The 284,149-nt window shown below is 43.1% G+C and overlaps 4 protein-coding genes and 1 long non-coding RNA gene across 18 annotated transcripts; 2 read left to right on the forward strand and 3 right to left on the reverse strand.

The window, feature by feature from the left end:
* Positions 1-549: 549 nt before the first annotated feature.
* On the forward strand, positions 550-61,341 carry LOC148055188 (uncharacterized). Of its 12 annotated transcripts, none has more exons than XR_015705807.1 (6): positions 550-706; positions 19,220-19,538; positions 24,032-24,086; positions 26,886-27,030; positions 48,953-49,028; positions 60,178-61,341. XR_015705807.1 is itself a non-coding variant. In XM_087762442.1 (5 exons), the coding sequence occupies exon 5, from the start codon at positions 45,700-45,702 to the stop codon at positions 46,783-46,785; it is 1,086 nt and encodes a 361-aa protein (XP_087618568.1). In that variant the 5' UTR covers positions 550-747; positions 19,220-19,538; positions 24,032-24,086; positions 26,886-27,030; positions 43,019-45,699; the 3' UTR covers positions 46,786-48,200. The 12 variants fall into 12 exon arrangements, 6 of the variants coding, with proteins under 6 accessions (XP_087618568.1, XP_087618567.1, XP_087618566.1 ...); XR_015705809.1 differs by having other exon boundaries at positions 60,398-61,341; XR_015705808.1 differs by lacking the exon at positions 60,178-61,341 and adding an exon at positions 55,803-57,036.
* Positions 19,558-70,013, reverse strand: LOC148055189 (uncharacterized). The gene is made up of 4 exons (XR_015705812.1): positions 69,582-70,013; positions 22,778-22,961; positions 22,417-22,613; positions 19,558-20,909 (listed from the first exon to the last, which is right to left on the reverse strand). It is a non-coding gene; the product is annotated as an uncharacterized LOC148055189 (long non-coding RNA).
* Positions 70,014-70,277: 264 nt separating this feature from the next.
* Positions 70,278-215,008, reverse strand: LOC104019557 (zinc finger SWIM domain-containing protein 6). The gene is made up of 14 exons (XM_087762583.1): positions 214,458-215,008; positions 140,908-141,264; positions 121,266-121,414; positions 120,580-120,730; positions 100,713-100,892; positions 98,945-99,121; positions 98,515-98,661; positions 92,276-92,419; positions 89,864-90,124; positions 85,422-85,557; positions 81,136-81,293; positions 80,450-80,613; positions 75,880-75,961; positions 70,278-72,762 (listed from the first exon to the last, which is right to left on the reverse strand). Exons 1-14 carry the CDS (start codon positions 215,005-215,007, stop codon positions 71,900-71,902), a joined length of 3,519 nt encoding a protein of 1,172 aa, XP_087618709.1. The 5' UTR covers position 215,008; the 3' UTR covers positions 70,278-71,899.
* A 164-nt stretch (positions 215,009-215,172) lies between these two features.
* LOC148055190 (uncharacterized) lies at positions 215,173-232,390 on the forward strand. Of its 3 annotated transcripts, XM_087762600.1 has the most exons (7): positions 215,173-215,659; positions 215,780-216,104; positions 218,048-218,142; positions 218,227-218,283; positions 223,845-223,914; positions 225,510-225,654; positions 226,221-232,390. In XM_087762600.1, exons 2-5 carry the CDS (start codon positions 215,918-215,920, stop codon positions 223,857-223,859), a joined length of 354 nt encoding a protein of 117 aa, XP_087618726.1. In that variant the 5' UTR covers positions 215,173-215,659; positions 215,780-215,917; the 3' UTR covers positions 223,860-223,914; positions 225,510-225,654; positions 226,221-232,390. The 3 variants fall into 3 exon arrangements, 1 of the variants encoding a protein (XP_087618726.1); XR_015705853.1 differs by lacking the exon at positions 218,227-218,283 and having other exon boundaries at positions 215,173-216,104; XR_015705852.1 differs by lacking the exons at positions 218,048-218,142; positions 218,227-218,283 and having other exon boundaries at positions 215,173-216,104.
* Positions 232,391-236,341: 3,951 nt separating this feature from the next.
* On the reverse strand, positions 236,342-239,140 carry LOC104021395 (small integral membrane protein 15-like). Its single transcript, XM_087762496.1, is given in 3 exon segments — positions 236,342-237,930; positions 238,642-238,694; positions 239,102-239,140. A coding segment is annotated over 1 exon segment (225 nt). The 5' UTR covers positions 237,904-237,930; positions 238,642-238,694; positions 239,102-239,140; the 3' UTR covers positions 236,342-237,678.
* Positions 239,141-284,149: the final 45,009 nt, after the last annotated feature.

The following is a 284,149-nucleotide window of genomic DNA, read 5'->3' on the forward strand; positions in this document are numbered from 1 at the left end:
TCTCCCGAGGTCTGTGAAGCATCTTATTCCCCCCTCCCCACACCTACTGCCTGGGGGACAGTCCTGGTATCACTCCTCTTGGTTTGACTGGTCGCTGATGTAATTTTCCAATTAGCAAAACTACTAACCACTTGTGCCTTGGGAAAGGAATTTGGGAGGGAGCTAAAAGATAGCAAACTGTGGAAAACTAACGGCTCTGACCTTGAAGAAGAGCTAACAAGCCGACAAAAGTGAACATCTTGGCACCAAAGACTGGACGGTGGCCAGAGAAGATAAAACTGCAGAAAGTAGGTGAAAGGTAAATGTGGCGAGGGGAGATCACGACCACCGACTCAATTCAGGACCGAAAAGACTTGCCCCCCCACACCTGAAAGGAGCATGCGTGCTAATTTACATAGCAAGCGAGGCTAATTTTAATACAGTAAACCAATAGTGTACGAAATGTTAATCACTAACCAATAAGAGTAAATTTAGGCGGGTTTATACTAATCATGTAGCCTGATAAATGTGCTGTAGTTTGTGTGTGTTGTGTGTGCTTGTGTGTGTACCGGTACTCGTGGTTACGCTCGTGCTCATGTTCGTGCGTGCGTGGTTTGTGGAATTATTCTCACCGAGCACCCTGCGCAGAATTAACATCTCTATAAGAATCTTCTTCTTCCCTCACCGAATACCCTTGTTGGCAGGACCAACGCTGGATCCAGGACTGGTGATTTTCTCTCTCTCTCTTTTTGTTTCACTTTTCCTAAGGTGATTAAGTTGTTAAATTGAAGTCAAGTACTGCATGGCCTACCTTGATTTTCTGTAAAACCGCATAGCTGGGGTGAATATAACTGTGAGAGGGTTGGCGGGTATCGAATATTTGTGCTCAATATTTGTCTCTCTAGAAGCTTTCTATTAAAGCTGGTGTTTGTGTACGGACCTTGAGTGTTGGCCCACCTTAATCCACACCGAGAGGATTTGCGAATCTTTGTCACTTCTCCCCCCCTCCTCCCCAGGTGGGACGTGACATTAGTGCTCTTTCTCAGTTAAGAAAATGCAAGCCTTCTGAGTACCCCCACCATCAGAGATTTTCAGTGGTCTTGAATGCACGCTACTAAAGCTGACTGGTGTTTTCCAGTCTGTGTTAGGCAGCCAACCCCCTTTGACAATGCAGTTCATTTAGATCCCACTGAAATTCCAGTCTCAATGCAAACAGCAGAGATGTCACTGAGGTTTCTTCTGGCACGTATCATACAGTCAAGGTAATATCTTACGGGAGCACTTTGTGTACATCCACTGACTGACCTTCCTCCATCATATCAGACCTTCCTCTCTTTCCCTGTCTCCTCTACAAAGGCAGTGGTGTTGACCTTGTCTCTGCCAGAGCAGCCTGCTGCAATCATCTCTCTTTTTATTTTAAAGCAAACAGATAGGCATTTCGTGTCATTCTGCCCCTAGTGCTGCTGGGAAGAAACTCCCTTAAATATCTATTTTTCTCCTGGAAGTCTCTCCTGCCTCCTCTCCTTTGCTGTGACTCGTACTTGCTGAAGGTCATGCCATGACTGTCTATGAAGAGCCATGCCAGCTGGCCAGGTGTAAAGGGAGAGCCCAGAGCTGCAACATTCCCGCTGATGGTGCCCTTGGCTCCGTGCATGCCTGTCCTGGTTTCAGCTGGGACAGAGTTAATTTTCTTCTTGGTAGCCGGTATGGGGCTGTGTTTTGGGTTTAGGATGAGAACAATGTCCATGATAAACTGATGTTTGGGTTCTTGCTAAGTAGTGCTAAGCTGTTGCTAAATAGGTGCTAAGCAAGTGGCCGCTCACACTGGTCAAGGAGTTTTCAGCTTCCCCTGCTCTGCCGTGTGCATGGGGCGGGGGCTGGGAGGGAGCACAGCCGGGGGGCCGACCGAGACTGGCCAAAGGGTTATTCCATACCATGTGACGTCATGCTCAGTATATAAAGCTGGGGGAAGAAGAAGGAAGGAAGCGGGGGGGACATTGGCCGTGATGGCGTTTCTCTTCCCAAGTAACCGTTACGCTCTGCTTTCCTGGGGATGGCTGAACACCTGCCTGCCGATGGGAAGTGGTGAATGAATTCCTTGTTTTGCTTTGTTTGCGTGCACGGTTTTCGCTTTGCCTATTTAACTGTTCTAATTTATTTTACTTCAATTATTAAACTGTTCTTATCTCAACCCACGAGTTTTCTCCCGTTTACCCTTCTGATTCTCTCCCCCATCCTGATACAAAAATTCACGGATGCTTCTCCTCACAGTCTGAATCCCCCCAAGGGAGAAACGGAGTATTCAGAGAGTCCCTGAAATGAAACTCCATAGCAACGAAGTTACCATTAAGCAGGTATTCTTTATTGCAGCGCTGGGCAGCACTGGGGATTCTCCACCATAAGTGCTCCACCGATTTGGTGGACTTTCAGAGATTGTATACTATAAAATCCTACATATTCACAGGATTTCCGAGAAATCATTTACATAAACATGAGGTTTCCTGGAACTCATTAACATATGCAAATGTCCGATCCGCATGCGCAGTCGTCTCCCGTGGTGGTCTTCGGGATCTTCAGATGAAGGCTCGTATTCTTCTTCACTGTGTTCGCTGATTGACCTTTGCTTCTGCGCAAACTCAGTCCCAGCATCACGTAAACTGTGTCCTTCAAGGCTGTTGTCATCCTATTGTGACTTCCTATCTTCCGTGCATTTGTTCTCCCAAGGCCCAGTTGTCTGAGATGGGATTATCCCTGAGCCCCCTTATCTTACAACCATTCTAACTACTCCCTAAATCCCAAAGGCCTTTCTTTTGTTTAGTTAAGTGACTAAGATATTTAAATATCCTCCTTGCCCCTAGGCTTTTCAGGAGGCATTTTGATGCAGTGGCTTTGTCTATCTTGGCTTTAACCTTTTCAATCCCCCCAAGGGGAGAGTGAGCGAGTGGCTGCGTGGTGCTTAGTTGCTGGCTGGGGTTAAAACACGACAATGCCCATCTCCTGTGAGGGAGATGGGGTCATGATGCTCCATAGTCCCCCAGTCTCTCCAGTCCAGATCAGGGCTTGGTTTGCCCTCCACAGTGTTTCCTTCATATTTCCCTACCTGTCTGTGCTCATCCACAATCTGTATCTGGTTTTATGTTTTGCTTTGATGGGTACAAGGAGTGCCTTTTCATTCTGTGCTTGTGCAGCGCTAAGAACAAGTGGGCTCAGCATCTGAGGTAGACTCTAAGCCTGTCTGGCTAATACTGCCATGGCTAGTGAAGGGGAAATTCAAATTGTAACTGCTCAGCAGGGGTAATTTGTGACCAAGGAATGATCTGGCACGGAGGACAAGAAGGTCCAACTGCAGAAGGGATTAAACTGGCTGGAAGCAGGAATGCCAGAGACAGAAAGACTCCTTGCAAGAGAGTGAAGTTTCCCTGGGTGATGAGATAAGAAACAGCCTCAGCATTGTCTTGTAGCCATCCTGGTATGTGAGGGCTCAGGGGCCCAAGCTCAGGGGCCCCCTTTGGGCAGCAGAGCTGGGCTGGGGAAGGAGCCATGGCCAGCTGAGTTGCCCCATGCAATCGCCATGATTGGTGCTGGTGCCAGTGTATATAAGGAATCTGCTTGTGACGCATCTTTGCAGATACCTTGTAGAATCTCTTATTGCGGTAGGACTCTGCCCGATGCACTGTTCGTTAAATTTTTCTTTTATATTTAAGCACAAATGTGTGTTTAATTCTCCTCAAGGGGTACCATAAAAATTCCCCAACACTGGAAACAGAAAAAAGGCATGATCCAAACAAAAACTTATGACAAATAAAATACCATCCATGAAACAACTGGACAAGTTCCTAACTGCTCTGTTGTAGTTGAAGTTTCTTTTAAATCAGCGCAATTACACTAGGGGAAAAAACTGATCCAAAGTCTAACTGGCATGTGGGGGAGGTCCCCTCAGTAGCTCCCTGGGGCTGACTCAAGCAATGCTATATGAATACAAAGACACAGTGTGAGTGGCAATATCAAGATTAATCAGCAGAAAATCTGGGCTCTTATCTTAGATTGGACACTAACAAAATATGCCAATTTGGGCAACACCTCCCATCTCTTTTTCCCCTTACACATTTATCTGGTCTCCATGTTTAGACTGAAAACTACTCCAGGCAAGCATTCATTCTTACAACCTGTTTGTACAGCGCTATGCACAAGAGGAGCCAGCAACTGCTGGAATTAACAAAGAACCCCCAAACCAGTAGATCACCCAATCCTGTGCTATCTGATGGTCATTTTGGTGGACCTTTTCATGATTTTTTTTGATTTGTGATTTGAAATGCAGGGATGAAATGAGAAAATAAGACAGCCATGCCTGTCCAAGGAGTTAAAGAGGGTCTAAAAGTGTATAAGAGCCAGGGCAGATGGGCAGTGCAGCCAGTAGGCTGGGGGACCCGTCAGCAGGACACACCACCTGGGGTTTCCCTGCTGGGGTACACCACCACCCTGGAGGAAACAAGACCTGCTGCTGGAGCCACAAATGCTCCCCAGGGCGCTGGCACAGGATAGCCCCAGGTGAGGGAGAGAATGGGCTTATTGATCTTTTTATTCTTTTATTTTGAGGGGAAAAAAAGCCCAGGAAGATCTAAATTTGCAACTAAAAGACTAAAAACATATTAAACAGAAATAACAGAGATCAAATGCATACTAATCCACCAGCCACAATATGAAAAGCAAATAGTACAGGACTAGGAGTGTGTGACATTACAGCATTTTTCTACAAACTGTCTATATACTAGAAGTATATGAAAAAAAGAAAAAAAGGAAAAAAGAAAAGGAAAACACTACAACAAATCACTGAGCACAGCAACCTGAGAGGACAGTCCTGGGCACAGATAACCAATTTAAAATTAGTCATCCAGATTTTTCTAGCTAGATGTAAACCAAGGGGCTCCAAACAGCTTGACTTCATAAAAACAGGGTGGAGGAAAACAGTAGAGAAATAATCCTTTCAACGTGGGCTCAACAATGCACTGTAAAATAATCACACCTGATGTGAATAATAGTCCTTCCTGCAGCCCTGTCCCCCGCAACACAGCTCTGCCTTGGTACTTCACTCCACACGAGGAAATTACTAGAGACTTTACTTTGCTCCAACTTGTTTCTGCTGAGTACCTAGAAAAAAAACAGACTTGCAATTTTGTCTGCTTTTCCATAATACACCAGATCACATTCTCAGTTCCAGGGAGTTCTTCTTACTGTCTACTCAGAAATAAGTAGCTATATATCTTTTTTCTCTTCCCAAAATTTTATATAGACTGCTGTTCAGGGCAAGGCGAGGATTTTGAGGGGGTAGTAGAGCTAAGAGAGGTAGAGCTTCCAAGGCCTAGAGATCATTTGCTTTTTAAAGTCATTTTTGTCAGAAATAACTTATTGCTAGGGTGACTTTTAGGTTTTTGTTTCACAGCAGAGATGCCAGGTATGTCTATGCTTTATAGCTCCTGAGCATATTTTTTTTGTTTTCAGATATGCTGAATTTGTGTCCAGAGTATATGGCTCTTTCCATGTTAAGCCCAACCACATGGCAAGAGACTTCTCTAGTGCTAAAAGCAAATGTAGGTTCTTAACATGTGCAGTACTATACTAAAGCCTAATAAACAGTCTCCACCAAGACAAAGGAAAGTGACTCTCCAACTATTTAATCAACTAATAATCAACTTTCCTAACTGCTTCAAGCAATTAATTCAGAAGACTTTTGGACTAAGTCAACATGAAGGAATCCTTCCACCTGATTTCTTCTTATATGTTTCTCATGTTACAGCTCAGAGATACTGGAAGGTGTACTATACCTTGGCAGGGTCTTCAGGAAGGAAAGTTTCCCTGCTCCTCCTCACATGCCAATGCAGGGAGACTGCATGAGGAGCTGCTGTTTGCTGTCAAAGTTTTGATAAATCCCTTTGTATTTTTAGATTCTGTGTTATATAGGTAGCTTCTGCTTCTCAGTAGAGGTGAAGCTAGAGGTAGGCAGAACCAAGAGAGCTTTGGTTTGGTTTGCAAGTCTGGTTCATCTCTAAAGCTGGGCAAGGCAGCAACGCAAAGGGGGCCTGGTGGAGTGAATGAATGAATCTGGCTACTGGAGCAGGTGTTCACATGAGTTTTGCATGTTAGGAGATGCCCCTGTGCAAGACTTGAGTCCTGGTTACTTTTTGCACCCTTCTGGCACAATGTGGACTGCCGGGGCCTCTGCTCTTGACTGCTTGTTCCTTGCACCCAGAAATCCAGAGCTCAAGCTGTGAAATTAAACCAGGAGCTTAAAGGTGCAGACAGAAGGTTTATTAAGACACTTTCCAGCATCTGAGTGTGGGCTGATCTGTCAGTGTAGAAATAGCCAGAATTATTTACATCTCATCCAGGGAAAGGATTGCTACAAGATATATTGATGCCTGGCAGCGATATCGATTTGCGTCTGTTGCAATTACTCCCTGGGCATTTGGCCACACCAGGATCACTGGAATACGTGTCTCCCCAGACATGCATCCATGGTCACTGATGGGACCAGTGGTGGGTGGCATATGCCTTCTCCTCATGCTCTTCTACCTTTCAAGTGGGGCCCCATTTGTCTGTTCAGTGTCTGGGGGCTTTGGACAGCTGAATGATGTTTGAAAAATGTTTGTAAATGCGTGAAATGAATGATCAAGTTGTTTAGCTGTATGAGGTTTGCACAGGTGGACTTTTGGGGGGGGGGGCTTGCTTGGAGGCCCCTTGAAGTAAATTGGGCTGACACAGGCTTGGATGCATTGCTTTAAAATTCAGGTCTCATTTTCTCACTGTGTGCCCTACTTGGTCAACATTTTTCAAGTGAGCAGTTCATCTGCATGCACAGAACTGTGTGCAAAATCTGCATTAAGGTCTGGACATGGTATGCTTCGTAGTCTCTCTTGAAGGTTTTCTCTCCAATGGTTTCTGATTTCTTTGATTTTTTTTTTTCATTCATTGCATTCATATGGAAAAATGTATGTCTAAAAAGTGATGGTCTGGAGGTTTTGGCTTATCAATTATGTAATGATTTTTTTACTCATAATTGGAATTATAAAAACAGAAATACACCAATACCTCATATCCTTATTATTACACACACCACCACCACTACTGAGGGAGAAAGACAAAAGGAACCTCACTCCTGCAATCCCACCTGTAGACACCTCCCTTGTTCTAGTCAGCTTCATCTCTTAACCCTTTTCTCATCATTCCTGGGAATGAGTAACTTGCAACACTGGTATGTTTTTTTACCACATTTACTAATAATTGTAAATTATATTATAACTTGTGTATGTTTTCTTTAGACTGGGGGATTATAATATTTTACCCCTCCAAAAGCAAGCCAACGCTCTGCTCTTTCCTGACGTATGCTTTCTTTTATCATTTTATTATATCACACATATATTTATTTATGTCTTTTCTGTTTGTTTGTTTCTCCAATTAAATTATATTTAGGTTGCACATTCCCAGGGTTTTCTCTCCAATTTCTGAGTGGGAAGAAACGGGCCATTACAAAAACGATCTCTTTGACTAGTTGTGAGAACCAGAGCTAGAGTATGCTTTTGGACAGAGATGTGGAACTTGGTATTACCCATTCAGTAAGAGGACCCTTTAGATACACTGACTGACACCAGTCCTTGTTGCTGCTTTGAACCTCTGGGAAATATTAGCCATGTTATTCCTTAGTCAGAAGTACCAGATCCGCCAGGAAACTCAGCATTTATCTATGCAGTATTTAGATGGCTGCATTATTCATTAATTGCTCAGGATCAAGAGCCTGACTAAGCTCACCCGCTCACTGTCTCAGCCCTAGTTCATCAAATCTGTGTAACACAAATATCTCTGTCCCCTGTCTCAACCAGGTGCTATTGGAGCCTTTCAAGATTCAAGTTCCCACACTTACCTCTTCCAATTAAACACATAATCAATAATAGTTAACAATCATTCTGATACAACATTTCAAATGCTTATAACCTGTATTATGTATTAAACAAACTAACTAGAGATGCTAGCCCCTGAATAGTGGTAAACCCATCAGTCCTATCCAAATCATTCTTCTGTTCTCAGCTATCTCGAGCAAGAATGATTGAAGTTTGTGTGACACCTTTCCTTGACAAAACACTTAATTCAGTGTCCCTTCTCTATGTGGCTTCTGGGATCATGAGAATGGCTCAGCTACACTCAGTAGTTTGTGTTCATTTTAGGAGACACCAGCGCACAACAGCAGCTCTTCCTACTGTTTGCAGCCAGAGTTTCAAATAGCATTGTTTTTCTCAAATGGACATAGTTTCTTGGATCCCAAATCATCATTGTTTTGTTTTCTCTCTTCTGTCTTTTTGTATATCTGCAAATCTCCAGTGAAGATAAGATTACCTTCTAGCAACAAAAGCATTCTGTTTTTTCAGGGTTTTGTTGACTAGAATGGTAGTATGGGAGAACTCATACTTCCTTGATAATTTTCTATAATAGAAGCAGTAAATAATCATGACAAACAAATATAAGTAAAAGTTTAATATTTTGGTACCCTTTTCTACCAAAGAAAATTAGAGATAACAGGGACTAGCGATTACCTTGTCTAAACAAGGGCTTCCTTGCTTGAAAGTCCTACTCTACAAATATAAGCAACCTTTTTCAGACATTATAATGTCAAGATTTCTATGTCTAGTAATAATAGCTGTGATATGCATGATCACATCTTTACTTATATTGCCTTTTATGGTGGAAACAATTATCTGTGACACGTCTATGTTATTTAGCTTTTTCCAAGAGACATAAACACATCTACAGCGACTCCACTTTTCATGTACCACCAGCAGTCTGGTCTCATTTCCAGCTGTATCTCTGGCAGTCAGAATCCATATTTCATTTGAAATTCTTTTTTTTAAGCTTATTGATAAATATATGAAATCTTTCCCTGGATTTTGTTCTACTGCTATTGTCAAATGCTCTACCAAGTGCTTTTGCAATAGCCAGATCTCTCCCAGGATTGCATTCAAACAGCAAATCATAAATCTTCAGAGAAAATGAAATTCCTTTAGTCTTGGATAACATTTGTGAAGTTCATTTTGATCGTCATGATGAATGTTATATGATCACTCTCCACTGACATTGGCCACTCAGAAATAAAGTTCTGAAGCCTTTTATATGTGAGGACTAAGCATCCTTGTCTATGTAAGTGTACTGACTTCCAGTTTTTATTGATACCTATGGCATATGCATTAAAACTATCCAGATATGACCTTACAGAGGTATGAGCACAGCACCAGCATGCTCTTTGGAAGCATCTGTGAATAAGACAGACTTCAGCTCAGAGTGGGACCTCATTGTTGCAAATACTTGTTAAGGTTTGCCTTCATGCCTGTCTGATATCCTTGATCAAAAAAATCCTTGTTCAAAAAAAAAAGACTACCATATAAGTCTTGAATTGTATTAGTCACCTTTACTGCTTGTGCTTTCCTTGCCATGCTCACATCACAGTTTCTAGCACTGTGGGTACATGTTCCCATCCTGTTACTACTGAATGATCTATCTGAGATCAGTTTGACAAGGAGGGCAGCACAGCCCTGGGACAGGTTACTGAGAGATACTGGTGAATCTCCATCCTTGCAGGTTTTCAAGACCAGAGTAGATAAAGCCATGGTTGACCTGATCTGGTGCTGGTGAAAGCCCTGCTTTGAACAGAAGGCTGCGTTAGGTGTCTTCTCCCAGCCAGCATTTCTGTATGTCTAGTGTAAGATAATTCTAAGTAAGTCCATTTGCCCTGAGCCATGATACTGGCGAATGCTTTGCAGAGGTTTTTCTGTGGGTTGGGTGTTGTTGTCATCCTCTCTGTCTAAGCAGAGCACTATGCAAATCCTTGGAAATTTTTTGAAGCTGTATAACCCATTGTAACACCTCCATTTTTAAATGCTGGATGCTGTCTTGACTTGTGTACTTTGCCATAGTGTATTCAGATCAATGCTAGTTTTTATCGATTCCAGCTTTGATCCTGGTGACTCTTTCTGCCACTTGTCTATTTTCGTGCTGTTTTGGATCTGCTGGTGCTCACAGTGTACAGCACTCTCTGCTTTCCCTCAGCTTCAGAGGGAAGCAGCCGACTACATTTGCCTGGCAAATTCTGTCTTGTCAAAAGTTATTTCTGGGTCCTCTGGTTGTTCCTCAGAGTGTCTGGCACAAAAACCTCATCCCTAATCAGGGACACAGTTAACCCCTCCAGCCCGACAGCAAGATTGCCCTCTTGAGGTTCGATCATTCAGAAGACTTCTGTTTTCTCCCTTTTTCCTGTTGTCTCTATTTAAAAACATATAAACCATATGCTGAAGAGTGTTATGAAAGCCATTTATACATAAATTTGAGGAATACTGCACTCTGTATGAGTTTCATAGCTAGCCCTCTCTGCATGAGTTAACTGAAAACTATTAAGAACATTAATAGTCTGAGAACCACTGATTGCCAGAAATAAAGCTGCTTTCTGATTATCTGCCACCTTGATGGTAGCTACAGCTTGCAGAGACAGGGAAAAGTCCTGTTTAAACCATCTCCAGTTATCCTTGCCACATCCAGTAATTTCATGATGCTGCTTTTAACTGCTCCCTTCTGACAATTGGGATTTTTTCTGAGGTTCATTTAATAGGTAGTGGCAGGTATCGTTCAGCAACTGGCCAGAATCAAGGTATCTATAGACTTGTTCTTCATTTGGCCCAGTGCATGATGCAGGAGCTGGTCCTACTGGCGCATTTCAGAGCCCCTTGGAGATACTGCTTCACATGGGAAATTACCCCATTGAGTCAGACGGTAGCTGAGCTTGCCCTTTCACCAAATCTGCAATGGCTTTTCTCAAGAAAAGGAGGTTAGGGACAAGCCAATGACTGGAAAGGTCCCCGGACAGGCAGGCTCCTGAGGCAAGAAGGAGACCTCCAGGGATGAGACTTATGTGTCCCTTATGCTTCAGAAGGTCCTCTTATGAAACCTGGCTTCAACTACGTCTGCCTTGCCCTTATGCTTAGTTACTTGTCTGAGTACCTCTATTATTATGGCTGCAGAAATACTGTGTAAAGTCATGGTTTATGTTTGGTGTGATTTAAACTTATTTTTTTTGTTGCAGGGTTTGTGGGTTTTTTTCCATTTAGATGTTGGATTATGTTGTCAAATTAGCTCTGAAAATAATCTCTTAACCTTGTTTGGCTTTTTGGATAGAAATGTGTTTTCATAATGAAGTTTTAATTGCTTTAAGCTATCCTTATTTCAATCAAGTATTTTTGAAATCCTTTTGGCCCTGGAATTTACTCTACAGGTCTGATCTTGGTGCGTCTCAGTTCCTAGATTTTTCCTTATTTAAATCGCCGTCTTTGCTTTTTGCTAGCCAAATAACTGGAAGATATTTCCTTTGATTCATTACCCATCCAAATGCCAGGAGTCTCCCTATACCAGCATACAGTGCATGTTAATAAGACAGTGTACACTAATGACAGCATTAGTGTATGCTGTCCTGCAGCCTCTGATGGCAGCCAGTGTCGTGGTTTAACCCCAGCCAGCAACTAAGCACCAAACAGCTGCTCGCTCACTCCCCCTCCCCCCCCAGTGGGATGGGGGAGAGAATCGGAAGGGTAAAAGGGAGAAAACTCATGGTTTGAGATAAAGACAGTTTAATAGGCAAAGCAAAAGCCGTGCACGCAAGCAAAGCAAGGAATTCATTCACTACTTCCCATGGGCAGGCAGGTGTTCAGCCATCCCCAGGAAAGAAGGGCTCCATCACGCATAACGGTTACTTGGGAAGACAGACACTATCACTCCGAACGTCCCCCCCTTCCTTCTTCTTCCCCCAGCTTTTTATTGCTGAGCATGACATCATATGGTGTGATATATCCCTTTGGTCACCTGGGGTCAGCTTAAACCAAACCAGTCCTAAATCAAACCAATCTTGTAAACAGCTAGGTGAGCATCAGTGCCAGGATTTTTTTGATATGCAGTATAAGTGAAATGCTGCATAATATAAAATGATAGCGCTATTAATCCTATAGCACTAGTGATTCCCAGCCCCCTCCGGTATTGATACCAACACCATTGTCTCTGGCTTTAAACTTCATCAGTATGCAAACGGAGTGTCACTAGGATGGGTGGTAACTTGGTTGGATGCACTTTCTACATTTCTGGCAAATGAGTATAATTATTTTCAGAGCTGCAGGCAACTCATGCGTGTTTTATCTTCCATCTGGACCTGCATGCTACACAACAGTGATGAAAGATGATTTCCCCCCTCTTGGATGTTCATAGGCCATCATCAACACCGTCCTGATGAAATGGTCATGTATCCCCTAGCACGTCTATATCTGCCACAGCTTGACAACAAAATTATTTCCCTATAGTACTAAAACACTTCAAATATTCAAGTCCTCTGTGCATATACTTGTGTTTTGAAGCATTCAGCATTAACATAATGTGGTAATTTATAAACTGACAAATTAACTATGCAGAAATCTGAGGGGGGGCCTTATGAGATCTGCAAAGCAGCAGAAAAGAAAGCAAAAGCTTTTTGCACTCTATAATAATCTTATCAAGTGTTAGAGGCAGGTTTTAGTCTCCCATTGTTAGTGCTTTTCACTCCTGGGCTTAGCTACTGTATGCTGAAGCTGAGATGCTTTGAATCAAACTATTGTAACGATTGCAGCTCATGACAAACTGTACTATCATTGCTTGAGCAAAAAGGGGAAATATGAACTTCCATCACTGACCATTTAAAAGGGAAAAAGATGAAGGCAAAAAGGCTAAAATAGAATTTACCAAAATTAAACATTCACATCCATGATTGATAGAAAATAAATAAAGTCCGTCCATGCAAGAAGAATCAATATCTGCAAAGCCGATACTGCTCACAAAGAGGAGAAGAAAAGAAAGATCAGCTTCCTTTGTTTCTTTGTTATAAAATCATTTTAATGATTAAAATCCATCACTGTGATCACCCTCCTTAGTAAGTGCAGGCTGTCCTTACAGGCTCACCATTGATCCCTGAATAGCTAGTCATCAGGATTCTCATCGCTTGTACCAACCAAGGTGAAGGACACCCTTCTCACTTTTACTGCAGGACCCTGATTCCCCCCCAAATAAATTAAGGACTAATTTTGCTGGAACTCAGGAGAGGACTCAGTGTCTTCTGCTGCCCCGGTTTGTCTGGCGCGGACACGTCCGACGGGTGGCCTCACCCAGCATGGGCGAAGTGGGGAGTGCGGGGCACTGCACCCTTTGGGACAGCCCTGCATCCGGCCACGTCGCCTGCACGCTACAGCCGAGCATGGGGGCTGTCAGCATAAACGCTCCTCATCGGGGCTGTGCCAGGGTTGCCATGGCAACAGTATAATAGATTTGCCCTTATTCCATCCCAGAGCCCACATTGAAGCATGATGCAAAATTTGCTGGAGCATGAATTCCTTTCAAGTCATGGCTCATGTGGCAGGAAACAAGTCAATGAGCAGACAGCAGTAAACACAGGGATGGAAAGAAACATTTACTTTCCTGCGCTGCATGCTCGTGGTGAAATTCAAAAGCCGACACCCCTCAGGACCCTATTTCTGTCTCATTTCCTGGTTATTAATTCACTCTTCAGATGGGGGTGGGGTTGGCAACGGGGCTCAGGCAGCCATGGCAGGCGGAGGGCGGTCTGGCAGCCCCAAGGTGATTGCGCTCTGTGCAAGTGGACCCTGGCCCCCAAAACCACCATCCCCCAGAGGAAAGTGAGCCCCATCCCCATGGCATCCCCTGCAGGGCCAGGGCCGCCCAGGCATCACCCTTGGTGCTATGAAGCATGGGCAAGCACAGCTTGGAAGTGAAACCATCCCCTCTGCAAAGTTTATCATCTTAGTCATTAGCTAAAGCACAATGAGTTTAACGGTTTGCTTGGCTGTGGAAACATCAGAATGAAACATCCTGCAGTCCTGAAGTCTGGGAGCCCAAGCCAGGCATGGGGCTTCTCTACATCACTAGTACAGCTGCTCTCCCTGTCACACCAAGAATATATCTTTTATTTCAAAATCTCATGCTAATACAGTATAACACTTCCACAGGCTCAGTCCTTATTTTTTTTCCCCCTGCAATTGCTCCAGAGTCAGGGAAGCCATCTCTGTGTTGGTGGAGGCCAGCCAGCCCTGACTTGGAGCTGTGGAGACAAGGAGGCATCCTTGGACAAGAGCAGGTGCTGTTATTGCTGAGACCCAAACACACATGTAAGAAACTTTCCAGTCCTACACCTAGACCTCACTTAATCATCTTCAGCATCTTTCCAGACAGGGGCCCCAGGCACCTTCTGTACCTGCCCCTCACTCATGGGATGCACCCCAACAGAAACCTGCCCTGGAGGAAGGCTGAAGGTTAGTATGATGGCAGAGCATCCCATGCTGGTACATCATGCTGTGTCCTCTGTAAACCAACAAATGCCCTGAACATGGTCTCCCAGCCCTTCTTGGATGGTTTCTGTTGGGGCTGGACTGCTTGAGGCATTTGCTGGCACACTGGGCAGCCAAGCTCTCTGTGGTGACAAACATCACCTTTCTTGGACTTTTTCCATGTCTGATGATTTTTTTTTCTTTGTTCGGCTTCCGGCATGCGTGGCTGTTCTGGGAGCCATGCCATTTGCAGGGTGAAGACACTCTGGCAAAGGCCTTGTGGTGTCCAGGTCATGGATTGAGGCTGCTCTGCCGGCCACCAAGTGTTTGTCATGCACCCCTCCACTGGGGCGTGCTGGCCACCCCGCAGAAGCCCACCACGGCCCTCACCTCAGCCCTCCTCGCTCCCCCTCCTTGCCAAGGACCAGCACAGTAGGCTGCTCCTCACCGATGGCTTCCCAGCAGGGCTCGTGGGGTGTGTAGAGAGACAGCGAGAGCTTCTGCAATGCAGATTATTCATTTTAAATATGTTTTTATTTCTTTGGCTGGTAAGATGGTTTCCTTTCTCTTTTATTGGTTGCTTGTCTTCCCTAGCTTGTATGCTGAAATTGGCACTTCATTTTCACTTCAATTCCAGCCTAATATTAATGCAGGCAGTGATGTAAGAATGTGAAAAAAAGAAATCCAGTCCTTATGCTCCATGAACCCACTGGTGATATATTAAATATAACATATTTTTTTCCTTATATATTATGGAAATAGTTCTTGCATGTCTGAAGACACGCGGTATTATCTAAAGCACCCTATTCAGACATGCAGGCTAACTTGCCTCTGCTGTACTCTGAGTAAACAGGATTGGGCTAATGGTGTTTTGTGTAAATGAGGCACATGTTAGATTGAGTGCATTCAGGTCTGTTTATCTAGTTACGATTTTTCTTTGCAAGAGCATTTCAGTCTCCAGTTTCCTTGTACAAATGTCCCTTGCACTGAGTATCTGGGAGATGGGGAAAGGTCTAAAGAAGTTCAAGATTTTACAGCTCAGTTGAATACTGAGGAAAATGGATACCAAGGTCAGGTTAAGAATAAAGAAATTGATTCCAAGGGCAGCAGCACAACGGAAAAGGCCTAGGCTCCAGCAAAACATTTTCTTTATCATTGTTCTGCTATATAAAAAAAAGTTGGTTGCAATAGAAGGTGACAACAGAGGGAAAATGCTATGGAAACTGAACATGGCAAAATTTTGCCAGTGATTTATCGTATATGTATTTTGATTGTTCCTATCCCACTGTTCAGCTTCTCTGCACAAAACTGCGGCATGGTAGATGCTGGTAATGGATTCCTTCCAACAGACCCCTGCTAATTCTCATCTGTACTGGCTTTGGCTGTGATAGAGTTAATTTTTTGTAGTAGCTACTATGGGGCTATGTTTTGGATTTGTGCTGGAAACTGTTCATAATACAGGGATGTTTTGCTATGGCTGAGCAGTGCTTACACAGAGTCAAGGCCTTTTCTGTTTCTCACACCACCGCACCAGCGAGTAGGCTGGGGGTGCAGAAGAAGTTGGGAGGGGACACAGCTGGGACAGCTGACCCAGACTGGCCAAAGGGATATCCCATACCATATGACATCATGCTCAGCATATAAAGCTGGGGGAAGAAGAAGGAAGGGAGGGACATTCGGAGCGATGGCGTTTGTCTTCCCAAGTAACCATTACGCATGATGGAGCCCTGCTTTCCTGGAGATGGCTCTAAACACCTGCCTGCTGATGGGAAGTAGTGAATGAATTCCTTGCTTTGCTTTGCTTGTGTGCGTGGCTTTTCCTTTACCTATTAAACTGTCTTTATATCAACCCACGATTTTTCTTACATCTACTTTTCCGATTCTCTCCCCCATCCCATTGTAGGGGGAGTGAGTGAGCAGCTGGGTGGTGCTTAGCTTCCTACTGGGGTTAAATCATGACATCGTCATTGATCCAGATATATATGCTGTCTCAGGAGCAACAGGCTGTGTCTACATCCTGCCATGAATGCTTTCAGGAGTAAGCTATTTCACACTTTAGTGTTATTACAGTTTTGAACATGTGTATAATGCAGTACTGTATATCAAGGTAAACTCTACATAATACTGCAGATGTGACCCATTGTGTTTCATCTGTGGTACCAAGGAGTCGGAGGATAACAGCGCAGAATTAAAAGGTTTTCTATTGTGGTTCTCCACTAATTATTACAATATTTTCAAGAAACTTCCACAAAGTGCCACATGGAATGTATTTATATGCAGATAGATTTCATATTGTTTTAAAAATAGGCAGCTTCACTTAAATCACATGGATATCTACTGTATGCTCAAAAAAGCCTGTGGTGGGTTGACATTGTCTGGATGCCAGGTGCCCACCAAGCTGCTCTATGACTCCCCCTCCTCAGCTGGACAGGGAGAGAAAAATATAACGAAAGGTTCGTGGGTCGAGATAAGGACAGGGAGAGATCACTCACCAATTACCGTCAATGGGCAAAACAGACTCGACTTGGGGAAATTTAATTTATTGCCAATCAAAAGTTAGAGTAGGGTAATGAGAAATAAAACCAAATCTTAAAAAAGCTTTCCCCCACCCCTCCCTTCTTCCCGGGCTCAACTTCACTCCCGATTTCTCTACCTCCTCCCCCCAAGCAGCACAGAGGGATGGGGAATGGGGGTTGCAGTCAGTTCATCATGCATTGTCTCTGCCACTCATTCCTCCTCACACTCTTCCCCTGCTATAGCATGGGTTCCCTCCCATGGAAGACAGTCCTCCATGAACTTCTCCAACATGGGTCCTTCCCATGGGCTGCAATTCTTCACAAACTGCTCCAGCATGGGTCCCCCATGAGGTCTCAGGTCCTGACAGCAAACCTGCTCCAGCGTGGGCTCTCCATGGGGTCACAGCCTCCTTCAGGCGCATCCACTTGCTCCAGCATGGGGTCCTCCGCGGGTTACAGAGTGAATATCTGTTCCACTGTTAACCTCCATGGGCTGCAGGGGGACAGCCTGCTTCACCATGGTCTTCACCAGGGGCTGCAGGGGAATCTCTGCTCCGGTGCCTGAAGCACCTCCTCCCCCTCCTTCACTGACCTTGGTGTCTGCAGAGTTGTTTCTCTCGCATCTTCTCACTCCTCTCTTCCGGCTGCTGTTGCACAGCAGTTTTTCCCCCTTCTTAAATATATTATCACAGAGGCACTACCACCATCACTGATTGGCTCAGGTTTGGCCAGCAGCGGGTCCGTCTTGGCGCCGGCTGGCATTGGCTCTATCGGACATGGGGGGGAGCTTCTGGCATCTTCTCACAGAAGCCACCCCTGTAGCCACCAAAACCTTGCACAGAAACCCAATGCATGCAACAGTGTAGAAGAAATTATGTAGGTTTTTTTTTCATAGCAAGTGCCTGTGGAGTTTTTCTAATCCATAAGGAGAAACTGAAATGAGTAAGCAGTGGTTTGGGACATCTGTAGGCCAGTCTACAGAATTTAAATTTGCACAAGGCATACACGGTCATTTGCAGGCTAGCTCATTTCACTTAAACAAACACAGGAACACTTTCAACTAACTGATAAGATATTCATGAAGCAGAAGTGCTTTTTTTAGAAACAGGTAGAGCTGCCCAGGTGTTAGATCAAAGGTGAATCTAAAAGCAACGTCACCAAAACAGGCAAGGAGCCTCCCAGTTGCCCATGGGTATTATTTTGCCACAGATCCTTTCAACTTTGCTTTGAGTTGGTTGGCTTAGCTACACAAAGCCACTGCAATTTTGGTGGTTGTTTCAAGTCATACAAAAGATGTTTTTAAAAACATGCTTATAGAAAAAAACAATAGGCTGTCCTTTACAGGGGTGGATCACAAAGATTGTCTAGAAATCACTCGAAAAATCTAGAGGATGAGGTTTCATGGGGAGCGGGGGGGAGGGGGGGGGCAGCCTCACACCCTTCCAGGCCTGGGCTGGGGCATGACACCTCCCATCCCAGAGTCACTCAAAGAGGCCCACACCTCTGAGGGCTGCTGCCCACTCCTGACCTCTGCAGCCACACTCGAACGCAATTCCCTCACGCTTCTGCGGGGAAAAAACCCTCAGCAAAACCCCAAAGGTTTAGGAGCCCTTCCTCTTGTAATGTGAGAGATCTCACCTGCAGAACCTGTAAATGGGCTAAAGCCCTCTCTATGGAGTACTTGTATCAGTCAAACCAGTTTCAGAGAGAAGCTATCAATCTTTATTCTTATCTGTACAGAAAACACTTACAGGGCTCAAATCAAAATGTATAATTTTATTATATAATTTAAAAGTCTGTTTGCAGAATTTTTCGGGTGGTATCATTCTCTCAAGGGCATTCCCTAAATTGATTTAACAGTTATATATTGGGTATAATATTCTCTATGAACTAGGTGTTTTCCACACTTTCCAGAATTCCACAAAGTCTAAAAACTTTCAGTACTACATAAAAAACAATCAAAACTCAATCTTAAAGATAATTGACTTAATTTTTCTGTCCAACTCCCATTACAGAAAGACTATATACCCTAATGCAAGACCGTTTATGATTATAGAGCTCTGCTGAAAACTGTTTACCACTTTACCACTGTATGTTCCTGCAGTCTACCTCTGCTTCTAATTCTGTTATGAACTCCGCTAAATCTGGTTCAGTTCTGCATGGCGGCAACAAGTGCTGTAATCTGGTTTATGTGCTGTGTGAAAAAGCAATTATTTCATTTTTAACGTGACATCTTTAGCTTAAATAAATTTGGCTTTATTAATGCACCTTTTCCGTACTGTTCATTATTTGACATACTTTCATTGTGTCCCTTTCTCTTTTGTGCTCTGCATGCAGGATCAGCCTGCACTGAGAAGCTGAAGTGAAGCCGTTTCCTGAGGCTGGAGCCACGCACGTTCTTCACATGGGCTCATGTTCACATGCACGTCAACGCCGGTGCTCACTCAGGGGACAGAGCTCAGCATCCTTTTGACCTGGGGATGTTCCTTGCAGGGCAAAACACATACATAAATGCATAAGGTCTTTTCCACACCTTATGGTACGAGAACTTTTCCAGCTCTCTAGACCTTTCTTTTCTCTGAAGTTTTCCCTGAGTTTTTACCATTTCTGTCACGTCTGTGGGATGGAGTGATGAGACCTGAAAACAGCCTTCCAGGTGAGAGCATACGCTTGATTTATATAATTGCATTGTGGTCTCTCGTATGTTATTCTTCAATCTGTTCATGATGGATCCTTGCACCCTGGTAGCATTGCTGACTGTTGCTGTTGCTGAGCTGTCTTCATCTGTTTGTCCATAGCGATGACTCCCAGGTGACTTACACTCTTTGGAAAATTATACTCTGGGTCTATTTTCTGAATATCTGCACTTAATTACTGATATCTCCACACAGCACTATTTGCGAGCACAATGAATGAGCTCTGTCGGGTACTGAAATCAGTATAGTCATTGCAGATGTGCCCTGTAGACATGCCCTTAGCATCTGAAAAATAATGTATGTGTAGGACAGACCATTCCCCCCCTTACATTTCAGATAGCAACACTGAGCTTCACCTGTCAAACTGCTGCCCCATGTTCATCTTGCTTGTCTCAGCATGGGAATTTCCTCTAAATCTTTTCAGTGTTTGAAAGTTCCCGCTCTTAATCTTTGTCATTTCAGCAATTTACAGCCTATTCTTCTTCTTTTGTGTCCCTTAGCCAGTTTCCGAAACAGGAGAATTTTTCCTCTGTGTACTTGGCCACTTTGTTTCTTTTGTAGCTTTACTTGGTGGACTATACTAAAAGCTATTGAAAGTCCAAATAGATTTTATCCCTTATTCATTTATTAGTACATTCTAGGAGATTAAAGAGGTACCATTTTCTTTTGAAGAAACTCTGCTAATTAGACTACATTGTGATCCTCAATGCTTTTTTATTTTTTAATTATAATTCCTATAGTTCAAAAACTGGCATGCCAGATTTTCCAGGTCATTCACTTTTGAAGGTAAATACAGCATTTTCCATGCATAAATGTTCAGGTAAATTTTCCAGTTTCAGTGTGGTCGTGTTTGCTTCAGCTCAGCCATTTCATCTTTAAGCCTTCCGGTGCTGCTGGGTGCCTTCCACTGAACCAGGTGACTTACTCCTTTACAATTTATCACTTTGCTTCAGCATCAAGTTTTCTGGGACACCTCTACCTCTGACAGCACCTCATTCTTACAATCAAATACATTTTCTGAGCAAAAAAACCATTTTTTAATTATTATTATTTTTGTGGAAGCTGGAATAAGGACAATTTGGTAGATTAATTTTGCTTATCCAGATTTCAGATACCACCAGCTTTTATACATACAAAGACTGAGCTCTGCTGTCATCTTGTCCAGTACTGTTTTTCAGCAGGGTAGGAACACTCGTAGCAAATCAGTAGCCTAAGCATTGCTGGGCTTTTATAGACACTATGGAAAAGGGGAGGTAAATGAAATATGAGGATAATAATGAGAGTGTCTTGCAGAAGTTTACAGGGACCTTCCTCAAAGTGTCATGGGAAACCTGGGAGTTAAAAAAAAAAATATTAACCAGCAAATAGGATGAATAGCACAGAATTCCCATAAGTTAAGATGGGAAGTGATCTAGTCCAGTCACTTCCAAAACTAGTGTAGTGTAGTAACCTGACAGCATGTCTTACTTTGCGCCTTTGTAAGTGTCTGGGCAATCAGGCAGGGATCACATGGGGAGGTGACAAAAGCAATTCCATGTACACTTCAGACATCATTTTTTATTAATTTCTTGATTTTACAACTTTAAAAATATGCACACTCTTGCCTATTTTTTAACATTTCTTTGAGAGCAGAACTGAGCTTTATGGGAAAAAGTGTCCTTTGATGAGAAGCAGGGGCCCATCAGGTTGGTTCAGGGAGGGAGCTGCCAGCAGATATGAACACCTGGATGAAGGCAATAGCTGGAAGAAAAGGTGGCATCACCTCTGTCCCCACTATAATCCAGAAACAAATTCAGCACTGGGCACTGGGTATAAAGATACTACAGACCTATCTGTGCTGATATGACATGGGGTCAGAGGGGGGTCCATCTACATTTGCATGGTTGGTTTGGAGCAGCAGTGTGCTTGAGAGGTGATTCTCACCCAGGCTGTCCCCAGTTCAAAGTAAAACCTCTCAAATGCCTATCCTGCAGATTTGGGGCACCAACTGCTTTGATCTATTGATCTTCTTGACATCTTGTTATGTAGACAGGAAAAAAAGGTGGCTTGAATCAACCTTATTTCAAGGATTGATTCAGGTTTGTAATCCCACAGCGTCTGTAGTCTAGAAAACAAGCAAGCCTCACAGAAAATTCAGGACTGCCTATGCACCCAGCCTCCTTCACTTCTGAATAACCGACTGTTCAAAATAAATAAGCAGCATGGCCTCAAGTCCCAGGCTTTGCAGGACTGCATGAGCCAACCATCTCTCCCTTCAGCAGCAACTGAGTTAAAAAGAATTTGCATAAATTAAACATTTGCAGGAAAACATGGCAGATAAAGCTGTGATCTTATGAGAGGGAAGGACTTTAAATCTGAAAGCAGATATCTCAGAGAAGAGTATGTAGGTAAGCAGAAAAAGGCATCGCTTTGAAATGTCTAATATCCGTATTGCTGCAACCCTCACAAGTGCTTCAGAGATAAGATGAACCACCAGTTAAGATCTCAATGTTAGGTGGAAACCAATTACGCAGCTTTTACAGTAAATAAGACGGTGCACAACAGGGGCAGGAACAGACCCGTGTTAATTGCCACCCCATCCAGGTGCATATGAGAAGCACTGGAATTGAGTTTTGGCAATTTCTTACCAACGAAGTCTGCCATCAGCTGATGAGGAGCAGAAGATTGGAGAGTGGTCCTGTCCTCCACAGGAGCAAAGAAATGGCATCCACTGTCTCTTACTTATTGCTCCTTTGCCTTCTTCCAAAAAAGCCTTTTTACCCTTTTGCTTTGCTCCATCTATGCTGCTCTGTTGACAGTCACAAATACTGAAAATATTGAATTAAAGGAAAGACGTACCTGGGTCTCATTCATTTTTGTCATAGGTCTTTCAGTATTTCTGGCAAGATTTTTCTGGGCACTGGCCACATCGCGGGGTAATTGCTTTGGTGGAAGAATAGATGCAATATCAAGGAGGCTGGCAGAGTTTGTGGTCTGTGCGCTCTTGCCTCGAGGATTTGTTTCTGCCCACCCGCCCAGTCCACAGACTGAGATGACTGTGAGAGGAGGAGAAGAGTGACTGCAAATTTGCATCCCTCGTATTGTGACAATTACTTTGTAAATAAACAATCTAAAACAAGCTTAGCAGGAAAGGCTCTAAATAGCAACACTTCACAATATTAAAGGAATAGGTACAAATTACATATATCTGGGGTTATACCTGCCCGTTGTGCAGACCAAATCCTCTGGCTTTTACGCAGCCACTGGTGAAACCATTCCTTTTCAATGGGATCATCACCAGCCTTGATAAGGTGTTTGACATGCATGTGATGAGATGTCTGAGCACGTGACAAGGTGTTTGACCAGACCAAGCTCCTTCCGCTCAGCATACCGCAAGAAAGAAACTGGGAGAAAAATGAAGAAATTAAAAGCCAGTTCTCTATTTGTCAAAAGACTAATTCAGGGAATCAAGCCTATTTCTCTTCTCTTCACAGGGAATGTTTAGACTTTATTTCAGTGTGACAAGAATTACTGAAACACCCTTTATCTAGAGAATAACTTGCCCAAAGTAAAACCATTCTGTGTGCTGATTACTGTTAGAGAAAATATAAAATGGAAAAAATAAAGAATAAAATAATAAAAAAAAAAAGAATATTATATGTGGAATATAATATGTGGATCAGGCACATCCAAGCTGGCTCCCAGCAGTCCCAACCAGGTACTGGGAAAGTCAAGATGGGACAGCACGAAGTTCAGCGTGGGATGCCAAACTGGCCCAGGAAGCAAGTCAAATATCTGGGCAGATAGCAGGCATTGCATTTCACGCTGCCGTGTGTAGACTGCTGTCATGGCCTTCGTTAGCCCCGGACAGACAGTTGGGGTACAGCAATACTACATTGTAATGTCGGTGCCATGTGGCAGCAAGTTGGTGCTCACACACTCCTGCCTACAGAGAATAGGGAAGCGATAAAAGGGAGAGAGGGACTTGGAAACAAGAATTATGCCCTTCCAACTCCTTCTCATCATCCTCCTTTCTCCTCTGCAGATAGCCCTGAGCCCCCTGTACAGCTTATTGACTACTTGAGAGTGATTCACACTCACGTCTCTTTTTCTCTGCACAGCATCCTGCATGTCTGGCTCACTGCGAGCAGAAAAATATCAGCAAGTAAAACAATATAACTGACTTTGCTTTCACCTTCTTCCACTTTTGGTAATATTAAATAAGGTGTCTTCAATCTTCTTTCCCCCACCCCACCTGCTGTTTTTTGCCCTGTATGCAGGGATGTGGTTTCTTTTCTGTTTATATTAGCCCCTAAGTAAGATTTATTTTATCAAAGACCATGAGCTGGGCTACTGCTATTTAGAGTCAATCAGTACTGGAATATAACCCTCAGGGAAGTGTAATTCTGAAATAGAGTTGAGGACAAGACTATACAGCCCTGCAAATACCCTGTTGTCATTTTCCTTTCTACAGAGCTGTGCAGCTGGGCTGGTGAGGATTGGTGCAACCACAGAAAGAGCCAAAAAAGGTAAATGCACAATGTCTTGTAGTGTGCTGGAGTCTACACCCCACGTAACTCCAGTGTCTCCCAAACCCCATGTAACTCCAGGGTCCTGCTATGCTCTCAGGCTGGAACCAGTAGATCTTACATCTAATGGGAAGTAGCTCAGCTGCCCCACACAAGCTATAAGAAACAAGAAAATAACCAGCGAAATCATTCACACCCCACCCTGCAGCTGTCCTAACCGACCTCGGCTACATCCTCTCCCCTGTGCAGAGTGCACAGAGTGCAACTGTGAGAGTTCCCAGACTCTCTGCTACCACCTGCCCTTTCCCTCCCTGGGGACCATATGAAGATCCCAGCTCGGGAGTGGGAGGAGAGCTGCCCAGAGCATTTGCAATGAAAGCAAAATTTCTGTGGAAAAAGAAAATACTGATCTGCTTCTGTAGTGTCAGAAATGAGGTCATCCTTTCCCCTCTCTTTGTGGGGAGGAGTAAGGTGATCCCACAGAGGAGGGGAAAATTGCTCCTTGCCTTGCACTTCGGAAGCAGTTCCCCGGAGATTTCCTACAGTTATGGGTTTTGCCAGGTTTGGAAATTAGGGGTCAAGATTATTGCAAAGACCTGGGAGGAAAAAGGCAGCATCATCAAAGTTTGTTCTTCACCTTCTGGCAACTGAACACACAAAGGCATCCCACAAAGCCATTTCTCACAGCTCTGCTTCAGATTGAGAGGACTATATTTACCTGAAGTATCATCCTCCCAGTTACGTATAAAAAAGCTTTCAAAAAACAAAGACTGCGAGGGGAAAAGTTTGGACTAGAGCTCACTTATTTCTTTCAGCATGCAGCAGATCAGCCTGCAGTCTATAATTTAGCTACATTTTAGTAATCCTTCATGAGGACAGCAAAAGACACCTGCCTGGTCACTGGACAGCTCCTTTGCCAATTTTCAGACTGCCAGAGGCCATCAAAGATACAAAATAAAAAAAAACCCAGAGCTGTTAACAAAAACTGCCTGTTTGTTAGCCTCATTCTTGGAGATCACTGAATGCTTTTTGCTGAAAGTTCAAAAAAATCCTTCTTTTTCCTGTTCCAGGAAGAACAGAAATGCCAGACTGAGCCACAGCAAAGCTGTGGGAAGCTGAAAACAGTTACCTTTGTTAGGAAGCATTAGGCACCCTCAGCCATGGGCCTTGCTAGCAGCTCTGCCTGTGCTTTGACTCTCCGGGTGATACTGAGCTGAGGCACAGCCTCCGCTTTAAACATTTTTCTAGTGTTTTTTTTTTTTTTTTCCTCAGAAAACTCTGAAAACTGGCTGTTGTTTGGAAGAGCCAGAGTTGAAAAGCAAGGCAGCAAGTTGCTTCATTGATAGATTTATGTTTGGAGCTTCAACTACTTTCAGATAAAGCAAGTAGTGTAATGAAACCAAGTCCTATCAAGTAGCAAAGAAATCTTAAGCCCAGAACAAAAAAAGCACATACTTTTCTGTTTTATTTTTTTGCCTTGAGTTCTGTATTGATTTTATTAAAGTCTCCCAAGACAGAAAATTGCAACAAGCACAGCAGGTGCACTCAGATACATGGGTATTTTACAGGAATGTATCCACCATGCTCTCCCCCCCCCCCTCCCCCCGCCATGTAGTCTCACATTTCACAGGTTTTGATGTTGCTTTTTTGTTTGGCACTGGTGGATGGCAGTGGAGGGTGTACTCGGTGAGATGGGACACCAAAAGTGCCACAGCTGATTGAACTGTGAAACTGGGAAGGCAGGAAAATAGGTGTTTCCTAATGCAAATAGAATAGGCACTCATATTTTAAAATGAGTTGAGCACTATTGGAAAAAAAATTTTTATTACATAAGATTGCCAGAGGTTTTGCAAATGACTAGGAACCTTGAAAACTGGCTGTCTTGCATGTAATAAATTTTAAATTAAAAATCCAATGTGAAATTAATGACCATTGTATGCCCAGCAGTTTATCTTACCATTTGTAATGCAATAAAAGAGGATCAGATAAACACAGGCTTAACCTCTGCCACAACTGATAATGTAAAACATACCTTGTATCATTTGTCTTTCCTTTAGGCAGTATACAAAAGACACAAAAATGAACAATTCATGCCTAAACAAAGAGGAGCCTGAAAGCAGTGATGTCAGATGTTTACTCTAGGTCATTATTAGGGGGTTGAGTGGATTTGCTTATAAACATAGGTTACTTTGTGGTTAGGGAAATGTGAGAGATAAAGTGTTTTCAGAAATAAGACATCTCTTTTAAAGGCACAATGTTGCTTTTTCTGCACAGTAAGTTACCGATAATGTTTTGGTTTTTTTTTTATGGTATATGAAACACTCTCATGACCAGTGTTTTTTACTTACCTTGCAAAGAATGCATTCTTTCCCCCTGGACTGCAAATAATCTGAATCTAGCTAAAGCCATTACAAAGTGTCCTTCAGAACACTGAGCCTGCATTTGAAATTAATGTGTGATGGAAAAGCTCAACATGAGGATTAAAACACTTTGGTTAAATGGAGAGGAGCTGGAGCATAGCAAACATCCTACTGTGAATTTTCTTTATTCTGTCCCTTTCCTGACTTCTCAGCCCTTCCTTTAAAGTGAGTCACCCCCGTCTATGAGCATGAAGATGTGATATCTGTCTAATTAACCAAACAAAGCCAATGCACACCAACATAATCCCTCCAGAGAGGAATCCTACTTCCTGGCAGCCTCTGCCACCTGTTCCCGGGGATCACGGCATGCTGTCCTTCTGACGCTGCAGCGCTTCCCAGGCCTGGCCCCACGTTTCTCTTTTCTCTTTTCCTTTCTAAGGATGCTAAACAGGGATTTCACCCACTGAAGCAGGCACTATGCAAATAATGCAGTGAGCCACCAGCGCTCCCAGCCCCACGTCATGGGAACTGCTTCTTGCTTTTGGAGCCCCCCAGACTGTGAGCTCTCCACAGCTAATTGGGAGGTGAGTTTCTGCAAACCATCAAGGAACTTGCTGTTGCCTTTCCCAGAAATAATAATCCATTTAAAAGTTGCTAACTACTCTCTCCTTCATACTCCACCCAAGTCTGAATTGGAAAGGTTCATGAAGGTAAATGGCTTTGTTTGCCAAAGGGACTAATGCTCAGGAAAGGCAGCTGTGCTGGCGCACGCCATCTCTGTGCCTGCCTGAGTGCGGCTGGGCAGCAGCCATGCTCAGGAATCGCATCAGGCAGCTTTTCCATTCTTCCAGTGGCTCATGCGACTTTTCGCATGAATACCAAGCGAGGCACATCATGCAGTCACGTTGCTGTAAATATGCAAGCAGACCAAAATGAGGTGACTAACATGGTTGCTTGGCAAACATTCATTACTTCTTGACAGGTATTCTCGCTTACTGATCTTTGAATGAATACAAGCGTCCCAGTTAAAGTCACAGGAGGTTGAAAGCAGAAATAGCACAGATGGGTTCAACACCAAGTTGGGTGGGAGTGTTGATCTGCTGGATGGTAGGAAGGCTCTACAGAGGGACCTGGACAGGCTGGATCGTTGGGCCGGGGCCAACTGCATGAGATTCAACAAGGCTAAGGGCTGGGTCCTGCACTTGGGTCACAACAACCCCATGCAATGCTACAGGCTTGGGGAAGAGTAGCTGGAGAGCTGCCTGGTGGAAAAGGACCTGGGTGTGTTGGTTGACAGCCAGCTGAACATGAGCCAGCAGTGTGCCCAGGTGGCCAAGAGGGCCAATGGCATCCTGGCTTGCATCAGGAATAGCGTGGCCAGCAGGACCAGGGAGGTGATAGTGCCCCTGTACTCGGCATTGGTGAGGCCACACCTCGAGTACTGTGTTTAGTTTTGGGCCCCTCACTACAAGAAGGACATTGAGGTGCTGGAGCGTGTCCAAAGAAGGGCAACGAAGCTGGTGAAGGGTCTAGAGCACAAGTCTTATGAGGAGTGGCTGAGGGAGCTGGGGCTGTTTAGCCTGGAGAAGAGGAGGCTGAGGGGAGACCTTATTGCTCTCTACAACTACCTGAAAGGAGGATGTAGTGAGGTGGGGGTTGGTCTCTTCTCCCAAGTAGCAAGTGATAGGACGAGAAGAAACGGCCTCAAGTTGTGCCAGGGGAGGTTTAGATTGGATATTAGGAAAAACTTCTTCACTGAAAGGGTAGTCAGGCATTGGAACAGGCTGCCCAGGGAAGTGGTTGAGTCCCCATCCCTGGAGGTATTTAAAAGATGGGTAGATGTGGTGCTTAGGGATATGGTTTAGTGGTGGACTTGGCAGTGCTAGGTTAACGGTTGGACTCGATGATCTTAAAGGTCTTTTCCAACCTAAACAATTCTATGATTCTATGAACACCCTCAAGTGTTGCAGTAAATGCAGCTTGGGTGCATCTTCAGGTTGCTTGGGCAAACCTTTAACCACAGCTGATCTTTCCGGTGAGTAGGACTTGGCAGTGGCACGTAACTAGCAATAGACAGCAAATCATTTTTTCCTTGTTAAATTTATTCATTGGGCCTATAAATCAACGTTACAACCCTATTTGCCTTGTTCATGCCCAAGGGAAGAGAGGGACTAGGCACCATGCTTGGAAGAGTCACCTTGGTGTCACGGTACCTTTGAAAACCCTCCCTCTTTTCAGCTTCCCAGTGCAAACAGCAGTGCCCATGCCACATTAGCTGCCGTGGGGGCCTGGTGGCTGGTCTGCTCTGTACAGCTAGTCCCTGGGTGTAGTGCAATGAGCCTTCATCCCGTGAGCACCCCCAGCCTTTCCGAATGGATGCAAAGGAGCATCTTGAGTGCTCCCTTTTCAACTGTTGCTGTCAAGAAGTCCCAGGCTGAGGAAGGCTGGAGGTGTATCAATCAGACAGGAGGAAAGAGCAGGGTTAACGAGACAGCCCAACTAAGAAATAAAGATGAATGTGCTAGAATGTATATTCCATAGGAACCATTGTCATATTCCCTTCTAATGGAATCAAGCACAAAACTCAACAAGCTTTTAAAATTCTATCTGCTAAAAAATGATCTACTAATATGAAATTCCTCCCACATACTCCCACTCTAATATTTCTCTAAAATCTGTTTATCTTAGTCATGACCTTATGAGCATGAACAGAATGTGGCAAACATTTCTCAGTGTAAGAATGTGCCTAAACTTTAGGAAAAGTTGTTATAGATGAAAAGGTATAATTTTCACGCAGCATTCAGGTTATATACTGTGATTAAAAATACAGATGCCAGAAAAGATATTACTTTGTGTTTTAGACTTTACTTAAAATTACTTCTCTTTTTGTTAATTTTGATCTAGTACTGCAAGTTACTGAGTGCTCTCAGCCCCCGCAGACATCAGTGGAAGCTGAACGTTTTCATGCCTTACTAGCAGACATTCAGTAATTCACAGGAGTAAAAGTCCTTTAAGAACTAAATAATTTCCAATTGACAAAACTGCTCACTTAAGGTAATTTTCTGCTGATATTGAAACCGAGGGGAGTTTTTCATTATCTTCAAGGATAATATAAAATGGCCTTCAGAAAATGGTAATAAATTAATAAATTAGTAAGGGACACAGAAAATTAGTGTTCTTAAGTGTGTTTTGTCATTTCATGAAAAAGCTGAATAACAATAAATAGAAATGATTAAGAAGTATCCAAAACAAATGAGTTGGTTGAACATTGGCTGATTCTACTAGAATTGACTGGATTTTTTTCTAGAACCTTCTTTATTTTTCTTGAGGGATGAACACTAATCAATAAACAGACTTAGATTACAATAGGATTAGTTTGCATCCAAAACAAAAGTTGAACTGCCTGAGAAAAAGCAAAAGACTATCCACAGAAACATTGGACATCCCTGTGTATGTTTTGGGATAGATCCAAGAACAATATGTTCTGGAAAAAGATGATGTGCCAGAGAAGTTCACCCCTGGTCAGGCATTCCCTAAACTCTAGAAATGTGCAATCTGAGATACCAAAAATATTTCACAGGCATGTTCAGTATTTATGGATGCCATTTAGCAAGCATGAGGTCAGAGGCAATGAACTTGCTACAGAATGTTGTTCCATGTTACAGCACATGATAAAAATGAATGGACTTTTTTCCACACTAAATGGCAGTATTTATTTATTACACCATATACCAATGCTGAACCAGAGAATGGTGCCTACTTTGTTCACATTTCTAGTACTAGTCTGGAAGGTGAGACAAATTACCATGCTTCAAACTGAGAAATCTATTTAAAACCACATTTATTTCTAATTTATAATTTTCACTTTGAAGAGTGTTCCACAGTTGGGTGGCCATATACAAAGTAATGTAATCTGCACTCCGTTTGGGGGAGCAATATACTGCAAGCACATTAAAATCTTTTCCGTTGACTTGTGAGTCAGGGAAAGAAATGCAAGTCACACGCCTCTCACTTACCCAAAGTCTACAGCAGCATGACTCTGCTGAGTTAACTCCAAGATGTCTGTCCTGAGAAAAGGTGTTGGTTATAGATGAGCTGTGAAAGAGTATCTCGAGAGTTTAGAAAGACTCCTCAGAGTCCTCCTACAAATGTACCTCCAGACCAAGCAATTTGTACTTTGAGCTTTGTTTTTGCAGGATAAAAACCTAGAAGTTTACTTCAAAAACAGCCAAATAAGAAAAATCCCTCCCCAACAACATACCAAAGGTTAGGTTTCCTTCAGCCATCCATCATGCTGTAGTCATCATCCTCATATCAATGTCTTAGCAAAAAAAACTTGTGTAAGCAAATAAATTTTGGTCCCAGATATTAAGTCACTGCTCAAGAAGTCCAGTGAATGTTTCATCCAATAAAATTTTTACCTCTTCTCTAGGTATGGCTTTCAATCAGCTCTAATTTTTTTTTAAATTTCATTTCAGGAAACCATGTCTGATTTTTCACAGATTTTGTAGATAGGCTAGACCTGGAGTTAGGAAAACCTGTCAAGGTTGAGATCAATAAGGCCAGGGGAGGAAGGAATATAATTAGGCTTATAATGGTAATTCTGCTGGATTTTGTTTATGAAGTAGCTGCTGCCACTATGTGACATCTTTCTCCTCTCTCTAAGCACACAAGTCCACCAGCAGGCAGCCCATAGAGAGTGCACAGGACACACAGCTGTGCAGAACAACAGCCTACCAAGTTCCTCTGAGCTCTTTTGCAGCTGGCTTAGAGCTGCACCAGTCTCCCCCAGCCTCTTCGACACTTTCTGCCACTGACCCCAGGAACATTTCCCCTCCACAGAGGAGGTGTTCTGGTTTCGCCTGGGATAGAGTTAATTTTCTTCTTAGTAGCTGGTCTAGTGCTGTGTTTTGGATTTAGGATGAGAATAATGTTGATAACACACTGATGTTTTGGTTGTTGCTAAGTAGAGTTTACACTAGTCAAGGACTTTTCAGCTTCCCATGCTCTGCCAGGTGCACAAGAAGCTGGGAGGGGGCACAGCCAGGACAGCTGACCCAGACTGGCCAAAGAGCTATTCCATACCATATGATGTCATGCTCAGTATATAAACTGGGGGAGTTGGCTGGGGGGGGAGTGATTGCTGCTCGGGACTGGCTGGGCATCAGTCAGCGGGTGGTGAGTGGTTGCATCAGTTGTTTTTCCTGGGTTTTGTTTCTCTATCATCTCTCTCGTTTTCCTTTTCATTACTATTATTATTATATTTTATTTTATCTCAATTATTAAACTGTTCTTGTCTCAACCCACAAGTTTTCTTATTTTTGCTCTTCAGATTCTCTCCCCCATCCCACCGGGGGGAAAGGTGAGCGAGCAGCTGTGTGGTGCTTGGTTGCTGACTGGGGCTAAACCACAACAGAAGGCCACGTATATGTGAGGCTGACTTTGTCCTGCTGAGCAGCAAGCCCACAGATCTTACCCTGCAGGGACTGGTCAGACTAGCAGATCATAGCATAAATAATTTGGTAGCTTTCCAGAAAGTTGTGTCCCTTTTCTATACTGCATTAAAAAATGATATCTGTATAATTTTTGATTATTCATATCATATCACATTGCCCCTGTTCAAACAAGGAATTTTGTTGTCCATGTGACAGCAATTTTCACTATGCATCCTTTTTCAGGATGACCTTCCTTATAGCTCAGTCTTTCTGTTCCAGTCCTTCATTATCTTTCCCAGTAGTAGGCTTTTCCTAGTGTCTCACCTGAATTTAAATTGCTCCAGCTTAAGCTTAAGACTTGTCTAGGTCACCATGGATGTGGAAAACAAATCATCCCCTTCTGCAATTTTGTGTTGCTATGTTTGCTAGGGTTGATTCTTCCTTCCGTCCTCTGCAACTTAGGCTAACCTCAGATGGTTTATTCACTTCCTTTCTAGACTCCTGGTCAGTTTTAGTAGTCTCCTCTGGACTTTCTACTGTTGATCCACATGTTTTTCAAAAGACATCACCCAACATGGGACACAGCCCTGCAGCTGTGCAGGCGGTTTGGGCTCACTGGAGCTGAAAAGAGTGGAAGGATTTCTCACAGATCTTATGTTTCTGTTTATACTACTATAACTTTTACTGGCTTTGCAAATATTTCCTCTTCCTCAGCTCATAATTCACAATGGTCCTCTGATGCTTTCATGAAGAACCTGTATTTTGCCAGTTTGTCTCTATCTTATGTTTATTTGTTGAAGCCTTCCCAAGAATAGTTCCTTGCACTTTACATTACTTTTTCAAAGCATCTTCCCTATCTGTCAGGATAATTTTTAATTTTAGCTTTATCTTCCAAATTTTCTGTGGTCAGTCCCAAAGAGGTGCCTTTTGAAATTTAATAAGCATACTTTATTTTCCCCCATATAGCTTGATATTGAAAATATTGAAGAGAATTGGACCAAGGACTGACTCCTTCAGAACCTCATCACCTACAACTTGTTTTAGTAGTACATCCTGGCTATTTCTTGTCACTCAGATAATATTGCCCCCATCTTAGAAGCTGCCCCATCCAGGCCATTCTTACTTAGTCACGTTAGGAAAAAGTCATATGAAAGAGCATGAAAATCTCCCTAAATTCAAAATATTGGATCACTCCTGTTTCTCTGTCTGAAAACTGTTTATCAAATGGTGTTAGATTGACTGGCATTGTTTATTCTTGGCAAATCTATGCTTGCTTCTACTCACCTTGTTTTCTCCAAGATGTTTAAAAACAGTGTGTTAATTGTTTCAACATTTTTCAGGAACTAAGAATAACCTGGGAGCTCCATAATTCTGAGCTACTCTTTATTTTGCTCTGCATCATAAAGATGGGCACTTTGTTCTTTCCCACTCTCTGACATCTCACTTTTCCAGAGCAGGCTGTTAAAGATACTACTAATAACACTGAAACTTCATCCAATAGCCCTTGTATTACCCTGTGAGTGAGTGTCATTGAGCTCAGCAAGTGTGAAAAGATCTGACTTGCCTGCAAAATATATCTGATTTGCCTGAAAACTCCCTGAGCATTGCCTCATGGGAATTCTTCATAGGGTGAAACCTGATGGAGTTATACTGGCCAAGGAAAACAGCGTCCTGTGACAGTCAGCATCAGTTTGCTCTGGTGGTTGACAAATTGTCCTACACAGGAGCCCTCTAATACTAAAACTACCTGTAGTTTGATTATAATCAATAGATATTATGATAGGCCTGTGAAAAGTGCTTTTATGTGAAGGCAGTACAAAAATGTCTCTTAATTCAAAGTATCAAAATATGAGCTGAGAAGCTGGCAGATAAATTATTACAATACAGTCTTTGCACTGATAAACTTTTGAACTTTCATTGAACTTGTATATTAAGAATAGGCAGTTTTTCCAAGAGGAAAATTCACTAAACAACCTACAATTTTTCTTTCACGTATTTAAGGAAAATGTTAGATCTGGTAAGGAAATAATAGCAATTTATGTCGTTGATAATTGAGAAGGATTATAGTTCTATACACAGAAAGAAGCAGCCATCACCTGTTCTCTGAGTCACAGTCCTATAAAAGAGGTAGATACCACCTTAACCAGACAAATACTTCAATATTTTGGTTTAGGAGACCAAGGAAGCTTCCATCTCCCTGTGAAATGAAAACATCACTATCAGCCTCTTGCTCTCTTGCTCCTGCCTTAAGACTTGGCACAAAATTATTAAATCCTTCTTCCTCATGTCCTTTTCCTTAAAATGAGATGGCCTTTCCCTCTTTTGGATGCAGAAGCAGGCTCTAGGGAGAGCTGTCCTAATAGTTAAAAAACCCGCCTTCTTCAGACTGGGCAAATTTGCAGTTCTCTGCCCAGCATCCTGCTCTAAACAAACTGGTATAAACTAAAGCTTTATATATATAATTCATGATACAGGTGAATTTTTTAGTACTGACCCTGCTGTGAAGGAAGACTGAATCCATTAAAAATCATCATTTGCTATCAGCACACAAGGCACAAAGCATAAGATTTCCTGACCAGGTTTGTTTGATCCTACTTGTGGTGGGTTGACCTTGGCTGGTGACCAGGTGCCCACCAAGCCACTCTATCACTCCCCCTCCTCAGCTGGACAGGGGACAGAAAATATGACAAAAGGCTTGTGGGTTGAGATAAGGACAGGGAGATCACTCAGCAATTACTGTCACGGGCAAAACAGACTCGACTTGGGGAAATCAATTTAATTTATTGCTAATTAACAATGGTGTAGGATAATGAGAAATAAGAACAAATCTGCAAACACCTTCCCCCCACCCCTCCCTTCTTCCTGGGCTCAACTTCACTCCCCAATTCTCTACCTCATCTCCTTGAGCAGCGCAGGGGGATGGGGAATAGGAGTTGCAGTCAGTTCATCACACATTGTGTCTGCCGTTCCTTCCTCCTCACACTCTTCCCCTGCTCCAGCATGGGGGTCTCATCCACAGGAGACAGTCCTTCATGAACTTCTCCAACATGAGTCCTTCCCGCGGGCTGCAGTCCTTCTCCAACTGCTCCAGCATGGGTCCTTTCCACGGGGTGCAGTCCTTCAGGAACAGACTGCTCCAGCGTGGGTCCCCCACGGGGTCACAAGTCCTGCCAGCAAACCTGCTCCAGCGTGGGGTCCTCCCTCCACGGGTCCACAGGTCCTGCCAGGAGCCTGCTCCAGCGCAGGCTCTCCATTGGATCACGGCTTCCTTCTGGGCACATCCACCTGCTCTGGCGTGGGTTCCTCCATGGGCTACAGAGCAGATATCATAGAATCATAGAATTCCGGGTTGGAAGGGACCTCAAGGGTCATCTGGTCCAACCTTTCTAGGCAAGAATTTACACAGTCTAGACGAGATGACCCAGCACCATGTCCAGCTGAGTCTTAAACATCTTCAGCGTAGCAGAGTCAACCACTTCCCTGGGGAGATTATTCCAATGGTTGACTGTTCTCATTGTGAAAAATTTTCCTCTCGTGTCCAATCGGAATCTCCCCGGGAGTAACTTGTACCCATTACCCCTAGTCCTCACCATGTGACTCCTTGTAAAAAGGGAGTCTCCATCTTCTTTGTAGCTCCCCTTTAAGTACTGGTACATGGTGATGAGATCACCTCTAAGCCTCCTTTTCTCAAGGCTGAACAAGCCCAGCTCTCTCAGTCTATCCTCATATGGCAGGCTTCCCAGACCTTTGATCATCTTGGTGGCCCTTCTCTGGACCCCCTCCAGCCCGTCCACATCTTTTTTGTATAACGGGGACCAGAACTGCACACAGTATTCCAGGTGTGGCCTGACAAGTGCCGAGTAGACAGGGATAATGACTTCTTTATCTCTGCTGGTGATGCCCTTTTTGATGCAACCCAGCATCCTATTGGCCTTCTTGGATGCAGCAGCACACTGTTCACTCATATTGAGCTTCCTGTCCACCAGGACCCCCGGGTCCCTTTCCACGGAGCTGCTCTCTAGCCAGGTGGATCCCAGTCTGTGCTGCACTCCTGGATTATGTTTTCCCAGGTGCAAGACCTTACATTGTCCTTGTTAAACTTCATGAGGTTCTTGTTAGCCCACTCTTCCAGCCTATCCAGATCATAGAATCATAGAATCGTCAAGGTTGGAAAAGACCCTTAAGATCATCGAGTCCAACCGTTAACCTAGCACTGCCAAGTCCACCACTAAACCATATCCCTAAGCACCACGTCTACCCTTCTTTTAAATACCTCCAGGGATGGAGACTCAACCACTTCCCTGGGCAGTCTCTTCCAATGCCTGACTACCCTTTCAGTGAAGAAGTTTTTCCTAATATCCAACCTAAACCTCCCCTGGCGCAGCTTGAGGTCATTTCCTCTCATCCTATCACTTGTTACTAGGGAGAAGAGACCGACCCCCACCTCGCTACAACCTCCTTTCAGGTAGTTGTAGAGAGCAATAAGGTCTCCCCTCAGCCTCCTCTTCTCCAGGCTAAACAACCCCAGCTCCCTCAGCCGCTCCTCATAAGACTTGTGCTCTAGACCCTTCACCAGCTTCGTTGCCCTTCTTTGGACACACTCCAGCACCTCAATGTCCTTCTTGTAGTGAGGGGCCCAAAACTAAACACAGTACTCGAGGTGCGGCTTCACCAGTGCTGACTACAAGGGCACTATCACCTCCCTGGTCCTGCTGGCCACACTATTCCTGATACAAGCCAGGATGCCATTGGCCTTCTCGGCCACCTGAGCACACTGCTGGCTCATGTTCAGGCGGCTGTCAACCAACACCCCCATGTCCTTTTCCACCAGGCAGCTTTCCAGCCCCTCTTCCCCTAGCCTGTAGCATTGCATGGGGTTGTTGTGACCCAAGTGCAGGACCCGGCCCTTAGCCTTGTTGAATCTCATACAGTTGGCCCTGGCCCAATGATCCAGCCTGTCCAGGTCCCTCTGTAGGGCCTTCCTACCCTCCAGCAGATCAACACCAACTTGGTGTCATCTGCAAACTTCCTGAGGGTGCACTCAATCCCCTCATCCAGATCATCAATGAAGATGTTGAACAGGACCGGCCCCAGTACTGAGGCCTGGGGAACACCACTCGTGACCGTCCGCCAACTGGATTTGACTCCATTCACCACCACTCTCTGGGCTCGGCCGTCCGGCCAGTTTTTAACCCAGCGCAGAGTGCACCCATCCAAGCCATGGGCAGCCAGCTTCTCCAGGAGAATGCTGTGGGAGACAGTGTCAAAGGCCTTACTAAAGTCCAGGTAGACAACATCCACAGCCTTCCCCTCATCCACTAAGCGGGTCACCTTGTCATAGAAGGAGACCAGGTTAGTGAAACAGGACCTCCCTTTCATAAACCCATGCTGGCTGGGCCTGATCCCCTGGTTGTCCCACACGTACCACGTGATGGCACTCAAGATGATCTGTTCCATGACCTTTCCCGGCACCAAGGTCACGCTGACAGGCCTGTAGTTCTCCGGATCCTCCTTCCGACCCTTCTTGTAGAGGGGCGTCACATTTGCTAGCTTCCAGTCATCTGGGACATCCCCGGTTGACCAGGACTGCTGATAAATGATGGAAAGTGGCTTGGCAAGCTCTTCCACCAGCTCCCTCAGTATCCTCTGATGGATATAGATCTCGGGTGGATAGATCTTCCTGCAAGGTGGCTCTCCTTACCAGAGTGTCTACTTCCCCACTCAGTTTGGCATCATCAGCAAACTTCATCAGTGTACGCTTGATCCCATCATCAAGATCACTTATGAAGATATTGAATAGCGTTGGGCCCAGTATCGATCCCTGGGGGACCCCACTTGTGATGGATCACCAGTTTGAAAAAGAGCTATTTACCAGCATCCTTTGGGTGCGGCCTGTCAGCCAATTCCTCACCCACCACACAGACCACTTGTCTAGGCCATAACGCATCAATTTCTCCAGGAGGAGGCTGTGGGGAACCGTATCGAAAGCCTTGGAGAAGTCCAGGTAGACAACGTCCACCGCTCGCCCCATGTCAACCGAGCAGGTCACTTTTTATCATAGAAGGCCACCAGATTTGTCAGGCACAATCTGCCTTTTGTGAAGCCGTGTTGGCTTTTCCCAGTCACGTGCTTCATTTGACTCATGATGGCCCCCAGGAGGATCCGTTCCATAACTTTCCCGGGGATTGAAGTAAGACTGATGGGCCTATAATTACCCGGATCCTCCCTTGAGCCCTTCTTGTAGACAGGAGTAACATTCGTCTTCCTCCAGTCCTCTGGAACATCCTCCGATCTCCACGACTTCTCGAAGATTATGGAGAGTGGCCCTGCAATGACATCAGCCAGCTCTCTCAACACTCTCGGGTGGATGGCGTCAGGGCCCATCGATTTGTAGGGGTCAAGCTCCTGTAATAATTCACGTACTAACTCCTCCTTCACTGATGGTGGGTCTATGTTTGGGTCATCCTGGATTTTCTTTCTCAGCGCCTGGGATCTAACAGTGTTGGTAAAGACAGAGGTGAAGAAAGTGTTGAGAACCTCTGCCTTTTCAGCATTGTTGGTGACTGATTCACCTCTATTGTTTAATAGTGGGCCCATGTTTTCCTTCTGTTTCCGCTTGCAATTTACATATCTGAAGAACCCTTTCTTGTTATTTTTGACATCTCTGGCCAGTTCCAATTCAAGCTGAGCTTTTGCTTTTCTAACTGCATCTCTGCACACTCTGGCAATGTGTGCTTCCCAAAGCACAGGAGTTTTCCCTTTGTGTACTTCAGCTTTCTAGGGTCACTGGTTCAAATCTTACTCAGAACCTTAGTATTGTGACCTGGCTACATGAGCTCTCTTGAATGCTTATAAGAGAAATGGACTGTTGTCTCAACCTACTTATCTTATCCGTATTGTTAAAATTCTGCCAGAGCATTCAAAACCTTGGTGTCGGTGTCAGGAAAGGTATCAATGTGCTGAAAGACCCCCTGCATTTTCCTAAATGGTAAAGTGGCTCCTCTCACCAGCACAAAATATTTTGAGAAATTTTGAAAAAGAATGTTCTTCTGTAGTGCTTGTGTATGGTATTTCAACAAAATACCAGCCAGCACATGCAATCCTGCAAGAAGCAGTGATTTTTCCTGAAAATTTAGAAATTACTTACCCTTAGGCTGTTGTAAATGGTTATAAGCTTTGTCTTATTGCACTCATTCCTCTGGAAGAGGGGGTAGTAGCTGTGGTGCGATGTTTAGTATCACACATGAAAGAAAATTTTTTCTCATAGTGTGCATCAGGGTTAGCTCAGTGTCCCACAGTGCTGGCAAATAAAATAGAGTTCAGAGTTCATCCGAACCTCAGAAGGTTCAGAATTGCTCCAGAAAAAGTTTAACTTGTTAAGGAAAGCCCTCCAAGGCTTCTCCAGGATTTCCAAGCCCATCCCTCCTGCTGCCCAGGGAGGACACAGGGAGCTCCCTTCCCCTCCTGAGCCTGCAGCACTCTTCATTGCATGTTATGGGAATTACTATAGCAGGAACCCCTTGTTGCTAGCCAGGCTAGCATGCTAGTTCATTGCAATGTTAAACCTGGCCCAAAGGGGCCAGGGGTGGAAATTGTAATGGATAAACCTTTAAATTGTTGTAACCCATGATTTGAGTTGCATGTTATGGGAATTACTATAGCAGGAACCACCTGAAACAATGGAGGAGAAGCCTTACAAGAAGCAGTGCAAGTGCAGCAGTGACCCAACTTGAGCTGGCTTTGGTGCCCAATAACTCCACACCACACACCACCTCTCCTGTCCTGATTGACCATCATAACAGATGGAGCCCAAAGTCATGGACTAAATGAACTCAATGGACATTTTGTGGATGTTTATGGACATTTTACAGACATTTCACAGGGGTGGTCCATAGACTAAGGGAATGATAATTGTGTATTATATCAAAGGATGGCGGTGGGGGTGGTTAATGAGGATGTATAGGATAGTGTGGGACCTGAGCATGACGTAAATGATATGGAAGCAAAAGCCGTGTGTGCAAGAACTGCAGTGGTTTAACCACAGCCGGCAACTAAGCACAACACAGCCACTTGCTCACTCCCCCCACGGTGGGATGGGGGAGAGAATCAGAAGAGTAAAAGTGAAAAAAAACTCATGGGTTGAGATAAAGACAGTTTAATAGGTAAAGCAAAAGCCATGCACAAGCAAAGCAAAGCAAGGAATTCATTCACTACTTCCCATTGGCAGGCAGGTATTCAGCCATCTCCAGGAAAGCAGGGCTCCATCATGCGTAACAGTTACTTGGGAAGACAAATGCCATCACTCTGAACATCCCCCCTTCCTTCTTCTTCGCTCAGCTTTATATACTGAGCATGATGTCTTATGGTATGGAATAGCCCTTTGGCCAGTCTGGGTCAGCTGTCCTGGCTGTGCCCCCTCCCAGCTTCTTGTGCACCTGGCAGAGCATGGGAAGCTGAAAAGTCCTTGACTAGTATTAACACTACTTAGCAACAACTAAAACATCAGTGTGTTGTCAACATTATTCTCATCCTAAATCCAAAACACAGCACTATACCAGCTACTAGGAAGAAATTTTACTCCATCCCAGCTGAAACCAGGACAGTACCTTAAGGAAAGAAAGAGTTACTGTTCTGCTCTATTTGAATATGCGCTAGAGCTCAGAATAAAACAACTAAATGCATGCAAAGCTGTAACATCCTCAAGTTGATATAAATAAGTACCTATCTTCCCTGCAAGAATTGATTCAGATTATAACCTCTGTGTTGCCATTAATTCAAGGCTAAGCTACACACAAAGGTCTCAACACATACGTAACGTGAAGTGCAGGGATAGGCTAGAGTCTGAGTATCCACAGCTCATCAGCTGCAGCTGGGATCACCGTGTGCTGCAAACCCCTGATTGGTGTCATGTGGGTGGTGCCCAGCACCACAGCTGGTTCTCAGCTGACTGCAGTCAGCTCCAGAGAAGTTAATGCGGAAAATGAAAATGGCTCAGAAGGTGACTTTGCAGTGAAGGTGTAGCCTCCGGGTGAAGCTTGTGTAGTCTGGCAACTGCTTCGTCACTTTGAATGATACCTACCAGCCACTAAAGATTGCTGGACTTGGATTACTGTTGCTAGTACACAGTAAATTAATGTTACGTAGACCCACAGGTTTTCTAAACAGCTGCTGCTGTTCTTCACTAGAGCTGGGTCAGCTTCTCCTATTGAACAATGCATTTAATTTGGTCCTTCGTATTATATCTAAACACAGATTTCAGTGTTTTCATTATTTAGAATTATTCACTGAATAATGCATAGGAACATCTTGCAGACTGTGTACTTACTTGTGAATGCTGTGCCACAGTTATTGCTTGTTCACTAGTTGGACTGTGTGATTGGTCACTGAAGCCAACCAGTATTTTTTCTGCTCTCCCTGTAGCCCCTCCCAGCCCAAGAAGCATCTTCAAGTTGCATGTTTTAAAAATGAGAATAATCAGTCATATGTACCTTTTCACCAATACCTATAACATTTCCAATTCCTTTGCACATTCCTAAGAGAATAAATTTTGTGTGTTCACGTGTACAGCCAATAAAATGTGAAACAAAACTGTAAATGTAAATGAATAAATAAATAAAGTCAGCTCTTAGCCTAGTGGGCAGAATACTTACCTAGGAAATGGGAAATCTGTGTTCAGCTTCCTTCTCAGCCTGAAGGCATCCTTTCCCAGCTGAGTCCTCCAGGTATAGACACCTCTCACCCTTCATTTTGAGATTTTCCCTTTCACCACTCAAAATGATGAGTGTCCTGAAGCTGAAAGGGGTGTGTGTGAAGAATTAAAAAAAAACTCAAGAAAACCTGATTTTGTAACCTTGTAGCCTGGCAGCTGGTGGGAGAAGGTAGCCATGACCTGAAGCCCTTTTCTGGAGAAACCATTTCAACCACAGCAAAGGCAATGGCAGAGGGTAGCACCAGCATGTTGAAAAACAACACCCAGCACCAAGGCAGTTGCTACACTTTGGGTCCAGAGGGGGTAGAGAGCACCCAGGGTACAGCTCTGATTCAGGCACCAGGGAGGAGCAGGAACAGAGGAGAACATCTGACACCATGTCTCCTGCTGACTGGCTCCAGGTTGCTGCCTACCTGGTATGGGGAAATTGGGAAGGGTTGTCCTTTGGAGCTGTGTTACCCTTCCCATTGATTGCACAGGTCTTGTTTTGACCTCTGAACCACCCTGCTGGGGTTGGACACCTGAATTTTTAGACAGTGCAAGGTCTACACGGGAAGCTCCAAACAGATGCTCTGAATCTGTCCCCTTGCTCCTATTTTCAGTTCTTTCTCTCACTCCAACCCTGTAAATTATTCTCATGTGTCACTCCTCACCATCAGAGGATGTACTACACTGCAGGGCCTAAAGAAGAGCTGACAGAAACTTCACCTCCCTCCAGCTCTGTGTGTGCTATGGCCCTGAATGCACTGAAGGCACAGGGACGGGGCAGGGGACAACCTCCGAGGCCAGGACCAATGAAAGGCATGGCCAAGCCAGTGCCGTGCTTTTGGGTATGACTATCAAGGAAGGGGGGACAAGGAGGTGCGCTAAGCAGGAGGCACAGGCACTGCTGTAGGGCACTGCATACCGGGCTAAAAGGAGAGCCACAATAATCACATGCAGGAACAATGCAGTAACTTGGAGCAGTGATGGAGGAAAATAAATTCTAAGCAGTAGAAGCAGAAGTAGAAAGAAGCAGCAAATGCTTGTTGAGATGTTTGCTGAATCTGTTTACACAGTTACATATCTCTGGAAACCAGGCAGGTGTGGGGTACGTCTTTGCACTTCTCTTGGAGGGAGGAAGGAGAAGACTTCAAATGAAGGAAGGGGAACAGGTGCTGAAATGGGACCCCTCTTCCCCCACTTCCCCATCCCCTGCTTACGCACAGTGCTGTGCCCTGGGCTTCTGTAGGGCTCCTCTTCTGCTGCCATGTCTGGTGTTGCTGTTTCCAGCTGTTCACCACATTCATCAGAAATTTCCTGAATATCACCTCAAAGAAACATCTGGGCCTGCTTGTCCCCCATCCCTAGTATTATTACCAGAGGTCATGAGATGGTCCTTTACATTTCCAATGAAAAAGTAAAGTTAACTTTTTAACACTTTTTCAGAGGAGGAGGAGGGTCTTCCAGAGCTGCTGTAGAAACAAAAATGCCAGAGGTGATCTTTCTTACTCCTGATCTCAATAAAGGGACTTCTGATTCATATTTACAAGAAGTGAGTAATGAATACTATGACCAGGACTAGAGGGGCCCTGCCTCCAGCCAGGTGGAGGAAAGGGACAATCGGGTGTACTGGACTGTGTGGATTCAATGGCCTGGCACATCAGCCCCACAGGAGTAGAAGGCTCTAGTGGACACCGGTGCACAGTGTACCCGAATGCCATCAAGCTATGAAGGGGCAGAACCCATCTGTATTTCTGGAGTGACAGGGGGATCCCAAGAGCTGACTGTATTGGAGGCTGAAGTGAGCTTAACCAGGAAGGAGTGGCAGAAGCACCCCATTGTGACTGGCCCAGAGGCTCTGTGCATCCTTGGCATAGACTACCTCAGAAGAGGGTATTTCAAGGACCCAAAAGGGTACCGGTGGGCTTTTGGTATAGCTGCCTTGGAGACGGAGGAAATTAAACAGCTTTCCACCTTGCCCAGTCTCTCAGAGGACCCTTCTATTGTGGGGTTGCTGAGGGTCAAAGAACAACAGGTGCCAATCGCTACCACAACAGTGCACCGGCGGCAATATCATACCAACAGAGACTCCCTGATTCCCATCCATAAGCTGATTCATCGACTGGAGAGCCAAGGAGTGATCAGCAAGACTTGCTCACCTTTTAACAGTCCCATATGGCCAGTGCGAAAGTCTAATGGAGAGTGGAGACTAACAGTAGACTATCGGGGCCTGAACGAAGTCATGCCACCACTGAGTGCTGCCGTGCCGGACATGCTAGAACTTCAATATGAATTGGAGTTAAAGGCAGCCAAGTGGTACGCCATAACTGATATCACTAATGTGTTTTCCTCAATCCCTTTGGCAGCAAAGTGCAGGCCACAGTTTGCTTTCACTTGGAGGGGTGTTGTCGTGGTTTAACCCCAGCCGGCAACTAAGCACAACACAGCTGCTCGCTCACTCCCCCCCAGTGGGATGGGGGAGAGAATCAGAAGAGTAAAAGTAAGAAAACTCATGGGTTGAGATAAAGACAGTTTAATGGGTAAAGCAAAAGCCGCGCACACAAGCAAAGCAAAGCAAGGAATTCATTCACTACTTCCCATTGGCAGGCAGGTGTTCAGCCATCTCCAGGAAAGCAGGGCTCCATCATGCATAACGGTTATTTGGGAAGACAAACGCCATCCCTCCGAACTTCCCCCCCCTTCCTTCTTCTTCCCCCAGCTTATATACTGAGCATGATGTCTTATGGTATGGAATAGCCCTTTGGCCAGTCTGGGTCAGCTATCCTGGCTATGCTCCCTCCCAGCTTCTTGTGCACCTGGCAGAGCACGGGAAGCTGAAAAGTCCTTGACTGGTGTAAGTGCTACTTAGCAACAACTAAATCATCGGTGTGTTATCAACATTATCCTCATACTAAATTCAAAACACAGCACTATACCAGCTACTAGGAAGAAAATTAACTCTATCCCAGCCAAAACCAGGACAGGAGTCCAGTACACCAGGAATTTACTGCCCCAGGAATGGAAACACAGTCCTACCATTTGCCATGGACTGATCCAGACTGCACTGGAACAGGGTGGGGCTCCGGAACACCTGCAATACATTGATGACATCATATGGGGCAACACAGCAGCAGAAGTTTCTGAGAAAGGGAAGAAAATAGTCCAAATCCTTCTGGAGGCCGGCTTTGCCATAAAACCAAGTAAGGTCAAGGGACCTGCACAGGAGATCCAGTTTTTAGGAATAAAATGGCAAGATGGGCGTCGTCAGATGCCAATGGATGTTATCAACAAAATCACAGCCATGTCTCCACCAACCAGGAAAAAGGAAGCACAAGCTTTCTTGGGCGTTGTGGGGTTTTGGAGAATGCATATTCCAAATTACAGTCTGATCGTAAGCCATCTCTATCAAGTGACCCGGAAGAAGAACAATTTCAAAGGGGGCCCTGAGCAACGACAAGCCTTTGAACAAATTAAACAGGAGACAGTTCACGCAGTAGCCCTTGGGCCAGTCCAGGCAGGACAAGATGTGAGAAATGTGCTCTACAACACAGCCGGGGAGAACGGCCCTACCTGGAGCCTCTGGCAGAAAGCACCAGGGGAGACTCGAGGTTGACCCCTAGGGTTTTGGAGTTGGGGATACAGAGGATTCGAGGCTGGCTATACTCCAACTGAAAAAGAGAGATTGGCAGCATATGAAAGGGTTGGAGCCACTTTGGAAGTGGTTGGTACTGAAGCACAGCTCCTCCTGGCACATGGAATAAGTGCGTCGCACTAATCACACAGTGGGCTTGAATAGGAAACCCCAGTCGCCCAGGAATCTTGGAAGTGATCAGAAGGCAAAGATTTTGGAATATCGCCAGAGGAGGAGGTAATGCGTGCTGAGGAGGCCCCACTGTATAATAAACTGCCAGAAAATGAGAAGCAATGTGCCCTGTTCACTGATGGGTCCTGTCGTCTTGTGGGGAAGCATCGGAGGTGGAAAGCTGCTGCATGGAATCCTGTACGACAAGTCACAGAAACTGCTGAAGGAGAAGGGGAATCGAGTCAGTTTGCAGAGGTGAAAGCCATCCAGCTGGCTTTAGATATTGCTGAATGAGAAAAGTGGCCAATGCTCTACTGACTCATGGATGGTGGCAAATGCCCTGTGGGGGTGGTTGCAGCAATGGAAGCAGAGCAACTGGCAGCGCAGAGGCAAACCCATCTGGGCTGCCGCATTGTGGCAAGATATTGCTGCCCGGGTAGAGAACCTGGTTGTAAAAGTACGTCACGTAGATGCTCACGTACCCAAAAGTCGGGCCACTGAAGAACATCAAAACAACCAGCAGGTGGATCAGGCTGCTAAGATTGAAGCGGCTCAGGTGGAGCTGGACTGGCAACAAAAGGGTGAATTATTTCTAGCTTGGTGTTTCCATGACACCTCAGGCCATCAAGGAAAAGATGCAACATATAGATGGGCTCGTGATCGAGGGGTGGACTTGACCATGGACACTATTGCACAGATTATCCATGAATGCGAAACGTGCGCTGCAATCAAGCAAGCCAAGCGGTTCAAGCCTCTCTGGTATGGAGGACGATGGCTGAAATATCAATATGGGGAGGCCTGGCAGATTGATTATATCACACTCCCACAAACCCGCCAAGGCAAGCGCCATGTGCTTACAGTGGTGGAAGCAACCACCGCATGGCCAGAAACATATCCCGTGCCCCGTGCCACCGCCTGGAACACTATCCTGGGCCTTGAAAAACAGGTCTTATGGCACCATGGCACCCCAGAAAGAATTGAGTCAAACAACGGGACTCATTTCCGAAACAGCCTCATAGACACCTGGGCCAAAGAGCATGGCATTGATTGTGTATATCACATCCCCTATCCTGCACCAGCCTCCGGGAAAATCGAACAATACAATGGACTGTTAAAGACTACACTGAGAGCAATAGGTTGTGGGACATTCAAACACTGGGATACACATTTAGCAAAGGCCACCTGGTTAGTCAACACTAGGGGATCAGCCAATCGAGCTGGCCCTGCCCACTCAGAACTTTTACGTACTGTAGAGGGGGATAAAGGCCCTGTAGTGCACTTAAAAAATATGCTGGGGAAGACAGTCTGGGTTATTCCTGCCTCAGGCAAAGGCAAACCCATTCATGGGATTGCTTTTGCTCAAGGACCTGGGTGCGCTTGGTGGGTAATGCAGGAGGATGGGGAAGTCTGATGTGTACCTCAAGGGGATGTGATTTGGGGTGAAAATAGCCAATGAACTGAACTGTATGATGTTAATTGCTATATAATACTGTATGTCATCACTACTATGGTGGCTATATACCATATCAACAGTATTACAGTAAGAATGACCCAGATTAATGAAGAATGGACTTTGATGAAACTGAGCAAAGTGCAGTGATGATAGAACCGGACAAGTACAGCAGTGATGGAACCAAAACTGGCTTCAGCATGCAACAGTCCAACACCACACACCATCTCTCCTGCCCTGAAGGACTGTTATGAGAGATGGAGCCCAACGTCATGGACTAAATGAACTCAATGGACATTTTAGAGGGATGGCCCATAGACTAAGGGAATGATATCTGTGTGTATATATCAAAATACAGTAAAGGTGGTGGTGATTAACTGGGATGTATTGGAAGGCATGAGATGTAGGCATGACATAGATGGTATAGAATAAGGGGTGGATATTGTCCTGGTTTCGTCTGGGACAGAGTTAAGTTTCTTCCTAGTAGCTGGTATAGTGCTGTGTTTTGGATTTAGTATGAGAACAATGTTGATAACATACTGATGTTTTAGTTGTTGCTGAGCAGTGCTTACGCAGCATCAAGGTCTTTTCCTGCTGGGAGTGCACAAGAAGTTGGGAGGGGACACGGATGGGACAGCTGGCCCAAACTGATCGAATGGATATTCCATACCATATGATGTATATATACTAGGGGAAAAGATGGCCGGGGGTCTGCTGCTCGGGAGCTGGCTGGGCATCGGTCAGTGAGTGGTGAGCAATTGCATTGTGCATCACTGATTTTATATATTCTTTTATCGTTATTATTATTTTCCCTTTCTTTTCTGTCCTGTTAAATTGTCTTTATCTCAGCCCACGAGTTTTACCTCTTTTTTTCGATTCTCTCGTCCCTGCCACTGGGGGGGAGTGAGCGAACAGCTGTGTGGTGTTTAGCTGCCTGCCGGGTTGAACCACAACAGTCTTTTTGGTGCCCAATGTGGGGCTCGAAGGGTTGAGATAATGACAGATCTGACCAGAGCATGTTAAAACAAATTTGTGATAAGCATTCATTATTAGGTTAATAGTCACTGGTCACAAAGTTGATTTATTTGCTCTCAGAGCTGTTGTGCTTGTTCTCAGAGTTGTGTTATGTAACACCTTACTTGCCATATATTTTCCCTGTTGTGCTGTTTATCACCTCTGGGAGCTGGATTAAGTTTATCATTTTGCTGTACTGTGTAACACTGGCTTACGGTATGATAAAATTACTGGTCGTGAGACTAATCTGGTATTTGTACTCAGCATTGCCATCATCTCCCTACTTTGGGAACCATCTCTTGGAAACTATTAATAATTACTCTCTTTACCTTTTCTGTCCTATTAAATTGTTTTTATCTCAACTCATGAGTTTTAGCTTTTTTTTTTTCAATTCTCTCCCCCATCCCACTGTGGGGGAGCGAGCAAACAGCTGTGTGGTGTTTAGCTGCCTTCTGGGTTAAACCACACCACTGCCCTTGCAGCAACAACAGCAGAAGCTGCAGCTACAGAGAACTCATGGAGGTGCCGGCTACTCAAAATCCATGTGGCGCTTTTTAAACTCCTGTTGCTACAGGTTACACCTGAGATTATTGCAAGAGAGATTAGAAGCGTGAGTTCTCTCTCTCTTTTTTCAGGAGCCTCGTGCTTTAGTATAGAAACAAGACTAAATCCATCTCCCAAGATATGTCGCTGTGTATCATCTCCCTCTGTCATTTGGTGGGTTTCTTTTCACAGTCACGTCTTTGCTTTTTGTCAGTCATTCTTTCTGCCACTCTTTCTTACTCCATCTTTTCTTCCTGCTTCCTCTCATTTTACATCCTTTCTTTTGCACTTTAGGTTTCTTCTCCTATTGTCCTTCAGAAGAAAGGGGTGTCATAGGGAAAGTCTCAATTTGTCTCATTTCCTCCTCAAAGGCAATGAGATGAGTCACCTCCTGACCATGCTGCCCTCCAGCTCTGGATCCTCCCAAGATCCAGGGAAATAAGTTGGGTTTCCTTGGTTAAATACACACTTACTGACATCATTCAGATGCTACAAGGGTTAACCGGTATTCGTACAAACCCTAAAAGCACTGCATAATGAGAGCACAGCAATAACTGATCCTCTTCTCCAGGGGTGCTGCCAAGCGAGGAGCTACAGGAGGGAGCGGCTGCCCCTGAGTGGCCAGCATGGCTGAGGCCCCAGCCCAGGTGAGTGCCCCAGCAAAACTGGAGAGAGAAGGGCAAAAGATGCATCCCCAAATGCTCCTCATCCTGCCACAGGGACAGGGGAAGAAATCCCTTCTCCAGGAACTGGGAACAGTAGGACAGTCACAATTACTGCTGATGAAACTACAGTGACTTTACTATGCATTTCAAGCCCTTTTTGACAACACACAGCCCGGGTCCCCCTTTACCTGGAGGAATCCCACCCAGCTGCCTCCTGCCCTCTTAGGATGTTCAAATGCATTAGCTTGAGCACATTTGTCCTACTTTGCTAGCAGCAAAACATCTCGTGCATCAGCACAAAGATGCAAGCGCACATCAAGGCAATTAGATGGCCTAGATGCTCTCATGCTCAGTAGGGGATGTCAGCACCGAGAAGCTGCTTGAGCAGCGCAGTTTCCTGCCACGTCTACTTTGTTTCACATCACTTAGGAAAGTCCTTGAATGTAGCCCATGTAAACAGAGGTGCAGATGATTTTAAATTGCCGCCTGCGCTTGGTGGCACACCACAAGCGCATGCTAATGTTCTCAAGTTCAGGCCCCTCAAGGCTTGCATTTCAAGACAGCTCCTTGTATGGGCCTATTTTCCATCTGTAGCACAAAAAACACTAGCTATTGAGAAGCACAGCCAACAGCAATATACACTGAAATGAATAAAACTTGGAAAGTAAAGCAGCAGGCTCCAGCCTAATAAGTGAATGCAACATGCTGTCAAATGACAGGCTTGGTTCAGATGAGCTACCTTAGGTCATTTTCTCTGAGAATTAGTGGGGTTGGGAGCATCACCAAGGTAATAATCGTTGCCTCCGGGGAAGAGCACCGTGCTCATGGCTCCCCTGCGCCCCAGCAGAGAAAATGGAGGTTGCTGTGGCAGACCTTATGGATAGTGGTGTAAAAAGGCACTCCAGTACTGTTGTCCACACCAGGCCTGTGCCTAAGGCCACCTCATCACACTTCATGCCCCTACCATGCATGGCTGGGCGCTTGAAGACATCACCGATCTGTAGCTAACTCAGATATCCTCCCTTTCTGAGGATCAGCAAAGTCAAATGCAACATTAAGTTCATTTTCCAGCCCTTGACTCAAAGCAGGCCTTTCCCTCAAGCTGTGTGAATAACGGATTCATTTGTTTTTTTGGTGACACCAAGAACACTTTTTTTTGTTATGAGTCAACCTAAAGCTTTTTGGCAGGGGAAAATTCATTATGAATTAAGATGCTTAATTTGACCCCAAATCAAGATGTTTCATTTCATTCTTTGGATGGGGGAGGAGAACTGTGTCTTTTTTCTCTAAATTAAAATTAGGAAAAAAGACAGAGGGGGAGTTGCGAAAGCTTAGGGTGGATGTCTTGACATGAAACAAAGCAAGCTGCTTTACAAATCACTTTGTTTCCCAATTTTAATGCAGTTCCCTATTCAGCATGAGAAGAAAATGACTCTTTCTATGATTCATTCTCACATGAAATTCATAGGGTTTAAAAACATGCTTGATTTTGGAAAGTTTCCTATGTTGCTACCTAGCTTTATAGCTTAGGTAAGGTGTTCAGTAATAAAGCCCAGTTCCAGCAAAGACTTCTGACCATGGGCAAGAAAAGAAATCCCGCGGTGCAGGGTGGCCTGGCACAGCACAGTTTGTGACCACAGAATAGAGCGTGCAATGCTGAACAGGGGTTAGGAGGTGGAAAGAGAAGGAAAGAGAATGGGGAAGTCTGAAGAAACACAGGATGTGCAAGAGGCACCATCAGAGTGAATCACTGTGATTTTCCAGTAACCATGAAGTTACAGGAGGGGCCAAGTGGCAACACCCACATGCAAACTCCAAACTCCTGAAGTCTTCAGACAGGGGAGGGGTGGTGAGACTCAGGTCACAGATTTGGGGTTGAGTTATCCATCTCTAAGCAGCGTAGCCATTTGAAGAATCCATGAACTTCCTGCCTTGCTGTCTCAAGCATCCTTATTTCTCCTCTTTTAAGGAGAGATGCTCAACCATATGTTTCTAGACCTAAAAAGATGTGATTAGGCTAAAAAAAAAAATAATCTAAAACTGTTATAGCAAATGATTATCAAAACACACTACATGATTGCATTCTTTTTAATGGCATACACAGAAGCAAGGAATGAATATAGGATGTACCCCTGCTTGCCTCACTCTTAGACATGAGCTAAGAGCAGTAGCAGGGTTCACAGGCTTAGCCAAAACAACCAAGTTGCCTGAGACAGGCCTGAGGCTGGCTGGTCACTGGGGAAGGTGCACCATGAGTGTCTAGACCATAAATGACACTGTAAACACAAGAATTACACCATTGGGGTGATAGAAATGTGAGAACTTGGACAAAATTTCAGCAAGAGGCTGAATAGCTGCGTCCATCTAGAGAAAGAGTGTTTCTATCTTCCAGTCCCTCAAAACCTGCTTTAGAAACATAATGCAGTGGGAAAAGGCCATTTTCTCACTAGGCTAGAAGTATCCTCTGAGCATGGAGTAAGGATCTGGCCTTGTGTAGAACCTCAAACAAATTACAGGGCAGAAATGGAGGATGGAGTTGCAGCTGGGGCTACAAACAAATAACAACACAGTAATGCCAAACAGTACTGCTAGTCTGTGATGGGTTGACCTTGGCTGGATACCAGGTGCCCACGAAGCTGCTCTATCACTCCCCTCAGCAGGACGGTGGGAGAGAAAATATAATGAAAGGCTCATGGGTCGAGATAAGGACAGGGAAATCACTCACCAATTACTGTCACAGGCAAAATAGACTCAACTCGGGGAAATTAATTTAATTTATTGCCAATGAAATCAGAGTAGGGCAATGAGAAATAAAACTAAATCTTAAAAACACCTTCCCCATCCCCACACCTCCCCTTCTTCCTGGGCTCAACTTCACTCCCGATTTTCTCTACCTCCTCCCCCCAAGTGGCACAGGGGAATGGGGGTTGCAGTCAGTTCATCACACTGTCTCTGCTGCTCCTTCCTCCTCACACTCTTCCCCTGCTCCAGCGTGGGGTCCCTCCCATGGGAGACAGTTCTCCATGAACTTCTCCAATGTCAGTCCTTCCCACAGGTTCTTCACGAACTGCTCCAGCATGGGTCCCCTGCAGGGTCACAGGTCCTGCCAGGAGCCTGCTCCAGCGTGGGCTCTCCACAGGGTCACAGCTTCCTTCAGGCGCATCCACCTGCTCCAGAGTGGGGTCCTCCATGAGCTGCAGATGGATATCTGCTCCACTCTGGACCTCCATGGGCTGCAGGGGACAACCTGCTTCACCACAGGCTACAGGGGTATCTCTGCTCTTGCACCTGGAGCACCTCTTCCCCCTTCTTCTTCACTGACCTTGGTGTCTGCAGAGTTGTTTCTCTCACATATTCTCACTCCTCTCTTCTGGCTGCTGTTGCACAGCAGTTTTTCCCCCTTCTTAAATATGTTATCACAGAGGCACTACCACCATCGCTGATTGGCTCAGCCTTGGCCAGCGGCAGGTCCGTCTTGGAGCCGGCTGGCACTGGCTCTATCAGACATAGGGGAAGCTTCTAGTAGCTTCTCACAGAAGCCACCCCTGCAGCCCCCCCCCCCCAAAGCCTTGCCACACAAACCCAATACATAGTCAGAGGTGTCCAGGGCTGGGCAATTGCAATTCAGGCTAGGGGAGACTCCTCCCCTGCTAGCACAAACTAGAAGGAGTACAGCAGGTAGGTGGCTGAAACATCTTCACTCCTGTCCCTGGGCCTGCAGCGATATGAGCTGTTCCTCCAAAACATATTCTGAAATTCTGTCCTACCTCCTTGACCAAAGTCAAAGCTTGTTTCCTGAAGTCCTATTTGCATCACCTTATTTAAGAGATTCTGTACACATCAGCATGTTCTTAACATGATACATATCTGTGGCCTTAAGTGAAGACTAGAACAGCTGCAGAATATTTGATGTTGCAGAGGAAGTATAAATTTTAGGTAATAAGAAATATTTCTTTATCCTAGATGTTGACAATATTTCAGTAGAGTAAATAATAAGAAAATAGCCTGCAAACTAAAGATTAGAACAAAACATGCCAAAAGCAGGTTCTCCAAAAATTGCCATGTTAGTAAATTATTTTTATTTCAAAGCAGCAAGGGGGAAACTACATCATCCCTCTGCCATTGCATACAAAGAGTCCCTGTTTGGGATCAATGAATAGGTATGTGCAGCCAACCTTCTTGCAGTTGCCTGCAGGTTATGGATTTGGAAGTTGGTGGAAAATTTCAGATTGAGCCTCAACATTCACTCACATTTGGCCTTTAATGTAACAGCCTAAATGGAGCGTTGCTCTAAATTTTAAATCATGCTGAACTTGATGAAAGACTTGACATGATCTACAGGAAAAGGTCAGAAAAAGCTGTAAACATTTATTTCAATGAGATTAAACCAGTGTTTTCAATGCTGCTTTTACACGTCCATCTATGTATCCACTTACAGTCTCTGCAGAACCCTTCTAGTGCTTTTCTGTCCTAGGAAATCTTTAGCATACATGCACTGAAAGGTAACGTACAGAGCATATAGCCCTGTAAGGGACCAGGGTAGTGGAATCTGTGGGCAACTACATCGTAATTGCTAACTCTGTCAGTTCATCAGTAGAAAAACCGGCTGGGCAAGAAAGAGGAAGCTTGGGCTGATTCAGGAACGTTAACTCCTTTAGCATGAAGGCTAAGGGTTAGCCTAGCTGACTGCAACGCATAATGAAATGTACCTTCACTGTTAAGAGACTATGAAGAATATAATGGACAAAATAGCTTCATGTAGATTGTGTACAAGATTGTCCAAAGGGGGGACACAGCTGGGAGGTCATCACAGTACTCCCTATCATTTGAGGATGAAAAAAAAATCAAAGAAGAAAATGAGACTAGAAAAGACAGGCCAAATCATTATACTATTCTCATAGAAGAGAGATGTCAGTACATGCTGAGGTACTCATGAAGATTGCCAGACACTTCAATGGCAACGGACAAAAGAGGAACATTTTATCAACTGTTTGAGCTAGTTGGCTGCACACATTGCAAAACACATGCATCTGCCCTGCAGCACACTTAGGAAAAACTCACTAGGCATTCCTGATCTTCAGCTGTGTCTACTCTGGGCTATAAGCAGCATTTACAAGCTGTGTTTGAATTCTGCTTAAATGGCTGACGATTTCAACAGCCAAACTGCCAGAGTGTGAACTCAGCACCATGCACTATGTAGAAATTTGGAACCATTGTGTCTAAAGCCAGCTGAAGTGTGCACTTTCATTCTTGAAACTAGCTGCTAAAATTATCTGGTATAGGGGAAACCCACAAAAATGATGACAGGGCTGTGATGGTAAGGTTTAATATTATTAATGATATGTTCTTGCACATACAAAAATGAGACAAATAAAGAAAGGAACTTTGTGTTTAAACTGCAAGAGGACTGTATGCCAGTTCAACTCACAAAAGCTGATTTTAACCCTGGTCTGTTTGACACAACTGTTTTATAACTGCATGGAGGTACTTGACACTGACATGTGGTTCTCGTTCTCCTGCCTTAGGATATCACTTACAGCACTATTCCTTATTATTTGCTGTGTGCAGTTTCTTGATGTTTGAATCACTGAACTAACTTGCACTTGCACTGGTAACAGCAGCTTTGGATTTTTCCTGTTTACCATGCACAAAGTCTGATCTGCTGCCTTTTGTGTGTGTATTGCTGATTATTTCCAAGACAAATTCACATTTGTGATTGTTTAGAGGAAAAGCACTGTCCAAGGACAAAACACAAGAATTTAGATGAATTTTTGAGTTATTACATAACATACAACCACAAACTACCTCTCCAGCACCACTTATTTTTGTGTGAGCCCAACTATTTATAGTGGCTTGAGTGCTATTTAAAAGACCATAGCAAGCATACTTGAAGAGCATGTGTTTTCTGGTGTTTGGACCCATGACAGGTAAATTCTTGATTTAGTTCTCTATATATCCTCTTCCTCTTGTTTCCATCCATGCTGTAATGCATGGAATTCCTGGTCTACAAAGCAAAGCAAGTAACCTGCAATGCAGCAGTAGGAAGAAACCAGCGAGTGTTCATGCCATGAATGTCAGGTTGTGTAGGATCAAGTCCAGGCACGAATGGCTGCATACATATCATTTGTTAAAGCAATGCTGCTTCTCGGGATTATTTGCTGATTTCCAGTTTAGGAAGTTGCACTGCTGCTCATTTAGGCTTGCATGCAGAAGTGAAGTTTATAGGTAGTATTTGGAAAACAGTTACTCAAATTGTCTCACTACATTTCCATAATGACTATTGCATATATGTAATAACTTTTTTTTTTTTAAGCCATCAAGTATTTTGTTCCATCTGGCCACTTTCTATGAAATGGTTCTATTTGTACTGGCTACTGAAAATAAATGATGGCAATATTCTCCCAGGTCAAAAGCAAACCTCATACAATGCTCACTGTGATCACTGTGAATTAATAGGGCTCTCCTACTGCAACAACAGGTCCACAAAGCTGAGGTGGTGTAGCTAATGCCATTCATTATTCGGGGCATCTCCAGTAAAAGGAGGATGGGTTTAGGGTGAAAGAGATTAGAAGTCTCATCATAATGTCTTTGGTTTATGTGAGTTTGAATGATTTTTAAATAAAGGTAGCAGTTTTTAGTATTATGATGCTGGACAAGACTAAACTCCCTCGACTTCAAAGAATGAATAGTTTCACATCTCAAGCATTTCATGCCAAATGTTTGCCAGGACTTTTATCTTAGTCCAACTATTTACAGTGGCTCTACTGCTACATAAAAGACTGTAGCAAGACATCCTGTGACAGATGCGCTCAACTCCTTGACCAGACTGGCGGTGGTTTGGTGCAGGCTCCGGAAGAGGTAAAGGCCTGAGCCGTAGCTGGGCCATAACTCCTCTAGTTTCAATCTGTTCTCTGAAAACCCACAAAGGAGCAGAGCGACACAGTGAGCATCGATGCAGATGAGCTTGGAACACTGATCATGCGACTGACACATGAATAGCAGGTGGCTTTTCCAAGACTCATTTATCAAGGAACAAAGTAAGTTGTGGGTACAAGGAGTCTCCTGCATACCTTTTCTGTGGCATGTAATTTGACTACAAGCCAACCACTTTATCCTATAAATATGACAGCCTAAGTGAGCCTTCTTTGAGCTCTCCCTGCTAGGCAGTGTGGCTGCATGGTGGTGATCTCCCCTTGAGCTGGGACACCTCTCAAGGTTGCTCCTCGAGGCAAAGAGACCTTTTACCAATGACAGATCTTTGGTAAGCGACCACTATCGTGCATAACCTTGTAGTATGGTAACTTTGATTTTTGTCTTGGTAACTTTGATTTTTGTCTTGGTAACTTTGATTGCATGCGGAATTGATGCTAATGAAACATTATATAAACTTTGCATGTACAATCCCTTAGACATAAACCGTTGACCAATTCTGAGACTGAGACTGGACCTAGCTGCACCTAAGCTCCATCAGGAGTTTAGAAAGCAAGGGAGTCCTTTCTGAACCTCATGACTCAATGGGAGGGTCTTCCTTGCTCCATTAGATATACCCTGTTGACCAAGTCTGAGACTAAGACTGGACCTAGCCACACCTAAGCTCCTGTTAGGAGTTTAAAAAGCAAGGGGGTCTACTCTGAACCTCGTGACTCAACAGGAGGGTCTTCCTTACTCTTTGCATCTCTGGTGTCTCTGTGAATCATTCTAACTCGAGTGTAACTCAATTTTCCTTTGCATGATTCTTCCATGCAGTAATTAATAGAGTGAACCTTGCTGTCGAACTTTGTTAAGTCACACTTTTACAACATCGTATTAAAACCACTTTTGGTAATACCTTTGTTGGCGATTCCTTAAGTGTTCTAAATCACCCATTCGCAACAAATTGGCGTAGTCGGCAGGATCCTAAATCAGGATTCGCGACACATCCCCAGGGGATTATATTACTATTTGGCTTTATACTTCTTTCACTACTGCCAATAAATCATGAGCTTCTTCAGATGTGTCAGAGGGCATTCCATTTTCTCAACTGCAAATGAAAAATGATGAATAATACACATTGCTGACTTTTTTCCCCACCCCAAATTCCTATCTAGCTCTCCAGTGACTCCAACTGTTGCATTTAGTCTATTTTTGCAGATATCCTGCACAATGATTGTGAGTCTCTCAGATTTCATGTATGAAGATCATTCTTGTTCAGTGCTATACATACGTATGCATTGTATTCAGCTCATTTACTGTAAGCGTGAATTTAGAGGTTCTTCCTTTCCACTTGAATGTACAGAAATATGTGGAAATAATGGAAATATTATATGGAAATAATTATTCATTGTTCTGTTGAACTTAGGCACCAAAGTAATCATCCAAGTAAGTGTGTAGCAAGCCTGCTTTGCGTAGTCTGTGCTGAAGAGCATGACTTCACACTTGGTATCCAAGATAACTAAAGCTAGTGCAAATATGCCTTTAAAAGCTGCAATCACACATTCCAAAAAAGTTACAACCTTTGTTTGTGATAGCTATAAATGAAATATTTTTGCTCACAGTCCATATTAAAAGAACATCAGTGGAGGAGATGCTTGCATTTTGGGGAGGACTGGCTGGAAGAACAGGAAACAAATAAATTAACAGAGTCAAAGAGTTATTCATTCTCTTGCACTCAACAGTGGCTATGATGCAAAAAATGAGTTACGAAGCCAGTTAGACTGCCCCACTCCTAATACAAATTTCAGCAGCCTGTGCTGGCTTTGGTCTTTCTGGGCACTGTTTACATAATTTGTGAATTAGTGCAACAAAGCACACCTACATATTATTTCAGCCATGCAGTCCTGGATGCCTTGGGAGCTAGCTTTGTTGACTTTCTGCTGTGGGAGAAATCTCTCAAGTGAAATCAAGTTCCTTTCCCTGCAAGACCCTTGGCTGTTGTGTCATGTATGGAGTGGGCATAACACCTGTGAGCGACAGAGACACCCATCTGTCCCATCCGGGAAACTCTTATGAGCTGAATATCACACTGATGGTTCTCTATTTTAAAATAGGTACTTCTAAAATGTCATCTAAGAACTGAACACACTTCAGACAAAAAAGGCATGAAATAACCCATAGGCATTCTCCAATCTATCATTGCCCAGTTCAGTAGATATCACTAAAGCTCACCTCTGCTTGCTGAGGAGAGACTTGTAGCACTACCATTGCAGTGCTCTTTGGGGAAGAGTAGAGGTACTTGTGAGGATAACTATTGGGAACAATCTCTTCCACAAGTGACCTTCTTTAACCAGAAAACTTTTGAATAGGGAATGATAATACATGTTTCAGGAGAACAGACTTTAAACCATTTTTAAACAACAGGGTTCCTCAGCTCCCCTTAGGTTTCTTATTTACAATGTCATATTTAGTACTGAATTTAAACAGCTTTACCTGTAACAAATCTGCTGAGACATCCTTTGATGAAGGAAAATTTCATTTCCAGCCAATCTCTTTAGGAGCCATGTTGAGGTACTTTTCTTATACATTGCAAACTTCCTGCCACCTGCAAGGCACCTGTCAGCACTCAAGTCTGAGAAATTCCCAAAGTTTAAACCTGAACAGGTCTGGCTGCCTGCCTTCTGCTGTATCCTGTAGAATACAGAGGGTTACTCTGGAAAAAAACAAAACACCTGATTGCTTTTTTGCTAATTAAAAAGCCCCTACCAAGCAAACTATAGCATTTGATTACCATCATTTTTAGAAGAGGCTGCTCAATAGCAGTTAATTCTCACAGTTGGTTCTGGTATGAGCCAAGAGGAGCATGCAACTTGCCATAGTTTAGGAGAAGAGATTAAATTTAGTCTTTCTGGAAAGGTATAGAGGAAAGGAAAGACTGGCCAAGGTCAGCTGAAGAAATTACCTCAGCTAAGTAAGCCATATTTGAGGCAATTGATTTTAATGTGATCCCAACAGGAACTATTTAGAAGACCAGCTAGTCACTCAGTACAGCTTCATCTAAAGTATCACTTAGTTTTGCTGAGCCCAGACTGTGTTTAATACAAATTCCCAATCTGTATTTTAACAGTGGAACTCAGAAGGGCACAGTCTAGGAATTTAGTTACAGCACAGGTGGTTCCTATCAATATTACCCAAGTCATGTTGTAAACATGATGGAATACCAATGTTTTGTAACTAGAGCCATCATTAGAGCAGTTTCTACTGAGTAGATAAGATCAAAACAAAAGCTCATTGACCCTCTTGCATTTAAGGATTCCATTATCTTTATTATAGAAATCCCTGAATGCAGCTTACTTCCCATTACATATTTAAGCCCATGTTGTCTCTGACACTCTGTCTCAAGATCTGAAAGCACGCTTTCTCTATGCTTATTGATTTTACATGGTACTTTGAGACAAGTTAATAATAAGATCCAACTCATCCACTGTCCCACTGTCGGGGAACCAAAATGCACGGATGAGAAACCTAGTGCTAACCGCAGTGCTATTCAGATAAAGCTGTTTTTATTCAGCTGTGTCAGAAAGCTAAAAAGCCTGCTGCTTCTGATCCCTCCAATTTTGATCTGCTCTGTGGAAGATAGTAAACAATCCCACAAGTATTACCAACTTATAACTTAATTTTCCTTCCACTTAATACATAAATTATATTATTGTAATTTATATCTGAGGTTCATATGCTACCACACTGATACTATCTAAGCAGTGGAGACATATATTGATTAGCCAGAATATACTGCACAGCAGCAGCCATTCTCCTTTCTTGGAAAGGTATCAGGCTCAGGAAGGAAAGGAGCCACCAGGGAAATGCCATATAGTTTTGAATGGAAGGATTCTTTCTGCGCCAATTCTCATGCCTGTGCTGGAGGCACAGGCAATGCAAGAAGACACGGACTCATGTTGGGTCTTTAGATACTAGCATAATATAAACATTTACACTTATCCAACAACTTCAATTCAGGAATTATTTATTATCACAGGAAGCCATAAAACAGCTCGCAATGAGTGATTTATTCAGGTAACATAGCCACTGCTGTATTTATGATTAGTCTAATACAAACAGTAGGTTTCTATTCACTATTTGCAATTCTGAAGTTTACTGAAGTAAGCACTCACCATTCACAAAAGCGCAGCCTTGTTTAAAGACTGAATTTGTTGCACAGGTTTTGCTTTTTGTTGCCACCTGAGTCACATGCTGTGGGTCCCCCTTGAGGTAACATTTTACTTAATAGGACCCTAAACTGAGAAAGCCATCTCTCTCTGGGACTGATGCAGTGGGAAGGCAGGATGGAGGGAAAACTGAGTCTTTGGAAGGAAAATCTGCTAAATAAGCTCATGGAGCTTCAGGATATTGAATTAAAATGTTCTGGTGCTCTTCTGCAGAAGAATCCATATTAGATCCACGCACATGAACTACAGACTTTCAGGAAGCTGGTGCCTTTGCGATGACTGTGTAGGTTACTTTGCAGATGTGCTCTCACCTAACGTTTGCACCAAGGAATTCCTTGTGCACATAGATGTGAAATTGTAACTGGAAACATTGCAGCTGAGCTCCTGCCTGGCGTGTTGAAAAGCTAGAGCGGCCATTGTCGTAAGCTAAGGGCACCTGTGTTCATCCTGTTTCATGCTGTACCATACCAGCCTGCAAGCCCAGTGGGGTCTGTGGATCCCCACACCGCATCCTCCGTCACTGCTCCCCTGCCACCATCAGCACAGGCAAGGGAGGTGAGCGCACTCGCAAGCCTGCTGTTCTCGTCCTCGCCTGCAGCTCACATCTCTGGACTGAGGTTTTGAAGAAGGTCGCTTTGCTCCCCACTCTGCATGGCGACTGACACAGCAACTGCCTCCCCAAGCCTTCTGATGCACACTGGAAATTAGGAAGCTTCTAGGAGGTTTGCAGAAGGAATTTGCTCAAGATATGAAAGGAATTGTGTGACACTGCGCCTCCAACAGAGGGGAAAGCAGTCAATCATCTATCAGTCTGCCTGTTTTCTGCTGCCCCCAGTTGTAATGACCACCAGTAACACCTGTCCTGGTTTCAGCTGGGATAGAGTTGATTTTTTCTTCCTAGTAGCTGGTATAGTGCTGTGTTTTGGATTTAGGATGAGAATAATGTTGATAACACACTGATGTTTTAGTTGTTGCTAAGTAGTGCTTACACCAGTCAAGGACTTTTCAGCTTCCCACGCTCTGCCAGGTGCACAAGAAGCTGGGAGGGGGCACAGCCAGGACAGCTGACCCAGACTAGCCCAAGGGCTATTCCATAGTATGTGACATCACGCTCAGTATATAAACTGGGGGGAGTTGGTCGGGGGGGCAGCGATCGCTGCTCGGGAACAGGCTGGGCATTGGTCGGTGGGTGGTGAGCAATTGTATAGTGTATCACCTGCTTTGTATATTATTATTGTATTATATTATTATTATTACTACTACTACTATTTCATTTTACTTCAATTATTAAACTGTTCTTATCTCAACTCATGAGTTTTCTGACTTTCACCCTTCCGATTCTCTCCCCCATCCCACTGGGGTGGGGGGAGTGAGCGAGCAGCTGTGTGGTGCTTAGTTGCCAGCTGGGGTTAAACCACGACACACCACAGCTCAGAAGACAGCAAGGACATCCCTGGTCACCCCCACAAACAGTGCGAGTCACCTTGTTTTTCTCTTTCACGGGGATTTTCCAGCATCTTCCTGTCAGCACCCAGTTGAGCATTTCACCCCAAAGCAACCTGGCCCCCTTTTCACTTCACTGTGAAAGCGCAGCCCCGGAGTCTGACCGTGCAATGCTCCCTGCCTTGTCTTTAAGCCTCCTCAGACATACTGCACAATTTTTCACCCTATAGTCAACATAGTTTCATCCCACATAGTTCACTCAGGGCAGGAGGCTTTTCTCTGGCCGAAGTGGGCTGCTGGCATGTACCAGGAGACCCTGCTGCCAGGGGACATTTTGTTCTGTGGCAAATAACAAGGAAATGCAACAACAACAAACCACCACAGAAAAAATGTGCTGTCACTAAACCTCATTCAAGAAAAAGGGAAGCCTATGGTAGTGAGCCCTGATGGTACCTCTGAAAACACAGACCTTACTGCCACTGAGGGAATTTCCTGGTCTCCCAGAGACAGGGATGCTGGCCCCACATGTGCCCTCCAGGAGTTGCTGCCTGAGGGAAAGAGTCCAAAACCTACCTATGACCAGGCTGGTGAAACGAAGGTCGCCCAGCACAACAGACTGAGCCAGGCAGACCTCTCTATTTGGCATTGCTATTTATCTTCTGAGGTTTTTATAAAAAAAAAAAAAAACAAACAACAAACCTTCAGGGGGTTATGTCTCCTGGACTCTTGGCTCCCCTGGTTGAGGGTGGCAGCTGATGGCAGAGCTGGGCGGCTGGTGGAAGGACGGGGGGGGACTGTGGGTGAGCATGCCAGGGTCCTTGGGTCACACTGCTGCTCCCCAGCCCATCCCTGGGTCCCCCCTGCGGGGCTGCTGCCTGCCCCTGGGAAAGGCTCTATCAATATCCAACAGAATAGCAGCATTCCTGTGTTTAACATCCCCATTCCCTGCTTGCATTGCTTTCCAGAGTGAGGATGTTATCCCAAGGACCACAGCTCAAGTCCAAAGTGTCACCGTGCTCAGGCTACTGACCTGCCTTGCCATCTTGAGCATGGCAGGAAAGCTTTGCGCCCCTGAACTACTGTACAATGCTGCACAGCTGTGCTGCACAGCTGCCTTGCTCCAACCCAGAGCTGGCTGCCTCTCGCTAGTGGCAAGGAAGGATCCCTTCCGATAGGACTTGCAAGAACTTGGGTGAAAGGTATTAGCACATACCAATGCTACAGTGTGCTTCGTTTTATTGTTGTATATAGGAAAGTCAGAAGCCTATTAAAATTTGTAATAACTAAGAATAAAGTTACCTACAAGAAGGTAGGTTTCTCCTGGGAGGAATTTTAACAAAAGCAAGAGTTTGGTGATTGCAGCCACTATACAAAAACCTGTAACAGTTGCTCCATATTGGGATTTATTTCAGGAAATAAAAATCAGGGAAGAAACTGCAATGCCTTTATGCACTATATCACACAGGTAAAATTACATGTTCTGAAAAGGGCTGTGGTTTCCATATTGCAATTCAAAAAGCTTTTAGATAACAAACACATTATTTTGCAACATACTGGCACCATCTGATGTGTTAGATATAATCCAGGGCTTCTTAGATGCCATTGAAGATTCAAATGGTTTGAAGAACAGAAATGAAAAGCTTCACTTCAGGCAGAAGCCAGTATATCCTTTTCCAGACCAACAGATATATCTTTTAAATCCTCTATGGGATTTATTGTGGTGTGCCTATTAGCATCAACATATTTAAGGATGTGTCAGTGTTTCCGTTATAAACCCCTATTTTAAAGTGTTTTATAACTCAGCTGTAAACATATGGCACTTGGCAGAGACAGACACAATTCATCTGTTTCTATACCAGGACTTTAAAAAGTGTGCATGCACACACACGCGCAAGCAATTGTGGGATCTTAGTCTTTAATGTAGTTCTGTAGCCCAAAATGATCTAAATCAAAAGAATAATTTGTTTTCAACTTCTGACATAGCTCTTTACTTTCACTGCTCTCCTGATGTAGCCAGTTATAATTTGTTTTTCAAACCTTAAAAGCAACTGCTCTTATACTGTACCCACTTCTCTTGAGGGTTATAGTGTTACTGCCAAGGGAGTTTCACCTAAGGAGGGAGCCTCCCTCATCCTCCCCATGCACATTTCTGCAGCAGGACTATAATGAGCTATTTGGTAAACAAGCAGCAATCTGAAAACCTCCTTTAGCAGGTGCTTACAAAGGCTACCTTTAAATATGAGAATTTTTTTAAACACTAGGCTGCAAAGAGCTTTAATACATTTTCAAAACATCAGCAAGTGAAACAGAGCTGCCAAGAAGCAATTTAAGTTTTATTTTTCACTCCTGTTCCACTTTTTATTTTAGGCTGTTAAGAAAACAAAGAAAATTAAATGAAAAGCTTCTCCATTTAAGAAAGTCTGGCTGTTCCCTCCCCAGCCTCCCTAGTGAACTCCCTCATGTCCATATCTGAATTTCCAAGGATCACTATATCTCCCACAGATCTCTACAGGCAGACCAGGACAGGCTCCTCCTGGGACCTGTCGGTGGAGCTTTGCAGCAAGGGGTGGAAGTAGGGAGTCACCCCCCCCCCAGAAGCTCTGGGCAGATGCCCCCAAGGATGATGTACTTTGCGCAGACGGCCTGGCTCCCGCCAGCTGCTGAAGGAGCAGGCTGTGCACTCCACTGTGCTTCTAAGTCCTCTTTTTAGTAAAGTACTTTAAGGAAGTGAGAAGTACCATTGACCTCACAAGAACTATTCATGCACAGAAACTCAACCGTCTGCTCCCATATCTTGCTAATCCAGAGATCTAAATCAATAAGACTGTTCCAGGCTTACATCTGGTCTTCATGCTAGGGATCCCTGAGGTCTGCCGTGGGAACCGCTACTCACCCAGTATATAGCACGAGAATTCATGAAAAAAACCCAAAAGCCAGATGTATTTAGTCTTTTGGAATTACAGCTTCCAGAGACCAGTGTCTTGTATGTGCTTTTTTGTAGTGCTGAGAGGGTTCTGCAGTTGTGCTGCCAATTGTGCAATAAATGCAGCAAGCTGAAAACCACCACTGTTTAAAGAACCCAGACATCAAGGACCCATTGAACAAGCCAAGGAATATTTTTTATAACCGAATTCCAAAATGCTATCATTTCTGAATTTAATCACAAATTCACAGCATGGCAGTTAAATAAGCAGTTTAATTCCTCACAATTCTTACATACAGAAAATCACCAGAATTACTGGTAAGTTAAAACATCTGCAGAAAGCCAAGAGCTGCACAAAAGAGCATTCACTTCAAACAAAGGCACAGAGGCAGCACTCAGGCTCATGGATGGGATGGGGGAACCCAACACAGAGAGGCTCTAAAGATGCGTAATCTCTCTCAGTCACATGCCCTGCATAGGGCTCACCCTGTTGCCTTAATCTTCACCATCATTTGTCCAGTAGAGAAGTATTTAGTACTAGGGAAAGAGGAAACAAGCAGATTCCCTGGGGCTACCTATGCCCATGGTTTATCAAGCTGTGTAGTTGTGGCCAGAAACAAATATGTTACCTGGTTGTTTTGTCTCCCTTGTTGTCCTTTGGCCTGGCCATAGTATGTCCTTGCAGGATGTACACGCTGCTTGGAAAGACCAAAGCTACAGATATCAGCTAGTGAGCCAGCCTATCCTGCGCATCAGTCCACAAATGTTTCACCCAGCTGCAACATCTGAAGAAAAGCTTGGGCCAGTGGTTAATAGCCATGTTTGGACTTGGACTTCCCCCTCATCTCCACACTGTGAGGTCAGTCTGTATCTGCTCCTGCTGAACCTGTAAGCACACACTTGAATAGCAGCAAAGACAAAGGGATAGAGGGCTTCAGTTGTACCATTTGTAATGCATCTAAGAAATGAGGTGCAGTCTGCCTGACTTGTTTCCCTGCGCGTAGGAAAAGCTAGGCAATAAAGAAAGCATTACAAATAGTCATTATGCCATTTAACAAGATTCAGGTCATCTGGAATTGGAGGCCACAAACCCCAAATGATTTTTTTCTGCCCACTGACTAGGCAGAATTTGGCATTACTTCTCTCACCACTGTTCTTATAACTAACAGACTTCCCAAAAGTGTGTGCCAAGATCATCCTTGACATAATTCCAGCAACTTCACCAGAGGAATATTTAGCTCTGTCCTTAATCACCTTCATCCTTTTTTGACTTTCCAGTATCCTTCTATGAACAGTGATTTGCCTTTGATTCCTGGGACACCAAACCAAGATGACTTTGTGGTCAGACAAGCAATTCAAAGGTCAGAGTGGTGAGCTGGAAAGGCAGACAGTGCTGGTTCTACATGCTAGCTGTGTCTGCTGCTGCCTTAGGTCTCAGCTCAATGGCCCCTAAAGTAAGCATGACTGAACAGCTCACCCTTCTCATTCACTGCTCCACAGATACTTCCAACACCACGGACCACAGTTACCAAGCAATAGCTCCATTGCTCATTTTACATCATCAGATCCCAAGCAAGAAATATCATCCACATCATCTTCCATGTAAGCATTTTTCCAAATACAAAGCTCTTGAAATTATGTATATTAAAAGACAAAGGCTAAAGAGAAAGAAAATGGAAGTTCTAACAATGAAATGCAGTTGGTACAAAACTCACTAAGAGACTCCACTCGCTGGCTCCTGGGCTGACAGGATACTTAACAATTCAGAGGTTGTGACCTAGACAGTTTAATTAGGCTGGGGCATCTGCACCTCTTCCTCTACCTTTTGATTCCAGGAACACCAGGAGCATGGACTCTGCTATTTGTGAGTAAGTTTTGCTTCCAGTCTTCAAAATACCAGGTTTAACAGCAAACAACAAAAGAAAGCATTAAAAACACTAGCATAAAAACATTAAATATTTGGATTAGATAATTAAGGAAAGAAACCAATATCTGATGCAGCTCTTCACATTGTGCAGGTAAGAAAGGGTAATATTTAAAAAAAGGGGCAGCTCATGATTGTGGTACTTTCTAGTCATAATTGCTCTCTGCAACTAGAAGCTATAGAAATCTGTCAAGGTTGGTCTTCGAAATAACTTGCACTTTGTAGCCAATACATGTTAATAGACATCTTTGATCCTGTGACCTTGCAGATGTCTGCAAATACAGCGGTTGATGTAATTTTCTTCTTAAGGCAGGTTCTTTTTCTCAGAGCATACGATGCTCTACTACTAACTTTAGGGATACTGATACTACCTGTAAGGATGGATCGCAAACATTTCAACTGAGGGCTAGGTGCTACTTGATGCTGACAGCCCAGGGTGTTATCAGAGGCAACGCTCTTGTCTTCCCATGTGCGGTATAGAGCGCACACTTCTACAGGGGAAGCAAATCCTAGCAATCTCTTCCCTCAGTAAAGCTATCCCTGACACTTTGTCGTCTCCCCAATTAAGAATCTTACAAAACTTTTCATCTAATATTCAGTGTAGTTTGTAACATGCTGAAATACCCATAAATCTCTACTATATCTGTTGCATAGTCATGAAGCAAGGGTTGGACATAACAATTTGTGGTTTGTGTTCCTTCCTTCCCCATTTATCCTTGCAAAAAGTATACTTTCAAGGGGACAAACACTTAAAAAGATGGGAAAATGTTTGTTTATGAACACTTTATACTTTATCCCTAGCCAGAACTGCAGAGCAAGAGAATACTTGAGGGTATCATACTTCCCAATTCTGTAAAGGTATCAGCTCTATTGCTATTTTTCCAAATTATATCCTGCATTAAAAGTAGATGAATTACCAGGATTTTTGTTTTAAAATCAGAAATAGAAGGCTGGATGATTTTTCAGTAAAAAACTGTATTTTAATCAAATTGAAGGTGTCTCAGTGAACTAAATTTACTTCTAGTGCAAATCCACTCTGTGGAACTACAAATCTAAATTGGCACAACTCAGAAAGCAAAATTTCCCTCCATGTAAGCTGCACCCCAGTTTTGATGCACTTATGTTACTTATACAAAAACTTAATTGCTACTAGACAAACCTGAAAGAAAACTGTAGCTCAAACTAATTTGACAGAACACTAAAGCATTATTGAAAAGTGACTTTCACAGAGACTTTTGAAAGCTTGCAGCATGAAACTTTGAATGGATATACAAAGAAAATGATGGAATATGGGATTTCTATAGAACAGAAATTTATTAATGCAAAGCACTCAGTATCTTCTATACTTAAAAATACTAGGAAGCCAATTTTACTTTTTTATATTAAAAAAAAAAAGTCCTCCAGAATTTCATCTGTACTGCAAAAACTGTTGACTGGTCATCCAAAGCACTGATTGAGCATATTAGCAGTTTCACTGTCTTGAAAGAGCTCCATCTGTTCTACTAGACAACCACGGTGATATACAGTCCCAGTCTTCTAGTTGCAGCTCTAGCCTCAGAATATTACCTGCAATTTCTCTCAAACAATCTAATAAATTCTTTGTCATGTACATGCAATCCAGGTTTAGCTTCACTGCCATAGCATTAAAAACAAAAGATTTTAAGAATAAGACATGAAGTACTCTGAGGGAAGCTGTGTTGGATTTCAGTTGCACCTTAGTATCTAAAGTCTGAGTCTCCCATATGTGCCTTTCTCTTTTTCATGCTGAAAAGTTGTGCAGTTTTCTCTAATGGGAAAACTGGATGTGGAAATGAAGTAAGTGATGAAACACCAAAAAGCTAAATGAAGGTAATGATGTAATTTGGGTAAAATCTCTGCTGGCTTCTGTTCTGGCAGAATCAATAGAGTATAAAGGAAATCTGAAAACGAACTTACGGGTAAAAATCAGTTCCTTGGACTGCAAGACAGTCTCATAACACAGAAGTAATATCACGTCTTTCAGGATTTCACTCAACTCACCAAAAGAATGAAGATTCAATGGTAGCCTATGATATGGAAGAATCATGTTCAGTTCCCTTTACTACTGAACAGAAATCCTGGATTTAAAAAAAGATCTCATTTAAAGGAGTGTTGAAAAGCACTATAACATTTTGCGACAATGATAGCAGAGGTGTTCAGTTGCATATCTCAAATATATGGCTCTGAAAAGAAGATAAGGTATTTGAGACATTGTATTTTGACTAGGCTTCCTTATGCTTCAAAATTAATTCCAGTCTGCAGTTTCAGAAATATTTGATCAGTTTTCACCAAAAGAGCCCTCAGACTTTTTTTCATGGAATCTCTTTCCTGGGCTCTTCCTACCTTCACAAAACAAGAGCAGTACATATCTAGACATGTTTGCTAGAGACATGGGGCAAGCATCTGTTGGTCCATGAGGGCTTTTAGCATGGTGTGAACTGCACTGCGCAGCACCACTGAGGACACATAAGAGATTTCAATCAGTCATTAAAACAAGTCAAACTTCAATCAGTTCTGAAGAAAGAATAAGCCATTGTGCTTGTCAAAAGCAGGTGGCAACCATCAAGACCGCATTTAATTCTAAAGCCTTTATCTTCAAATAGGCTTCAGTTTTGCAGTCTACATAATCCACAATATCCATAATACTGAATTATTTGTAAGAGGCAAAAAAACCCCAACACCCACGCACACCCTATTACAGAATGGAGTATCCTTCTTGTTCCTTATTGTCTGTTGCAGAAAATTAATCTAGGACAAAGTAACGAAGCAAACACATAATGAGGATTCAATACTTGGAAGGGATAGAAGTTGCAGAAGCTACAGAACATTAGTACTACCAGGTCAGGACAACTCAGCTGTTAGCAAGGCTTGGTAAAGACTCATATTTTACATGACAATTTGTACAAAGATTCAGACCTTTCCCTCCTTAATCTTGCAGTGACAGAAGTCTCACTGTCAGAATTCATGGGTACACTGGCATCTCTGATAGTTGCTTGCTGCATGCTAATTCTCTTTTCAGCTGAAGATACTAAGAAAAGAAAGTGAAGGTGTTCAGATCATGTGGTCAAATATGACATCATATAACATACCTAAGATGATAAAGATCTTGGTAAAGCAGAAAGCTCCTCTTCAATTTTTAACCATGCTGTATCCCATTATTCACTGAGGGCTTGAAAACTTACACAAATCTTACAGAGCAAAGGCTCCAAAAAAGCAGAAATGTTGGCTGTCAGCTGGTGAGCAGGAACTCCATGCTGGGTGGAGTGAGCTGCACAGTTCAGAATACACAAAATGCTTTAGAAAAGCCAAAGAACAGCAAGAACTGTCGTTGTATATATTTGCAGCACATCTCAACTGTCATGGTCATCCAAATAATCCATTGAGTGGGAACATGCCCCCATACGCTCTTCCATCCCACCAGGGCAATATGTCAAGGCTTACGGTTCATTATATAGACCACACATCTTCAATCGCAGGCAGCATTTGGTCCCTCTGATGCACCAGGTCTTCTTCCACCAGCAAAGGAGCTGTTGCAATTGTGAACACTGCCATTCCTCAGCAGATTTTTGAGGAACAAAACATTTCCTTCCTGGTCTTGGTGGTCATATTGCTTATCACCATAACGCACCAAAGTTGCAAGCTGGGCATTTAAGATCTATGAACTATCCATACACAATTCAGCTCCAGTAACAGACACTATAAAGGAGGCAAAATTAACTTTCAAAAAACTAATTTTAATCAAAACAAAAAAATTGTTGATCATTAACAAGTTTATAAAACAGTGATTTAGTTACATAAATAAATTGATATCAGTGTATCAAATCTTAATTACTTTCAACTTCATGAGCATGTTTACATGGGCGATGAAGTACAACCTTTTTACCTATTATAATAAATAAAATGGAGAGCATGAAATAGTTTTTCTAAACAAAAATACCTACAAACATACCTCTAGCATGTTCTCTAATGGAGGGAACAAGAGACACCGGACAACTTTTGCACCAAAACATAAAAACTGCTTTAAAAAGCACAAGGATACAGAACTACCAGCTAAAGTAAAGACACTATACTGTAACCAAAGTTGGTATTTAATAATATAATGAACAGTTTGGTAGTTAGATCTCCAGTTTGGTTATTTTAAAGCATTAAGACAAGGCAAGATAGAAGGCTGCTTTTGTTTGAGTAATTCTAGAGAAAATAAAATATATTAAAAAAAACAAACGGAAAAGTAGAACAGTCATACCTACACAACTTTCTGTCCTGCACAAAGTCAAAATACCTATGCAGTATATATAATATATGTATTTGTGCACAAAGGTTAGCTTATTATTAGCTCACTGCAAAGGCGCAATGTATCATGTCAGTCATTTTGTGTTTTGTGTCAAAAAGGATATTTCTTTAAGTTTCCTAGGCTAGGAGGCACAAACCCCGATTCTGGCATACTGTATTCTTAATACTAAGGCTTGCTGCTCTGGCTGTGTATTTTTTGTTGTCCTTCTTTACTATAGTGCCTGTTACAAGCATGTATGTATACATATATATGTATACACAGGTTGTATAAATATATATATAAAATTTCCCCCAATAGGTATCAGTCCAACCATGCAATCCAAAAGGTGGCTCTGCATAGATGCCCAGCATATAATTCACCACCTGAGCCAACCTTGAAGCAAGGCGCACTTTAGTCCTTCAGATAGTTTTTTTTTGTTTAAAACCAAGCTACTGCAGCTTCAAGTATTTTGCATTACATAGATTTTTTTTATAAATTAATGTTATATTTTTTCAATATTCAGACATATACTATAATATATATACAGTACAATAAATGCTCTCATTCTTTTTAAATTTTTTTTGATAAATCCCTGAGAATGTATGTTGACAGTCGCTAAGTTTCCACATGCACAAGCATTGTGTGCCATGCTTCTGGATGAATAGCACTGCAAAGCCATGTGGTCAGCCTTTTAACTATTAGTATTTAATTTGTTGGTTTGTTTAAATATGCTGAAATGTAAGGAAGAGTTACAAAGGAGTAAAGCTGAATCCATTCGAGGTACTTATCACAGGATGGAGGTGTTTTGTTTGGTTTTTAAAGCCATTGCAATATATGTTTGTTTTTGAGGCTGTGAACATATACAGAAAGAACAGGAGAGCGATGTGGGCTTTTGCCACTTGACAACATATACTCAGTGTAAACCAAACCTTTTTTAACCTCTCTCACACACAAAACAGAAAAAAGGAAAAAAATTAAACACACAAACTTTCACAAAATGACAGTTTAGTTTGCAAACTCAATATAACTATACACATATAATACCGGTGTGGCTCTGTTTCTTTAAGTTCAAAAGGATACAAAGGCAGGCTCAAGTAAAAACAAACCACCCCTTCCTTCCCCCTTCACGCATTTTTATCAACCAAACCGTTCGCGAACCAACATCATCAGTTTCTTTTTGCCTTTGTAGATTTGTTTTAGGTTGTCAATAAACTGTGTAAACTGGATGTGTCCATCATGAGCCATTAAGAAGGTCTCTCGGGCCTTGCTGAGGAACTCTATAAACTCACTATAGTGTCGTGGGCTGATGTGAGTGAGACGCGAATGAGTTGTATTAATGTAGGCTCCGATTGTGGCATCCAAGAGTTGCCTTAAAGGGGCTTTGTCCAGTGACATGAGCTTACCAGAGTTCCTCCTTCCATGAAGTCCCACCATGCCAGGAGTGGTCAAAGTACACCTACGCAAAATATCTGACAGTACTGTTGCACATTTGACACTTTTGACCACCAGAGGTATTATAGCTGCTAGCTCATTTTTCCCAAGGGAGTGGCTGAGCGCACATGCCCACAGAACGTCATTAATGGCAGGGTGCGTGTCCTGATTGTAACTCAGGTTGAGATGCGTCATGGCCAAAGTGGCCAGCTTGTAGGCCCGCATGGGATAACCACGGTGCTCCATGTATCGTGCTATAGTAAAAAGCTGCGAGTAGCTCATGCCAGTTGTAGCAGCATCTAGAACAATTTGGTAAGCGGTCTCAAAAGCTATGTGATCCTTTTCACATAAGGTCAGCGCAGAGAGGGCACAGTTTTGAGGATCCTTCATGGCACACTGTAGGGCAAGCGTCCTAGCGCTGCCGGCCAGCTTCTCCTGCTGATGGCAGTCCAGATGCAGACGGACAATGGTGCTGTTGGACATCACTGTTGTAGCAACAATACTAGTGGCTTCTGTTGGAGTGAAAAGTGTAAACCAGTTTTGCATGATACTATCCAGTGCATAAACACCTGGGGAGAGAAAGAAAGGATTGGCCACAACTGATAAAACCTAGCAGATACAGATGTTCAGCAAGAGATTACATTTTCAAATCTAAGAGGTTGCCAGAACATCCAAGGAGACGTGCTTCAGCAAGAAGGGCTAAACCAGATAACATGGCTGAAAAAGGATATTAAAACAAAGGCTACTGTGCAAACACTGTAGCAATCACCGAAATGCAGATGATAACAAAAAAGCCTGCAAGATAAGCTTTAATCTCCTGGTGTGACAATTGAGCTGTTTTACTTGTTATCTAAGACAATTTGGATAACAAGTTCTGGCTCATTTGGTCTCATCACATCACTCAAAAGCAGCCCTCACACTGAATACTTAAAAGGCAATTTTAACTTCTTTTCTCAATGTGCATCTCAAGGTACAGCGCATGCACAAAAGAATATGAAAGCATGCTAAATGTCTCATTTAATAGAATACTATGGCATTTAATACTAAGCACACCTTAAAAAAAACCCTAACCCCCACCCCCTCCCAACAGGCTTTTCAGATACATCTTGTATCAAATAAGGGCTCAAGGGAGAATCAAGGGCTCAAGGGAGGATCCGGGTTATTATAGGCCCATCAGTCTTACTTCAATCCCCAGGAAAGTTATGGAACGGATCCTCCTGGGGGCCATCATGAGTCAAATGAAGCACGTGACTGGGAAAAGCCAACACGGCTTCACAAAAGGCAGATTGTGCCTGACAAATCTGGTGGCCTTCTATGATAAAGTGACCTGCTCGGTTGACATGGGGCGAGCGGTGGACGTTGTCTACCTGGACTTCTCCAAGGCTTTCGATACGGTTCCCCACAGCCTCCTCCTGGAGAAATTGATGTGTTATGGCCTAGACAAGTGGTCTGTGCGGTGGGTGAGGAATTGGCTGACAGGCCGCACCCAAAGGATGCTGGTAAATAGCTCTTTTTCAAACTGGTGACCCATCACAAGTGGGGTCCCCCAGGGATCGATACTGGGCCCAACGCTATTCAATATCTTTATAAGTGATCTGGATGATGGGATCAAGTGTAGCCTGATGAAGTTTGCTGATGACACCAAATTGAGTGGGGAAGTAGACACTCTGGAAGGGAGAGCCACCCTGCAGGAAGATCTGGATAGGCTCGAAGAGTGGGCTTACAAAAACCTCATGAAGTTTAACAAGGACAAGTGTAAGGTCTTGCACCTGGGAAAACATAATCCAGGAGTGCAGCTCAGACTGGGATCCACCTGGCTGGAGTGCAGCACAGACTGGGATCCACCTGGCTAGAGAGCAGCTCCGTGGAAAGGGACCTGGGGGTCCTGGTGGACAGGAAGCTCAATATGAGTGAACAGTGTGCTGCTGCATCCAAGAAGGCCAATAGGATGCTGGGTTGCATCAAAAAGGGCATCACCAGCAGAGATAAAGAAGTCATTATCCCTGTCTACTCGGCACTTGTCAGGCCACACCTGGAATACTGTGTGCAGTTCTGGTCCCCGTTATACAAAAAAGATGTTTACACACATCTGTGAGCCCACCTAAACTACACCCAGAGGTCCTTTTCTCTGTAGGACTCTGATGTTTCCTGTGCACTCCTTCACTCATGCAAAAATTCAGCATAGTCAGAAAATACCAGATCTTCATTTAAATAAACAGATTCCTTGTTTTATCAACTTGATTAAGTCTCAAGAGTCCTTTGCATGACATAAAAGGTTCTTTATGGGATGCTTCTATTAGAATATGTAAACTATTTTAAAGCAGTATTGAAACCAGCATTTTATTTGCCAATATGTAACTGCACAAAATAATACCCAGGCACTAATAGCTGCAAGATAGCCTCAGTAATAATTACCTTAGCAAACATATAAAAGCAATAAAACGAGAGCATTGCATGAAAATTTGCAGACACAAACCATTTTCTGGCTGAGGGCATACAAAGGCAAGCTGCACTTTCCCATGCTACTGACAACATTAATTTCCCAGTTAAGCATAAAGCAAAGAATAAACTAATCCAGAGAATAAGCAGCAGCAATCCTTTGAAATTATGAAATTCAAGAAGCATCTATGCAATACAATCCAACTCTGATGTATGAAAAAGGAGTAAATACAGTAGGGAAGCATACTTTCCAAATATACCTTTAGTGACAATTAAAATTGCTCCCTTATCATAGTACTTATATTGTCCTCACTACCACAGCTGCTGATTTTTTTTTTTTTACAGCTACACAGTTTTTAATGCCCTCATCTTCACTTTCAGATTCTGTATCCTCTTCTTGCAGATGGTAAACTGGAATACAGAAGCTAAGGGACACCTCATCAAGACACACAAGAAATTTATGGCAAAGCCCAGAAATGAACATAATGTCCTGCTGAGTGCACTATTCTCCCACTGCTATCTTCTAAGTATGAGGCTAGTTCTGCTTCCACTTTATTTTCACCTTATGTGGTTAAGGATGGGTGCATTAGTGTTTGGTTTGCTTTCCAGTGCAGATGAGAGGCCTGCACAATGTCATAGCCACATAACAAAGATGCATTACACTCTAAGCTTGGATTTACCCAGGGGCTTAAAAAAAAACAACCAAAAAAACAAACAACAAGCAATGAGAACCCCTTCACGAGATCTTGTCTGCCACACAGTGGGAGGCATCCTCAGCATTTCATTCACCTGTTTTCTGGTTCCTCTTCCCCACAGCTGACCAGATAGCGCTCTCACCAGTCTTTTGGAGTCTCACCTTTCAGAGCAAGCAAAGTTGTAGCATAGTGTAACATCCCATAACCACGAGTCTTTTCTCTGCTGAAGCTTCAAACCCAAACCCAACATCGAGGGGACAAGGGAAAATCTGTGGTATTTCCCATGAGGTTATGCATGTCCCTGCCTTGCAGGGGAAAGAAGTCACACTGCATTACTCAACTATTGTCTCACTTGGCCTGTGCCTATTCTATCACATACTCAAAAAACCCACTCATCATTGCCATAATTAATGTCTTCTAACCAAAGGAATTTTATAGATGAACAGAAAGTGGGAGACATTTGCAGAGCCTAGGTGTTGACAAACAAGATCAAGCCCTCTAAGATTAGCTGACAAAAAGGCAGGAGCCCTTGAGAAGCATCTCAGCACATACCTACTTCTGTTGCACATGTTACCAACCACCTCACCATTTCCCGCCGTCGCCAATTCAGTGTTGACAGCGTCATCCGCATCACCTATTAAAACGACACAAACAAAATACAAATTAATTCTATTGCAAAACCAAGACAATATACCAATGGGGATTTAAGTTACTCAAATATGCTGAGGTTCAAAATGGCAGCCTCTTGCCCTCTCCACTCTGTTACATCTTTTTAGCTGATATGTCAAAAGACTTGACAAATACTGCTCAGCTATCTTAGAAGAGCATACAGAGAGTAATTCCAACTGCAGGTCCTTCAAGGCTAGAGGAGAAACTCTGTTTCATTTGGGGAGAAGAAAAAAAAAAACCACACAAAAAAGCCCCCCCCCAAACAACAAAAAAGCCCAACCAATTACCAGTTATTCAAATTAAATTATATTGTGTCTCCTCCCTCTATGTATGTTAGTCTTTAAAGTGGAAAAGTGTCAACTCTTGTTGGGCAAACTAACCCATCTAATTTTTCCCCCATCTGCATTTTTTTTCATTGACTTCAACAATACAGACAGGAGTTAGAGTGTACTGTGATTTGACTAGCTGCTTATGCTGCAAAGATATATATATACACGCTTCCAGATATATACAGATATTATTAGTAAGTCCATAGCGGTGATTTCTCTCTCTGAACAAGGAGTCCCTGCAAAGAAGTTCCATCATTAAACCATCAGAATCATAGAAAAAGGACTTTAAGCTCTGATTGCAGTGCCCATGTTTTACATCACTTGCAGTTATTGCCTATGTTGTTTCTCAAAATGTGGGCAAATATGTTTATGCAGTAAAACAAACACTGCATGGAAATTGCATGGAAAGCTTGTTTCAGCTAACTGGACAGACCCCACAGACATCTAGATGAAGAAAGCAAGTAGTTTTCCCCTTACAATATCAGTGATCATACTATGGTATTACTATTTGCAGCAATTAAACAAAAAGAGCATAATAGGTCAATCAGAGCTTTCAGTGATGATCTTTACATATTAACTCATAAAATGCACTCACAAAACAGCTTGGAGTCAGCAGCGTTTATAAGAGGGTTTTCAACCCATATCCCCCCCCAGTCCTAAGGTGACTTCAAAGTAGCATGTAGCCCTCTGTCATATTTGTTACTCCTGCCACCTACTTTAGTCCTAAGCTGTAGATAGGATAATTAAGAAGATGGAAAGACTGCAAATGCACAGATGATTTTTAAGAAGTCTGGTTATAAACAACCATCACTGATTCCATGCTGGCCTCCAAACATTCACACCTTGGGAGCTTGGTGACTCGTTGTACATCACTCAAAGTTACAGCATAAGGTCAGCTTTGTTGGCCTCAGACATTGTGGTATCATTTTGACTAAACAGTAATTTAAGTGCTAGATTGGAGAACGGCATTTTGAGAGAAAGCAAATTGATCTGTGAGGAGCAACCCAACACATTTTTAAATATGAAAATATGGCTAACAAATTATGGAACCAGCCTTTGCTTGAAGTCTTTCTGGAAGAAAAACAGGCATCCCCAAATCAAAATGCTTTGGAGTGCAAGTATCTGTCCTATTCTCTCCATCAAAGAGAAAGAGTCTAGGTGACTTCCTGTATTGATGCACACACAAATTGAAGGCTAACGCTCTTCCAATATCCACGATGAATTTTCAGCTTCCCCCAAGTAGAGTGAATCCAAGAGAAAATACAGGGTTATGGACTGAATTCTGCTACTGGTGAGGGAGGGAAGGAGGTAAAAAAAAAAAAAAAATGGCATGAATGACAACTACTCTGAAAGTCTTCTCTGATGACTTCCCTCACTGTGGTGGTCTGTAAAAGTCCACAAGAGCCTTCAGCATTCATAGTGGGCATAACAGCAGCTCCAGTGTAGACAGTCCTAACTTGAGAGCAAAAACCAATACTATATCTAGTTTCTTGACCTGGAAAAATTTCTTGACTTGAACTATTCTGGAATTAGGTTCCTTTCATTTGATTAAACTGACAAGCTGAGAGCACTAAAAGAGGAGCCCTTTACTGATGATAAAAAAACCCAAGGATTTCAAATAAAGCATATATTGATGTCTTGACCAAGGAGGAGCTGAAGTTAATTTATACTGTAGCCCATGTAGCCAAAGAACTATTTCACTTCTGCTCAATACATTCTTGAGCCACCTCTTCGTAAAAGGGAGTTCCAGATCTGTCCAAATTCTATCCAAGATCTGTGCTATCAATTGAAGAGAGCTTCTCAACAGGTTAGTAAGTCTGAAAATGACAAGAAGCCCCTGGGAATTACATAGCTTATCTGAAAGCCAAGCTCTCTTCCACAGAGAATAACCTTGACTTTGTCCTGATGGATTTTTTTTTTTTAATAAGAATTTCTTAGTCTAGAGGAACAGAAGATCTCACTACCCATAAGAGATGCAAGAAATGGCCAACCAACCATTAGCTCCCGCACCAACGTGCAACCTCTTTGTCATGCACATTGGAAGGAGGTTGATTTATTTACAGGCTTTCAGGGAAAGGACACCACTTGCCAAATATGCATCAAGTGATCACCTGCACTAACTTCCTCAGCAGTTCTGCCAGCAGTACCTGTCTGCATGTGTGTGGTAATACTTACTTGCATTGATGTAGCGTACAACAGGCAAATGGAGGAATAGAAGTCCCTCCTGTACCTGCAGATCTTACAGCGTCTGTGCCAGTAAGGTTCTGAAGGACAGAATACACCTGACATGCTCCATGCCCATTTGGCCACGCTGATGACCTCTTTCCACAGCTAGTTTAAATGCCTTCCCTCTGCTGAGTCACATAACACATGCTGCCATTGGAAATAGGGAAAAGAACCCAGGAGTCCATACATTACTCCCAGATCTAGAACAATATAAGAGGCTTTTCTGTCACAGAAATCCCAGTGACAGAGTTGTGAAATTGTTGGTATCATCAGTCCAACTTGTCACTGTTGTAGCTGAGAGGCAGAACAGTATACCTGCAAGGACACTGCTGTTCAGTTTGCCATGTGAGGGGAGAAACAGAGTTTTATAGGGCACATAAATGTCATAAGCAGTCAGTTACTAGACAGCAAATATAGACAATCTAATTGCCATTAGATCGGGGGGCAGGAGAGGGGAAAGCATCTGTAGGCCACTGAAGACAGTGCTGACACTGTAAGGCTTTTACAGGAAAAATGTTACTGTAGAAATCTATACAGCTATGAGTTACTACCAGAAAACTGCTATGCATCTTCCTTCTGGAAAGCAAACTACCTTTAAGATTCTTTAAACACCTTAGTAAGCTTGGGGCAGGCAGTGGATATGTTCTATACCAGTTTATTCCAAACACCGGATTTAGGAGAAAGTACAGGTTCATGATATTTCTTTCACTAGATCTTACTGAAGACATTCTGATAACACCATCATCCACACAGGGGTATCCATGAATGCAGTGATATCCAAAGTGTGCTGCTACCACTGAATGATACTTGGTGAATGCCTGAGGTGACATTCAAGTCAATCATAAGGATCTTTCTCTCTCAAGTAAACAAACATTTAAGGCAGAAACATACCAAGATGTGAAAAAAGAAGCGGATTTCCACAGCAACCTTGGGAATAAGAAAGGCTAACAAAGCACACAATCTCAACTTTCTGATTAAAGACTTTAGCTTCTAGACGTCTAGAATAGGCAATTAGCACCTTTCTTTGGCATGAAAAGCAACTGGGATAATATCCTTTTCCCAGAAGTCTTTGGAGCTTTGTTTACTGAAGCAAAGTAATAAATGGTTTTCTGACCTTTGCATTTTTTTTTGTTTGTTGTTTTTGTTGTTTTTAAGAACTCCCTGAAGAGGGATGAAGAGATTTAATTTTGTTGAAATGAATTGTGTGAACTCCAAGATTCATCAGTGTAAGGCAATATTACTCCAGATACCTAAAAACTTAGCCGTCTCCTTTTAGCTTGTAAAGTCTCTCCTAAGAGCCTGAAAACCAATCTGAGGTTCTTGTAAATGTCAAGCTGAGTCTGATGCAGATGACCATCCCACAGCTTGTGGAGTGCAGGATTTGATGAAGGAAGTGACAGGGCTGCTGTTAGCACAGTCTACCTTAGAAACAGGTCATTATGGTTGACCTTGGCTTTCTCTAGTAATTCAACAAGCACCTACCAAATCTCATTTGAGGGAAAGGAAGGGAAGGATGGGAGGGATGATAAGAAACCCCTCAAGGCCATGCAAACGATCTGCAAAAGTGCATTTCTGGCAAGCAGAATAATTTTGCTCTCTAGCTATCCCTACATATACTCCTGAACCCATTTCATTGGTCCTCTCTCACCCCTGAACAGAGGAGTGCCCTGCAGCCAGCTGCTTCCAGCTCTCTCTTCCACTCAAATGGCACAAAGGGGTTGCACAGACCCTTGCTCTTTATTTACCAGTCAACTGTGCTTTACATCAGAAAACAGAATCTAAAAATTCCAGGCAGAGCCCAAAGAGGGTATGGACCTCAGTGACTTAAAGAGCTGTACCCACCAACACAGGGTCAAATTCCCGTCTTCTACTGTAGTAATAATGAACGAGGGAAATACCTGAAGGCCCAACTCCAGAGAAACTTTCAGAAGAGTGATATCTGGCAAGCTGTCCATGAGTGTTGCTATTTTAAATGCATCCTGGGCAAGTTTGAAGATGTGTGATGAGGAGTGGATATTTTTCTGGATGGATTCTAACACTGTTTCCAGCCTCCGAACATCACCTGCAAGGTGTAAACAGAATCACCAAAACAGAACAAGCTCCCAAAACATCCAGAGATGCATTATAATTGAGCCTGCCATTGCTATGAAATAGTATGATGTTTCAGTTATACACATTTTGGTTTTTATAAATATAATTAAATCACATGAACGAAAGATACAAGACAGCACAAACTCCTCTAGTGCCTGATGGTGTTAGTGTAGTATATGGCCAAAAGTCATCCTGATTTGTGAATTTTAGAAGTGATTTGTCCACTCCTGGGTTTCACAGTCTATATTGTGTGTCAGAAGAACAAAAAGCTGTTTCATCAGCCTCAAATCAAGCCCATCTGGCTACCATTTAGTTAGTTTAACCACTTTGCTGGAAAATTAAGTGACATGTTTAAGTCAGTTCATTGTTGTTCCCATTTCAAGCTCCTGTCAGACTGCAATTTGGATTCCTAAACACAAGTTTTATAATCTGTTTATTTCATGCAATATTAAAAGCATACATTTAGTTGAGTACGTAACTGACAGCAATGTACCTTTGGCCGCTGTTAGCATGGTCGATGCCAGCTCACACTGCTGGGATTCGATGTGACTTAGGGTGAACCAGCGAGGATACCGGTTTGGAACAACTGATGCAATGTGGTGCGGGCGGGACACGTCTCCTGAAGGAGCTGTAGATTCCAATACTAGCAACCTGAAATAAGGAAGAAATCCTCTTTCATTAAATCATTATTATATTAGGTTACTCATAAGCAAAACTAAAGCTGCAAGAACATTTGACCTTGTTTATGAAATGTGCAGTTTTGGGTATAAAGATATTAGAAAAACACTTCTCTTCTTTGGGAATCTTAAAAGTCCATTTGCCAAACTTGCTTACATCAGTGGGCATCTGCAGGAATTCACAGGACAATTAAGCCATCCATTAGCCAAGGCAGCAGAGACTTTCTGCATCATCCATAGAGTTGAAGCTTTTTTCCCCTGCCTTGTTTCAGTCTTTGAACAACAGCCCTCAGGAAGGAAAGTGGAGTAGTTCTCCATCATACTGAGAACATGTAAATATTTTCCAATATTTGGAATATACTTGCTTTACTTGCAAATGCTCAAAGTAAGGGAGAGGGATATTCAACAAGTCATTTGGATTTCGACCTTGCAATAAATTCAGACATACCAAAAAGGACATTTTACTGTTCAAATATCAACTACTTTTTAAAGTCCTTAAACTCTAGCTTGCCAACATTTGATAATGTGCATGCTAATATAAAAAAAGACTTCCCTTTTGATTTATATCAAGAGTCAAATCTCTTCCCTAGTACCACTGAGACACCTCTTTATATAGCTTTATATATGTAAAAATAAAATACATATAAAATCTTCAGCTGATTTTTTCCAAGCACAGAGAGAGAGAGGGGAGAAAAAAAAGATGCATTATTAAATGGTTTCAACAAACAGGAAAAATCCCAACTACATAATGCAAAAAGGATTATTAGGTTATGAGTAACAGCAAATAGACAAAGAGCATGAAAGAGGCTGTTTTGGGGAAATTTTTTGTCGCTTTGAATTTCATTGCCAGCTTCTATGGTCCTTTGCTGTGGAAAGAAATGCTGTTGTGAATTGGTGGCTTTCATGTAATTTTGGCAAGATTAGGGAACATCATAACAAGCACAAGCAAATTTAGCATTCTTCAATTTTTTTCCCCTTTCAAACATCAATTATTTAGCTAGGTTTTAGCAAAGCTACTTTGTGATTAAACATCACCATTAAAGCCTGACTCCCAAAGCCTGGGTTGAAATTCAGGTTTAACAAGGGATCAGCCAAACTAAGCCAAACATTCAAGTTCAGATTCCAAGTGAGCAGTCAACTAGGTCACCGCAGATCCACATTCTCCAAGGCTCTACTCCATATGTTTCAGTGCTGCAAGCAGAGAACTGTAGACAGAAGTGACCATCAAGTAAGGATAGCACACCCTGTCCTTGCAGACCTGAGGTGCATGCATGAAAGGCCTTATGGTTTCAGCTTCCATTGATTTCACACTGAGTGTTCCACACACGAAAAGAGGATTAAAAAAAAAATGAAACAGCAACAGATGATTTTGAATACAGAGAGGCAAAATACAGAGTTGCCATCATGGGTCAATGACCTGTGTAGACTTGTGTGTAGACTGACAATAAACACTTATGTCTGGAGAACAACTAGCTGTAGTCTTCGGAAGTTAACTTCTTTGATAAATGTTCAAGTGAGGGGCCAGTTCTGTTTAATATCTTTATCAATGATCTGGACAAGGGGATCGAGTGCACCCTCAGTAAGTTTGCAGATGACACCAAGCTGGGTGGAAGTGTTGATCTGCTGGAGGACAGGAAGGCCCTACAGAGGGACCTGGACAGGCTGGATCATTGGGCCAGGGCCAACTGTATGAGATTCAACAAGGCTAAGGGCCGGGTCCTGCACTTGGGTCACAACAACCCCATGCAATGCTACAGGCTGGGGGAGGAGTGGCTGGAGAGCTGCCCAACAGAAAAGGACCTGGGGGTGTTGGTCGACAGCTGGCTGGATATGAGCCAGCAATGTGCCCAGGTGGCCAAGGCAGCCAATAGCATCCTGGCTTGTATCAGGAATAGTGTAGCCAGCAGGACCAGGGAAGTGATCGTCCCCCTGTACTCAGCACTGGTGAGGCCACACCTCGAGTACTGTGTTTAGTTTTGGGCCCCTCACTACAAGAAGGACATCGAGGTGCTGGAGTGTGTCCAGAGAAGGGCAATGAAGCTGCTGAAGGGTCTAGAGAACATGTCTTATGAGGAGCGGCTGAGGGAGCTGGGGTTGTTTAGCCTGGAGAAGAGGAGGCTGAGGGGAGACCTTATTGCTCTCTACAACTACCTGAAAGGAGGTTGTAGCAAGGTGGGGGTCAGTCTCTTCTCCCAAGTAACAAGCTATAGGACGAGAGGAAACGGCCTCAAGCTGCGCCAGGGGAGGTTTAGATTGGATGTTAGGAAAAATTTCTTCACTGAAAGGGTAGTCAAGCACTGGAACAGGCTGCCCAGGGAGGTGGTTGAGTCCCCATCCCTGGAGGTATTTAAAAGCCGTGTAGATGTGGTGCTTAGGGACATGGTTTAGTGGTGGACTTGGCAGTGCTAGGTTAACAGTTGGACTTGATGATCTTAAAGGTCTTTTCCAACCTAAATGATTCTATGATTTTACCAGATGGAAAGAAACAGACAACTCTTTCTTATACTGGTCTGTTTGAGAAGTAACTTCTTTGGCTGAGATGGCAGCTTCATGCCAAAAGATGGCTGGAGCTCCCCATGATTAACTAGAGATTTCATCATTTGGATCTTTCAGTGCCTTGCTTGTTTTTCCAGTTGAGAAAGGAAGCTTCCAGAAAAGAAGTTTTCAGTTATGATTTGTTTCTGGGAAAAGCCAAAATCCTTCTTCAAGAGGAATGGCATGCTGCTGTCACATTCACTGAAGCATTCAGTGCACTGTACAAAGCTGCTGATAGATATCTATTCCAGCCTTTCAACGTAGTTTCAGTAGTTTAGTTTAACTAAACTTGTGTGGAAAACTCCACACAAACAATCTCTGAGAAACACTTCAAGGTAGTGACTGGAATTAAATATAAGGACACAAGTCTACTTTATAAAATTGATCTTTTTTTCCTAAAAAAAAACAAAAAAAAGCCTCAAAACAAAAAAAAAACCCACCACCACACACAACCACACACCACACATTTTGCACTATCTTGTTGATCTGGTATGACCAGGGTTATTGTTGCACTTAACTTGCAATGAAAGAAAAGGGGTGTACCTAGATGGCCCCGACAGCTTTCTGATCATACGTTTGAATGTTCTCAACAGTTTATCAGTAACACACTTTTGTCTTCTCAATCTATTTCCTAAAATTCTAATCATAAGCAGCAAGTATGCAAGGTTACTTCATATTTCTTAGACTCCTTCCCTAACATCCACTATTAGACACTCTTGGAGGCAAAAGAAACCCAAACAGGCTAAGCAGACCTTTGGCCTGACCTGATAGTAGCTATGTTTTGTTCTTATGCATGCCCTCTCATTTAGTCCTTTGACACAGGATTATTTCCTCCTCATTTAGCTTTCTGGAGAAACTAGCTCCAGAATACATACCTCCAAACCACTAGGACACAACCTGTCTGATGAAGCTAAATGCTACTTATGTGGATAGTATGTCCTTCAGTCACTGTGCAATCATTCTTGATAATAATGACCAGAAAAACCCAACAGGCTGTTGTTTTTTTTTTTAAATCTGGGACTTGATTGCTCTTAGTTTTCAGTTGTGGCTATTCTTTGTCAACCACCATTTACTACAAGTTCTTGACAGCGACCAGACAATCCAGATGGGACCAGTTTCTTCCCTGCACCGTATGTGGACAACATAGATTTATCACTGATTTATCTGCTAAGGAGCAGATGATCCTGAGACTGCTGGTGAGATGCCTCTTTCCTCATTTCCTCGCCACTACCATCACACACACACAACCACATCAGTAAGAGAACACATGCGCTAAAGCTGTTATTTAACACAAAACCACATGCCCCAAGAGTGGAATTCTAGAAGGATTTGTAACATAGAATGCTGTTTTACAGTTGTAGATAAACACTAATTGTACATTTATAAATGATTATACTGTAGTTACTACAGACATCAATTGCTTTTACAGATGACAGAACCAAAGTAATTTCTCCTTAAACGGAACAATGCTTCTTTTAGAAAAAAAGACTAGGTCTTGATTACCAAGCTTTTTCCCCTTTTCCAAACCACTACTTGTGCTCTTTCTAGACAACTTGTGAATACATACCGCATGGCTCTCAGTGCAGTTTTGTATGCCAATTCAGCATCATGAGGTAGGAGAGAGGTGAAAAGATACTTGGCAAATGTGTGCATTGGAACACTCTCTCGATGGATGACTTCGCCTAAACCACTATATGGTCCAGCTGTGGGAAAGAGAAAGAGAATGTCAGTCTTTACAGACTGTTAAAACCCAACTTCTGGACCTTTAAAAACATTCACTATACCTTGAGTTAGAATTGGTATTCAGATACAGTTTGCTGAAAAGGTAAAGTTACAATGATATTTTTGTGAAATATATTACAAGTATATTAAATACCATATATTCTTTGAGACAACAAGACAGACTGCAAATTGTATAGTACTAAGCACACTACCAGTGCACATACAAATGACAGAATGGTCCCAGGGCTCCATGAGGCTCATTCAGCAAGTCTGTGGTATGCAAAAGTAGAAGGTGATAATCCTAGCTTTGCCTCTGTGTAGTTATATTGTGCACATGAATCCCTATGTACCCTCTGTTGGTGCATAATTGCTTTATCACAAATCTACCAGAAAAAAAAAAAGTGGTTACAGTGGAAAAACATGTATCTTTAATTGAAGTTACATGACCAATCACTACAGCAGCACCTGATCCCTATTAATGTCTCACCTGACATTAGGCATTTAAATAACCCTTTAGTCTGGACTTGGTCTCCAGAGAAGACTAGGTCAGATCTTGCACCAAAGCTGCTTTTGTTAGTCCATTATAGCCACACATTCTTAAAAATTGTATTTGTTGTGGGAAAACTATTCCTATTGTTGGGGCAATGGATTTTGCTCACACTCAGTGCAGCCAGTGCAGTACTTCAACTTCATAACAGCGGTGTCAAGATTGAAAACAGAAATGATGATTTAAAAAAAATTAAATGCAACTATTTGCTTGCTGAGTTCTGAATGTTCACGGTGCATATGAATCCCATTTTTACATTTTTCCTGCCACCTTAAGACTGTTATTCCTATTAATAGGAAAACTGTGTCAAGCAGTTTTTTACTTCAGTGGCTAGAGGTTCAGGCATTAAATGCTGCAAGATACAGAATAAGAATCTTACATAAAGTATTATTGGACAATTATTGCACAAATAGCAGACAGCAGTCCTAGAAGTTACTACTTCCTCTTCTACTAGAGATTCCAACCCACCACACTTGGATGGATGAATGTGTGAGCACATTTCTTCACTGCAGTCACACATGTCATAGCTTCCAGCAGTGGTTCAAACTAACATGGCTGACCCTACACTGAAGCAGATGAGGAGTACTCACAAAATTTATTCAACCACTTCTGCTGCAGAGGATGATGAACTCCATGAGAGAGAGATGGTAACAACTTGGACCAGCACAGCTGTTTCAGCAATGTTTTTCTGATTGGTGCCTTAGCACAAAATGCAAAGATAAAAATCACTAGGCATGAAAAAAATCTGAGCTCCATAGGTGGGCGTTTCTGAAGACTGGGGCTGATCACAAAGAAAACATCAATGAAGATTAAGTAGGTGACAGTGTGTGTGTCTCTCACTCATTTAAAATGAAGTTGAAAGCCATTCAAAACTACCTGGCATTGCTTCAATGAAAGAAGCCATTTCATGTATGTTTGCCAGTTGGTGATCCAGTCAGAAACTCAGTTAGGACACAAAGAATACATGACAAAGCATTTTTATGAAAATATATTCTGCCATTAACTTAACAGTCAAGCAAAAAATCAGAACACTTCTTGCAACAGTCTTATGTTCTGCTTTCCCATGTATTCAAATGGTAGCTACATACAGCATGCATTAATCTGCATTAACAACATAGAAATCAGCTTAATATTGGATTAAGCTTTCTTTATTATATCTACAGGACTTTAACTATAAAAACACAATTGATATGATTAGGACCTTAAATCACCACACAGTTTTTCCTCCATGTGAGCTGGCAGTTTCTGCCTAACCTGGAGTAAACTGAAGCTATTGCATAAAAGCCAGATTTCTCAGCACACAGTAATGCAAGACCATCGTTGCACACTGCTCACCACAGCAATTTTGTAGGTAGTTATTTTAGCAGATTTCCTGCTATGATCACTTGTTTACTACTCTAAGAAAACAAAAAGAATATCAGTAATCAAAGTAGTAAACTAGAAGTATCAGAGAATACTTGCGAGAAATCCTGCCTTTTTCTCATAAAGCATCCTTACCAGTAAATAGATGCAGCAAATTGATTTATAATCCATAGGATCCCTCTATGGTGGTTAATAGCTGGATCCAGCAAGCAGCTGTTCTTGTCCAAAGGCCATAAAGTAGCAGTTACAGCCACACTATAATGGAAACTTTCCCTGTGGTGGAGCTTCTCTGCAGTTTCAAATGGCACCATCAGTAGGTACCAAAGTCTTTAAGGATCTGGGCAATAATAGTGACTCAAAGCTGAGAACCCTAAACAATATACTGCGTCTCTTCCATTAAAGAAGTAGTTTTAAAAGACAAATGTCTTGCAGAAAGAAAGCAAAACCTGACTGCTGTGTAACAGTCTTCACAACTTACCTAGAGCAGTATCACACTCCCCACCATCCCTTGAGCAAGCACTCAAAACTTGGACTATGCCTTTAGCTAATTGGTTCTTCCATTTAAAAAACCAAAACCTAGAAAGACAACCTTAGAACCCACAAGACTACTCTCTGAACATGAGAGTTAAGTGCTATATGTTAAGCCTTTTTAAAAGCTAAGCATGCACTTTTTTATACAGCTTTTATTGCAATACACCAGCTAATTCCCAAACACAAGTTATTTGTCACAATCAAAATTTAGTCACAAGATCAGGCCTTAAGCCTCAATATTTGACCACATATTTCAATTTTCATGTATGATACAAACTTCAGAGGCAAGTCGTTTTCCTAATTGCTACAAAGAAAATGTTATATTTCTGTCCCAGCAATTCTAAGTGAATTTTCTGAGCTCTTCACTTGGGAACAGAGGTAAAAATCTTCATACATTTACAAAGCTGCCAGTCCTTTTTCAGGATACAAGTGACATTTATAAATTTGCTACCTGAGAACTGCTGATGATAATTGATGTGAGCAATTGGTTGATGGGTCAGGCTCAAAGGGTTATAGCAAATGGGGTTACATTGGGCTGGTGACCAGTCACTAGCGGGGTTCCGCAGGGATCCATCTTAGGGCCAGTGCTCTTCAATATCTTCATAAAGGACTTGGATGCAGGACTGGATGGTTTGTTATCAAAGTTTGCCAATGACACAAAACTGGGAGGAGCCGTTGACACTCTCGAGGGCAAAGAGGCCCTGCAGAGAGATCTAGACAAATTAGAGAGCTGGGCAATCACCAACCGTATGAAGTTTAACAAGGGCAAGTGCCGGATTTTGCACCTGGGACATGGCAACCCCGGATGTACATACAGACTGGGGAACGAGAGGCTGGAGAGCAGCCCCGCGGAGAGGGATCTGGGGGTTCTGGTCGACGGCAAGTTGAACGTGAGCCAACAGTGTGCCATGGCAGCCAGGAGGGCCAACCGTGTCCTGGGGTGTATCAAGCACTGTATTGCTAGCCGGTCGAGGGAGGGGATTGTCCTGCTCTACTCTGCACTGGTGCGACCTCATCTTGAGCACTGTGTGCAGTTTTGGGCGCCACAGTACAAAAAGGATACGAAGCTACTAGAGAGTGTCCAGAGGAGAGCCACAAAGATGGTAAAGGGTTTAGAGGGGAAGCCGTACGAGGAGCGGCTGAAGTCACTTGGTCTGTTCAGCCTGGAGAAGAGCAGACTGAGGGAGACCTCATCACAGTCTACAGCTTCCTCACAAGGGGAAAAGGAGGGGCAGGCGCTTATGTCTTCTCCCTGACGACCAGTGATAGGACCCGAGGGAATGGCAGGAAGATATGCCAGGGGAGGTTTAGGTTGGATATTAGGAAAAGGTTCTTCACCCAGAGGGTGGTGGAGCACTGGAACAGGCTCCCCAGGGAGGTGGTCACGGCGCCAAGCCTGACAATGTTCAAGAAGCAATTGGACAACACCCTCAGACATATGGTGTGAATTTTGGGGTTGTCCTGTGCAGGGACAGGAGTTGGACTCAATGATCCTTGTGGGTCCCTTCCAACTCAGGACATTCTATGATTCGATGTCTATTATTTAATTGTGAGCCTGGGTTGTATAATTAGGATACTGAGATTATGACAAGCAACAAATCTAAAGAACAAAATGCAATAAAAATTAAAATGATAGGCTTATAGGTCAGTAGATGCCTTATCTCTACAGCAACGTGATATCTGAAGTATGCTTGATTTTCATAAGAGACTGGAAATAAAATTTTTCTGGAGTTCTATGTCAAAAAACATCTTAAGTATGTAAGGCAGTTTCCACTGGAATACTAATTCAGTGGGCTTGTGTAAGTGAAGACAGTTTAAAGAAGCAGTTAGCATCTATATTGAGCTACCTTCTAATAGGAAGACTGCTTGTTTTCGAAAAATCTTCACCAGAGTATCATCCAATTCAATTTCCTGTAGCTTAGAAATGAGCTGCTCCTCATTTCGACAAACCTTCTCTTGTGCATACAAGCCATCTGGCATTATTCGTTGCTGTCCCAGCCCTATCAATGCTACTTCCACAGCCAGTGTTAAATAAGATTCCCCTTCTTCTAAGAACTTGTATGCAGGCAGGTGCTGGTACTCCAGAGATTTGCATTGCCCCACGTTCTCTGTAAAGGGTGACACAAAGAACAGCACATCAGGAAATCATTCTAATCCATAATCTGCCTATAATGCCACATTTACAAATGCTTCCTCTGTCGGTATTCATTTTTTAAAATGATTTCAATTACTAGTGCAATCTCAAGATCCAATGATCCAATATAAACTACCTGATCCAATTCCACATGGTAGAAACAATTAGGTTTTAAAAAAACCACTCAAGTAAAAATAAAAGTTTTCATTTTAAACTGCATGATTTGGAGAAAGGCAGTTTCTCCAGCTTTGTGTTAATAAGGACAAAATTGGAAGATCTATTTCAGTTTTTTTTCCCCACCCATTTCTGTATCTCCTTAAAGCTTTGATGTTGTATAAGTGGAAAAGGAAGGTGCATACACCTGCATAGATTTCAGTTGAAGCTATTAGGATTGTGCAAATACAGTAGGCCCGGGAACTCCACAACTTTAAAGCATACTGTTTGCTAGAGCTCTTTTCATGCTTTTTTATTTGTTACAGTTGTATTTATGATAAACATGTATAATGTTTCTGACTTTTATTAACACTAGAAGTACTACTTTTAGTAAAGATTACTTGTAAATTCCACACAGACCAAGCCATAAATTACTTTAAAGAGTACTACTGATTCATTTGGCACTTCACAGATACACCATAAGACAAAATGCTATTCCAACCTCTAGCAGTTTACAGTCTAGTTTGGGAACAAAAAGTTGTAATGTACAGATGTAAGGAGATGGACAGCTGCAGCAAATGAGAAGGCAGAATGCATTTGGTAGATTGCATATGCATGTGTAGGGGGAATTTACTTTTCAACACACACTACTTTTATTTCATGGGGTTGCTTTGGTTTCTTCTAATTGCAAAGAATCTGATTTCTTTTAATTAAAGTTCTTCCAGAATTAGTGGATATGGGATTAGAAGTTTATTGAAGAAAATCTAATTGAATAAAATGAGTTTTGAGGCAAAGCCCCAAGAAGATTGGGGATGTGCATATAAAAGAGCTGTAGGTAGAGGGATGAATCGAGTTTCTGACCACACAGAAGGTGATAAGAAACTACTGCAGAGGTGGAAAGAGACTGAGAATAAGGAATAAATCAGTCCTAAATCATGTATCAATACTGCAACACTATTTTCCAGTTCATAACCTTTATAGACCATGTATGTTATAAATTTTAAGTGTTTTGTCATCAATTTGAAGTATTATGTACACTTGTAGCTAAGAAGTCAAATAACATCCTGGACTGCATAGGAGGAGCATTGCCAGCAGATCAAGGGAGGTGATCCTTCCCCTCTGCTCAGCACTGGTGAGCCCACACCTGGAGTGCCATGTCCAGTACTGGGCTCCCCATGGACATACTGGAGCAGATCCAGTGAGGGGACACAAAGATGATTAAAGGACTGGAGCATCTCCCATATAAGAGACTGAGACAGCTGGGAGTGTTTAGCCTGGAAAAGTAAAGGCTCAGGAGGATCTTACCAAAATGTATAAATATCTGATGGGAGAATGTAAAGAAGATAGAGCCAGACTCTTCTCAGTGGTATTCTGTGACAGGACAAGAGGCAATGGGCACAAATTGAAATACAGGAAATTCCATCTGAGCATAACAAAACACTTTTTTACTGTGAGGGTGGTCAAACACTACAAGAGGTCGCCCAGAGAGGTTGTACAGTGTTCATTCTTGGGGTTATTCAAAACCCAACTGGATACAGTCCTGGGCAACCTGCTCTAGGTGACCCTTCTCTGAGCAAAGCAGGTGGACTAGATGATCTCCAGAGGAGCCTTCCAACCTCAACAATTCTGTGACGTCCTGTAATTTCTCAAAAAGAGGACAGAGCAATGTATGTGGAGAGGGTTGCTGCTATCTTATTCAGTTTTATTTCAAGCATGAAATATGGAATTGTCTTCAAGAATGAGTAACTGGTAATTTTTGAAGTGCTTATAACAAAATTTTACTTATAACTTAATTTTACTTTAAAAATTTAATTTAAACATTTTCTCTCCCTCATGTTTTCTTAGGGAATGCAAATGTGAGTTCTTATACTATAAAGACACTGGCTTCAAAGTTAATTCAGACAGGCAAGATAGAAAAACGCCTCCAGTTACTGAAGACTTCGAGAAGATTGCTCCCTTTGCATGGCCTTACCCGTGAAGTCTGAGAATCCATGGAAGCTGTCATCATCCACCCTGCAGGCTTCCATCAGGCTACTGAAGAGGGTGCCAATTGGATCCAAAGGGTGTCCCACCCAACCTTCAAGATTTGTTATTGAGGTTACTCCTTTGTGGAGTTCTGTGACAGAAAAGATGGAGGGAGGAGGGAGGGAAAGAGAGCACATGTTAGCCCCTCAAAACAATTATAGAAGTAAAACTGATTAAAATGCTCTCAGTACAGAATTCAAAGTACTTCCAGTAGCTTCTGCTTAGAAGGAGAAAACAGTATCTTTCAGGGTGAATTCATTGCCCTTTGTGAATATGTTAAAAGAGGAAAAAAAGAAAATGGATGAAGGCCAAACATTTTGAGCACTAGCAAAGTGCATTATGGGTCAAAAATTTCAACTGCAGTATCTTTTGAAATCTCTTACTTGATACCAGTAACTCTTCTGAAAATATATGCTGAAAAATTATAGCAAGGCCTTTTTTTTTGTAAAATATTCACAACCATTTCCTCATTCAAAAGACGCAGTACCATTTTTACATGTTAAGTGAATCTGATGGCACCAAAATAAATTAAAATATTCTAAAATGTTCCATTTTAATAGATAAAATATGAGCTTATCTTGCATCTAAATATTTATTGAAGTAATAAACTCAGGATGACAGCTCCTAAAAAAAAAAAGAAAAAAAAAGGATAAAGTATTTAAATGAGGTATACAAGAAAAAAATTGTCCTTTAAGTTGAATTTTTTTGTCATTCTAAAGTTTCAGTCAACAAATACCTTCATATATACTTTGCTTTGTAGCCCTCATCCATCAGTCAGTTACAACATGAAAAAAATTGTTTAGCACAATGAATTGAAGGAAGTGTGACTGTGGTAACAGAGGTTAGAGATTCCCCAAATCCCTTTTTTTACTAAGAGTCTTATGGCAGTAGCTCCCCTTTGACTCCAACTCGCAATTTTTTTCTCCTAGACACATATGCACGACTGAACTATGAGAGATCAGGCGCATTATGGGTGACCGTTTAAAAATTGTATACAAGCCATTACGGATGCTCTGTTTCTCTGCCTATTACACACTAACTTGTACCTACCTATGCTCTCTGTCATTCACAAAATGCCATCTTTCTGAGTAACCATATGTATTATCACAAAGCTTTAAAAGCTTGCTTCTTGCCTGTTTAAATGTGTGGGGCTACAAAGTGAAATACAGCCACACTGTTGAACTGAGTGTTCGGGAGGGTGGCTTTTTTTTTAAAGAATCAACTGATATGGAATATGAAAAACAAACAAGTAAGTAATTGTCTTACTAACAAATAGCATGCGCTAAAGACAACAGGCAGAAACAAGTAATATTACCAAAAAGGATTAATATCAATGACTTCTTACTGACTCTCTTATATTCCATTTCATCTATTATGTCTACTTATGAGCTTCACTCATGTCATGCCAAAGGCTTCAGTCCTCCATTCATATATGTAGCAAACACTACACATCAAGGTTATCCCACCAGATCTCCAGCCAACACGGGCTTTATACCCCCAGCAGTAGGTGTGTCATGTTATAAGGGGCGGAGACAAGGGAGGGTCGACCCTTAACTCTTTCCGTACAGCACGTGATCTTCCGGTCGCCAGCCCTTATCTTTACTACACATATAGACATTTAACTTTAAATCATGCAAGTGGTTCCACGGACATCAGATCAGTCACATGAATGAAAGCTAAGTAGAAGCATGTGGTGGTTGCTGAACTGAAACCTAAAGCTAGGCTGTAGCTGCAGAATTAATCTGCTTATAGAGAAGACCAGCATATTTTACAGTATTGAAAGAATATTTTTAAAATTCAAAACATAAGAGGGAAAAAAAAAAAAAGCAGTAAGTAACAGTGAGTGAGAGAGCTTTAAACTAGATTTGAAGGGGGAAGGGGATAAAACCAGGCTTGCTAGGGATGAGCCTAGGAGTGGCATGCCTGTGGTGGAGACGAGATCTATAGCCCAACTGAAGTGCATTTACACCAATTCACGCAGCATGGGCAATAAAAAGGAGGAGCTGGAAGCCATTGTGCGGCAGGAAAACTATGATATAGTCGCCATCACGGAAACATGGTGGGATGACTCGCACAACTGGAGTGCTGCAATGGATGGCTACAAGCTCTTTAGAAGGGACAGGCAAGGAAGGAGAGGGGGAGGGGTAGCCCTGTATGTTAGGGAGAGTTTTGACTGTCTAGAACTCAATGACAGTAATGATAAGGTCGAGTGCTTATGGGTAAAGATCAGGGGGAAGGCTAATAAGGCAGATATCCTGGTGGGAGTCTGTTATAGACCACCCAACCAGGATGAGGAAACAGACGAAGCATTCTACAAGTGGTTGGCTGAAGTCTCACAATCCCTAGCCCTTGTTCTTGTGGGAGACTTCAACTGACCAGATGTCTGCTGGAAATACAACACAGCAGAGAGAAAGCAGTCTCGGAGGTTCCTGGAGTGTGTGGAAGATAACTTCCTGACACAGCTGGTAAGCGAACCAACCAGGGGGTGCCCCGCTGGACCTGCTGTTTACGAACAGAGAAGGCCTGGTGGGCGATGTGGTGGTCGGAGGCTGTCTTGGGCTCAGTGACCACGACATGATAGAGTTTTCGATTCTTGGAGAAGTAAGGAAGGGGGTCAGCAAAACCGCTACCCTGAACTTTAGAAGGGCAGACTTTGGATTGTTTAGGAGTCCGGTTAACAGAGTCCCTCGGGAGGCAGTCCTGAAGGGCAAAGGAGTCCAGGAAGGCTGGATGTTATTCAAGGAGGAAGTCTCAAAGGCACAGAAGCAGGCCGTCCCCATGTGCCACAAGTCGAGCAGGCGGGGGAGAAGACCGGCCTGGCTGAACAGAGAGCTTTGGCTGGAACTGAAGAAAAAAAGGAGAGCTTACCGCCTTTGGAAGAAGGGGCAGGTGACTCAGGAGGACTGCAAGGATGTTGTGAAGTTATGCAGGGAAAAGATTAGAAAGGCAAAGGCCCAGCTGGAACTTAAACTGGCCACCACCGTTAAAGATAACAAAAAATGTTCTTACAAATATATCAGTGACAAAAGGAGGGCCAGGGAGAATCTCCATCCTTTGTTGGATGCAGAGGGAAACATTGCCACAAAGGATGAGGAGAAGGCTGAGGTACTTAATGCCTTCTTTGCCTCAGTCTTTAATAGTCAGACTGGTCATCCTCGGGGTTCTCAGGCCCCTGTGCCTATCTATGGAGATAGGATGCAGAGTGAAGCCCCAATTATCAAAGAGGCAACAGTCAGTGACCTGCTCCTCCACCTGGATGCCCACAAGTCCATGGGGCCAGATGGGATCCACCCGAGGATACTGAGGGAGCTGGCGGAGGAGCTTCCCAAGCCACTTTCCATCATTTACCAGCAGTCCTGGTCAACCGGGGACGTCCCAGATGACTGGAAGTTAGCAAATGTGACACCCATCTACAAGAAGGGCCGGAAGGAGGATCCGGAGAACTACAGGCCTGTCAGCCTGACCTCGGTGCCGGGGAAGGTCATGGAACATATCATCTTGAGTGCCATCACGTGGCACGTGTGGGACAACCAGGGGATCAGGCCCAGCCAGCATGGGTTTATGAAAGGGAGATCCTGCTTCACTAACCTGGTCTCCTTCTATGACAAGGTGACCCGCTTAGTGGATGAGGGGAAGGCTGTGGATGTTGTCTACCTGGACTTTAGTAAGGCCTTTGACACTGTCTCCCACAGCATTCTCCTGGAGAAGATGGCTGCCCACGGCTTGGATGGGTGCACTCTGCGCTGGGTAAAAACTGGCTGGACGGCCGAGCCCAGAGAGTGGTGGTGAATGGAGTCAAATCCAGTTGGCGGACAGTCACGAGTGGTGTTCCCCAGGGCTCAGTGTTGGGGCCAGTCCTGTTCAATATCTTTATCGATGATCTGGATGAGGAAATCGAGTGCACCCTCAGTAAGTTTGCAGATGACACCAAGCTGGGTGGAAGTGTTGATCTGCTGGAGGACAGGAAGACCCTACAGAGGGACCTGGACAGGCTGGATCATTGGGCCGGAACCAACTGCATGAGGTTCAACAAGGCTAAGGGCCGGGTCCTGCACTTGGGTCACAACAACCCCATGCAATGCTACAGGCTGGGGGAAGAGCTGCCTGGCAGAGAGGACCTTGGTTGACAGCCGCCTGAACATAGGCCAGCAGTGTGCTCAGGTGGCCAAGAAGGCCAATGGCATCCTGGCTTGCATCAGGAATAGCGTGGCCAGCAGGACCAGGGAGGTGATAGTGCCCCTGTACTCGGCACTGGTGAGGCCGCACCTCGAGTACTGTGTTCAGTTTTGGGCCCCTCACTACAAGAAGGACATCGAGGTGCTGGAGTGTGTCCAGAGAAGGGCAACGAAGTTGGTGAAGGGTCTAGAGCACAAGTCTTATGAGGAGTGGCTGAGGGAGCTGGGGTTGTTTAGCCTGAAGAAGAGGAGGCTGAGGGGAGACCTTATTGCTCTCTACAACTACCTGAAAGGAGGTTGTAGCGAGGTGGGGGTCGGTCTCTTTTCCCAAGTAACAAGCGATAGGACGAGAGGAAACGGCCTCAAGTTGTGCCAGGGGAGGTTTAGATTGGATATTAGGAAAAACTTCTTCACAGAAAGGGTAGTCAGGCATTGGAACAGGCTGCCCAGGGAAGTGGTTGAGTCTCCATCCCTGGAGGTATTTAAAAGACAGGTAGATGTGGTGCTTGAGGACATGGTTTAGTGGTGGACTTGGCAGTGCTAGGTTAACGGTTGGACTTGATCTTAAGGGTCTTTTCCAACCTTAATGATTCTATGATTCAAACATAGAAATGACAAACTACTTTGTTTTGGGGGAGGATGCATTTCATACACTCCATTTTTTTTATGTTAGTTATAGTTTTTATATTAGTATATTAGTTGACAGCTATAGCAACTGCTCACAGGGAAAGGAACTTAACAGAAGTATTGAATGTCTAGATACTGCATTAGCAACTTGGAACGAAAAGGAGCAGTACTACGACCAGCACACTTGCAGCAGACCCTTCACACCTGTCAGCGGTTTGCACACACATACACTGACCTTCCCAGTCTGAGAAGCTGGAAAATGTGCAAAGCTTTTAAGGGAACACATGTTAAGGAAAGATATATTACACTATAAAATGACTCAGAATAATTCTCCTAAGTAATAATACAAAGTGCTTTTAAGTTTTTTTCAAATCTAGGATCCACAATAGTGCTCAAAACTTCTTCCTTGGGTACCGTGAAACAGAAATGGAGGCATATAGGAACTGCCAGCTAATTTTTTTTCAGTCAGGTGTCTACCTTGTCTTCACTTCAATTTCTAAATGATCATTTCTGGGAAAACACCTGCACACACACTTGAAAAATTTACACACGTGACTTCACACTAATATTTTTGCCTACAATGCATGAGGATACACATAGTTAAGAGTAGCAACAAAGATCTAAAATAAAATTTGAATGAAAGGTGTTCTTGTAGTAGCTGAGAAAGTAATTCCAGCTTTTCCATGTGCATTCTTTAACCACAAAACCATCCCTTTCTTCTTCCACTACCTCTTCAAACTTATGACAAAGTTCAGTGCAAGATTATTTTTGGTAGAATGTTCCTTCAAAAAACAGGAGTAGTGCTCAGAGGAACACCACAGAACGTTTTATAAAGCCAGTGTTTCAAAAATCTCATTTCCAGCGATGTGAATCCACTAAAGTTTTAAGCATCATAAGAGACTTTTGGAGCAAACTGCCAAATGTGATGAATTTCTGTAGTGCAGACTTTGCCTTCTTGTTATCCTCAATGTCAACTTTAGGCTTCCACCTCAGAAATATAGCTCTGCTAAATTATACATCAGAGGAAAAAATTATTTTAAATACCTGATGTGCCAAATGCAAAGCTCTGTTTAAAAGCCTATAAATTACACAGGATGAAAATTTACACTGTGTAACCAAAAACCCTGATTGGGATAAAGGCCCCATCATGGCAGATGTATTGCGAAGGCAGAACAGAGCCCTTGCCCTGCAGAGCTCACAACCCAGCTTAAAAAAACCCCTCCAACATCCAGAATGTGACATTACCACTATGATCATTTGGACCGAAGAGTTAAAGTCACGTCTTTTGCTTTAGTTTCGAAAGTAGTTTTCTCATGCAAAGTTCCAGTCCGGTGTTATTGTCACCTTGTCATGTCCTTTGCCCTTCTTTCTTCCCCACATTTACCTTTCTTCTGAGCCTGGAACATTTCCAGCTGTTTCTGCTGCTGCCTTCTTAGTGTATTAACAATAGCTATTGCCAGCCTCAGTGCTTCTTGTGGGTATCCATGAGATCGTAATGCGTCCGCCCTTGCACAGGCTGTAGGAACATGTTCTAAAATGGAGAAAATAATTGAGGAATAGCAATGCTTCCATGTCTGCAATGGCCTGTTTTGTTAGGTTACTCAAAAGGGCTTTTTTTGTTTGTTTTCTTTGTTTTGTTTTTCAAACTATGCAAGAGAGACTTAAAGGACTACTTCTGAGCCAGCATTTCAAGGGAGCCTCTGTTCTTTTTGCCAGGCTTTTCATTCATCTCCCCACCATCCCCCCAAAATAATGCCATAGAAACTGAACAAAGCAGCAAGTCATGGAAATGTCTTTCCGGTTTAGCCACTTACCGTGCCAGAGGGGCCACCCGTGAGAGTCAAAGAGTGAGTTTTCAGTGTCGCCATGGTAACAGTAGTTGGTGTACAGGTCACTGCTGATAATGTGCTGTAAGTGGCTGTCCTGCCAGTGCAGGTCACACGCCTCTATGGCTCGAGTGAACACTGTCCGATGTGGCCTGTTCGATGAATCTGTCATTTTCACAAGTTCAGAAAGCTGCATCAGCTTTTACTCATTCATATGTGAATCAGTCATTCACAGTATTCTTGACTTCTGCCTATTCACCAACCCCCAACTGATGGCAGCCTGCCCCTCCCCCCCAAGGACCAGCCCACAGATGACATTTCACATCCTATTACCCAACAGCTCAGATAAAGTGTGTGACATTCACTTTGCATTCAGAGAGATCTACAAACCAGCATGGCTAATACTAAATAGGACTTTGCAAAGGGAACAGCTAGAGATGAAGGACATTAAACAGCACATACAGAACTCCCCTAAAAACAAACCATAAAGTATATGGCACACAGCTACTCAAGCATCCCCAGCTTCTCTCCTTCTCAGACCCAGAGCTACTAGGATGAAGGGCAGATAAACATCGCATGAAAGATTTTTAGTTGTTCTCTTTGAGAAGTGACATTAACTTCGAGCACTTGTATGGTTTTTTGTCATAAACATATAGAAATACTGCAAAGAAAGAAAGGTACTGAGGCCATGGGACTGACATAAATCTTACTGGACATCTTACAATGGCAAAAGTGCTCTGTCAACATGGCACTGTGTCTATGAATGTTGAAATACCGTGTCAGAGTTGCCACTAGCCTGCCCAGGTTGAGCTGAACATCATGAGATCCAGAAAGCAAAATACCTCTGTAGGAAGTTATATGTTGAATGAACTTCTGTCCCCAGCTAACTGCAAGATTTAAAAATGAACCAAGTCTATTTCCTTCAGAGGTAATCTTCCAAGAAAAAGAAACAAGGAAGAACCAATCTAAGCCCAAATCTGCCACCTCCCACAAGCATTTAATTTTATCATGATTATATAAAATATGTATCAAAATACTGAGGGTTTTGAGGATTATGAAGGTTTTTTTCCCAGGTAAATATCCTGCATCTTCCTCAGTTATTAGCAAAGTAGCAATCTTTGCTTGAAGATGACTGGAGAAGGCTTCTGTCAGATTTGATAATCACATTTTAGATTAGAAAGCATCATATCAAGTAAGAAGAGACCTCCTCCAAGAAGGCAGTGTTGCCTCTGCATGCCCCCCCCCACCTGTCAATGCAGACTGCACAATACAGAGCACATCCCACAGATAGCTGCTTTAGTTTCTCACACACTCAGTTTAATGCAGTTACAACAGATCTCCCTTTAAGTAAGTATCAAAGGCTTTGTAACTGCAAACAAAATAAAAACTCCAACACCAGAAGGGATATAAGATTATAGTCAAGTAAAGAAACAACAGGCTTTTACATGACATACTTCAGGGACATCCAATTTTCATGCAACAAGTATTTAGAAGGATCAAGTGAAAAGTTAGAAGACCTAACTAAACACAAATACTTGCTTTGAAAACATTGCAGCCCCAGCACAAAATAAACCACCCTATTTATACTTCCTGCAAGGATAGTATTAGTGAAAATAAATTTGGCTGGTCAATCCTCAAGTTACTTGTCCCAGGAAAGAGTGCTGAATTCTGCAAGGCTAGAGTATATAAGAGTATATAAGTATATAAGATAGAGGCCATATTATATGTTGCAGTCAGTGCATATATTTAGGCTCACCTTGGCTAGCATTTGCACCCTGAGGCAAAGCGTTGGTTAAATTGGGCAGCTCGTTTCCATGGTTTCCATCTTCCCAGGGACAAACATCCACACTGTTCCATTTTTTCAGCTGTTTTAGCCAACTGGCCTTCTGCTCCAACTTGCAGTGGGGATTTAAGACTATACACATCCACAGAGCACCTGATTTAAAAAAAAATTGCTAAATTATGTTTTCTATTAAAAATGCAACAGCCAATGACTATTTGCAAACTTCTATACTGTAACACTTTTTCTCCACTCAAAGGCTACACTGCTTGTTTCCCAGCTATGCCTAACACCAGGCAGACTGAATTCCTGACACAGAATCTTGGAGCTGGTGTGGCCCATCTGAAGCAGTTGAAAGACTGTATCAAGCCAACCTTCTCAATTAAAAGGCATTAAGTGGGTCTTTTGTATTAGAAAATCCATAGTTCATGATGCCCATCAGACAGGAACATCAGTCAAAAACAAACAAGAATTCACATAAAGTTACAGCAGGAAATTATCCAAGTTTTTCTTCTAATTTTTGTACCAGAAGCAAATGCTGTTTTCTACAAACAAGAACTATGTATCTTCCAGCTTCACATTACAGGAACCGAACAAGTGCATTAGTAAGACATGTATTTTGTAAACATATACTTCCACACTCAAAACCCAGCAGAAGTACTGCTAATCATATAACTCATTCCCAAATACATCTGGACCTCAGAGAGCCAGTAAACATTGGTTTTGTGCAGTCTAATAGGAATAAGATATTTTTACTGCTATTACTTCAGTAATTTGGTTACACTAGAAAATTTGTTTTACATTTTCTATTTACGGAGCTCAAAGTGAAAGCTAATTTGCACTGACGTTTCACATATACTATTGTCCTGGTTTCAGCTGGGATAGAGTTAATTTTCTTCCTAGTAGCTGGTATAGTGCTGTGTTTTGGATTTAGGATGAGAATAATGTTGATCACACACTGATGTTTTATTTGTTGCTAAGTAGTGCTTACACCAGTCGAGGACTTTTCAGCTTCCCATGCTCTGCCAGGTGCACAAGAAGCTGGGAGGGGGCACAGCCAGGACAGCTGACCCAGACTGGCCAAAGGGGCTATTCCATACCATATGACATCATGCTCAGTATATAAAGCTGGGGGAAGAAGAAGGAAGGGGGGGATGTTCGACGTGACAGAGTTTGTCTTCCCAAGTAACCGTTACGCGTGATGGAGCCCTGCTTTCCTGAGGATGGCTGAACACCTGCCTGCCAATGGGAAGTAGTGAATGAATTCCTTGCTTTGCTTTGCTTGCATGTGTGGCTTTTGCTTTACCTATTAAACTGTCTTTATCTCAACCCACGAGTTTTTTTTCACTTTTACCCTTCTGATTCTCTTCCCCATCCCACCGTGGGGGGAGTGAGTGAGCGGCTGTGTTGTGCTTAGTTGCCGGCTGGGGTAAAACCACGACAACTATCACTTTAGAACCTGCTCCCTGACGCTATATAGCAGGGCAGGCATAAATAAATCAGGGTCTCTAGCAACAATTTTCAAATGGAAAGATTTTTCTCTGAATCAGCTGTCTCTTCATCAGTGTGAACTTTGACAGAAGCATAAAGACATCTGAAAGTACTGTTTAGCAACAGTTCATTTGCTCATTAAGAACGTGCCTTATACACTACAAGAGATTTAAAGAATATGCTTAAACTATGCAATCTTCATGACAGGCTGAAAAAAAAAAAAGAAAAAAATATAAATATGCAGCTGGTTCTTCCAAGATAATAGAATTCTCATATTCAAGTATTCTTTTGCTAACTAAGAATGCAAAATGGATACCCAGAGCACAGGCCATCACATTACATTCATTCCTAAAGTAACTCAGTATGTCAGTATGCCACAGCACAGGAGCCAGCGGAAACAGAGCTTGATCCTTAAGGTTGCAAGTCTGCTGCTATTCAGGCCGACATGGAATGGGGAAGTAATATCAAAGAAATCTGAAAACCACGACAAAATAAGATATGGTACAGTGTAGAACACCAGAGAGACACTACACTAATGCAGATTATTACTGCATGGTATTTACATACAGTAGAGCACACTGTTTTGTTGGTTTTTTGTTTGTGGGGGTTTTGGGGGTTTGTTTTGGGTTTTTTTTGGTGGTGTTTTGTTTTTGTTTTTTTTAAAGTGTCCAAAACTTGCCATGGGAGTGAATAAAGCCAATACTGTTTTTAAAAACTTCTTTTAAAATCAAATCATATGACTTTCTTTAGACATGCTCTTCAATATGCTTTACTCCCCAGAGTCAAATTATAGAATAGAATTATAGAATGGTTTGGGATGGAAGGGACCTTTAAAGGTCATCTAGTCCATCCCCCCTGCAATTGGCAGGGACATCTTCAACTAGATCAGGTTGCTCAGAGCTCCATCCAGCCTGGACTTGAATGTTTCCAGGGAGGGGGCATCTACCACCTCTCTGGGCAACCTGTGCCAGTGTTTCACCACCCTCATCATGAAAAATTTCTTCCTTATATCTAGTCTGAATCTACCCTCTTTTAGTTTAAAACCATTACCCCTTGTCCTATCACAACAAGCCCTGCTAAAAAGTCTGTCCCCATCTTTCTTGTAGGTCCCCTTTAAGTACTGAAAGGCTGCAATAAGGTCTCCCCGCAGCCTTCTCTTCTCCAGGCTCAACAACCCCAGCTCTTTCAGCCTTTCCTCATAGCAGAGGTGTTCCATCCCTCTGACCATTTTTGTGGCCCTCCTCTGGACCCGCTCCAACAGGTCCATGTCCTTCCTGTGCTGAGGACTCCAGAGCTGGACGCAGTACTCCAGGTGGGGTCTCACCAGAGCAGAGTAGAGGGGCAGAATCACCTCCCTCGACCTGCTGGCCATGCTTCTTTTGATGCAGCCCAGGATATGGTTGGCTTTCTGGGCTGCGAGAGCACATTGCCTGCTCATGTCCAGCTTTTCATCCACCAGTACCCCCAAGTCCTTCTCCTCAGGGCTGCTCTCAATCCCTTCATCTCCCAGCCTGTACTGATACCAGGGGTTGCCCCAACCCAGGTGCAGGACCTTGCACTTGGCCTTGTTGAACCTCATGAGGTTCACATGGGCCCACTTCTCTAGCTTGTCCAGGTCCCTCTGGATGGCATTACAACTGGTTCTTATTATTAAGCATCAATACATTCAGCACTGCCCAAGACAAAAGGACTATATTTCTTGCAATGTACAAAACAGAAGATGGGGCATATTGGAAAGCCTTATAGAATAGTTATCTTGGGCTTACTTATTTATTTTCAAAATCAACTATTACTTTAGGGCACTGAGGAGACACTGTACCTCTCAGCATCTAAAAAAAAAAAAAAAGAGAAAAAAAAGCCAGTTTAATACTTTGTAACCAGATTCCCAGTGTTTTCAGACTGAAGCAAAAGCAAAAAGTGGAATATCTTAACCACATGTGGTATTTCAATCATCCAAAAAGGCGGAACGCACACTACTGATTACACCATGCCCCTACAAAATGAGTGGCCTTTTCTTTTTCTGTATCTCAGAAACACCACTAGAAGCAAAGGAATTCACTTGCCTTCTTCAGAAGCTCCACTATGCATGTGGTACATCTAAGAGGCAGGAAAGGGAAGAAATACCCCAAGGTACCAAAATCCTTTAAAAACTTCTTTGGCTTAAAGAGGGAAACTATGTCAAGCACAACTACATTGTTAGCAGCGATTGTCTCAGAAATCCACGCTATTTTTATGCAAGTGAAGCACAAGGACAAATGTATTTCTAATAAACCCCACAGAAACCACTTAAAATTTCAATACATCAACTGCACCCTGTTCACAGTGACTTCAGGGCGAGCTGCATGCACATCTGAGATCTCGCCCAGCTTTCACGGCTGCCTGATTCCCTGCAGAAAGAGGAGTGAGAGACAAAACTCCCTCACTGAGAAGGGAACAGAAAGAGCCTCAGGCTCAGCTCATGTAGCAATACAAAGGCTACCATCTGAGAGAAGGAAGCATAATGCCAATGACCCCACACTCTTCAGCCTATTTGGGTTTCAAGTTTTTGTGTGTATGTGTGTGATTCCCCCCCCCCCCCCAGCATATGTGTGTGTGTCTGTATTCATATTTCTTCCTCCTCCTTCTCCCCAAGCACCTTCCCCCTCCCCTGACACCTGCTCCATTCTGGCTCTTTCAATTCACTGGTTCCTGTCCTGCTCCTAGCCCTGAAAAGTCTGAGGAAAATGTTCACTTGTGCCCAGATTTTACCACATGCCAACTGGAAGGAGCCTGGAGGATATTCTTCCTATTTCACTCTGATGCTGCTCAGTGGAAGCCCTCATGAGCTGGCCCTTAAATGTCACCACCAACCTGAAAGCTTACACTGGCCTTAAACAAGAGATTCTCTATTTTCTGCCTAATGACTCCTATATGGGGAAACTGCTGATCACACTTACCCCTTACTACAGATAAGGCTTATGGAAAAATGAAGGGCAGCTACTTGTAATTAATTTGTGGGGAACATATCTAAATCCATTTCTAGTGACTTCAGCCTGGAAACTGCTGTTTCCTGGAAACAGCTTATTCTCAAAAGAAGTTTCCCAAAATACGTTCCTGGCATTCTCAAGTAAATTTACCTGTTTGACTAGATTTAATGTTGTCACCAATGCCACCCACAATATGAACAAATGTCTCATTAAATGGAAAAAAAAAAAAAGAAAAAAACCCCAAACAAACAGAGAATGTGTTTATGCTTACATATTCTGTTTTTCTAACACAGTTCATTTTTTCCTGTCTCACTTTTCCCAGGCACCAGATATCTTTTTATACTGGATCTCAGAAGGCTGACACATCTCCCCCTGAACTAAACCAAAAGTAAAGTTCTGATTTGAATCCCTTGACTGTGACCCATGTCTTTCCAATATGAAGCTCCTCACAGCACAGTGGCAGAATATCACAAACCAATATGCAAATTTTTTCCCCCTAGAAGATAACTGTAAGACAAGTCATGCTGTGACTGCAATTTGATATTAATTTCACAAGGGAATGAATATTAGAACTGTTATACTGCAGTGAGGAATTGCCTATTTTGGTTCAACACTAATCCTTTTGACCTGGAAAAAGCCAGCTTTGCCAAAACAGACCTTTGGTTCAAATAGCCTTCTTTTTGAAAATGCACAGTTGTCATTCATCTTTAGTGCACCTCACACCACAAAGAAATAGGTTACATTACTGCTTTACACAATGCATGCATGCCTTGTACATACAGGGGGAACATCAGTACTTTTGTATTTCTCAGTAGACATCCATACCTCTGAATTCATGAGGGAGAAAGGAACAGCATGCCTTTACACTGATTAGGATTTAAACATGCAAATTGAAAAACATTAAGAAGCATTCAGTCACTGTAAAAGTAGGTGGTGTAATAATTACACATCTTGTGTATGCATGTATTCATGAAGCCAAAGAAAGTGCAAGGAATATGTATAGACTCTCCCAAGAGATTAAGCATTGCTCGGTTTTCATAAATCCCATTATATTTTACTCTTGTCCCAGTAAATGGGAGGGTGGTGGTGGAAACAGTTTTAGTGGGGGCTAGGACACTGAGCATGACTGAAGATCCAGCGTACAATTCTGTTTGACTGTTTGATTACAGTCTTCCCAAGAAATCTGCTTTTCCTAGAAATATTATGCTACCTTGTCAGGGCTGCTGTGTAGCTAAGTTTGGGTCAGCGTTTCCTCATTTACAATATCTGTGTAACCAGTGGCTGAAACTTGGCCTTTGCCTTGGAATTTTACATTTAATATACTTAAGATCAATCCATTCATTTGCAAAATTAAAATATGCAAGACACTGATGCACGTTTGACATGTCTTTGCTCTTCCCGTTAATGCACGTCTCTTTCTTAAAAAACTAAAACCCCAAAAGCTACTAGGTTAGTAACATTTGATTATTTCAAAGAAAGTGGAGCCAAGTAATCAAGATCATTCCCTTTGTGCAACAGACAAATCAGCTTCAGCACTTGCTGCACACTTGCCACTGTGTCCCATTTGAGTCTAATCAATTCTATTACAAAAGCATCATTTTCCAGCATTGGAAGTGCCAGAATAGAAACAATAATAGGAGACAGAACCTATGACCCCTTTAAAATAGAAGTAGAAATATTTATTGCTTCTTAACAAGGACAAGTGCCTTCAGAATGACTGGCAAAGCCACCTCCCTCCTCCAGGAATGGAGAGATCTCCATTAGAACAAAGCATAATCAGAAGTCTCACTGGAGAATGGTCCAATTAAACAGTTGCTTTTATGGAATAGCGAAGATAGGCAAAGCACTTCAGTGCTGTTCTCTCCTTGATAAGAACCCCAAGGAAAAGTACTCTCGGCATTCAGTTGGATCCAAGTTGCAATTTTATTCATAAAAAGAATTCCTTAATGCACTCTGGTTTCTCTATGCAGCTTTCAGAAAAAAAGGCTTGCTATGGGTGCTGTGTTTCTTAGAGAACAGAATGTTTCATTTTGCTCTAATTCATTCTGTTACTGAATTAAACTTTGATGTATTGGTCTTAACAAGTGCTTCATGCTGATTGTATTGTGTATGATAGTATAATCACTCCCCATGCATTTCACACTAGCTGGCTGATTAATGCAATAGATTACCTGCAGCACTGATGGCAAGAGGGAATCATTGCTCTTCTGCACACTAAACTTTGAATGTGCATTAGAGGGAGTGGAGGTGTAACCCAGGGACAAAAAAAGTGTCTAATTCCTTAAGTTTCCCTTTCTCTCTTGCTGCATACCTCTGCTCCAAGGGTTAAAGGCACACTTGTATTCAGCTGAAAGGAAACATGTATTTACATTTTGAGATTCTATTCTAAGCTGTCATCAACTACACGCTCTGATCTGTGTGTGTCAAGTAACGAAAAACTCCTGCTCCCGTCTTCCTACATTTTCAACTTTTAGCACAACGGAAAAAGGAACTAACCAAGCACTTCTGTCATTTTGCATGATCCCGTTGTTCTGGGTTATGCCTTTTTCAGTTTGTTTTAAAAACTGCTGCATCTTTGCGGACACTTCTGCCATTTGACCAAAGGGTTTCATAGAAGAAGAGAAATTTGCTTGAAAGGTGCAGTTTACAGTATCATAGCCTGAGACTACAATCTTCCTAAGAGAGTATTTCGGTATCTGTCACATGTCCATTAGATGCCCCTCTATGCACTTATAGTACCCTATAACCTAATTACCATATCAAGGCATGGACTATTAGTCTACAAAGCTAGGGGGAAGTATAAAGCAAATTAATCTCACTGATTAACTTCTCTAATATCCACAAAACCATTCATTTGTTCACAAACAGTCAATTGAAGGTAAAAACATTGCTAATACTAGCACAAATAGTACAAAAATACTCCTTTATGGATAACTTAATATGATTCTTCACAGTTCTAAGTAGTTGCCTGCATTTACAGCTAGGTGGTGAACACAAAGTATGCTCCTGCCCAAAACAGAGACTACATATTTTATCAAATATTTTAACTGGTAATACACTCTCAGCAGTCACAGTCTATTTTCAGAGACTTTGACAATTTTCAGAATAAAAGTTAATGTGACTACTAACTATAAATATACTACCCTACCTCTATTTAAATCTATCATAGAGATGAATGAATTCTTCTCAGTTAATTTTCTTAGGAAGATGCAAAACTGGAAAGTTTGAGAAGTTTGTCAAACAAAACAAGATATTCATAAAAGAAAGGGATGAAAATACATCTCATTTTTTAAAAGAGTGGAGCAAGTGCAAACACTCCCTTATATGGTGGGAAAGGTCAGGAAAAAAGTATGATTGCCACAACTATGTTCACAGAAGGTAAATAACCCACTATAAATGGCCAGAAGAACACATTCTGATTGTCTAGTCTGAATTCCTTCATACTCTAAGATTTCCTGAGTTAATTTTGTCTTCAAGTCCAAAAGTGATGGTTGAGTTTTTACAAAAAACAGCATACTTCAATTTTTAAGATTTCCAATATGAGAATCTAGCACAGCTCCTGGTTAGCTGATCTACTGCCTGGCTACCATGACTCAAAATTCTAAGCTTATTTCAAGTTTTCTAGTTAAATTTGTGCAGCTCCAATTACAATTTTCAGCTACCTTTTGTTTGCTTGGCAGAAGTGTCTTCACTATCAAGTTTTTAGTCTACGTAGGTCTCTTAAACCATGAAGGAGATAACCCTCCTTTGTCTTGCATGACAGACCTGAGCAGACCGAGATTCTTGCATCTCTCACTTTAGATTACATTTCCAATTTTTCAGTTATTTTTCCAGTATCCATTCAAGACAGAAAACTGAAAAATATCACAAGGCCAGATTGCTGGACCGCAGAAATTAGTGAAGATTCAGTAATTCCTCTCCATAGATCTATTACTTCTCTTTAGCTCTGGTATTTCCTAGAAGTGGTATCAGAAAATTAAATGGCAGCTTAACGTTATTGAAGTATTAAAAATAGAGGAAGGAAAAAAATAATGCTAAGTACCAGTTTGGGCTCACAGTAAAACTCTGACCTTAATCTTGGAAGTCACGACTCTACAGTTAGGGCTGCAATTAATTTTGTACCAGCTCTAATACAGAACAATTTTTTAGAAAATTTTAGAACATTTATAAGTAAATCAGTTCAACAGCTTAGGAATAAAAACTTCAAAAACTGTTTTAATGTGGGTACTTGAAGAAATTTGGCTCCTACTGTAAAAGTACTTTCCATCCAACTGAACTAAATGGAAACCCAAACTTTCTGTACAGCATTAAAAATGAACCCCTCAAGCTATGCTTATAGACTAAAGTTAATTACTTTTACCATTATTCCTGAAATCCGATAAATGCAGTTTAACCACAGGAAAGAATCCTCTCTTTGAAAATAGCTTCCACTTACTGTCATTCTCTAGCCTCATATACCCTCAATTTCAAATACCATTATGGCACATGCCAATAATCTTCTACTGTTTGTAATGAAGGAGGAAGGAAATCATTCTCAGAAAAGATGGACAGAACCCATCTTTGCACAATGGCAGCCTGGCTTCATTCACCAGGGAAATGAACTTGACAGCAACAATTGAGACACTCCAGGGCCACGACAGCAATTTCTTTAGGTTGTCATCCATAACTCAGGCCTTAGAGCAGCAAAACTATCTTGTGATGCTAATTCAGAAGTACGGTTAATTTAGTGCCTCCAACAGCATAAATCATTCAAATACACTGACATATATTAACAGCTTATTCTGTGAAAGAGATGTAACCTTAACTGCATGAACTGAAGGCACATCTGTTTTGTAACTGTATGGCAACCACACCATGGCAGCTAAGACTAAGCAAAACAACAGTAAGAAAAGGATTATCAATTAAGCAAAGACAGCCTACTGGATATGACACAGTTGTAGACACAAGTATTTACACCAACGCATGCAGCATGGGCAATAAACAGGAGGAGCTGGAAGCCATTGCGCGGCAGGAAAACTATGATGTAGTCGCCATCACGGAAACATGGTGGGATGACTCACACAACTGGAGTGCTGCAATGGATGGCTACAAGCTCTTTAGAAGGGACAGGCTAGGAAGGAGAGGGGGAGGGGTAGCCCTGTATGTTAGGGAGAGTTTTGACTGTCTAGAACTCAATGACAGTAATGATAAGGTCGAGTGCTTATGGGTAAAGATCAGGGGGAAGGCTAATAAGGCAGATATCCTGGTGGGAGTCTGTTATAGACCACCCAACCAGGATGAGGAAACAGACGAAGCATTCTACAAGTGGTTGGCTGAAGTCTCACAATCCCTAGCCCTTGTTCTTGTGGGAGACTTCAACTGACCAGATGTCTGCTGGAAATACAACACAGCAGAGAGAAAGCAGTCTCGGAGGTTCCTGGAGTGTGTGGAAGATAACTTCCTGACACAGCTGGTAAGCGAACCAACCAGGGGGGTGCCCCGCTGGACCTGCTGTTTACGAACAGAGAAGGCCTGGTGGGCGATGTGGTGGTCGGAGGCTGTCTTGGGCTCAGTGACCACGACATGATAGAGTTTTCGATTCTTGGAGAAGTAAGGAAGGGGGTCAGCAAAACCGCTACCCTGAACTTTAGAAGGGCAGACTTTGGATTGTTTAGGAGTCCGGTTAACAGAGTCCCTCGGGAGGCAGTCCTGAAGGGCAAAGGAGTCCAGGAAGGCTGGATGTTATTCAAGGAGGAAGTCTCAAAGGCACAGAAGCAGGCCGTCCCCATGTGCCACAAGTCGAGCAGGCGGGGGAGAAGACCGGCCTGGCTGAACAGAGAGCTTTGGCTGGAACTGAAGAAAAAAAGGAGAGCTTACCGCCTTTGGAAGAAGGGGCAGGTGACTCAGGAGGACTGCAAGGATGTTGTGAAGTTATGCAGGGAAAAGATTAGAAAGGCAAAGGCCCAGCTGGAACTTAAACTGGCCACCACCGTTAAAGATAACAAAAAATGTTCTTACAAATATATCAGTGACAAAAGGAGGGCCAGGGAGAATCTCCATCCTTTGTTGGATGCAGAGGGAAACATTGCCACAAAGGATGAGGAGAAGGCTGAGGTACTTAATGCCTTCTTTGCCTCAGTCTTTAATAGTCAGACTGGTCATCCTCGGGGTTCTCAGGCCCCTGTGCCTATCTATGGAGATAGGATGCAGAGTGAAGCCCCAATTATCAAAGAGGCAACAGTCAGTGACCTGCTCCTCCACCTGGATGCCCACAAGTCCATGGGGCCAGATGGGATCCACCCGAGGATACTGAGGGAGCTGGCGGAGGAGCTTCCCAAGCCACTTTCCATCATTTACCAGCAGTCCTGGTCAACCGGGGACGTCCCAGATGACTGGAAGTTAGCAAATGTGACACCCATCTACAAGAAGGGCCGGAAGGAGGATCCGGAGAACTACAGGCCTGTCAGCCTGACCTCGGTGCCGGGGAAGGTCATGGAACATATCATCTTGAGTGCCATCACGTGGCACGTGTGGGACAACCAGGGGATCAGGCCCAGCCAGCATGGGTTTATGAAAGGGAGATCCTGCTTCACTAACCTGGTCTCCTTCTATGACAAGGTGACCCGCTTAGTGGATGAGGGGAAGGCTGTGGATGTTGTCTACCTGGACTTTAGTAAGGCCTTTGACACTGTCTCCCACAGCATTCTCCTGGAGAAGATGGCTGCCCACGGCTTGGATGGGTGCACTCTGCGCTGGGTAAAAAACTGGCTGGACGGCCGAGCCCAGAGAGTGGTGGTGAATGGAGTCAAATCCAGTTGGCGGACAGTCACGAGTGGTGTTCCCCAGGGCTCAGTGTTGGGGCCAGTCCTGTTCAATATCTTTATCGATGATCTGGATGAGGAAATCGAGTGCACCCTCAGTAAGTTTGCAGATGACACCAAGCTGGGTGGAAGTGTTGATCTGCTGGAGGACAGGAAGACCCTACAGAGGGACCTGGACAGGCTGGATCATTGGGCCGGAACCAACTGCATGAGGTTCAACAAGGCTAAGGGCCGGGTCCTGCACTTGGGTCACAACAACCCCATGCAATGCTACAGGCTGGGGGAAGAGCTGCCTGGCAGAGAGGACCTTGGTTGACAGCCGCCTGAACATAGGCCAGCAGTGTGCTCAGGTGGCCAAGAAGGCCAATGGCATCCTGGCTTGCATCAGGAATAGCGTGGCCAGCAGGACCAGGGAGGTGATAGTGCCCCTGTACTCGGCACTGGTGAGGCCGCACCTCGAGTACTGTGTTCAGTTTTGGGCCCCTCACTACAAGAAGGACATCGAGGTGCTGGAGTGTGTCCAGAGAAGGGCAACGAAGTTGGTGAAGGGTCTAGAGCACAAGTCTTATGAGGAGTGGCTGAGGGAGCTGGGGTTGTTTAGCCTGAAGAAGAGGAGGCTGAGGGGAGACCTTATTGCTCTCTACAACTACCTGAAAGGAGGTTGTAGCGAGGTGGGGGTCGGTCTCTTTTCCCAAGTAACAAGCGATAGGACGAGAGGAAACGGCCTCAAGTTGTGCCAGGGGAGGTTTAGATTGGATATTAGGAAAAACTTCTTCACAGAAAGGGTAGTCAGGCATTGGAACAGGCTGCCCAGGGAAGTGGTTGAGTCTCCATCCCTGGAGGTATTTAAAAGAAGGGTAGATGTAGTGCTCGAGGACATGGTTTAGTGGTGGACTTGGCAGCGATAGGTTAACGGTTGGACTTGATGATCTTAAGGGTTTTTTCCAACCTTAACAATTCTATGATTCTATGATTCTATGTGTAAGATATCACTCCACCCATAAGTCCCACAATGAAAGACCAAGGGAAATGGTGCAAAGCATGGTGCATCCCACCTCCTTTGAAACATGGGCATTCCTACAGCTTTCACTTCAAGGCCAGAAATGTAATATGTGCAATTGTTTAATCTAAACTATGAAATTTGAAGGTGCAGGGCATTTGTACTCTCCTTAGCTTTAAGGCAGAACATGATTCAATTAGAACTTCGTATACGCAAAGAAATCATGTAAATACGGATATAAGATTGGCACTCAAATTTCAAAATTAGAGCCTCGCTGTACCATTTTTGAAATACCATAAAACGTGGGGAAAAGTAACTGTTTCTACTGCATAGTGGATCCTAAAAAGGGATTGCATGAAGTATGCAGCTCCAGAAAAATGGTATTAGAACACAAAAACTGTAATGAATGCTTAACTTCAGGGATTCTTTTTCATGGCAGTCCTGAAGTAGTCACCAAATCCGGCATCAGGAAGGAATTTTTCTAGGGGCATACTGGCAACAACCTTAGCTGCTTTTGTCCTTTTTTCCCCTCCCTTAAGTACTAAGCAGAGATAATCTGTTTAGTACAGCTGACATGTCCCAGTCATACAAGTTTGTCTCTCTAATTGCAAAGGGAAGGAATGCCTGGAATGATAGAAATATAGATGGAGAATAGCTTCATTTAGTTAAGGTTAAAAGAATCTAGCTTGGTATTTTCTAGAGATAAATATAAACTTTTATCAGAAAAATTCAGAGTGGTTTCCAAATCAAAAAAGCATTATTTAACACACAATCATTAGTTTGCTCATGGCAAAATGGTAATTAAATCTCTCTTAATTGATCTATGATTCCTTGTCTAAACTCAACATTTAGAATTAGGTTTTAGATGAGGAGCAAAGTGTTACTAATAAAAATTTAGGCATCATCCTTCAGGAAATATATTGTACTATTTCTCTGCATGACATGACCTTGTAAAATGATATTTTAGTTTTAATTTTTAACACAAAAATATATCACTAATCCAGAAAATGTTCAAAATATCATCAAATGTGAACTCAATGTAGATCATCAGGCTGTTCCAACAGTTAAAAAGCAGCCCACAGTAGGGCAAAGTGCTAGTGGAAAACTACTAAGACTATTAGAACTACTAAGGCAAAGACATATTATTCCGCTCAGAAACTACCTTTGAGAACAAGCCATTTAGTATGCATAACAGAAAGGATTGTAAGGACATCACCCAGAAAAGCTTTATCCCATGAATGAGTCTCATGACAATATCGTGAGAGGTTCCTACACTTAAAAACTTTAGATAACAACAAGTGGTTGAGGAGAAGCTTATACCTTAAAATGGGGAGAGTACCCAGCTGGAAGTACAGAATATCTTTTAAGTTCTCCTCAACTTCATGAAATATGAGAACCAACAGAGATCAGGATCAGCATGAGGAAAACCCAGAACAAGTTTGCCAATTTTATCCACTGCCCTGCCTTGCAAGAGCTCTCTGGATATACCCTCTTCCCCATGTGTATTGGGTCTGGCTGGGATGGAGTTAACTTTCCCCATAGCAGCCCTCATAGTGCTGTGCTTTGTATTGGTAGCTAGAAAGGTGTTGATAACACACCAGTGTTTTGGCTACTGCTGAGCAGTGCTCCCACAGCATCAAGGCTGTCTCTCCAACATCCCCCCCTCACCCCCAAAGGCCAGTAGGCTGGGGGTGGGCAAGAGCTTGGGAGGGGACATAGCCAGGACAGCTGACCCAAACTGACCAAAGGGATATTCCATACCACATGGCAACTGCTCAGCAATAAAAGCTAAGAGAAAGGGGGGTGGGTGTGTGTCCTGGTTTCAGCTGGGATAGAGTTAGTTTTCTTCTTAGTAGCTGGTAGAGCACTGTGTTTTGGATTTAGGATGAGAATAATGTTGATAACACACTGATGTTTTGGTTTCTGCTGAGCAGAGTTTACACTAGTCAAGGACTTTTCAGCTTCCTGTGCTCTGCCAGGTGCAGAAGAAGCTGGGAGGGAGCATAGCTAGGACAGCTGACCCAGACTGGCCAAAGGGCTATTCCATACCATATGACATCATGCTCAGTATATAAGCTGGGGGAAGAAGAAGGAAGGGGGGGACATTGGGCGTGATGGCGTTTGTCTTCCCAAGTAACTGTTATGCGTGATGGAGCCCTGCTTTCCTGAGGATGGCTGAACACCTGCCTGCCGATGGGAAGTAGTGAATGAATTCCTTGCTTTGCTTTGCTTGTGCGCGCGGCTTTTGCTTTACCCATTAAACTGTCTTTATCTCAACCCATGAGTTTTCTCACTTTTACTCTTCCGATTCTCTCCCCCATCCCACCGGGGGGGAGTGAGCAAGCGGCTGTGTGGTGCTTAGTTGCTGGCTGGGGTTAAACCACGACAGTGTGGCATTCATTATTACGACATTTGTCTTCTGGAACAACTGCTACAGGTACTGAGGCCCTACTTCCCAGGAAGTGGCTGGACATCGCCTGCTGATGGGAAGTAGAGAATAAATCTTTTGGTTTTTCCTTTTCTTCCGTGCCTGGCCTTTCCTTTTGCTTTATTAAACTACCTTTATCTTGACCCACGAGTTCTTTCCCATCTTATTTTCTCCCCCCCATCCTGCTGAGGAGGGGAGTGATAGAGCAGCTTGGTGGACACCTGGCAGCTAGCCAAGGTCAACCCACCATACCATGACACAGCCATCATATTTTTGTTCCATAAGAAACTAATCCTTGACTCACAAAAAACAGCTCTCTTCCCCCTTAAACTGTTCTTAAATATAAAAATGGAGTAAATCTACTAGAAATGTTTGTTTTGAAACATGCAAGTTATGTGAAGTTTCTTCACCACGAAGGCAAGCAAGAAGATATAAAGATAATGAAAATGGTAGTTCACAAAAAATATCTGATCCTGTAATCTACGTGTTGACAAGCCGTTGGGCTCCCTCACTCCACCAAGTAGTAGATACTTGTCTTAGATTCTTCTGCTTGACTGCTTTCATCAGGTTAAGCATCTGGGATTTAGTTTAACAGTTTCAGCTTTATTAAGCTGTCACAAGAGCAGCCCCGTTTTGATAACAGTAGCTGCTCCAATTATGGCTTGGTTTAGGGTTGACAAGTATAATGATTCATTCGTGGCTCATGAGAAGCAATAAAAGGTTGTTTTGCATTACAACTTTAAAAATGTGGGCACTTTTTTCATTTAATTTGTCACTTAGCTTTTGCTAAGAGGACATTTAAATTGTAGTAAAAGGCAAATGGGGCTTTTAGTTTAAATGTAATCCCCATATTTAAATGATCTGTAATAGCGCAGTGTTCGAGTGGGAACACTATTGTTTCACAGTGGGCCCTGATGGTGACATGTGACATTTGTATTCAGGTCTTGTATTATCCATGAGGCTAAAGGGCTTCCAATTTCATTTCACAGCCAGAAGCCTGCAGAAAACACCAATTAACTTGCAGATCCCATTTGCCAACAAAACTCAGCCTCTTCTCAACATTTAATTCCAAAGCAGAGCCTCACAGCCATCATGATCCCTGGGCTGGGGCACAAAGTCAAATTTTCCCCTTTTATTAAGGAAATTTTTTCACTTTCGTAGAGAACAAGAAACTTTTACTTAATTTTTGATGGATGAATATTAACGAATTACTGCTGTAGTAAGATTGCATGGACCATTTTTTCCCCTCTAGAGTACAAAGAAGGTTAACTGACCTTTTCTTCAAATCTGAGATCTCAGTTCAACAGGCATCAGCAGATATTTACTGTGCGTTTCCATATTCCTGCATTTTACCAATGCAATTTAATTAAGACAAACCAAGGGTCTTCAGATAGTTAATCATTCTGGTATACTGAAGTCTTCAACCATGGTCACCAAGAGTTAAACACATAAAGATCAGCATGTGAAATTTACCTACCTATACACCATTTAAACAGCAATGACATGAAGAATTCCAACTCTAAACTCTGGAAAGCACATTCACATACTACTGTGGCAAGTTGGAAGTGTTCACCAGTGCATCACTGAAGCTGCATCTAAATTCTTCTAGCATGAGAAGTATAGGAGCAAGTCTTATAGCTTTGACCTGTAATCTTAATCTTTCCAATACTACACCTTTAGAGCACTTAGCTCAACTTATTCTTTGATGTACAATAGGGGAATCTGCTGAGCATAATTATATTCTTCCTCCTCATCTAGAGGCTTTAAAACACAACAAAAAAGCCTTACACATAACTAGGTAGTTAACTTGAGGCCTTTGAATCATAAATTGCTTACAGAATTAGGACTTTTTATTAGAAAATCACCAGGCTCATACTTAGATGTGAAGTATTTAATTTTGTTTTTTTAAAATCAGCATCTGCAAACATACAAACCCAATCTGACTTTTACTGAAGTCAACACAATTTACCATAAACTTCAGCAGGAACTCTGATCAGAGCCCAATGTGTCCTTCCAGTACCCTTGGCCAATGCCCAATGCCAGGCAGGAAGCATCAGTTAAGTTCCAATGAAAGGCTCAAGTGACCCAGTCAAGGAGCAAAGCTGAAGCTATTTAAGTATGCTTAAAAACCTATGCCAAAATGAAACTGACAAAGTGGCCATATGCCTAGCAGTTGGCAGACAGCATACCAGTGCAAGCAAGCAAGCCTTTATTAAGCAGCGTCTATATTTACATACTTTACGTGCCCTAAAAATCTCCATAACTACAGTGTTGCTACCTATCTGTGAAATAAATTAGATCATAGATAAAGCATTTTTTTTTAAAAAGACATACATATATGCCACTCCCGGATTACTCTGAACAGATAATACAAAAAGTTAAGTATGCAAAGGCTTGTCCCACTCCCTTTACTACTATATTAGTTCTCTGACATCCTAGAAGATGACAAGATAGGAAACCAACATTATTTTAGAACATAACGATACCATCACCCCCTTAAACCCAATGTCTGAGTTCTCTGCCACTACTGGCACAGATCAAGGGTCGCCAGGGACATCCTGCTCTTCCTTCTGTAGTTTGCTATCATAACTCTGGTCTCCCTTAAAACCCCCTTCAACTTTTGCACATTCACATGCATGTTTCACCTGGAAAAAGGGATGTGTTTAACTAGAGTGAAACTCAAGGTGAAATCCTAGCAAAAACATGGCAGCAGCTTCTAATTTTCACACAAGGTAGGAGTCAAGTTGGAGAGATTCATCCAATTAACAGAAATTTTCAGGGAACTTGCTAAGCACCAGTGGAAGGAATCCTACTGGTATGGGGAAGAAATGGACAGTTTAGCAACATAAACACAAGCTGGAGGTGGAAGAACCAAGTTAAGTTCTACCCTTAGCCTACTGCACACCTGAAGTGATTAAAACGTATTTGCAATTGAAACTGTGGTACATGATCAACGTATTTTGATACTGTTAGAGGAGGCAGAGCAGTTCAGGACTGAAACAACAGGGTCTGCCTCAGATTGCAAATACAGCAGCTGAGGTAGCGGTGAGGCTGGAGGTTGCACTGCAGCTTTTTGGGAGTAGCAACTACAATTCTGATTAAACAGAGGTAAACTAATCAATTCGATTAATCTAGAGTATTGCTTATTTGATGCTGCAGGCAGAGATTCCACCTTCAGATAGGTGCTGTCAAGAAGATGACGTTAATATGGAACTGATGAAACAAGAAGAAGAGCCACTAAGAAAATTTAACAAAACCTTTTATGTTTATTGGCAGCATGTGGTAAGACTGCTACAGGTAACAGATGGAAAACACATTTCTGCCTCTCGCACCACCTACCAGCTCAACCCACATAGGCAATGAAGCACGAGACCCTCCGTTTTTCAGTATGGTGGGATACAATTTTGCTGTGTACATGTCCACCTTGGCAAAAAGCATTATTCCCCAGCAAACTAAAGCATCATAAAAACTACATACTAAGAGGGTTGGTACACTTGAAGGTGAAGTAGCTATACCTACACTCTCTGACAGAGCTTTGCCTGCTCTGATATTAAGGCTTTCCACCACAGAAGTCTATAATATCAACTATAGACAGCCAGTGCTTTATTAGCCTAATGCTTCATTTAGAATGAACATAATTTATGCTAAACAGGTTATATCCAGTCTTAGTCCCACCAGACAACATGCAATCAATCATGGTCATCTTTAACCTTTAACAGTGGAAAACTTAAGTTTTGCTTTTGACTTTTTCTTTCTAAATGAAGCATGTTATTCTTGCTTGGATTTAATTTCATTTAGCTTGATTTTGGACCTTTAAAATGTACCAAGAGCTTTAGGGTTTTTGGCTTTGTTCTCTGCAGTGTTTATATATTGTCCCAAGGGGTGTCATCAGTAAGTTTTGGGTTGTTGTTTTGATGGGCTTGTTTGGGTTTTCTGTTTGTGTTTTTTTGTTTTGTTGTTGTTTCTTTTTAAATATATATATTTATTTTAATATTCCATGCCACATAAGTCAGGAATAGCAATATTGACCAGAACACATCTCAAGACAGACTCCTGTAAGTTTAGACTTGAAGTGTCTTTCCAGATTGAGTGAGAGCACAGGTAACTACTCCAAGTTCCATGAATCACAAGGTAATACCATTTAGGCTGTGTGTTTTCAACTTGCTTTGAGAAAGCCTCCAAGACAGCATACAAAACCTTACTACAGCTAAGATATACACATTCATTCCTTCACTCATACACTCGGTGAATTATCTTTTAGAGAAACAAATTAGATTTACCACTGTATTTTAAATAATTCAGGTTGTCTTTTATCACTTTTATCTTCTATATGCTTACATACCAACTGGTTAGTAGTTTGTTCCAGTACTTTACATCTAGGAAAGCAATGCTGGTGGTTACTTAATATTATTCTTTCCACTCACCTACCCACCTTTAAAATATTGGTGACATTTACCTTCAAGTTGTTTTGAATTTTCCCTCCCTACCACAAATTCCTATAGATTTTGAGAACTTCTGAAGCAGCAGTTCAAAACTGTGTCAGCGAGTTTCTGGAACACTTTAGAGCAAGTGTCTTCAGACTTTACCGGTTTAAATATTCCTTTCCGATTTCAGCCTGTGTTCCTCTCTCTGTTGTACAAGTCATGTATCTGGTCACAACTGACCTTTCCTGTAAAGCAGTGTTAATTGTTATAGCCCTCTGTTATTTGATCTCCTTTCCTGCTCAGTAATGGACTTCTGCTTTCCTTTGTTGCTATCTTCTCATACTCTTAATGAATCTTCTCTTTTTGCCCTCTATTTCTCTCTAGTTGTGAATCTATTTCTTCCTTAACCTTTCCAGTTTAGCGCTAGTGGCTTATATACTTACTTACCCTCAGTTGTGTAGTTCCATTTCTACTTTTTGCTTTATTTTTTTTAGATCCTCAGGTACTTACAACCTGTTGCAATCGTACTTGTTTCATACCATGCTTCCTCTCCTTGTCTCATGCAGTAGGATCAAAAATTCAATTTCACCCAACCTTAACTGAACAAGCAAACCTGCAGAAAACTCTAACCTGCTTTACCTAGTACCACAATAGTTTCTCTCCATCCAAAATATGTAATTGTTTCTTCATAATACACATGAACACCTAAATGATTTTGAAGTCTGTGCATTTACCCAGTTCATCCCAGAGCTGCCTATACTTGTCAGTCATTGCAGTTCCTTGTTGTCTCCAAAGCGACAGACGAGGGTCAGCCATGAACTGTTCTGTTATCAATGTCAACATGCGAGCTCCATTTGAATCTCTCATCTTTAGCATCTCTCGCACCTAGGAAATGAGTCTTTTAATACAAACTTGAAAAAAAACAAACCAAACCATAGTACAGACAATATGATGCAGTGTTAAACATTCCATCTCTGTTAAATAAGAAATATAATTTATATATCTGATGTGAAATTTTTAAGTAGAAAAAAAAATAGTCTGCCTTCACAATTTTAACAACAATTTTTAGTTTCAGTATCCCGTTGCAATTCTGCAAACACACTTCTTCCACAAGTAAACCACAGGTGTATTATGCAAGCTGCTGCAAGACCATAATTTCTACAGGTTTCTCCAACATTTTGGGGGTAGGAAGGAAGAGAACAGCAAAGCTGCAGACAGTTGAAATGTTACTTCATATCCTTAAACTGATCTCAAGACACACCAGATTTGTGTTCCATTGCATTATTAACTTGCCATCATGTTCCCAAGGCTTTGTCTTGTTTTAGAACAACAGGACTTTGAGTAAGACAGTGAACAAGTACAGACTGGCTGGGGAAGTGGGGGGAGAGAAAAGAGGGAAGGTTTAGAGTACTCAACATACCTTTGCAAAAAGCAAATTGAGCTGCCTCCCTGATCCATGGTATCCGCCCTGGGAGAGGAAAAGTTTAACCTGTTCTTGGACCTGTTCCTCATCCAAATGCCAGCAGTTTTCATCATCTATGCTAGCACCTGCTGTTGGGTCAGGAGCACCTGCAAACAGCAAGAAAAGAAATCATTATAAGGAAGAGAGGTTTGTGGGTCCAGGGGAAAGGAGTACTGCAGAGGTTTTTGGATTTGTGTATTGTCCCATTTTGGATGTCTTTGCTTTAATCTAAAGGTTCTTTAAAATAGACCTAAATTTCTCCTCAGTAGTCCTCAGTAGTCTCCTCACTTAGAAATGACAGCCTATGAAAAGATATTTGAATAAACAATATTTTATAATAAAACATTAAAATCAAGGTGAGTTTTTTCCTCCCATCTCAGCAGTTATTCTAGAATGCTTTTACAAAGAAAATTACACTTTACATAGTATTTCAACAACTGCAATGTTAAAACCACTCTCCCCAAAACACCTGTGTAATTCTTGTACCTTCAGCAATCTTGCTCAGGTTTAAGTGACTGCTAGTGAGCACTGCTATTGATGAACATAAGGAAAATCATCACCTCAGTGCCTCTGAGCTGTGATGGCTCTGCAAAGCTAAACAAAGAGTAAAAAAAAAAAAACCCAAACAAATCCAAAGTCTTTAAGCACTAAAGGCATTTCCATCATAAATAAGAGTTACAGCTGTGTAAGACTGTGGCAATTCTGAAGGAGCATTTTTACATAGGCAATGATGTCATCAGCACAAAGTCAATTCAGAGCAACTCTACCTGAATTAGCCTAGTGACAACTAAAGTGACTGGATTTACATCAGGCAGTGCTTTGGCCACAGGTTGCTCCAACTCAAATTTTGCAGTTGAGATCAGCGATTTTCCACTTGTGGCCTCTTCCAAAGGCTGACTAAACTAAAACGAGTCCTTCCACCATCTAGCAATCTACATATTTCTGAAGAAGCCTGCACCTTCACTGGATATTATTTAAAAGGTATTCAAACTGAAAAGGTTGAAAAGCACTTATCTAGGCTGTCAGGGAAACAACTCAAGGTAGTGCATCACCATACCAGATGTAAGGTATTTTAAGCATGCCCAAGACTCAAGTTAACTTGACATTTTGATTTTGGGCTTGTCACAACTGTGTAATCTCTATCTCTGTTAGGTTTTGAGATGTTAGAAATTGAATCGCATAACACAATCTATCACTTTTAAATCCCAGATCACATTACCTCTGTAGCCAATACTAAAAGAAGGATACTGGCAGGGAAGGAAAATTACATGGTTAGATTTGTAAAAACTTGCTTTCAAAGAAGTCCTGAGAACTTGAAAAGCAAAGATAGCTACAACTCTTCAGGTGTACAGGAATTGAAAGATGTATAGAAACATTGATTCTATTGATTTAAGCCTTTATTTCACAATTGCAGCTCTACCGTGTAGGTGAATCTTTTAAGCAGTTGCAGGGAATGCTAGAATCTTTATTCAATTAAAATACAACTGGAAGATTTAAAGGGTCAGATGGATGTCTTGTCTACTAGTTGCTGAGAGAGTCAAAAAAAGTCTTCAACTTCCTAAACTGCCTCCAACTTCAGAGCCTACAGCTGTGAACGCCGCATTGCTGTCCATATATATATATATATATATTTAGATTAATAAGAAATTGTGTCTTTGAAGATGTGAAAGAACTCTCCTGCCTTCCACAGGAACCATAAGAGTGTCTCAGAAGACAGGAATTAAGCCCAAGACAGTACAAAAAACAAGGAATGAAAAACTTCCTCTTCTGTGAGTGCTTCCATCTTTACTATGTTAGTTTTAAGAGGCTTTCAATTCAGTCAGCTACATGAAACTCATGCTGATAAGTCTTCAGTTGCAAAGAATCATAGAATAGAATCATAGAATTGTTTAGGTTGGAAAAGACCTTTAAGATCATCAAGTCCAACCGTTAACCTAGCACTGCCAAGTCCACCATTAAACCATATCCCTAAGCACCACGTCTATCTGTCTTTTAAATACCTCCAGGGGTGGGGACTCAACCACTTCCCTGGGCAGCCTGTTCCAGTGCCTGACTACCCTTTCAGTGAAGAAATTTTTCATAATATCCAACCTAAACCTCCCCTGGCGCAACTTGAGGCCGTTTCCTCTTGTCCCGTCACTTGTTACTTGGGAGAAGAGACCAACCCCAAAGAATGAGATAAAAAGGGAAATAAAGCCACATGAGAATAAGCAGTGCAGCTGTTGAACAGACCCAGGTTTGCAGTATCACCTTGAAAATAGTTTAAATATTTCATTGCTCTAAAAGACCTGTGAAAAGGAAATATATAAAAGCACCAATATGCAAAACACATATTTATCCCTCGCTTCAATGGAGATTTATCTTTAAATAATCTTGGTATGGCTACTTTTAAGTCATATTAAAAATAGCCTAAGATTCCTCAGCTAAGCTTCCCTATTTAGGGAAAAAACAAAATTCCTTCTGTAACTGTTTACATTTTATCAAAAGCACATCGGGCAGTTTGTGCTAGAAGGTTAAATTTCAACATAGCTGCCGCAGATTCTTTAAACAGGGTTCCTTTACAGGAACAAGGGCGCCTGCTGCCCCATGCCAGCAGCACTGCCCCCACCAAGGCCTCTTCTCCCAGCACAATCCCAAATATACTTTCCCCAGGGGCTCAGCATCGCTATACTTACACCAGCGTTATTTTCATGCCAGTGGGTTAGAAGACTATAAAAGCTGAAGACACCAAGCCGAGGGTCTGAGCTCTACGATGCTATTCAGCACAGTACTACAGATACTTCTGACTCAGAGCAATTTTTCCTCACAAGTTCATATATAGGCTACACTCAGTATGATCAAAATGTTTAATCAGGATGTATGAAGAAATTCCAGCATACATGTAACCGGCACCAGCTATGGTTGTAATTCACTGATCTTTCAACACCATTGGCAGTCTTCAGCAATAGCCATGGACTAACAAGGCATGGAGACAGCGTGTCCGATCGGGCACAAGTCCAAACCCCCTTCGCAGCCCTGGCAGCAGCCAGGCCTCCTGGCAGTGCTGCCAGGGAAGCCTCAGCTCCCACTGCCCACGTCACTCTTGTTTTGGGGCCAAGACATGACCACCTCCACATCTCTCAACCAGGCACTTTTCAAGATCACTACATTCACTTACAGTCAGGTGAACACTGATTGACCTAGTCTGCTTCCTCTCCCACTAGCACACACATCACTCGAGCAACAGAGAGGATTTCTACACTGCCACTTTTCTTCTGAAGACATGGGACCAGGTGAGTAGACAAGAAACAGGACAAGCAAGGACAAGAAACAGGACAAGTTCTCTGAACAAGCAACAGGAATGTAGGAGGGAGCTGCCTTAGGAGCTGCAAGATGAAGCCCTAGCAATAGATGGCAAGAAAGCTCAGGCTCAACACCAGGTAGATCTGAAGGCTCAACCCAAAGGTGGCGGCTTTGCTTGGGGTGCAGCGTGGCCCCGAACAGGCACCATGAGGCTTTGGAGGATGGACAGTTTGGCTGCAGAGAGGAACATGGGCAGCCTTGAATTTAATCTCTGCAGTACAGTTTGGTACCAAGACCAAATCCCTTTCCCCACTTGTAAACTGGAGATAAGTATTACTTATGTGCTTTAGAGGGGTGTCATAAGGATAAATTAGTTCCCATTTGAACTATGAAAGTGAAAAGCACTGTATAATTATACTAAATATTAAAACCTGTAATTAAACTATATCAGTTTATAGACACTAACATATTAGTCTCCCTCCCTCCAACCTCTGGCTTTGTTAACTTCTGTCGCGACTGGTCTTTCAAATAGGTAAGTACATCATGTACTTTCAGTTAAATACAATAAATAAAGTATTTATACTCAGTATGTAGATACAGCCATACATACTTAGTCATGCTCTTTTACTAAAATTACTAAATTGCAATCTTAACAATCAAAGCAGGAATACTGTGCACAATTGTTTGTAACACTGAACACCCAAATAAAATTTGAAAACAGGGTAACAGCCTTTTATATTTATGGACATAACAGGTTACATGTCATATATAATCAACTCCCAAGTTCTAAGAAGCAGCAGCATTTAAAAAAATTAAACAAACACCTTGATCATTTACATAGCAATTTGAAGAGCAACTGCTTTCAAAATGAGCAACTGCATTCAAGAACTGGTGTCATATATGGAGAACTTAACCTCGAAAAGTAAATAGAAGCAAAGCAAGAGGCTTTGACTAAAATAGTTTATATTGCAAACTATTCAGGAGCAGATCAACAGTAAAATAACAACAGAATGTAGCATCTTCAAGGTAAACTGCTTCCCTGGTCCTTATTTCTGAAGTATCACAAGAGTTGTTTAAATCTTCAAATGAAACCATGCCAAATTACTCACTCAGCCATACTGAATTTTTTTAACTTCATTTTATAAAAATCTTATGAATTTAAGTATACAAATGAACTGTAGATCAGTTAATTTTTATTAAATGTCATCCCATGGCAGCATTAAGGAGAAGAAGATATGGAAAAACGATTACAAATAAAAAGCATGAGTACTATGCAAAGACTGAATGGTCCCAGCTAGAAACCAATACTACCATATGCTGATTCACAACAGAATAGTAATTGATTTTATAAACTTAGTGTGCTTAGAACTATTCTAAACAGTCATTATATAGAAACAAAGATCATAAAATTAATGATTCAAAAATATTATGCCTTTGATTCCCCAAATGATTCAAAGTTTGGACATAAGTCACTTCATCTTGTATTTAATTTCAGAACTCCTGGGTGAAATATACCACATGTTCAGCAGTGCACAGCATCAATGAAAAACAGCAACTGCTGTGAAGCAGCCAGTGCTAATAACAGAAAAAGGGAAGACAGGACAGGCTACGCTAAGTCGCTGAGGAAAGTTAATAAACCCCCAACAAATTTTTAACTTCAAAAAATTCTTTCCCTTCCATCTGCACATACAGCAAAAGGCATAAACTTATCTGCTGACAATATCTAACCTCTCCTGCTAAAATCCAGATCTCACAAAAATATTATATAGCAATAAGTTTCAAAGTTTACTTGCATGTGGCAGATATAAAAGAACTTCCTTATCAGTATAGACTATCATGCAGTGTTTTCATTTTAATTTATTTTTACATTCCATGTCTCAAACCAAAATCTCACTATTGATTTTCTAAATAACAAGTTTTATTTTAATGGTTTAACCCCAGACAGCAACTATGCACCACACAGCCGCTTGCTCGCTCCCCTCACCACGGTGGGATGGGGGAGAGAACTGGAAGGGTAAAAGGGAGAAAACTCATGGGCTGAGATAAGAACAGTTTAATAATTGAAGTAAAATGAAATGGAATAGTAGTTGTAGTAGTAGTAGTAGTAGTAGTAGTAGTAGTAGTAATAATAATAATAATAATAATAATAATATACAAAGCAAATGATGATACACTATACAATTGCTCACCACCCGCTGACCGATGCCCATCCCATCCCCGAGCAGCGATCGCTGCCCCCCCGACCAACTCCCCCCAGTTTATATACTGAGCATGACATCATATGGTATGGAATAGCCCTTTGGCCAGCCTGGGTCAGCTGTCCTGGCTGTGCCCCCTCCCAGCTTCTTGTGCACCTGGCAGAGCATGGGAAGCTGAAAAGTCCTTGACCAGTGTGAGCACTACTTAGCAACAACTGAAACATCAGTGTGTTATCAACATTATTCTCATCCTAAATCCAAAACACAGCACTATACCAGCTACTAAGAAGAAAATTAACTCTATCCCAGCTGAAACCAGGACAGTATCCACCCCTTATTCCATACCATATACGTCATGCCCAGGTCTTACACTTTCAAATACATTCCAATTAATCACCACCACTTTTCCAGTCTTTTGAGAGATATATACACACACACACACACACACACACACACACACATAGATATTTCCTTAGTCTATGGGCTATCCCTCTAAAACGTTTGTTGAGTTCATTTAGTTCATGACTTTGGGCTTCATCTGTCATAACAGTCTTTCAGGGCAGGAGAGATGGTGTGTGGTGTTGGATTGTTGCATGCTGAAGCCAGTTCTGGTTCCATCACTGCTGCACTTTGCTCGGTTTCCTCAGAGTTCATTCTTCATTAATTTGGGTGATTCTTACTGTAATACCATTGATATGGCACACAGTAATCATAGAAGTGATGACATCAAGTATTACATAGCAACTAACATCATACCATTCAGTTCATTGGCTATTTTCACCCCAAATCACATCCCCTTGAGGTACACATCAGACTGACTTACCCATCCTCCCGCATCACCCACCAAGTGCACCCAGGTCCTTGAGCAAAAGCAATCCCATGAATGGGTTTTCCTTTGCCTGAGACAGGAGTAACCCAGACTGTCTTCCCCAGCATATTATTTTTTAGGTGCACTACAGGGACTTTATCCCCCTCTACAGTACGTAAAAGTCTTGATTGGGCAGGGCCAGCTCGATTGGCTGATCCCCTAGTGTTGACTAACCAGGTGGCCTTTGCTAAATGTGTATCCCAGTGTTTGAATGTCCCACCACCCATTGCTCTCAGTGTACTCTTTAACAGTCCATTGTATCGTTCGATTTTCCCGGAGGCTGGTGCATGATAGGGGATGTGATATACCCACTCAATGCCATGCCCTTTGGCCCAGATGTCTATGAGGCTGTTTCGGAAATGAGTCCCGTTGTCTGACTCAATTCTTTCTGGGGTGCCATGTCGCCATAGGACTTGCTTTTCAAGGCCCAGGATAGTGTTCCAGGCAGTGGCATAGGGCACGGGATATGTTTCCAGCCATCCGGTGGTTGCTTCCACCATTGTAAGCACATGGCGCTTGCCTTGGCGGGTTTGTGGGAGTGTGATATAATCAATCTGCCAGGCCTCCCCATATTGATATTTCAGCCATCGTCCTCCATACCAGAGAGGCTTGAACCGCTTGGCTTGCTTGATTGCAGCGCATGTTTCGCATTCATGGATAACCTGTGCAATAGCGTCCATGGTCAGGTCCACCCCTCGATCACGAGCCCATCTATATGTTGCATCTCTTCCTTGATGGCCTGAGGTGTCATGGAAACACCAAGACAGAAATAATTCACCCTTATGTTGCCAGTTCAGGTCCACCTGAGCCGCTTCAATCTTAGCAGCCTGATCCACCTGCTGGTTGTTGTGATGTTCTTCAGTGGCCTGACTCTTGCGTACGTGAGCATCTACGTGATGTACTTTTACAACCAGGTTCTCTACCCAGGCAGTAATATCTTGCCACAATGCGGCAGCCCAGATGGGTTTGCCTCTGCGCTGCCAGTTGCTCTGCTTCCATTGCTGCAACCACCCCCACAGGGCATTTGCCACCATCCATGAGTCAGTACAGAGATAGAGCATTGGCCACTTTTCTCGTTCAGCAATATCTAAAGCCAGCTGGATGGCTTTCACCTCTGCAAACTGACTCAATTCCCCTTCTCCTTCAGCAGTTTCTGCAACTTGTCGTAAAGGATTCCATACAGCAGCTTTCCACCTCCGATGCTTCCCCACAAGACAACAGGACCCATCAGTCAACAGGGCATATTGCTCCTCGTTTTCTGATGGTTTATTATATAGTGGGGCCTCCTCAGCACGCGTCACCTCCTCCTCTGGCGATATTCCAAAATCTTTGCCTTATGGCCAGTCCATGATCACTTCCAAGATTCCTGGGCGACTGGGGTTTCCTATTCGAGCCCATTGTGTGATCAGTGCGACCCACTTACTCCACGTAGCATCAGTTGCATGATGTGTACAGGGGACCCTCCCTTTGAACATCCAGCCCAGCACTGGCAGTCGGGGTGCCAAGAGGAGCTGTGCTTCAGTACCAACCACTTCCGAAGTGGCTCAAACCCCTTCATATGCTGCCAATGTCTCTTTTTCAGTTGAAGTATAGCCAGCCTCAGATCCTCTGTATCCCTGACTCCAAAACCCTAGGGGTCAACCTCGAGTCTCCCCTGGTGCTTTCTGCCAGAGGCTTCAGGTAGGGCCGTTCTTCCTGGCTGCAGTGTAGAGCACATTTTTTACATCTTGTCCTGCCTGGACTGGCCCAAGGGCTACTGCATGAACTATCTCCCATTTAATTTGTTCAAAGGCTTGTCGTTGCTCAGGGCCCCAGTTGAAATCGTTCTTCTTCTGGGTCACTTGATAGAGAGGGCTTACGATCAGACTGTAATTTGGAATATGCATTCTCCAAAAACCCACAACGCCCAAGAAAGCTTGTGTTTTCCTTTTTGCTGGTTGGTGGAGACATGGCTGTTATTTTGTTGATCACATCCATTGGGATCTGACGACGTCCATCTTGCCATTTTATTCCTAAAAAATGGATCTCCTGTGCAGGTCCCTTGACCTTACTTGGTTTTATGGCAAAGCCGGCCTCCAGAAGGATTTGGACTATTTCCTTCCCTTTCTCAAAAACTTCTGCTGCTGTGTTGCCCCACACAATGATGTCATCAATGTACTGCAGGTGTTCTGGAGCCCTGTTCCAATGTAGTCTGGATCAGTCCATGGCAAATGGTGGGGCTGTGTTTCCACCCCTGGGGCAGTCGATTCCAGGTGTACTGGAGGCCCCTCCAAGTAAAAGCAAACTGTGGCCTGCACTCTGCTGCCAAAGGGATTGAGAAAAACACATTATCAGTATCAGTGGTGGCATACCACTTGGCTGCCTTTGACTCCAATTCATATTGAAGTTCTAACATGTCTGGCACGGCAGCACTCAGCGGCGGCGTGACTTCATTGAGGCCTCGATAATCTACTGTTAGCCTCCATTCTCCATTAGACTTTTTCACTGGCCATATGGGACTGTTAAAAGGTGAGCGAGTCTTGCTGATCACTCCTTGGCTCTCCAGTCAACGAATCAGCTTATGGATGGGAATCAGGGAGTCTCTGTTGGTGCGATATTGCCGCCAGTGCACTGTTGTGGTAGCGATTGGCACCTGTTGTTCTTTGACCCTCAGCAACCCCACAATAGAAGGGTCCTTCGAGATACCGGGCATGGTGGACAGCTGTTTAATTTCCTCCGTCTCCAAGGCAGCTATACCAAAAGCCCACCAGTACCCTTTTGGGTCCTTGAAATACCCTCTCCTGAGGTAGTCTATGCCAAGGATGCACGGAGCCTCTGGGCCAGTCACAATGGGGTGCTTCTGCCACTCCTTCCTGGTTAAGCTCACTTCGGCCTCCAATACAGTCATCTCTTGGGATCCCCCTGTTACTCCAGAAATACAGATGGGTTCTGCCCCTTCATAGCTTGATGGTATGAGGGTACGCTGTGCACTGGTGTCTACTAAAGCCTTCTACTCCTGTGGGGCTGATGTGCCAGGCCATTGAATCCACACAGTCCAGTACACCCGGTTGTCCCTTTCCTCCACCTGGCTGGAGGCAGGGCCCCTCTAGTCCTGGTCATAGCATTCGTTACTCACTTCTTGTAAATGGAAGTCAAAAATCCCTTTATTGAGATCGGAAGCAAAATCAGCCCTTCTGCCCTGTCTAGGGAACTTCTCACTGGAAACTGGAGCTGCAAATCTCCTGGGAGAACCACTTTTTGTAGCTCTTTTTCCTTGCAACTCACGTACCCATGCCTCTAGGGTCGAGGTAGGTTTTCCATCCCACTTCCTCATGTCCTCTCCGTGGTCACGCAGATAAAACCACAGGGTGCCCCGTGGTGTGTATCCACTATATCTTCTCTCTTGAGCAGAGGGACGCTTGGCTGAGATACTGGTCTGTACAGGTGACATATCCTCTTCAAGTTGCTGGACCTTCTGGGACAGGTTTTCCACAGCCGAGATGCAGGCCCGTAGGGAGGAAGAGAGACTTTCTTCATATTGTCCGAGTTGGCCAGCCATTTCATCCACCGTTGGTCCCTCTTCATCTTTACAGGTCATTACTGCTAATGAATTTGCGTACGATGATTGTGCGCTCCGTACAGACTTCCGCCACATGGGTCATGTGCACTGGACTTCGTCTGGATCTTTGGGTAACTGCTCGTTGTCCAGGTCATTATAAATCACCTCCAGCATGGCTAATTCCCTCAGGTACTGGATACCTCTCTCCATGGTGGTCCACTTGCCTGGGTGACATATAACATCTTCCTGGAAGGGATACCTTTCCTTCACACCTGACAGGAGTCGCCTCCAGAGGCTGAGGGCTTGTGCCCCTTTTCCAACTGCTTTGTCAATGCCCCCTTCCCTAGAAAGGGATCCCAGCTGCTTGGCTTCCTTACCCTCTGATTCCAGGCTACTGGTCCTGTTATCCCAGCATTGGAGCAGCCAGGTGACGATGTGCTTGCCTGGACAACAGCTGAAATCTTTTTACATATCTTGCGGCTCAGTCAGGCATAGGGTTCGGGTGGTTACCATCTCATTTATGGGTTCTGCCTCTTCCTCCTCCTGCTCTCTTGATGGCCCTGGTTCATCATCAGCCCTTACTAAACGAGCTGATTTTCTTCTGTACTGGGGCAAGTGATACTGGCACGGGTTGGTTCTCTGGTTCAGCCGCAGCACCTGTCGCGGGGGCTGGTGTAGCCGCAGTGCCTGTCATTTTGTCATCAGATCCAGAGACCTTCTCTTCCCCTTGAGGGTTCTGAATAGTGTTGAATAGGGCTCGGTAGGCATGGGCCAGGCCCCAGCACATTGCAGTGATTTGCATCTCTCTGGAGTTGCCAGGGTGACAGCATACTTTTTCCAAATACTTTACTAGTTTTTCAGGATTCTGCACTTGTTCAGGGGTGAAGTTCCAAAATACTGGAGGAGCCCACTGTCTTAGGTACTTGCCCATGCTCTCTCACACACCCTGCCACTCATAACTATCCAGCCTTGGGGCAGATCTCTGGATGATATTCTTAAAATGCTTATTAACCTTAGACAAAGCTGAAACAATATTCCCAAGAACTACCAATAGATATATCTTAACTACCCAAGGATGTTCAAGATACTGAAAAGTTGTTGTAATGAAGGAGGAAACATTATAGAAGGAAGCAACGGAGGTGCCATTCTGTATTTCCTCCATATAAAAAACCTCTCAGAGGAAGAGGTATAATTGCTAATTGTCTCCATGAGGTGGTACCCGAAGTACAGTAATGGCTTCAGTACAGAACCCAAATACCAGATAGCACTCAAGGTCAGTGTTATAATAACAAATCTCCCAGGCAAAACATCACTAATCACTGCAGAGCACAGCAAACTGCAAAACCCAACACCAATCTTTAACACATACTGGAAAAACAAGAGTACGGTGCAGATCAGGTAGACTAATACCGAGAACAGATGAATCAATATTATGACTGGCAACTGTTAACAGATACAAATTCCTTAATACACTCTGGTTAATCTGTTATTATCTCAAACCCTTCGTGCCCCACATTGGGTGCCAAAAAGGACTGTCGTGGTTTAACCCCAGCCAGCAACTAAGCCCCACACAGCCGCTCGCTCACTCCCCCCACCCCAGTGGGATGGGGGAGAGAATTGGAAGGGTGAAAGTCAGAACACTCGTGGGTTGAGATAAGAACAGTTTAATAATTGAAGTAAAATAAAATAGAATAGTAGTAGTAGTAATAACAATAATAATAGTAATATAATAATACAATAATAATATACAAAACAAGTGATACACTATACAATTGCTCACCACCCACCCGCCGACTGATGCCCAGCATGTCCCCGAGCAGCGATCGCTGCCCCCCGGCCAAGTCTCCCAGTTTATATACTGAGCATGATGTCATATGGTATGGAATAGCCCTTTGGCCAGTCTGGGTCAGCTGTCCTGGCTGTGCCCCCTCCCAGCTTCTTGTGCACCTGGCAGAGCATGGGAAGCTGAAAAGTCCTTGACCAGTGTAAGCACTACTTAGCAACAACTAAGACATCAGTGTGTTATCAACATTGTTCTCATACTAAATCCAAAACACAGCACTGTACCAGCTACTAGTAAGAAAATTAACTCTATCCCAGCTGAAACCAGGACAATTTCATAAAATATTTCATATTATATTTCAGCTATTAATCTTTCATTTCATTTTACATCGTACTACTTATTTACTTCTACCTGGGTTTCTGAAATTTCTCTAGTTTTGACTAGCCTTGTTGTTACTTCCTTCTCAAATCCAGTCAGTAAACTCTCATACTAAAGCACTGGAACACTTTTATCCTTCTTGAAAGGAAACCCACCTGCCTTTTCCTATGTTATTCTCTTGTAACTAGTCTCTCAATCAATTTTATTAGTTTCAGCAGGGCCATATGAAAGATTCCATCTTTTTTTTAATATAATTTATCTTCTTTAACATTAAATATTCCCTTTTCTAGTAGATTGACAATACATTGTGTTCTGTTGTTCAGCCCTACCCTACCCTACAGTTTCCCACTAAAACCCCCATCATTTCAGCTAAATATGCTAGGTTCAGATTAACACATATTCATTGGTATCTCCGGATTGCCCTTTGGAACTTACAATATAGGAACAGTACTAGATATTCTGAAACTTTCTTTTAAAGCAAATCTGAATTTTTTTGATAGATGTTTTCTTCTCGAAAGCCTCCACCAGCGCTCCTAATATATGTTACAGATTAATGTTTGCAGAGGTTGTATCTAGATCTGCCTGGAAAAACAGAGAAAGAACTACCCAGGCACCTCTGCTTCTGAGAAAACAAATGTACATAAACCCCTTTTTCCCAGTTCTTCCCTGTTAAATTTGAGTTCACCTGCATGTAGTTTTGTATCTAATCAGAGAATGGGAGAAAGTGTGGAGACATCCATATGGTTTTCTAAAGAGATAATAGCAGCAGCACTAAACACTCAGGAAAGAAACAGTACACCTTAAAAGGAAAAAATGAAATTGGTTTGCTAGGCTGTCCTTATACCAGTAAAAGGCAGACCCTTTTTCAATATGCACATAATGACAAATCAGTGCTAATATGAGATTAATATGCAGACAGACACACACACACACACCCCCAATCTTACTTTCCTATTTCCACTCAAATTCTCAGGAACGTAGTTTGATCTTGCAACCAATTTATTTAAGTTAAAGTTTCATATCTAAGACAAGACAGATCCAAAGCTGAAAAAACACAGTTGATAATCCATCGTCCTGACTGTTCTCTTCCCAGCCTTACACACCTGCCAGCTTCCTCTGCTATGATGGTACAAAAGCTAACAGGGGGGGAAAAAAAGCCTCAGCTAAACAGGATCCAAATCTACATCCAGCTTTCTGAGTCAGCATCCCCGAATTGAAACCCAATGTGAAGCCAACAGTTATACAGCACAGACTTCAGGGTATCAGTATGAATACCTACTATTGTCTTCAGTACAGAAGATTAGACCCCACAGATTAGACAGATCTCCAGTTTTGAAATCATCAGGAACATGTACAGCTGTAGCATAGTCACATGAGAAAATCAGAACACAAATCTTCTCAAATATAAGAGGTCCTTTTGTGCCTTAAAAACATTCAAAACCCTCTTGTAATGTAATCACCACCAAGTGAAAATTAGCATGCCAAATACAGAGAGGATTTCCAATAAATCATTCGGCTCTCCTGAAGAAGTTAGTGAATAGACAATACATTCCTGTGCTTCTAACAGCATCCCCTTATTTTTTTCCCTGCAGTGAGGCTCCGTCATGAAGCAAGAAAGGATATTGCATCACTTGTATCCACTGAGGAACTTAAAAGGATTTGTCATTTCAAAATCCATGTCATCAGTGTAGTCACTTTACTAGTTCCCCCAGTAACCTCCTTCACAAGGAAGGTGGCCAAAGCCAGTCATCAAATGCTGCATAAGACAGAATTTTGAGCAAATAAACAATTATCTAATTCACCTTTTGTGAAAGGAAAGTACTGCAGAGTTATTCCATCTCCCTAGCCAGCTCATAAGCAAGTCAACAAGACTGCTGTGGTCAGAGATCTTCAAAGCCCCGGAGGTCCTGGGAGGTCCCAGTTGACTGGAAGCTGGCAAATGTTGTCCCAATCTTCAAGAGGGGCGACAGGGATGACCCCGGTAACTACAGGCCTTTCAGTCTCACCTCTGTGCCTGGCAAAATCACGGAGAAGATTATTCTGGGAGTTATTAAAAACACCTGAAAGACAACGCAGTCATTGGTCCCAGCCAGCACAGGTTCACGAGGGGAAAGTCCTGCTTGACAAACTTGACTTCCTTCTATGACAAGGTTTCCCACCTAGTTGACCAAGGGAAGCCAGTCGATGTAATCTTTTTGGACTTCAGTAAAGCCTTCGATACTGCCTCTCACAGTATCCTCCTGGACAAAATGTCCAGCATACAGCTGGATAAACACATAATGCAATGGGTGTGCAATTGGCTGACAGGTCGGGCTCAAAGTAAATGGGGTTACATCGGGCTGGCGACCAGTCACTAGCGGGGTTCCGCAGGGATCCATCTTAGGGCCAGTGCTCTTCAATATCTTCATAAAGGACTTGGATGCAGGACTGGATGGTTTGTTACCAAAGTTTGCCAATGACACAAAACTGGGAGGAGCCGTTGACACTCTCGAGGGCAAAGAGGCCCTGCAGAGAGATCTAGACAAATTAGAGAGCTGGGCAATCACCAACCGTATGAAGTTTAACAAGGGCAAGTGCCGGATTTTGTACCTGGGACATGGCAACCCCGGATGTACATACAGACTGGGGAACGAGAGGCTGGAGAGCAGCCCCGCGGAGAGGGATCTGGGGGTTCTGGTCGACGGCAAGTTGAACGTGAGCCAACAGTGTGCCCTGGCAGCCAGGAGGGCCAACCGTGTCCTGGGGTGCATCAAGCACTGTATTGCTAGCCGGTCGAGGGAGGGGATTGTCCTGCTCTACTCTGCACTGGTGCGACCTCATCTTGAGTACTGTGTGCAGTTTTGGGCGCCACAGTACAAACAGGATACGAAGCTACTAGAGAGTGTCCAGAGGAGAGCCACAAAGATGGCAAAGGGTTTAGAGGGGAAGCTGTACGAGGAGCGGCTGAAGTCACTTGGTCTGTTCAGCCTGGAGAAGAGCAGACTGAGGGGAGACCTCATCGCAATCTACAGCTTCCTCATGAGGGAAGTAGGAGGGGCAGGCGCTTATGTCTTCTCCCTGACAACCAATGATAGGACCCGAGGGAATGGCAGGAAGATATGCCAGGGGAGGTATAGGTTGTATATTAGGAAAAGGTTCTTCACCCAGAAGGTGGTGGAGCACTGGAACAAGCTCCCCTGGGAGGTAGTCATGGCGCCAATCTTGACAACATTCAAGAAGCAATTGGACAATGCCCTCAGACATATGGTGTGAATTTTGGGGTTGTCCTATGCAGGGACAGGAGTTGGACTCGATGATCCTTGTGGGTCCCTTCCAACTCAGGACATTCTATGATTCTATGATTCTTGTGCAACAATAAGTAATATTCAAGAGCTGATTTCTTTTGCCTATAGCTAGAAATATATGAAAACCAGAACAAGTACAGCCACCACAAGAGAAAAAAAAAATTATAAGTTTTATATAAAACAACCCTGAAATTAATACAACTTATACTGGGTTTTCATGGCAAGGTTTTGGTACCGGGGGGTTACAGGGGTGGCTTCTGTGAGAAGATTCCAGAAGCTTCCCCCATGTCCGACAGAGCCAGTGCCAGCCGGCTCCAAGATGGACCCACCGCTGGCCAAGGCTGAGCCAATCAGCAACGGTGGTAGCACCTCTGTGAAACATATTTAAGAAGGGGAAAAAAAAAAACCTGCGCAGCAGCAATTGCAGCTGGAGAGAGGAGTGAGAATATGTGAGAGGAACAACTCTGCAGACACCAAGGTCAGTGAAGAAGGAGGGGGAGGAGGCGCTCCAGGGGCCAGAGCAGAGATTCCCCTGCAGCCTGTGGTGAAGACCATGGTGAGGCAGGCTGTCCCCCTGCAGCCCATGGAGGTCCACGGTGGAGCAGATATCCACCTGCAGCCTGTGGAGGACCCCACACTGGAGCAGGTGGATTCCCGAAGGAGGCTGTGACCCTGTGGAGAGCCCGCACTGGGACAGGCTCCTGGCTGGACCTGTGGACCCATGGAGGGAGGAGCCCATGCTGGAGCAGGTTTGCTGGCAGGACTTGTGACCCCGTGGGGGACCCACGCTGAAGCAGTTGGTGACGAACTGTAGCCCATGAGAAGGACCCACGTTGGAGAAGTTCGTGGAGGACTGTCTCCTGTGGAAGTGTCCTGGTTTCAGCTGGGATAGAGTTAATTTAGTTAATTTTCTTCTTAGTAGCTGGTATAGTGCTGTGTTTTGGATTTAGTATGAGAATAATGTTGATAACACACTGATGTCTTAGTTGTTGCTAAGTAGTGCTCACACTGGTCAAGGACTTTTCAGCTTCCCATGCTCTGCCAGGTGCACAAGAAGCTGGGAGGGGGCACAGCCAGGACAGCTGACCCAGACTGGCCAAAGGGCTATTCCATACCATATGACGTCATGCTCAGTATATAAACTGGGGCGAGCTGGCCGGGGGGGAAGCGATCGCTGCTCAGGAATGGGCTGGGTATCATCGGTGGGTGGTGAGCAATTGTATAGTGTATCACTTGCTTTGTATATTTTTATTGTATTATATTATTATTATTATTATTATTATTATTATTATTACTACTACTACTACTACTACTACCACCATTCTATTTCATTTTACTTTAATTATTAAACTGTTCTTATCTCAACCCACGAGTTTTTCTGACTTTCACCCTTCCAATTTCTCTCCCCCACCCCACGGGGGGGGGAGTGAGCGAGCGGCTGTGTGGTGCATAGTTGCTGGCTGGGGTTAAACCACGACAGGAAGGGACCCCATGCTGGAGCAGGGGAAGAGTGTGAGGAGTCCTCCCCCGAGGAGGAAGGAGCGGCAGAAACAAGGTGTGATGAACTGACCACAACCCCCATTCCCAGTCCCCCTGCGCTGCTCAGGGGGAGAAGGAGGTAGAGAATTGGGGAGTGAAGTTGAGCCCAGGAAGAAGGGAGGGGTGGGGGGAAGGTGTTTTTAAGATTTGGTTTTATTTCTCATTATCCTACTCTGATTTGATTGGTAATAAATTAAATTAATTTCCCCAAGTTGAGTCTGTTTTGCCCATGATGGTAATTGGTGAGTGATCTCTCCCTGTCCTTTTCTCGACCCACGAGCCTTTCGTTGTATTTTCTCTCCCCTGTCCAGTTGAGGAGGGGGAGTGATAGAGCAGCTTTGGTGGGCACCTGGCGTCCAGCCAGGGTCAACCCACCACACACCTCTAGGTAACATTGAACAGAATTTCCTCATCCAACCCCAGATTCAGAACTTTCTAATCAAAGTTGTTTCTAGTGTTTCTGTGCCAGGTCTCCTCTTACTTTTATAAGCAAGTTTTCTAAGTAACTTTTTCCTCTTACTTACCTGTGCCTTTAAGCAGTGTTCAATATAATTCCTCTTCAAACATTGGTTTAGTGAGGTTAAACTTTTCAAAGCAAGAGAGGTCTACAAGACAGTTTTGTATTACAAACTGAACACCTGCTGCACAGGACATATGACAGAGTGAATGGTGATCTTATGTTCAGCCGCCTATGCTATTAGAACCAGGGGTAGATTTCTTCTGGTTAGCTTTTTTATTTCTAATTTAAGGAGTTTGATTCAAAATCAAAATAACAAAATTACAGTATGAATCCCAGAAGAAAGCTCACTTGCTATATAATCAGAGGAACTAACTTTTTCCTTAAAAGAATCCTGGAATTTTTAATATCGTAAACATATCTTTAAAAAAAAAAAAATCAGACCATGGTTTCTTGGGAGTCTGAAAGGAAAATCAGGAGACTATAGATCCTCTTTTGTAACCCAGCTTTCTTTGGTAATAGTTTATTTTCTTGTGCTGCCTAGATTTTCTACTTCAGTTTTTGGTATTTTATTAAGAAATACCAACAGTCAATAAAGACATACTGCAATCTCATTTATTAGGAAAACAGCAACATGTAAAAGACAAACATTTTAAACTACCCTACTCAAACTCATTGTGAAATTTCACAATTGATCAACAACTTAGGTTTTTGTTTCCTATTCTTTTTGCTATTTGGGCTGTGACATAAGCATTTGTCCTGGTTTCAGCTGGGATAGAGTTAATTTTCATCTTGGTAGCCGGTATGGGGCTGTGTTTTGGGTTTAGGATGAGAACAATGTCGATGATACACTGATGCTTTGGTTCTTGCTAAGTAGCACTAAGCTGTTGCTAAATAGGTGCTAAGTGGCGCTCACACTGGTCAAGGACTTTTCAGCTTCCCCTGCTCTGCCGGGTGCACAAGAAGCTGGGAGGGGGCACAGCCGGGGGGGTGCTGACCCAGACTGGCCAAAGGGCTATTCCATACCATATGACGTCATGCTCAGTATATAAGCTGGGGGAAGAAGAAGGAAGGGGGGGACATTGGGCGTGATGGCGTTTGTCTTTCCAAGTAACCGTTATGCGTGATGGAGCCCTGCTTTCCTGGAGATGGCTGAACACCTGCCTGCCGATGGGAAGTAGTGAATTAATTCCTTGGTTTGCTTTGTTTGCGTGCACGGTTTTTACTTTGCTTATTTAACTGTTCTAATTTATTTTACTTCAATTATTAAACTGTTCTTATCTCAACCCACGAGTGTTCTGACTTTCACCCTTCTGATTCTCTCCCCCATCCCACTGGTGGGGAGTGAGCGAGCGGCTGCGTGGTGCTTAGTTGCTGGCTGGGGTTAAACCACGACAGCATTATATCTCTCTCTAAAAATACTTTAAATACTAATGAGTAGAGAGATATTTTGACAATAAGGAAATAGCTGACAAGATCAACATGCCTGTGATTAGTATAATTACAATGTTGAAGTTTAAGCACTCTCTGCAACACCCTTTCTGTCATTTCTCTTCTTACATTAGCCATAGTATAGCTAATATAGCCATTATAGCCATTATATGTCCTTCCTTTCCCACCCTTGCCTTCCCCTTTTCTAATCACCCTTGACTGTTTTAGTCTTCTCTGCACCACTTGCATACTCACCATAATTCTTCCTTCCCCTACGTTCAGGCTATTACCAACTCTCGTGCAATACATGCCTTCAGCTTACATCATCTGAGCATCTTCCTCTGTTGCTTAATGTCCTGTATCTGCTTTAGCTTCCCTTTCTACTGCCACCAGGCAGTTCTGCAGACCACCTTCTCATCACGTCCCACAACAACTAGAGCAATCGCCTTGCCTCTGGCCACGTCCCCATAGCCCTCAAAGCCAAAGAAGAACACTGCTCGCAAAATTCACCTTCTTGCAGCTCTGCCTGCCTGGGCCTGCCAGGGTCACTGGACCCTAAGGAGAGGGGCTAGGCTGCAGATGAGCCCCATTATCAGAAAGACTCCCTTCTTTTTTTCCACCTACTCTGTATCTAACAAACGTGTCTTTTTTCCAAAAAGTATTACTTCCTAAACATCTTAAAGCAAAGGTTCAATAACAGAATCTTCCTTAGTAAACACCATAAAATCACAACATAATTCAGGTTGGAAGGGACCTCAGGAGGTCACGCTCCTGAATGCCACAAAAAAAGCTCAAAATCAAAGAAGGAATGAAACAAAAGGAAGAACAAGTATCAAACTTACCATGGACTTGATTGATTTCTGAATTCTGAGAAAGAATTTCATCTGCTAATTTTTGAGCAGTTGGCAAAACTTCTGTGTGGTGCACTGTGATCAAATACTGTACAAATTTTTGTAGTTGGTCTCTGTTCATTTGAAAGAGTGTCTCTGAAATGGGAAGATGCAGTTTGACCTGATCTGGCTTGCGGATCCGGTATAAAGAGAGTGCCACAACATGGGCACAGTAAAATATGTCCTTGTTTCCACAGCTACAGGTTACTGAGGTAATCTTGCAACGATCAAAGCTGATAGCTACATTGCAAACAGTTTCTGGCTCCGATTGCATTGCAGGCTCTGTCACTGTGCCACTCAAGTGGAAACCTGTGAAGGGAAAAAAAAGAGAGCTTACATTATTAAGTAAAATAACACATCTCATTATCAATAACCTTTCATTAATCAAGTAAAAGTCATCATCTATTTCTGAGAAGTGATATATATCTTAAAGAACTTGCTTTATTACAAATATGATGAACCCTTTCTTTTGTACGTACCCTTTTCATCTCCAATAAAATCAAAAGGAGGTAAAAAGCTAGTTTACAAGCCCTCTTTGCTATTCCATCACAACATTCATAAAAGTTTGATAGTAAGAAAAACATTTATTTGGTAAATGATAGCTGCAGAAGCAGAGTAGCATCCAATTAAGACCAATGTGAAACTCCCGATAGTTCAGCAAGTTGGCAGCAATTTTCCAAACCCTACACCAGGGAGCCAGCACCTACCAGCAAATTTAACCATTCTCTCAATAAGTAAGAAGGAAGCAGTGCACTCTAGTGGCATGAACCCAGGTTCTAATCTCAACTTTGCCACTGATTCACTGACACAACTCACTTAACCTCTTTGCTTTCACCTCTCCCACCACTGAGCTGATGCTAAAGCTCACCTTCAACTCAAGCAATCTGGTAGGGCAGCTATGTTTGTGTAGCTCTTTGGAGATAGAAACTGCTGCAGTTACCAATACACAGGATATCAGATTTAGTGACCTAGATACTGAATGAGACACGCATGCACTGTTTCAGAAGTCTGCATTTCCACTCAGCACGATAAAGCACAAGGCAAAAGAGCTGGGTTTTCTTATACTGTAAGAAGGTATGGTATACCATAAGATGTTCACTTCAGCCACTACTCGACAAAGCACCCTGTTGAACCAAGGTCTCAAACTCTATTCTCTGAAGATCAGACCTAAACCCATATTTGTTTTCCCAACATGAAGACTCAGGTTTGTCTCTCAATACTTTTATCACTGCAGAATTTGGGAGTTTCTTTTGGATTTTATGTTTACATGACATTGATTTTTGACTCAAGCATTAAGTCAGAAGTATAGATACAGAGCAATACAAACAAATTTCATATGCTGTATCAGTATTAAACTTGAACAGACTGTGCATATAAAATCTGGAATGGATACTACAAGTAAGGTGTTATACGTTAACTATTTATAATGGAAATAATATAAAGCCACACTCCCTCAAAGTCCAAAACTGATTTAGTATTCTTGAAATATAAGAAAAGTGTGTTGTAGGAAGAAGTATCACGTGAAAATTAGGTGGAAAAAAAGAAATATATACATAGCTCTAGTCCAAAATGTTGTATGTCCAATTGTTTTTAAAAAGCTCTTCAAGCTACAGGAAACAAAGGGGAAAATCTCTCATTTTTTTCTATTTGTTTATGCTGTACATTTCAGAGAAGGTTGTGCAGTCAGCATCACTGTTTGGGTTACGTTCAACTGCAGTACTCTGATACTCTACCCTGAAGGTCATGCGCACACACGAACCTTGATTTTGCAAGAGGATGTTTACCAGTTAAAGTAGTTAGAGTTGGAGCTGAAGAGGCAGTAAGCTATAAAGTGCACAGAGAGGAAGAGGGGGAGGACGAAGAAGCCCAGGCGTACACGGTATTCTTGCTCTTGGCTCCACTCAACGCTTATACAGAGAAGGGGAGGGGAATTGCCACTTGAATCATAAGCTTCTCCCTCTGCCTTTCCCTTTGGTTTTTAAGTAGTCACGGCATGCTCCCATGAGTGCCCTCTCTCAAAAAAAGAGGCTTTGTTAAAACTTAGCCTGCATTATTTCAGGTTAGTTCCCAGTAAATGAGAGTTGGATTGGTGTCCTCAAAGAAATTGTACAGGAGATTTTTTTTTTTTTTAATATCACTTTCCTATGAAGCATACGTAAAACTCTCTCTCATCTGTGAGCTGAGGAAAAGCCTAACACTTGAACACTGAAAGGGCCTGATCCCACTCCTTCCTGCTCTCAGTAAGTAGCTAAACTCCTATTAATTCTGATAGAAAAAGACCCAATGAAAGATTTTCTATTAAACCAATTTAAAAAAAAAGTGCCAAACCAGCTACTCCAACAATATTATCACTTTTAATTTGTCAGCATATAATTCAAGCATTCAAAAGGTTCAAATTTTCCTGGACAGATGAATGTCTCCAGAAATATTTAGAGTTAACAGCAAACCTGCCTTTAAGTCACTACTCCCATTCAGACACAAACACAGCTCGCAGCTCCCCCTCCACCAAGATTTTTTGAGAATTCAGGTTACAAGCAGCAACATTTATAAACACAGATCCTGATCTAAACAATGACAATACTAATACAGTCAAGTTACCTAACCCACCCTTCTTAAGTTACAGAGGGTTTAAACAAAAAGATCAGCTGCCCTTGCAGCCTAAAATGTAGAAGCTCTGTATTAACTACGGTGCAATGATATACTATGCCTGGTAATTATGGAGAACTATTTTCCTCTTCTTTTTCTGTTTGTGTATTTAAAGAAAGAAATTGTTGTTAGTAAATGTGACCTTTAAAAAGGTTTCAACATGCGACAAAACAATTAACGAAATTTCAGCTCAGAAGCCCTAGTAGGGCTGTTATAATTTAACCTACCAGACATCAAACGCTGCCTTCTCCACTAGTCCACAACACTGCAGAGTATTCAACAGGGAGGGTTGTTCCCTTCCCGCAGACATAGCCTTAATTTTTTTTAACCTAACCATCTAATGTTCTCCAAACAAAATATCAAAAGCTTGTAGCAGGTAAAAAAATTGACGCACTGTGCTTTGCTAGAAAGCTTTCACCGGCAGTAATTTATAGCCTGCCAAGAAGAGAGATGTTACATGCTTCTGGAAGAAGGCAAAAGGAATCACCTGCACAGGGACTCAAAGATAATGACATTTCACCAAGATCCAAAGGAGCAGAAAAAGTCTTCAGCTAAAAGCTGCAAGCCCTCAATCCAAATATGTATTTCCCTTCAAAGGGAAAATTCCTCTTTTACTCAAAATTTCAAACCTTTGCTGGAAGTATTTATCCATTCCAAAAAAACCTCAAGAACTCTAGTGTTTCAACCTTTAAAATAAAAAGCTTGTTCATTATTATCTAAAGATAACAAAAGATTCACAGGCAGAAAAGCTGTGTTCACTACTATTTATAGAGCAGGCATGTTTCACTTTTGCCCTTCAGCTGTTGCAGTTCAAAATGTTTTATTGTTTTCAAACCAGCACGTGATCAGTAATTCAAGCTCTGCTGACATTTTCAATGCACAGAGGCTTTGCATTCTGCAAAAATGCGTTTAGAGAAGCAGTTAGAGCATTAAGACAACACATCAAATGAAGCTCTTTTCAAAGTGATTTTTGTTTCTGTTGAACACTCACCTGAGAAACAAACACACCACAAAAATGATTTAACAGCCAAAAAATAGTTTTTTCAGCTGCTGTACTTTTGGAAGAAAACTGTGCCAAAGTGCCATCAGGAGGAAAGCATTAAGTCACTGAATTCTACAAAGTAATTTTTGCCAAAATCTGTTTAACAGCATCCAATCCATTAAGTAAAAACATTCTGGGACTGTAAACCTGCCTGATAAATGAAAATTCACATTACTACAATGTAGTATTTGCCAGCACAAGTATATATGCTTCAGATATCCTTCTGAGTTTTGTCATAGAAAATAAATACTTTAGAATAAAACAAAAGAAACTTCAAACTGTAATTCACTAAAGAGGAGAAACGATGGTGCCATTCAGAGAAACAGCAGCAGGTTGGCTTTCAGTTACTCAAGTCAAAAGCAAATTTTGAAATAGTGAGTTCCACTAATCCAACAGCATAAGCAGTAAATTTACTGCACTAAATAAGCATCATCAACAGCATCTCACAAACTTAATTTGTTTCTACTGTCACCCTGTGTTACAAAGCATCTTCCTCAATCTACCCAAGTCTAAAGATGTACTTTAAAAGATACTGACCAAAGCGAACAAAACCTAATCAGAATAAGCAGTCATGTATAATGCGGGGGGGGGGGGGGGGGGGAGTTTATGCTGAGATTTTACAGTGTTGTGGCTCAAGGAAAAAAAAAAGTACAGTATAAATTTTAAATTAACTATAAATAGTAATTTAATCTAAAGTTTTAGAGCATTGGATTCTTTTCTCTCCGTAGTTTAGAATTCAAAATTCTAAAATGTTCCTGCAGGAACAGAAAAAAAGAAATTAAAGAAAAAAACCTCTCATTCAAGGGGAGCTGCATCCATTTGTGATTCAGTCAACAATACAGCAAGCTATTATAAAGTGAACTTTAGCTGAAATAATATTTTGAATAATTCTTTCTCAATAAACATTTTAGCTGCCTATTCAAAAATGCCAATAACACAACATCAAAACAAACATGCTACCAGCTCAAAAAATAGCAGGCTATTCTTATGAACATACAATAACAGTACTTTAACAAAATTTATTAAAAAAATCCAAACCTGCGTTGCATATATTAAAAATATATCTTTGCTGTCAAGAATTCTAATGATTAAAAAATTAATCACTTTAAGTTCACACTTGCAATTGAAAGCTTTGATTGAAATGCAACCATAGATCAACACCGGGTACTGTTTATCCTTTACAGAAAATACAAAAATGTCAGAACTGGATTACAGAAATACCCTAAAGCTTAAAAAACAGTGCCTTTGAATAGCTTTCTGCCATGTACCTTTTGAGAACACCATGCATACCTCATCCACTATGCACAACAAAATGTGTTACCAACTGTATTTGAAAAACAGAAGTGTTCCTTATGTCGTGATTTAACCCCAGCTGGCAACTAAGCACCACACAGCCGCTCGCTCACTCCCCCCACCCCAGTGGGATGGGGGAGAGAATCAGAAGAGTAAAAGTGAGAAAACTCATGGGTTGAGATAAAAACAGTTTAATAGGTAAAGCAAAAGCCGTGCACACAAGCAAAGCAAAGCAAGGAATTCATTAACTGCTTCCTATCAGCAGGCAGGTGTTCAGCCATCCTCAGGAAAGCAGGGCTCCATCACGCGTAACGGTTACTTGGGAAGACAAACGCCATCACACCGAATATCCCCCCCCTTCCTTCTTCTTCCCCCAGCTTATATACTGAGCATGACGTCATATGGTATGGAATAGCCCTTTGGCCAGTCTGGGTCAGCTGTCCTGGCTGTGCCCCCTCCCAGCTTCTTGTGCACCTGGCAGAGCATGGGAAGCTGAAAAGTCCTTGACTGGTGTAAGCACTACTTAGCAACAACTGAAACATCAGTGTGTTATCAACATTATTCTCATACTAAATCCAAAACACAGCACTATAGCAGCTACTAGGAAGAAAATTAACTCTACCCCAGCCAAAACCAGCACACCTTAATATTGATCCACTGACCTTTTTTCAAGTAGTTTACAAGAATCATCTTTATACTTCTATTTAAAAAAAAACAACTCAAGAGCTGTTTTACATTCCCAGAAAAAGAGACCAGCAGATGAGGTTACTTACAGAGAAAAAAAAATGGAAGAGCTTGTTCTTAGAGCTGGGGGGTCTTCAGTGAGCAAGACCTATATGGGTAACCTCCTCCTACATAACTTTAAGTTGGCAATCACAATCATACCCTCTATCTTTAACAGTCATTTAAATTAACTTGCAGACCTGCCAGCTAAGATTTATTCAGACTGCTATATTACTTGGCAAACACATAATCACTGTGTAAAGTGAAAAACACCTCTGCTTCATCTTGCCTACCAAACAACAACAAGAAATTCTTATGGAAATTAGTTCCCAACTGTGCCCATTAGCTATTTTTTCATAACTTAGATCAGCGGTTGCATTTCTTTTTCCCCCCAGACAAGCAAAAGTCTAAACCATGTTTACCACATTCAAATTTTGTCTTTTAAGAAGTGATTTTCCTTTAAGATGGCAAAGTAGTATCCTACATTCAATTCTTCTGAACATTGGAACACTCTAAAAACAGATCAACAACACACTTCTTTGAAATTATTATGAAGTCAAAACTTTGCATGCCATCACTTATCCTGAAGCTAATGTTAACAGCCTATTTATAAACCAGAGAAAACACTGATTTAAAATGGAAAATACTTACCCATAGTACCTTAAACATGCTGACACAAAGGTAATAAGGGGAGGGTGGGAAGATTAATTAACACAAGCAGCACTTAAGATGTTTACTGTATGTAATGAATGCACAGGGTATAAAATAGCTTATGTTTTGAGAGCACTGCCACCTAGAATAAATTTGGCATTACCATTGCACCCAAACACTAACAGAGGACCAGTCACAAACAACCGCTCAGATTCCATGACTCACGTTCATAAAGACAATTGTCAGGATTTGATATTTTGAGACTTTTGCATGCAAGAGAGAGTGGAAGTAGTGATAAATAACTCCATGCACACACTCCACTGACAACTTGAAAGTTCACTACTGCTGGCGCACGTCCAAGAACATGCATGCTGTAATGGTGCCAGCACTAGTGACTTGAACCACAAGATTTACTTGTCCCAACACTATGAATTCAACAGTCGCATTTAAAGAAAAAATTCTTCAATGACTTCCTTCAGCAGCCCAAACCTTCAAGTCTAAGAACTGTTCAACTAATTACATTCATTAGACAAAGGCCTCCGCTAACCCCTCAAGCCAAACTACATGATAGGTCTGTATCACATCTCTGCTGCTCAAAAGCAACCACTTAACATGGTCCAAGCAGGGGTCATAGATTACTGTGGATGGGATACATCCATCCAGACTACTCTTCCCTGAAAAGAAGGAAAAGCCATTCAATCAGAAAATAACTCAGCAAAATGCCTTCCCCTGCCCAACAGGGGCATATAAGATCTGGACTGTTTTAAGACAGATGCAGACTGCAGCAGCTCCTGCTGTCTGGAGGTGGAGGCATTGAACAAAACATGCTCCTCATGAGCATGGCCTCAAGGGTCCCTCAAAGTTTCACTGCTATCCCTACCGCTAAACAACTTCCAACACACTCCATAGGAACCCCATACGAACTACAGAATGATGTTCTCACCAGCACTGCTCACAGCCTCAGATCACATCTCTGAAAAACCTGAAAGTTGCCTGTACTCCAACTCATTTAATATGGATATAATCAACCCCACTTTAGGTGTTCACAGCATTAGCTTTGTGGGCAAAGCAAAAGCAGCAAAATCTTGGTGTAAGACAGACATGTAAAAAAAAAAAAAAGGCACCTTCTGGACAGCAGTAACATAGAACTCTACCTCTAGCACAGTGATCCTCAAATTGTGATCTAGGATGCTATGGCAAATGATGCTTATGGCTCACAAAGCAGAAGCAGACATGCCTCTTCAATTAAAGGCTTAACATTGCACCAAGCATTCGCTAGAAGTGTGAATGCTGACTGACTCCTGTTAAGTCAAGAAGGCTAGTAATCCATGGTTGCAGGCTGCCCTCTATCAGGTATACAATCCAAGTTTTTTTGTTTTTAAAAGGGTATCAGTTTAAAACAAACTTTGCTCCTCTATGCTAAGAGTTTAACAGCTCCTGTCAGTACAATGTATCATAAGAGCAGGAGTAAACAAAAAAAAGAAATCTCAGTGTGACCCTGGAAACCCTGAAGCTGATAGGTAGAAAAGTACAGTTTGCTGTGAGACACCAGCAGACAGGAAATTTATTTATATATCCGACAATTTTTCTAATAAAATACCCCACAGGGATCACGTGACAGCTATTAAAAAAAATCAAGAATGCCAAAGAAATCATAAGCTTCGCAGAATGTGTGCAAACTAACATTTTATGACTTATGACACATGTGTATTGGGTTTGCATGGCAAGGTTTTGGTAGCGGGGGGGCTACAGGGGTGGCTTCTGTGAGAAGATGCCAGAAGCTTCCCCCATATCTGACAGAGCCAGTGCCTCCAAGATGGACCTGCCGCTGGCCAAGGCCGAGCCAATCAGCAACGGTGGTAGCACCTCTGCGATAACATATTTAAGAAGGGGAAAAAACTGCTGCACAACTGCAGCCGGAAGAGAGGAGTGAGAATATGTGAGAGAAACAACTCTGCAGACACCAAGGTCAGTGAAGAAGGAGGGGGAGGAGGTGCTCCAGGGGCCAGAGCAGAGATTCCCCTGCAGCCTGTGGTGAAGACCATGGTGAGGCAGGCTGTCCCCCTGCAGCCCATGGAGGGCCACAGTGGAGCAGATATCCACCTGCAGCCCGTGGAGGACCCCACGCCAGAGCAGGTGGATGCACCCAAAGGAGGCTGTGACCCCGTGGAGAGCCCATGCTGGAGCAGGCTCCTGGCAGGACCTGTGGCCCCATGGAGAGAGGAGCCCACGATGGAGCATTCTTCTGGCAGGACTTGTGACCCCATGGAGGACCCACGCTGGAGCAGTCTGTTCCTGAAGGACTGCACCCCGTGGAAAGGGCATGTGGGAAGGACCCACATTGAAGAAGCTTGTGAAGGACTGTCTCCTGTGGGAGGGACCCCACGCTGGAGCAGGGGAAGAGTGTGAGGAGGAAGGAGCAGCAGAGACAACGTGTGATGAACTGACTGCAACTCCCATTCCCCATCCCCCTGCGCCGCTCAGGGGGAGGAGGTAGAGAAATTGGGAATGAAGTTGAGCCCAGGAAGAAGGGAGGGGTGGGGGGAAGGTGTTTTTAAGATTTGTTCTTATTTCTCATTATCCTACTCTGATTTGATTGGCAATAAATTAAATTAATTTCCCCGAGTTGAGTCTCTTTTGCCCATGATGGTAATTGGTGAGTGATCTCTCCCTGTCCTTTTCTCGACCCACAAGCCTTTCGTTATATTTTTCTCCCCCTGTCCAGCTGAGGAGGGTTAATGATAAAGCAGCTTGGTAGGCACCTGGCATCCAGCCAACGTCAACCCACCACACACATGGAATATGGTAAGCCTCAAACTTTTGAGGGAGACTTAATAGGCTATCTGAGCTGAGGGAAAACCGGCTGGAAACGTCACACAGCAGCTCACTGCAGCAAATGTGTGAAGTGGGAATAATCAAATCTACACTGGCACTGAAGAGAAACTGGAAGTAAATTCAAAACGAAGGGTAAGGAAAAAAAGTGTAATTAATACTCAAGAAAGTTGCTAGAGGTGGAGCTACTCCCAAATGATTGAGCTTTTAAGTAATCATGCTGCCCAGACAGTCCAGCTAGTGTATACTAAAATGTTTATAGGTGAATTATAATGGAATATAAATGAAGTAAGGCATCAGGCTCAAGTTTACATTCAGCCATAACAAAGGCTGGAAACAAAAGGTTAAATCATATTACTAATCTACAGTTAAATTTTGATAAACAAACCTTCACTCTGCTGGTGAACTTCATAGGCCCTGTTTTTTTGCAAAGGGAACAGACTGAGACAGCAGGATGTGCAAACAGTTTGCAAGGATCTGCATCCCAGCTATATGCTAAGGGAGCCCAAAAACAAGGACTGACATTTGTTGCTAGCTTTTGAGGAGGAATTTGCTCTACTACAGTGGGCAGAAGCTGGAATTCCTCCTGCAGGAAGCAGGCAGCAGAGATTCATCCCATAGCCCAGGGTATCTATCTCCCAAGGTGATACCGTTTTAGTTTTTACTGCTACTTAGTTTTCACATCACAACATTTGTAGGGAGAAATTATGCTTAGATGCTACAGCACAAGTATAAATATCACAAATGGGAAAGTGACTGCAAATGAGGAATAGCAACAAAACCAAACAAACTCAGATTAAACCTCCTGCTTTCATTATATCCTTAAAGTAATACAACAAGAAATAGGCCACTCTTACATTCATGAAATAATTAAATATTTAGAGACTATCAGTTGCTTTAAGCAACTTAGAAGATGCCTTGCCTGTCAAACAGATAAAATATGGTCATTTTTTAAATTTGCTATTTACATTCTTATTGCTAAGAGGTGAAATTTTCCATATTACATGTCTACAGTTAAAGGCTTACCCTCAACTAAGAATCATCTGTCTCTACCAAAAGGAAATAACAGAAATTAAATCATCTGAGACTGAAGAAAACCTCCAGCAAGACCTGCTCATTTTAAGGGAGGGAAAGAGGGGAAGAACCTGGCTCTAATCAATTTTTTTTTGTTTTGAAGTTTCCCTCCCCTAGTCCAACCTCATCTCTGCTCTTTTCACCTTCAACTGGCTCAATGCATGCACTTTTTCCATTCAATGGGAAGTGGATAAAATCCTATAAAGGAAGAAGACAGCAATCACTGATATAAACTTGGGAAGAGATTTTAAAAAGATTAGAAAATAACTACTTCCTGAAAAGAGTGTGTCTGGATTTCCATAGCCATACAGTTTGGGAAAACCCAGCACAGGATGTCTGAAACACAGGCATCCTGCAGTAAAAGGTATTTAGGTCATTCCAACAACATAAAACATTTAACTGATTGAGTAATTTAAGATAGCACTCAAACAGTTAAAGTTTAAGCTATGCAAAAGTGCAAGCCAGTACAGTTTTGAAACTAAACTGACCTTCCATCAGGAAGCATTATACTTGTCCTAAAAGAGGAAACTGCCACTCCCATTTCCATTAGTAGTTGTGGAATAAATCATTTTCTTTGTTTAAAAAGGGGAAGAAAAAAAAGAAAAAAGATCAATGCTGCACTTGTACCAAATGAAAAATAGCATTAAAACTCCTAGAAAGGGAGACCCTTTCTTTATGGCATGCAGAGCAAGCACTTGGAATAGGTATGGGGTAGGTGTGTGCAGGTGGGGGAGCCTGATGTATGTTCTTCTACTGACTAAGCCAATGCTAGCACATTCAGAGCACATGGCTGCTCCTCAAACAATGCAGGTAAGATTAATATGCAATTTTCTTAAAGAGGTAATTTAGAAACCCACCCCTTCCTCTAAAGCCACACACCAATTCTCCTTGAATGAGCAAGGCATACCATTCTTCCTTGCTAGAGCCAAGAAATTATTGGGAATATTTACCTCTAACCTGCGGCACCCAGAACTTTAACAAGCTACAGTTATTCTGACTATTAATCAGATTCTAGATAGTATTTTAGTATGTAATGTTATCCAAGCCTCTATTAACATGCATAGGGTTGAACAATAAAATGCAATATGAGATTTTGCTTTTTTTAAATTCGTGTCTCACACCCAGAAAATCAAAACTTTCCAGATAACATAGACCTAGATAGCAAAAAGTTTGGAAAGGCAGGGGGAAACAGTAAAAAATGGAACTGCACAATCAAGGAAGCAAAACTTCCAGGGTAAATTAAAGAAAAACAATCTAAGGAAGGAGGACAAATTATACAACTAAACACAATTTAATTTGTCATTTAGATTTATTAAGCAAGTTACTGGAATTCAACATGCTGTGGTTTGGCCTCCAAGACCAGGTTTTACAGTACCTAAGGTACTAGACCAAGGACCCCAACAAAAAAAACCAAACCAAACCAAACCAAACCAAACAAAAAAAAGCACTTCTGGTAACATATAACATTTCTAACTTTCACTGACAAGCCAAGAAACACCTTACAACTATCCTTTGACAGAGGAAAAAGAAACAATTACAAAACCACCACCATTTATTTCACCTTTACAGTGCACGGCAGGCAGACAAAAATCCCCAAGGGGACAGAAGAGAAAAACCTCAGGGATGGCAAGTCTCTCTGGCTGCCAGTGAGCCAAGCAACATGCTGCTTTCATGCAATGATGAAGTAATTCTCTCTCCCTTCCAGATCCCTGCATTCTCTTGCCACTTATTTTTGGGCTTCAGCTCCCGATAACCTATCTATACTACAACTATTAGCATTTATGATAAGCTGGTAGGTGTTGTACTTGTGGAAGTGTGCTTAATGCTTTGTTTGCTTTGGTTGCCTACTAAAATAGTCAAGGGTTAGGCTTGCTGATGAAAATGAAACCAAACCCACAAGACTAAGTACATTGCTGACTAATTTTATGACTCAAGGTTGTTTGTTGATTTTACTTATCTCAAACTACACATTGGTCTTGTAGTGGTAGTAAATCTCCTGCAGGTCTCATGCTTACAGGTCTACCTTTTGTGATAAGGAAAGGTTCTCTTTCTATGCTCTTTTAACTTTTATCATTACTACATAAAAATAACTGGGAGAAAAAAGGAAGAACATCCCAAGTTTTTTGAAGAAAAAAACCAGGTGTTTATATAAACTCTGAAACAGATGCAGGTAAAGATAGAAAGGTGCTTGCCCTTTGCTGGCAGAAAAGTTGAACAGGAATCATTCCTCTATCACCACAGTTGTTGATATTATTACCAATGGTTAAAAATTGTTTTCTGGATCAGATTAATTTAAGATGAAATTCAGCAACATACTGGATTATTACATCATACCATTGTCACCTGCCTAATGTTGTTATCACAGTGCACTTAAATAGCAAGACAGAGACAAGATTACATATAAATTAGTTTTCAGTGTTGCCCAAGATACTCAAATCAAGAGACTTGCTAGTATTTGAAGTAATTCTCTGTATCACAATAAGAAAGGCAGAAACAGAACAGAGTTCAATTCTATAATCTAGCCTCTGTTATGATGATAAAGATCTGTAAACTGAAAACTGGGCCTTTAACTTTTAACAATGTCAGTATCCCAGCTCTCATCAAAATAAATTTAAATACTTCAGTCAGGGCCCTTACATAGAGGGCTATTGAAGTATTTTCTTTATACTTTAAATGGTTCAAAAGAAATTTAAAGTATCTAGAAAGAATGCCTTCAGTCTTGTCCCCTGAAACAACATCCCCATCCCTTTTCACATATCTCCTCTGCTCTCTCACTTGGCAGAATAATTCAAAGGAAGCAGCTGGGTACTATACCAGAGTTGTCCACTTTTTAAATCAAAATAACTCACAAAAAAATCCATCCATACCCTCTTCAATCAAATGGGAAGGGAAGGAAAAGAACTGTTTAACTAGTGTTGTAGAAGTCACTTTCTAGCTCAAACAGAATCCAATACATAGTGTTAGGAGCAGGGCCTGTTGAAGCCTTAGACTGCAAGCTGTGAACTTTCACCTAGATATGCTGACCGTATGCTGAACTCCTACCTAGCTACATGAAGGAAGGCCCTGAAACTGGTGCAAACCAGAAAGATAAGGTAGCCAAAACCATTGGCAGAATGTCTTAAGACAAGAAGTAATGTCCTGCCTGGAGACTGGGAAAGGATCCAATAAGGAACAAGAAGACCCCAGACCCAAATATTACTATTGGACCGAACCGTCACATGAGGGGAGGGGAACTTTTAGACTATAGGGGTATAATTGCCCAGGGATTTCTTTGTTCAGGGTCCCTCTCCAGAGGCACCCAGCTCGAGCTGCTCTTCACCGCTGTACCACTCAATAAATTTGCCCAGTGTATGTCCTGTCGGAGACTCTGCTTCAGGGAAACCTAGGGTCGAGCCTGAGAGGAGAGAAAGCACCCGAGGGTGAGTGTGTGTGTGTGTGTGTGTGTGTGTGAGCAAGGAGTCGAAAAGGGGCACCTGTCAGCTCAGTGGAGCTACCGGCTGCGAAGGGACTCCAGCCCTAGCAGTTAAAGTCTTAGGTGGTGCGTGTGCAACTCCCTGAATGGTGTGTGAACGTTCAGACAGCTGCTGCTCCTTTAACACTAGCATCATGCTTCCAGAAGGTTGACTACTCTATGATTTGGTTATTTGTATCTGTTGAGAAAGGGTTTAAATAGATCATTCACTATACCAAGGTAGATTAGACTATGTAGCAAGGATTACTATTCCCTATATCCGGTTTTTCCTGTTTATTTAGCCAAACGGGAGGCTTCCTCCTCTGATAAGGAGTGAGACAGATATCAGGAGCTGCAAACATTATCAACCATTTCCTTAGAAATCTGTCTTCTCTGCAGTCTGAATGTCTGGATGAGAGTTGTGACAGATGTCCACTCAGTCGGCGAGGAACACGGCGGCAACGGTGAGTTCCGCGGCCGAGCGCGTGTTGAGGAGGAAAGGGGGGGTTCCCGGAGCCAGGGAAACCCGCGGACGTGCCAAGAGCCCAGCCGGGAGCCGGCAGCTCTCGCGAGCGGAGGTGACGCGGCGGAGGCGTTGCCAGGAGCAACCGCGGGAGATTTAAACGGCCCCTAGGGAGCGCGAGCCACCGGGAGCGCGAGCCACCAGGAGCGCGGCGACCAGGGCGTGGCGCGGCAGTTCGCGCGGCAGTTCGTGCAGGGAGGGCCCTGCCACTTCGAACGGAGGCTGCTACCCACTTATAAGGAGCTGAGAACAGCAGGAGCCATAGTATCCACCCGGCAAAAAGCTGTGCTCTCAGGGTCCCTCGCAGCCCCTCCAGCTGCAAGAACTGACGCAGCCACCCAAACAGAGCCTTCGAGGGTACATGCAGCCGTCCAGGTCCCGGGTTGCAGGGAGTGCCCGAGTTTCAGGTCAGTATGTGACGGCAGCAGTGAGCTCACCTGCGGGAGATGTGCCCAAGTAAAGGAGCTGCTCAGCCTGGTGACAGCTTCGAGAGGAGGTGTCCAGGCTGAGGAGTATCAGGGAGTCAAAGAAGGAGATTGACTGGTGGAATCGTACTCCACCATCCCTGAGACAGATGCACCAGCCAGCTGCAGCACAAGAGGCAAAGGACCCCTTACCCTCTCGCCACCAGGCAGAAGGGGGAGACCCAGGTGACAGGCAAGAATGGAAGCAGGTTACTGCTTGGGGCGGCAGGCGAATCCGCTCTCAGCCTGCCTCACCTTCCCAGCTGCCCGTACACAACAGGTAGGAGGCCCTGGAATCAAATGGGCAGACAAGCGACGAAGCGGACGCAGGTCCTTCTGGAATGGAGGGGTCGTCTAGGCAGGCTCCCCCCCGCATCACAACCACTCATGTTAAGAAAAAGAAGGGTAGTTGTCATAGGTGACTCCCTTCTGAGGGGAACAGAGGGCCCCATATGCTGACTGGACCCAACCCACAGGGAAGTCTGCTGCCTCCCGGGGCAAGGATAAGAGACATCACCAGAAAACTCCCCAGTCTGGTAAGGTCCTCAGACTACTACCCACTATTAGTTCTCCATGTTGACAGCGAAGAGATAACAAAGAAAAATCCTAAGTCAATCAAAAGGGATTAGTTAAAAGCGGTTAGTTGAAGGATCAGGTGTTCAGGTGGTGTTCTCTTCGATCCTTCCGGTAGCAGGGAAGAACACTGAATGGAACAGGCAGACCCAGATAATCAACATGTGGCTCCGAGGCTGGTGTCATCGGCAGAACTTTGGGTTCTTCGATCATGGGACGGTCTATTCATTACCAGGTCTACTGACATCTGATGGGATGCACCTTTCTCAGAAGGGGAAAAGGGGTTTTGCCCAGGAGCTAGCAGAGCTGATTGATAGAGCTTTAAACTAGATTGGAAGGGGGAAAGGGACAATACCAGGCTAGGCAGTGACGAGTAACAGGATAGCATGCCAAAGTCCGAGGAGCTGCATGCTAGTGAGATTCCTCAGGCTGCTCCACGAGGCAACAAGCACAATGAACCGCACTTGAAGTGTTTTTACACAAATGCACGCAGCCTGAGGAACAAGCAAGAGGAGCTAGATGCCTTGGCCCAGTCCCAGAGATATGACATCATAGGCATAAGTGAAACCTGGTGGGATGAGTCCTGTGACTGGTGTGCCGTGATGGATGGTCACAGGCTCTTCAAGGAGGGATAGGCAGGGCAGGCGAGGCAGGGGGGTGGCATTGTATGTAGTGGAGGGGCTGGAATGCATGGAACTAGCAGTTGGCGATGGCACAGTTGAGAGCCTCTGGGTAAGGATTAAGGGACAGACAAATAAAGCGGATGTCATTGTGGGAGTCTACTATAGGCCACCCAGCCAGGATGATGACACGGATGAGTTATTCTTTAAGGAACTAAGGGATGCTTCCAAGTCATCTGCCCTTGTCCTTATGGGGGACTTCAACTTGCCAGATGTCAACTGGGAATACCACACAGCTGGTACAAGCAGGTCCAGAAGATTCCTAAAGCATCTGGATGATACCTTCTTGATACAAGTATTAAGGGAACCGACCAGGAAAGGTGCCTTCCTCAACTTGCTGCTTTAGTAAGGGTCAGAGAGGGTCTTGTGGGTGAAGTGGCGACTGGTGGCTGCCTTGGCCACAGCGACCACGAAGCAGTCAAGTTTAAAATCTATGGTAACGGGGAAAACTGCCAGCAGGACCTCAACTCTGGACATGAGGAGAGCTGGCTTCAGGCTGCTCAGAGAACTACTTAGTAAGGTCCCCTGGGAAAAAGCTGTTGAAGGTGCTGGGGCCCATCAGCGCTGGTCACTTCTTAAGTACCACCTCCTAAGAGCACAGGAACAGGCAATTCCAAAATGTCAGAAGTCAAGCAGGCTAGGTAGAAGGCCAGCTTGGCTGAGTAGGGATCTTAATCTAGAACTAAGACGAAAAAAGAAAATGTATGACCAGTGGAAGCAAGGTCAGGCGACATGGGAAGACTACAGAGGTGCTGTTCGCCACTGTAGGGAGGAAATACGCGTGAAAAACACCTGAAAGACAACGCAGTCATTGGTCCCAGCCAGCACAGGTTCACGAGGGGAAAGTCCTGCTTGACAAACTTGACTTCCTTCTATGACAAGGTTACCCACCTAGTTGACCAAGGGAAGCCAGTCGATGTAATCTTTTTGGACTTCAGTAAAGCCTTCGATACTGCCTCTCACAGTATCCTCCTGGACAAAATGTCCAGCATACAGCTGGATAAACACATAATGCAATGGGTGTGCAATTGGCTGACAGGTCGGGCTCAAAGTAAATGGGGTTACATCGGGCTGGCGACCAGTCACTAGCGGGGTTCCGCAGGGATCCATCTTAGGGCCAGTGCTCTTCAATATCTTCATAAAGGACTTGGATGCAGGACTGGATGGTTTGTTACCAAAGTTTGCCAATGACACAAAACTGGGAGGAGCCGTTGACACTCTCGAGGGCAAAGAGGCCCTGCAGAGAGATCTAGACAAATTAGAGAGCTGGGCAATCACCAACCGTATGAAGTTTAACAAGGGCAAGTGCCGGATTTTGTACCTGGGACATGGCAACCCCGGATGTACATACAGACTGGGGAACGAGAGGCTGGAGAGCAGCCCCGCGGAGAGGGATCTGGGGGTTCTGGTCGACGGCAAGTTGAACGTGAGCCAACAGTGTGCCCTGGCAGCCAGGAGGGCCAACCGTGTCCTGGGGTGCATCAAGCACTGTATTGCTAGCCGGTCGAGGGAGGGGATTGTCCTGCTCTACTCTGCACTGGTGCGACCTCATCTTGAGTACTGTGTGCAGTTTTGGGCGCCACAGTACAAACAGGATACGAAGCTACTAGAGAGTGTCCAGAGGAGAGCCACAAAGATGGCAAAGGGTTTAGAGGGGAAGCTGTACGAGGAGCGGCTGAAGTCACTTGGTCTGTTCAGCCTGGAGAAGAGCAGACTGAGGGGAGACCTCATCGCAATCTACAGCTTCCTCATGAGGGAAGTAGGAGGGGCAGGCGCTTATGTCTTCTCCCTGACAACCAATGATAGGACCCGAGGGAATGGCAGGAAGATATGCCAGGGGAGGTATAGGCTGTATATTAGGAAAAGGTTCTTCACCCAGAGGGTGGTGGAGCACTGGAACAGGCTCCCCAGGGAGGTAGTCATGGCGCCAATCTTGACAACATTCAAGAAGCATTTGGACAATGCCCTCAGACATATGGTGTGAATTTTGGGGTTGTCCTATGCAGGGACAGGAGTTGGACTCGATGATCCTTGTGGGTCCCTTCCAACTCAGGATATTCTATGATTCTATGATGATGCCTGCTGCCCTTCTTAAATTCTCCAAGCAAGTCTTAGAAGTCCAGATTCATAGACCTAGCTTGGTCCTAACAAGCAATGATGATGTTTTAAGATTAAATGAGATCACTTTCCTATATAAATATTTGAACATTAGGCCACCTAGTTTCAAAATACTTTGAAAACACAGAATAATATCAGTAATGAACCTGGAATACCCAAAGCTTTTTGACCCCTGCTTACTCAGCAAGAAAATTCTATTTCTCAGCAAGAAATCTCCTAGTTCTCACCTCTCGCAAGACTCGCAAGCCCATGAGATGTGTGAGTGCCAGATTCAGTTGCTAGCTAAATTTTCCCATCTGTGACATACATTAATTGGATCAACAAGCATCCTCACATGCTCTGAAAGAGTGATGAGGGAAAACATTGCTCACCTTTTCAGTGCCAATTCCCGTGTATGCTTTCACTTGTTTTTATTTCATCTTTTGGTTACACAAAAAAGTAAAATATAAGACATCCACCACCTCAGAAGAGGCACCAAAACATATCATCGTCTCATCCCTGCAATGTGCATTTCACATGCCTGCTTGTCCATTTGCAGCAATAATTCCTCAGTTTGAATACAAAGTAACAGATGAGCATCCCTCTTTATGAATTTACCCCCAAGAGCTCTGAAATATTGCTCCATTAAAAGCACATCCCAGCACATCCTGCTGGTTTTGATTGCTGGAACACTCTACTCCCTCCCTGATCCCCTCTGGTCTCTCATGGACTATAGAGCTGAAATTAGCTATTCATTACATGTGAAGGTGTCTCACATAGAGCAGCACCTTGCTGCAAAAGACTGCTACTTTACATGGCAATTTCAGAACTACAGCATCTGCTACCTTACTAATATGTATATTTAATGCTGCTGCATAATGTACAGAATTATATGCTGTTCATTGCCAGTTTGTTCCAATATTATGTACTCTTAAGTAGTATTATTCCCTTTGAAAAACATTGTACTTTTTATTAGGCCTTCTCCCTGGTGTTCTTTGTAACAAAGCCCCAAATGAACGGCTCGTAGACTATTCTAGACCAAAAAACCCCAGGACTCAGGGTGAGGTAACCAAATGTGACAAGGTTCTGGCCTGCAACTACTAACATAATTTAGTTTATTTCCTGGGTCTCACTCCCCAGTCTATAGTTTTACATTGTTTTGATATGAAGGGAAGTGGAAAGGGAATAATATCTGGAGAAATGGTGGGAAACCTATTCCAGGTTACTCTTGCCACTGGAAATATGAATACTTGTATTAGAGCAGTGGCCTTTGCAACAAATTTTATTCTTTCTACTAGAGGACACTAAGTAGCAATATTAAAGTTCTATTACATACAGTTATTAATAATTTTGTTCACAATAGCAAATGACTTCAGAGGAAAGAAATCAAAGTTTTAAGCTACAGAAACAAGTTTTTTGGAGTCAAGTGTTGGACTGACGCATGTAAGACATTTCATGTTCTTCAGGAAATACTTCAATGTGCTCCTATGCCAAACGTAGTCTTAAGACAGTGTCACCAATCCTCCCTACACCTAACTCAGGGAAAACCGATTATGAATATGGTTATTCCAAGTGACAAAACAACCGGCCATTTAGTCTAGAAGGCAGTGAGTACTAGCATGTATGGGTCCCAGCTCAGATTTTGACTTTAATTACATACTTCCAAAGCAGCCCAAGTAAAAGGTAATGAATCTACTCTGCATTACTAAAGCGATGCCCTCTGGGAAACACTACCTGCTTTGGAGCAAGCAATAATCTGCTCTCTGTTGGAGGGCAAGTGCAATGCAAGGCAAAGGAGATTCCAATATACTTTGCTAAAACAAGCTTTATCTCAACTAGATGCTCAGGATTATGCAGGCAGACATTTGCTCTAGAATTAGTTTTCAGATCATTTTGATGTTAGGAAGATTTGGGGGCTATGACAACACAGAAGTACTCCCACAGGCTGCTTTAGGATGTTAGGAACAAAATTCAAAGTGGTACATTTTCCTTGTTCCAAACTGCAAATAGATCTAAACATGAAAAAAGCAACAGAGACATCCCTTGCTGGCCAGACAGAGCCTCGATGTAGTCTTATCTGCTGTGAGTACAGATAGTCAAATAGCCCATTGTTTTGATATGAAAGGATGCCCACGGCTTTCCTATCCCTCTTTTTTTTTTTTTTTTTTTTTTTTTTTAATTTACACAGTAGACAAGTCTCATTCCTGAGGACCAAGAGACTCCAATGGACTGGGCCTTTCCACACATCCAACACACGTGCAGGCTGCTCTGATGTGCAACCCAAACACTGCCCTGAGAATTTTGTAAAGCATCACCGCATTGCCTGACAACTTAGAGAAATCAGTAGGCTGAAGTAGGTTGCTGCCTGCTATGCATTGCTGATCAGAGTATGGACTGCAGATGCTGAGAAGACTGCAGAAGGCAGTCTCCCCCCACCCCCATTGCAAATTCCAAACCTTCTAGACCATGAAAAACAAAAGACAGCTGAAGAAACCACCTTTTAAAGCAGGATAATACTTCATTTCTCGAAAAAGCTAAACAGAAAAAATAAATTGTCCAGAATATTAAGAGAAGAAACCTTTATATTTTCTCTTCAGTCTGCCTTCCAAATAAATGAACACTGGAAAAGCCACAAGCATTATTTCTATTTCAGGTGAGTTTCAGGGATTTTGTTTTTAATCTAGCTGTCCCTGCAACCTTATTGTTAACCACATTTGGACAGGGAATTTTTATATGAACTAATTTTTATAGTCAAACATACAAAGTTTTTCTGAGGACACCGGTAGGATTTATTGCTGTAATGAAATGGTAAGAGAAGGAGCAAATTACTTTAAAGATTTTCTACAATCTGACCAGCTCAAAACAAATACTACTTGTAGTTATTCTTTCAGAGTTAATATTGAAATCAGAAGTAAAACTTACTGAAACAAACGACTGAACTTCTTCTTCTTAATTACCTGTTAAGCAAGAAAAAAACCTTAATAAAAAGAGAACAAAATTTGTTTGGATTCAGAACTCCTGGCCTGGAGATCTCCAGTAAGAAAACCCCTTTCTTGAAAGCAGAGGAAGCCTCCCTTCTTACTGTTCTTCAAGGGTAATGAAGAGAGAAAGTGACTGTAATCTCACCAAGTACCTGTGCCTCCAACCACCTAATGAAGTTTGTTTTGCTTTGTTTTCCTCAGGACTCCAAAGGCCCTGCTGTAAGGAAGCTGCTCACCCCAACACTGACACACACCGCCACTACATCAGAAGGTGGAGAAAAAGCTTCCAAAACACCAGAGGCAGTTTGCTAGTGCTTGCAGTACTGTGGAGTGTTATTTATACTCATAATCCACAAAAATCATTGTCACTGGTGGGGGGAATATCTATTTCTCCCTTTATTATGGATTGCACAGGGCCACGTTGAGGAAAGGCAGCAAAGGCATGGCACGATGGCAGAGTGGGCTAAACCACAGCAAGGCTGACTGCTATCCTGGAGGAATGCCTGTGCGACAGCCTCTCTCAGCCCCAGAGAGGAGAGTCAACAGGCTGTAGTTGCCAAAAACTGCTTCCTATTTGCAGCAGTCTGAAAAGCAGAAGCTTGTATATAAAAAGCTTGCAGGGTAGACTGGGGGGTCAGATGAGAAGGCTGTCTAACACCAGCAGAAGGTGAACTCCAAACGAAGAGAGGAAAAGAGCCCGTGCTGCTGCTCACATAGGAGCAAGCAGCACAACCTGCGAGTAATATGTCTGCTCCAAGGAAGAGAAACAGGCAGTTTAGACGGGGGGGGTGGGGAGGGGTGGGGGTGTCGTCCTGCTTTTTTACTTCAACTGTTCCACAATGCAGACTTTTCCCACATCAAAAGGGGGGAGGGAGGGGAAGAGGCAGGCAGCCTTGCAGGAAGACTTACCCCATTTTTTAATAAAGAAAGAAAGAAGTCTGCCACCATTTATTGATGGTTCTTACTTCAAGTCTTAGAAAAGGTTATTTTGCCACTTAATAGCTCAAGGATCATATTTTCTCATAGCTGTGTCACCAAGAACAGAATCTGATCTCATTATCTCCGCCAATTTGATGGTGTCTAAGTTGATGCTAAAAATCCTTCAGCCTAGTCTATAACCTACTTTTAGAAACTAGGAAAAACCACTAAGCTGACTATTTTAATGCACCATGGTAAACAATTACCCAACAGATTAAAAATATACAAAGAACAGCATGGGCATCCATACCCTGCAAAAAAAATATTTTCCTTCTTCATTCAACAGCAATTCTTCAGTCATACAGCAGCTAGCCAAATGTACCAAGTTTTAACCTTTCAAGTATAGAATGGAATAAGGGTGAGGAAAGGACCTATTAGAAAAATTAAGCCTTCATGAAACCAGAAATTATTTGAAGCATAGTATTTAACAGTTGTTTAAAATATGCATAACTAGGTTTGGAATCATTATCCCGATTTAGAGCAGGAGCACATCTGTTTATGTTTAAGTAAATACAGTCTGACAGCAATTTGGATCCTCTATCAGAAAGAATCAACTGCAAGTTTAATAAGCATTGTTTGTATTCTACATAATAGTCTATTTGCTCTTTCAAGCCATTGCAGTGATAACACATTTAAAGTCTTCTACTGTGTACTAAATCTAAGGTACCTAGGCAAAGCACAGCATATTCCAGTTGGATGCTTCCCAAATCATATCGCTCAACTTTTAAAATATTACTGCCATCTGGCTACTAGGCTTTCTTTACCAAAACAGTAGCTGTGCACACATTTCTACAGCAGCTGTAGTAAAAAAAATTAAGTAATACCATTTGGTTAAGTTACAATTCACTTTAAAAAAAAAACATAACAGAAAACTAAAACTACTTTATCAAATCAGTTACCATTGTACCTAGAAAAATTAAATATATGTAGCTTTGTGTTTTGCTTTCTTTCCCATTTCAGTGCTTTAATGTTCTTCAACTCATTTCCCATCTACACTGGCACAGGAAAGAAATAACAGTGACAGAAGAATTTGTCAAGAGCTAAATAAGTGGTCTTGTGTTATCTGTAATTCCTTTCTGGATGAGCACTGGCACTATAAAAGTAGGACACTGAAATGCTGTTATGCTAGTACCTCAGTTCTTAAGGTACATAGCAAGTCATACAACCCTCTCAAAGAGACCCCAAAACCAAGCTGAAAGCTCTGATAAATTCCAGGGACTCTTCCCAGTGTCTAGGCCACACTAAACAAAATAAATATTTCAATTATGACTAATCTGAAACAATGCACAATGAAAGCTGGGGGTGTCTTGGGAGCAGTGGGAATATTTAAATTGGAAAAGAGCCTATAGGGATTTTTCCTATTCCTAATTACAGTACATTGTATTAATCAGGCCTGGAAACCACAAACCCAAGACTCTTTGTGACCAAGTTGTCATGGCAGCACAAAACACACTCAAGGCCAAACAGGTGAAGAAGCATTTTCAGCAGCTTACTGCATGGATATCTTACAGGTGTACAGCACAGAGGAATTTAAAAATCCTCTTTAAAAAAGGTTGTGTCCTCAGAGAGCAGATATCCTTGGCTGGATAAAAGCCAGTGATAATGTAATTACATCAGAGTTCTTTTTTAAAGTTCTGCTGTCCTTAAAACCTTGCCTAAAGCTCCATCCAGATACCTGTTCACTTCAATACTCAAATAACTAATTATAAAAGAATCTAGCAGTTGCTTAAAATATGCCCAACTAGATTTGAAATAATTGTACCAATTTAAAGCAAAAGCACATGTGTTTGTGTGCAAGAAAATACAGTCTGACAGCAATTTGGATCAAATACCAGAATCAACTGCAAACTTAAGCTATGGGATAACTAACGAGCATCATTCATACTTATGTGAATATGTTGAGCTATATGCTGTTGGCCCAAGTTTTCCACCAGCAACTCTGTACGAGTTTAGTACATGCATATGCATTCCTTGTGGCAGTTACAAGCTTGTTCCTAGATCTGAATGAAGACTGCAGACTGATAAAGTGCTTCACAGTCTAGAACAACTTTGCAGGTTAATTTTGCAGACACTATAGTAGAAAATGGTCTCTTTGTTCTCATCCAGAGAGTAGAATTTGGTGTCCTACAGTTTTTTCACGTGTGTTGATGTTTTAGAAAGAATTCAGTATTTTTGGAAGCAATAATTAGGCTTTTACTTTTATTTCTCCTCTCTCTGGAGTCAGATAACCCCAGTCCCTGTGAGAAGTGATATGCTCTAGCCCACCATGACTGACACAGGTATAGCATCTGGCCAAGTTTTAGCCTGAGCTGACTTGAGTGCTTTATATAAGATTTCAGGCCATCAGAGCAGTTTTCCCTTGCTAGCGATCAAAACAAAAAGGTTTTAAAAACAAAACATACATACTTTTGATTCATAAGCAATCAAAAAAAAAAAACCACCACAATGCAATTATGTGAGAAAATCACACAATACACATGGAAGTCAGCAAGTCTATTAAAGTAAAACACCTTCGTGAATGGATCCTGAAGTGCCAGAAAAATTATCATTAGAGGTTCTATATGAACCATCTACTAGGCCAAAAAGATAAACTAACATGGTAAGTATTTTCTCTTCTTCCTGTTTGTCCTGGATTCATCTGGGATAGAGTTAATTTTCTTCTTAGTAGCTGGTATAGTGCTGTGTTTTGGGTTTGGGATGAGAATAATGTTGATACACTGATGTTTTGGTTCGTGCTAAGTAGTGCTAAGCTGTTGCTAAATAGGAGCTAAGTAGTGCTTACACTGGTCAAGGACTTTTCAGCTTCCCCTGCTCTGCCGGGTGCACGGCGGGGGGCTGGGAGGGGGCACAGCTGGGGAGGTGCTGACCCAGACCGGCCAAAGGGCTATTCCATACCATGTGACGTCATGCTCAGTATATAAGCTGGGGGAAGAAGGAAGGGGGGGGTGTTCGGCGTGATGGCGTTTGTCTTCTCAAGTAACCGTTACGCGTGATGGAGCCCTGCTTTCCTGGGGATGGCTGAACACCTGCCTGCCGATGGGAAGTAGTGAATGAATTCCTTGCTTTGCTTTGTTTGCGTGTGCAGCTTTTGCTTTATCTATTAAACTGATTTTATCTCAACCCACGATTTTTTTTCTCACTTTTACTATATAATATAAATATTTATATTTAGGTTTTAAATATAACCTTCAAAGTGTATACTGCAATCTAAACACTTAAATGAAAGGTTTCAAGAAGTAGTAGTGGTTTTGTTTCTCTCCTCCCTCCTCTCCCCTCCACTCTTCATCTTTGTGACAACAAGAAATACCCTTTTAATTCTCCCCTCTGCTTCTGACCCACACCTAACTGCTTTTCCAGTGCTAAGTAATACCAGCTGGGGTAGCTATGGATGAAAGCATTATTCACTTGCCCTGGGCTTCAGGAGCTGAAGTCAATGGTTCAATTTGCAAAGGTTGTCTAGATTCTATCACCATCTCTCCAATGATGCACACACATCTAAATTCAAATGTAGCACAGGCCAAAGTTTAATTTAATGATGTTGGGAAGAGGGAGGCAGAATTGTTTTGAAGTTCTCCCTGAAAAGCAGCCTGTTGTATTAGAATAAAGCATCTTGTTTCTATCATTCCTTTGTCCAACAAGTTTGGGCTAGTTAGAAAGGTCATTTATGCCTCAAAGCATCAAATTAACATTTGAGGACATGAATTTTAAAAATGGCTATTTGCTTCTGCTTACTGAATTGCTAATGATTTTTTCTTTAAAAAAAAGAAAAAAATAGAAGAAAAAATAAGCATCGCCTGACCCCAAAAGGAAAAAGAGCCTTTTCCTCAGGAAAACTAGGCATTGATTTTATGTCCATGTCAGCACAAGCTGACTATATCTTAAATAAACCTCACAAATTAAGCAGGTAGCTGAAATGGTGTCAAACAAAAATATCGTTTAATTACTGAAAAAATACTTTTTGGCATATCATATGCAACTTTCTCCCTCCCTTCCACATAGACAAGCTCCAATATTCACAATGTGAAATTCCCACTAACAGCAACAGCTTCCAAGCTGTGCTGATTTTGGCTGGGATAGTTAATTTTCTTCATGGCAGCTAGTATGAGGCTATGTTTTGGATTTGTGCTGGAAACAGTGTTGATAATACAGGGATGTTTTCATTATTGCTGAGCAGTGCTTACACAGAGTCAAGGCCTTTTCTGTTTCTCACACCACCCCACCAGTGAGTAGGCTGGGGGTGCACAAGAAGCTGGGAGGGGACACGGCTGGGACAGCTGACCCAGACTGGCCAAAGGGATATTCCACACCATATGACGTCATGCTCAGCATATAAAGCTGGGGGAAGAAGAAGGAAGGGGGGCACATTCAGAGTGATGGCATTTGTCTTCCCAAGTAACCGTTACACGTGATGGAGCCCTGCTTTCCTGAGGATGGCTGAACACCTGCCTGCCGATGGGAAGTAGTGAATGAATTCCTTGCTTTGCTTTGCTTGTGCACGCGGCTTTTGCTTTACCTATTAAACTGTTCTTATCTCAACCCACGATTTTTTCCTCACTTTTACTCTTCCGATTCTCTCCCCCATCCCATTGTGGGGGGAGTGAGCGAGCGGCTGCGTGGTGCTTAGTTGCCGGCTGGGGTTAAACCATGACACAAGTATGCTTTGCACTGACTTGCAATCGTTAACACAATACTGCTCGTCTTGTTAGTCCTGGTTTTAATAAACTACGTCTCTACTCATAACACAAATACAACTATTTATAAGTGCTGGGGTTTTTAAAAGAAATAAAGCCTATGTGCTTTTAAACTAGATAACCATAAGTATTTAGGACCAAGTTCTCTAAACATTAGGCCTTCCACTCCCCACCTCTGAAAGCACTTGTGGTTTTCATCTGCCCTTTACAACAAGCATCATCTAAACTAAAAATTGCATTTCAGTGAAAACCTTACAAGTTTACAAAACATTCTCAAACCCACAAATATTCTTCAAAAACAATCAAGTTGAAGTAAAATTATTCCAAACAGGTACCGTTTGAGCAAAAGTTCATACCTGGTCATTTGCTTTCTCCAGCTCTCCAAAATCTGTTTGGCTGTGTTACATTCATTTCCTCCTCCCAGTAGATGGAGGCAGGAAGACAAACTGCAGATAATGTTCCCTGCCACATGCAGGTCTTGCTGGTTAAAAGGACTCTAATTTTAGGCAGTAATTCCCAAACAATAGCACCACCAGCTCAGCTCCAGCAGCCTGCACAACAACAGCTAACAACTAAGTTGTTTCAAAGAGGTGGGGCAGCAGGAGGAGCCCAAGATAGCGCACGCACCTCCCTGGGAAATGTCCTTATCTGCCAAAAAGAATCACCTAGAATTCACCGGGGATTGTTTTGTAATGCTCCATTCGAATGGGAAATTTGTATTTATGGAGAACACGCCACATTCACTGTAAAAACTTAAGAATTGTCCAAACCTTTCAGCCAAAAAGAAGAACCTCTATGCTCTTTCACAGTCAGAAACGTATCAGACTCAGCATCCACAAGAGCTCAAATATCATACCAAATGTAACAATTCCCTTCCAGCCAGGGCAAGACTCGCAAAATTAGATGCTCCACAGTATCTTAAACAGACACTGCTCACCTAAAAATCAACTAGATTGTCACAGAGCGTACACTGAGTAATCTGTAGCAGCAAAAGCACTGCCTAGATGTTGCTAGGCACTAGTTCATAGTAAATACAATTGTAACTCGCTAGTACAAAATTAGCTGTTATTTTTGAAGGCAGCAAAAAAATTCAGAAAACAGATCCTTACACAGGCAAGCAAAGTCAAAATTTTCTTCATGTTTCCACCTGTCAATGTGAAAAGTATCTCATTATGCCAAAACAAGGAAGAGAGCAGTGAGCAAAGGAAAAACCCAACCTGCACAAATCTGCTTATAAAAATGCTGCTTTGTCACTTTCCTGTAATTGTTGTGTTATTTGTTGAAACATCAATGCATGGAAAAGAAAAAGTATTAGTACAGAGTTACCCACAGAAGTTACTTCCGAACACAGAGGAATTATTCTTTTAGTGTGTGCAGTTATCAGCATGAAAAGCCAGATATTGTACTTTTACGTTATCAATTTTGCAGCTAATAAAGTTGTAATAAACTCTTATTAAAACAACCACGTAATTCCAGCCAGGTAGGAGCAAGTAAGTCAAAACTTGTGAATCCTTTTCCTTATTATTTTTAATTTCAGTTAGCATTGCAATAACATGTTGATTACAAGGATCTGTGCAGCAACTGTCTCTTCAAAGAGCATACTTTGAAATAGCCTCAAGAGAAAAAGTTTCCAAAATTTCATTAAGTCGGCCAAAACCAAGCCTATACTCTTCTAGTCCGGTCCTACAGATACTACAAATCTCAAAGCACTGGAGAAATGCAGATGACGCTTGTAGTGGGTTGACCTCGGCTGGGTGCCAGATGCCCACCAAGCTGCTCTATCACTCCCCTCCTCAGCAGGACAGGGGGGGGGAGAAAATAAGATGGAAAAGAACTCATGGGTCAAGATAAAGGCAGTTTAATAAAGCAAAAGGAAAGGCTGGGCACGGAAGAAAAGGAAAAAACAAAAGATTTATTCTCTGCTTCCCACCAGCAGGCAACGTCCAGCCACTTCCTGGGAAGTAGGGCTTCAGTATGAGTAGCAGTTGCTCTGGAAGATAAATGTCATAATAACGAATGCCCCCCCCCCCCGCCCCCCTCCTTTCTCTTAGCTTTTATTGCTGAGCAGATGCCATGTGGTATGGAGTATCCCTTTGGTCAGTTTGGGTCAGCTGTCCTGGCTATGTCCCCTCCCAAGATCTTGCCCACCCCCAGCCTACTGGCCTTCGGGGGTGAGGGGGGGGATGTTGGAGAGACAGCCTTGATGCTGTGGGAGCACTGCTCAGCAGTAGCCAAAACACTGGTGTGTTATCAACACCTTTCTAGCTACCAATACAAAGCACAGCACTATGAGGGCTGCTATGGGGAAAGTTAACTCCATCCCAGCCAGACCGAATACAACACTGTATCTCAATGTACTATTACAGTATCTCTGTAACGTAAATACCAAATGGTGATAGGAGAATTAGTCAGCTAGTACGAAAGAGCTCTGCAATACGTTTCAAGGCTAGAACAAGGGTACATCATGTTTCATGGAAAATAATCTTGCATACTTGAGCCATCAGAAGCAGTTAACAAAGAGGATGCAAAATCTCTTTAACCAAGTTCTAAGTGAGCAGGATCCAGTTGTTTCCCTAACTCTGGGCCTCCTACTAGCACAGGCAGACACACCCAAACCATGCCAACTGGTGTCTTGCTTTTGGGATGCAGACAAAAGATACACTCATCACAATGAGCTGTGCCATTTACATCATAAAATTAATAAAACATAGTTTATATTTTGCAGAATAAGGTAAAAGAGTGGAATACAGTCAGCATCAAAAAAGGTTCAAATCAAAAAGATACAAGAGTTCAAAGTTAATAAACTTTCTACAGAGACTGAAAAGTCATTTTAACAAAAGTTTAAGAAAAGGCTCCACTCACTCATTTAGCTACAGTCCCCTGTGGATACAGTTATTTTACTGTTATTAGAAGCATTAAGAGAAAAATTTAAATAACTGTTACGATGGTCAAGCCAGCCACCTGCAGTCAAGTCTATATCATGCAGAAGAGCTCTGAGCCACACACTGCATTTGGTGTGTGGTTCCCAGAGACATTAACATTCAGTTCCTCCTTGCTGCTGCTCGGCTGAGACTCCTGCAGTCCCACAAGATCTCCTGGCAAAAGGCACCAATTACACTGTCACTATAGCTCACATCCTGGTGTAGGGACAATATGGGATGCTGGGCAGACAGACTTGCAGCAAAAGCTGCTAAGTGTCTGAGGAAGGAGACGTGGAGAAGTGATATGCAGCAAATGGGATGGGACAGAAAGGTTTGTTATTTGTCACCCCTACTGTGTCTAAATCCCATCAAGGCAAACATCAAACGAGATATTTTCATTCTCTTGATTCACCAAACCAGAGAAGAGAAAAGAGAAGAAGAAGAAAAAAAAAAAACAACAAAAAACTCTGCCTTTTTAAAGTTAGAGGGGTATCTCCATCCCCACTCCATGAAGATTAAGAAACAGCTGCAAAATAAAGGCATTTATTTGCCATGGCACATTAAAAAAAGGGGGGGGGGGGGAAGAGACACTTGGTAAACTTTCACCTTCTGCAAAAAGTTCTACTCAGAATCACTAGAAATGCCTTTTGCTGCACTTAAAAACAAATTATTTTTGGCTACTAATAATTCTCAGGAAACTAGTTCTGTTGAGTGTTATTTTCTTACCTAATCAAATAGCTGCCTAATTTATTATTCCTGATTTATCCACCAGCTGTGAGAGCATTCTGCTCTCAGTTCTCTGGCTGTAAGAGTTCACCAGATGGACAGTCCCCAAAGATAGACCTAGCAGGGGAAAGGAGGGGAAGAAAAAGTGGTGTCTTAATCAGGGCCCTTGCTAAAGTACTTTCTGTATATGCTGTATGTGAAGTTGCCTTTTAGTCAATGCCTCTAGAAAAGAAGTGAGGCAAGGATATGTTGTGTTTCAAACTTCTTTAGTTATTAAAAGGCAAGACAAGGATGCAAATTTTGCACCAGTACACCTTTACCCAAATAGTCAATACAAGAAGGAAAAAAAAAACCAAACATGGCACTTAATACCCTGTCAGGGAAAGGAGGATCACCCAGGGAAAGCAGCTAGTACCCACACGGCATTCATTAGGAGTTTGATCTCTGTGCCTATTACTCTATTATTAGCTTTTCAGAAGCATTCTGGTGTTTTGTTCCTGCACACTTACACTGACATTGTACTAAATTGCTAATATTGCATCAGTACAGATGGACAAGACCTCTACAAGACAGGACCATCAGCTGGTAGAGCACAAAGAGAAAACAACATGCTATTTGGGTACTGGCACTGAAGCACTGCTCCATACTTCTTTTTAAAATGACAATAAACACTATGCCACACAGGATGTCTTAGTGGATATGTTACTGGGTATGTTTCCCTTCAGTTTACAGGGGAAGGGCCTCTCTCTCTCCAAACTGCTTCTAGGTTTCTTTCATTATGAGTCACCATGATGAGGGACTTCGAGGTACAAGAGCAAGGAGCACTGTGCCTTGAAAAACCAGGCTCCGAAAAAGAGAAGTGAAACAGCAAATATAAGGAACACTATCATAACACCAATGAAAATCAAGTACACAAGATTGCTTCTGCCATGTTAATTCATAGATTTAATCAACAAAGAAAAAAGAAATGCATGCTTACGTAGACATTTTAGTAAAATCCACAACCTTGAAGTTTAATCCACCTCCACACATCAAATTAAACCTCTGACAGTGAATTTCAGAAGCAGGCAATGTGTTAAGCTTTATGTGGTGCCTATTCTTTGTGGAAATGCAGAACTTCAATGAGTTTCTCATGGCTCAAACCCAACATATCCAATTTCTATTCAATACACAGCAATATTTAGGTAGCTTGAAAGCTCCAAAGTCCTGTTTCATTATGGTCTGTGCCGCATTTAACTAGACTTAGTAATTTTACAGCTCAAGAGGAAATCTCAGATTGTGCTCACTGGAATGAGAGGTGTAAAACTAGTCTGATTCACAGAGGCAAGCCAGAGGCTTCCTTGTAGTCATGCTACTGTATTACTACTGCCCAGATGCCCCAGACAGAACTTGAGGCACCACTGTGGTATGCACTGTCCAGCAGCAGTCATGAAATTTAATAATAATCTCCAACAGAAAAGACAGGAGAAAGCAACACACACAAGCAGACTGACTCACCCAGAGTCATGTAGCACCTCAGTAGTACAGAAGAAATTCTCCTCTTCTGACTCCTAAAGCCCCAACCACTGACTAGGTCATGTCTCAAATATTAAAAGGTGTTTTCCATACTAGTACATCTGGTCTTTTTCGGCTCCACTTAAGACTTGGCCCCAATACCATCTGATAATGAATTTCATGAACTAGTGTTGCCTTGCACAAACAAGTTTCTTCTTAACAGTTTCAAAATTTGTTATCTCCAGTCTGCTGATTGTTCTCTCATTTGTCTTTATTATTAGGAACAGGTAACTATACTGATGCCACCTACATCTGCAAAATCATTCACAGGATAGGAAGTGGGAGAACAAAGAGAAAAGGGCTTCTCTTGAAATTTTTTCCATCTTCCCTCTCCTTCATAAAACTCTGAGAAAATCAGTTCCATCAGTTTTGGGCCCCTCACTACAAGGAGGACATCGAGGTGCTGAAGTGTGTCCAGAGAAGGGCAACGAAGCTGGTGAAGGGTCTAGAGCACAAGTCTTATGAGGAGCGGCTGAGGGAGCTGGGGTTGTTTAGCCTGGAGAAGAGGAGGCTGAGGGGAGACTTTATTGCTCTCTACAACTACCTGAAAGGAGGTTGTAGCGAGGTGGGGGTCAGTCTCTTCTCCCAAGTAACAAGTGATAGCATGAGAGGAAATGGCTTCAAGCTGCGCCAGGGGAAGTTTAGGTTGGATATTAGGAAAAACTTCTTCACTGAAAGGGTAGTCAGGCACTGGAACAGGCTGCCCAGGGAAGTGGTTGAGTCTCCATCCCTGGAGGTATTTAAAAGACGGGTAGACATGGTGCTTAGGGACATGGTTTAGTGGTGGACTTGGCAGCGCTAGGTTAACAGTTGGACTCGATGATCTTAAAGGTCTTTTCCAACCTTAATGATTCTATGATTCTATGATCATGTATTTATATTTAAACTCTGAATGGAGTCCTGCAACCCGTATCTCTAATTTACAACAGGATTAGACTTAGTGACAAGCGCACACTGATCAGAGACACCTGTGATGAGAAACACTGCCCCAGAAGTTTTGCAGATCTAGTGAAGTCTAGAAGCAGTAAGACTGGTTATAGGAAGAAAGGCAGTCCAAAAAAATAAAACTGAATTAGAAAAGCCAAGGGAGCAGCTTCAAAGAAGCTGCCTGGACCTGCTTAGTAAGTGTCCAGACAGCCCAGAAGCCTCTGCAATCAACAGTTCTCCCAAAATCCTTAAAAAAGAAACATTTAAGTAATGCTCCATTTACCTATATTTCCAGTAAGGCTGTTATTGAAACATGCTTTGTCACTCTTCCACAGCCTGCATATTTTCCAGATACAATCATATTTTGTATTTGTTTCATAATAATCCAGAACCATAAATACGCACTGAATCTGATTGTAGAGCTGAAGAGAATATAACCCAGAAAGCAATCAAATCCAAAACTAGGCTAATTTTATTCATTTTGAACCAAAAGCTTAACACCTTGCCACCCTCAAAATACTTTTCTATGGAAGTTTTCCCTAATTTAAAAAAAAAAAAAAAAGCTGTGATGTCACCATGGCATCCTTACTGCTCTAGTGCTTCTGGCTGTAGCTGATACCAGACAAGTCACCTCCATATGGGGCAGACAAGTCACGAGCTTCTGCTTCAGAATCTGGCTGGGCTGAAGATGGACTGGATGGGCAGGGGAAGCAGCTCTAATGGTAGAAGACACACACCGCCTCCCAAAATCCTCCAACCCCAAAACTGTGAAAGCTAAAGGCTATTTTTTTGCACCCTCTTCACCAGCTCATCCGCAGTGCTGAAAACGAAATACAAAAGCAGACCTTGCACCGTTGGGGGGAGACATTATTTTTCAGTTAAACGACAACTTTGCCTTTATACTGTAGGCCCTGGTATGACGGAGCAAGATGAAGAAGGGAATGGAAGTGGCAGGGCGCCTGCCTGCCTGGCCCTCAGCTGAACCACCCACCCTGACATCAGCTAGCAGCGGAGGCAGCATTCCTGAACAGTTCAGACAAACCCACTGGTGGGAAACTTGGAAAGCCCTCAGCTGTACTGAAGAAAGCAAAGGCTTGGCCAGGAGCCAGACTACTGAGCTCAGCATTTTGTAATGCACTTCCTTTTTACTTAGCGGCTTGCTCGGCCCCTTCCACCTTTAACCCTTTATTCACCCACACGTTGAAATCGGGTTTACGGCTGCAGCACTTTCTTGTCACCCACTCCCACAATGCTGGGCCGGCAACTCTCCATTAGAAACACCGGAAAACAAACTGAGAGGCTGCAGCGACCAGGGGAGTTACTGTCACATTTACTCAAAACTGTGTGTCAGAAAAAGGAAAAAGAGGAACTAACCCGAAGTACTGCAAAGTAGATACAAATTCGGCAGTAACATTCACAGCCAAAAGATTACCTTAATTTCCTCTGGTTCTGCATGAGTCTGTGTGTTGACAGAGACAGTTGGATGCAGATACTGTATTTACAGCAGCTCTGATTTTAATCAGATTTATATATATGATATTTACACATGAATCCTGAAAGTACCACTGGTCACAGATTCATCCATACAAGCCGGAGAAACCAGCAGATTGCCATTTGTGCTGCACCAGGGGCCAGGTTCAGGGCTCAGGGCAAACATAAGAACCACATCTTCCTGTCACACTGAGCTGGCCATCTAATTTAAGAAAAGACTCAAAACAAGGAGATCTGAAACTAGAAGTGGGGAGGAAGCTAAGAATAGCTGTGGCAGCTAGATACACTATGCAAGTGATTTCCAATAATCTCTACAAATCTGAAAAAATGAAGGTAGTTTTCTGAAGGTCACATAACCTTAGTTTCCACATTTCATTCATATAGCCCTACTACTTTTGAGACCACACAGTTCCTATTTTAAAGCTGTGAAGACAGTACAGTGTAGTAAATTCCTTCCTCGCAGTCTTCCATTTTGTAACATTATCTAATCACAGATTCCTATTCTAAGCCATCAAGCTTAGCTCTATTTTTCTGAGCACATGCCATACAAAAATAATTTTCTAGCACATACAGAGTTTTTGCCCTATTAGGTGAATATCTATCCAGTACATGCTGCCTCACCCAGCAAGGGGCACTCATTTTAAAATAGTGATAACCCTAAGAAATATTTGTATAAGATTCTTTAATTTTGACTGTCAGCATCACTTCAGTACCATAACGTTACAGATATTACAAACCTGAATCAAATAATCTCTGAGAAATGTCATAGTAAAACTAGAGATAAGTTTTAATTCAGCTAGCAAGTAAATTGCTAGCAATGTGAAACTTTGTGTCACAAAAAATTCTTTACAAAAAGCATGAAAGCATTTTACAGATGTTTAGTTTTGATCAGTTGTTTCCAGATCCCCACTACCATTTATAATACAAGTAAACATATTCCTGTAACCAGGTCAGATGACCCAAGTAAAAAAAAACAAAAACAAAAACAAAAAAAAACACACACCAAAACAAAACACATCTATGTACTTTCTGAAGAGGGGCAAGTACAGTGTTGACAAGGATTTATAAGTTTACAATTACTTTTTTTAAATGACAAACTAGATTTCCTAAAATGGATTTTCATGTTTTTAATCAGAAAAAACGTAAGTTCCCCACTTGAAAACAAAAAAACCCAGAAAAATAGCCATCTCATCTAGCATTCTTCAGAACAGGACATTGCTCAGGGACAGTTAAAGCAAAACAAAAGCTTTGACTTCTGAACCATAATTTTTCACACTACATTTTAATTTGAAAGAGATACAGTACAGCCTGTGCTCCTAAACTGTATGAGCAGGTAGGGTGGGGGAAAAGAAAGGATGTCTCTTCCCTCACACTTCCTCCATGCCACCTATGCAATCTAAAACATGATTTCAAGGAAAGTCCCTTTTCCAGTCTTCTATAACCACCACCGTTAGGAAGTGTAGAAGCTCCAGTTGTCAAGACTCTCCAGAGCTGAAGCTTTACAATATTATAAGACTACAACACGTGGCACGTATTAACTCATAGCATAAAGGATTTCAAATATCAACAAATATCTAACAGTTCTACAACTCCTTTCATGTTAAGTTTTATAAATCCTGCACAGATTGCATGTGGTGGCAAGCTGGACAAATTGAAGAGTTAACTACAAGTAAAAGCATTTTATCTGACTGCATAACTGACACCAGTATCTAAATGCATGGAATGAATCAGTTCAATGCCTTCAAAGCACCAGGGCACTTATATGAATAAAAGTTCCCCATAGCTACTATAACCACCACAACATACGTATTTTAAGGCAAGATTTTATCAGCGTATACAGCAACACAAAAAACTCAAGCGCACTAGGGGATGACTTAGTATTTGCTGTGGGGGCCATAACTTTTAGTTTTCTTGATGTTTACAAATTTGGTCTCTGCTTTAAACATGCAAGCTCTGTATTTCTTTTACATTTACTAGATAATTGAGTTGGAAAGGATCTGTTGCTTTATCTGATCTATTCTGTCATTGCAGTGTATGATTCACAGATTTATAAAGACATTTATCTTCCTGAAATACTCCTAACAATGCCAATTCCACAAACTGACTAAAATGTTCCACTGGGTAACTGACAGCAGCGTTAAAGGGAGTTTTAGGGTTTCGTTTGGTATACTTGCATGAACTATTAAAAAAATAGCTCCCCATGTGCCTCCTCTGTTGCTTTTGTTCCAGTAATGCCCCTAAATCACCTTTACTGATAAAACACTAGTTGATAAACATTTAGTACATCTCCTTTTTAGACACTACAGAGTGTTATAAAATTCAAATTAACAATTACTTTCAGATGTAAAGTGGACAGACATTTTTAATTTGAATTTAGCTTTATGTCATGTTTATAACACTTCCTCAGGACGATTCCAGGTAGCGCTCTCATTGAGAACGATATGATTTGGGTAGTTTTTACCTTATCACCATTGCAATTACCTCAGTAGTCCTCAAAAGAAAAAAAAAAAAGTCATCAGCACAGAAGCCAACCACATCACATGCTGTTTCTGGCTCCTCTGGGGGATTTGAAAACAGGAAAGTGACTGATGGTCTACAGGCCATTCCAATCCTAGCAACATTTAGTATTACCAGGTTTGTGTTTCACTACTAGCTTACCATTTGAAAAGGTGAACACCTTGATACTAGGACAGGCAGCTGCTATCTTCAAAAGTTTTCCTAGAATAATCCCATTCTTAAATTTCTCAGGGTTTTCTACTTGCCATTGGGCTTCTCTCATTTAAAACAGTAAAGTTTTATTTTTGTCTGCTTTTTGACCTTTGGATTGTTTTTTAACTTCTCTTTTTAGCTGCAGAGGACAGTTTGAAAACTGCAAACCCCTAAAGCATTAGAAGAGGCAAATAACCATGGAACTTCAAAATTATCTCCTAGGGTTTTTTATTATTATTTTTTAAGCCTTTTGATTTCAGGAGAAGTTAATCATGATTTCTGAACACTTCAGTTGACAATTACACAACACTGTGTAATTATGTACCTATTTAGCCTGTGAAACCACACGTTCACATCTTTGTTCTCATTCACTCTTCCCCTTCAGGTTTTTTTTTGCTATACCCTTTTGCATCATAATTTTAAGAATAAACTTTTCAGAGCAAGGACTGACTGGTAACATGAGTTTGCACAGGATCTAGCACAAACAGGATAAAATAATAAACGAGTACAGGTGGGTAAGGGCAGAGGTGATAGAGAAGTACTGGAGTGACAGTGTACACAAGCTCTGAAGAAATCCTTCAGTCATCTATGGATATCTCTATCAAATCAACCAAACAAGATGACTTTATAAATTCTAAACAAATCATTCAGACTTTGTAAGGTGGATAAATACGGTTATAAAAAGCTTCTAAACATGACTAGTACAAAACAGAAAATCCAGAGAGGAAATCTTTGTTCATGTGTTAGAGAAGTGAGTGAAGGGTATCAAAAGGACAATTCAGCATAAAGATCATACAGTTAAAATTTCCATTTCAAGAGAAAAGGTAATGTGGCTCTTGTAACCAATAAGCATCTTTATTTTTATTGCAGTTAAATATAAATTACTAGCCTTGCAACTATTCTTAAGGACAAACTTCAGTGCTAAACTGCACACTTTTTAAAGTTGGCAACTCTTCACAAGTTCTATTTAAGAACAAACTGAACTCTTACATTTCATTTATGCAGGATAAGACATGGTTTTCTCCTGTGAGCTCTGCACTTTCAAAAGATCTCATTCTTGGTCATCTCTACAAACCCATATTTCATTCATAAGAGGCCTAAAAAAAGGAAGTTTCAAATGACCTTAACTTGTCCCTTACCTACCTTTACAGTTTGTACTGCAACGGACAGTTAAGTGCACAGATACCAAGCGTTTTCAAGCAGCTGTTACTACGTTGCACTACAGTGTATCGCCTACTTCCTTAGGGCTATTTCATGAACTTTACAGCAAAGACCTAAGGAACAACAGATGCTGCAGAGGGAACAACTCTCCATTTTCTCAACCAATCTGGATATGTTTCAGGAAGCAGACCAGCATACACTCCTTTTTTTCCAACCAGCAAAGACAGGAGTAGGAAGAAGCTTGCCCACCAAGGCTAAATTACATGGAGTTTTTTACATGCAGAACTACATCAGATAAACCAAACCCTTGAAAGAGCCACCTGAGGGAAGGGACACTGTTGTCAGGTAATTTTCTTCGTCCTCTTAGTTTTGGGAGGCAGAGGATGGTTATGGCTTCCTCCTTTCATCTTGTTTTTTGGAAAAACTTCAGCAGCAGCCAAGCCTAAAATGTAATTTAAGAGCTGGCTAGGAGAAACCAGATGAGCCAGATATAAAGGGGACTCCCCTCCTCCTCCTCGAAGCGAGATTTGCTGCCTTAGCATAAGCACAGATTAAAAGAAAGGTAATAAAGTGTAGGAATAAATGAGATAGTGTTTTACTTTGATGAGATGCAGCTGTGCCCTTGAGGCTTGTTACAAACAAGTTTGCGAAAACTTAGAGGCAGAAAAATAAGGATGAGATTGGATAAATCCCTGAAAGAGGAATTCGTGTGCACCAGCTTGAAGAACCAATAAGTAACGCTGAAGAGACGCGTGGACGAAAGACAGTAGCCAATGAAATGGGTTTTGCTTGCTCGTGAACACTAGATCATATTATAAAAGGGATAGATTGTAAAAATAAAGGGTCTTCGCTTGTCTTCGCCTGAACTCATATGCGGAGTCCATGTCTCATTCCCTTCAAATGGTGACCCCGACGTGATCCGGAGGAGGCAGCGCTGCAAGTAGCGTCCAGAGGGAACCCAGCTGAATGACTCAAGCTGACGGCAGAACCGTGGCTTTAATCCCGAGACATCACCTTCAGAAACAGGTGAGCAGCTGGGCAGTAATCATGGGAGCTAACATAGCAGCTGAAGAAGAAGCTATAGTTAAACTTTTAATGCAGCTATTAGCAAAACGAGGAGTGAAGTACGACGCATATAAAATAAAATTATTACTGAAGTTCGTACAAAAGCAAGGGGCTCCCTCTACAGTCTCTGCAGTATTTGATGTGAAAACTTGGGAACAGGCAGGGGAGATGATTTAAGAGGCGGCGTCCAGAGGGGACACCACCGCCACCGAAGTCATGACCACTTGGCGATTAGTGACTGAGACCTTGCGCTCATGGCAAGCTGGGGAAAAAAAAAAAAAAAAGAAAGAAAAAAGGAAAAAAAGAAGAAAAAAAAAAGGTACAAAACGCAGTCGCTCAAGCGGCGCAGATAAGGAATGATGAACTGAGTGAAAGCAAGCCCCAAGACAAGGAAGCTCTTATAGACTTGGGGGAAAATGAAAAGAATGAGAATTTGGGTGAAACAAACAAGGGAACAGGACTCAGACTGCCTCCCCCAAGTTCCATTCCAATGAAATCCACTCCATCCTGTCCCTCATGTCCGATGCAGCCGCCCGCGCCACAGGCTGTACCACAGCCTGAGCGAGCCTTCGACCCCCGGGATCGGTGGGAGCAGCTCCATAGGGAAGCGTTGAAAGATGAAGAAACCACGGGGTTCACGTTTCCGGTGCGGGTACAAGATAATAGACCAAACGAATAGATCCCCTTTCAATGGGATCTGATTAAGGAATTAAGGAAAACCGTCACTGTGTACGGTTTATATGCTCCGTTTTCTCCTTCACCTGCTCCTATGCCTTCAACACCTCTGCTAGACCTTCCGATCCCTGCAATCAGTACCCCTCCACTTCCCCGCCCGCCCCCGGCCCCTGCTGCGTCGGCACTCTTACCACCTTTCTCTACCGCTTCTAATGCCGATACTCCACAAACCCATAATCAGTTGCCACCCGAGGAATGGGGGGCGTCAGCCGCTGCTACGAGGTGGCAAAAGATTAGACACCAAGCACTGCAAGCGGGGGATACAGCTTTTTGTTCAGCGATAGCGTGTCCTGTCATATGCAGCAATGGAAATGTCCCCGATGAGCATGAACCTTTTGGCTATAATGTTTTAAAAGATCTACGACAAACAGTTGCCGCGCATGGACTGGGTTCTCCTTTTACACAGTCCCTGCTACGGGGAATATTTACAAATGAAATAGTACCATTTGGTATATGCACGCTTACTAATCTTATATTGACTCCAACGCAAAAGGCAATCTTTGAAAGCACCTGGCGTACCGCCTGCCAAAACGCCACAATTATCGATATGCAGCGACAACAAGGCGACGCTTTACAAGCGGCAGGACTCCCACAACTTATGGGGGATCCGCTGCTAAATCACCCGTTACAGGCATGATTACGACCAGAGATATTAGCACAAGGCAGAGACCTTGCTTTACAGGCATTACTAAAAGTGCCGGATGTCGGAAGAGCGACAAAATCATTTACATTAACAAAGCAAGGGACAGGAGAGGGATATATCTCATTCTTAGATCCTCTTAAAGAGGCTTTGGACAAACAAGTCGAAAATGCAGAAGCAAGAGAGGTCCTACTCTTAAAATTAGCCTTTGAAAATGCGAATACAGACTGTAAAAAAGTGCTTTTGCCTCTAAAAAAATCCCTCCTTAATGGACATGATAGAAGCTACCCAAAAGGTGGGGTCAACGTCCCATAATATGGAAACATTAGCTACAGCTTTTGCCTCCGCAATGAAAGTACAAAAATCATGTTTCTTCTGTGGAAAAACTGGACATTTTAAAAGAGATTGCCCACAACTAAGAAAAAGAGATACGACGAGCTCTAAACAGATATGGACTTGAAATAGCCCCTGAAAAAGTGCAAAAAACTGAGCCTTGGAAATATCTGGGCTGGAAAATCTTGCAACAAACAATTGAACCTGCAAAAACAAAAAGGGGGAATGCCAGGAGCCACTCCAGCAGACAAAGTAAAGCCGTGTATGTTAAACTACCTGAATATGTCTGAAAATAATATTCCTGTTATTATCTCTCATTTTCTGTCTCTTCAATCAAAAGATTTAATAGCCACCCCCACAGAGGGCTTGATTGGAGTCGGCGGCCTTTCTCAAACCTTTCAAAGCACCCACCTGCTCAATATCAATACCCAAGAAGGGTCTACATTTACTGTACGGCCATATGTGACAAATTTGCCCATGAGCCTGTTGGGGCGAGACGTAATGTCCCAATGCGGCTTCACCTTAAATTGCCCTGAAAATTTTCAGTAGCGGCCATTGATGAGCGACCGACAATGAAACTTATTTGGAAAAAAGAAACACCCATTTGGATAGATCAATGGCCGCTCCCCAAAGAAAAGGTCGCTGCCCTTCAAGAACTGGTCAAAGAACAACTTCAACAAGGACATATCACTCCTACAGCCAGCCCCTGGAATTCTCCTGTATTTGTTATAACAAAGAAGAGTGGAAAATGGCAACTGCTACATGACTTGAGACAAATAAACGAAGCTATGGAAGAAATGGGAGTGCTCCAACCCGGCTTGCCCTCGCCAACAATGATACCCCGAAATTGGGACATAATCATAGTAGACTTAAAAGACTGCTTCTTTACTATCCCACTACATCCTACGGATGCACCGCGTTTTGCGTTTTCGGTACCAAAAATTAACCGAGGCGAGCCAATGGATAGATACCACCGGACTGTCCTGCCTCAAGGAATGAAGAATTCTCCAACAATCTGTCAAACATATGTGGCTAAAGCCATACGTCCTGTACGACTAAAATTCCTGGAAATGTATATCTATCACTATATGGACGACATTTTACTAGCAGGCCCCATGAACACCATGGTGCGTGAAGCACTACCTCTTTTAAAATATGCATTGCAAAGCAAAGGACTGCAAATCGCACCAGAAAAAATTCAAATGGAAGCACCATGGAAATATCTTGGGTGGAAAATCTTACAACAAAGTATCCAACCTCAAAATGCGATCATTTCAGCAGACATAAAAACCTTGAATGATGTACAAAAACGATTGGGAAACATAAATTGGATTAGAGCGCAGTGTGGTATCGATAACTACACATTAACACCCTTATTTGAGCTACTTAAAGGAGATACCGATATTAACGCACCACGCCAACGGACGACCGAAGCAAAAAACGCACTGAGAATCATAAATGAAAAACTCTCACTGCAACAATGTCACCGACGACTTGAAAATTTACCCATACAATTATATATCTGCAACCAAAAACAACCGCCTCTAGCAATCATCGGACAATGGGAGAACAAAGGAATAGACCCTCTCATAATGTTGGAATGGGTGTTTTTGCCACATCAACCTGCGAAAACCCTGGCTACTCGTATCGAAATGTTCGCCGCCTTGATAAAAAAGGGCAGAGAACGAATTGTAGAAATGGCTGGAGAAGAGCCTCATCTCATTGTCCTTCCTGTCATAAAGGACTACTTAGATTGGTGCTTACAAAATAGTCTAGAACTTCAAATGGCCTTAGCAGGGTTTAGTGGAAGAATTGATACTCATCACCCCCCTCATAAAATGTTCACCTTTTACAATAATGTGAAAATTGAAGAGGCGCCACTATACCAGTGGCAACCGGTTAAGGGCCATATCAGCTACTAACTTGGGGTCGAGGGTATGCTTGTGTCTCAACAGATGTAGGACCTAAGTGGGTACCTGCAAGGTGCATAAGACCGGCTCTTGCATCAGATAACAAGAACGAACAGCAGAAGACACTGAACTCTGAGAAGACTGACAGGGAATGACTTATCAGATAACTCCGAATTAATCCATAAAGCAATCAAAGATTTGAAGTTAGCAAATTACAAGTCAGTGATGGATTTGGTTGGCTGAATCACTTACTAACAAGTTGGGGAACTGGCGGGTGGATAATGTCTCTAATCAAAATGTTTTTTTTCTTGTTACTAATATTTTGCACTATAATAATGATAGTTTCTTGTCTAGTGTCTTGGGTACAGAAAATGCTATAGAATATGATTAAACAAGCTTTTGTGATAGAAAAACAAAAAGGGGGATTTGTAGGAATAAATGAGATAGTGTTTTACTATGAGATGCAGCTGTGCCCTTGAGGCTTGTTACAGGTTCACAGGAATGCAGCTGTGGCCTTGAGGCTTGTTACAGGTTCACAGGAATGCAGCTGTGGCCTTGAGGCTTGTTACAAACAAGTTTGCGAAAACTTAGAGGCAGAAAAATAAGGATGAGATTGGATAAATCCCTGAAAGAGGAATTCGCGTGCACCAGCTTGAAGAACCAATAAGTAACGCTGAAGAGACGCGTGGACGAAAGACAGTAGCCAATGAAATGGGTTTTGCTTGCTCGTGAACACTAGATCATATTATAAAAGGGATAGATTGTAAAAATAAAGGGTCTTCGCTTGTCTTCGCCTGAACTCATATGCGGAGTCCATGTCTCATTCCCTTCAATAAAGTATTCCATTAATTATTTGCGATTAGGAATGGGAAATCCATAGCACCTCAGGCTAACACACCTACAGGCATGACCTCATCTGTGTTACTTTCAGCATTAGGGAAGCAGCACCGACCCTCATTCTTGCTCCCTACTCTGACCTCTCAAGTTTCACCAAAGCTCCTCTCTGTGGTCTTACATCCTGAACTGAATCAAGGAATGGACCCAGCTCGGAGAAAAAAAAACCAAAACACACAAAACCAAACCATCTTTCACTGGGTAAGTAAGTTCTCTGACCCACATCACCACACCAGGCCACACAAAACAAAACCCCCACTTCTGGGGGGCACAACTAAAGGAATAGTGCAAAGACAGAAAGAAACAGCTGAGAGCAACTCCAGCTCATACTGACACTGCAAGAAATGTATGTGAAACCACAGCCTAAATCCTACTTAAGCATGCATTGAGTTTCCCCACTGGCCACAGCACATGGTAAAACATACTTGCAAATCTTTAACCCATCTCAGAAATTATTGTAATAGGTTTTTACTAGTTTAAAATGTAAATTTAAGTAAAACTGGCTGAACCAAAAATGCATCAGCTTACACACAAAGACAGTAGGTACAAACACACACAGAGAGCAGTAATGTTTGTTCTCTCCCCACTGCACTCTCAGAGAACTGTCAAATTGTAAAAAAACCCAGAACCCACATGTCAGTTAAGTTGCTGACCTGACATGAAAACATCAGTCCCTGAACTTATTTTTTTTCCTCACCACTACTTTAGCTAACAAGCCACCAAACGTAAACACTCATGAAGCAGTCTGAAACTTTCACAAGCACTCTGAATACACATAACTATCTCATGCAATTTTAAGTAAAAGACATTACGTTCCAACCTCTGTGTTTCATTATGACATGGTTCAGGGTATATATTGCTAGTTTTTCTCTTTCAGAACAGTTTTGCAAACCTCTAGCAAGGGTTAAACCTGTTTTCTTGAAATGTTAAGCCTCTACAAGGAGAGGCACAAACCCTGCTTGTATAACATGCTGGAGTTTACTATGGTATCTTCCAGCCCTTACAAAGAGCTGTTCTAGTTCAAACTACAACCCTTCTTGTATTTTCTGCCTACGATATAGCGTTCATAATAAAATGCATTAATTTGCAAGGAAGTATCATCAGCTAATTAGAACTGCAACTCTAGCAACTGAAGGAGTGTCATCACAGGGTTCAAACGAAAAGTAAAAATACAACGGCAGTATATTAGGATGCTCCAGCAGTACAGTCATTACAGTTGTGTATCGGACAACATAAATCATCATACAAAGAAGGAAATTCAGATATTTAAAATAAACATAGTTCATAAGCTGCTAGCCAATGATCTGTTCAAAACAGATTCTTCTGAGTAATCACCCCTTCTTATTGACATTTTAATGGATCTGAAAAAATTGGAAAAATTCCTGCCTTGCACCAAAAGAGAAAAGCCAGCTGTTAAAACTGTGGTATTGCCAAGGCAAAACAAAATAAAATGAATAAACAGGATTGCCAAGTGCATTGAAATGTTGCAGTGTCACTGCTATAGGGCAAAATTAAGAGGCATTAGTGACTCAAAGCTACCCCAACAATTGCAAAAAAAATGGGTAATATTTACCATCCAAGAAAAGCTACCATTACAGAAATAAAGTTAAGACACTAGTAAAATGCCAAACTTGCAGGATGTTTAAACATCGTAGCAATACCACCACCTAGAGCGGTAATGTTCACAATTAGTAACAAAGCCTCCAGGCTCTAATTCTATGTACAGAATGCTGGGGGGGTGTTCATTTGTATCCTGATGCATTAAAAGATTTTGTCCCCAAGTTATGGATAGGATGTAAAAAATGGGAAGGACTGTCCTAGCTAATGACAACAGTACTGAGGTCCCAAGGAGTTTGATCCAGATTGCTTTTGTAAAGGGGCAGCCTCTCTGATAAGATAAGGGTGAAAGTCAAAGCAGATTAGCAGCCATCTAACCTCTTAGTAGTTTCCTGGAAACTTCCCAACAGACAAAACAATAGAAACTGGCCTTGCAAAATTGAGATGTAGAAACCAATCCAACCCTGTGTAACTCATCTTCTCCAAAGATCTTTAGGGAAGAAAATGGTCCCCAGGGAGTACCTGTTCCCTCAGAATGGCCAACTTTGTTGGAGGAAAATCTTCTAAAGTTTTAAGAACTTAGCAACAATGAAATACAAACAATATTTACACAAAATTTCCTTCTCATTGCTCCTAAACTACCCTATTTCTCAAGGACTAAGTCATAATAAAAATTCTCTACTTCAAACCCTTTTATTTCATTGCTGTTATTTCAGGGAATGCAACGTCTAAAAATTATCTTTACAAATAACAGCCTTTCAAGTCTTTTAATTAGGTGGTGGTGGTTACCTCAAATTTTATCTGAAAACCCAATATCATACTTAGTCATCATGCAAGGGCATAAATTACAACGTGTAAGCCAAAGCTATGCCAAAACTCCTACTGAGAATTTACTCCATGTCTCATGTTCCAAGGAAGCACTGGCTTTTGATGGAAGGGACAACCTTAGTAATTACTGTAGAAGGTGAAGACATGAAGGTTTACAGATGAAACCAAAGTATTTAACTTACTGCTGTCAGATTTGGTTGCAGCAACATGTATTTCTGAGCTAGAAAATACTTCTCTAAGTTAAATTATCTTCTCTATCCAGGATGGTGCTGGCCAGAACAAGAGTGTCACTTCCCTTTCTGTCAAATGAAATGGGGTAGGCAGACTCTACTGATGCAGGCCTGTTTCTCCTGTTGCTTCACTGGTCCTGAATGGAATAAGAGAACTGGGAAGGAAATATGGCTTCATCCTAGTTGCCTCAAGACATGGCCTAATCTCTGGACAAAATAATAATTTCTTAACCTGAAGCCACTGAAAAGACAGGGTCTCTGCTCCAGCAAAACAGAACCACATCTGCTCAAAGCCTGAACTTCATACAGCTCTATTTTGTGTTCCAAAAATTTTAGGTTAGCCCAACCTGCCACTCTTAATTACTGAGAAAAGAATCTGAAGCACAATCAGCCAGAGCCAACAGACTGTGGTTTGCCTGCTTACATCCTCTGGTGATGAGAAATCTTCTGTCTCCGTCATCCTGACAAAACAGATGAGAAAACCGAATAAAGCGTGCAGAAATTCTAAAGAAGATCCCAAACACGCCAATGTCGTCTCAGTCATACTGCTCTCCAGTGACCATGATAGTGAAACTGTAGAGGCAGAGAATATGAACAGAAGGAGCCAGGATGAGTTTTATTAATTGCAGATTTCCCTGTCAAGAAAAAACAACAACAAAACACCTACCTACATGTTTGCACCAACAGTCTTGCCAAATCAAGTTGCTTAGACCCAAATAACTTTGCCTTTTGGACTGAAATGATCCATTTGCCTCCTTTGGTGAGGTATTTAAATTCAAACCCATTAACATGCTCTTCAGTACCTAAATATATGAACTTACCTTTAATTACCATGAAGTCTTCTGTACTACTTTCAAGATAAACTCTGTCTTTTTCCTTAACTTAATTTTTTGAACATCCTCTTAAAAGCAACAGTAGCATTTCTGCAATGTATTCTAAACAAAACACTGAGTCAGCCATATAATCTCTACCATGAACTTTTCCTGCATGTTTATCTCCACCTGCTGCAAGAAGGCTACAGCTTAACAGATTCCAAGTCAACTTAGGTCCACCTAAATGAACACACCCAACAAGAAGCGAGTATTTGACAATTAGGTTGTGGCTATGACTTCATCCTTATGCATCCAGAGGTAATGGCTGAAAATGCTTGAGGTTTTCCCACCAAGCGTTCAAAGACACAAGCAGATCTTCACGGGGGGGGGGGGGGGGGGGGGGGAGGCGGGGAGAATTTTGCCTAAACTCCCCCAAAGGAAGACCATTTTAGAATATGAGAATTTGCAAAGGAAACAATATATTAGAATTCTACTGAGACAGGGGTCAAACACACAAACTGGAGTTAAAAGTCAAAGGCACATTGCTTACTTGTTTCCAGAACATTTCCTTGCTTCCTTCTTTTTGTTTTATTTGGGAGGAATTATCTGCAAACATCTATAAAGCTGTATCATTACTGCACTTCAAATTTTCCTCTGAGAACAAGGACTAAAACTTTGACTGCAAGGAGGTATCTGTATCTATATCTATTTTATCACCTACTTTCCCACCTTCCATCCATGCACCAGTTCTATCTAAACCACAGCCTGCCTGTATTTCTCAACTGTAATCCAAAAAACAAAGAGAACTTAAGTTAAAGTCGTTTATTATAATGACAACAAAAACAATAGCAGACCCTATATGTAAGCTTTAGGAAGTAAACACATTTTAAAAATGTGGTAATCCTTTCTTTTTTTTTTTTTTTAATCCCTCTTGCACTACTTATCTTCTCCAAATACTAGTGACTTCTCAAATGGCGTGGAAGGGAGAACAGAGGGGAGCATGGATCAGTTGTCTACTACTCCATTTGACAGCTAGCTTCCGAGTTGAACTGCAAACAAAAAACCCAACTTTTCTTTAGAGAAGGGGAAAAAAGTCATCAGTACACACTTGCTATTTAGTTACCCCTTCACCTGCATGAAAATGCTTATTTTGTAAGCCTTACTGTACACAGAAAAGGCACATAGACTCTGGAAACTGAGAGCCTCTTAGACCACTTTTGGGAAAAGATTTGCTGTTAAAAGAACATTAAATAATTTCACTTCTCAAATGTAATTCTGCAGCTGTTTTTCTTGCCTTTCACCTTCTCTATAACTGTGATAAACTGAACCTATAAAAATATGATGCTTATTAAGGACAAATAATAATGATCTTGAAAACTACTTGGCTTTCAGCATTCTCTGCTCTACATTAAAACATTCTTTGCCATCTGACCAGAAACTAGACACTCAGATGTATTTTGCAACTATAATTTTTGTTTTGAAGTATCATCTATTTGTAGGAGATTCATCATAATATTTATTTACATTCTGGGGGGCAATCCAGGTAAACCTTACATTAGTACCCCCATGCCCCAAGAGACCTGTCTGTGAGAACCAAAGCAGCAGCGTCACCTACAACCAAGTTCTACTAAGCAGAAATCCAAGAAAATCATAGAAATGACCATAACAAACTTACACTGGTTAGCAAACAATATGCTAATGGTGAAGAAAATACACAATTAACAAAGTAATTCTGTAGCTCCTCCCAAATAAAAACAGCACCAATTCCAATCTCCATCCACTAACAGATTAGTATTAATGCTGGTGTTACAAATTCAAGCTTAAAAACTATTCCCTCAGAGTTAAGAATGAAATTGTTCCAATTACACAGGCAGGGCAAATGAGGAGTTGTGATTGCTTTTTAATTTAAGTCGGTGTTTTTATTTCACTGCTGTTTGGGGTTAAGGGTAGTCTGAAACTAAAAAAAAGTTAAATAGCTCTCTTTTGATTGTTAGTTGAAAAATAATTAGAAGCTTCAAAATTCTTAAACTCTTCACTTACGTTACTAAAAAATATCAATACAACAACAACAACAAAACTCCAACCTCACAAACAAGTACAAGCACTTATTCATTAACAAGCTTGGAAGGATACTCATAAACAAATAATTTGTATGCTACTTTCAGCCAGAATCACCATGAACTACCCTGAACTTCCAGACTGAAAAAAAACCCAAATTATTTCCACTGAGTCCTACTCCACCAAGAATTAGTTTGAAGAAAGCAAGTGGGACTTGCTGACAATAGAGTAGAATTTTTTTTTTCAACCTTCAACACACGACCACTGTTTACAGCTATCACCATGGTATCTGCATCCTGGGTTAAGAACATGGCTAGCATTTTACATAGCTTTTCTTCCTGCTCCAACGGTTATCTCCCTTCCCAAGTGAAAGCTGAGTAAATTTGACAAGTAAGGAAGGGGACAGAAGATGTTTTTTAAAAACCCCCACTAACCAAAGTGATGCATACTGCACTTGAAATAAAGACCAAAAGTGTTTCTTAAAGGTACCTCAGGACTGAGCACAAGAAGATTTCTCAGCCCCAGCAGCCATTTGCTATAAGCTAAACTGCACCTATATCACTAAGCATACTGAAGAGACCCAAACGCTGATGTGCCAGTGCGTCCCATGGGCAGCAGAAAGGCAGTTACCACAGCCTCAGATCCAAGCAATCCACTGTCTTGGGTGAAGCCTCTCATACCCAAGAATAAATCAAGTTCTGATGCATTACCTGCTGTGCAAGCCTCTGATCACTGACGTTCAGCTCTGCAGTAATGCAAGTTGTATCTGTACTACTGCACAGAAAGTGTAAGATTCTCTTCCATCAGTAGCCTATAAAACAAATTTTGTTTATGTGGCCAGGTATTTCTATTGTGCCATGTATCGTGCTGTGGGCCAACCAACTGGAAAGCAGCTTTGCAGACCTGGGGGTCTTCGTGGACACCAAGTTCAACAGGAGCCCTTGCGGCAAAGGCAGCTAGTGGCATCCTGGGCTGCATTAGGAGAAGCATCGCCAGCAGGTCAAGGGAGGTGAGCCTCCCCCTCTGCTCAGCATTGCTGTGTCCAGTGCTGGGCTCCCCAGTACAAGAGAGACATGGGCATACAGGAGAGAGTCCAGCAAAGGGCCACAAAGGTAATGAAGGGACCGGAGCACCTTACATAGAAAAGGCTGAGAGAGCTGGGACTGTTTAACCTGGAGAAGAGAAGGCTCAGGGGAATCTCATCAATTTGTACAAATATCTGAAGGGAGGGTGCAAAGAGGATGGAGCCAGGCTCTTTCCAGTGGTGCCCAGTGACAGGACAAAGCAAAACACAGGAGATACCTCCTGAACATAAAGAAACACATTTTTCCTGTTAGAGTGAAATCCTTACCAGTGTTCCAAGCCATGGCTTTAAACTAGACAGAAATCTCAGGAAGGAGTCAGATGAAATAGTTGATTCCTAAAGAGTTTGCATGTATTACCCTATCAGTTTGATAAGTATGTGTCCTGGTTTCATCTGGGATAGAGTTAATTTTCTTCTTGGTAGCCGGTATGGGGCTGTGTTTTGGGTTTAGGATGAGAACAATGTCGATGATACACTGATGCTTTGGTTCTTGCTAAGTAGCGCTAAGCTGTTGCTAAATAGGTGCTAAGTGGCGCTCACACTGGTCAAGGACTTTTCAGCTTCCCCTGCTCTGCCGTGTGCACAAGAAGCTGGGAGGGGGCACAGCCGGGGGGGTGCTGACCCAGACTGGCCAAAGGGCTATTCCATACCATGTGACGTCATGCTCAGTATATAAGCTGGGGGAAGAAGAAGGGGGGGGGACGACGACGACATTGGGCGTAATGGCGTTTGTCTTCCCAAGTAACCGTTACGCGTGATGGAGCCCTGCTTTTCTGGAGATGGCTGAACACCTGCCTGCCCATGGGAAGTAGTGAATGAACTCCTTGCTTTGCTTTGTTTGCGTGCACGGTTTTTGCTTTGCCTATTTAATTGTTCTAATTTATTTGACTTCAATTATTAAACTGTTCTTATCTCAATCCACGAGGTTTCTCCCTTTTACCCTTCTGATTCTCTCCCCCATCCCACCGTGGGGGGAGTGAGCAAGCGGCTGCGTGGTGCTTAGTTGCTGGCTGGGGTTAAACCACGACAGTATGCCCATCAGTATTCTTCAATCTTGACTGAGAGGTCAAAATCCCAGAAACAGAACTAGTTTTCTCCCTGGATTAACTCGGGGCGGGGGGGGGGACGGGACAACGACGACCACAAACAAACAAACACCACACACAACCAACCACCCACAAAACAACACACCACACAAAACACCACCACCAAACAAAACCAAGGAGACAACAGGCCTAAACTATATTGATAACTGTCCTAAAATTCTAAAGCTTAATTCAGCTGCCAGTAAATACACAATTAGAAGTGGTTAATGCCTGCTGAAAGACTTGTAAAGCTCAAAAGAAAAGGGGCAGAGTTGGTTTTGTTTAAAAATCTCTTGTTAAAGCTCATTCTTCATGGAGAAGTTATTTCTTGAAAGAAACCAGTGAGGACCTGGGGTTTTTTTAAAGGACATTTTAGTGCCAACAAATACAAACATGCACCAAGTAATTAGCTGCATAACTACTGTTGAGCTATACATTTGTCCACAGACTTAGGTACTCTACAAATCTGACTCCAACTTTTTCTGGTTTCGGTGAAAATTAGGTTTAAGTTCTGCAATCATTTATCAGCTTTCAGTAGGTTCCACATTAGCAGTATATGCCTCACAGCACATGTAATTCATGTAAGCTCAATTTAAGGCCCATCAACACTGCCAGAGTACATGTTCTTCAACTGCATATGTAGCCGAAGCTATGTTAGCACCAAGAATGTCCAGTGACATACTGTGCAGATACATGTCTTAGAATAACCCAGCCCCATCTTTCTACAAAGGCAATCACATTCTAAAACTGCAAAGGAAAAGCAAGCTATAGCTTTTAGTTAGCCTTATTGCATGCAGCTCTTCACGGGATGAACCATGTTTCATGAACTGCAGATGCCCCTTGAAAAAGGTTTAAGACTTTTTATACAGAGTTTTAAAAACACAGTCCATAGTAGATCGGTTCTTTTTCTTACTGTATTTAAGTATCACAAACTACAAAGAACCCAACCACGCCCCAACGAGGGTCATGGGCAAGAGACTTCATCCCATTATTCATTTGCAACAGATGAAGAACACAGTATAGAACAAAAATTGGGAGAGGGGGCCATAACAGCAGGAAAGGAAACATGTTGATGCCAGTATCTAGCCAAAGGGAACCCAAAATTACTTGCTGAGCTCCAGTAATGCTGCTCTCCATAATCTAGAAGGTGCCTTCAATAGCTGACAAAGAGCTTGCTGCAAGTGAGATAAAAAAAAGTGTCAAGTCTACAATAGAGATAGGTCATTTTGGCTTGGTTGGGCAAGCAGAACGATTGCCATCCATGATCTTCCTAGGTCAGAGTCAGCTCAACTTTATCTCTAATACAGAAGAACATTTTGAATGGTATAATCCACTGTATCTTATAGCGTTGAGCGCGCTGTGTTTTGATAACCCTATATATAGTAAGTCAGTGAACTGTTCTAACAACAGTTTTCAAATATGCACTACACCCTTTAAGAAAAGAATCCTGAAATCTGGCAATCTCTTGCACTTTATGGACAATATAGTTGAATAATTGCAAAGCAGAGTAATTTAAAAACAGTGTAAAGAGCTTAAAAAAAAAGGTGACTGTAACCAATTTTAAATTGCTTTCTATTGTTCAATGAACACATTAAATCTTATCCTCTGTAAAAGCAGCCTAAGTGCTCAACTCTGCTGTAACTAAGCTCAATGTCTACTACATGCAAGACATGGAACTTAGAACTGCATTATTTTGTAAGATTTTATGACCGGCACAGAACTGAACAAGATAAAAAAAAAAAGTACTTCAATGAGTATAATAATTTATTCTAATAATTGAATTTAATTATTTTTATTTTCAATATTCAGTATCAGTTAAAGCTCCAAATGAAATGTTAAAGATGGAAATGTTATTTTGTTTGAGATCATGTAACTCAGCTAGGTTAATATCTCTTTTCTCCAGGAAGCCTCACAAAGTGTTCAATAGCACACACTTTAAAAGAGGTAGCACATCACATCAGAAATGCTCTTTAAATTAAAGAAGAAAGTAGTTTCTACTGTTGGTTTTAGACTGGTAGATTCATGGCAGTTTATAAACTGAAGTACAAAAACATCTGTTTGCCAGTTATGAAGGTTGCAATAAAACCTTTTGTTTTGCTCATCAAGACAAATTTACTCTCAGCAAATGAACAAGCTGAATTTTGCAACATTGCCTTGCTTCATTTGTGCAAGAGTTTACTTTCTATACGTCATTTAGCCTGTACAGTGCAATTGGGCTGCTTTCTCCTTATCATGCTGTTGCACTCAAGTTCTTTGTGCCTGAAGAACTTGATTTAGTTTCTGCCAGCACAGCCCTCCCCCAACCCAGTCACACATGTTAGCAGCAGCTACCATTCCAAGCAGAACATGCATTTCTCCTTAACAAAGTTCTCAGAGCACTGCTGCTGAGCTATAGGGTTAAATAGCAGAGTAAACAAACAACTCAAGAGTTAAAAGCAGTCACAGAGCATGATCAAGGGTTTTCGGTAATGATTTAGATATAAAAAAAAATAAGGGGGAGATGAGTAGCATTCCTTTCAGGTTATCTAAGTAATAACACACATGCAAAATAAGAGGTACTATGGCTGTGGAAGGAATATTACAAAAGCAAGCACATCAAGATACTGGTTTACAAACAGCAAGGGTTGCTTATTTGAATGAATATTTCCATAACACTCCCACGTAATGCCCAATTCAGGAAAACCCAAGAGCTCCAAGACCTACAGGGTTTGTTTAATCTAGAAGCTGGTGAAGGGTCTAGAGAACAAGTCTTATGACGAGCGGTTGAGGGAGCTGGGGTTGTTTAGCCTGGAGAAGAGGAGGCTGAGGGGAGACCTTATTGCTCTCTACAACTACCTGAAAGGAGGTTGTAGCGAGGTGGGGGTCAGTCTCTTCTCCCAAGTAACAAGTGATAGCATGAGAGGAAATGGCTTCAAGCTGCGCCAGGGGAAGTTTAGGTTGGATATTAGGAAAAACTTCTTCACAGAAAGGGTAGTCAGGCACTGGAACAGGCTGCCCAGGGAAGTGGTTGAGTCTCCATCCCTGGAGGTATTTAAAAGACGGGTAGACATGGTGCTAGAGGACATGGTTTAGTGGTGGACTTGGCAGTACTAGGTTAACAGTTGGACTCGATGATCTTAAGGGTCTTTTCCAACATTAACGATTCTATGATTCTATAGTTTAACCCTAGCAACCCCCCATTCCTCACAAGACCAGTTGTTCTCGGGGTACCCATCCTCCTGAGCTGGAAGACAGGGAAGGGGAGCAGAATGAAGCCCCCATAATCCCAGGGGAAATGGTTAGCGACCTACTACACCACACAGACACACACAAGTCTACAGGGCCTGATGGAATCCACCCAAGGGTACTGAGGGAGCTGGCAGAAGTGCTCACCAAGCCACTTTCCATCATCTATCAGCAGTCCTGGCTAACTGGGGAGGTCCCAATCAACTGGAGGGTAGCAAATGTGACGCCCATCTACAAGAAGGGCCAGAAGGAGGATCTAGGGAACTACAGGCCTGTCAACCTGACCTCGGTGCCAGGGAAGGTTATGGAGCAGATCATCCTAAGTGCCATCACACAGCACGTACGGGACAACCAGGGGATCAGGCCCAGCTAGCATGGGTTTATGAAAGGGAGATCCTGTTTCACTAACCTGATCTCCCTCTATGACAAGGTGACCCGCTTAGTGGATGAGGGGAAGGCTGTGGATGTTGTCTACCTGGACTTTAGTAAGGCCTTTGACACTGTCTCCCACAGCATTCTCCTGGAGAAACTGGCTGCTAGTGGCTTGGACAAGCATACTCTGCGCTGGGTAAAAAACTGGCTGGATGGCCAGGCCCAGAGAGTGGTGGTGAATGGAGTTAAATCCATTTGGCAGCCAGTCACAAGTGGTGTTCCTCAGGGCTCAGTATTGGGGCCAGTCCTGTTTAATATCTTTATCAATGATCTGGATGAGGGGATCAAGTGCACCCTCAGTAAGTTTGCAGATGACACCAAGCTGGGTGGAAGTGTTGATCTGCTGGAGGGCAGGAAGGCCCTACACAGGGATCTGGACAGGCTGGATCAATGGACCGAGGCCAACTGTATGAGATTCAGCAAGGCTAAGTGCCGGGTCCTGCACTTGGGTCACAACAACCCCATGCAATGCTACAGGCTTGGGGAGGAGTGACTGGAGAGCTGCCTGGCAGAAAAGGACCTGGGGGTGTTGGTTGGCAGCCAGCTGAACATGAGCCAGCAGTGTGCCCAGGCGGCCAAGAGGGCCAATGGCATCCTGGCTTGCATCAGGAATAGTGTGGCCAGCAGGACTAGGGAAGCGATCGTCCCCCTGTACTCAGCACTGGTGAGGCCACACCTCGAATACTGTGTTCAGTTTTGGGCCCCTCACTACAAGGACGACATCGAGGTGCTGGAGGAACAAGGGCAACAAGGCTGGTGCAGGATCTAGAGCACAAGTCCTATGAGGAACAGCTGAGGGAACTGGGGTTGTTTAGCCTGGAGAAGAGGAGGCTGAGGGGAGACCTTATTGCTCTCTACAGCTACCTGAAAGGAGGATGTAGGGAAGTGGGTGTCAGTCTCTTTTCCCAAGTAACAAGTGATAGGATGAGAGGAAACAGCCTCAAGCTGCACCAGGGGAGGTTTAGGTTGGATATTAGGAAAAACTTCTTCACTGAAAGGGTAGTCAGGCATTGGAACAGGCTGCCCAGGGAAGTGGTTGAGTCCCCATCCCTGGAGGTATTTAAAAGCCGTGTAGATGTGGTGCTTAGGGACATAGTTTAGTGGTGAACTTGGCAGTGCTAGGTTAACAGTTGGACTTGATGATCTTAAGGGTCTTTTCCAACCTAAACATTTCTATGAGGACCATGGTGAGGCAGGGACCCGTGGAGGTCCACAGTGGAGCAGATATCCACCTGCAGCCCATGGAGGACCCCACACCGGAGCAGGTGGATGCACCTGAAGGAGGCTGTGACCCCATGGAGAGCCCACACTGGAGCAGGCTCCTGGCAGGACCTGTAGAAAGAGGAGCCCACGCTGGAGCAGGTTTGCTGGCAGGACCTGTGACCCTGTGGGGGACCTACACTGGAACAGTCCATTCCTGAAGGACTGCACCCCATAGAAAGGACCGATGCTGGAGCAGTTTGTGAAGAACTGCAGCCCATGGGCAGGACCCACGCTGGAGAAGTTCGTGGAGGACTGTCTCCTGTGGGAGGGACCCCATGCTGGAGCAGGAGAAGAATGTGAGGAGGAAGGAACAGCAGAGACAATCTGTGATGAACTGACTGCAACCCCCCCTTCCCCGTCCCTCTGCACTGCTCAGGGACAGAAGGTAGAGAATTTGGGAGTGAGGTTAAGCCCAGGAAGAAGGAAGGGGTGGGGGGAAGGTGTTTTTAGATTTGTTTTTATCTTTCATTGTCCTACTCTGATTTTGATTGGCAATAAATTAAATTAATTTCCCCAAGCCTGTTTTGCCTGTGATAGTAATTGGTGAATGATCTCTCCCTGTCCTCATCTCCACCTGCAAGCCTTTCATTATATTTTCTCTCCCCTGTCCAGCTGAGGAAGGGGAGTAATACAGCAGCTTGGTGGGCACCTGACATCCAGCCAAGGTCAACCCACCACAAACTGACAGGAACTCTTCTGGCTGGAATTCAAATAGCACCAAAATGGATAAAACCAAACAAACAATTTTAGTAGTAGTAGTTATCTGAACCCAGTATGACCTCTTCCTCATATCTTCAAAATTAAAATCCCGAGAGTTGTCTTCGACTTCTCTACTAGGTCAACCAACCTTGTGTAACTTCACACCTACTGCAGCAACAAAAGCTATGCAAAGGCATCGCTGGTGGCATATTCATCACTCTACAAAAATTGCCCTGTGGACAGTCTCCCAACAGTGACTGGAAAGTAATCCATGGGACTTTACACCTTGGTGGAAAGCAGTCAGCTGTCTTTTGGGAAGGTGCAAGATAAAGGTCCAAAGAGAGGAAGTTACAGCAAGCAGCTTCTGGCCACGCACCCACAGGCAGCATTCTCACCTTCAGCTAGCGTGAAGGTATTTATGTATTCTGGAGGGCTTTGGCAAGGATGGCAAGTGTAAGTCAGGATTCCTCAACCAGTTCTGCAAAATTCTGAACTTGTGAGCAAATCTGTATGCAAAGAACTAGGTAAGTTGTTCTAGTTTTTGGTGACAGACTGTTTTTCTCTCAACCCCAGAGTTCTGATGAGAACATCCACTGTGAGCTGTCTGTTCCATTAAGAAACATCAATCCCACTGTGTTTTAAGTGTGGCAGGTTTGAGGAGGCTCACTCAACTGTAGGACACAAAAATCATAGAATCATAGAATGGTTTGGGTTGGAAGGGACCTTAAAGATCATCTGGTTCCAACCCCCCTGCCATGGGCAGGGACACCTTCCACTAGACCAGGTTGCTTAAAGCCCCATCCAACCTGGCCTTGAACCCTTCCAGGGAGAGGGCATCCACAACTTCTCTGGGCAACCTGTTCCAGTGCCTCACCACCCTCATAGTGAAGAACTTCATTATATCTAATCTAAATCCACCCTCTTTCAGTTTGTAGCCATTACACCTTGTCCTATCGCTATGTGCCCTCGTAAAAAGTCCCTCTCCAGCTTTCTTGCAGGTCCCCTTCAGGTACTGGAAGGCTGCTGTAAGGTCTCCCCAGAGCCTTCTCTTCTCCAGGCTCAACAACCCCAACTCTCTCAGCCTTTCCTCATAGGAGAGGTGCTCCAGCCCCCTGATCATCTTCGTGGCCCTCCTCTGGACCCACTCCAACAGGTCCATGCCCTTCTTATGTTGGGGGCCCCAGAGCTGGACACATTAATCCAGGTGGGGTCTCACCAGAGCAGAGTAGAGGGGCAGAATCACCTCCCTCGACCTGCTGGCCATGCTTCTTTTGATGCAGCCTGGGATACGGTTGGCTTTCTGGGCTGCGAGAGCACACTGTTGGGTCATGTTGAGCTTCTCATCCACCAGTACCCCCAAGTCCTTCTCCTCAGGGCTGCTCTCAATCCATTCTCTGCCCAGCCTGTATTTATGCTTGGGATTGCCCCGACCCAGGTGCAGGGCCTTGCATTTGGCCTTGTTGAACTTCATGAGGTTCACATGGGCTCACCTCTCCAGCCCACCAAGGTCCCTCTGGATGGCATCCCATCCCTCAGGCGTGTCAACTGCACCACATGGCTTGGTGTCATCGGCAAACTTGTTGAGGGTGCACTCAATCCCACTGTCCATGTCGTCAAAGATGTTAAACAGCGCCAGTCCCAATACCGACCCCTGAGGAACGCCACTCATCACTGATCTCCACTTGGACATCAAGCCGTTGACCGCAACTCTTTGAGCGTAACCATCCAGCCAATTCCTTATCCACCGAGTGGTCCATCCGTCAAATCCATGCCTCCCCAATTTAGAGACATGGATGTCGTGCAGGACAGTGTCAAATGCTTTGCACAAGTCCAGGTAGATGACATCTGTTGCTCTTCCCTTACCCACCAATGCTGTAAATCCCAGGCTTTTAACCCTCTTAAATGCCTTCCCAATAAAATAATGCTTTTTTCCTGAGGAAAAAAATAAAAAAAAACCACAACATTTTCTCCAGATTAAAGACAAAACATACTTGGTTATGAATAAAATGTGACTTAAAATACTTTTTCTAGGCTAACCTTAATCTGTGTCACAATCTTGGATTTGTGTAAATATAATAATTAAACTACACACATCCATCCATAGCAGATGAACTAATTGAAGAATTTCATGAAGATAAAGGGAGCCTGCAAGCACTGCTCCTCTCCTCTTCCCCCACTCAGGTCCTATAAGCCTTCATCCTTCCTGGGATAGTTGTTCTTACACTGAATGTAGCTTAGCCGAGCTTCAAAATTGAATGCTTTTGTTTTATTTGACTGTGTTTAAAGAACCTCTTGCATTACTCATGGAGACTGTTCTTTTTCCTATTTGTTAGCTTCATGTGAGCAACAGCACTGCATATAGCTCAGTACACTGTTCTGAACATTCAGTATGTCTTCAAAATAGCAAAGAGGAAGTAGGGGTAGAAGTGGAGGGGTTAAAAGGAAGACAGTCATGAAACCAAGCTAATTGGTACAAAAATTGAAGGACTAATATATCTGACTGCTCTTCATTCACTAAGTGGACAAGAGTTCAAGCTGGTACTTCTTTAACAAACCTGGCTTGCAGCAATCATGGTCAGCTCACATTAAAGTATCACATTAAACATCTGTGATCAGCCTGAAACATGGTTTGACAGAAAAGAGCCATCTAACTTTAGAAGACTTAGCTGTGCAGCAATGGAGCAGGAAAAATAACAGACTGAGTAACTTCACCTTCCTCAAATGAGGAAATATTTAGTTTAGAAGCCTGGATAAACATGTACAATAAACACCACCAGCAGAGGTTAGGAAGGAAACTAGACGCTTCAATTAGGGTTGGAGGTCATGCAGGCTCCTTTCCAGCAGGAGACAACCAAGAGAGGTAAAGTACCCTGCTTAAGCTCTGTAAAACTTAAGGACACAGTCTCTCACTCATGCATGCCTTAGAGCCTGACAGCCACAATCCTCTAGGCAGACCTGTAGGAAGGCTCTAGGAAGTGAGCAACCCAGATCAATCCTTCCACATCGAAACAGGCTACTGTTTAAAGCAAGCCTTGTTGATAAGCTTTAATCTCCCCCAGTGCAAGCAGTTGAGAAAGCCGAAGTATCTTATCCCAGACAGGTGTGTAATAAAGCCCCATTAAATCTCTATGGTAAAGGGAAGCCATTTCTGCCCTGAAAATAGACTCGTTCACACTGTGAAGTGTGCAACAGGACTTCCAATGCACTTCTTCCCTCCACCAGTTATGGGCAAGCTTAGTGCTATGTTAGTTCAGTCCATCTGGAATAGATCACACATCTGCTTTATTCTAGTCCTGAAAACAGATCAATTCAGTAAACACGCCTCACTTACCGGAACAGCTATCTGTCATTTAACTTCCACACTATGCAAGTTATACAAAAGCACCAACATTCTATTCAATTGCTGTTCTACTTGGGGAAGTAGTAATGATACTGGAACCCCACAAAGCTATTTTAGACTCTCAGTGAGGTCCATATCAAAAGTACTCAGTTTATAAGCAATAAGGAGTTTTTTTCCCACTACATGCCAGCCCTACAAACTCAGCTTGAGATCTACAAGTCCTACTCCATCATTTCCTTCTCATGCACTACTACCAGTAAAGATGATGCAAGCCAACTGAAGTCTCTGCTATACCATCATGACCTTGCAGCCTCCAGTGAGACTGTTGCAGGGGCAACTGATCAAAGCCTGAGAAACAAAGAGGAGATTCCAGCTCATTCTTAGCTATGTTGGCTCAGCAGGCCTAACCAGACAAAAAGCTGTGAATGCTTACTTTAGCAACTGAAGTCAACAGCTATGAATGAAAATAAAACATAGAACACATTATTTGGTCACAAAACAACCGTATAAGTGGAAAAATGGCCTCAAAAGTCCGTGTTATACGTAAGTATGCTGAAGCTCAGTACCGTCTCAAAAGAGGCAAGATATGAACTTTGAAGGCAAAAAGCACCTTTTGCAACAGCTATGCAGATACAGAGAGAAGTGAACATGCACGATTGGAGTAAATAGTTAGGTATTTCCTTCCCCTTTCCTATACTCCTAAGTAAACATTTGTCTGGCTTTCTTTTAACCACTGGGGGAGTGTGGTATGGGGACTCATCTCTTGGTCAAGGTTTTGTAACAAGGAATAACACTATGGATGAAGAGGTGTGGAAAATGGCTCACTCATACAGGCCCAACACACACAGCTCAGGAAAGACCCATGCTGCCATCTCCGGAACAATCAGGCCACCTTTTGCCAATAGTGAATTCCCAAGCACAGCAGCCATCTCCTTTCCCCAGGCAGCAGTCAGAGCTTCATGATCACTTTAAACCAGTCTAAGTGTGACTAACACAGAAATGAGCCCTGCCCTTCTCAGTACCCCCCTCTTGCAATCTACTCTCCCTTGAATCAACAGTAGCATTTTTTTGGCCAATAAACCAGGTAAAACTCACACTGCACAGCAATATGCATTTTCTGTTCTAGGAGTTACACAATGAGGCACAGAGCAGTAACTGAGTCACAGCACAGCAAATGAGTCAGTTATTTCATTTACCATATTCATGATGAGAGTATTTCACAATGGAAAACATTTGTTAGGCCTGTTTCATAGTCTGTCCTTGGAGGAGTTCACCAAGTGACAAGAGGGAACAAGTTTGCTGGAATGGGCTCCTGGAGAAGGACTCCCATGCTCAATAACAGGAAGTGTTACAACCACACTGTGCTGCTGCATCAGCAGCTTTCCTCAGGGCAGCAGGCTTGGTCAACAAGGAACGTGCCCACTCCCTAGAAAAAGGGAGGGGGAAGAATGATAACACTGCTAAATTATAACTGGAAATACAGTTACAACTTCTCTCAGAGTAAAGGTTTATGGCTTTTGTCATTTATAATCTTTGTCAGGCAACCTAGAGGTTAGCAGCCTTAGAAAGAAGATAGACATCAGGCTTGTATTTTAGGTTTAAACCCATATTTACAAAGACCGTAGACTATTGGTCTTGGCCTTTGATCAGCACACCACCTTTATGACACAATCCAGGTTTTGTAGGCCAGTACAAGACTCTTTGAACAGCTGACATGCACAGCTCAAGCTAATGGAGGCCCTTTCATCATAACACCAACTCCCAGTACCTGTATCACTGCACCACAAATATTCACTACTATGGGGGAAAAAAAAAAAAAAGATAGAAAACACATACCTGCTCTTTTTGTAATACAGAATGCTTTAAAATTAAGCTATTTATTGCCTGTTGAGGAGAATTAAGACACAATTTGACTATACCTTATAATAAAAGAAGTTCAGTTATATTCTATGATCTTATCAATGCATATTTAACTCTATGAATAAATCTGTTTCAAACAGTTATAAAAAAATTCAGTCAATGGTTTTGTTTTACCACTGTAATGACAGAGCCTCCACCATGACTCTACAGAAATAGCTTCTGCTTCTGATAAAGTCCAGTCCAACAAACACCCTTCAAATAAATAGAAAGTCAGCGCTTTCTGAAAAAGAGAGTGTTTCCTTTGTGTCAGATACATCTTATTTATAAAATTTAAATTGGAATGTAATGTTAAAAAAAAGAGCAAGAGAACACCCACTTCATAACTTTAAACATATTTTACAGCTTCAAAAGCTACAGGACAGCTAAGTTACAGTTTGCCAACCTGCCTTCCATTTTGAAAGCTTTGTTTCATTTTGTAGGAAAGAATCTATCAGCTTCCATGTCTTCACTAATACCCATTGAAAGTAGACCATGTAGAAGGAGCAGTCATTCAGACTATATCCTCCTTAAATACACCCCTTCAGGGATCTACTGAGCTCTTTGACCTCTACCTTATCTCAGGCATCACCACTTGCCCACTTCTCTTCCTAGCCTCTCATCTATAAAGGTCAACTCAGCATTTTACTACCTCTCTTCTCTTCAAGCACATCTTATTCAATGAGTCAAACTCTTGTTTACTCCCAAACACTTCTTCACTCCTGCCACCAAACAGCCACTTACATTTACCATCTACATAACTACCTAGAAATTAAGCCTGTAAATTATTGCCAGAATACATGACAATGTAAAGTTTGATCACTGAAAACTGTCAGTAAAACTAAATGGTATGCTGCTTCTGAAAGTAGCACTAATGAAGTTATTCTCAGCTTCCTTATCCCATCAGACTGCCAAGGCATCTGTTACATCAAGTCCCATTCCCTAGTCACTGCCTACCATTCACGCATTAGTAGCACATTTAGCTGAAGTCACCTCTATAAATTCATGCATTTAGATTTGACCAAGCAAGCTGCATGATGGCTCTCTCACATATCATGGCTTGCAATAACAAAGAGCTAAAAAACAGTTACACATTTTGTGTCATCCTCATCCCTTTGCTCTAGAAGAAGCAAAATTGAAGTTTCATGCTTCTATGTAATATAGCTACACTAAATACAGATACAGAATATAACGGACTGATATTTTATCCCCAAGATACTAATTGTAGTCAGTTTGCAAGGTTTCAGTTTACAACCTAAATCAATGGAGGAACTGAGACTCATTTTGCATGTACAACAGCAGCAGTACAGCCAGTTGTCCCAGCTGTCATTGGTCATAAAGTATTTCAGAATAAAAGCATTCCAGGTTTCCTTCCTTTAGCTAATATATTAAACAATTCATTCAGATTTTTCCCTGTTCTTGAACTTTTAAAAATCAGCAGACTCAGAATTGTCTTGAAGAAGCACAAGCCATGCTTAATGTGGTCATTGAGGCCAGCTTTGTAAATATGCAAACGAGTGTTTTACTAAGACTACTTTTCACCCTCCCAAAGCAGTGTACTGTATTCCTCAAACATGAGAGGGAAAATAAGTGCTTCATTGAGGCAACTGCTGTGCAAGTAATCAATAGCTTACTGTAAGGTTCTTCACACGACTTCACTGACTAGCTGCTTGTTTTCCAGATTATCTGTAGATGGTTTTGTTAATGAATTCTTAACAGTCATTTTTATCTGCCATCCTTTCGTGGCCAAAACTGCAGGTAAGTGGCAAAAATTACCAGCCCCCAAGCATATGAAATCCTGAAGACCATACTATCTGCAGTTATTTATACTTTCCATAAATGCACTATCAATACCATCATTAATCACTGAATATGGATTGGTGCTCTATGAGCTTTAGGCCAGTCAAAATATCAAAGCTGAATGTAGAAATCAAATATTAATAAAGCTCACCAGCTGCTCTTGACAAGGGTAAGCTAGAAGCTGATTTGCTGAAGAGAGTTTGTGCTGCCACTATGCCTTGCACACATAGCTGAACACTGGTATGCAGAGAGAATACAAGCCACTAGTATAAAATAAGAAAGAGTCAAACTTTAAGCATAAGGAAACATACCCGAGAGAGCCAGTGCTGGTAAAAGCCTTTAACCCAAAACCTTGCTTTTAACACAAGTTTAAAAATACAAAAATAATTAGAATACATGCAAACTTGATCCTCTACTGTATTACAGATTGTAAGTTTGTCTCACACTTTATAAAACATTTTATCCAATTTTAAGTGCCTCAATGGTCGAATGTTCTTTATTTCATTAGTCAGTATAAATTAAACATTGTAGTCAGCTGCTCAATTCCTGCACTGTATCTGCATTACTACCCAGCTGTCAGTAACCAGTTAGCAGTTAAACTTGGCATGTGTACAAAGTGTCTCACTTCTTATAAGTCATACAGCTATGCAACATTTGATTTTCCCAGCCTTTAAAATGATCATTTGAATGTCAATAATTGTCAAAAAAAAATAGACAAAGATATATATTAACACCTACTTCTGTGAAATTTCTGCCTATAGTGCCATTTCCCCCCCTTATTTTTCCGACAATCCCTTAATGTATTAAAGGTCTGACACCAATTAACAATGAAAGATGACTTATGTAAACAGGCAGATTGTTAAATAAAGCAGGAATAAAAAAGGTAATAAATAAAAAAGGTAAGTAACCTGAATTTTTAGCACATTAATGAGCTTCTGATTTATCTGATCAGCTAGTTCAACTAGTGTGAATTTAAGCTTACTGACAAGTTTTACTGCATCCTTCCAATCAACGTCAGACCTTCTCAGCCATTGCCCATGCATTTCCAAAGCAAATTTCCAGATATTTCAAGACTGTCAAATGTACTCACTTGCAACAAGGAGTAGAGGGTTAGAATAAAAAAATAATAGATAAAAAGATTAAGCTCTCCTTTTTAAAGCATGTGATGGTGCACATCACAGTTATCTTAAAATATACTTTAAACAGTTAGATAGCCCTCTTTCACACTTTGTTTTTCGTTTTTCAGAAGGGTTTAATAAAGTGTTGGTAAAAAGCCCACATTAGGAGACACTTCAGTCTATTTCTGATTTGACACAATTCATTGAAGTCTTTTGTACGACTGCTCAGCTCCTACAGCAGGCCTTTTATCAGTTCTGACTTAACCACAAAGGAATTCTCTACACTTTAGTTACTATTAGAAGGCTACACTCCTCTGGTCTGTTTACACATTTGCAGAATTAAGTCAGAAAAAAACTATTTTAAAGATAGTGACTTATATCACAAGTTTTCTAGACATCCTGGTCTTCAATAGTAGGGCCAAGGCAACAAAGACTGGATGCGTATTGCTACCTCGTCAAAGGACGGCATAGTAATGCATCGCAAGGGCATCACATAAATCATGATAACTGGCACGTAGCTAGAAGGAGAATGCAAACCAGCGTACAGCATCAGCCAACATCTCTAGTGATCCAGGTCACAGAAGGTTATGAAGCCATGTCAAGAGCTGCATACATATCCAGCCAAGAGAAGCTTTTTGCATAGGTAGTTTTAGATAGTAAACCAAAAGGAAAAACTGGAAGTTCAAGGAGACAGATCTCCCAGAACAAGTGTAGTTGTTGGGCAGTACTCAAGTATTCACATGCTGTCAGGTTGACTGCATTCCAGACAATCAAAATTCACATTAAATCTGTACCCTTGCTGCACATTAAAGCTGTTTTAAATTTCAAATTAGTTCCTGCCACAGCATATTCATAAATTAGGATAACTTTTGTCAGTAAAAATAGTGTGGTCTTTTTCTTTTTTTATTTAACGATGCAGTAAATTCTCCTACCTAATCCCCAAAGAAAATCAGCTAAAGAGAAAGTAAGTTAAGGGGTGTCAGCTGCATTCCTATACTACCATAACTTTGCACTCATATTTTGTTAACTACTACAAAACTTCAGGATTTGTCTTGACATAACAACTAGATTACCTGGATAGCAGATGACATTAAAATTGAACCCATGCAGACATATCTTATAGCATGCCACATAATATACTTCATCCTTCACCAGTAAAAACTGCTGTACATAATAACATACTACTTCTCACTCTAAGTAGAGTGGGGTTTTTTTGTTTTTTGTTGAGGTTTTTTGATTATTTTTTTTAATTAGAACTTCACCAGAGTCTTATGTAAGGGTTCAATTTTAACAGGTTCATTAAAAAAAGCAAATGATATGGCAAAACACTGCAACTAGCTACTGATTTTTTAAGGAAACCTATTTGTCCAATGCTGACTTTTAAATTGCTTCAGCCTACCCTCACAAACAGATTTTGCTTTTAATTAATTGTTCATCTCTTAAAATTAGAGTGCAGAGAAAGTGCGCGCACAAGCATCGGTTGCTGGCATGACAACTGGCTCAAATTCAAAAATTGCTACATACCAAAAAATCTGATCATATACAGAGATGGAATTGCTTTCCTAAACTGAAAGCAAGCTTTGAAAATGAAAATTGATTTCTTGGAAGCAAGGAAAGCCTTGAAATTAGGGGAAAAATGAAACATGAGAAACATGAAAACTGACCCAAAACAAACAATGAAAAATTTTGTTAGGTCAACTCAATATAAAACTTTTATAGAAAAGATTCCTTGTTTTAAAAACTGTGATGGGAAGTGATTTACAATTAATTTTATCCTTAAAAAAAATAATTCTAGAGCAATAATGACACTGTCCTATTACATTTATTCTACTATTCATAATTACATGGAAAGATAGTATAAAGTTTTATTTTCACCTCTTGGAATCACTCTAAAATGCTTACTTTTTCTTGAAATCCAGATTAGATATTTTTAGAGAAAGACTGAAAAAAGGCAGGAGCTGATTTACAAACTTCCACGTTTAATAATCTGGTCTTGAAAGAAAGCTTTTTTTCCTCCCCCCCCCGCCCTTTTTTTTAGGGTTTCCAAAGAAATTAGTCAAGGTCAAGGATAGTACATCAGAACACACATGCATACACACTGAAAATAGCTTGTATGTTCCCTAATTAATGCATTGCATTCCAAATCTAACAAGGAAACTGGAATGCATTCAGACATCTCCCTTTCATGAAGAAATATTTTAAAATTAGTTTACTTGTTTCTGTTCTGGAACTTGGAAATATTGGTAGTTATTTCTTAAAGTAAACAAACTGGAATCACTGAAGATATTTTCACAAGACTCTAGTAGTCTTGGAACTAAGTCAAAAAAAGTCCAGCAAGAAGTCAGACATCATTTGTTTACTCCCCCTACCACAATATTGTATTAACAAATTCTGAATTACTTGTTTTAGTCATACATTCCTAACCAAATCCCAACATCAGGCTGACTGGGGAAGAAACCATGCTTGTTTTTTCAGCATGTCAGCAGATAAACTTCTTGTCCTCCTCAAACAGGCAGAGTTTAACACAACCTTCTCCCCTTGGAAAAAGGTCAATACACATACCAGAAAAATTTGGTATCACAGGACACCAAGAAGTTAATGCAAAACACAGTGCTTGTATCTCCATGAACGACAGCCTTAGTTTTGTCACATAATTTAGTATTACTTGCATTAAATAAAAATTTTTACTAAATCCATGTGTCCTACAGGTTTCATCAAAAATTAGATATGTATTGCATACATCAGTGAAGATCATCATGTCTGCTAAAAGATGCATTTCAATTCACAACACAAAAATATTTGTGCCAGCTTTGCTAATAAAATACCTGGTGTTGTTTTATCAACAGAAAGGTGTTTCACATGATACTGTTGGCACTCAAACAATTAAGCCTTGAAAGAGAAATTACGTTTGTTTTACTTGCTCTACAATTTCATGTTATTTTGAGCAAAGATGGCTAGAGAGAACAAAAAAAAATTATTAACTAGAATCATCATCCATTCAAAGGATCTGAAATTTGCTGATTACAATACATATAGGTATCACATTCCACCAGAATTACATGTAGCAGTTACCAACATGGTCTTGTAAAGCTTTCTTTTCCTGGTGAGAAAATGGCTTCTCCTGGTTTTGAAAGCAATCACCAACTTTTAGCTCATATTTCCCAAAAAAAAAAAAAAAGAAGAAAAAAAAAGAGGGGGAATAATTAGCTGTAACAATAGATGATAAAAGTACCTCTGAGTCAGAAGATAAATATTTCTCATTAAAAGAAAACTGGGGGGGGGGAAATCAAGTCTTTAACTTCATTTAAAAACCAACTAAAGAAACATCTAGGGAGCTCCAACCATTATTTTACACTTGAGAAATTTTACTTTGTTTTTCTTTAAAAAGTATTTTGGTTGCATCCCTCTGATCACATTTCACCGAGGGGCTTCAGATAAATTAGTCTGCAGCTCCATGCTGATGATGCTGTTCGGCTGAACCCTCTTCCACAGACAAGGCAGTTTTCTAGTTCATAATATTAACATTAAATTCCAGAGCTGTGGTAAGTGCCAGTCAATTAATTATTTACATTATTTTCCTTCCCTAGGAGTTTTTTCCCCTCCAACTCACTCCCTTGCCATTCATACCCAAGAGGCATGACTACTGTGATTACAAAGCCTTATGCTGCCATGGAAAGGACTGTAACACCTTAAAGGAAGACCTGTATGAGCAAGCAGGGTCTATGCAGCAAAGACAAGCTGACCTCAAATTACAGACAGACAAGAATACTCTAGAAGTACTTATATGACATATCTAAAAAACACTTCAAGTACTTCTAATGTGGATGCAGCTACAGCAGCAAAGCTGAGCTTTATAGCACTACAGCAAAGGCAGTCTCCATCTTTCCCCAAGCAAAAAAGAGTCATACCAGCAGAGGCACAGGGTTTGGGTTTTTTTTTTTTTCTTCTCCTAGAATAGCTGCATTAAGGGCTCTCGCCAGGTCAACTGTGCTATTGAGGGATCACACCTCTTCCTAACCTTGACAGCCACAGCTGTGACGACAATACAGTACTGTATACTAATTCAGGGCTAACCTCAGAAACCAAATATACACTTCACAATCTAAAACTGTCTGCTCACTCCTGGCATATTCACCAATTTGGCCAAGTGAAACACAGTCAATTTCTAAGTTTCCTTCCAGATTGTTGTATTTACTCACAAAGTGCTTTCATGTTTAGAATGTAACTTTTACTAAAAATACTTGGTTTGAAATAAATTAAAAACACATATAGTAGAAAAGCTCTGTTTTATACATTTGAAAAGGTTTGCTTTAGGAGCCTGCATTCCTTTTTTTTTAATAAACTAAAAAAAAAATCCTTAATGTCCAATTGAAACATTAAAAAAGCTATAAAAACATCAATAAGTTAGATGCAAATGGAATTTTGAAGCCAACTTCATTGGAGAAAAATCTTTCAAAATGAAGTGATGCTAATTATTATACTAGGACAACATAATTCAACTTCAAAATAGGCTAGCAGACTTTACTGCTTGATTATTAATAATATTGTGCATATCACTAATGTGTTATCTTTCTTTTATTTAGGATTTTTTTTTTCGTTACACACATGAGATGAAGTTGGGGGGGGCACAAAGCAGGATCACATGAAGATTTTTAGCAGGGCATAGACACAAGTTTTTTTAAATTCTTTCACTTGAAATGAGCTGCCATGATAAAGTTATCTGAATGTTTATTCAGGGCTAGACTGGAAAAAAAAACAAGACAAACAACAACAACAAAAAACCCCATAAAATTCAGAAGCAAATTGTTCCATTTAACCACCAATGAACTGAAATTTATGAGTCTCCCTCAGAAATCAAATCCCGTATTCCCTGTTTATATTAATAGTGTTACAAGTAAGGCTGTTAGAATTGATATGTAATAAAATGTACTTTGTCCAATAACTGCACTTTTCCATAGTACAATAGTAAACATTTACAGCAAAGAACATAAGTTCACATTTATGTGGTCACTAAACATGCATTCACACAAACTTAATGTTAAGTTTTCCTCAATGCTACATATTCAACCATATTACATGGAACCAATTCCGTTCTCCACCCAATATAACTCACTCAAGTTAAATTTGCTTTCACAGTTGCACCTTTCTGCTTCACAAGGAGTATCTCACGGGCAAGAGCCTTTACCAGCCCTAATGACACAGCTACCTATCCAAATTACACAAGAACTTTCCTACATCAGGACCCAGCCTACCCAAGTGCTCCATGACTCACTCACTAGGCAAACCAAAGGCCTCTATCAGAATAAAACAGAATAGTTGCAGTTGGAAGGGACCTACAATGATCATCTAGTCCAACTGCCTGATCAATTCAGGGCTGACCAAAAGTTAAAGCACGTTAGTAAGGGCATTGTCCAAATGCCTCTTAAATACTGACAGGCATGGGGCATAGACCACCTCTCTAGGAAGCCTGTTCCAGTGTTTGACCACCCTCTCTGTAAAGAAAGGCTTCCTAATGTCAAGTCTAAACCTCCTGGCACAGCTTTGAGCCATTCCCATGTGTCCTATCACTGGATACCAGGAAGAAGAGCTCAGCACTTCCCTCTCCACTTCCCCTCCTCAGGAAGCTGTAGAGAGCAATGAGGTCGCCCCTCAGCCTCCTTTTCTCCAAAGTAGACAAGCCCAGAGTCCTTATCCACTTCTCCATGCCTTCCAGCCCTTTCACCAGCTTTGTTACCCTCCTCTGGACACATTCAAGTCCCTTAACATCCTTCTTAAATTGTGGGACCCAGAACTGCACGCAGTACTCAAGATGAGGCTGCATCAACGCTAAATACAGCGGGAACAATGCCCCATGCCTGTCAGCGTTTAAGAGGCATTTGGACAATGCCCTTAATAACAATACAATTGACATGTTTCATATCACCAACTTCCACTACTATTTTTTGCGCAGCCTTCCAAAGGAGGCTCATGTAAGGTTAAAAAAAAAAACAAACACAAAAAAACCCCACAAAGGTATTTTCAGCAGTAGGTATAGCATTTATTTGGAATGCAGTTAAGGGGTCCAGAAGCAGCAGTCAACACTTCAGTTGCATTTATGCAGATTTTCTTTCTTCACACTGACCCTTGCCAACATTATTCCCCTTTTGAAGCTATGCAAAAAGTTACTTTTTTTCTTTCACAACCACTCATTGAGGCCTATTCCACTACTGAAAGCAAGCAAAGCCAAGTCCATACTGGGTGTCCTAGAAAAGACTGCATCTTTTATTTATCACCCCTTGGCTTTATTTTCACAGTGAATTCCTAATTGTAATCAGCCAAGAAACCCTCCCTATGCATTCCTGTCATTCCTTGCAAATAGAATCAAATGCAAGCAAAAGGGGGGAAAAAAAATAAAAAAGTATCAGCACTGCCAACCAAACTAAAAAAGCCCTACTTCCAGTTTTGCCAAGTCCTGAGGAGCCACAGATGCACCTCAGACCTTTGGAAAGAGAGTGAAAGCCAAAAAGATTAAACTTATAAGAAGGTTAATAAAAATCTTTAAAAAAACATAAAAATTATCTTAAAAAACACATAAGGATAAAAAAAAACTTAAAACAATCATAAAGATAAAAAAATCTTTGAAAAAAATAAGAAATTTTAAAATTTTTTAAAAAATGTCTAAAGCTGAACTCCACCTAGTCAGAAGGGAATGGCCCTTAGCCCAAGAACAGCAACAGAGCTTCCCTTCGGAAAGTAGAAGGCACGTTTGCAGGCTGCCCGCGAAGTGAAATCCGCTGCGGACAAGGCCGAAGGAGAGCTCAGCACCCTCCGACCCCGAGCCGCAGCACCGGGACTGGGGCCGCCGCCGCCACAGCTCGGCGCCGCTCAGCCCCACGCTGTGTTATGAACAAAAGGCGAGCAGCAGCCACAGCTGAGCCACCGCTGGGGGACGGTCCGGCCCAGCGGCTTCGCGGGGCCCGTCCCTCTGTCCCGCCCTGCCCCCCGACTGTTGAGCCAGCGGTGAGAAGAAAGTCTCTTTTGTCTGGCTTCTACTTTCGGGGGGGAGGGGGGAGGGGAGGGGGGAGGAGGACACACGGACAGAAAACTGAAGAGAACACAAACAAACATGAAAATGAGAATAAAGTGCCCAGTCGTCGTCGTCGCCTCCTCCGCGAGGCACCACAGCACAGCAGTGCACCCAATACACCCGAACCACACAAAGCGCAAGCGCACCACCCCCCTGCGGAAGTTTCCTGGGGAAGCTATAAACCCCTTCCCCGCAGGGCCAACACCATCCCGTCGAGGGAGCTGCTTGAAGGCGGAGGGCGCTAACCTCCAGAGCCCTTTAAACGGAAGCAGGGAGGAGTCAACCAGGGGCGCCAGCCCACAGCGGGTGAAGAGCAGCGGCAGGCGGTGGCCGCCGGGTGCGGGGGCAGCGGCAGAACAAGGGGGGGGGGGGAAGTATTGTTTCGCTGTTGTCACGCAGGGGCTCATCCCAAAGTAACTCGTGGGCCCCTCCGCGCCCGAGCTGCGGCAGCTCCCCGCCGTTGCCCCGAACCGGGGGCCTTTCCCGACGGCGGCGGGGCTTGGGCGGATCGCGCCCCCACCCTCTGGCTCGCCGCCGCCGCTACCCTAGAAATGCCTTTGTTCGTGGCTTCCCCCCGCACCGCACACGCGCTCCTGGGGTCTCTTTTATTTCTTTATTTTGGACCGCGGCGCATCCCGCCCTCTTCCCCCGCCGGCCGCCTTCTGCTGATTCATTTCCACCGGCGGTCCCGAGGGGAGGCGGCGGAGGCATCTCCTCGCTATTGTGGCTCGGGGTATGGCGATGACCCGGATTACCGAGGGTGGGCGCTGGGAGGGAGCAGAGCCAAACAGGATTACACACTCTGGATTACAGGGAGCGGGCACGACGCGTCGGGAGAGTTAAAGGGACAGGCGAGGGGCAGCGTGCCCGGCCCGCCTGCCGAAGACAGGCTGCTGGCGGCGGGGGCCGTGGATGTGTCACGGAGCGGGGCAAAGGAGTTATTCCGTGTTCTGGGTGCGAGGGGGAGGAGACTGGCGGAGGAAGTTGGCCGATTCGAATTACAGCCTGGGAGTGAAGGGTTCGTGCAGGCCGGGCCGCGGGGGGCAGCTCCCCGGCCGCGCTGCCGGCCCCCCAAGGGGCTGCCGGGGCGCGCCAAGGAGGCAGGGTGGCTCCGGCCGCCGGGGCCATGCAGGGAGGGAGGCGGCTCCCCGGATGGCAGGCAAGTGACACGCAGGGGGAGACCCGCGGCTGAGGAGGCCGGCGGCGCCCTGCCCGGGTGGCCGCGGCCCCGGCCGGTGACTCACCGACTTGCAGGACGTTATCGACACAGCCGCCGTCTAGCAGAGCGATGCCCCTGCGGAAGGGCAGGCGGTTCTCGGCGGCGGCGGTGTCCGCGCCCCCACCGGGCGCGGTGCCGGCGACGGCTCCCCCGGGGGCGGCGGCGGGGTCCTCGGCGCCGGTGTTGAAGGAGGAGTACATGCAGATCTCCCTCTCGCTGCGGGGGAAGGACCAGTAGACGATCCTGCGCTGCACCGGCTCCGGGATCCGCTCGAACCGCTCCTCCACCCGCTGGAAGGGCCACTTCTCCGCCACCTTGCGAGCCGCGATGTCCAGCAGGGACTCGGGGCTCTGGGTCTTGCCGAGCGGCAGCAGCCCCAGTGCGGCGGCGGCGGCGGCAGCGGCTGCAGCAGCTGCAGCAGCAGCAGCAGCAGCAGCAGAGGAGGGTCCGGCGCAGAGCGCCCCGCTGCCGAGTCCGGTGCTGCCCACCCGCTGGCCCGGCCTGCACCCTGAGCCATAGCCGGGTCTGCAGCAGAGGCGCTTGGTGGGGGGAGGGAGCTGACCACGCTCCGCCATGATCGCGCCGCTTCTAAGCAGATAGCGGAAGTGGCTGTACCCTATAAACGGCACCGAGAAGGCAGCGAGCGGCCGCGAGCCACCCCGGGTCACGCCCCCTCTTCCCTTACATGGCCGAGGGGGGCGGTGCCGGCCGCCTCGCCCACGGCGGGGGGTGGAGCCTTATACAAATCGGCGCTACAAACATAAATAGAACGGCCCAAGGAAGGCTCGTTCCGCGCGCTCGTGGCGCATGGCGTGCGCGCTCGTGGTGCGGGGACGCTGTGCCGATGTGTCGCCTTTTTCTTCCTTCCCCCGCTGAGATCACGCGCGCAAGCCCGAGAGCGTCTCGCGCGCCTGGTGGGAAAAGGGGGCGTGGCTGGCGGTGCCCCTCTCTGACACCATATAAGGAATGGAATGTGGGGGTGGGGCCATCACGGCCTCAACCCCGTCACCTCTGCTAGGAAGGCCGGTGGCGGGGGGGTGAGGAGAACCGCGTCCCGCAGCCGGAAAATACGGTAACGGCTGAGGCAGCTACTCTCGCCCACAGAAAGGCGGGGGCTGGCTTGCCTCCAGCGCCTCGCCCGGGGGAGCAGAGCGACGCCCGCCTTTCGCTGGAGCTCCGCGAGAGTTGAGAGCCGCTAGGAGGCGGCAGAGGCGCCTTGGAGGGCAGGTAGGAGGCGCCCACGGGCGGCCCCACATTGGGTGGGGTGGCCTGGGCTCCTGCCTCAGAGGCGGGCTGAAACGGGCGAAGCCGGAGTGGTGTTGTCAGGGTGCTGCTCTTCCGGGGCAGGAGCCGGGATGGCTGACCTCACGCGTGCCCGCGACAAGCCCTTGAGGCGGCTCAGTGAGGCACTCCCCAAATCTTTACCTTCTATTCGAGCTGCTACGGTAGCTACGGCCATTGGGACGTGGGGTGAGCCCTCGCCTCATGGGGTGCCCGGCATGTTCTGGCTTGCTGGTCGCGCGCGCCGTGGGCGTGTTTGCGCGTGGGCTGGTCCCTGGAAGCGCTGGCTGCAGCCCTGCGCGAGCTCCACGCGGCCGGCTCGCTTCGAGGATGGTCCGGCTTGGAACCGCTCTGGTAGCCCAAGGTGAAGGGCTCCGTGCCACGACCCGCGGTGAGTAAATTGAACTCAACGTGTTGTGTTTGCCTTGGTGTCGAAAAGGTCTGTAAAAAGGCTGGTGTTTGCTATCTGTCCTGGTTAATTTTTAGCAAGCGGTGCGGTGTGTAATGTTCGCAGTTGCCGCAGAGCGCAAGGTGAGAAGGATTCTTTTTATTTTTCTGTGTTCATTAAAAACCATACTATCCGGGATCATACCGACTCCTCAAATTAAATGGCCTTCCTGGAAAAAAAAAAAAAAGAGAGAAAATGCTGATGAGCCATGGTGGCAGGCTGAGGATATAAGACTCCTGTATAGCACAGGGTAAATACCAAATGCTACTTCTGCTTGTAGCAGGGAATTCTGTCCCTAATTACAGCCACACTGCTAATGTAAAATATTATGAAAATAATATATAATAAGGATCAGAGCTAGCAAATAAAGCTGATACCATCTTTCTTATGGAGAGAGACCTTGATATATCATTTTAGAACAATCAATATTTTTAATTAATTAAATATTTTGAAACTTTAGCCTGAAAATGGCATTTTTGGCCACTTACAGTTGAAAACACTTATTCATCTCGCTTGGATTTAACAATAAACAGCACTTGATAGCATACGATGCAGAAGCCGTAATTTGAGTGCCTAGTTGCTTCATTCATGTAGGCTAGTTTACCCAGCTAGACTACAGGAGATGGCTCCATCAGGGAATGCAGCTAAAGAATGTCAAGCGTGTCAGGCCTAAGATCTAAGTAGTAGATAACATCAAGTTGAAACTGAACATCTACTTTTTGTTTCCACCAAAAACCAAGACTACAGAAATAGTTTATTTTCTAAACAGGTGATTGAAGAGCTTTGTGGAAACTGCGTTTTCCATTAAAAATGGATGGGGAATTCAATGAACTGTATCAGACTTGCTGACTTTGATTTTTAAAGAAAGATTGGCAGAAAACCTGAAGATGGTTTAGAATATGCAAGTATTGGCTTTTTTATATGCTAGTAAGCTCTTAGACAGTAGCGTTGACTTGTAATTTCACAGGTAGAGAATTTTTTTTTCTAGGTATAGAACTTCTTTTTTTTTTTCCATTTTCTGCTGTCAGTTGCTTATACTAAGAAAATGGCTTTTAAACTCCTTGGTTAAACTGCAGACTACAGAGATGGACTAAACTGTGTTCTGCAGAGTTTATTTTCTGTATATACTACAAGGTGTTTTTTCTCTGGGATCATGAGAGCTACCTTCTGGATAGGAAATGAGTATAAACTGATGCTTGTGTTTCTGGGTATAGACTGCACAAAACAGTTGCTCTTGAGGTGACAGTTTCATAAATTCACAGATACCTTGCTAGGATATTAACTGGCATCTTCATCATTTTAGGCATATATTTTACAAGTGATGTACTGGATTTATATACTTAATTCCAACTAAATTTTGGAGGTATTTGGGAGCCTGAATGCTACAGGCAAGAGATGAGGATGTAGTATTTTCTCTTACTATTGATATGGTATTGATTTCGGTATTTCTGAGAGCAGAGAAATGGAATATGTAGAAAGTAAAAAATGAACTTCATGATTGCATGTGTATGAGAGCAGAGGAAAATATTTAATTTTCACCACATCACTTACTCTTTGTTAATAATTGTTCACATCTTGAAGCAATTTTTCTTCTATGTTCTTCTAGTGCTATTTCTGTTTTAAACAAGTGTCTAGCAAGTCAGTAAAAATGCTCTTCTAAATTGGGTAATGGCTGTTCTTTATCAGGTCTTAGCCACCTGCTGCAATAAAAATAACACACTAATGCCACTGGAAGAATTCTTCCTGTCATAGTAAAGAAGCTTTACAGTAAAAATTGAGAAATAAGAAGAGTGAGAGATATGCCAATGAAAAATAGAACTTCCATAATAAGCAGAAGTAGCCCATGTGTCAGTTATCTCAACTTAGTCCTTCTTCTGTCTTTTCAGATCTGAGCGGAAATTATCAAATTCACTTAAGAAATCCCAGAGAAAAGCAGGTGGAAAAGCCCATAGATCCACCTTTTACACCCATCTACTACTTGGTAGGAACAGCTACTTCCCGTTAAGTCTATTAATATTAATAGCTACACAGGATGCTGTTGAAGCTTTTTTCATTTCTGGGCTAGGGAGTACATGAAGAGGTAATGGCATCTTTGCTTACGGCAGAATTTCAAGAGCACCAGGTATGCTTCTCCTTGGGCTCCCTCTGCATTGGTGTAGCTCCATAATGGCTTGCAAATTATAATCTGAGTCTGAAGTTCCTTTGTCCTGCTAGTATTGCCCCTTGAGTTCCTTTAACTTTCTGAAAGCAAGTGAGAAGATGTGTTAATTCCAGGGAAGAAATTAATATGTGTTAAAGCCATACCTGAACTATATTTAAATTTATAGTTATTTTTTTCTTTCAATAGATGTTGTTCTTGTGGAAAGACCTTGCTGAGCTGAGCATTCATTTCTTCTTTTCCTGCCTCATGGTTTTGGGAGGTCTTTATTCCAGAGCTATGCAGAGAGGAAGGAATGGCTGCAAAACAGCAACCTTGAATTGGTTAACTTCCTGCATGTAATCAAAGGCTATTCTATGAGCTACTTGGAAAAATACCCTTGGCCACCACTCAGTGAAATTAATTCTTAATAATGTTTCAAAGCATTAGGCCACTTGCAGTCATTTTCGCTCATTCCAGTAATACATACAGGGCTTGAGCATTCTACCAGTTATGGTAATTTAAAAAAAAAAAAAAATCACATACAGCTGCACAGTTGTGTTTGTATGAAGTAATGGTCTAAATGTAGAAAAATGGATTGCAGACAACCTAATATTGGCCAACACAAGTCACCCTGGTGGTTAAAACTTATCTGGAAAGATGAGAAAAATAACAACAGCCATTAAGAGGAAACATGGCATTTAAGCTGAACAAGAGTCCAGATTCATGTGCTGCATAAAATGTTTCTAAATGCTGGGAGGGTAGGGGGTCAGAGATGAAGAGGAAGAAACTTGGGAAGGGAGGCTAGAGGGCTCTCAGAGCTAGAGCTTTAAGAAAAAACACAAGAAAAATTACTCGAGGTGACGGCACTAAAATAATCAAATACAAAGTGACTGATGGGCCTACTGAAACAGCTGAATTTAAAATGCTGAAACAAGTCCTTTTTGACCTGTTTCTTTAAGCTTTTTTAGATAACTAAGCACTTCAGTTCTTATAAGAAAGCTATAGGTTTTATGGATTCCAAATGTATTCCATCATTTATCATTTGAAAGCTTGACAAACGCTGCTGTAGGTAAAGGTAGTGAATATCACTACACTTTGCAGTATAGCGACTCTGGAAATTCAAATACAGGAAAAATGGGTAATAGCAGTGAGTGTCGATAAAGTTAATGTCTTAAGATTGGTCAATGGAGAAAATAGCGTGCTTGATCAATATCTTTGGTTTTACAATGTTTTCTTAAATAGTTTCATTCATTATGTTCAGAAACTATTTTTAATTTAAGGAGTTAAAAATAGAATGTTTGCCTTTTAGTAGCCTTTTAAATCAAATACTCTAGGACAAATATTGCCAGCTCTTTAGAGTCTCTCTATTAAAGTGAAAATAAACCAGCAGCACTGAGCCCTTTCAAAGTGCAGCTTTTTATTCTAATTAAATTCCATGATGATTCCAAAACTGAAGTCAGAGACTAGAATCTAAAAGCATTTAGGAAAATGTACTTAAAATACTAAGTGTGCTTTACCAGTGTTCTACAATAATGAAAAGATACAAACATCCTAATTTGACCTAAATCCTCTTGACATTAGTTTCTGTGTCCTCTACCTTTTTGTGGCTTGATACTTGACGTATGAAGTCATTCTGAGATGGACTGAACAGGAGGGCATTCATTGTATGTGCCAGAGTCCCAGAGCTGTGTGAATTAATGCTGCTCTGTATTTCCTCAAGGAATGAGTACATTTGGTTTACATTTATTGAGAACAGGCCCTGGGAATGAATTATTTCTTCCTTATAAGGAGCCTTGTGCTCCTTGTGCAAAGCCAAATAGTCAATTCTGCTGGCTACCGGTTGGCTACTGAAAACATGTAGTATCTTAGAAGCTTCCTATTGAAGTTTTTGTTAGGTTAGAGACTTTCTGTGCAGGGGGAAAAGTCAGAGGAATTACATTCTCCAAAACAAGTAACTTGACTGGAATGCAGGGTGGTGGCCAGTCTTGTCCCCCAGAGAGGGGATGATGAGCAATAAATTTTTCTCACCTTGCTGCTGTTTTTAATCAAGATTTTTTCATCAAGTTTAAATGCCACCCTAGTTCTTGTCACAAGATTTGTAAACACTTATCATGAAGACATTACCTGAATTACATTCATGCCTAATACTTAATGTCTTTAAAAGTAAGACCACTTGTTCTCAGGGTACCCAGCCCCCTGAGCTGGAAGACAGAGACGGGGAGCAGAATGAAGCCCCCATAATCCCAGGGGAAATGGTTAGCGACCTGCTACACCACTTAGACGCTTCCAACTACAGGAAGCTTCGGGCTCACAGGCTCTCATCCTGCTGGGGGACTTCAACCACCCCGACACCTGCTGGAAAAGTAGCACGGCAAGCTGTAGGCAATCCAGGAGACTCCTGGAGTGCATCGAGGATAACTTCTTAGGCCAGGTAATAGACAGCCCTACCAGAGGGGATGGGATACCGGACCCGATGGTCACCAACGCAAGTGAGCTAATCGGTGATGTCAAGACTGGAGGCAGCCTGGGCTGCAGTGATCATGCACTGGTGGAGTTTGCAGTCCTGAGGGATATGGGTCAGGTGAAGAGTAAAGTCAGGACCCTGAATTTTAGGAAAGCAAACTTCCAGCTGTTCAAGGAGTTAGTTAGTCAATAGGACCCCCTGGGAAAGTGCCCTCAGGGACAAGGGAGCAGAACAGAGCTGGCAGGTCTTCAAGGATGCTTTCCATAGGGCACAAGAGCTCTCGATTCCCAGGTGCAAGAAATCAGGCAAGGAAGGGAGAGGCTGTCATGGCTGAGCCATGACCTGGGGGTCAAACTAAAGGGCAAGAAGAGAATGCACGGGCAGTGGAAGAAGGGACAGGTATCCTGGGAAGAGTACAGGGACACTGCCCGGTTGTGTAAAGATAGGATCAGGAAGGCCAAGGCTCGGCTGGAGCTGAACTTGGCAAGGGACGCAAAGAATAACAAGAAGGGCTTCTACAGGTATGTCGGCCAGAAAAGGAAGGTGAAAGAAAGTGTACTCCCCCCGATGAACACAACTGGCAAACTGGTAACGATGGACGAGGAGAAGGCTGAGGTACTCAACAACTTTTTTGCCTCAGTCTTCACTGGCAACCTCTCTTCCCACACCTCTCGAGTGGATGGACCTCAAGGCAGGGACTAGGGGAGCAAAGTCCCTCCCACTGTAAGAGAAGATCAGGTTCGCAACCACCTGAGGAACCTGAACGTACACAAGTCTATGGGTCCCGATGAGATGCATCCCAGAGTCCTGAGGGAATTGGCTGATGTAGTTGCCGAGCCACTCTCCATGATATTTGAAAAGTCATGGCAGTCAGGTGAAGTCCCTGGGGACTGGAAAAAGGGAAATATTGCAGCCATTTTTAAAAAGGGTAGAAAGGAGGACCCTGGGAACTACCGACCTGTCAGCCTCACCTCTGTGCCTGGGAAGATCATGGAACAGATCCTCCTAGAAGCTATGCTAAGGCACATGGAGGACAGGGAGGTGGTCTGAGACAGCCAGCACGGCTTCACCAAGGGCAAGTCCTGCCTGACCAACCTAGTGGCCTTCTATGATGGAGTGACTGCATCAGTGGACGAGGGAAGAGCTATGGATGTCATCTATCTGGACTTCTGTAAGGCCTTTGACATGGTCCCCCACAATATCCTTCTCTCTAAATTGGAAGGATATGGATTCGATGGGCGGACTGTTCGGTGGATGGTCGCATCCAGAGGGTAGTGGTCAATGGCTCGATGTCCAGGTGGAGATCAGTGACGAGTGGTGTCCCTCAGGGGTCCGTACTGGGGCCAGTGCTGTTCAATATCTTCATCGATGACATAGACAGTGGGATCGAGTGCACCCTCAGCAAGTTTGCAGATGACACCAAGCTGAGTGGTGCAGTTGACACGCCTGAGGGATGGGATGCCATCCAGAGGGACCTGGACAAGCTGGAGAAACCTCACGAGGTTCAACAAGGCCAAGTGCAAGGTCCTGCACCTGGGTCGGGGCAATCCCTGGTATCAGTACAGGCTGGGAGATGAAGGGATTGAGAGCAGCCCTGAGGAGAAGGACTTGGTACTGATAGACAAAAAGCTGGACATGAGCCGGCAATGTGCACTCACAGCCCAGAAAGCCAACCGCATCAAAAGAAGCATGGCCAGCAGATTGAGGGAAGTAATTCCGCCCCTCTACTCTGCTCTGGTGAGACCCCACCTGGAGTACTGCATCCAGCTCTGGGGTCCTCAGCACAGGAAGGACATGGACCTGTTGGAGCAGGTCCAGAGGAGGGCTACAAAAATGATCAGAGGGATGGAACACCTCTCTTATGAGGAAAGGCTGAAAGAGCTGGTGTTGTTCAGCCTGGAGAAGAGGAGGCTGCGGGGAGACCTTATTGCGGCCTTTCAATACTTAAAAAGGGCTTATAAGAAAGATGGGGACAGACTTTTTAGCAGGGCCAATAGCGATAGGACAAGGGGTAATGGTTTTAAACTAAAAGAGGGTAGATTCAGACTAGATATAAGGAAGAAATATTTTACAGTGATGGTAGTGAAACACTGGCACAGGTTGCCCAGAGAGGTGGTAGATGCCCCCTCCCTGGAAACATTCAAGGTCAGGTTGGCGGGGGCTCTGAGCAACCTGATCTGGTTGAAGCTGTCCCTGCTCATTGCAGGGGGGGTTGGACTAGATGACCTTTAGAAGTCCCTTCCAACCCAAAGCATTCTATGATTTTAAGTGTAAATGAAGAGGCACCGCTTTAAGAGTACCTGGGGATTGGTCTAAGTTGCATTATTGCCATTGAACGTGCGTTTATTTCATACTGTTTACTAAATGGAGAGTATAACCATGGCAACATTCATGACATGCTCCATATGGATTTGCCAACATGAGAGTGAATTTAGCATTCAGAAGACAACTGTTTGAAAGTGGCTTGAGAACTGAAAAATCATGTTTCGGACTACAGTCCAGATGAGAATACACTTCAGCATCTTCAAAGTGAACATTATGCAAAATTTACTACTTTGGCTTAAGCTGATCTCAGCAAGAGTATTTGTGGTATCATTTGTATAGATCTTACCTTGATGAGCGAAAGCGGAATGGTATAAATATTAATAGCCAGTGGTGATTCTGAAAAGCCCCATAACAGCCTTAATTTTGTGTGACGTATACTTAAAAATGCAAATACTACTAGCCTTATATGCTCAACTGTAGTGCAAAGGTAGTTAAAATCTTTTTTCCAAGTTTACTTGGGAAAAAAAAAAGAATGACAATTCCGAGACAAGATGACGGTTCTACTGTCTGCATATAAAGAAAAAAGGTGTGGGGTGAATGGAAATAAGGAGGGGAATATAAAAGGAAATTTCTAGGTCTGAGTTAGTCCTCTGCTGTCCCAGGTATAAACTGTTGATAAACTTAGTCTAATAAATAATTTTTGTTGTTGTTGCAGCATTTTGTGATGTTCTTGCAGAAATCTTTTATATGGGAAGTTGTGGTCTGACAGAATGAAGGTGGATTGAATAATTGCTTGCTTCATGTCTCTCCACAGGTCACTTCTTTCTGAAAGGAACAGAGTCAATGTAACTACACATTTCTCATTGAGAGTCATACCAGCTGTTGTGAGTAATGCTGAACAAAAATATTTACCTGGTTACTCTGCCTGCACTTTTATCTGTGGTTAACTTCAAAGTTTTTGTCTGAGTCAGTTTCTTCTTTTGTGTGCATCTGTTACATAGCAGGAAAGACATGTTTCTGTAAATAAGCTTCACAAGTCCTTTAGGAGATGTGTAGGAAAATATAGAACTGCTTTTAACTAACTTTTGAAAGTTGGCTAGATTTTAAGCTGACTCTGCCCTTTCAACAGATGCTCAGAACGGTGACTGCTCTTTATTGCCTCAACACACCATCTTGGGATAACACATCAGCCAGTCTGATGGAATATTTTATGTAGAGTTACTACTTCCCGTGAGTCAGTGCTGTAAACAGCAATCACGTCTGCAAAGAACACAGCATCATTCATGTCCCTTGCTGCCCTCATGGCTAGAAGTGGTACATTTAGGGAGGGTTATGTTAGTCCTAAGAATCATATGGACTATAGAGATGATGGAAATGTTGCTTGTAAATCACAAAAGACTGAATAATTAAATATTTTTTTCTATGTTTGGAGCATATGGGTAAACCCCAAACTTTTATCACTTCACAAGGTGAGAAAGCACATCCTATTTCAGCAGTAACTCAGGAGTATGTTAGCCATCAAAGCTAGGTTTAACGTAATGTGTTCAGATAACTTCAATTCAGTGTTTATTCAAACTGATCAAGCAGCTGTCTGGATTGCTACTGTTCGTTTTCAATAAATTTGAAACTGGGGAAGACAATCCAGAAGACTTGACGAATTTAAGAGTACTGGCAGTAAAAAGGATAAATAGGACAATCCAGATGATTATTGGCTAGCATCCATGTAGGTAAAAATCCATATAACTGAATACAAGTCTGATCAGTAAGCTATTAAAGGAAATCAGTAGAACTAATATTGGTCAATATGGGTATATGAAAAACAGATCTGACCACAGTTTTATTAAACAGCACACTTGATAAAAAAAACTATAGTCTTTAAATAACAATAGTGTTTATGTGATACTTAGACTTCTTCCAGACATTTTGACTTAACCCTGCATGACATTTTTTATGTGTTTTGCTAATTTAATGAATATGACCTGTTATTTCATAGAATATTGGTTAACTGACAGCCGAAAACAAAATAGTAAATGGAGGATTCTAACTGAGCAAGTATATTCATAATAGGGTTATTTGGGGAATTGCTTTTGGCCATGTGTTATTTACTGGGGTTTTTTTGCTCCTAAGTTTCAAGCATATGGAGTATACACTTAGAACAGGCATCAGTTAGCAAAAACAACCAACTAAAATTGTGTAACTTAGATTGTCACTGAATACAGTATACAGTAGTATGCATCTGATTTGTTTGAGGAGCAGCTTGGTAGCCTAGCTGAGACAGGTGAGCTCAGACAACTGAAAATTGCTGTCAGGATGTTTCATCTCTGCAAGAAAGTCAGGTACTATATATATATATAGTCTACTTTTGAACTTTGAGCCGGTCTTTTTAAATATTTGTCTTATGCCATAGATGTGTCACTACTATTACCCATTCTCTGCCTTGCATAGCCTTTTCACATGTATATATTTGCTATCATTCCAGACTACACTTTCATCAAATCATCAGCAAGTTTGCAGACTATGTTTTTCCCCTATGAAGACAATCCCCATGTCAGAGGATCTCTTAGCTCTATAACTGGCCCAACTTATGCAAGGCGGCCTTAAAACTAGTGGATCTTGACAAAAAAGTATGTCTTATTCTTTCTGTGTGTTCATTCTTATTTGTTTCTCCCAGCTTTACTAGTATCAGAGTTAGAGCTCTACAAAATTGCTCTAGATCATTTCTGAACAAGTCTATTGGTACAAATAAGGGAATAAAACCATGTCTGCAGATAATTCCCATAGTTTAATCATCAGTCACATTATGGCAAAGTTAATGCTGATGTTGTGTTTTTCATCCTCGGAAATTTGTGTTTTGCTTGACCTAAGAAGAACTAAAATTTGCCAATTGCAGGGGGGATGGACTAGATGACCTTTAAAGGTCCCTTCCATCCCAAAGCATTCTATGAAAATGCTGGTTGGAATTTTTCTTCTTTTAACAAGTGTTTATTTGGAGATTTGGAGGAGGAATTAAGAGGTATAGAGAGATTTATTGAGGAATGTAACAATGAATGAACTCTTAAATATGGTGCTTTGTTCAAAAAGCCTCATGTAGTTCTTGGCTATGTGAAGAGAAATCTCTAGGGACTACAAAGACAATTCTAGTTCTATGTTTGGCACTGAAACAATTTTTGTTGGAATTTGCTTTGTCCAGTTTAGGATTCAAGAAGACTGTTGGTAGACTGTATTGGGTTTACGTGGCAAGGTTTTGGTAGCAGAGGGGCTGCAGGGGTGGCTTCTGTGAGAAGATGCCAGAAGCTTCCCCTATGTCCAATAGAGCCAGTGCCAGCTGGCTCCAAGACGGACCTGCCAAGGCCGAGCCAATCCGTGACGGTGGTAGCGCCTTTGTGATAACATATTTAAGAAGGGGGAAAAATTGCTGTGCAACAGCAGCCAGAAGAGAGGAGTGAGAATATGTGAGAGAAACAACTCTGCAGACACCAAGGTCAGTGAAGAAGAAGGGGGAGGAGGTGCTTCAGGTGCCAGAGCAGAGATTCCCCTGCAGCCCATGGAGAAGACCATGGTGAAGGAGGCTGTGATCCCGTGGAGAGGAGCCCATGCTGGTGAGGAGAGTTCTCTTTTCTTTGTGAAGGGCCGGGTGCCCTGGAATGGGTTCGCCCCGAGAGAGAGGCCTGCACCTTGGAAAGTGTCATGGTTCTGGCGGTGTCTGGTGAGCTCTTGCTGGCCCATGAAAATCCACGGGAGAGGCAGCCGATCGAAAGGGAGTCAGGTTCAGATCCACAAATCCGGAGTGGTGGAGATGGGTGCCGCAAGGCCCCCAGTACGGTGATGCAACTGATCCCAGAGAAGCCGGCGGGAGCCCCGGGAAGACTGTGAGGAGGAAGGAGCAGCAGAGACAACATGTGATGAACTGACCACAACCCCCATTCCCTGTCCCTCTGCGCCACTCAGGGGGGAAGATGTTGGAAAGGACCCACGCTGGAGCAGTTCGTGAAGGACTGCACCCTGTGGAAAGGACCCACGCTGGAGCAGTTCGTGAAGGACTGCACCCTGTGGAAAGGACCCACGCTGGAGCAGTTCGTGAAGGACTGCACCCTGTGGAAAGGACCCACGCTGGAGCAGTTCGTGAAGGACTGCACCCTGTGGAAAGGACCCCATGCTGGATGAGGGGAAGAGTGTGAGGAGGAAGGAGCAGCAGAGACAATGCATGATGAACTGACTGCAACCCCTGTTCCCCATCCTCCTGCGCCGTTCTGGGGGAGGAGACAGAGAAAATTGGGAGTGAAGTTGAGCCCGGGAAGAAGGGAGAGGTGGGGGGAAAGTGTTTTAAGATTTGGTTTTATTTCTCATTGTCCTACTCTGATTTGATTGGCAATAAATTAAATTAATTTTCCCCAAGTTGAGTCTGTTTTACCTGTGACGGTAATTGCTGAGTGATCTCCCTGTCCTTATCTCAACCCACAAGCCTTTCGTTATATTTTTCTCTCCCCTGTACAGCTGAGGAGGGGAATGATAGAGCAGCTTGTTGGGCACCTTGTGTCCAGTCAAGGTCAACCCACCACATTGACAGAAAAGGTTGAGAGAAGAGCCAGAAAAATTATTGATTCATGTGGTGTGATACAAGGAAGTTTTTCTGTTTGCTTTATCAAACAGAAAAGTATTGACTGCAGTCCAAAAGTATCTTCAGTGAAATAGAAACTTAATATGTGGCTTTTCCATCTAGCTGACAAAGACATAACAGGATCTGATTGCTGGATGTTGAAGCTGAACAAAATTGGACTAGAATTGAGTGGTCCAATTTCTCCTAATTAATGAGCAATTAACCATTGGAACAGTTTGATGAAAATTATAATGGGTTTTCCATCTCTAGTAGTTTTAGACATCTCTTGAGGTTTTCTTAAAGGAAATATTCTAGTTGAACTCCGCAGTTGTCCGGGAAATCTCTGGGACTTCTATGACAAAACAGATCAGCCCAGATGGTCACAGTGGATGTTCTAGCCTTATCTCTGATGGGGACCAAGATGTTTTTGGTTCGTCCTTCAGCCCTGCTATGGGCTTACTTCATGCTCCAGTTTTTTGCCTATGGATGCTAACAGTTGTACTGGAGCTTCAGTGCAGCTGCATCAGTTTAAGAAAGGGCATAATCGTCTGTAAATGGTATAGCGTGGCAAGGGTTCCAAACTGCAGAAAAGCCTGTCCTAAAGATGTATGCAGAGGACAGCCAGCCACACGTGGAATTTTAGCACTCCTTTTTCTTGTTTATTCCAGTTTCTGAGCAATGATCTTGTGAATTAACAGCATATATGGTGATTCTGTGCTACTATAAAAGCTTGCAGCCATATACAGAAGGTGGAATACTGTTTTGGATTAACCAGTCCTAGCTCATGTATTAACTCTTGTATGCCTGCATGATTTTAAATGCACCAAGGATATGTCCATATTGACACGATTTTTTAGCTTGTCCGAAACTTGCAACTTGCATTTGGGCTCTTGTTTGTAAAGTGATTGTTGTGGTTTAACCTCAGCCGGCAACTGAGCACCACACAGCCGATCGCTCACTCCCCCCCCGCCCCTGTGGGATGGGGAAGAGAATTAGAAGAGTAAAAGTGAAAAAAAACTCGTGGGTTGAGATAAGAACAGTTTAATAATTGAAATAAAATAGTAATAATAATAATAAAAAAAGAATATACAAAGCAAGTGATGTACGATGCAATTGCTCACCACCCACCGAATGATGCCCAGCCAGTCCCCAAGCAGTGGCCCCCTGGCCAGCTTTTCCCTAGTTTGTATACTGAGCATGATGTCATGTGGTATGGAATAGCCCTTTGGCCAGTCTGGGTCGGCTGTCCTGGCTGTGCTCCCTCCCGGCTTCTTGTGCACCTGGCAGAGCATGGGAAGCTAAAAAGTCCTTGACTGGTGTAATCACTACTTAGCAACAACTAAAACATCAGTGTGTTATCAACATTATTCTCATCCTAAATCCAAAACACAGCACTATACCAGCTACTAGGAAGAAAATTAACTCTATCCCAGCTGAAACCAGGACAGTGATATTTAGTCCTTCAAATAAAAAGTGCAGAACTAATTAGTAACTTTAGCTTATCATTATTTACAGCAAACCAGTTCCCTCTTTATGCATAGAAAAATAAAATTATATCCTTGCCTGGCTGAAATCTTCCTTTCTGCAAGTAATAAAAAAGGCAAAGATCCCTTACAATGGCTACTTCAGCCTTTTTGCAGCTTGGGACAAAACCACATTGGCAGAAGGACAATCTGATGGCTATGAAGCCTCACTGAACTCGACCTGAATATGAACTTATACAAAAGGGACCTCTGTGCAGTGACAAGAACTTGAAAACAGAATATAATTACATAAGAAATTTAAAATAAGTTGGGGAGCATGTTTGAATGAGATCGAGCATTCCAAGTAGTCCCTAACAAGAATTGAGTGTTTGTATCTCTGTTGCCACTCATTTTTCTTTATGACTGATCAGCTGAATTTTCTGTTAAGCTTCCTCCAAGCTAGAACCTTATACTTCATAGCAATCCTTCTTAACAGCCTTTTGGTGCAAAGTTGGCCTTGGTATCCTATACAAGTCTCCCAAACTCTAATTACTTTGATACTGATGAGGAAGGGATGTGTTTAAAAAAAAAAAAAGCATCACAAAGGACCCTATGTTTTCCTGTCCTGTGTTGAAGAAGCTGATAAATTGCATGATCTTAAATCAAGACAAGGAAGAGCCACAGTAGTGTCATGAAGGTAGTAGGTAGCACTGGTCACCTTGTCATTGCAGCACTGACCAGGAGGGAGCTGTACTAATTGCTGCCCTTGGTATTAGTAGCTCCAGGGCTTATTCTCTATTCAGATGAAGCAAGTTTCTCACTAAGCTCCCAGGCAGTCATATTTTACTACGGAGGAGATTCTTTATTCTCTTTTAGGGGTAGGTTTTCTCTTTTACATTCTCATCAGGCTGACTTGCATGTTCTTTGTAGTTTCACTGGTCACCACTCATTGAGGAGTACATGTGATGTGTCACTACTTCTTCATCCATCTTTGAATCAGATAGTTGTCTGATTATACTTAAAAAAAACTACTCTGGAAATCTACAGCTAAGCAAAGCATGAAATTAGATTCTAAGTAGGCCTTATGTCATAGGCCTGAATCTCTCGGGTGGCTGGTCCTATGTTTCTATGCCTTGTGAACTCCAGTTTTGGATTGCGTGCTTTTAAGAATCATCTTTAACTTTGAATCTTTGTGTGTCCCCTCCATGGTAAAGACTGTCTGGTAACTCTCACTGAGACAGGAGGCTCCAAAGTACAACTGTCATGAGACAATGGCTTAGTACCTCATGCATCCACAGTTGATTTTTGCCTTCTCCTACTGGAGTCTTTTGTCTCAGATGCTATAGTTTGTGTTGCAACAAAGTCACAAGGAGAGACCTTGCAAAACAACTTCTCACATGCACTCAGCACAGCATTTGCTGGTCTATGCGCAACTACACTTGACCATCATTTCCCACTTTCTCATAGGCATCTGAAGAAACAAATATTGATCTGTGGCTGTGGGGAAATATAATGGATATACCTTTAAATTGTTGTAACCCATGATTTGAGTTGCATGTTATAGGAATGACTATAGCAGGAACCACCTGAACCAATGGAGGAGAAGCCTTACAAGAAGCAGTGCAAGTGCAGCAGTGACCCGACCTGAGCTGGCTTTGGTGCCCAATAACTCCACGCAACACACCACCTCTCCTGTCCTGAGTGACCACCATCACAGATGGAGCCCAAAGTCATGGACTAAATGAACTCAGTGGACATTTTGTGGATGTTTATGGACATTTTACAGACATTTCACAGGGGTGGTCCATAGACTAAGGGAATGATATCTGTGTATTGTATCAAAGGATGGGAAAGGTGGTAGTGGGTAATGAGAATGTATTGGATAGTGTGAGACCTGAGCATGATGTAAATGGTATGGTATAAGGGGTGGAGAACGTGCTGGTTTTGGCTGGGGTAGAGCTAATTTTCTTCATAGTAGCTAGTATGGGGCTATGTTTTGGATTTGTGCTGGAAACAGTGTTGATAATACAGGGATGTTTTCATTATTGCTGAGCAGTGCTTACACAGAGTCAAGGCCTTTTCTGTTTCTCACCCCACCCCACCAGCGAGTAGGCTGGGGGTGCACAAGAAGATGGGAGGGGACACAGCTGGGACAGCTGACCCCAACTGACCAAAGGGATATTCCATACCATATGACGTCATGCTCAGCATATAAAGCTGGGGGAAGAAGAAGGAAGGGGGGGACGTTCAGAGTGATGGCGTTTGCCTTCCCAAGTAACCGTTACACGTGATGGAGCCCTGCTTTCCTGGAGATGGCTGAACACCTGCCTGCCGACGGGAAGTAGTGAATGAATTCCTTGCTTTGCTTTGCTTGTGCGCGCGGCTTTTGCTTTACCTATTAAATTGTTCTTATCTCGATCCACGATTTTTTCTCACTTTTACTCTTCCGATTCTCTCCTCCATCCCACTGGGGGTGGAGTGAGTGAGCGGCTGTGTTGTGCTTAGTTGCCGGCTTGGGTTAAACCATGACAGGAAAGGAGTCAAAACCTTCTCCATCCTCCTTTCTCCAGTTTTGCTTTCTGTCTTTGCATTGAAGGACACTAGGCAGCATTTCTCATTTAAGATTCCTGTAGTGAGGTTGTATTTCCCATGATAGCTCATATTCTTATCTGGTGTCAATCATAGTTCCAGTCAACTTCAATGGATTTGATAATTTATACCATCTGAGGTTCTGCAGCTGAAAATTCTATAATAAAAAGCAGCTGCTACTTTAATCAGAAAAATGATAAGTGCCAAGTATGTGTCTGAGTCTAGCTATTTTAATACCTGATACTCAGCTGCCAGCAGACCACTGCATACTGGAGAATTAAAGTCCTTTGTCTTGTGTCTGAGTAACTGGGATTGTGTCCTGTATTTTATCCAAAATGAAAGTTGAACAGAGACTGTCATAGTTCTTGACAGCAACTTTGCTGGGAGACCCGAAAGACAGAATTCCCTCAAAAAAGCCTGTGAGCTTGTCTCTGCTAGAAGCTAGTCATATCTTTATACTGACTGTGAACATTACGTATTATTATATGCAATATTTTAAAGCAGCTACTTAGGTTTGTCACTTTAATGTGTTTTAGTTTTCATTTCTATATTCATCTTCAAGCCATATGAACATTACTTGATGTTTGGTATTAATTTGAACTTGTAAAGAATATGAGATTGAACAGATATCAACTATTTATATCAAGAATATGCTAAGAATTTGTAAAATGTTTCATAGAAAACATGGTCTCTGACCTATTCCAGAATGTGATACTGTAAATAAAGTGCCTATCACTATGTTTGAAGAAAATGTGTCGTCTTTATTTACAGTTCTTGATTTAACTCTCCACACAGAACAAATCATCATTTTTATATTACTGGAGTTTGTTATGCAATTTTGCCTGTAAAGAACTATTTTTTCCATAAAGCATGAAACTTTCCCCTATTACGTCAAAATTTATGTGCAATTGTGCTCTTACTAATAGTAACAACAGGGCATAGATATAAACATCACCTTTTCTATAAATCACATTCAGTCCTGGCTCAGGCATACTCCATGACTGCTACCCAGTGGGGACACCTTTAGTGAATAACAGAAGTTTCTGTCCATACTCAAAAAACATCCCTAATAGGTCAGTGAGTAAAAGAATAAAATTTCATTCCAGCTTGTTCATCATAAATCATTGGTCTGACAGTCTTTACATCTTGCAAAGACTCTACATCCATCTAGGCCTAAAAGTAATTTTTCATAGAATCATAGAATGGTTTGGGATGGAAGGGACCTTGAAAGGTCACTTAGTCCAACCCCCCTGCAATGAGCAGGGACAGCTTCAACTAGATCAGGTTGGTTAGAGCCCCATCCAGCCTGTCCTTGAATGTTTCCAAGGAGGGGGCATCTACCACCTCTCTGGGCAACCTGTGCCAGTGTTTCACTACCATCACTGTAAAATATTTCTTCCTTATATCTAGTCTGAATCTACCCTCTTTCAGTTTAAAACCATTACCCCTTGTCCTATCGCTATTGGCCCTGCTAAAAAGTCTGTCCCCATCTTTCTTATAAGCCCTTTTTAAGTATTGAAAGGCCGCAATAAGGTCTCCCCGCAGCCTCCTCTTCTCCAGGCTGAACAACCCCAGCTCTTTCAGCCTTTCCTCATAAGAGAGGTGTTCCATCCCTCTGATCATTTTTGTAGCCCTCCTCTGGACCTGCTCCAACAGGTCCATGTCCTTCCTGTGCTGAGGACCCCAGAGCTGGATGCAGTACTCCAGGTGGGGTCTCACCAGAGCAGAGTAGAGGGGCGGAATTACTTCCCTCAATCTGCTGGCCATGCTTCTTTTGATGCGGTTGGCTTTCTGGGCTGTGAGTGCACATTGCCGGCTCATGTCCAGCTTTTTGTCTATCAGTACCAAGTCCTTCTCCTCAGGGCTGCTCTCAATCCCTTCATCTCCCAGCCTGTACTGATACCAGGGATTGCCCCGACCCAGGTGCAGGACCTTGCACTTGGCCTTGTTGAACCTCGTGAGGTTTCTCCAGCTTGTCCAGGTCCCTCTGGATGGCATCCCATCCCTCAGGCGTGTCAACTGCACCACTCAGCTTGGTGTCATCTGCAAACTTGCTGAGGGTGCACTCGATCCCACTGTCTATGTCATCGATGAAGATATTGAACAGCACTGGCCCCAGTACGGACCCCTGAGGGACACCACTCATCACTGATCTCCACCTGGACATCGAGCCATTGACCACTACCCTCTGGATGCGACCATCCACCGAACAGTCCGCCCATCGAATCCATATCCTTCCAATTTAGAGAGAAGGATATTGTGGGGGACCATGTCAAAGGCCTTACAGAAGTCCAGATAGATGACATCCATAGCTCTTCCCTCGTCCACTGATGCAGTCACTCCATCACAGAAGGCCACTAGGTTGGTCAGGCAGGACTTGCCCTTGGTGAAGCCGTGCTGGCTGTCTCAGACCACCTCCCTGTCCTCCATGTGCCTTAGCATAGCTTCTAGGAGGATCTGTTCCATGATCTTCCCAGGCACAGAGGTGAGGCTGACAGGTCGGTAGTTCCCAGGGTCCTCCTTTCTACCCTTTTTAAAAATGGCTGCAATATTTCCCTTTTTCCAGTCCCCAGGGACTTCACCTGACTGCCATGACTTTTCAAATATCATGGAGAGTGGCTCGGCAACTACATCAGCCAATTCCCTCAGGACTCTGGGATGCATCTCATCGGGACCCATAGACTTGTGTACGTTCAGGTTCCTCAGGTGGTCGCGAACCTGATCTTCTCTTACAGTGGGAGGGACTTTGCTCCCCTAGTCCCTGCCTTGAGGTCCATCCACTCGAGAGGTGTGGGAAGAGAGGTTGCCAGTGAAGACTGAGGCAAAAAAGTTGTTGAGTACCTCAGCCTTCTCCTCGTCCATCGTTACCAGTTTGCCAGTTGTGTTCATCGGGGGGAGTACACTTTCTTTCACCTTCTTTTTCTGGACGACATACCTGTAGAAGCCCTTCTTGTTATTCTTTGCGTCCCTTGCCAAGTTCAGCTCCAGCCGAGCCTTGGCCTTCCTGATCCTATCTTTACACAACCGGGCAGTGTCCCTGTACTCTTCCCAGGATACCTGTCCCTTCTTCCACTGCCCGTGCATTCTCTTCTTGCCCTTTAGTTTGACCCCCAGGTCATGGCTCAGCCATGACAGCCTCTCCCTTCCTTGCCTGATTTCTTGCACCTGGGAATCGAGAGCTCTTGTGCCCTATGGAAAGCATCCTTGAAGACCTGCCAGCTCTGTTCTGCTCCCTTGTCCCTGAGGGCACTTTCCCAGGAGGCCCTATTGACTAACTCCTTGAACAGCTGGAAGTTTGCTTTCCTAAAATTCAGGGTCCTGACTTTACTCTTCACCTGACCCATATCCCTCAGGACTGCGAACTCCACCAGTGCATGATCACTGCAGCCCAGGCTGCCTCCAGTCTTGACATCACCGATTAGCTCACTTGCGTTGGTGACCATCGGGTCCAGTATCCCATCCCCTCTGGTAGGGCTGTCTATTACCTGGCCTAAGAAGTTATCCTCGATGCACTCCAGGGGTCTCCTAGATTGCCTACCGCCTGCTGTGTTACTTTCCCAGCCGATGTTGAGGTGGTTGAAGTCCCCCAGCAGGATGAGAGCCTGTGAGCGCGAAGCTTCCTGTAGTTGGAGAAAAAAGGCTTCATCAATAGGCTCCCCTTGATCAGGCAGCCTGTAGTAGACACCAACCACAAGGTTCCCTTTGTTGCCTTGGTCTCTATTTCTTACCCATAAGCTTTCAACCTGCTCATGGCTATTCTTCAGGGACAGTTCTTCACATTCTATCCATTTCTTGATGTAGAGGGCAACCCCTCCGCCCCTCCTTCCTCACCTGTCCCTTCTGAACAGCCTGTAGCCATCGATAGCTGAACTGCAGTCATGGGATTCATCCCACCAAGTTTCAGTAATGGCAACTAGGTCATAGCTTTCTAGCAGCATGGCGGCTTCCAGCTCCTCCTGTTTGTTGCCCATGCTGCATGCATTGGTGTAGAGGCACTTCAGCTGGGCTGTCAGCCATGTCACCTTCTTGGAGGAACACCCCTTGGTTCCCTTGAGGCATTTCTCTGATATTTCCCTGTTGGCTCCTATTACCTCAAGAGCCCCCTGCTCATCCCCGTAAGACTTTGACTGTGCTGCAGTGTCTCCAGCACGCCTCAGATCAACAGGCTGAGGGCCCCTGTTGGCATCCCATCCCCCGCTAGTACCCCATCCCTCCCACCTCTTATCACAGGCAAACCTGATATCAACCGCCTCCCCCTTCAAATCTAATTTAAAGCCCTGTCAATGAGCCCCAGAAGCTCCTGAGCAAAGACCCTCTTCCCCCTTTGAGAAAGGTGAATCCCGTCGGATGCCAGCAAGCCTGGTGCCCTGTAGGCCAGCCCATTCTTGAAAAACCCAAAATTATGAAGTTTCCTGGTATGCATGAGTAGAAGCATTGATAAATGAGAGAATACTGGATTTTAGGAGACGAACTTTTTTCCTGCTACCCAAAGGTCATCTCTTACATCTCTAGGGCTGGTTGTTTCATGTTTCCTCTGTATCATCCCCTGTGTTTAATACTGATACAAAAATTCACGGATGCTTCTCCTCACAGTCTGAATCCCCCCAAGGGAGAAACGGAGTATTCAGAGAGTCCCTGAAATGAAACTCCATAGCAACGAAGTTACCATTAAGCAGGTATTCTTTATTGCAGCGCTGGGCAGCACTGGGGATTCTCCACCATAAGTGCTCCACCGATTTGGTGGACTTTCAGAGATTGTATACTATAAAATCCTACATATTCACAGGATTTCCGAGAAATCATTTACATAAACATGAGGTTTCCTGGAACTCATTAACATATGCAAATGTCCGATCCGCATGCGCAGTCGTCTCCCGTGGTGGTCTTCAGGTGGTCTTTGGGGGTCTTCAGATGAAGGCTCGTAGTCTTCTTCACTGTGTTCGCTGATTGACCTTTGCTTCTGTGCAAACTCAGTCCCAGCATCACATAAACTGTGTCCTTCAAGGCTGTTGTCATCCTATTGTGACTTCCTATCTTCCGTGCATTTGTTCTCCCAAGGCCCAGTTGTCTGAGATGGGATTATCCCTGAGCCCCCTTATCTTGCAACCATTCTAACTACTCCCTAAATCCCAAAGGCCTTTCTTTTGTTTAGTTAAGTGACTAAGATATTTAAATATCCTCCTTGCCCCTAGGCTTTTCAGGAGGCATTTTGATGCAGTGGCTTTGTCTATCTTGGCTTTAACCCTTTCAGAACAAGTAATCAAGTTTCCTGGAGTTTGGGCTGAATTTAAAGACTGGTAGTTCAGGAAACAGGAAAACCCAAGTTAAGTTCTTTGTGCAGACAGGCCCACCATCAAAGAAACTACAGCAGCCCCTATGGGCACACGGCTGAATGAACCACATGGTCATATGCAGTATCCTTTAAAGGAAATCAGCAAGGTATACTAGCAAACACCGAAGCTATCTTATCTCTACAGATCTGCTGAAGGTATACCAAAACTTGCCTTTCTGCAATCCAGTTTACCAGGAATTACAAATACTTGTAAGCACAACATGAACTACTTCTGCAAAGGATTCCTACAGGAATAGAAGCAAGGAAAATGGCTCACTACGCTAAGAAAACAAAGATCATAGCATTAAGGAGTCATTCACATTTTCCCCAAGATACTTGTTAAGTCATAGCTCGGCTAAGGGAAAAAAGAAAATCTACCCCTAGTGCCACCCAACATATTAATTTTTTAATTTAACATGCACATTTTGAAAAGCAACCTGCACTAGAACACAAGTAGTAGATTTACTGACTGTAACAAGCATCACTTGGGCAAACTTTAACACAAATCATCTCAGCAGAAAAAAAAAAACAACATATTGAAGGGATTAAATTTCATACTTCAAGAAATAACAGGATCAAGTATCAAAGGAAGGTTAACACAAAATGTACAACAGTGCTTCATTAAAGAAGTGGATTCTTTGCACAAGGCAGGTCTTTTTTTGCCCATTTAATCCTTCTTTGTTCGTTTGGCTTTTGCAACATTCTCTTGGCATTACTGTTTCTTCTTTTGCTCTCACTCCCTGGCCTCAATCATTTTTGCAAGCTTCCATGAAAGTGCTGCACTAATTACAAACAAGGGTGTAAGGGCAAAGATCACTGAAGTAAGAAAGCCATATGTGTCCTTTGCAGCCCACTCCATGACATATTCAGCCCAAGCTTTAATACCAAACATCTTTTCTGTTTTTCTATTGGGGAAACCCTGTGGAATAATAAAAAAGAAATCTGAGTATTCAGAAAAATAAAAGCAATTACTATTTTAATACATCATCATCTTTCACTAGTAAAGAGCAAGCTCATTTTTGCTAGAAGTTAAAAGTATGTTAAACTGAGCACAATACAAACAAAGTGTTGACCCTACCTTAAAGTACAATGTTTACAAAGTAATTAGGCATTTCATCCAACAAAGCTTCAGATACTACCAAGAAAGTGTTGCTACATGAAAAAAAAAAAAAAGTGAGGTATGTGCTTCTTTGGAAAAGAAGGAAAAAAAGCCCAGTTGGTTTATCTTTCTATAGATTTTATTAGGGAAGGGAGAAAGCTGGTGCTCTAAATAGTAAACTAGCCATAGTAAGTCGGTAAGTCAAAAAAAACCCCAAACATAAAAACTGTGTCTGAAGCAAGCATTAAGGTGCCAGTATGCATGAGTCCGTGCATAGGCACACATGTAGAGGCCACCAAACTGCCTCAGGCCAGTCACCTGCGAGCGCCCAGGCGGGCTTAGGAGGTCCGGAGTCCCTCGGCAAAGAGCAGGAGCTAGGCAGCCGCCAGGCTTCACCCAGGGTCACCTTCATGGTGACTCCCTCCCTACCTCCTTCCGGCGCAGTCGTTACGCCCGCCCCACCACCCGACACCATCCCGCCCCTCCCCTATAAGAATGGCCGCGCAATAGAGACAACCGCCCTGCCCTCACCTGCGGCGGGGGAACAGAACACCGCCTCGGGCATTCTCCGGGCGCCGAGATCCCTGCGGAGAGAAGACACAGGCCATGAGGGAAAGGCTCCCGGTGCCGCCAGTCTCCAGCAGCACTCGCCTTCGCCCGGCACATAGAGCGCTGCTCGGGGGTGGGAAGTGGAAGAAGGCAGCGGTGGATGGCAGCGGCGGAAAGGCAGCGCCGGAGCTCGGCGCGGGGCGGGGCAAGGCGGGCCGTGCCGTCCCGTCTCCCCTCACTTCCCTCCCACCAGCCGCGCCACTATCTCCCTCATCCACCCCCCACCACCGCCGCCCCACAGTACCACTGCCCTGGAGGACACCGGCCTGCCAAACAGAAACAGGAAGGAGGCACCCGCTCCGCGCATGCCGGCCGGGCACCGAAGAAACAGAACCCAACCACCGCAACTGGCTAGAGCAACCCCACCAGGCCCCAACCCCACCTCCTTCAAGGCTGCCCGCCTCACGTGACTGCGGGGGCGGGGCACCGCCCCACACATACACACAGACTTGGGCGTGGGCGGAGCGGCCCCGCCCTCCCACACTCACGGCGGGGGTGGGCCTCTCCCCTCCGCTCCCCTCCCCGTCTGGGCGGTGTTTCCCATTCAAAGCCCCAAAGTGCAGTGCCGTACCTCCTATAGCTGGTGGATACCACCTACATCCCACTGATCATCCCCCGTGCTGTTGCAGTATTGAGATTTTTGTGATTCATTTAAAAAAAGCTGTAGTCAGGAAAAATGAGTTTCCAAGGTATCTGACTGGATTTTTCACATTGTAAAATAACCCTGTTGAGGGTGGTGGCAGGATGCAGCTCGTACCCAGTGACAGTCTGGCAGTGACCAGTCACCCACTCAGGCCAGTGCAAGGTTGGGAATTGGTGCCCTGCGTGCACAGTGGTGTTACTGGTCTGTCACTTCTCCATTTTCTGTTCTGTTATAGTGCTACTAAAGTGCATGGTACAATCTGGAGGTAGACCACAAGTAACTTTTGCCAGTAGCTTGGCAAGATTCCACATGTATCTCCTGCACCTTGTGGGAAATCCTGAGCCTCTCTGTTGGTCTTTCAGTGACTAGCTGCAGTGCACAGTGCAGTTCCCAGGGGTAAAAGTGCTGTGCAATAGCTGTGTGCTGCTATCAGAGCTTTGGTTGTTGCACTGCTCCCTATTGAACTGACCTCAGCAAAAATACTCAGCTGATCTCAGTATAATCTGAGTGACTGTTACAGCCCTTAATTTTCTCATATTGAAAATTCAGGGTTTGAGTTTTTGCTTTATGTGTGTTGCACCAAGCCTTCCCCTCTCCCTTTGTACACACATGTGCACACGCGCACGCACACACTGATGTGAATAAAAACTCTTCATTATGCTTCCAAAGCAAAGTTAAGCATAGATTGGGTTTTAGTTTAGTACATGAGAAGATCTTGCAATCACTTAAATTGTATTGATCAATTCAGGAGTTCCTTTCTCTGCAGCATAACAGCAAATACCATAAGGAAATTCTGCTTTTGTATGTCTCTGTTCTTTCTGTGAATATTTATATTATTCAAAGGGCAGCAGACAGGCTGAAATATATTTTGTCAAAGGAGAGAGTCATTGACAAGAGGTCTAACTAGTCTAAAATGCTTTAGAATGAATATGTTGAATGCAATTTTGTGCTATGTGCAAATTTTTATTATAGGCTACTTGTGCATTCTTATTCAAAACCTGTCTGTAGTGTTCAGGCTTTTGTAACATCTTTTAAAAATAGTATCTGTGTACATGTGTTAGCCATTTACATAAGCATTAAAACTCTTAGAGAGGTTATGGGTTCCTGTTTGATCTGTAATTTGCAAACATTAGCAAAATATAACAATCTACATTTATTGGAGCTTAGATATTAGTTCTGAGGTGTTGTATTTATTAGTATCATTATAAGATGTTTTTGCATGCTGTGCAGCCAACTTAAAAGTAGATGGGCTATTACATAAGTATAGTCTATTTCTGGTAAAATTGCATATTGGGCTAGAGGGGAAACAGTTATATTTTTGATGCTTGGATGTCAAATTCAGGTACCTATGCCAAAATAAGCACTGACCTTAGTCAACAGCTATATACAAGCTGCTTAATATCACCACCTACTGCAAAATTAATTTCCAGTTCCAGTCTTTCCCATAATAGTAATAGTCTCATCTATCTGTCTTTATATGTCTTCTCTGTCTTATTGATTTAAAGAGAAAAGTGCCTGATTCATTGTGGCAGGGAAGAAATAAAAAGTAGGGATTTTTAATTTGCTTTTCTAAGAAAACAGATCTTATGTAATTACCTTTTCTGTGTGTCCTCCCCCTAATTGCTTCTGAAGTTGTTGGCTGGTTACATTGGCAAAGTAGTAGAGGTCTTATACATAATAATTCTGCTCCTTTAAGATTTGTGAAAATAGGCAGCTAGATAGAGAAGAGAGGCCCAGGCTACAACCTTGAATGAAAGCTGTAGTGGATCTGTGTTAGGAACAAAGAGATGTTACGGGATTACCACCCAGTGGGAAGGCTTCATTTGGGGCTTGCACTCTGCTGAATTCAGAATAATTCAACCACAAGGTCACAGAATATCAGGCTACTTGTTTTGCTTTTTGTAGTAAAGATAAGGGCTGGCGACCGGAAGATCACGCGCTGTACGGAAAGAGTTAAGGGTCGACCCTCCCTTGTCTCCGCCCCTTATAACATGACACGCCTACTGCTGGGGGTATAAAGCCCGGGTCGGCTGGAGATCTGGGGGGGGGGGGTGGATGGATGGATGGATGGATGGATGGATGGATGGATGGATGGATGGATGGATGGATGGATGGATGGATGGATGGATGGATGGATGGATGGATGGATAGATAGATAATCAATCTTGATGTGTAGTGTTTGCTACACAGTGGCGACCCCGATGTGATCAGGCAACAGCGATGGAGCTCGTGCAACTCATAAAGGTACTAAAGTCGGTAACGACAAGGGTGCTCAAGAGGGGGTTTGCGGCAAGGCGGCGCCGACCTGCTGCACGTGGTGTGCTGATGGGGCAGGAATCTCCTGGGAACGAAAAGCCAACAAGTTTAGTTTCGGAGGGGACACAGGCTGGCTGGGAAGGAGTGGCCTGTGGGACACAGACGGAACCGTTGTTACTGGGGGCTGAGCCAACGGAGGAAGGGGAGGTGCAGGGAGACTATGGTGCAGCGGGAACAAAGGACTCGGGAAAGGTGTTCCCGATACAAGTGGGGAGTTTAGAGCGGCCACCCACGGAACCTTCGGCACCTCCTGCACCGGCGGATCTGCCACTTCCTCAATACCCCTGGGGCGAGTTGCAACAATGTGTGGAAAGGGAGCTGACTGATAGGTTGCTGGATTGGGTCCTGGGGGCCGATGTGGGATCCCAGCGGTATTGCGAATTACGTGAAGGAAGATGGTGGGAAGGAGAAAAAGAAGGCAAAACACCTGAGGATGCCCCGTTGTATCCCAGTGATCGACGAGTGCTGGACACACAGAGAGCGGAGCGCAGGACATCGGGGGGGTGGGTGGTAGGGCTCCCCTGGCACTGCCAGTGATACCTGAGCCACCAGAGGGAACCCCTATCCCTGGGGCAATGGGAAATCAAACTGGTATTCCCTCACAGTGGAGGGAGCCTGTACACGATTACCCCATGAGCTCTGATAGCAGTGAGGGCGAAGGGGGTGACGAGGGATCCTCGATTGTTGCTCATCCGCCCCCGCTTCCGAGACGGACTAACGAGGTTTCAAGGGAACTCGAGGCATTGATCAGCTGATTGAGAGGGGTGGTGGCAAATGCGGAAAGTCTTATGCCAGGGGGAATGCCGAAAGAGAGGGCAAACGGGACGGATTGGCGGATGATTGCAAAAAATTGTGTCTTGGAAGGAGTGCGATTCCAGGCCCCTCCGATTCAAGCATTTCCTATCCGAGCAGCCCCAGGTGGAGGATATGAGTGGCAACCATTAGATGCGAAGTTGGTGAAAGAATTGGTCACAACAGTGAAAAGTCATGGATTAAATTCCCCAGGAACCCAAGTCCTACTAGACTGTGTTTTTGCAACGCCGCTTGCACCTTTTGATATCATTCAGTTGATGCGGGCCGTATTGACCCCCTCGATGATGGTATTGTTTAGGGAGGAGTGGAGGAATTGGTGCACCCAAGTTGTTATCGAGGCGCAACAGGCCAACCATCCCATGGCAGGAGTGACTTTAGAGCAGCTGATGGGTGAAGGGCAGTTCGCAACTCCTCAGGCACAGGCTCAGCGAATGCGGGGGCGCGATTTTGCTGCATCTTCGAAAGCTGCCCAGGAAGCGATACGCATCATCGCGGCTCTTGATAAAAGGGAGCCTCCATGGGTCCAAATACGGCAATCGTTAAGTGAGCCCTTCACAAAGTTTTTAGACCGGCTGCAAGCAGTGCTCCAGGTTGCTCAACTTCCTGAGCAGGCTAAGGAGGCGATATTGCTTGACTGTGCACGTACGCAAGCAAACCCACAAACTGCAGTGTTGCTAAGACAGTTACCCATAGGGACCATGCTTTCACAGATGATTCGTTACGTGCTGGAACAGGAACAGGCGCAAAGTATGCAACCGGTAGTGGCCGCAGTCCATGCGGCCTGCCGCGGCGCACGACTTATGTGCCGTAAGCGTGGGGGGCAAGGACACATGGCGCGACAATGCCCTTCAAAAATAAACACCCCCGGAACAGGGGAAGGAGAGAGAGACCTACGATGCTGGCGCTGTGGGCGACTAGGCCACAGAGCTCGACAGTGCAAATCGGGGAGTCGGCAAAGGAGACCGGGCTGGGGAAATGAGAAGAGGGGATGGCTGAGGGCCGTGCCATCCCCACCTGCCCCAGTGATCAGCTCAACAGGCCTGACGACAGCAGCGCAATGTATGGCACAGGGAGTCTCTCCTTCCCTGGGACCAGCACAGTCGCCTGCGGTTCCAATGATGCAATATCCAACTCAGCTGCCTTGGGGAGATGGGAGCGCGCAATAGAAGAGGCTGGGGATAGAGCCTCGCCATATGTGGCACTCACCCTAAACATGACCACACGACCAGAAGTAGATATTATAGTTATCCCATGGCTCCCAGAGTTGGGGGGAACACCACGCCTCGTGTTAAGAGCCCTTTTAGATACAGGAGCGGATGTTACAGTAATCCCATTGCATCTATGGCCAGATGATTGGCCACTCGAACCGAGAGGTTCGCTGCAAGGCGTGGGAGGCATGCAGACCTCACATCAAAGCAGGAACCCAATGCAAATTATGTTGAAGGATCCGGAATCCGGACAAGCTAGGGTAGCATGGTGTAACCCCGTCATTGCTGAGTTACCCATTGTCATCTTGGGACGATGTTGCTTGCAGAAGATGAATATAGTGCTGCGTACAAATTTATCATAATGGCCACTGCCTGTGTCCGCCCATTAAAACTCACCTGGTTGACAGATAAACCAGTGTGGGTAGAGCAGTGGCCATTGACAGAGGAAAAAAGGGCGGCTGTTCGACAATTGGTACAACGAGAACTTGACGCAGGACACATCGAACCCTCTACAAGTCCCTGGAACACCCCCATTTTTGTGATAAAGAAAAAATCGGGAGCGTGGCGACTGCTACATGATCTACGTGCAGTTAATGCATGTATACAAGACACGGGCCCGCTACAAGCGGGCCTCCCTTCTCCAGCCATGATTCCACCTGACTATCAAATAGTGGTTATAGATATTAGAGATTGCTTTTTTAGTGTTCCCTTGCATGAAGAAGATAGAGTACGCTTTGCCTTTACTGTTCCTGAGCCTAACAATCAACACCCATGTGCCAGATATCAATGGAAGGTGTTACCCCAGGGCATGGAAAACTCGCCAGTCTTGTGTCAAATTGCTGTAGCTGCTGCAATACACCCTATTTGAGAAGATTTCCCTACGGTCATCATTTTCCATTACATGGATGACGTGTTATTGGCGTCCAACCAAGAGGAGTTACTGGAAAAGGCACGCGTGCAGCTGATAGTCAGTTTGGAGCGACACGGGTTACACATTGAGCCTCGGAAAACACAGGTAGGGCGTGCAGTAAAGTATTTAGGTACTCAACTGAGGCCACGAAGCGTGACAGCACAATCATTTGAAATTCGGACTACAGTGACAACACTCCATGAGGTGCAAAAATTAATTGGACAACTATTGTGGCTTAGAAACTTTATTCCAATATCTGAGGCAGAAATGACTACCTTATATCAACTCCTGAAAGGAGGAGATTCCCCCCTAGCTCCAAGGACTCTTTCAAGAAACCATCAGGAGATTCTTAGGACAATTATGGAGCGGGCCCAGCATTGGGGTCTTGCTCGATTTACACCTGAACAACCGGTCACTGCCCTGATTTACATGACCGATACCGCTGGCCATGGTTTACTAATTCAAAATAATGGTGAAAAAGGCTGGCCTTTTGCTTGGTTGTATCAAGGCAAACCAAAGACGGCTTTAATTTCTTGGCCAACATTATTATCCCAGCTTATTCTCCGCTGTCGGAGGCAAACTCAACACTTAACAGGGAAGGACCCGGAGGTCATCGCATTGCCCTGTTCTTTGGCACAGTGGGAGTTGGTACTTCCACAAGTGGGGCTCCTGCAAGCGGCGATAGCTGAATTTACGGGTCGTATTGAAGGTCTAAGACCACACCCCTGTGGGGAGATAACCCAGGTACTCCATTTTTTGCCAGCTAGTGCCATAGCTGAACAACCCACCGGAGGCCGCACGGTTTTTACCGACGCGTCCTCGATTACTGGGAAAGCTGTCGTTACATGGCAGGAGGATGGTCAGTGGACCCACATTAGTTATCAAGATCAAGGGCAATCCGTGCAGTATCTTGAGGCCAAAGCGGTATGGATGGCTCTCACTCAATGGCCTGAAGAGGCCTTGGATCTAATCACAGACTCTTGCTATGTATATAAGTTACTGAAGAAGTGCCGATGGGCACTTGGGGCAACGTCGGAGATTGCCGGAATGTTGCTCACCGCACTGCAAATGAGAACCGCCCCTGTCTGTCCTATCCATGTTAATAGTCATAGTTCCATACCGAGTTTTCTTTCTGCTGGGAATGAAATAGCGGACAGCTTAGCAAAGAGCGTACTGGCGGTTGAAGAAACTTCTAACCTAAGGCGAGCTTTCCGCCTGCATGAGCTCCTCCACTGTGGAGCTCGCGGTTTAGCTAGGCTCGCTGGCATTACGTTGCAAGATGCTCGCTCTGTGATTGCTGCTTGTCCTGTTTGTTCCAGAGGTCCCCTCTGGGAGGCAGGGGTAAACCCTCGAGGGTTGCAGCCCAACCAAATATGGCAGTCTGATGTTACGATTTATGAACCCTTTAATCCACATAAGTATCTGCACGTCACAGTTGATACCTGCAGTGGAGTTATTTTAGCCACTATGCATGCTAAACAAAATGCTCTCGCAGTTATTTTACATTGGCAGGACTGTATGGCGCAACTTGGCATTCCACAAAAAATTAAAACAGATAATGGAGCGGCATATGTCAGCAAGAAGACAAAGGACTTTTGCGCGCGCTGGGATATTCAGTTGAGTCATGGCATTCCCTACAACAGTACGGGCCAAAGCATTGTAGAACGCGCGCACCGCACATTAAAAGAGTTACTCGACCGACTTAGGGAGGGGGGAAAAGATAAGCCCAGGAACAGGGGTTCCCCCTCCCCTTGACCCTCCCTTATTTTGGGCACAGCGTCTGTTGACGACAGCACTAATTACCTTAAATCATACCATTCGAGGGAACACCTATAAAACCCAGACTGCAACCCAGGCGCATTTCCGGCTCGATGAGAACGAAGGGCCTTACCCTTTGGTTCAAGTACGGGACCTGCAAACCCGTGAATGGGGGGGGGGGGGGGCCTTATTCCCTCCGTTGCCTGGGACATGGGTATGCGTGTGTGCAAACCGAGAAAGGGACGCTAGAATGGGTACCAAGTTGAAATATTCGACCGTATAGACATTAATCAATCTATTGAGTCTTATCTTGACAGGTTACCATTTCCCTATGCATCCTGATGATGTGGGGGAGTAACGAGGGAGCCGCGACGAACTACTGGCTGGACTGGGCAAAATCCATGAACATAACGGATGCGTGTCTGTATAAGTCTTACTATATATCGATTATTTTACACGCAGCTTCCCCAGCAAGATCCAGAACTACTGGGGCTAAGGGAGGGGGAAATGTAGTAAAGATAAGGGCTGGCGACCGGAAGATCACGTGCTGTATGGAAAGAGTTAAGGGTCGACCCTCCCTTGTCTCCGCCCCTTATAACATGACGCGCCTACTGCTGGGGGTATAAAGCCCGTGTTGGCTGGAGATCTGGTGGGATAACCTTGATGTGTAGTGTTTGCTACAGCTTTTCTGAGTTACTCAGTTGTTATACTTTAAGTAGTTAGAGAACAGAAATTCCACAGTTTACTGCAACTTGACCAAAGCAGCACAACCCTTAGCACACCATCAGAATACTTTAAAAGACCAAATTAAGCATATGTTTATGTTCACTATAATTTTGGTAGTTAACTGCTACTTTGTAAATCTGCACTTTCTTTTATATCTCATCTAGAATTCCTTTAAATGACCCTGTTCTGTTAATTTATTCCTTTGTCTGTGCCAGTGTGTATTTTAAGCCAGACACTATTTAATTTTGTATCTATCAGTTATAAGCGGATGAGTGAGAGTTGGAGGGGCTAGGAAGGAGCGGGAAAGGATCCACCAATGAAAGACTTTGTTTAAAGTGTGATTTGAAAGTCATGGCTTGTTGATTCATACTAAACATCATAATGGTTTACCTAGATGTCGTTCCAGATATCTAGGATAGGAAGGAACTTTACTTTGGATGGAATTAAGCTCTTCAGTAACTACATGACCTCAATGACAGCAGCTACAGAAGTAGCATAAAAATATAATACAGTAAGAATTTATGAAACATCAATTTTGATAAAATTAAATCAAAGTTAATTTATATATATACACACATATATGAACAGCATTAAAAGTTCTGTTTCAATGGAATTTCATGAGAGCATGCTGGAGGGGACAAGCATTACTGTCCATTGTCACACTTTCAAAGGGGGGAGTGGGCAAGGGAATGGAACCGGCGCTCCAAAGACCCAGCAAAAATAAAGATACAATGCAGAGAAATCTGCTCAGAATATAATACAGGCATGGAAAATGGGAGAGTTACTTTCATAAAAGCAAAGCATTTTTCATGCCAACAGTGAGTCAAGAGTGTTTGAGTGTGTGTGGTGAAGACAAACTTTGAGTAAATGTATTAATTTCACTCAGATGTGTTGACATGTGTCAGTGGTCCAGAATCACTCTATATAAGGAAGCTGCTAAATGTTTCACGCAGTGTAATTTCTAACTACCCTTTTATCATTTATAAATTCTGAGGATAAACTAGTTCCTTGAAGCTACTTTTTTCTACATACAGCATGAATTCTCCAACAATCTTTATGTATACTTATTAATTTCCCAGGCATGTTGTACTGCTGAATTTCCCTGTTTCTAGGTGGAATTCTTGTGCACAATGGTGCTTTTCTGAAGAGTTTTAAAAATTTTTAAATTAAACTTAACTATTGCTTTTTCCCTCATCCTGTAAAATGCCTAAGCTGTGAAAGCTTTATTGGCGCTTTTTTGACTGTGCATGATACATCCACAGTATGTGCCAGCCAATAAACATTCTGTTTTTATAGCTTTACTTGAGCCAACAAAAGTCCTTTGTCCCACTGGGAATTAAGGATTCTTTTTCTGCTACAAATCTTTGTTTTAAAACATTGGTGGTTTACGTTTAAATGGATTTGCAGTATATCTTTATTCTGTAAATTGCATGAACAACCCCATATATTTGTAGTTTGGCTACCATTCAATGCAGCTAGGCCTGAGTATCCAAGATGAAAGTAGTCAAAATCATGAGTAATACTGCTGCTCTACTTAATTCACTTCCAACCATCATTATAAATTGTTCTGCTACTATATACTTTCAAGGATAGAGCATGTGTTGGAACAGTGCATGACCCATAGACCAAGTAATGTGCTGCACACTCTTGTATCTTAAGAAAGTGATAAAGCATAGAAGTATATATCTAATATTCAATTAAAGAAGGATCAAATGCTTCTGTGCTCTAGGGGGACTCATTTATGTAATAGCATTGTTTTTATTACCCTTATAATGAATGATATAACTGAAGAACTGAAGTGTGTCAAGCCTTACTCCATCCTTCATTTGTTCCTATTTTAGGTCTTTTTACAGTCCAAAAAGAGAAAGGAATTATCAAAGATACAAATAGAAGTTATACAAATAATAGAGATCTTTTCTTCTCCTAGATCATTACTGCATTCTGATATGGCCATGGTTGATATGAGTATTAACTGGCTTCTGGATTTTCTTGGGTTATTTTAAAGGGAAGGAGAGAAAAAAATCATCACCGATATAGCTTTATAAAAACCCAGAGGTAGCTTAGTGTAGCAGTTCAAGTAAGAAACTGAGAATCACGGCATCTTATACCAACTGTGACACTAGGCCTGGGCTCAGTCTGAAAATTGTACATGTCTCCACATGTTGTCCCAAAGATGGGTTCTTTACCTGGTGTGCAAGAACCAATACACACACTGAGTCGAGATATTTGCTTTATTTCATTTCTGCACAGAGATGGGTGCTAGGTGGTAATTCCACAAAGCTAGCACACCCTGTTATCCTTGCATCACATATTTATACAATTAAACAAAGTAACTACGCCTACTGTTAACACCTACTTGTTAGTCATTGGTTATTTCTATTCTCGCTTCGATTTAAGGATACAGCTCCCTTAAAAATCATTATGCATGCTCAGTGGGTAGGGGTCTTCCTTTGGAGGCGGATAGCCCCTCCAACAGAGGTGTGGTTTTCATATTATAATTAGCTGGTTCACCTAAGGGACACCAATTAGTGGATCTTGCTGACTAGCAAAATGGGTTTAAGGAGGAGTTTTGACACTCAAGGATATATGTTCATTGTTTTAGAGATTTCTTGTCCTTCTCCTCATTATAGATATCCTGGTACTCATTATCTTTAGTACATTCCTTCTCAAGGTAGACAATATCATCATAAATTCAAACAAGTAGTCATCACACAGAAGTCTGATCCCCCCGGGAACAATGGAGAAAGGCAATGGAGAAAGATTGGTGCCTCTGACGGACCACAGAGGGCACTAAGGATTGAGGATAGTGTTCCCAACTTAAACACCTCAGTTAAATGCCAAATTGAAGTGCAAGAAACCCAAACCAAACAACATATCCTTCGGTGAATCAACTCCATGTCCTTACGTGTATGATGTGTATGTAGGTGATAATATTTATCCACCTTCTTAAAATATTTTGAGGTTGTTGAGTAAAAGAAGCAGTGCCAGTATGACTATTAGTTTAACTTTTCAGACTCAGATTTTCCTTGATTTTGTAGAAGCTTGAGTTTAACATTCGATTTATACCTATATGCAAGTAATGGATCTAAACACAAACATTTCAAATTCAGGGATTATGGATGCGGTTCTAATACTACTTCTATTTGTGGTCTTACCCTATTTTCTATTGCAAAAACCCACTAGAGCTTGGTATTGCTAGTGGGTAACTAGGCATCTCCCCAAAACTGTGTACAAGCAGGTTCATTTTGTGGCTTCTTCAGCAGAGAAGCTGTATTTGATTTGTGTGGCAAGGTTTTGGTAGCCGGGGGGGGGCTACAGGGGTGGCTTCTGTGAGAAGATGCCAGAAGCTTCCCCCATGTCCAACACAGCCAGTGCCAGCCAACTCCAAGACGGACCCACCGCTGGCCAAGGCTAAGCCAATCAGCAATGGTGGTAGCGCCTCTGTGATAACATATTTAAGAAGGGGAAAAAAAATGCTGCGCAATGGCAACAGCAGCTGGGAGGGAGGAGTGAGAATATGTGAGAGAAACAACTCTGCAGACACCAAGGTCAGTGAAGAAGGAGGGGGAGGAGGGGGCTCCAGGTGCCAGAGCAGAGATTCCCCTGGAGCCCCTGGTGAAGACATGTGAAGGCTGTCCCCCTGCAGCCCATGGAGGTCCACAGTGGAGCAGATATCCACCTGCAGCCCGTGGAGGACCCCAAGCCAGGGCAGGCTCCTGGCAGGACCTGTGACCCCGTGGAGAAGAGCCCATGCTGGATCAGGTTTTCTGGCAGGACTTGTGACCCCATGGGGGACCCATGCTGGAGCAGTCTGTTCCTGAAGGACTGCACCCCATGGAAAGGACCCACGTGGAAAGGACTCACGCTGTTGTAGAAGTCATTTTTATCTCAAATAAGGATCCAAAGACCTGTTGAAGCCTTAGACTGCAAGCTGTGAACTTTCACCTAGATACGCTGACCTTATGCTGAACTCTTACCTAGCTACATGAAGGAAGGCCCTGAAACGGGTGCAAACCAGGAAGATAAGGTAGCCGAAACCATCAGCAGAAGCTGCAGCTAATCAAGATGACAGGAAAAAGAATGACCTGCCTGGAGACTGGGAAAGGATCCAATTAGGAACAAGAAGACCCCAGACCCAAATATTACTATTGGACCGAACCGTCGCATGAGGGGAGGGGAACTTAGACTGTAAGGGTATAATTGCCCAGGGATTTCTTTGTTCGGGGTCCCTCTCCAGAGGCACCCAGCTCGAGCTGCTCTTCACTGCTGTACCACTCAATAAATTTGCCCGGTGTATGTCCTGTCGGAGACTCTGCTTCAGGGAGACCTAGGGTCGAGCCTGAGGGGAGAGAAAGCACCCGAGGGTGAGTGTGTGTGTGAGCGAGGAGTCAAAAACGGCGCCTGTCAGCTCAACGGAGCTGCCGGCTGCGAAGGGACTCCGGTCCTAGTAGTTCAAGTCTCAGGTGGTGTGTGTGCAACTCCCTGGATAGTGTGTGTGAATGCTCGGGCGGCTGCTGCTCCCTTAACAACGCTGGAGCAGTTTGTGAAGAACTGCAGCCCATGGGAAGGACCCACGTTGGTGAAGTTTGTGAAGGACTGTCTCCTGTGGGAGGGACCCCACGCTGGAGCAGGGGAAGAGTGTGAGGAGGAAGGAGCAGCAGAGACAGTGTGATGAACTGACCGCACCCCTCATTCCCCGTCCCCCTGCGCCACTCGGGGGGAGGAGATAGAGAATTCGGGAATGAAGTTGAGCCCCGGAAGAAGGGAGGGGTGGGGGGAAGGTGTTTTAAGATTTGGTTTTATTTCTCATTATCCTACTCTGATTTGATTGGTAATAAATTAAATTAATTTCTCCGATTCCAATCTGTTTTGCCCATGATGGTAATTGCTGAGTGATCTTCCTGTTCCACGAGCCTTTTGTTATATTTTCTCTCCCCTGTCCAGCTGAGGAGGGGGAGTGATAGAGCAGCTTGATGGGCACCTGGCAGCCAACCAAGGTCAACCCACCACAGAAACCAAAGATGAGGAGACTGACTGATATTTAAGTCTTAAATGAAGTTCTTTTTAGAACTTAACTGATGTATGCTCTAAGGTAAGAAACTTAGCCTGCTCTGTATGTACTATGTATGTTCTACTAGAGAACCAGAGCCATACTTCTGTCTAATCCATCACATTTCATAGAAGAGCTGAGTATAGTTATTATCTTTATGGTTTCTTTCCAAGCACAGTAGGAAGTAATGCTACTGCTTCACTAAGTGTCACACTGTCCCTAATTGGAATTAAACAAATGTCCCAGTATGGTGTCTGCAAGAACCTCTTTACTTGAAGCAGTGTGCTCTGCATATGGTGTAAGAATGAGATCCTGATACTTGCAGTAATAATAATTGTACTGTATAGTATTTTAGTGCTCTGAGGTGTTAATCACAAAGCCAGGGAATATCTTTCACAACTGTTCTAGTGTCCTTGCTAAATTCTAGTTCAAGTAACACATTTTCCTAAACAAAAATTCCTTTTCACAGCTCCAATGATTTTGATTATCTTTTTACAGGGTACCACAAGGCTTCCTGGTGATCCAGGGTAAAAGTGAAGTTTGAGACTCTTTCATTATAGGATATACTTTAATGAGTCAGGACTGCTGTTATAACAAAGGACCCTAATTCTAATTCCTAATTCCTCTTTGGGCAACTAGACCTATATGCTATGGTACATTTTTCCTGTGTGTTATATGGCTGCCATTTTCCATCTGAACATGGCAGTATATTTTTTTGCTTATGTGTGTTTAGAAACACTTCATAAAGTATTACGAGCTCTCTGCTGATTAAAGATGCTGTATAAATCTTTAGTCCTGATAATGAGTGCCCATTTCAGTAGTAAATTAACTTACAAGACTAGTATATGTACGAGTCACTGAGATCTGAAAGACAGACAGCATTGTTGGCTGCTTCCTGCTCTGTCTTATATGGAAAGAAACTGTTGTCAGTGGAAGTGGGAGTCTGTACCTTATTTGAATTCTTAGTCATATGGAATGGAATGATATAGCAGTTTGTAGCATTATGGGTACATCCCTCCTGCTTTCTGCTTGGCAGCAAAGTAGTCTTTAGCATAAAAAGAAAATTCTAATATGTTCTCTTACCTAGTTTCCATGCTAGAGTTAAAACATCTGAAGTGAAAAGCTTTTCAGTTCATTCTTAGCAAAGCAGAGTTATCAAACATAAGGGAACATTGCCAAGACTAGAATATCTAAATACCTGATTTTGTGATCTGAAACACCTCAGCTTCAGGATCACATGTTTAAATGATGCATGTTCAAAAGACAATCAGCAAAGATATATGATTCACTGCTATGGAACTTTTACTTATTTCCTTCTTCCTCCTCAAATTATAGGAAATGATGTTCTTTTAGAAAGGCAGTAACTTAAAGGAAAAGAGCGAATGGAGGCAAGTCTATACTCAGAGCGGCAGGCAAACCCCCTCCCTGCCTACCTCACCTTCCCCGATGCCTCTGTACAACAGGAATGAGACTGGATTTGGAAAGACAGTCAATAGATGATGTGGATAATGGTCCATCTACACCAGAGGTGTTGCCAAGGACAGAAAGGCCTACCCTCCATATCACGACCACCTCCACAAGGAAGAAAAGACAGGTTATAGTTGTAGGTGACTCCCTTCTGAGGGGAAGAGAGGGTCCAATATGCTGGACAGACCCTCCTCTTAGGGAAGTCTGCTGCGTCCCTGGGGCCCGAGTTAAGGATATTACTAGGAAACCTCCTAGCCTGGTATGGCCCTCAGACTATTACCCATTACTGCTCTTCCATGTGGGTGGCGATGAGGTAGCAGGATTGTTGCCCGCATTTTCCACCAGCAACCTGATCTAGTTGAAGATGTCCCTGCCCATTGCAGGGGGAATGGACTAGATGACCTTTAAAGGTCCCTTCCATCCCAAAGCATTCTATGATTCTATGATAGTCCAAGGGCAATCAAAAGAGACTTCAGGGCCTTGGGACGGTTGGTAAGGGAATCTGGAGCACAGGTTTTGTTTTTTTTTTTTTTTTTTTCCTCTATCCTTCCAGTTGCAGGCAGCGACGTTGGAAGAAACAGATGGACCCAGTCTATTAATACATGGCTCCGTGACTGGTGTGACCACCACAATTTAGGGTTTTTTTGATAATGGGATGGCCTACATGGTGCCAGGCCTGCTGGTGTCGGATGGGATTCAGCTTTCTCAAAAGGGGTCTTTGCTCACGAGCTAGAGGGGCTCATTGATAGGGCTTTAAACTAGACTTGAAGGGGGAGGGGGGTAATATCAGGCCTGCCTGTGACAAGCTGTGGGATGACACACCAAGGTTAGAGGGACGGGGTGCTAGTGAGGGCCCTCAGCCTGTTGCTCTGCGACGTGCTGGGTACACTGGAGCACACTTGAAGTCTTATGGAGATGAGCCAGGGGCTCCTGAGGTAATAGGAGCCAACAGGGAAAGACGGGTGAAATGCCTCAAAGGAATTAAGGTGTGTTCCTCTAAGAAGGTGACACGGCTGACAGCCCAGCTGAAGTGCCTCTACACCAGTGCATGCAGCATGGGCAACAAACAGGAGAAGCTGGAAGCCGCCATGCTGCTAGAAAGCTATGACCTAGTTGCCATTACTGAAACTTGGTGGGACGAATCCCATGACTGGAGTTCAGCTATCGATGGCTACAGGCTGTTCAGAAGGGACAGGCGAGGAAGGAGGGGCGGAGGGGTTGCCCTCTACATCAAGAAATGGATAGAATGTGAAGAACTGTCCCTGAAGAATAGCCATGAGCAGGTTGAAAGCTTATGGGTAAGAAATAGAGACCGAGGCAACAAAAGGGAACCTTGTTTGGTGTTTACTACAGGCTGCCCGATCAAGCGGAGCCTATTGACGAAGCCTTCTTAGTCCAGCTACAGGAGGCATTGCGCTCACAGGCTCTCATCCTGCTGGGGGACTTCAACCACCCCGGCATCTGTTAGAAAAGTAGCACGGCAAGCTGTAGGCAAACGAGGAGACTTGACTGGAATGCAGGGTGGTGGCAAAGCCAAATAGTCAATTCTGCTGCTTGACGTATGTGTCCCATGCACTCCATAGCATACTGGTTGGACACATCTGGCTGGCTACCGGTTGGCTACTGAAAACATGTAGTATCTTAGAAGCTTCCTATTGAAGTTTTTGTTAGGTTAGAGACTTTCTGTGCAGGGGGAAAAGTCAGAGGAATTACATTCTCCAAAACAAGTAACTTGACTGGAATGCAGGGTGGTGGCCAGTCTTGTCCCCCAGAGAGGGGATGATGAGCAATAAATTTTTCTCACCTTGCTGCTGTTTTTAATCAAGATTTTTTCATCAAGTTTAAATGCCACCCTAGTTCTTGTCACAAGATTTGTAAACACTTATCATGAAGACATTACCTGAATTACATTCATGCCTAATACTTAATGTCTTTAAAAGTAAGACCACTTGTTCTCAGGGTACCCAGCCCCCTGAGCTGGAAGACAGAGACGGGGAGCAGAATGAAGCCCCCATAATCCCAGGGGAAATGGTTAGCGACCTGCTACACCACTTAGACGCTTCCAACTACAGGAAGCTTCGGGCTCACAGGCTCTCATCCTGCTGGGGGACTTCAACCACCCCGACACCTGCTGGAAAAGTAGCACGGCAAGCTGTAGGCAATCCAGGAGACTCCTGGAGTGCATCGAGGATAACTTCTTAGGCCAGGTAATAGACAGCCCTACCAGAGGGGATGGGATACCGGACCCGATGGTCACCAACGCAAGTGAGCTAATCGGTGATGTCAAGACTGGAGGCAGCCTGGGCTGCAGTGATCATGCACTGGTGGAGTTTGCAGTCCTGAGGGATATGGGTCAGGTGAAGAGTAAAGTCAGGACCCTGAATTTTAGGAAAGCAAACTTCCAGCTGTTCAAGGAGTTAGTTAGTCAATAGGACCCCCTGGGAAAGTGCCCTCAGGGACAAGGGAGCAGAACAGAGCTGGCAGGTCTTCAAGGATGCTTTCCATAGGGCACAAGAGCTCTCGATTCCCAGGTGCAAGAAATCAGGCAAGGAAGGGAGAGGCTGTCATGGCTGAGCCATGACCTGGGGGTCAAACTAAAGGGCAAGAAGAGAATGCACGGGCAGTAGAAGAAGGGACAGGTATCCTGGGAAGAGTACAGGGACACTGCCCGGTTGTGTAAAGATAGGATCAGGAAGGCCAAGGCTCGGCTGGAGCTGAACTTGGCAAGGGACGCAAAGAATAACAAGAAGGGCTTCTACAGGTATGTCGGCCAGAAAAGGAAGGTGAAAGAAAGTGTACTCCCCCCGATGAACACAACTGGCAAACTGGTAACGATGGACGAGGAGAAGGCTGAGGTACTCAACAACTTTTTTGCCTCAGTCTTCACTGGCAACCTCTCTTCCCACACCTCTCGAGTGGATGGACCTCAAGGCAGGGACTAGGGGAGCAAAGTCCCTCCCACTGTAAGAGAAGATCAGGTTCGCGACCACCTGAGGAACCTGAACGTACACAAGTCTATGGGTCCCGATGAGATGCATCCCAGAGTCCTGAGGGAATTGGCTGATGTAGTTGCCGAGCCACTCTCCATGATATTTGAAAAGTCATGGCAGTCAGGTGAAGTCCCTGGGGACTGGAAAAAGGGAAATATTGCAGCCATTTTTAAAAAGGGTAGAAAGGAGGACCCTGGGAACTACCGACCTGTCAGCCTCACCTCTGTGCCTGGGAAGATCATGGAACAGATCCTCCTAGAAGCTATGCTAAGGCACATGGAGGACAGGGAGGTGGTCTGAGACAGCCAGCACGGCTTCACCAAGGGCAAGTCCTGCCTGACCAACCTAGTGGCCTTCTATGATGGAGTGACTGCATCAGTGGACGAGGGAAGAGCTATGGATGTCATCTATCTGGACTTCTGTAAGGCCTTTGACATGGTCCCCCACAATATCCTTCTCTCTAAATTGGAAGGATATGGATTCGATGGGCGGACTGTTCGGTGGATGGTCGCATCCAGAGGGTAGTGGTCAATGGCTCGATGTCCAGGTGGAGATCAGTGACGAGTGGTGTCCCTCAGGGGTCCGTACTGGGGCCAGTGCTGTTCAATATCTTCATCGATGACATAGACAGTGGGATCGAGTGCACCCTCAGCAAGTTTGCAGATGACACCAAGCTGAGTGGTGCAGTTGACACGCCTGAGGGATGGGATGCCATCCAGAGGGACCTGGACAAGCTGGAGAAACCTCACGAGGTTCAACAAGGCCAAGTGCAAGGTCCTGCACCTGGGTCGGGGCAATCCCTGGTATCAGTACAGGCTGGGAGATGAAGGGATTGAGAGCAGCCCTGAGGAGAAGGACTTGGTACTGATAGACAAAAAGCTGGACATGAGCCGGCAATGTGCACTCACAGCCCAGAAAGCCAACCGCATCAAAAGAAGCATGGCCAGCAGATTGAGGGAAGTAATTCCGCCCCTCTACTCTGCTCTGGTGAGACCCCACCTGGAGTACTGCATCCAGCTCTGGGGTCCTCAGCACAGGAAGGACATGGACCTGTTGGAGCAGGTCCAGAGGAGGGCTACAAAAATGATCAGAGGGATGGAACACCTCTCTTATGAGGAAAGGCTGAAAGAGCTGGGGTTGTTCAGCCTGGAGAAGAGGAGGCTGCGGGGAGACCTTATTGCGGCCTTTCAATACTTAAAAAGGGCTTATAAGAAAGATGGGGACAGACTTTTTAGTAGGGCCAATAGCGATAGGACAAGGGGTAATGGTTTTAAACTGAAAGAGGGTAGACTAGATATATGACTTCTTGATTCAGACTAGAAATAAGGAAGAAATTTTTCATGATGAGGGTGGAGAAACACTGGCACAGGTTGCCCAGAGAGGTGGTAGATGCCCCCTCCCTGGAAACATTCAAGGTCAGGTTGGCGGGGGCTCTGAGCAACCTGATCTGGTTGAAGCTGTCCCTGCTCATTGCAGGGGGGGTTGGACTAGATGACCTTTAGAAGTCCCTTCCAACCCAAAGCATTCTATGATTTTAAGTGTAAATGAAGAGGCACCGCTTTAAGAGTACCTGGGGATTGGTCTAAGTTGCATTATTGCCATTGAACGTGCGTTTATTTCATACTGTTTACTAAATGGAGAGTATAACCATGGCAACATTCATGACATGCTCCATATGGATTTGCCAACATGAGAGTGAATTTAGCATTCAGAAGACAACTGTTTGAAAGTGGCTTGAGAACTGAAAAATCATGTTTCGGACTACAGTCCAGATGAGAATACACTTCAGCATCTTCAAAGTGAACATTATGCAAAATTTACTACTTTGGCTTAAGCTGATCTCAGCAAGAGTATTTGTGGTATCATTTGTATAGATCTTACCTTGATGAGCGAAAGCGGAATGGTATAAATATTAATAGCCAGTGGTGATTCTGAAAAGCCCCATAACAGCCTTAATTTTGTGTGACGTATACTTAAAAATGCAAATACTACTAGCCTTATATGCTCAACTGTAGTGCAAAGGTAGTTAAAATCTTTTTTCCAAGTTTACTTGGGAAAAAAAAAAGAATGACAATTCCGAGACAAGATGACGGTTCTACTGTCTGCATATAAAGAAAAAAGGTGTGGGGTGAATGGAAATAAGGAGGGGAATATAAAAGGAAATTTCTAGGTCTGAGTTAGTCCTCTGCTGTCCCAGGTATAAACTGTTGATAAACTTAGTCTAATAAATAATTTTTGTTGTTGTTGCAGCATTTTGTGATGTTCTTGCAGAAATCTTTTATATGGGAAGTTGTGGTCTGACAGAATGAAGGTGGATTGAATAATTGCTTGCTTCATGTCTCTCCACAGGTCACTTCTTTCTGAAAGGAACAGAGTCAATGTAACTACACATTGAGATATCCACCTGCAGCCCGTGGAGGACCCCACGGTGGAGCAGGTGAATGAGCCCAAAGGAGGCTGTGACCGCGTGGGAAGCCCATGCTGGGGCAGGCTCCTGGCAGGACCTGTGACCCCATGGAGAGAGGAGCCCACGATGGAGCAGGTTTGCTGGCAGGACTTGTGATCCCATGGGGGACCCACGCTGGAGCAGTCTGTTCCTGAAGGACTGCACCCATGGAAAGGACCCATGTGGAAAGGACTCACGCTGGAGCAGTTTGTGAAGAACTGTAGCCCATGGGAAGGACCCACGTTGGAGAAGTTTGTGGAGGACTGTCTCCTGTGGGAGGGACCCCACGCTGGAGCAGGCAAAGAGTGTGAGGAGGAAGGAGCAGCAGAGACAGTGTGATGAACTGACTGCACCCCCCATTCCCCATCCCCCTGTGCCACTCAGGGGAGGAGGTAGAGAGATTGGGAGTGAAATTGAGCCCAGGAAGAAGGGATGGGTGGGGGGAAGGTATTTTAAGATTTGGCTTTATTTCTCATTATCCTACTCTGATTTGATTGGCAATAAATTATATTAATTTTCCCACACTGAGCCTGTTTTGCCCGTGACAGTAATTGGTGAGTGATCTCTCCCTGTCCTTATCTCGACCCATGAGCCTTTCATTATATTTTCTCTCTGCTGTCCAGCTGAGGAGGGGGAGTGATAGAGAGGCTTGGTGGGCACCTGACATTCCCATTGATTTTACTGGATGGAGAATCAAACTCACAGAAATGACAGTGAGAAGCATGATGCAAATTTTATACACACAAAACCATTGCTTACATCAGTCTAGGAGAGACAGATAACGAATTGTTTGGCTTTTTGGAAGCTGCTGCTTGATTTTACACCACTGGAGAATTTGCAGAAGAAGCGTTGCAGGCAGAGGAGAGGGCTTTTTGAATTGTTTAGGTATGATTGCCTATGCTGAATTTGCATGTTGGACAAATGCTTTACAAAATGCCTGTGCCTCAAGGAGCTAACAAATTAAAACAGATGCACATAGCAAAGATAAGTAAAACAAATAATAGGACTTCTCCCTTGCACTTTACTTTCCTCAAAAAGCACAGAATAGTTGTATCCCAATCCCCTGTATCAGGGATTCAAATTGGATCCCTTAATGCTAGCCGTGGCTAACTGGGGAGCAGGTATTCTCAGATATTCTTTGCTCTCTTTAACATCCCTGGTAGTGCCAGAGAAGTGTAAAACAACTTTAGTGTAACTGAGGATTGGGCTGCCAGAATGGTAAGTTTGTTGCTTCTTTCATAGGAAATACTTATATTAATTTACAAACACTCCCATACATCACAGCTGGAAAAAACTGCATATGTTAAGTATCTTCACTTTGCTGCCAAGTGGTAGAAGTTGGGGCTTTACTGCCTATTTGCTCTTTGGAGAGAAATCAGTAATGTGATGTTTGGATATCCTCCAAGTACAACTTCTGCATTTACACTGTATATATCCTTCGTGAGAGGTGCTGATAAGCCACACCCAGACAATTCTGTTTTCTCAGGAATCTTCAATCCTGATTCCAGTCAGTTCCCTGGAAACAACTTTTATCAAGACTATGACTTTCAATCAATTCTAGGCTGTGCAAAAGTTCCCCACAAAGAATCTGCATTATAAATAAACCCTATGTGACCCATTGCGCTACATGTTTGTCTCTTACACTGGTTAGTATCTTTCACCCTAAGTTGAGAATACATTAAAAAAAATGTATTGAACACAATATAGTAAATGCAAATGTAATAATGTAATGATTTCATGAAATGGTATCAGTTTGATGCTCACTTAAAAATAATTTTTTATTATCTGTCCTTCAGTTCTTTGAAATGTTGGCCAGTTCCCTAATGTGGTCAGTAAATATGGAAAAGAACGTTAGATTCTGACATTTACATTCGGTATTAGTGCATCACTTTTTTCACTACCTGTGAAATGTTTTCTTGTAGGCAGGTTGCACTTTGATCTTGGTTGCACTTCTCTCATATGTTTGGTGTTCAATACAGAAAGTTCTTTGACTCTAACTTATCCAGGAGTTCTCCCATGGCCCCACTTCTCTGCTAACTGGGAAAATCTGTAGTGAGAGTGCTATATAATGGTGTGTGCTGCTGTATTGTTAAAGCTCTAATTTTAATAATGCACAAGGTAGGAAATGTCAAATTTATTTTCAGAGATGTTTCTTCTGTCATTTTTCACTTTTACACCCTGATAGGGCACTGAATTGCAAAATCCCAAAACATCAGATACTGTGGTGGGTTGACCTTGGCTGGCCACCAGGTGCCCACCAAGCTGCTCTATCACTCCCCCTCCTCAGCTGGACAGGAGAGAAAAAAATATAAGAAAAGGCTCATGGGACAGGAAGATCACTCAGCAATTACCATCATGGGCAAAACAGATTCAAATTGGCGAAATTAATTTAATTTAGTACCAATCAGATCAGAGTAGGATAATGAGAAATAAAACCAAATCTTAAAACACCTTCCCCCCACCCCTCCCTTCTTCCTGGGCTCAACTTCATTCCCGAATTCTCTATCTCCTCCCCCCCGAGTGGCGCAGGGGGACAGGGAATGGGGGGTGCGGTCAGTTCATCACACTGTCTCTGCTACTCCTTCCTCCTCACACTCTTCCCCTGCTCCAGCGTGGGGTCCCTCCCACAGGAGACAGTCCTTCACAAACTTCACCAACGTGGGTCCTTCCCAGGGGCTGCAGTTCTTCACAAACTGCTCCAGCGTGAGTCCTTTCCATGTGGGTCCTTTCCATGGGGTGCAGTCCTTCAGGAACCCCATGGGGTCACAAGTCCTGCCAGCAAACCTGCTCCAGTGTGGTCTCTCTCTCTCCATGGGGTCACAGGTCCTGCCAGGAGCCTGCTCCAGCATGGGCTTCCCACGCGGTCACAGCCTCCTTCGGGCTCATCCACCTGCTCCACCATGGTCTTCTCCGCGGGCTGGAGAGGAATCTCTGCTCCGGCGCCTGGAGCACCTCCTCCCCCTCCTTCTTCACTGACCTTGGTGTCTGCAGAGTTGTTTCTCTCACATATTCTCACTCCTCTCTCCCAGCTGCTGTTGCCATTGCGCAGCATTTTTTTTCCCCTTCTTAAATATGTTATCACAGAGGCACTATCACCATTGCTGATTGGCTCGGCCTTGGCCAGTGGCAGGTCCGTCTTGGAGCCGGCTGGCATTGGCTCTGTCAGATATGGGGGAAGCTTCTGGCATCTTCTCACAGAAGCCACCCCGGTACCCCCCCCCCCCCCCCAAAACCTTGCCACACAAATCCAATACAGATATCAAGATATAATATGATGCAGTCAAAACTGATCTGCACTGTTGTCTGTAATGAGCCATGCAGATATATAAATATGTGTTTGTACACATATATAAAAACACACTCAGAATAGTCTATCATACTGTATTTGGGGCTATGCATTGTAGAATCATGCAAAATAAAGGAATACTTAACAGTAATGTCTATCACTGGTATCTTTAAAGGCACTTGGGATTATGCTATGTGAACACTGGAGGGATTAGATTTAATGTCTATGCAGAAAGTGTTAAAATAAGAGGGAACTTGATTGTATAAACGCAATTCTCAGTTACGCCACGGCTTCTTCAAAATGGGACTAATCGTATCTACATTTATGCCTACTTGAATGTCCTTGTATTTTGTCTGGCTGATATAAAGGGGCCATAATGTGGATATGTCTGTCTTTGTAGTTAGTATTATTGCACTTATGTTAAAGGGTTTTATTGTTTTGATTTTAGTTTGAAGAGAGATTTGTATATAATTATTTATTACTTGTTTGGTTAACGGTTATAGCATAAATACAATGCATTAAATAACCTCATAGGCTGCTGAAACTAGATATAGCTCAGACCAGTTTTCAGACCACTTCAGTATTATTTTAGCATTATTGTATGAAGCTTTCTTTTATGACTTGTGGTGTTTAAGAATGTTATTCTTATTGACCAAAATTCCTTCAACCATTGCATTTTACTTTTTCTCTTAAAAAAATAAAGGACAACATAGTGGAATGCTTTCTTTTTATAGTCTACACTTCTTTTTATTTATTGATTTGATTTCTGCAGCACCAATTTGATTTCTTAGTGTATAAGTATACATTAGTGTCTCTTTAAATCACTTGCAAATCTTTTAGTAGCACCCTCTGTGTTTATAGAAGCTGCCAGAAACCTGTCAGAGCAGCAGCATGCCCCTAGCTATATCTTGCATGTTTGCTTATTATTTAGTAAGTGCGGTTATTTGGGACTTAATTATATAGCATGGTTTCTTCATGTTGTTTTTGTTGTGGAACAAGCAAAAGACATGTATGATGACCCACAGCTCTAAGTACCTTTCAGCATTTAGCATGTCAAAAGCCTACAAGGTTTCAGTATATACTTCAGTTCATCAGAATTTCCAGCTGTGAATACTGTTTACATATTCTCCCACAAAAAAATAAAGACACCCTAGGGACCAATGTTATGAAACCCCATCTACATTGTTCTTTGTATTTCCAGTCCTTCCATCTCTCAGGCCTCATCCTCTTTGAATGCCTGCAAGATAAGAGGGACTATGTAGCATGCCTGGAATGTTTCTAAATCCAGAAACTAGTATACCAAAGAGACAATCAGATTCCAGAGCCTAGGGCCTCTCATGGGGAGTACTCTGTTATTCCTGAACTCCCAAATAGTTTGGAAAGCGTCAGAACTGGGGCTCTGCTTTTGGGCTACAGCTATCTAACACATATGTAGTAATAATGTACAAGAAATGTAAAGAAGAAAATAAGGAATATGTAGTTCCTTTGTCTAAGTATTGGTTAGCAGCTGTAATTCTGAAGGCTAGAAGATTTTTGTCTTCAAACATAACTGCATCTTCACAGAGAATGTATATTTAATATGACAATGTTTTCTGCTTATTAAATGCAGCTAATTATATTCAATGTTTAACTATCTAAAGAGGAGAATTCTAAAAGAAACAGAATATGGCTCAGTGTAATGTTGGGGAATTTTTTATGGTACCCCTTGAAGCAAATTAAACACACATTTGTGCTTAAATATAAAAGAAAAAATTAATGAACAATGCATTGGGCAGAGTCCTACTGCAATAAGCGGTTCTACAAGGTGTCTGCAAAGATGTGTCACAAGCAGATTCCTTATATACACTGGCACCAGCACCAATCCCCTGAGCAGTTGCATGGGGCACCTCAGCTGGCCCTGGGTCCATCCCCCAGCCCAGCTCTGCTGCCCAAAGGGGGCACCTGAGCTTGGGCCCCTGAGCCCTCACATCCCAGGATGAGGCTGTTTCTTATCTCATCACCCAGGGAAACTTCACTCCCTTGCAAGGAGTCTTTCTGTCTCTGGCATTCCTGCTTCCAGCCAGTTTAACCCCTTCTTGCAGCTGGGCCTTCTTGTCCTCTGTGCCAGATCATTCCTCGGTTGCAAATTACCCCTGCTGAGCAGTTACAATTTGAATTTCCTCTTCAGTAAAAACAGGAAGTGTCCATGTCAGGGAGACCATGTCATTTTCTATTATTTGCCTGAGATTTACTCTTTCTACAACATAATGCAGTGGTAAGAGCCAAGTGTTTGCTCTGTATTTTGGTCCAATACTGCAGATGTGTGCAGAGACTGTGGAAGATATAGACTTCTTTGTGGACTTGATTGTAGTATCACATTTCTTAGATCTGTTTCCCCTTTCCTAAAAGATATAGTTAGAACCTAGAATTTCAAATTTTTCATAAAAGTTGTACAAAACAAACAATTAATGGGTTCAGGGCAAATACACTTTGCATAAAGCAGGAATTGAGAGGAGTATGGTTTGGGACAGTTTTTATTTAGGTTAATTTTCGAAAGTATACTGAATTTTATTTTTCATCTTTTTATTAGCTGTGCCTTCTTCCATATGAAAGAATATGTACCACTACTACCAGTGTGTCAAAGTATTTTTATTTGTAAAATCTTTAGTGGAAGCTAAAAGACCTCATTTCCTAGATTAGATTGCCACCAGTTTTTTACCAATAAAGCAGCTGGATACTTGGAACTCATCTGTTTGTGACTGCTAGTGCAAAATAAAATGGGATAAGCATTACAGAATAAATCTGTTTGTGGACACTCATATTGTATAAAGAGGTTTTCTTATTTATATTATCTACTTCCAAAGTGAATTAAAGGCAACAAAGCTCAGTTTTGCCTTGGATGCTACGAAAATTGGAGCTGCCACGGCTACTCAGTCTATTGACAAATGGTTTCAAGTGAACTGCTAATTTTTGTGCCAGGTTAGCTTTCTAGCCCATTTCACTGCTATGTAGATAAATGCCAGTCCAGGTGAAGGACCTATGTGCTAGCATTCCCCTGTGCACACACCGCTGCTTCTCTTTCCTTGAGTTAGGGAAGTTCCTCCGACACACCCCTTTCCACCTGCCAGGGCATGAAGAAAGAGCAGTGGGGGGAAAGAATTTCTGGTTTTGGTAGCAGCTGGCTGTTAAATATTTTTGGCTGTAATGTCAAACTACATCATCAGTAACCCAGTCATGGAATTCGTCTGCCTTACAACAGAATCACATTGGGTCTTCTGTATCCAGGGCCTTTTGGCAATGAGATAGGATATGATTCTCTGAGATAGCAGAGAGTAATACAGAGTGATTGTACTGTAAAGCAAGATTTTCAAACGGTGGTCCGTTGGCCATCTGTAAACTTTAGGGCACATCCACAAGATCTGAGTCCAACAGTTAACAATCCTTAGGACAGACCTAAGTTGTAGTGTCACCCACCTAGCCTTTCATGCAACCCAGAGCGAAAAGCTTCTAGAAGCTCCCATGTGAATTGGCTCTGCTAGGCATCACGATATCTATTATTACCTGCGTTTTCAGCACTTCCAAGCAAATGGATAGTGCTATCAGCAATATTGTGGAGATCAGAGAAGTCTGCTCAAGCAGAAGTCCACAACATCTTTTTCTTCTTCTGTATGGCATATAGGCTGAGAAAGAATCACTTGCATTTTGGTGCTATGCCAGGAAACAGCTGTGCCCTGAGAGATTGACTCTATTCACTCATTTACACTGTGCACAGTGTTAAGCATTTCTTCTGCATAGACTTTTCTCTCAAGCTGCTGGCACTGTATCCCTTCAGCTAAGGATGGGCCCCCTTCCAGAAACAGAGAACTGTTCTGTCCTTAATGCCCCCCCATCCCATCCCCATCCTGAATCAGATCCCATTCCTGGGTGGTTTTACACATACCCCTTCTACTTCATGCACTGGATTTTTTCTTCTCTGCTTCTAATTCATCTGCATCTCTTTAACAACTATTGGTGAAAGGATTTATCTTGCCTACCTGCTACAGCTGAGTCCTAATACCTCATTATGGTTGCTGGAAAGAAGTGCCAATTTAAGGGTGCAATTTATCTGACCCAATGCAGACATTCAGTCTGGGATAAGATGAACTGTAACCCTGGAAATGCCTAGTTGTTTCTGCAGTAATATTAAAGGGACTTAATATGAGTAGATCATCCGTAAACATCTACTTACAGTTCAGTTAATCACAAATGTATGTGCCACTCCTCTCCTCCTCCTTCTTCTCATACTATACCATAACAGCCCTCCCACCCAGAAATTACGTCTCCTCCTCATCACTCCAGAAGCATATGTGGGTGCTTCAGGCGCACATACTCTTCAAAGTGGACACCTTAAAAATCTAGTATAGCAGTCCTCACAGCAAAGAGAATGGCATTCAGAAGACATTTTTCCTCCAATATAAAATGAATTTGCACTGTATAGTTTTCATGACTAGACTAGGCTTGCTTTTCACACTACATAAATGTTTAGTAAAAAAGATTCTCTCCTTGCCTTCAGAAATAAACACAATTTTATGTTTCTATGCTTTGTGTTTCAGTATAGATTTTGATATTTTCTTTGCCTGCCACTTTCCAGAATGACACTGTGCTTATTGGATTGTATCATAAACTACTTGGTATTGCCTAAACAGCTTTGAAAGCAATTTATAAACCTGCGGCATCCTGGCAACAGAATCTCCTTGGTGTTGTGGACCTCCATTTTGGAACTTGGTCTGGTTTAAGCTCAGGTATATTAATGGATATAGATGTCTCCCTGTGTTCACAAGTGTAATACTTCAGCGTTTTAAAGAAAATAAAACAATGCAAATGGACATTCTCTCCTGCATTAAATGAAGTCCTGTTAATATTTACTTTGAATGTCCATTTGCTTAGTGCAGCTAATGTGGAGCATAGTCTACTTTGTCCACAGAGTGATATTTCCAAGTGCTGAGTAAATGGCTAAATAATTATAAAATTAGTTGTTCGAAATTTAGCCAAAGGGGTGATGGCAGTTTCTACAGAACTATGTGTATATTCCAGGTAGTTTCTATTTCATTGCTGAAGTGTAACAAACCAGTTGTAAACAGAAGTGTTGCAAGATTTTTTTCTCCTATTTTTAAAAGAAGTATTGCATTATACCTATTTTCTATAGCTTTTTAAAAAAGTCATATTGAACAGGAAGCACCAAAAAAATACCTCACTGAGATTGTTTATACTGTTTATACAGTACTTTCCATGCACAAAACTATAATTGTGAATCCAGCAGTGAGCACACAAAGCAAGCAACCTGTTAGGGTTTTTTTTTCTTTTTTCTCCATGTTTATTTTATAACATACTGCGCTTCTATTTATAGGCTAATGTTTCACATCACAAGCTGCCCTGTTTCTGTGCAGCTTCCTCACCTATAGAAAGCTGATTCTCCTGTGCCAGCAGTCCTACTACTGTATTAATTTAATTTCTCAGCTTTCTTTTGGATGAGGAATAATTCTATATATGTGTGACTGATGCAGGGCACCTTCAGGTGATGAAGGTCACTCTTACTGAATGTACTGTACTCAGTAGATAAATAATTGCCATGATTTCAGCTAGATGGTCCTAATGATGCCCTAATGTGGTTGCACACCACATTATCAATCTTCAGAATAATATTTAGATATTAATCTTTAATAATAGTCATGTACCATCAGTTATATATAAAACATGAATTTGGGGATTTTGGTATATGTTTGGGAGTAGGGCCCATATTTTGTCCATCTTACCAGGTTATAGGAAGATTATGGGAATATAACCACATAGCAGTTGCTTTTAATTATTGGTCATAGTTTGTATTTCAATCAATAAATCTGCTTATAAAATAGTTGTATTAAGAAGCAAAATTAATATAACTGAATTGGTCATCGCTATTGCTGTTATCACCGAGTTGCATAATGAGACTAGCTGCTTATGTAGAAGGTAAAAGCTAATTTCATGTGGATTTTTTATAATTAGTTGCTGATAAATGTAGCTTGGTGCTTCTTGTGTTCTTCTCCAGGTAGTCTTTCAGTCTGAAATGTATGGCAAAAAGAAATCCACCCTACCTTTCAGCACCTGTTAGCTCTAAATATGATTTAATGTTTAACACCCACCCTCCTGTTCTCACAGCCATGCTAACTGACATATCTATCTCTGTGGGGGCTGTCATAGTGAAATACTGGATGGTCTATAACTACAACGCCTGAGTTAACTCAGAGGCAGAGAATAACCTTTTATGGATGAGCCTGAAAATCCTGAGCCTCAGTGTGCTGTGACTGCATACAGACAATGGGTGAAATCTTGGCTTCACTGCACGCAAGTGGCAAAGATCCCACTGCCTTCTTTAGTATAGCCAGGATTTCACTAATTGAGTGAAGTAGTATGTGTTCAACAGCATTAATGAGAGAGGTGAGAATGACAAAAAAGGAATAAAGTGGGCAGGGTTGTGAAAGAAACATGAGGATAAGAACATTTTAGTTAGGATTTGTATTTATGTGGAGTTGCTCTTAGTCTTTGTACTTCCTCATACGTATTCCCATTAGTGTAGTCTTACAATAACCTGTCCCCATCCCTGTTTTACAAATGGTGAGACTGAAACAAATGAATGGTGAGGATAAGACATATGTGTTCAAAATTAGCCTTGAAATGTGGCTGCCTCAGAGGGAATCCTTACTTCTCCTTACTGCCTCCAGTGCTTGTGTAGCCAAAAGGTAGGATGACTCAAAGAGCTAATCCAGAAGATATGTAAGCCCCCACAAGTGAATATTTCTGCCAGTTTAGCCCCCTGGCTCTGTGAGGTCAGACCTATCCCAAGAAAAGCAAAAGCAGCTTGTGGGAGAATCAGGTGGGAGCAGGACAGTTCTTTTACCAGCAGCTAGCCGGCTGATCAGTTTTGCCATAACATGAAACCTCACTCTTAGTTATTCAGAACTTGGCTCCAGATATTTATGACTTCATCCAGAGAATATCCCATCTGACTGCAAGGAGAGCTGCAGGTGTCCAGCACTTTTGAAAAGACAGACTCAGTATCTAAGGCAAAGCATCTGTAATTAGAAGCTGCTTTTGAATATTTGAGTCTTTGTGATTCACTCAGTTAAGAAAAAAGCTGGTGGCACAGTCTGAAATAGATCTGCTGCCTCCTGCCTCTCAGCCACACTCCCTGTGCAGTAACGCTCATGCTAGACCCTGCCATCTCCCACATACTTTGTGACTCATTCTGTCCCTAAAATTATTTGCACCTGGTGTTTTATTAACAGTGTAATGGTTAATAATATGGCCTTCAGAAGTGTTTAATTAAACCACAATAATTTTCTTATCATAAATCTCCATGTTATTATCCTTTGTATGTTCCCAAGTACCTGTATTCTTCCATGACATTTTGCCCTTGACTATATTTAGCAGCAGTTAGGTTCAGATGCACACATATGGGGAGGATCTAACTTCCATCTCCCTTACTTCTGCTTCCTACTTGGTATGCCCAGTGTACTCTTTATCGCCATTAAACCCATCTTTAAAATTCCTTCCTTCCATTAAGCTCTCCTCTTGTGCTCCTCAGCAAAGACACATCACTGTTTTTTTCATTTTTGCACTGTTCTGTGTTGCTAAGTCAGAGCATAATATCTTTAGAGCCGGCACACTGTTTCTGTGCTTTATTAGAACAACAAAGGCACCTGCAGCACTCATTAATATTACTACTGCCATCACTCCCCTGGAATCCTTAAACTTTTATTCCCTTTTACATCATAATCGATTCCCTGTGTATGGGTTTTGTATATCTTCTGGCATGAAATTAGGCAGAGCTGAGTTTGTGAATGTGACACACATATCATAGAAACTAAAAGATGGAAGTAAGCTGACTAGGTAGCCAGCTAGAAATTTCTCTGATAGAGTAGCCATTTAGGATTGCTTTGGTGATAAAGGCATAATATTTACAAAGAAGCATGCCTGCATAGTGAAAATATTGTGAGTATTGTGGGCCTTAAAATGAACACTGCGCTTATGCTTGTTTCACTCCTTCCCCTCCAAACGTGCTTGGAGATTCTAGTTGGAGAAGAAGCACAAGGTCGATTCTGACTTTTTCCCAAGGAGAAGACCTGAGAGCTGCTAAGCACTGCAGAATCATGCCCTTTGCTCACTATTCTGCTGCCCAGTAAATCTTGCTTCTTTGCTTACATTGGCTTCATAGCCTGTATCCTGGGAATTTGGACTGTCTTCTGTGAAGGGAGATTTGTGGACTTGAACTCACTGCGGCCAAAGAGGGATGTGAACTTGGATTTCCCACTTCAGATAAGCGCTCTAGCCATTAGGTTGGATAGATGTTACCTGTGCCACCAAGAATGGGGTCTGAAAAGGATAGCAAATGCAATTGCATTTTGTGAAGGATCTCATTCTGTCAGCTTCATTTAGGTGTCCTTGGAGAGCATTTACTGAGCAGGGCTTACATGTGACTGTCCAAGTTTCTAGGTCCTGTGGTGCTTGTGTAGTGCTTGCCTGGCCTGGTGGGAGCAGTCACAAATCAGATAGTGCTTATGGGATTCTCAAGCCCAAAGGCTGTAAGCCACTGTGTGGGTGAAGGGTGACATCACAGATAGGGACTTAAAAAACTTCAAGCATGCCTTAATCTGGTTTTGATTGCTCAAATCCATTGCTAGATCTGACTAAGGCTGTAAGTGGTAGCAAGCAGAAGAGATGAGAGCAGAATCCAGGGTATTCTCTGGACGAAACTCTTCTGCTCAAAGCCCCGCTTCAGCAAAAGTCATGTATGTAGGTCTGAGTGCTTAAGTTCTCTCAGTGACTTAAGCAGCCTGTCTGGCTCATATAGGGCCTTGCTACATTATATTAGTCTCAAATTAGATTCTTTTTTCTAAGACATTTACTGTTTCTGATTTTGGTTCCCCAAGGACATTACAGAAAAATAAAAACACCGGTAGGTCCAGGCTGTCCACTGAGCTGATCCAATGAGGGGTAAACTCTGGATACCACCCAAAGGGGACACAATTTATCCCCAGCATTTCAACCTTCAGCGCTTCAAAGAGAAGAGTGAAAAGAAATTTTTAGAAGGAAGTATTTGCCTTTCCTGCAAATTCTCAGTTATAAAGTAAGACATTATGTAGAATCATAGAATCGTTTAGGTTGGAAAAGACCCTTAAGATCATCAAGTCCAACCATGAACCTATCACTGCCAAGTCCACCACTAAACCATGTCCCTAAACACCACATCTACACGGCTTTTAAATACCTCCAGGGATGGGGACTCAACCACTTCCCTGGGCAGCCTGTTCCAATGCCTGACTACCCTTTCGGTGAAGAAGTTTTTCCTAATATCCAACCTAAACCTCCCCTGGCACAACTTGAGGCCATTTCCTCTCGTCCTATCACTCATTACTAGGGAGAAGAGACTGACCCCCACCTCGCTACAACCTCCTTTCAGGTAGTTGTAGAGAGCAATAAGGTCTCCCCTCAGCCTCCTCTTCTCCAGACTAAATAATCCCAGTTCCCTCAGCTGTTCCTCATAAGACTTGTGCTCTAGACCCTTCACCAGCTTTGTTGCCCTTTTTTGGACACATTCCAGCACCTCAATGTCCTTGTTATAGTGAGGGGCCCAAAACTGAACACAGTATTCAAGGTGTGGCCTCACCAGTGCTGAGTACAGGGGCACTATCACCTCCCTAGTCCTGCTGGCCACACTATTCCTGATACAATTCAGGATGCTATTGGCCTTCTTGGCCACCTGGGCACACTGCTGGCTCATATGCAGCTGGCTGTTGACCAACCTCAGCCCACTGATCCAGCCTGTCCAGATCCCTCTGTAGAGCCTTCCTACCCTCTAGCAGATCAACACTCCTGCCCAACTTGGTGTCATCTGCAAACTTACTGACAGTGCACTCGATTCCCTCGTCCAGATCATAGATGAAGATATTAAAAAGAACTGGCCCCAATACTGAGCCCTGGGGAACACCACTTGTCACCGGCCACCAACTGGATTTAAGTCCATTCACCACCATTCTTTGGGCTCAGCCATCCAGACAGTTTTTTACCCAGCAAAGACTACGCCCGTCCAAGCCATGAGCAGCCAGTTTCTCCAGGAGAATGCTGTGGGAAATGGTGTCAAAGGCCTTACCAAAGTCCAGGTAGACAACATCCACAGCCTTCCCCTCATCCACTAAGCGGGTCACCTTGTCATAGAAGGAGATCAAGTTAGTCAAGCAGGACCTGCCTTTCATAAACCCATGCTGACTGGGCCCGATCCCCTGGTTCTTCTGTATGTACCACATGATGGCACTCAAGATGATCTGCTCTATAACCTTCCCTGTCACTGAGGTCAGGTTGACATGCCTGTAGTTCCCCAGATCCTCCTTCTGGCCCTTCCTGTAGATGGGCGTCACATTTGCTACCCTCCAGTCGACTGGGACCTCCCCGGTTAGCCAGGACTGCTCATAAATGATGGAAAGTGGCTTGGTGAGCACTTCTGCCAGCTCCCTCAATACCCTTGGGTGGATTCCATCAGGCCTCATAGACTTGTGTGTGTCTAATCATAGAATCATAGAATGCTTTGGGATGGAAGGGACCTTTAAAGGTCATCTAGTCCAACCCCCCTGCAATGTGCAGGGATAGCTTCAACTAGATCAGGTTGCTCAGAGCCCCCTCCAACCTGACCTTGAATGTTTCCAAGGATGGGGCATCTACCACCTCTCTGGGCAACCTGTGTTGCACCATCCTCATTGTGAAAAATTTTTTCCTTGTGTTCAGTCTAAATCTACCCTCCTTTACTTTAAAACCATTACCCCTTACTCTCTCAGCCTTTCCTCATAGGAGAGGTGTTCCATCCCTCTGATCATTTTTGTAGCCTCCTCTGGACCCGCTCCAACAGGTCCATGTCTTTCCTGTGCTGAGGACCCCAGAGCTGGACGCAGTACTCCAGGTGGGGTCTCATCAGAGCAGAGTAGAGGGGCAGAATCACCTCCCTTGACCTGCTGGCCACGCTTCTTTTGATGCAGCCCAGGATACGGTTGGCTTTCTGGGCTGTGAGTGCACATTGCCAGCTCATGTCCAGCTTTTCATCCACCAGTACCCCCAAGTCCTTCTCCTCAGGGCTGCTCTCAATCCCTTCATCCCCCAGCCTGTACTGATACCGGGGATTGCCCCGACCCAGGTGCAGGACCTTGCACTTGGCCTTGTTGAACCTCGTGAGGTTTCTCCAGCTTGTCCAGGTCCCTCTGGATGGCATCCCATCCCTCAGGCGTGTCAACTGCACCACTCAGCTTGGTGTCATCTGCAAACTTGCTGAGGGTGCACTCGATCCCACTGTCTATGTCATCGATGAAGATATTGAACAGCACTGGCCCCAGTACGGACCCCTGAGGGACACCACTCGTCACTGATCTCCACCTGGACATCGAGCCATTGACCACTACCCTCTGGATGCGACCATCCACCGAACAGTCCGCCCATCGAATCCATATCCTTCCAATTTAGAGAGAAGGATATTGTGGGGGACCATGTCAAAGGCCTTACAGAAGTCCAGATAGATGACATCCATAGCTCTTCCCTCGTCCACTGATGCAGTCACTCCATCATAGAAGGCCACTAGGTTGGTCAGGCAGGACTTGCCCTTGGTGAAGCCGTGCTGGCTGTCTCAGACCACCTCCCTGTCCTCCATGTGCCTTAGCATAGCTTCTAGGAGGATCTGTTCCATGATCTTCCCAGGCACAGAGGTGAGGCTGACAGGTCGGTAGTTCCCAGGGTCCTCCTTTCTACCCTTTTTAAAAATGGCTGCAATATTTCCCTTTTTCCAGTCCCCAGGGACTTCACCTGACTGCCATGACTTTTCAAATATCATGGAGAGTGGCTCGGCAACTACATCAGCCAATTCCCTCAGGACTCTGGGATGCATCTCATCGGGACCCATAGACTTGTGTACGTTCAGGTTCCTCAGGTGGTCGCGAACCTGATCTTCTCTTACAGTGGGAGGGACTTTGCTCCCCTAGTCCCTGCCTTGAGGTCCATCCACTCGAGAGGTGTGGGAAGAGAGGTTGCCAGTGAAGACTGAGGCAAAAAAGTTGTTGAGTACCTCAGCCTTCTCCTCGTCCATCGTTACCAGTTTGCCAGTTGTGTTCATCGGGGGGAGTACACTTTCTTTCACCTTCCTTTTCTGGCCGACATACCTGTAGAAGCCCTTCTTGTTATTCTTTGCGTCCCTTGCCAAGTTCAGCTCCAGCCGAGCCTTGGCCTTCCTGATCCTATCTTTACACAACCGGGCAGTGTCCCTGTACTCTTCCCAGGATACCTGTCCCTTCTTCCACTGCCCGTGCATTCTCTTCTTGCCCTTTAGTTTGACCCCCAGGTCATGGCTCAGCCATGACAGCCTCTCCCTTCCTTGCCTGATTTCTTACACCTGGGGATCAAGAGCTCTTGCGCCCTATGGAAAGCGTCCTTAAAGATCTGCCAGCTCTGTTCTGCTCCCTTGTCCCTGAGGGCACTTTCCCAGGGGGTCCTATTGACTAACTAACTCCTTGAACAGCTGGAAGTTTGCTTTCCTAAAATTCAGGGTCCTGACTTTACTCTTCACCTGACCCATATCCCTCAGGACTGCAAACTCCACCAGTGCATGATCACTGCAGCCCAGGCTGCCTCCAGTCTTGACATCACCGATTAGCTCACTTGCGTTGGTGACCATCGGGTCCGGTATCCCATCCCCTCTGGTAGGGCTGTCTATTACCTGGCCTAAGAAGTTATCCTCGATGCACTCCAGGAGTCTCCTGGATTGCCTACAGCTTGCCGTGCTACTTTTCCAGCAGGTGTCGGGGTGGTTGAAGTCCCCCAGCAGGATGAGAGCCTGTGAGCCCGAAGCTTCCTGTAGTTGGAAGCGTCTAAGTGGTGTAGCAGGTCGCTAACCATTTCCCCTGGGATTATGGGGGCTTCATTCTGCTCCCCGTCTCTGTCTTCCAGCTCAGGGGGCTGGGTACCCTGAGAACAAGTGGTCTTACTTTTAAAGACATTAAGTATTAGGCATGAATGTAATTCAGGTAATGTCTTCATGATAAGTGTTTACAAATCTTGTGACAAGAACTAGGGTGGCATTTAAACTTGATGAAAAAATCTTGATTAAAAACAGCAGCAAGGTGAGAAAAATTTATTGCTCATCATCCCCTCTCTGGGGGACAAGACTGGCCACCACCCTGCATTCCAGTCAAGTTACTTGTTTTGGAGAATGTAATTCCTCTGACTTTTCCCCCTGCACAGAAAGTCTCTAACCTAACAAAAACTTCAATAGGAAGCTTCTAAGATACTACATGTTTTCAGTAGCCAACCGGTAGCCAGCCAGATGTGTCCAACCAGTATGCTATGGAGTGCATGGGACACATACGTCAAGCAGCAGAATTGACTATTTGGCTTTGACTTCCTTAATTTTCAGCCTTCAGTATTGTTCTTTCTTGACCTTGAAACCTCTCTCATTAAAAATAACATGGACAGTATGGAGGCCACTGGACATTTTAATATAATACTATGTTAGATTTAAGTCTTAGTTATTTTATATTTTAAATGCTTTCATCTGTTTGGTTCAGAATTTTCTCTGTAATACCAGTTTCCTGTATCAATAGAAAAAAATATTTACAGCTGGAGCTGACATGCTCTCCTTTATGTAGCAGCTGCTGCCTATGAATTGAAAGAGTGCTCGTCTAGTCCAGTTCCAAATACACTTGTATCTCTGTATCAGAAGCCACTGTCACTTGTTGACCAGCTATACACAATGGCTCCTGAGAATGACTGGATGTTGAGACAGATCAATGTTCTCATCTTTACATACAGCCCCTTCAGTAGCTCATGGTGGACTCCTGTGCTCTGAAAATGCTTTTGAAATTGAGAAATAAAGTGCATTCTGAAAGCTGCAGCAGTAGGCTTTGCATTCAGGTTAGCTAGGACCAGAAAAAATGCCCAAATGATCCTGTCATATGGATGTGTTCTGGTGAAAGGATGGAAATCTTATTTGTGGAAGCACATTGTTCTCATGGCATGCACGACTCAAAGCTAAATTGTCAAGACTTTCCCTTCTGAATCAGAAAACCTGGGGAAGTGCTGGTAGAACAGTGCAGCTCTAAAGGAAGCCGTATTTCTGTCATTTCAATGAATCGTTAGAGAGAAATTCACTTTGCTGATTAGATAGTTTTGCAGGTGGCAATTAGAGATCATGCAGTACTTTTCTATAGGGGTAGATCCTTGATGTTTTATACAGCTTTCTCTGTCCCAGTGAACAGGGGGGATCAGGGGAATCTTACCAATGTGTCTAAATACCTGATGGGAGGGAATGAAGAAGAGGGAGATGGACTCTTCTCAGTGGTGCCTACTGACAGGACAAGAGCCAATGGGCACAAACTGAAACGCATGAAGTTCCATCTGAACACAAGAAAACACTTTTTACTGTCAAACACTGGAACAGGTTGCCCAGAGAGGTTGTGGAGTCTCCATCTGTGAAGATACTGAAAACCCAACTGGACATGGTCCTGGGCAACTTGCTGTAGCAGACCCCACTTGAGCAGGGGGCATGGACTAGTTGATCTCAAGAGGCCCCTTCCTGTCTTTAATGATTCTTACAGTGGCAGAGACTCAGGGTAGACTATTTTCAAGTGCATTGTTTCAAAAAAGCCCAAAGAAACAGCAAAGTATATTTCATTTCACCAGCATTGACAAATAATGGCCACTGTAAAATTCAGGACATTTTCTTTCTCCACAGTTCAGTTCCATGTTATTGTGAATTCTGTATCTTGCTGCCAATGTTACTCTGGATTCATGGTAACATGGCTTGAGGGTTTTTCTGTTTGGCTGGGTTTTAGTAAGTGAGATCTTCAATTATTTCTCATGCTAACAAAACTAGGAAAATACATTACTTTTTATCCTTTAAGTTGTGTGAATGACCATTACTATGCCACAAACACAATGTCACTAAAACCAGTTTATAAGAAATAGGACAAATTTCTAGAATGGAATCACATCCTGAAATGAAGGAATATACTTTCTTGAAAAGGGAAATTCCATACAAATGCAAAATCATATTGAAAAAGCTACTCTGAAGATGTTGCTAAGGCAAGTGACGTGACTGATGTTTACTGAGAGCAGAGCAGGAAAGAGGGATCTGTTTTCACACTGCAAATAGCTGTTAGTGAAGAAAAAAATGACTAGTGTTTAATACTTAAGAGAGACAGGTACATAATACTGAAATTTTCATGTAAGCAGAAGTATGAAACATCCAGTATAAGATGACACCATGTTATTCAGACAGAGACTTAAGGACAAAATGAGTGTCACCCCTTAAGCTTGTATTTTTTCCTTCATTTTTCCTGTACCCTTAGTGTTTTTAGATATCTATGTAGGCTAGACAGAAATGTTACTATCCTTTTCAGTCTCATGCTAATGTTTACTCTGTGTATCATTTATCTAATAGACAAAAATGAGTTTGGGGGACATTTCAGTGTATTATTTCAATGAAAAATACCACATCTGAATAGCCAAACTGACAGTTTAGAAAATAACTACTCTGATAAATGCACTGCAATGTTTACAAAAACATGTTTTATTTCTCTCTTACACACATTTAATCAGTATATTAGATTGTAATAGTGCAAAGTCCAATAAGATTTTAATGGCAAGAATTTGGAGCAAGCATGCTTTGGCATACATTTCTTATGCAGATCATCTAAAATTTTTAGTAGTTAAATGTTCACGGTACCTGTGAGCATTACTGTTTTGCTTATAGAACTTATTTTATATTTAGTTTTTTCCTCCTCCTCCCTCTGTTGTGCTTTTCTCTTGGAGATACACTATTTTCCAGAGAAACAATGATGTTTTTGCCCTAGAGATTTATCTATGCATTGTAAATCAGTTCTAATGACATTTAAAATGTTCACAGTGTTTTTTGATAAATCAAAGTTTCTGATAATTCTTTTGATGACACATGGTCATAGTATGCTTATTGTTACTAATAACAGACTAGTTCCTCCCCATTGTATTAATATACATTTCTGGTATCTATATTGCATACCTATCAAGTTTAGATGAATTAGAAAATATAGTTGTGTGTCTGTGCAGCTTTGATATTAAGGAGATGCTGGTAAATAGTTTGGGGAATGTTTCTGAGACTGTTTTACTGCATGGGATGACCTCTCATTTCTAGTTTACTTTTTAATCCATTGGTGGTTTGTCAAAAAAATGTTCTGTGCTAATGTAGCTCTATTCAGCACGCTTGCTCTGCTGTTACAAAGTCAGCCAATCAGTAAATGGAGCACAGGCTAATAAATCATTATTAATCCCCAAATTATGTTGGAATCATACATGTCTAAGATCCCAAAACAAGTAAAGACATCCTGTCTTTATATAATTCCCCCTAAAAAGGGTTGTTGCAGTATTTGCCAAAACAAAGCTGGCAAACAAATGCATGCTAATTTCAATTTTTCTGGTATTACGGTCAACAAGGAATTAAAAATAAATAATAATAAGATTCATGCAGTAATAATAATAAAAAGAAAGGACCTAGGACTAACAAATGCCAAATTCAAATTTAGCATATGTGTCAAAGACAATCCCCTTGCCATCTTTTCTTTTTTAAATCCAAGTTTATTTAGCTAATTGGACAACATATGGCCCGGATTTTGGCTCCATTACAGCCTTGTCCATTTACAACACCAGTGGCCAGTATAACAGCAATTCAGAAATATTGCCAGGACAGAGCTGCCGTAGGCTGAGTCTTAAACATTTTCTGCTTCAGGGAGTAGTAGAAGCTGAAGTGGAGAAGGCAGAATAGTCTCAGGAGCTTGGGCCATGAACAGCCCATGGGCAGCTGTGCAAGGTGATCATGCAGAGGTTGGTCCCTGGTGTAAGCTACAAAGCTGTGGGGAAGCATCCTAGCAGGGTAGTCCATATGTCTGTTACAACTCACATGGTGTAACAATGTGCATATTGGCCTTTCCTCAGGATGAGCTGAACTTCTGTTGTACCTCCTCAGTGTAATACCTAATTTGTCAGGTATTACAGTTCCCTCCTTGGATGCAATGGAAAGATTCTCACTGACTTTGGTGGGCTTTGGGACAGTCTGTGATTAGCTGATGATCATGTTCAAAAGATCACCGTAGACATATGTATCTAATTTTATATTTTAGAACTGTGATCTTCCAGCTGTGCTGTAATTACAAAGACCTATCAGTTAAAAAAATAAAACCATTTCTTTATGCAATAAACAGCAGCTGATGCAAATTATCAAGTAGGGGTTTTTTAATCACCATATAAATAGAAGTTCTTAGAACACTAAACCCATGCCAAACTTCATCAAAGTCATTGGGAGTTTGGGACATAGAAGGAATGCTGTCTTGTGACATGCTCTGTCTGATGTGCTTCAGATGCAAAAACACACCACCCCCCACTGGACACTGTTGCAATAACAAGCCTGTAAGGAAAAGCAAAAGAGCACTCGCCTTTTGGGATTACTTTTGTAAATTGGCCCTAAAAGATGTTTCGGAAATTATAGCTGCAAGACTCAACTGCATGACTAAAGCCTACGTAGTTTGGACCCTTAAGGGCATCATATAAGACTAGTCACAGTTATACTGTTAACACATGCTCCAACCACATGCACACATGCTGCATTGTCTAAATCTTAAGGTCATGACAGCTTTTGCTCTTTGCTGTACTTGTGGGTATGTTCAGGGCAATGGCAGAGAAGAATCTGAGCTGTTAAAAATTCTGCTGCACATTTCCTTCTGCTGGTGTGAGTGTGACTAAACATGAAATGGGACAGAAATCACACGCAGGCTCATACCTCAGTGCTATAAGACAGAAAAAAAGATTCTTTTGAGTACTTGAATCCTATGAGGTTTTCCATTAAGTTTGAGGGGTTTTTTTTAAGCATCTAAGTATTAGGCCTGATCCTGCTGCTTATAATTCTTTAGAGTTAAATCCTGTTCATCCTGTATTTCTGATCCTGCAGATCATCTCGAGTGCCATTACGCAGCATGTGTGGGACAACCGAGGGATCAGGCTCAGCCAGCATGGGTTTATAAAAGGGAGGTCCTGCTTCACTAACCTGATCTCCCTCTATGACAAGGTGACCCGCTTAGTGAATGAGGGGAAGGCTGTGGATGTTGTCTACCTGGACTTTAGTAAGGCCTTTGACACAGTCTCCCACACCATTCTCCTGGAGAAGCTGGCTGCTCACGGCTTGGATGGGTGCACTCTGTGCTGGGTTAAAAACTGGCTGGACGGCCGAGCCCAGAGAGTGGTGGTGAATGGAGTCAAATCCAGTTGGCGGTCGGTCACGAGTGGTGTTCCCCAGGGCTCAGTATCGGGGCTGGTCCTGTTCAATATCTTCATTGGTGATCTGGATGAGGGGATTGAGTGCACCCTCAGTAAGTTTGCAGACGACACCAAGTTGGGCAGGAGTGTTGATCTGGTGGAGGGCAGGAAGGCCCTACAGAGGGACCTGGACAGGCTGGATCTTTGGGCCGGGGCCAACTGTATGAGATTCAACAAGGCTAAGTGCCGGGTCCTGCACTTGGGTCACAACAACCCCATGCAACGCTACAGGCTGGGGGAGGAGTGGCTGGAGAGCTGCCTGGCGGAAAAGGACCTGGGGTGTTGGTTGGCAGCCGCCTGAACATGAGCCAGCAGTGTGCTCAGGTGGCCAAGAGGGCCAATGGCATCCTGGCTTGTATCAGGAATAGTGTGGCCAGCAGGACCAGGAGGTGATATTGCCCCTGTACTCGGCATTGGTGAGGCCGCACCTCGAGTACTGTGTTTAGTTTTGGGCCCCTCACTACAAGAAGGACATCGAGGTGCTGGAGTGTGTCCAGAGAAGGGGAACGAAGCTGCTGAAGGGTCTAGAGCACAAGTCTTATGAGGAACAGCTGAGGGAACTGGGGTTGCTTAGCCTGGAGAAGAGGAGGCTGAGGGGAGACCTTATTGCTCTGAAAGGAGGTTGTAGCAAGGTGGGGGTCGGTCTCTTCTCCCTAGTAACAAGTGATAGGACGAGAGGAAATGGCCTCAAGCTGCGCCAGGGGAAGTTTAGGTTGGATATTAGGAAAAACTTCTTCACCGAAAGGGTAGTCAGGTACTGGAACAGGCTGCCCAGGGAAGTGGTTGAGTCTCCATCCCTGGAGGTATTTAAAAGATGGGTAGACGTGGTGCTTAGGGACATGGTTTAGTGGTGGACTTGGCAGTGATAGGTTAACGGTTGGACTCGATGATCTTAAGGGTCTTTTCCAACCTTAACGATTCTATGATTCTATGATTCTATTTGTGAGTTTCCACACATTCCACTAAATTTCAGTAGCGTTACATTTACCTAAATCTGCAGTAAGGAAGATCAGAATCAAAACATATAATACCAGAATAACTGAAATATGTAGGGAAAAAGTGTTGTCCTGGTAGAGCAGCAAAAGGTCCTGAGTTAGTTGCAATAGTTTTAGTAGTAGTTCTGATCCCTAAGTGGTCACAAACTCTCATGCTATTAGACTGTACAAACAGCTATGGCTAAGAATAATGGCAGCAAATAGAGGTGGGAAAGGTGCTTTTGATGAAGGGAACAGCAAGAAAAATCCCCTTTTTAAAATGTCTTCCTTCATTTTATGGAAGAAGAACCACATGTACCTACAAATTGCAGACAAAGTTTAGAAAAATCATAACCAGCAGAGACGATGGAGGTGAGCATAGATGAACATGGTGGAAGTAGGAATGTGAGCTGTGAAGCAGCTGTTGCTTTGCCACACCTTCTCTTTGATTTGGATGCTTCTTACCAGCTGGATCTTCTTCGAAAGGTCACAGCTCACCTCTTGTGCTCTCTGTTTTCTGCAGTAAGACTCAGATTCAGTGGTTCCCCACAAAGGCAGTTTGTGTATTCTCACGAGTGGAATGTTTTCCCATGAGTAAGCATAAGTAAGAGCCCTAACATGGGCTCAGTTTAGTGACTGGGCCCTCTCAGGCACATAGCAAGTCACAGTGTAGTCATTTGCTCCGTGTTGAGACTATGATTCTGCTTCTGGCTCTGTCATTGGGGTCTTGGGTAAGTTGGAACTAGTTATTTCATCTCTTCGTGCCTTCCTTTCCCAATCTCTCGAGAGGGGGGGAACACAGAGGTGAGCTCCAATGACAAAAAAACCTAGGTTGAGAGTGAAGCCTTGAAATTATTATTTGAGGTTTTATTATTAATGTTACTCTTATTCAGCAAGATCATTGAATTCTATCACTACTGATCCTGGATTGATTGTGTGCACACGCACATTTCATACAAATATTTGTTTGTAAATATCTAAAAATTGCAGTCACCTCTGATTGCTAATTTGAGACTTTTTTCATTAATGCTTCTTATGAATAGTCATGTAAAGCACTTTCAAAATATCTAAAGTGTCTACAGTGAGTTTGTTTATAAAACCAGAGTGTATGTGTACATTTTCAATGTATACATCCAAGTGTGATTGTTACTTCTAATCACTATAATTCAAAAATGTTATTTCCTGGTTCAGTGCAATGTGCTATTTTCTTTTTTTTTCTTTTTCTTTTAAATTTAAATGAAACTTTTATCAATATTACAATTTCCTATTAGTAAATGGAAGACAAAAACTAGCTGCAGATAGGATTCTAATGTATATAAACAGAGATCTGATGTGTAGCATATATGACACCAGAAACAATACCTAATCTGCCAGCCTTTTTCTTTTCTTTTTTTTTTTTTTTTGTTAGCGAAAACAAGGCAATGCCTTTCTTTGTTTTTCAGCTCTACAGCGAACTTGTCATTGGATATTTTTTTCCTGTGTGCCTCTTTGGTACTTATGTATCTATACTGATATATATCGTAGGTTAAAACTGACTCCCAAGCATGTCACCTGTTTAGCAATTATTTTTTCCTTAAAATAGCATGGATAGTGAGGAATTCCACCGGAGCATTCTAAAAGGAAATCTGATGTTTCAGTTTGGGAGAAATGGCTTCTAATTCTAAACTACCGTTTTCATTTTTCTACATCAGAAATGCACATTTTCCCCAACCATAAAATTTTCTCATAATAGAAATGAGCCAGTCCCCAAGGGTGTGGTTATCAAAAGATAATCTCACCCCAATCTGATTAGAGGCATAAGGCTCATGCCTCAAAATGCTCCAGGGTGTGATTATCTTATGATAACCATACCCTGTATCGTGTCTTATTGATTAACTAATAAAGCTTCAGCATTATTCAGAGGAGGAATTAAGATATCCGCAAGAGATCCGATTCTGGAATGGGAAAGATTATTTGAAGCTCTCCACATAACCTCTCGTCTGATTATAGCATCTCTGAAATTATGGGGTCACCAGATGCTAGTTTTTGTTTCTTATTGATGATTATATCAATGGTATATTAAAACTGAACCATACCCAGATATATACTTATGTAAAGACACATTTACACTAAACTGTTCTCTTTGCATTTATATTGCAGATTTAGGTTACACGGCAGAATAGAATTACGTTCTCTGGAGAGGATTTTGTAGTCCAGACACTAACTGAGCACTTCATTCAGGGCAGCTCTAATTTTTTATATGGTTATGGTGTGGAGGGATCTCTGTTCCGCTAGGGGATTGCTCCCTCCATGCCCACACACTGTATATGAAAAGGGACAATAAAGCCAGCCCTACCAGTCCTTGGGCTCCCGAGTCTCCCAGTCCGAGTCATCCAGAGCTACATGCTTAGTACAGGTGTTTATCCCTTAAATGTCCTAAACAGTAGCACAAAGAGGCCTTAAACCAGTGCTGGAGCTTTAACTACAAAGCCACGCCCCCC

Source organism: Nipponia nippon, unplaced genomic scaffold, assembly GCF_047370975.1.
Source record: "Nipponia nippon isolate SJK-2023a ecotype South Korea unplaced genomic scaffold, ASM4737097v1 scaffold_26, whole genome shotgun sequence".
In the NCBI taxonomy this organism is placed as follows: Eukaryota; Metazoa; Chordata; class Aves; order Pelecaniformes; family Threskiornithidae; genus Nipponia; species Nipponia nippon.

Coding starts and splice junctions, on each gene's coding strand:
- LOC148055188 (XM_087762442.1), top strand. CDS start 45,700: ATGGTGGCAAATGCCCTGTGGGGGTGGTTGCAGCAATGGAAGCAGAGC.
- LOC104019557 (XM_087762583.1), bottom strand. CDS start 215,007: ATGGCGGAGCGTGGTCAGCTCCCTCCCCCCACCAAGCGCCTCTGCTGC. Junction 121,415..140,907: donor AGAAATCAATCAAGTCCATG/GTAAGTTTGATA, acceptor TGCTGTTTGCAG/GTGCTCCTGACCCAACAGCA. Junction 99,122..100,712: donor GGGTGCAAATGCTAGCCAAG/GTGAGCCTAAAT, acceptor TGAAAATGACAG/ATTCATCGAACAGGCCACAT.
- LOC148055190 (XM_087762600.1), top strand. CDS start 215,918: ATGGGGTGCCCGGCATGTTCTGGCTTGCTGGTCGCGCGCGCCGTGGGC. Junction 216,105..218,047: donor GCTCCGTGCCACGACCCGCG/GTGAGTAAATTG, acceptor CTGTCTTTTCAG/ATCTGAGCGGAAATTATCAA. Junction 218,143..218,226: donor TTACACCCATCTACTACTTG/GTAGGAACAGCT, acceptor TTTCTGGGCTAG/GGAGTACATGAAGAGGTAAT.